At 47.6% G+C, this 215174-nt stretch overlaps 6 protein-coding genes and 4 long non-coding RNA genes across 40 annotated transcripts; 5 read left to right on the top strand and 5 right to left on the bottom strand.

Moving 5' to 3' along the window:
- The first annotated feature begins 3346 nt into the window (after positions 1 to 3346).
- SNPH (syntaphilin) lies at positions 3347 to 40450 on the top strand. Of its 9 annotated transcripts, none has more exons than XM_077872518.1 (7): positions 3347 to 3506; positions 3765 to 3870; positions 26995 to 27022; positions 27759 to 28411; positions 29107 to 29214; positions 32663 to 32812; positions 36074 to 40450. In XM_077872518.1, the coding sequence occupies exons 4-7, from the start codon at positions 28230 to 28232 to the stop codon at positions 37248 to 37250; spliced, it is 1617 nt and encodes a 538-aa protein (XP_077728644.1). In that variant the 5' UTR covers positions 3347 to 3506; positions 3765 to 3870; positions 26995 to 27022; positions 27759 to 28229; the 3' UTR covers positions 37251 to 40450. The 9 variants fall into 9 exon arrangements, with proteins under 9 accessions (XP_077728644.1, XP_077728640.1, XP_077728645.1 ...); XM_077872514.1 differs by having other exon boundaries at positions 29008 to 29214; XM_077872519.1 differs by lacking the exon at positions 26995 to 27022 and adding an exon at positions 24350 to 24405 and having other exon boundaries at positions 28315 to 28411.
- On the bottom strand, positions 39284 to 56115 carry SDCBP2 (syndecan binding protein 2). Of its 2 annotated transcripts, XM_077872526.1 has the most exons (9): positions 54963 to 56115; positions 50112 to 50184; positions 49406 to 49460; positions 48586 to 48686; positions 45002 to 45160; positions 44262 to 44437; positions 44013 to 44184; positions 41826 to 41917; positions 39284 to 41577 (listed from the first exon to the last, which is right to left on the bottom strand). In XM_077872526.1, exons 2-9 carry the CDS (start codon positions 50163 to 50165, stop codon positions 41523 to 41525), a joined length of 864 nt encoding a protein of 287 aa, XP_077728652.1. In that variant the 5' UTR covers positions 50166 to 50184; positions 54963 to 56115; the 3' UTR covers positions 39284 to 41522. The 2 variants fall into 2 exon arrangements, with proteins under 2 accessions (XP_077728652.1, XP_077728653.1); XM_077872527.1 differs by lacking the exons at positions 50112 to 50184; positions 54963 to 56115 and having other exon boundaries at positions 48582 to 48686; positions 49406 to 49423.
- LOC144298097 (uncharacterized) lies at positions 54171 to 59323 on the top strand. The gene is made up of 3 exons (XR_013365083.1): positions 54171 to 54467; positions 58710 to 58815; positions 59038 to 59323. It is a non-coding gene; the product is annotated as an uncharacterized LOC144298097 (long non-coding RNA).
- Positions 59324 to 59748: 425 nt separating this feature from the next.
- Positions 59749 to 118253, bottom strand: FKBP1A (FKBP prolyl isomerase 1A). 6 transcript variants are annotated; one of them, XR_013365082.1, is made up of 5 exons: positions 117661 to 117844; positions 98997 to 99109; positions 95954 to 96118; positions 86587 to 86673; positions 59749 to 59932 (listed from the first exon to the last, which is right to left on the bottom strand). XR_013365082.1 is itself a non-coding variant. In XM_077872533.1 (5 exons), the coding sequence occupies exons 1-4, from the start codon at positions 118158 to 118160 to the stop codon at positions 95990 to 95992; spliced, it is 327 nt and encodes a 108-aa protein (XP_077728659.1). In that variant the 5' UTR covers positions 118161 to 118249; the 3' UTR covers positions 92932 to 94054; positions 95954 to 95989. The 6 variants fall into 6 exon arrangements, 5 of the variants coding, with proteins under 5 accessions (XP_077728655.1, XP_077728659.1, XP_077728657.1 ...); XM_077872533.1 differs by lacking the exons at positions 59749 to 59932; positions 86587 to 86673; positions 117661 to 117844 and adding exons at positions 92932 to 94054; positions 117966 to 118013; positions 118124 to 118249; XM_077872529.1 differs by lacking the exon at positions 59749 to 59932 and having other exon boundaries at positions 86454 to 86673.
- On the top strand, positions 66377 to 116464 carry LOC144298099 (uncharacterized). 6 transcript variants are annotated; one of them, XR_013365090.1, is made up of 8 exons: positions 66377 to 66899; positions 73002 to 73149; positions 81038 to 81189; positions 85128 to 85296; positions 102948 to 108125; positions 108294 to 108430; positions 109580 to 109672; positions 110351 to 116464. It is a non-coding gene; the product is annotated as an uncharacterized LOC144298099 (long non-coding RNA). The 6 variants fall into 6 exon arrangements; XR_013365089.1 differs by having other exon boundaries at positions 109580 to 116464; XR_013365086.1 differs by lacking the exons at positions 109580 to 109672; positions 110351 to 116464 and having other exon boundaries at positions 108294 to 109175.
- Positions 118254 to 118487: 234 nt separating the features above from the next.
- LOC144298098 (uncharacterized) lies at positions 118488 to 134410 on the top strand. The gene is made up of 2 exons (XR_013365084.1): positions 118488 to 118738; positions 134075 to 134410. It is a non-coding gene; the product is annotated as an uncharacterized LOC144298098 (long non-coding RNA).
- A 3056-nt stretch (positions 134411 to 137466) lies between these two features.
- Positions 137467 to 160964, bottom strand: NSFL1C (NSFL1 cofactor). 2 transcript variants are annotated; one of them, XM_077872524.1, is made up of 9 exons: positions 160803 to 160964; positions 158209 to 158306; positions 152284 to 152358; positions 149617 to 149782; positions 148912 to 149004; positions 147767 to 147876; positions 146830 to 146967; positions 140244 to 140408; positions 137467 to 139173 (listed from the first exon to the last, which is right to left on the bottom strand). In XM_077872524.1, exons 1-9 carry the CDS (start codon positions 160905 to 160907, stop codon positions 139011 to 139013), a joined length of 1113 nt encoding a protein of 370 aa, XP_077728650.1. In that variant the 5' UTR covers positions 160908 to 160964; the 3' UTR covers positions 137467 to 139010. The 2 variants fall into 2 exon arrangements, with proteins under 2 accessions (XP_077728650.1, XP_077728651.1); XM_077872525.1 differs by lacking the exon at positions 160803 to 160964 and adding an exon at positions 160089 to 160206.
- A 4487-nt stretch (positions 160965 to 165451) lies between these two features.
- SIRPB2 (signal regulatory protein beta 2) lies at positions 165452 to 179818 on the bottom strand. Of its 3 annotated transcripts, none has more exons than XM_077872513.1 (5): positions 179599 to 179818; positions 170821 to 171186; positions 169378 to 169719; positions 168762 to 168827; positions 165452 to 167410 (listed from the first exon to the last, which is right to left on the bottom strand). In XM_077872513.1, the coding sequence occupies exons 1-5, from the start codon at positions 179696 to 179698 to the stop codon at positions 167328 to 167330; spliced, it is 957 nt and encodes a 318-aa protein (XP_077728639.1). In that variant the 5' UTR covers positions 179699 to 179818; the 3' UTR covers positions 165452 to 167327. The 3 variants fall into 3 exon arrangements, with proteins under 3 accessions (XP_077728639.1, XP_077728638.1, XP_077728636.1); XM_077872512.1 differs by having other exon boundaries at positions 165452 to 167699; positions 169378 to 169716; XM_077872510.1 differs by having other exon boundaries at positions 165452 to 167699; positions 179599 to 179817.
- LOC144298092 (uncharacterized) lies at positions 168290 to 206361 on the top strand. 2 transcript variants are annotated; one of them, XR_013365081.1, is made up of 3 exons: positions 168290 to 168793; positions 171073 to 171243; positions 204974 to 206361. It is a non-coding gene; the product is annotated as an uncharacterized LOC144298092 (long non-coding RNA). The 2 variants fall into 2 exon arrangements; XR_013365080.1 differs by lacking the exon at positions 204974 to 206361 and adding an exon at positions 171473 to 172998.
- Positions 180446 to 212229, bottom strand: LOC144298090 (signal-regulatory protein beta-1-like). 8 transcript variants are annotated; one of them, XM_077872505.1, is made up of 6 exons: positions 212069 to 212229; positions 209955 to 210308; positions 199140 to 199454; positions 194198 to 194491; positions 193325 to 193436; positions 180463 to 180818 (listed from the first exon to the last, which is right to left on the bottom strand). In XM_077872505.1, the coding sequence occupies exons 1-6, from the start codon at positions 212139 to 212141 to the stop codon at positions 180806 to 180808; spliced, it is 1161 nt and encodes a 386-aa protein (XP_077728631.1). In that variant the 5' UTR covers positions 212142 to 212229; the 3' UTR covers positions 180463 to 180805. The 8 variants fall into 8 exon arrangements, with proteins under 8 accessions (XP_077728635.1, XP_077728631.1, XP_077728628.1 ...); XM_077872502.1 differs by lacking the exon at positions 180463 to 180818 and adding an exon at positions 192431 to 192930; XM_077872503.1 differs by lacking the exon at positions 180463 to 180818 and adding an exon at positions 192431 to 192930 and having other exon boundaries at positions 194198 to 194467.
- Positions 212230 to 215174: the final 2945 nt, after the last annotated feature.

Raw genomic sequence — 215174 nt, 5'->3', positions numbered from 1 at the left:
GCAATTGTCTTACCTACATATATTGAAACCCCACCAGACTGTGTTAGGATTTCTGCTTTCAACTGTCAAACTTATTGAAACTTCTTCAAAGAATTCAAGAGGAGAAAAATAGTCTATAAAATTTACCCAGATATTTACCATTTTTATTGTTCTTTTCTTCCTTATATTCCACATTTCCTTCTAATATCATTTCCCTTCTATCTGAAGAATTTTCTTCAGCAGTTCCTTCAGAGCAGGTCTGCTGACAATGAATTCTTTTAGTTTTCTTAGTCTGAAAGTGTCTTTATATCACCTTTATTCCTGAAGGATAATTTTGCTGGATATGGTTGACTGATCTTTTCTTTCAGCAATTTAAAAATTTTGTTCCATTTTTTTCTTGCCATCTGTGGTTTTGTTTATTCATGAGAGACAGAGAGAGAGAGAGAGAGAGAGAGAGAGGCAGAGACATAGGCAGAGGAAGAAGCAGGCTCCCTGTGGGGGACTCGATCCCAGATCCTGGGATCATGACCTGGGCCAAAGGCAGATGCCCTGCCATCTGTAGTTTTGGTTGAGGAATCCAGTTATTCAAATCATTCTTCCTGTATAATTAATATATCATTTTTCTCTGATTCCTTTCAGGATTTTTTTCCTTATGTTTTTAAAAGTAACTGAAAATATATGATGATGATGATGATGATGATGTTTCTCCTCTTTGGGACTCACCAGGAAGCTGGAGTGTGGAGTTTTATTTACTCTTCTGTTTTGTTAGCTTCTTCCCACAATTGCACCTGCATCTGGAGCCAAATGGTGGGAGGACAGAAGGAGACAAAAAACATTAGAGGTTCACCCTCTCTCAGAACCACAGTTACTTTGATTGGAGAAGTCTTTCCTCCCTCAGTTTGAGACACATGAGTCCCTGTTGTCCTAGCCGCCACTGCAGTATTGCCTGAGGGCTGGGTTGTGAGACAATGGAGAAAAGATTAAAAAAGAAAAGAAAAATTATTTTCCCCCCACTCACACTGAGCATAAAGGGTCTCCTTTCCTGACCCTCAGGTCAGAACTAGAGAGTTGCTTTGAGAGCTCTCTGTGTTGATCCCCCGATTCCAGATTTGGGCTGCCTTGAGACTAGGCCAGGGGATACCAGAGGAAATAAAAATCGTATATTTGCTAGTTTACTAGGCCAGAAAATTCTGGTCTTCTTCCCTAGTTTGCCTGTTAGTATTTTCTCTTCAGACTCCTCACGTAGCCGCTACTTGTTCAGATTTTCTTGCTGCATTCAGTGGGAGGAGTGTTTACCCAGAATTGGAACCAAAATTATCTTTGAAACTAAGCAAATTTAAGTATCTCCCAATTAGTACAAAACAAAACTACTGATTTCTTTAGAATAATCTGATTTATGCTTAAAATCCTCGTTTGTTGTAATTTACATCATAACTAAATACTGGCTCTCTTCATCATATGCTTTATGATGCTGAAGAGAGAATTCTTTCCACTAACACCATCCCAGATGGAAGTACTGTGGGTGGAGGTGCTCTCTCTTGATTGGGAGAAGTTCCTTGTTGGGATTTCTGGGAAATGTAGTCTTCTGAGTATCAAGCCAAAAAAAAAAAAAAACCCAGCACAACAACAAAACCAAAACTATGGTACAGACAAAAATTTTTTTAAAATTTTAAATGAGGATCTTAGAAATTACCTCCTGATAAGAAAACTAATTGCATGGCTTCCTTTGGTTTTGCTTCAAATGCAAAGAAATCACTTATAATTTAAGTGGGCCTTAGGGCAGATAGAGCATCTTATCGATTAACTTGCTAATACAGCATTAATTTTTTTAGACAGCAGACCTTATTTCACATGGCTTTTTCAACTACAATTTCCTATTCCTGCTACAGTTGTCCTGCCACGTTTTTCCACAAAGCATAATGTAATGATGGCTATCTGACTAAAAAAATTCAATTTAATAGAATCGTGGAGAAAACAACCAACACTAAAAATATTTATAGGCATAAGTTTCAAATTATAGGCATTGTTACAGAGTGGTAGATTTACCACAAATTCCAGCCACAGGAAAAGATTTAACTTTGAAAAGGAACAGTAAATATAAAGTGTTTTTTTTTTCCCCCTGTACAAGTACTATTTCTCACTAGGCTAGTACTGCAGAGTCATGATATAAACTTGGTAAAATCACTTTACAAATTCTTCTCCCTCAGTTTAGGTGGAGGATATAAGGTACCAGGTTCAGTCTCTCCAAAAGTAGACAGAGACTTAAGGATGTAAGAGCTTTGATGACCAGGATGGCATCTGGCCTTGTGTTCTTATGGAAGACTAGCACAATGTATGCTTGCTCTCTCATTCACTTAGTCAGTAGTTACTGAGCACCTGATATGTGTCAGGCACTACTCTAGGTACTGGAAATATAGCAGGGGAAGTACAAAGTTCCTGCCCTCATAGAGTACATTCTAGTAGGGATGACAATGACAGACAAACAAGTAGTATATATACAATATGTCAACTAGAAATACAGCAAAACTAGGTTAAAGGAAGTAGGGGAAGAGGAAATTACTGTGTTATGTAGGGTGGTCAAGGAAGGCCTCCCTGAGACAGTGACATTTGAGCAGAGATCTGAAAAAGTGAGAGATGGTTTTGAGGCAAAGGAATAACTAACCAGAAGGGCTGCTGCAAAAAGAGGGAGCCCCCTCTGTTGGACCCCGCTTCTCACATATGGAGCAGATAAGAAACAGGTCCAGAGAGCTAGTTAACTTACCTAAAGCTACATGGCTAGAAGTGGAAGGGATAGGCAGAGAAGCCACTTTTCTGGACTCTTTGTTCTTGTTTCCCCTGCATTAGCAGATGGAAAACAGAGGGAACAGGTGTATAAAGAACATTTAATTTAGGTTGTGATTATCTCTCCGTGTTTTCAAAGATTCACCATCTTAATACTTCAAAGACAAACATTTTCGTTTTCAGTTATTTCAGATTCTTGCCATCATTTTTCTTCGTAATGCAGATGCTATTCACATTAAATAAGTAACCCTGGTACTCAGAAGTGAAAAATGTTCCTAATGGAATTCAGATGATGTTAGTATTTAACAAAAGCCGGCAGTGTGCCAGGAAGTGAGATTGGTATCATCAACCCATGTTACAGATGAGAAAGCTGAGGCCCAGGGAGGTCAAAGGACTTGCTCAGGATCCCACAGTCTGTCAGTGGACAATGCGCTTTCCTCCATCAGCTGCTGCCCAGCTCTAAGCACAGGCGGGCATGTAGGTGCGAGAGGACCCCACCCCGTGCTTGCTCGGCTCCCGCGCCCTCTGGAGCAAGATGCCAACTATCTCTTTAAGAAGGAAAGTGAAGACGGGCCGCTTACGCAGCTGCCAGCGAGCCGCCCACTGGCTGGTCCCTTCCATCCACCTCATCCTCCCGTCCCCTCCCTCCCGGCAGCCCCAGCCCCGGCGAGCCGCCTCCAGCAGGGGCTCCGGAGAGCAGGTCGGCGGCCTGGGCAGGGCAGCCGAAGCCATGGAAGCCTCCGCAGGTGATGACGGGGACCCCCGGGGACCTCCGGACCCGCCACCCAGCTGCACCCACCGCAGTCGCGAGAGCCGGGTGCGGGTGGGGGGAGGGGAGGCGCGGGCCGCGCCGGGGAGCTGACCGGACCCAGCGCCCAGCAGGCAGCCTGCCCCCCGGGCTTTCTGGCTGCGGCGCCCCAGCTGTCAGCTGCCGGGGGCTCGGCCGCCCGGCGTCCCCGCCCGCGGTCACCAGCCCCTGTCTGTGTGTTCCCCCACCGCCGCAGGTTGCTGATCCGGGCCAGACAGCTGCAGCCGCGACTGCAGAGGCGCTGCGCCAAGCGGGGCCGGAGCGGTGCGAGCCGGCAGGCTGCGGAGCGCCGGTGGACACAGGTGAGGAGGCCGCGGCCGAGCCCGCAGGGGGCCCCGCGCTGCACCGGCCGGCGGACGGGCTGGCGGGCGGGGGGCGCTGGCGACCGCCCGCTGCGGTGGAATCCCCGCGAGGGCACCGGCCGAGGAGGGGTTAACTGTGACTCATTCTCACCCTCCCTTCATTTCCCCCCCACCCCGCCCCCAAACCGTGAAAATCACTAATTACAGGATGCTGATTGCAGCAGGGAAGATGCTCAAGGTGGGCGATTAGGAGAGGTTTAGGGACCACCCCGTTCCTAAATGCCTTCTTCTTCCCGCATTTGGCAAATATTGGAGCCTCTTTCGTTTTCTGAGGAGGAGTAAGGGTACCTAGGGGTGGGAGAGGGGTGGAACCCCACACCCAACCCAAGGTCAAATGCCAGTGACTGCTTCTTTACCACATTTCCCCCTGAGAAGCATCAGGGCCCTACAGTAGATCGGGAAAATATGCCACGACCCCTGCAGTGGAAGACCTGAGCCTCCATCCCTTGGACCTTCCATGGGATAACATGCTTCCTCCCTCGGCTCCCCAGCAGAGCACCTACTAGCCCCGGGAGCCCCATATTCCCTTCCTCCACCCTGCAGGCTGAGGGGAGGCCTGGCTGCACAGCTGCCCATTTCCTCTGCCCTCCCTGCCCATCTGGTGGTGTGGGGTGGGCTGGAGGAGCTTATCAGGGAAGGGTGATCTCTGCAGGCAGAGTGGTGTATGCAAAGTGCCAGGGATGGGGGTTCTAGTCTCTTAGCTTGCTAGTAGGCCACCAGTAGCCATCTTAAAATCCTTTAGGCGTGGGTGTCTATCTGTTCATCCGTTAAATGCAGGAGTTGGATTCGGTGGTCTGTAGAGTTGTGATATGCCACTCACGCAGCACTTTACATGTCAGGGAGACCCCTCTACTAAAGCAACCCAGAATTTAAACTTGGGTTTATGAAATACTTGGGGTTTCCTCAGTTGGTCTCTTTCAACTCTGGACTCCTCTAGTGAAACATGACCTTGTGAGTCTCATGGAACAGGAGGCATCAGACAGTCCTGTAGTGACATCCTTACGCCGTCACTGGGGTGACCTTCGTGGGGTTGCTTCCCATCCCCAAGCTTCAATTTCCTCATCAGTAAATCTGGGAAGAGGCAGGCATGCCTCAGGGGATTGAGTGATGATTAAATGAGATCTATAGGGAAGCACCTTAAAACAGTGCCTGTGCCCAACACATGGTAGGTGTTCAGGGACGCAGGACTTGAGAGAGAGACTGGGGGAAGAGAGGAAGAGTGGCTGCTTTTAGCCTCTTCTCCCCCCACCCCCACCTCACCAATCTCTTCCATGTCCCTGCGGATGGCATCCCTGCCAGGGGATAATGAATGCTGGAGTGTGTTGGGCTGAGGGCCTAGGAAGCAACCAGGAGGTACAAACGTTTCCACTGCTAGGGGTGTGACATCATTCTAGCGAATGATGGTCCCAAGGAGGCATGTGTAGCCCAGCACTGGGTTTGGAAAATCTTGGCATCTGAAGGCAAAATCCCTAAGGGAAGAGAAGCGTCGAAATCTTGTGTACTTGCAGGGATCAGGGGCCAAGGCCTCCTGATCCTGTATGGGACCTCCTGCTGCTCCCCTGCCCTCCCTGGAATCTCCCACTAGAATCTCCCTGAGACAGGGAATCAAGTGTTTTGATGTCTGTATCTTCTATTCTTCATCTTCCCCCTGCTGTTCTTTCAGCCTAGCACTCACTGTTTCTTCCTCCAATGTATTCCACAGATACACTCTGTCTCCTGACAGCATGATAAAGAAGGCTCCCAATAGGCTTGGGCAGGGCATTTTGCTGCTGAATCATTTGGGCCAAATGGAGTTATGTCCCCACCTCCCCTAAATCTCCATTAGATTCTGAGCAACTCCTTGTGGAGACCTGGTCTTTTTCCTCTGTCTCCAACCCCTAGCCTTTGGCTAGGCACAAAGTAGGTGTTCAGTAAGTGTTGAATACGTTTGAAGAAATTATGCCCCTAAGCTAACTAGGTTAGGGTGAAACTTCAGGAATGTGTTGACAGTTGTAGGAAAAGCACTGTTGAGCACAGGGCACTATACAGGTTTGCTGGTTGCCATTAATCACTATTACTAAAAGTGTTATTAGTGCTGTTGCCAGTAGCCAGCAGTTGGTTTACCTTCTTTGCAAGACAGGCTGGAAGGGGCTCAGTGTCCCTGGGAGAAGGCTGACATTGACAAACAGATGGTGCTGACTGGTTTAAGATGAACGTGAAGGGAAAAGGATTGGGAAGAACATAATTCCAGCCCCTTGCCGTTCTTGGGAGTGTTCAGGTGGGGGAGGGAGGATGAGGAGAATCAAGTGGGCCAAAGTGAACAGGCAGCAGAAAATCTGGAGACCCAGGCCCCAGGTCTCACTCTACCCCCACCCCATTGTGTGACCTTGGGCCAGTCATGACCTCTGGGTCCCCACCCATAAGGTAACAGGACTGGACTACTTGATCCCTAAGGCCCCCTTCTGGTTCTGACATTTTGTCAAATAAAAATGGGACAGGTATTATTACTCTTAGTATCATCTGTGGAATACCAGGCCATTACCTACCTCAGGTGATCCTCATAACAAATTATACCTATTTGAAAGATGAGGAGTGCAATGCTGAGAGAGATTGACTTGCCTGCAGTTGCACAGCAAGGAAGGGCAGCATGTTATCTGATAGCAAGTCTGTCTGACCCAGAACAGCATGCTCTTCCAAAGGTTTCACTCCCCCTCACCCCAACATACCTCGCTGTCATCACTGTGAATTGTGTGTACTCTTCTGCACACGCTTCGGGGTTAGAAGAAGGGAAAGCAGTGAAGGGTTCATGACCAGAGATCAGGCATTTCCCCAAAGTGATGACTGCAGGGGACTTGCTGGGTTGAAGAGCATGTAAGTCAGGGCTGTGAAGGGTTCCTTTCACTGTGAGCCCTGCTTTGCCGATGGGTGGTGGGGGCCCTTTCACTACTGACCCTGAACGACAGTCATGACAGACACGCATTTTATGTGCTCTCTATTTGCTGGGCTCTGTTTTATTTATTCCTGAGATAATCATGTTATGACTTTTACCCATTTCACAAGAGAGAAAGCCAGGGCAGAGAGTTACACAGCTAATGTGTTACAAGCTGAGAAGATTTAGCTGGAAGCCCGCTGTGCTGGGAGTCAACAGGGTTACTTCTAGCCTGGGCTGTCTTGTTAACTGAGTAACTTTAGGTAAGCCAGTTTCCCTCTGAAAGTTGGCATTTCCATCCTGCAGATAAACTGGGTGCATCTACTGGCGTTAAGAGACCTAGTGCCACTTTATACCAGAATAGGGGGAAGGAATCCCTTGTCTAGCTAAATGTTGATTAGCATTTGTTTATTATTTCTCAGTCAGGCCCTGGGTTAAGAGCATGGGGATACAGGAAAGAGTAAGAGGTGATCCCTAGTTTTAAGAAACTAATGTCTAAGCAGGAGACAAACATCTAAACATGTAGGTATGACAAACCATCCAGGAGCTGTGATGCATACTGATGACAGTGTGTAATGGCAGGTCAGAGAGGAGAGATGATCTTTCCTACTCAGTGGGCCAGGAAGGCTTTAGAGAGATGACGCCATTGTCATGTCCTTGTTTTCTGAATTGAGTTTATGAATCACCGTCATCATCATCATCCACCCAGCTTAGGACACTTCCAAACTGTTCTAAAGATTTGTTGGCTTTCAACCCCAGCAACACAAAAAGTAGCCACAGAGTCTGAGGGACCATTCAAGCTCACTCTGGCACAGCTCTAATGGAATAATCCATTTGTCCCAGGCGGATGAGAACCTTTCCTGTCTTTAGAGGCTTCTAGAGGCAAGACTCTGAAATTCCTCTTGGAAAGCCTATCTAATGCCAGATAACCAAGCCAACAGGCTTGGGGAATTCTTCATCTCTATTCTCAGCATCCCACCTGTCTGGAGCACCTGATATCTGGAGAGGTGAAAGCATTTACCCAAGATTACTCGGCAAGGCTGAGATCATAACTCTGGCCTAACTGGAATTGTATTCCTGAGACCTATGGGGTCTTTCTGCATCCAGGTCACCAGAGGCTGGAGGGCCATTTCTTCACTTGATGGGCAGTTCACACTGAGTGAAGGTTTGATGCAGGTAATATGCAGCCAGAGCAGAGGGCCCATAGAGAAGAGGAGGCCTGTGTTCTCCAGGCTGCTCTGCCCCTCCTAATGGACAGACATTCATGCAGCATTTGTCAAGTGCTCAGCACTGTCCTCTAAATCAAGGTACTGAGCCAACCAGAAAGGAGAGTCTGGGAAGCAGCCTGGCAAAGTGGAAAAGGCCAGCACCCAGGCATCAGGAGACTTGGGTCCTCATCTCAGCTCTGGTCTGCCCTCAACTCCCTATGTGGCCTGAGGCTATGCCACAAACAAACTGACAGGCAGAGACAGGGGTCTCTAAGGGCCCTTCAAGTGCTGACTGGCCGACTCTTTCTTCTGTTCTATGAGCTCTCTGGGGGCTGTGCAAGTGTGTAGGATACACATAACTGTAACTTGAGGAGGAATGAGAGAAATATGACAAGAGGGAACAAATGCTCTGTGGGTTTGCTGGAGGGTGGGGGCTTGGGGAACACTCAGTTCAAAAGCCACCTCTTCAAAGGTAAGATGAGGTGCAGACAGAAGTGGTTTAGGACTTTATTTTGTTTTGTTTTTTGAACCAGGAGAAATAGCAAAAGCATACTGTTATTCTGGGGCTGAGAGGCTACATATCAGAGCAGTGGTTCTCGGACTTAGATTTCAAAGATCGGTACATTTAGGAATCTATCCTAGGTTTGCCAACTTTTTATTTTGACAGATAAGGACATTCAAATGACACTTAATCAGACTTTTGTTTACTATCACTGACATACAGTGAGAGAAAGAGCATTTTAGCACCTATATCCCCAAAGCAAGAATATCAGAAAAAAGGTACTTTTTCAAATTAAATGCATTTTGCTTTATTAAAAGCCCTACTGTCCATGTTTTGCTCTCTTTGTCACAGACCAGTGTTCTTGCATTTGGCTCTGGAGTCACATTGCTCTGTCTCCTATTCTGTAAAATGGGGACATGATGCTATCTACCTCATAAAGTCATTGGAAGTCTATATGTCAGAATAAAACATGTAAAGCAAGGGACCTCAAACTCAGTTGTCTACAGTGGCAAAACAGGTCAGGTGGCTGTTTAAGGAATGTAACACACTTGAAGGTGCTCACTGGAAAGAGGCACGCTGCCATGCAAGAGTGCAGGTCAGTGTGTTTGCAGATCTTCTGATTTATAAGACAGAAATGGGATGTTTGTGACATCTCTTGTTTCCAAAATGTGGCCAACTAGGCAACTTTTTTAAGTACACATATTAAAATGCATCTGTGGCAGGCCATCCGTCTGTGTCCTCTCATGTACAGTTCTAGATGCCAGGCACGTGGTGCTTAGTAGTTGCCGGGTAAGAACGTTGGCAGAGAAGGGCAACAAGGCTGGAATGGCAGGCCTGGGCTGGGGCATCTGTTGTCTGTAAGGCCATGTTACTTTGGCACTTTGTGATCCCTGTTTCAGGGCCCACGGTTCCAAAGGTCCACCCTGTGCCCCTTTCAGCAGCACCAACAGGATCAGATCTCCGGGGACTGAGCCTCCAGACCCCTCACTGTCCCCTTGAAGCTGGTGCTGGCCGGGCCTCCCCACCACGGGGGCTCTGGAAGCTGGGTTCAGCAGCCTCAGAAGCGGGGACTTGGCTGACGCCTGTAAGGCCTGGCACAGAAGCTACCCTCAGGAGATGGGCGTGAGGAGAGGCTTCTGGCAGCGTCTCAGTGCAGGGGGGATGTGGGGGCAGGTCCCGTTCTCTGGAGGTCATGCTGGCTCTGCATCTGAGGTCTGCTGCTCTCTGCTGAGCTTGTGCTGAGGCCCAGACTGGGAGTGTGCTCTCCACATACAGATCTGCCACACGGCCACTGCAGAGGGAAAGGTGGCATCTGCATGGGGAGGGAGCCTTGAGAAGAGAAGGACCTCAGAGAAGGTGTGAAGGGAACCTGGCTGGGGTGTTGGAGACCTGTGGCTCGTGTTCAGGCTGAATTCTAAGGCAGCTGCATCACTGCTGACAGAATGGACTTCCTAGGGCTGGCACTCTATGTGGTTCATCTCCAAAGCCCTGGGGCCCAGCTCAAGCCACACATGCAGGGAGGACTCTGGAAAAGTAATGAGCAGATGACAGGTAGCTTGGTGTCCCTTTTAGATGGAATCCTGGATTGAGAGACTCTTAGAGGCCAGGTGACAGTTTCATACTCTACCTACGTGTGTGCGTCCGTTGTGTGTGCCTGGCTTCCTGAGGAAGACTCCTGCTTGCTGGGGTTGCTTCTCCTCTTCTCCCCGCTTCTTCTCCTCTTTTTCCTTCTTCCAGTTTTATTGAATTATAGCAAATAGGCAACAAGCTGCACATATTTACAGTGTACAATTTGGCATGTTTTGACTGTGTAATCATCACCACAATTAAGAAATGAACAAATCCATCATCCCCCAAAATTTCCTCTTGCCCCTTTGTAATTCCTCCCTCTGGCACCCGCCCCCATCCCCAGGCACCCACTGATGTGCTTTATATCGGTATCGATGACTTCGCATTTTCTAGAATTTTATATAAATAGAATCATACAGTGTGTGCTTTTCTTCGTTCTTTTTTGGGGTGTCTGGCTTCTTTCAGCATAATTATTTTGGGATTCATATTGTCCCATATTTCAATATCTTCCTTTTTATTGCTGAGTAGTATTCCATTGTATGGATAAAGAAAAGATGTGGTTAGTTTATCCCTTCATCTGCTGATGGACAATTGGGTTTTATCCAGTTTTTTGCAATTACAAAGCTGCTGTAAATATATGGGTATAAATCTTTGTTTGGATAATACTTCCCTATGCTGTTGAGTGAATACCCAGGAGTGAAGTAGAAAGGCTGGATCACTTGGCAAATATGTATTTAAATATTGAAGAAACTTCCCAAGTGCCTCCAGAGTGGTTGAACCATTTTACAATCCCATCATCAGTATATGAAAGTTCTATTCATTCCACATCCTCACCAGCACTTGGTATGGTCAGTCTTCTAAACTCTAACCATTCTAATCCATGTGCAGTGGTATCTCCTTAGGGCTTTAACTTGCATTTTCCTAATGACACATTATGTTGAACAACTCTTTGTTTGCTTATTTGCCATCCATATATCTTCTTTGGTGAAGTTTCTGTTTAAACGTTTAGCCCACTTTTAATATTTAATCATTTGGTTCCCAGTCTTCTTCTTATGGAGTCATAAGAGTTCTTCATACATTCTGTATGCAAGTTTTTTGTCAAATATGTATTTTGCAAGTATTTTCTTCTAACCTGGATCTTGCCCTAGAGGGCCCAGTGAGAGTTACAGACTCAGTGTATGCATGCACATGTGGGAATGAGAGGGGTGGGGAGGGAGAGAGAGAGAAAGAGAAAATGGAGAGGGAGAGAGAGGGAGAGGGAGACAGGGAGGGAGACAGGAAGAGGGTGAGAGAGAGGGAGAGAGATAAAGATAGGCTTCGAGGGAGACTGGCTTCCTGAGGGACCCCTGCTTCTGAATTCATGCCTTCTCTGCCACATGCAGAATACAGAAGGACAGATCCTAGAGGTTCTTAAAGGCCACACATCTCAACAGCTTCTCAGTCCTGAGATCCCGTGGGGTGTGGTGTCAGAGTCCACACAGACCTCTGATCTGGAGGGGAAGAGGGCCCATGGTGGGATACCTTGATGCCTTTTGTTCCTTGACCCTAGGCGAGTCAGGTGAGCTTTCTGAGCCACCTCACCTGGTCTGTAAGATGGGCACAGTCAGTAGTGAGAGGCCAGTAGAGCTCTCCAGCTGGCTGTCCCAACTCCAAGGATGTGGAGTAGATGTTGGCACTCTCTATTGCCATCAAAAGGCCTTTGGGAGGCAGAGGAAAAGTAGCCGTATGTTCATTGAGTTTTGTTGGGCTCCACGCTGGGCCACTGTGGGGATGTGTAGACTAGAGCAGTGCTGGGTGATCTTTTCTGCTTTTCTCTGGACTGGGTGGTGCCTGCTTGAAGACAACATCACCTCTTCTGCCAAAGCCCTCTGACCACTTGCTGGCAGCCCACATTCTGCTTATGCCGGCTCCTCTGTGTGTATGTGTGTGTGGGTGGGTGTGTAGACTTAGAAACCCTCAAAAGATGGAAGATTGTGGTCCACAGGTGAGCGTGTGTGCAAACAGCCTGTGTCTCATTGGTGTAAGAGGTATTCTGAAGGGAGTATGTGCAAGAGGCCTCCCAAGAGGGAGTATGAACTCCATCTCCTATGAAGCTACACATCCGTACTCAAACTGAGCTTGGAAGACGAGGAGGAGGAGAGCTTGGAAGGGCTTTCTGGGCAGAGGGTATCACATCAGCAAAAAGTATGAATCCACAGGGTAAGCTCAGTGGAGATGGTTGGGAAGACGATATGATGGGAAACAGGCTGCAAGGAAGAAAGCAGGGTTAGCACAACCACTCCATCAAGCGGGGGGTGTTATCTCCATTTTACAGATGGAGAGACTGAGGTACCAAGAGGTCAAAGGAGCTGTGCCCTGAGGCTCATGAGTCAGTGGCAGAGCTGAGTGTCCCGGCTCTTGACATTGTGCCAGGCTGTGTCCCAGGAGAGGTGGATGGTGGGGCCCTCTCAGGGCTGCTTTCCCAGTATCTGAATTGAGCTTGTGAGGTTCCCAGGGCTTCCAGATCATTCTGTTTGGCTGCCTGACTTCTGTCAGCAGGTGTCTGCTAGGCCTTGATTTGGAATCCACTGTGTCCCCAGCCCCTATGGAGACCTGAGCCGCTGCAGGCATGATGCCCACTCCTCTTTGGTCCCTTGCAGGGTGCTGTTGCTCCCAGCACGAGGCCAGCACTGCTGAGGCCCCTCTGCAAGCTTGTGTGGATCATGGTTGGGGATACACCACCCCTGCCCCACACTAGGCTTCTGTGACTAAGGGGGAGGCTGAACACTGGGCGGGCAGTGAGTAGCATCCACCACCCCTAACCTACCCAGATGCCTGGGCACTGCCGCAAATCTCCCTGTGCCCTCGTTCCCTACTGCCCCTCTCTTCTGGGCTCTGAGGAGCCTCCGTCCTCAGTTTCTCTGGAAGCCATCTTTGCTTCTCTCACTCCCTCTCCTCTGCTCCTCTAGGGTCTCCTGGTACCCCCACTCATCTCTTTCCACCCATCCCCAGCACAGCTGGTAGAGCACTAGATAAACCTGACCTTGTCATTCCCCTGCTCAAAACTCGTAGGCGCAAAAGGCCCTCCCCACCCCATGCGTAGCTTCCCTCTCTACTCTCCTGTGCCCCTACCCCTGGAGCTCTCCTTCTCCACCGCCATAATGCTGGCCCTGACCCTACATTTGGAATGCTCCTCCATGGGCAGCTCTGCACTCATCTTTCAGAGCCCTGCTCATGGATACCTCCTCCTGAGCTCTGTAGAGAGACTCACTCCTTCCTCTATTAGGGAGGACCCAGCACCCAGTAGAGGCTTAGTGAATATTGACTGAAGCAGCCCTGCCAGAGCTGCCACACAGGTAAGAAGTGCTGTCATTAGGAGAGAGGAGAGGCTCTAGGCCATTCTAGAGCTAAATATCTCCAGGAGATCCCCCCTCCTTGCCACGTGGAGGTGAAGATACTTGTCCCAAAGCTGAAGACACTCGGAAAGATCATCCCCGATAATTCCTGTGTTTGAGCTTGAACTTTTTGCCTTTTAGGAGGCAGAGCTAAGTGCCAGTAGTTTTGTCAAATGGGAAACACAGCTCATGTGCATATGTTATGGGTGAGAGAATCATCTGGTAACTCAACCCTTTAGGAAAACAGTTTGGCAGCATCTTTGTTGACGCTATAAACCCACCACTGGGGATCTATCCTGAGGCAGTAGTTCTCAGTACAGAAAAATAATTATGCACAAAGGTCTGTATCATAGCTTTCTTTTTTGATAGTCAGGAAGTCTGAATATTCAAAAAGGGAGGAAGTTACCTTAACCATGGTGGATCCATGAAATGGAAAATTATGCAGCCCACAAAATACTTTATAGGGGTGCCTGGCTGGCTCAGTCAGTGGAGTGTGCAACTCTTCATTTTAGGATTATAAGTTTGAACCCCACATTGGGTGTAGAGATTACTTTAAAAAATAAAATCTCGGGGCGCCTGGGTGGCTCAGTCAGTTAAGCATCTGTCTTCGGCTCAGGTCATGATCCCAGGGTCCTGGGATCCAGCCCCACTTCATGTTGGGCTCTCTGCTCAGTAGGGAATCTGCCTCTCCCTCTCCCTCTGCCTGTCGCTCCCCCTGCTTGTGCTCTCTCTCTTTCTGTGTCAAAATCTTAAAAAAAAAAAAAAAAAAAGAAAAAGAAAAAGAAAAAAGAAAAGAAAAACAAAAACAAAAAACCTTAGAAAAAAATTTTTATAAAGAAAATGCCATGGCACAGACAATTCTTAAGCTATATTAAATTTTTAAAAGCTATAAAGGTGCATATATACCATGGTTATAACTATGTAAAAAATTTTTTCTGTGCTTAGAAAAAGACTGGAGGAAGTATCAATGAAATTGGTGGTTTATCTTTAAGTAGCAAAACTGGAGGGTTTTTTTTTTAAGTGTGCTACTTTTATAACTATAATAAATACCTTCACAAATATAACTATATTTAATCTTTTAAAACTATCTAGTGGGAGCTAAGGCAGTCCCTTTGAATTCCTTGAACTTCTTGGAATGAACCATTCACTTGTCTCTAGGCTCTTGGTTTATAAAATAAGGGAAAGAAAGTAGTGTTCACTGGGCAGTGTGTGCCAGGCTCTTCACACACATTATCTTACTAAATCTTCCCATCTGATACCCCATTTTGCAGGTGAGGAAGCTAATGCTCATAGTGGATCTTCTGCTAAGAACTAGGTTTTACCCCAGGATAAAGCAATCCAGGGGCCCCTTATGATTATGAAGATCTTCGCCTTCAAGGCAGGGGTGGGGGACGTAGAAGGGTGGGACGGGACAGGTGAGAGGGACACCCGAGAGCACTGTGTCAACAGAGCCTGTGCAAGAGCTTATCTTACGGGGTGGGGAAGTTCAGCTCGCCAGCAGGTGGGGAGAGGAGCATGTTCTGCTGACTACCGCCAGAGCAGGTGTTCTCTGCTTTAGCTCTTGGGTCCCAGCAGCTTTTTGCTCAATATATCCATTCTGCGTCCCCAGCCTCCTTGTGCATCTGAGTGCCCCAGATTCAGAGCTGCAAGTCTAGGGTTCGAGTCGGGGCTCCACCACTGATTTACCTGGGGCTTCAAGCAAGTACCACCCACCCCCAACTTACTTGTAAGTAAGATTGGACTAGATTATAGGTTCCAAACTCCAGTGTTAGGCAGCTAACAAGCAAAAACAGCCCAGGTATAAGAGCAAGAGTGCTGATAAGAACATTAGCAAAAAGGAGCTGCCTCCCAGCCTCGGCTGGTCAGTGCCATGCAGGAATGCAGATGCAGAGAGGCAAGATCTTTCAGGTTGTTTAAGACAAGCCAGAAATCTGGATTTTTAAAATAAAAAATTTCTCAATTTATTAATGTTGACTTAGATTAACATACATATGTATGCAGGCCAAGGGAAAGTGGTCGACAGGCATAATGATATGGCCTATGGGCTGCCCATCTGGGACCTCTGGAGTCACCTGTCTCTAGCACCTCTGGCTTTGACTGTCTGGTTCCTGGACTCCTCGTCTAAATGCTCCTGGAGATAATGCTGGGCAGAATGAGGCCCAGGCCTGTCAGAGGAGGAAGGCCAGTTCGCTAAGGAGGAGGGAGCCCTAAGTGGGTCTCCTGGGCCCCCTCCATGCCCTGGGCAAATACAGGGGTTTTAAAAGGCTCTGCCCAGCTGCTGTCCCAGCTGTGGCTTGTGTGCTGGGCACTGTGCTTGGCAGTTGTCCTGCACAACCTTGTTTTATCATCATGACAATGATTAACCTCACACATCCACAAGGAAGTTGGCCCTGAGTGTGACCAGCCTGAAGGCACACAACTCCCAGCTGTGCTGGGATTTGAATCCAGGAGCGTCTGACTCTATCCCCCTGAGCTCCTGCATGTGGTCATTATGTCCCCTCGGAGGAGACCTGGTGGTGCTGGTGCTAACGGCAGTGTTCAGTGCCTGGGGCTGAGCACAGAGTGGGATTATGTGTACACACATGCTGTGCATAAACACAACTGGACCCATGTTGTGCAGATCTGTGTACTAGAGAGCTGGGTTGGTATAGTCAGTTCTTGTTCTTTGCACTAGTATGTTCTGTGAAGCCACTACAAACCTGGAATTAGTGAATACAGAACCATTGCTCCTGAGGGAGAACACAGGGGGCTGGATTCCTATGGACCTCAGGTCACACCGTTTTCATCAACAGATCAATATGTAATCTTGTTTTATGCGTGTTTCTGTCTAAAGACACCTTCTTTAATATAAGTTGTTGATTTCATTCACATTGAACTCATGCGGACAGCACTGTAATTCATACCAAAGTTCACCTGACACAGATTTTCTCCAGAAGGCACATCACAGCCTTCTTGTGCATGGGAAGGCTAGCCAGTGCCTCAGTGCTACAGTGCAGGTCATTGTAAATGGCAAAGTCAACAAAAAGCACAAAAATGCTTAAAATGTGGTACTAAATAGGCTGCAAAAAGACATGTTTGCAGTAAAAGAAGTGAAACAAGGTCTGGATGCCTTCCACTCCAGCTGTGAACCTGTATATCAGGGAACTCACGTTTTCCACCCTAATGTACATGACCATGAAAGAATCACGGGTATTGATTTGGGGTTTACAAATAATTTTTAGCAACTGGGTGAATTAAAAAATACAGAATCCGCAGATAATGAGGATCCACTATAATTGTGTTTCCATCTTTGTCTAGGAGTTACTATCGGGATTCAAAATAGTTGGCATAACTAATTGGACCTTCTGGTGTGGAGATGTAATTTGGGGGGCAGCTGCCACCAGTCCAGGCCCCCCCACCCCAGCACTGCTACCTGCTTGCCCTGCATCCTCAGACATGTCACTTGGCCCCCAAGAGCCTGAGCTTCCCTCATGGTAAAATGGAAAGAATATTCCCTAACCTGTGGGGGGTCCTGAGTGTGAATTGAGAGCATAAATGAGGGAGTCCCCCCAGGACTCCTGGGGGCCTGGCAAGGTGCTAAGTGACAGCTTTTCCCCCCAGGTGTGGTTTTTAAGGGTTTTGCCCCCCAGTCCTTGCTACATCCTGATGATTCAGATTACTCCCTCCCTATTCATGATCCAGTAGGAGAGACAAGCCGCCAGATAAGACACCATGTGTACAAAGGATGATAATATAATCCAAGTGCCATAGAGTTGTTGTTGTTTTCCCCTATTTTGATTTGCTAAGAAACCTGCACTTACTTGGGTGCTGACATCAATCCATGTGCACACACACCGACTTATTCAGCAAATATTCACTGAGGACCAATGATGTACCAGGCACTGGTCTAGGTGCTGAGAATTAGATAAAGATCAAAATGTGCAGACACCCTTACCTTCCTGGAGCTTATATTCTAAAAATAAAGTAAATGCAGAAGTATCTGTTGCTGAGGACTGTGGAGAAAAATGCATGCGCAGAAAGGAGGAGTGCTGGGGAGGGAGGGAGAGTTGTATTTTAAATAAAGTGGTCAAGGCAGGTTTATCAAGAAAGGAGCCTTGGAGTAAAGACCTGCAGGGAGAGAGAGACCTGAGAGAACGTTCCAGGCAGAGGGAACAGCCTGTGGGAGTGTGGCTAGAGCAGGGTGCATGAGGGGAGCAGGAGGTGAAGTCAGAGGAGAAGGGGGGGGGGGAGTATGGGATGCAAGACTCAACATCAACCAGGGTAAGGACCTTGGCTTCCATTCCAACATGGGACCATTGAGAAAGGTTTTGAGCAGAGGAGTGACATGACCAAATTCACACTCTAAGAGGATCCCTCTGGCTACGGAGCTTATAGGGCTGAGACTGTTGCATCACCTGGAGGGAGCTGGTGGTTTGGGCCAAAGAGGGAGCAAGGAAGCATCACATCCAGAGCAGGAGTTTGTATTTTGGATATGTTCATCTTTAAGACTTTCTGTTAGAGACGCCTGGGTAACTCAGTTAAGCATCTGCCTTCAGCTCAGGTCATGATCCCAGGGTCCTGGGATCAAGCCCTGTATCTAGCTCTCTGCTCAGCGGGGAGCCTGCTTCTCCCTCCCCTTCTGCTGCTCCCCCTCTTGCCCTTTCTCTGTCAAATAAATAAAAATCTTTAAAAAAAAAAAAAACAGAAATTAAAAAAAAGACCTTCTATTAGATGAAAGTGCAATGTCTTAAAATTCTGCCATTTGGTGGGCAATGATTGATTTGTGACTCTTCCTTTCCCTCCCTCCCTCTTTTTTCTTTCTTTCTTTCTTTCTTTCTTTCTTTCTTTCTTTCTTTCTTTCTTTCTTTCTTTTTCTTTCTTTCTTTCTTTCTTCCTTTCTTTCTTCCTCTCCTCCTCTCCTCCTCTCCTCCTCCTCTCCCCTCCTCCTCCTCTCCCCTCCCCTCTTCTCTTCTTTTCTTTCTTGGCCAGGGGACCTAAGTATATACAAATGATTCTGTAGTCAGGGACCTCTGAGACACTAGCTATTATAATGTTTTAGATTAGATTCTGGAGTGGGATAAAGATGTAAAATATGTGAATAACATTAAAAGTAAGAATAGATTTAGGTTAATAAATAATTACTACTGTTTGTGGAGGGCTCTCTGTACACTGAGTCCTTGCTGGGCATTTAGCGGACCTTATAGCTAATCATGACCACATTCAAATGCAACAACTGTATGTAGCCCCATTTTGCAGACTAAGGTGCAGAGAAATCAAGTCCTACTGTCATAGAGGTGGTGAGTGGTGGAGTTTAGAATTCAAATCCAGCTATAATTGAGCCCAAAGCCTTGGTTCCTTTCTTTTAGATTAAGCCTCTTAACCTCATTCAAAGGACTTTCAAAATAGAACATAGATGTTTGCAGAATCTCCCTTTTAAGCATTTTTAAATGCTCATTTTCAGTAAATGAAGGGGTGGGGCAGCTCCTCCAGAGAGAGAACACTTCTTAAGACAAGGGTTTATGATCACCCACCCTCCTACAGCAAGTGTGAGCCATATATGGGACCCCACTGAAGGTCGCCTTAGTGAAGGTTGAAAGAATGGGGCCTGACACGGGGAAATGCCCGCTGGAAGGCAGCCAGACAGGGATCAGCTGCTGAGGATGGCAAGGAAGCTGGCAGCTAGGAAGGAAGGGGGCCCTGGGAGGAGGGACGAGGCCTGCTGCGTGGGCAGGGGCATGGCTCCTGGGCTCAAACAGGACCGACTGGGCAAGTGGGACAAGTATCCCCCTCAGGGCCCCCAGGAGCTTCAGGGAGGTGGATGAGACTTGGCTCCCAGAAGGTGTGGCATGCCCAGAATGGTTGGTGCGATGGGAATCAGCTGGCCCACCTTCAGTCTTGTGTCCCCGCTCCTGCAGCTCATACTGTGGCCTTTGGCAAGTCTGTGGTTTTCTGCTTTGGGAAAATATGGCAGTCGGACTGGATTGTCAAGCAATGCCAGGAGAGAGAGGGAGGACCAGCAGGCGGGCAGGCCAGAGGCGGTGGGAGTTGGTGTGGTTCCCGGGACCATGGAAGCCCTGTGATCTCAAGTCCAGAGGGAGCTGTCCCCATGGAAAGGGGCTGTGGTCCCAGGCAGAGGGGATGACAGGTCCACAGCCTGTTAGCCCTTTGGTCCTTGTGTCCCACGTGTCCCACATGTCCTGCAGTCTCCAAGCAGCAGAGCAGGGCACACACAGAGTGTCCCAGGGAGGCCCTGAGGCCACTGGCTTTCCTTGACCTTGCAGGTTCCCACAGGGCAGTCCTCCTTCCCCACAGCAAACCCCATGCAACAGTTTCTCTCGTATTCACTTCAAGATCCTTACATCTCCTGAAGAACTGGTCTGCTTCTTGCTCTCCTATCACCAAGAGAATGAGAAGACTGGGCATAATTTCTTGTTTTGCCTCGGTGGCCAGGAAGCCCAGAGCAGAGTCTGAACCCTGTTATTGCTGCCGAGGCCGCAGTGCACCCTCAGGCTGAGGCCTCGATTCCCATGTGTTTTACTACCTGCCACTCATGAGCTGCCCTAAAGCAGATGGGACGTTTTCTGTCTTACCTCTAGGCTTCCCTTCCATGACTTATTTATCCAAAAAGCTACCCTTTGTTCTTATCTTAATAGAACTTCTGCCCAGATTCAAATAAGGGTGAGGGATGGGGGCTGTGCTGCAGGAACCTCGTCACTGGTGTCACTGGTGTCAGGAATGGGGCTCCCGGCCGGGCACTGGGCAAACCGCAGACAGATCACAGGCTCTCTGGGTTTTATTTTCTTGCTGTGGGATGATAGGTCGTGACCAAGTCTACCCACCATCCCTTCCATCCTGGACTCCCGAGAGCGTGATAACCGTGTTGATGCTTGGGGGTAAATGTGAGAGTAGGAGAGGGGGCCAGGTAGAGACCTGGACAAAAGGGAGGCCTGGCCATCATCCCCTTCCTGGGATGCTTTAGAGCTGGAAGTTCAGGAGGAGGAGGTAGGGAGGGGAGCCAGGCTCAGGCTTGACAGCTCTATCAGCATATGCTGTATCCAAGGTTGCTGAGGGCCTCCATCTGCCAGAACCACTTGCCAGGTGGCCACCAAGCTGGGGCCGACACCAGAGCCCCTCAGTTCACCTACCTCCTCTTGGGCATCTGCAGACAGGCAGCCCTGGAGCAGCTGGGAGTGGTGGGGGGATGGAAACCAGTGTTCCCCTGCTGCCCCCTCCCCACATGGGAGGCTACCCCAGGGCTGCTGGGTGCCAGGAATTCCAGAGTCACTCCTGGACCTGCTCTGACGCGCCCAAGGTGGTGGTAAAACAAAGACTATCTCTGAAAAAGGGAAAAGAGAGATCCCCTTGGGGAGGCCGTGGTAGGAATAGCTGGAAACACGCCTGCCTCTGATAGCCAGAGGACTTCTCCAGCCCTCCATCTGTTCCCTGGACTGGTTCCTGAAGAGATGGGTGGGGTCAGAAGGGTGACTCCCACCAAATGCATAGTAGCTGAGACCCAAGGTCACCGAGAGGCACCAGGCAAGGTAGCCCGGAGGAGCCGCCAAGGGTCCCTCAGTGGAGGGCTCGCTCAGAATCTGTGCTGAGGGACAGGAAGCCACTGCTGCTGGAGAGGTGAGAACGGTGGTCTTCATGGTGAGGGCTTCTCCTTTGTGGGTTCTGGGGGGTGCAGGGAGAGATGCTGGTTAGGTAGCGAGGCACATGAGAAATTTCTGGTCTTTGCTCTGCTTGCCTCCTGTCTTGTTGGTGTCCTACCTTGTAGATGCACGAGAAGCCAGGACATAGGGGACATAACCCCGGCTCTTCCACCATGATCTTAGAGTCTTATGGGAAAGCACTTTTCTTCTCTTAGGCAGCATAATAATATATGTCCCAGTTCCCTTGTTATCATGACACCTTCTGATGCAGTAGGTATGCGGGCTCCTACGACATGGAAGTCCAAGGTGTGACCTTGGCGGTCTTGCAGCTTCGGATTTCCATGTGTCAGACATAACAGTCTCCACCTGGCCTCCCTGCACAGGGGACAGGCAAGGATCAGATGAGCTGGTGGATAGGCCAAACTTCAGAAGGGGCAGCCTCTGTCTCCTGTCTCCTCTGGGCTGACCCAGAATCAGGAGCACCAGGGAAGTGCCCTGGTCAGTGCTTGAAGTCAGGCAGAAGGCGGAGGGGCTGCTTCTGGTTTTCACCATGTGGCAGCTGGGCTGAGCCAGCCTAAGTGATTCCCTCCCTCTTTTTGGACTATGCCTGTCCTTTTAGAACTGCTCATATTTGTATTCACAAAACATATATTATGTAGGTTTTAAAAAATCTGTTTTCTATTGTGATAAAAATTCATACACCGTAAAATGCACCCTTTTAGGGGCACCTGAGTGGCTCAGTGGTCAATGTCTACCTTTGGCTCAGGTCATGATCATGGGGTCCTGGAATCGAGTCCCACATCGGGCTCCCCCCAGGAAGCCTGCTTCTCCCTCTACCTGTGTCTCTGCCTCTGTCTGTGTCTCTCATGAATAAATAAATATTTTTATATCCACCCTTTAAAACTTATCCACTTAAGACAATTGAATATTACTCAGCCATCAAAAAAATGAAATCTCACCATTTTGCAATGATGTGGGTTGAACTAGAGGGGATTATACTAAGTGAAATAAGTCAGTAAGAGACAATTATCATATGATTTCATTCATGGAATTTAAGAAACAGAGGATCATAGGGGAAGGGAAGGAAAAATAAAATAAGATGAAATCAGAGAGGGAGACAAACCATGAAAGGCTCTTAATCATAGGAAACAAACAAGGTTGCTGGAGGAGACATGGATGGGGGGGCTGAGGAACTGGGTGATGGGCATTAAGGAGGGCACCTGATGTAATGAGCACTGGGTGTTGTGTGCAACTGATCAATCACTGGCATCTACCTCTGAAACTCATAATATACTATATGTTAATTGATTAAATTTACATGTTAAAAAAGGGACCCCCCCCCTAAAATGTAGAATTCTGGGAGGGTGGTTTAGAATATTCACAGAGTTGTGATCCATCACCACTGTCCAATTCCAGAACATTTTCATGTTTCCCCAAAGAGCCTTCCATCAGCAGCCATTCCCTCTTCTTCTCCCAGCCCTTGGCTACCACCCATTTGCTTTGGGTCTCCACTGATTTTTCTGTTATAGACGTTTAATATAAATGGAATCAGACAATGTGTGGCCTTTTGTGTCTGGCTTCTTTCACTCACTGTACTGCACCACTCACCCATGTTGTGGCAAGTGTCTGCCCTTTGTGCCTTCTTGGGACTGATGGTGTTCCGTTAGCCATACAAACCACGTTCAGTCTAGCCAGTCGCTGGATGCTGGTGGCCTCCTGGCTGGGATTCCTCTTTTCGGCCACTGTGCCTAATGCTGTTCTTCCTGAACAGGTCTTTGTGCAAGCTCCTGTCTTCTGTTCTTCGGGGCATCCGCCTACCAGGGAATGCGAGGTTGCATGGCAACTCTATGGTTAACTTTTTGGGGAAGTGCCACACTGTTTTCCATGGTGGTAGCAGTGGTGGTGGCGGCGGCAGTGGCATCACCAGCATTCCCACCAGCCGTGCACCAGAGCTCCGGCTTCTCCGCTCCCTCACCCATGCTTGTTATTGTCTGTCTGTTTGATTACAGCCATCCTTCTAGATGTGAAGTAGCTCATTGTGGAAAGCACACAGTGCGTAGAGTTTAAACCGCAAACCCTTTTTAGCTAGAGCAGCAGTCTGACTGCAGACCTTGCATGCATGGAACAGATACCAGAGGAGCCCCTGTGGGTGAAGAGGGAAGGGGGCCTGAGCACTAGGGGCAAATTCTCGGGTGGTTTGCAGACCATGGGGGCTCGATGCTCGCCAAGGTCTGGAATCCGAGTCTAATCACTGCAGGATGCCTGTGGAGTGGCCTGCTGGCCTCGGGCAGCCCCCAGGGCATCTGACCAAGTGGTGGGTCTGTCTGTCCTGCCACCTTGTTGGGGTGGCCTTGGTGAGAAGAAGGAGCCCCGTGCCTCCCATCTCTGGTTCCTGCACTGAGACCGGCTTTGCAGGACACAGACAGCCAGCGGGGGAAATGCCACCAGTGCCCCCTTCCTAAATTCAAGAAGAAATGTCCTCAGTTTCTCTGAGGGTGTGGACAGTGTGGGGGCCGGTGAGGTCATGAAACAAGTGGCAGGTTTACTGAGCTTCTAGTAGGACTGATCCTCGGAGATGTGGAGGACGGCTGCTGGCACAGCCCCGGGCCAGGCTTCCATCTCCTGCCTCTCTCTCGGCTTTGGCATTCGAGGAGCACCAGGCGCTCTGCTGTTGCACGGGAGGAATGTTCTGCATTCTCATGTTGCCTTGGCACAGCGAGGACCCCTCCCAAGTTCTGTTCTGTTGATCGCAATGCTTGGCTTTCCACAGCTGTCAGAGGCTCGAGTCATGAGACACAGATTGTTCTGTTCTCTTGGATTTTAGGGTAGCTTTCTTCTTTTATTGATGGCTGAGTCTTTGCAAAAAAAAAAAAATCATTTATTGTACATACGGGGACTTCCACTTAGCTAGAATTAATGCAAGTGCCTGGTTTCTCCCCCATGACATGCTGATTGAGTAAAAATGCCACAGTGTTTTTTGAAAAATGCAGCTTTCTCATGTTACAGGGGTGGGAGCTGAAACCCAGGAGCCCTAATAATGGAAGGAGAAGAAAGCATTAATTGGAAGTCCATCATTTCATGAACAGCGCAGAATCAGAGAATGTCGGATTCAGAGGTGTCCTAGAGACCATCTAATCCAACTCCTGGCCTACCAGATGTGCCCACTTAACCCATTGTGTTACTAACAGTTGTGTGTTGATTGTGTTTATTTTTATGAACTCCCCCAGAGGGTGGTGGTCCCTGAGTTTCGACCCAAGGCATGGCATGCTAAGTGGTCACCACAGTAAGTGATGGGAGAAGTCCAGGGGAAAAGACCTGCAGGGCAGAGCCTTGCAGATGTATGCATGAGGGCACGGTGGGGAACGGCTGCAGGCTAGACCAACAGCTGAGCAAGCTGTCACAGTGACTGCTGGGGCTTCCCCTGGGGGTCTGCAGGCCGCTGAGAGCACGTGGGCAAGGGTATAGATGAGCCGGCCTTGAACGCCAGAATCAAGTGTTATGCCCTATTTTTATGTATCGGGGGGCCTCTGATGTATCTTGAGGTTCCATGGCCTCTTCTCTGTTGCTTCTGCTGCTGCCCTGACCCAAGTTCTTCTCATTTCTCACCTGGGAGGTCTTGATAACCTAGCTCATCTCCCTGCCAGTATTCTTGTCCGTGCCCAGCCACATTCCACAAAGGCCCCCTACCTACCAGGGGCTTTCTAAACTGCAAGTCTGATCATGTCCCTCCCCCTTCAAAGGCCCTTCCTTGGCTTCTGTTGCCCAGAGGACAAGATCCTGGCTTAGGTGTTCTGTGTGGCCAGCACTGCCTTGTCCTACAGCCTCACCCCCATTGTGCCTCTGACCTCACCAGACCCCCTGGTTTCCCCAGCCACCATGCCATGGAACTATTCACTGCCTTTGCCCAGCCTTTTCCTTCCTTCCCACTTGCTTTCTCTGACTGACAAACTCCTATTCATCCTTTGAAACCCAGTGTAAATTTCACTTTGGAGAAGCTTTTGCTGACCCTCATGAGACCACATGATGTCTTGAATCTGTTTCTGTTTTGAAGCTCACGTTGTGTTGCAATGATCTACTTCCAAGATACTGGCGATTCCCACTTTTGAGTGTGTGTTATGTGATGCGTGCTAGGCTGAGCCCTGGGCATGCATTAACCTGCCACAGTAGCCACACGAGGTGCATTCTGTTACAGCCCCACTCATAGATGAGGAAGCTGAGACGCAGAGAAGGGGAGTGACATGCCCAGGGCATGCACTGGGAGGGCGACAGGCTGAGATCTGAGCCCAGACCTGTTTGACTCTATTCTTGCATCCTTTTGCATCCTGTTGCCTGGATCCTGCTGTGTCCCCTGGACCCTATTGCAGGCCTTGTGGGGACTGATCAAAGGGAGCGTGCAGCGGAGCTGTCCTGGTGTGGGCAGGATGGGGAAGTGGAGGGACACTGGAGTGCGGGGCTGGCTTTCCTCTGGTGTTGAGGTGACAGGAGACTCTCAGCCCAGCTCCCCATGGTGAAGGGTTTCCTTCCACCTTCCATTCTGGCTGCCTGGGCAAAGGGCTGTGGGACTCCAGGGGAGAAGGCAGGTGGCATAGTGACATAGACTATGGCAACCTGTCTCCTCTCTGGGGCCCGGAGAGGGAGGGAGGACTTGAGAGGGCACACCCAGGCTTCTGAGTAGGATCCTGGAGAGGTGGCTCCCTTTGAGCCTGGGTGGCTTCTGTCCTCCCCTTAGGGACCCCCACCTGCAAGGTCCTGTCCCAGTAGGGGAATGCCACTTCCGCCTCTGTCCTGGATGAATGGCTGGCTCTGGCCTCCCAGGAGACCATTGGGTCCATCCAGGTACAAATGCTGTCCCCTTCTCAGCCCCTGGGCCAGAGAGGAAGGAAGAGGGAGTGCAAGAGGAGTGAGGTGTGGGGTTGCCAAGCGAGGTAGGAGCAGGGACAGCTGAGACAAAGCCCTCATTGTACTGAGGCCACACTCAGCTCCAAGGCAAACCAGGCATCTTGCCTGCCTCCCCGGACACAGTCCCAGGACTCCACCTGAACTTCCTAGCTCCTTAACAACCCTTATCCGAGCTGGCTTGGAAGAGTGAGGCCTGTCCTCGGACCTGAGCCCTCCTGCCTCTGCTGGAAAGTCCTCCTGAAGGCACCACCTCCTCAGTGCATCCTCCCAAAAGCAAGAAGGGAAGGGGTGAGGCTGCCAGGGAAGTCAGGCCGCCTGGGACTAGAAGCCAGGGTCTGTCTGGCCCTGCAGCTCTGCCACCTTAGGCCCAAGTGTGATAACAGATCGCCCTTCTGTACCCCCTGGGCTGTGCGCAGGAAGAATGGAGCCCTTGGCAACCTCCCTGACAAGTGTGGGGAGCACTCTTGTCCCACGGTGCCTCCTCCTGAGGCCAACCCCACAGTGCCAGGAGGCCTTGCCTAGACGATGGGGGCACGATGTGGGGGGGGGGGGGACACATCCCTGAGCTGAGGCGAGCAGCTCAGGTGACAGGCACAGTGTCGGCAGCTCCTGCGCCCGGCATCCGACACCTCCGGGCAGACAATGCTGGCTGTGTCTGGGCCCGCCAGAGGAACAGGCTACACTCTGTGTCACAGCCAGGAAACAGGCCACCTGAGCAGCGCCTTTGTCCCCTCAGGAGGCAGCCCCACTGCCGGGCAGGATGAGCCGACTCCCCCGAGGCCCTAACACGAGAAGGGGTGGTGCCCAGCCGGGGGACCCCAAAGTTTGAGATCCAGCCCCTGGGCTTCTGGTGTTGGCCTGGTTCTCCTGTTGGCCCTGCCACACCCTGGGGGTGTGACGGGGGTGAGTCCCTCCCTCTGGGAGGCTCAGATCCCTTGTCTGTAAGGGCACTAATCACAGCACTTCCTCATAGGGTTTTTGGGAGGAGTCAATGGCACACTGTACGTAGTAATGTGCTTGGCCTGGGGCGTGCGCACAGTGGGGCGTGGTGAACGCTTCTCTCCAGCATGGGAGAGGTCAGGGCACGGTATCCCTGGCCAGGTCTCCAGTAACCCAGGCTGCTATCCTCAGCCCCTGCCGTGAGCATGGAAGGAGGGAACAGGGGTCTCTGGAGCTGGCACACAACTAGTGGCTGCAAAGAGCCCGGGCCCCCCGTCTCAGACTCCAGGCGCTCTGGGACAGTGCCCGGTGCGGGACTCCTTCCTACAACAGCTGACACCCAGCCCACCATGGGGCTTCTCCCCTCCTTTAACCCCTGTAGGGCTGCCTGTGGAGCCTAAGCCTCTACCCGCCTGTCAAGAGTGCCAAGGATGGGTGTCTGTAGGCCTGGTCACTTCCTACTAGTTCCAGCCCACCAAGAGTCCCCAGACAGAGGAGGGCTTCTGTACCCATTACCCCTTTCCTCATCTGCTTTGAGCCCATGCTCTGAGGTCCTACTGCACGCCCCAATCAGCATGCATGTTTGCATGGGTGGGTGCAGGCATGGCTGTGTGCAGCATGCATGCGGGAGGGCCTGGCTGCATGTCCTGCATCATGGGAAGGCCCCGAGCATGTTCATGGAGATGTGTGTGGCATGTCTTGGAATGGCAGAGACATAGTACCTTTTCACATTCATGTGTATCCATATGTCTTTCTACACGTGTGCTGGTATGTCAGTCTGTCTTGTCTCCACTATAGACAGGAAGCCCCCAAGCCACACGCCAACGGGCGCTCTGGGAAGGTGACGTCGAGACTAGCCCAGCCTCACTTGGGGTTCCTGGTCCTGCTCCAGGAGTCCTCCAACCAGCAGCCCCCGCCAAGGAGGGAGGACTGTCCAGCGCAGGGTGGGGTCCGAGTAAGGGATCGGAGGGCCTGGCCTGTAGCATAGAGGACTCAGTGCTGCACTGGGGGTCAGGAGGCCCTGCCTCGATGCCCATGTGACCTTGGGTGAGGCCCTTGAGCTCTTGCTCCACATTCAATCATCTGGAGAACACGGGGTCGGATCTATGATTTCTGGCTGCCCCTGAGGCTCTGACGATCGATCAAGGTCTTAAGTCAGGTGGCAAGAGTGTGCTAACTTCGTTGGTGGAGGCAGCTGCAGCTAGCGCCTGGCCTACCAGGCCCTTGCTCAGTCCTGGGGTGTCCTGCCAGAGGGTGAGAGGAGGAGCCATGCCAGGCAGCGGCCCCAACGAGAGGATGACGTGGCCTGGTCCGGCCCTCCCCGCGGCACCCCCAACGCGCCCTCTCTCCTCAGCCCCGGGGACACCACCCATCCCGCCCCTCACCCGGACCCGCAGCCTCATGGCCATGTCCCTGCCGGGCAGTAGACGGGCCTCTGCTGGATCCCGCAGGTGAGTGCCCCCCTTGGCCTCGGAGGGCGGGAAGGGGGAGGGCCTCCGTTCCCCCCTCTGCCACCAACCTGCAGTGTAGCCTTGAGCAAGTCATTTCCCAGTTTTCCCAGCTCTAGAACAGGCTTGCTAACACTCACCTCCTGCTGAGGCTCAAATGACACAGTGGATAGAAAGGTTCTCTGAAGCATTAAAGCCCTGGGGGTCCCACCATCCTCAGTATTGCTGCTGAGCTTCACGGTGACTAGAAGGACTCATGCTATCATCCACTCTGGCTCACTTGGCCCCCCTGACTCCGACCTGTGTGTGCCCCCCTCCTGTCCCCACCCCTGCCTGCCCCCTCTGCCCCAGCTGTGTCAGCCCTTGCAGGGCCCTCCTCTGGGCTCAGGGGGACCCTGGAACCCTGGAAGCTGAGGAACCCTGGCTAGGGCAGATGGGACCCTACCCTTAGCCCTGCCCAGCCTCCATGCCCGTCCTGGGGAGCCAGGAGGACCAGCCTCCTCCTGGTTTTCCATCTTGATTTGCGCTGTCTGTTTTGTCACCCCTGTGTGTACGTCCCCTCTCTCCTCTGCTTCTCTCCCCCGGCCGTGACCCCGCAGCGGGGGCCCTTTGGGCCGCAGCGGCCTGGCAGTGTTCGCCCAGTGCCCGCAGCTGCCCGCCAGCCAGAACGAGCACCTGCCTCTTCTTCCTGCCTCCAGGCGCACCTCTCCGCCCGTGAGCGTGCGGGACGCCTACGGCACCTCCTCTCTCAGCAGTAGCAGCAACTCCGGCTCCTGCAAGGGCAGCGACAGCAGCCCCACGCCCAGGTAACCCCCCTGTGCACCTGCACACCGCACCCCCATGGGTGGGGACCGGGACTCCTGCGCTCCTGACTGCACGGGCTCCAGCTGGTCCTTCAGAGCCTCAGGTCCTGTGTGAAGGGGAGGGTAGCGCCCCATTGCCCGTGACCAAGGCAGGGGCTTAGACAAGCAAGGGGATGCTTTCAGAACTAGGCCCAGCGGCAAGCAGCTCCCTGAAGTGTTGGGGACCCCAGCCCATCTTCCTGCTCCACCATCCTTAGGGCACAGCTTTTGTCCTCACCCTTATAAGAGGCTCTGATACCTCCAGGCGTCAGGTCAGCATCGGGGCAGGGAAGGAGGAAGGTAGAAAGGCCACCCCTCCGCTACTACAAGAGACTCCTGTTTTCCTTTTTTTTTTTTTTTTTTTTTAAGATTTTATTTATTTATGCATGAGAGACAGAGCAAGGCAGAGACCCAGGCAGAGGGAGAAGCAGCTCCGTGCAGGGAGCCCCATGCGGGACTTGATCCCAGGACCCTGGGATCACAACCTGAGCTGAAAGCAGACGCTCAACTGCTGAGCCACCCAGGCGTCCTGAGGCTCCTGTTTTCTGGGAAGGGTCACCTTCCCCAGGAATTCTATCTACACGCTGCCAGCTGGCACTGGGTGATGTGATTGGCTGTGGCTGTGGGGCTGGTGGCACAAGGAGCACCACATTGTCCCTGGTATGGTACCAGCTCTCACAGAATTGGAGTTTTCTTGGGGAAGGAGCAAGGATGGATATATGGGCAGGCCACTCGGCATCTGTGGCCCTGCTTTCCTCAGGCACCACCTGGACAGTGACAGAGGTGCAGCTGGTTTGGAAAGCGGAGTGCATTACAATGTGGCACGTGCTATGTTGTGGGGCTCAGGGAAGGAGGAACGGAAAAGCAGGATCTGCTGGGGAGGCAGGTGAAGGGAAGCTGAGCATTCTCTAAAACCAGGAGGTGACAGCTCCAGCGGCCCATCCTGATTCCCCAGTGGAGCCAGGGAGCGAAGGCTGGGCAGCCAACTTCCCGTCCCTTGAATCTCCCTTCCCGTTGGGTGCCCAACGTCCCTCCAGCTTCAACGAATCGATGTCTGCAGGTGGCCTGTAACTGGTAGCTGCCATCATGAGGCCTTTGGTCCCATGTGAGAGTCCTGGGCCACCACAGCTGACTTGCAGCTCCTGCAGCCAGAGAACCTCATGGGAAGGCTGGTCCTGCTCTTCCAGCAGAGATGGTGTCATGGGTGTGAAGTGACGTTCAGATCACGCTGAGGTGGCACTTCTCAGAGTTTCCCACCGTGACACATGTGATGGGTGACACATGTGTGCAGGACCCATGGCCCAGCCTCCTGGCCGTCACTCCACCCTGAGCGCAGGGGGCGAGAGTGGTACTACAGTGCTCAAATTTTGAAAAGTATACAATTGGCAACTTTAACACTTTTTCATTAGTAGCAGATTTTTGCCGTGCTTGTCATAACTGCAGCTCACTGGGACGGTCCCAGCCCTGAGGCTGAGAACTGGCAGCATGGGAGGATCTTCTGGCCACATCAATAGTGGCTGCCCTGGGCTGTGGCTTCAGTGCAAACTGGCATTCTGAGACGGGAATAGCAGAGAGCCATGGATTATAGAATATTCTTCTTTTCCACTATATATACATATATACATATAAAATGGATAACAGAATATATATATAGGGTTTTATATATATATATATATATATTCTGTGATATGAGTGATATTCATGAGTGATATATATACATATATATCAGTCATGAAAGCAAGTTGGAAGAGTGAGAACAGCTTTGTCTCTAATTCTCAACTGCACTAGTTTAATAGTTTAACCAGGGCCTGTGGGGGAGATCCACTCACTGCAGATCCGTGCCCCTCAAGCCCGAGTCCTGGCACGGCGGCCACCAGGATGGCTGCTCTTTTGGGAGGAGATTCTTAGAGCCCACTGAGGGGGCGTCCCCAGCTCCCGACCCACGCCACCCCTCTGCCCCCGTCACCAGGAAAACAGGCCGGCGTGTGGTATGGCTTGAGTTTAACCTAGGGACCACGAGGTGAGTAAGCAGAAGAGAATCGTGTCCCTTTCTCTCTTCTATCCACACACATTCTCTTCAGTGGCTGACAGTTTACAAATTCTTTATCCTCAGCAAACATTAGACGGCCCCCATGGAACCTTTCAAACTGCCTCCCTCGTGGCTGCTTCAGCAAACCAGGGCCTGTCTATTCAGACCTGTTGATGTCCTTGGCCCCGTCCCCTAGGGGAGCAGGGCTGGCTGGCCACGAGGCCTCTGCCAGGCTGCATGAGAACAAGCCCAGGCTTTGAGGCCAAGCTCTGAGGAGGCTTCCCAGAATGACCAGCAGGCAGGACACTGTGGCCCGGCCACAGCATATCAGAGTTGGGTGCGAGGCCAGGCCCTCCCTCCTTCCCTCCCGCCTTCCCTCCCTCCTCCTGCACTGGGTGGCAATTCCTCCTCTTGGCAGTGCTGAGCCTGGGTATGACACACACACACACACACACACACACACACACACGCCTGTGCCACCTCAGGCTGGGCAGCATGTGGCATCTGGCTTGCTGCCACCTCAGGGTTTAGCTATTGAGGACTAGATGCCCAGAGCCAGTGGGTGTTCACACGTGTGTTTGGATGTGACCTCAGAGAATGTGTGTGTGTGTGTGTGTGTGTGGAAAGTGTGTGCATTTGTGTGAACCCATGCATGGGCTGGTGTCCCAGGCCTTGCAAGTGTTCCCGAGGATGGCTGCAGGATGGTGGGGCCATGTGCCCTTGGGTGTGTGCACGCAGAGGTGGACACGCAGGCGCAAGTGGGCCAGGGTAACTACTCAGATGTACGCGCTCCAAGGAAACGTGTGTACATGATTGTGCAGGCCTGCGTGTACATGAAGACGGCAAGGAGGGCACCGGAGTGTGTTGGAGAGAGCTATGCCTGCACTCCCGGCCCCCCGCCCCCGCCCCGGACTCCTGCAGGCCCGGCAGTGAAGGCTCTCAGCCTGGGGGGTGCGTTCTCCTACCTGGGGTGAGCCCTTACCCCCACGCCAGCCCCGGAGAATTACACAGGGAAGTGCACCTGCCCCCAGGCTCTAGTGCCCAACTCATTCTCTGGGTTAGGAGACCGGACACCTGAGTTCTGGGACCACCGCAGGAGTCATATGACTGATGACATCAGTAGAGTGCCCCACACAGCCGGGTGCCAGGCTGTGGGTCCTGTGGTGCCCTGTGTCTGCACCCCTAACTAGAGGAGCCCTGAGCTTCCCACTGTGGTCTTCCCTTACAAGAGCTTTGATAAAACCTACCTGCCAAAAGGTCTGGGCGTTCTCATGCCCACACAGGCCCCAGGGGGAGTCCTAGCCTGGAGGCACCTGCTGGCTGTGGGACCAGGACGATGAGCCACCTCTTCCTCCCTTCCCACTGACACATGTTTCCTTGCAGACGCTCCATGAAGTACACACTTTGCAGCGACAACCATGGCGTCAAGCCCCCCACCCCGGAGCAGTACCTGACCCCCCTGCAGCAGAAGGAGGTGTGCATCCGGCACCTGAAGGCCCGGCTGAAGGACACACAGGACCGGCTCCAGGACCGGTGAGCCGCTGGCCCAGGGCAGCCCTGGAGAGATGCTCTCCACACTCAGAGGAGCACTTCTGGGAGGAAGGAGTGGCTGAGGGCTTCCTGACACCCACCTGCCCTTTCCTTTCCAGCAAAGCCCTGTAGGAGCCCCTTTCTAGAGCCCTCAGCCATCCCCATTGTCCCCTCAGCTGCTCTTCTGGACTGCCACAGGGGCTGCTTGGGCTCAGGCAGGGAGCAGCTTCCCCTGATGGCCTGCTGGTCCTCTCCCAGTCTGGGCCTGGTGGTCCCTTTTGGCTGCTTCTTGCCCTCTGGCTCCTTTTCACCTGAGGATCAGGAGCCCAGGGCATTCTTCCTGGCTTACCTTCCCTGTGAGTCCCCCTTTGCTTCCTCCCAGGGAGTCACCAGGGTGCTCTTGGCCCACTGGTTCAGGCCCCAGAGGCCTCTCTGCTCATCTACTTGCATATGATGTGTGTGAGCATGAAAAACCTTTCTCGAGCTCCTACCCAGCCCGGGGGTCCCTCAGGAGTCCCTACAGTCCCCTCTGAGCACATTCTCCAGACCTGGGGGCCAATCCTGACCCTCTCAGCTGCTAACTTTCTGGGCTTCCGGCTTCATTCTTACGATCAAAGCTTCAGGTCTGCCCTCTGACTCTGTCATCTTCTCCCTCTCCTCCAGACTGTGTCAGTTCAAACACGCAGCCGACTCTGAGCCACACCAGGCACTATGCCAGGCACCAGAGGTCAGGGCAGGTTCCCACGACTATGGCTTCTTTCCTCTTTTTTTAAAACTCTGCAGCTTTATTTGGCATGTAATTCACATCCCGTACAGTTCACCTCTCTGAAGCACACCCTTCGGCGATTTTTGGGATAGGCACAGAATCATGCAACCATCCCCAGTATCTAGTTCCAGAACATTTTCATCACCCCAGAAGGAAACACCGTTCCCAGTGGCAGTCATGGCCCAGGCCCCTGGTAACCACTGATCTTTCCATCTTTATGGATGTGTCTATTCTGGACATGGCATATAAATGGAAGCATACAATATGCATGAGCACGTCTTCCGTGACCAGAGCACTGCCAAGTAGCCAATCCGGTATGGATCTGTTGTGGTTTTGAACTACGGGAAGTTACAGGTGGCATTCCGTGGGCCTCCTTCATAGTTGGGATTTCTGTTTTTAGAAAATAGTCCTGGGTCTGCCTGGCCATTTGCGCTCACGTCCTCAGGAAGCAGACAGCCCGTCTCCCCGCCTCCTGTCTGGGGCTGGCCTAGCGGCTCAAGCAGACCATCTGCCCCGTGCGGTTTGGGCACAGTGCCCTGGCATGGACGTGCCTACACTTCAAATCCCTGGCCACTCTCTGCCTGTTACTCTTGCGGGAACCTGTGGCAGCTCTTTGCTTGCTCTGTTGCTGTACCACACACGCTCCACATGTTCACTTTGATACTTGCCTCCTGCAGTAACCTCCCTGCTCCTTAAAGAAGCTTCTACACTCCATGCTTTTGTTTGCTGTGTCCCTACTTCCTGAGATGGCCTTGCCCCCATTCTGCTTTGCTGGCAAACTCATCCTTCAGGGCTCAGTTCCAGTGTGATGTCCTAGACGGGGTGGGAAAGGCATGGCTTCCTGGCCTGGGGGTCCCGCTGGCTCCAAGGAGAGAGGGGCGGGGCCCAGCCACACTGAGCAGCCCAGTCCCTTCCTCCAAACTCGTTCTCCCTCCCAGGGCTTGGTATCCACGGGGAAGGTTTCTCTAGAGTGAACCCCAGTAAGGGTCTCATGCGTGGGGGTCCATCTGCCGTTGCCACTCTGAGTCACTCCAGTCCCTGCTGCCATCACAAGGTTGTGTCCTGGGGGGCAGTCCAGTCCACCCCTTTCCAGATAATGCCCTGGCTGACCTTCCTGGCCACTGCAGCCCCTCAGCCCAGACCCTTCGACATTGCAGAGCACACTTCAGCCTCATTTCCTGCACTGGCCATCTCATCTGGCTCTGAAAAGAGCCCAGTGCTTGATCTGGGATGGTCCCTCTGCTGGGCTCATCACCCTCACAGTGATGGTCAAGCCCTGCGTGGATTGCATTTCCTTGAATGTGGGGCACGTGGGCCATCTGGCTGGGGGTAGGTAGTGGTGTTGGGGTGGATGGCCCCCGCCCCCTGCACCACCCTGCAGGACGTGCTGGCTCAGGAGTGGCTTTCCTCCACCCTCACTGCCCTCACAATAGCCTGCCCTGTCTCCTGCTGCCTTCTCCGCCAGACTTGATAGAATGTTCTTTTAATGCACCTCCTTCCCCCACACCCCGATTTGTCTGTGACTCGGGGTGCCTGTGTCTGGTTTGCCTGGCACTGGCCTTTTCTCTCAGAAGTAGCTTGGGCCTTCTTGTCCAACTTTTTGGCCCATCGTCTTCACAGTAGATACAAAGCAAGGATGATCAGTGTAGATAAAAAAGAGCCACCTGTTTTCACCACTTTCTTTTTTTTTTTTTTTAATTTATTTATGATAGTCACACAGAGAGAGAGAGAGGCAGAGACATAGGCAGAGGGAGAGGGAGAAGCAGGTTCCATGCACAGGGAGCCCGACGTGGGATTTGATCCTGGGTCTCCAGGATCGTGCCCTGGGCCAAAGGCAGGCGCTAAACTGCTGCGCCACCCAGGGATCCCTCACCACTTTCTTGTATCACACCCACCACCTTTCATCCCTACACTGAGGGGACATGTGAAGCCCACAGCTCCCCCCACATGACAGCAATAAGTTCCTCAGCAAAGTGCGGCAGCCCACCGCCTCTATCCCCAGGGGCTCTGGCCAGGGACCCCCGGGGACAGTATTCACCTACAGGAAGGAGGCCATGTCCCTCCCCACAGAACAGAAATTTTAGCTTTAGTTCTTATTATCTTATATTAAAATTTTAAAACAGATGTGTTTGGGTTTTACAGTGCTAGGCATTGATTGATACACTAAGTATCTTTCATATCTAATCTCTCCTGTAGATATCGGATTTAAGTGGGAACGGTCGGTCGTCTAGGTTTCAGCCTCCAGGGCTGGGGAGGCAGAGGCAGGGCTAGACGTTTCTTTTCCCCACTGCCCTCGGTGGGGAGGAGGCCCCTTGGCCACCCCTCTGGTCCCCTCTGGAGCGAGAAGGAGCCAATGAATCAGGCCTTTTGCATTTAGCTCTGGGCCGGGAGGTATTGGCCGCCCCCCTCCCCCAATCCTTGGCAACAGCCCTTCCTTGCTTGTCCTCCATGGTGGTGGCAGGCCAGTCAGTGAGCATGTGTGTCTCGTCCACTCACAGAGACACTGAGATCGACGACCTCAAGATGCAGCTGTCTCGCATGCAGGAGGACTGGATTGAGGAGGAGTGCCACCGCGTGGAGGCCCAGCTGGCCCTGAAGGAGGCTCGCAAGGAGATCAAGCAGCTCAAGCAGGTCATTGACACGGTCAAGAACAACCTGATCGATAAGGACAAAGGGCTGCAGAAGTACTTCGTGGACATCAACATCCAGAACAAGAAGCTGGAGACACTGCTGCACAGTATGGAAGTGGCCCAGAATGGCGCCACCAAGGAGGATGGTGCCGGGGAGTCGGCTGGCGGGTCCCCCGCCCGCTCCCTCACCCGCAGCTCCACCTACACCAAGCTGAGCGACCCGGCTGTCTGCGGTGACCGCCCCCCCGGTGACCACCCTGGGGCCTCTGCCGAGGATGGGGTCGACAGTGGCTTCGCCGTGACCGACGACACCCTGAGCCGGACGGACATGCTGGAGGCCAGCAGCCTGCTGTCATCAGGGGTGGACTGCGGCCCCGAGGAGGGCTCGCTGCACAGCAGCCTCAGCCTGGGTCCCCGCTTCCCTGCCAGCAACACCTATGAGAAGCTGCTGTGTGGCCTGGAGGCCGGCGTGCAGGCCAGCTGCATGCAGGAGCAAGCCATCCAGACAGACTTCGTGCAGTACCAGCCGGACATGGACACCATCCTGGAGAAAGTGACCAAGGCCCAGGCCTGCGGGGCAATCCCTGATGCCGGGGACGGGTGCCCGGAGCTGGAGCCCCGCCCCCCGGGGCCCAAAGACCCTGACTCGGCGGTGGTGGTGACGGTGGGTGACGAGCTTGAGGCCCCGGAGCCTGTCACCCGAGGGCCGAGCCCACACCGGCCCAGTGCCAACCCCAGCCCCAGCCTGTCGGTGAGTGTGGCATGCCCCGTGGAAGAGGAGGAGGAGGCGGCCGCGGCTGAGAAGGAGCCCAAGAGCTACTGGAGCCGCCACTACATCGTGGATCTGCTGGCTGTGGTGGTACCAGCTGTGCCCACGGTGGCCTGGCTCTGCCGCTCACAGCGGCGCCAGGGTCAGCCCATCTACAACATCAGCTCCCTGCTGCGGGGCTGCTGCACGGTGGCCTTGCACTCCATCCGCAGGATCAGCTGCCGCTCGCTGAGCCAGCAGGGCCCGGGCCAGGCGGGCGGCGGCTCCCAGCTGTGAGCAGTGCGCCACCTTCCCTCCCGCCCTCCTGGCCCCGGCCTGGCTCCGGCGGCCTGACCACTGATTGTAGGGGTGCCGCTCTCCCTCCCACTCCTTCCCCGGGGCCTCCTCTTATTTATTTAGTTTTGGGTTTGGAAGTGGCTTTTTCAGGAATTGAACAGTGTTGGGGGGCCGGGAGTCAGAGTTGGGGGAAGACACCCCAAAACTGTGACAGGAGAAAAGGGAAGAGAGACCAAAGGTGGGGAGGCACACAGGTGGGACACGCTGCAGAGAGAGGAGGTGGGGAGGCCCCCCCAACCTGGCCCTGTCTGTCTGGACCTTCACTGCCCCTGCCCTGGAAAGTCTCTGGTGTGTTGGTCTGGGGAGGCTGGCCTGAGGCGCCCGTGGGAGCCTCCCCGCCCCTGCCCCGTCCCGTCCCCGTCCGGTCACCTGCCCACCCACGCCTTCTCTCAAGCCACCCCTTGCCCTCAGTCCTGCCTTCCGGGCCAGTATTATCTCCTCACGGGGAGGCAGCTGCCGCCCAGAGCACAGGCAACCGGCCCAGGACTCTGAGCAGGGTCGGCAACCCTGGGCCTGGGCTGCAGTTCCAGCACCTTCGGGCTGCTCCCTGCCTCGGGATTCAGAACCGTGGTCAGGCCACAGGCGTGGGCCGGAGCAAAGGTGGTGACGGGCAAGAGGTAGCAGAGCACAGCGTGGGTTCTGTGTCTGTTTGTGCTAGACCTTCCCTGGGATCCATTCCCTTCTCGGCACTTCCAGCTGCGTCAGATCACTGTTCCCGTGAGAGCTGGGGGAGGGGCTGGGGCTGGGGCTGGGGCTGGGGCTGGAACACCTGCCTGAGCCCCGGCTCTGTCTGCAGCCTCTGCCGCCTGCCTGCCCGCCCGCCCGCCCGAGAGGAGGAGGCCGGGCTGGCTGCGCAGCAGGGCCCCTCTGCCTCCTGGGACAGGTCCTGCGGGCTGGGAGGCAGGGCCGGACTCGGTTTGAGAAGCCAGAGGCCATGACTGCCCCCGGAGCTCACCCCAAGGTTCCATGGGGGCCTCGGGCCCAGCTTCTGCTTTGCACTATGTTCACTTTGGGGCTTGGCCCTCACGCACCCCAGCATCTCCACTGAGGGCTGCTCGCATTCTAGGGTGAAGGCTCCTAAACTCAGACCTGTCTGCCTCTGGAAGGAATTCCAGCAGGATGAGCGGCAAGATGGGATACTGAAGCCATGATGCTCATCCAGGCCAAAGCAGGGTGCCCCGGGTCGTCTCCCAGGCAGGGACAGGGCAGGGCAGGGGAGCCTGCAGACTCTCTGCTCACAGCCTGAGGCCAGTTGGCCTGGGAGCCTCACTGTCCCCCTTCCGTCCCTGGGACCACATCTGGTCCCCCAGCAATGCTGCTGATTTTACCACCACTATTATTTTACAGAGTAAACCCACTCCTGCTCCATAGTGGGACTTACACCCATCTGGGCACCCCCCGCACTCTTCAGAGGTTAGGCCCCACACCTGGGGGGGTTTGTGGGACCCTGAGTCTTACTCGTCCCTCTGGCCCCGGGCCACTCTGATTCTCTGCCAAGGTTGCTTGCCCACCCCCACTGCTCCGACAGCTGCCGCCTGACTTAGGGGCTCCCAGCCCTCCTCCCTGCACCCCCCGCTCCAGGTGGGGCACCTGCATGCACTGGGCAGGGGCAGCCAGTCCAGCCATGGGGGCAACAGCCCCCTCTGCCACAACGCTTTGTGCCTCCAAAGCTCCCCCCACCAGTTGGGGCTTCAGATCAGCCATCCTTTGTGGAGCACCCCCACCCCAGCCGAAGCACACCTGAACTGGGGCCTGGCTGGGGCTGCCCCACAGATGCTGGGGTCGTGACATGGAGGGGCAGTGGACAAACCCAATCCAAAGCCAAGCCGGGACTGGCCGTGGCCCCAGCCTCCTGTGCCGTGTACTCACGAAGCTGCGTAGTGTCTCCTTAGAAATAGTCCAAGCTTTGCCGAGAAAATAAATGTATGACTATATTTGACAACACGAAATCTATATATTTTTCACCACTGGAATTCTGTGAGCTGCGTAGCCCCTCCGCTTCTGTCTGTGTCTTGCTCTCTGTGGCCTTCCTATTGTGTCTTGTGTTTTGGTGGACGTGGTCAGGGCTGAGGCCGGAGCCCACTGTGTCCCTCTGGAGAAGGCCCTCGAGATGGGCCACTGCTCTGGGTTGTAGGGCCCTCTCCCACAGCATGGAGGGTCTTCTCTTTTGGGGCCTTCAACGGGTTTTTCTTCCCGTGTCAGTGGAGGCAGTGGCTCAGCGCCCAGCCCTGGGACGGACCTGAGAGCACGCTGCCGTGGCCCTGGCCTGGCCCTTCGTGTGCGCGTGTGTGTGCTCAGTGTCCGCATCTATGCAAAAGGGGCAGCACGACATGTGCAGCTCCGAGCAGTGGAGGCACAGCGGCCTGCTGGCTCGGGTTCCCGGCCCTGGTCATGCAGGGCACAGAGCACGGGGCAGGAGGGCAAGGCCAGGGGCAGGGGCTGCTTGCCCGGGGCTCCTCCTCCAAAGATACCCTTTTTCTTCTTGCTTAATACCTCGTCCTGCTGGGCTATGGCCTTTCCCTCCTGCTCTCAGCTTTCGGAGCAGAAATTGTCGGGGCCTCCCCTCCTGCCAGCCTCCAGCTGGAGCTGATTAGATCCTAAGGGACATTTCCCCAGGAACCACCTACTGAACTGCTGGTTCCTTGGAGCTCAGTGGCCAGAAGTGGCTTCTGCTTAGATGGAGGGCCTGGGTCTGGGCCTCCCTGCTGCTCCTCTGGTCCAGCCTCAGGCAGGAATCAGAGCCAGGGCTGGGACTCTGCACAGAGAGCTGGCCTCCGGCGGAGTTTATTCCGAGCATCTCCCAAGGGGATAACTTAGCCTTTCACTGAACAGCCTTCCCAGGCACCGCTAGCACCGGGGTATCTGACAGTGCCTGGGGAGGGGCGGGCATCGGCAGAGTTCCAGGGCAAGAGCCTACCGAGGGCCTGAGCCCGGGGAACTCGTGACACCCTCTCTGACCTATGGGGACAATGCAAACAAATCACAGTGTACTCTCCCACTCGGCCATCCCCTCGATGGAGAATTCAGGGGATACAGGAAGGGGGGAGGTGGGGAGGGTCTTCATTTTGTCTCCTTTGTCCTTCTGTTCAGATAGAGTTGTACCTGCAGCAGACAGCTCTGAATTAAAGCATGAAACCACAGCAAGACCCTCGGCCTGATTTCTTTATATCGTGGTGGGTTTTTTTCGTTTTTGTTTTTGTTTTCTGAGAGGGATGCAGGAGGCTCAAACCATCCCTGCCAATCTAGGATACACGGCGTACACACAGGGAAGGACTGGCAGAAAGAGGGCCTTTCTGAGGTTGGAACCAGACAGCCTCGTGCTGGCTCAGCGCTGTCATGTACCTGTTGCGGCAGCTGAAGTTTCACTCCCCTCCTGGGTCACACAGATGATCTCGGACCTAGAAGAGCCTCTCCCAGCCCCCTGAGGGTCAGCCCTGCTGGCGCCTGTCAGTGCCCCGCATCCACTCTGGTATCCCTGAAGTGGATCTCCTGTGCTCTCTGCAGATGCAGAAGCAGGCTGAGCAGGGCTGCTCTGAAGCCAGAGTCCCTCCTCCAGAGTCCCACACTGCTCCTCCACTCCAGCACCTCTGTCCCCGACTGGCAGGCAGCACGTGATGGCGGCAGGGCCAAAGCGCTGCTCTTAGGCACTGTGTGTAGAAAAGACCACGGTCTCAACGCTGCTTAGAAGAAAACCAGGCCTGGCGTGTCATGGGACCAAGGATTCTGGAATTCTCAATCACTTTTGAAGAAAGGCTTTTATTTAAAATCAAGTATTTATTCAAAAGAAGGATTATAACTATGTAGTTTGTGACAGACGGGAAGGGAAGGAGAAAGAAAACATTCTCACAAAGGATGTAGTTGTGTTCTCTCAAAACGTGAAGCTGTTTTTCTGGTAGGCGCAGCAAAAGTCTTGTGAGGGGCCCAACTGCAACTTTAAGAAGTGTTTGGCCGGACTGCCTCCGTGCTAAGCATTTAAATAGGCACAGAGAATCACTGCTGGGGGCCTGCGTGCAGTTCCCGGTCAGAGGTTCCAGGGAGGCCCCGTGTGTCTCGGTGGCTTCCCACCGGGAACCCCACCTGCCCCACTTGGAACATGTGCCCTCAGCGCAGCCCTGGCCTGGGCACAGCCCCCCACACATGTCCTAGGAGGACTCTGAGCCCTTTCCTGCAGGGGTGGAGAGTATGGGACGGCTGAGCAGTGCTCCCCTGGCTTCAGACATCTGGGATCGAGTGGTCCATGGCGTGGTGGAGCAGGGTCGGGGACAACCTAGATACAGCAACGAGGAGTCACCCAAACTGGCAGCACCTGCTTCTCCTCCCTCCCGGCCTGTGCATCCCCCAGGGGGACCTTCATTTCCATTCCTAAGACTTTCAAGTCCCTTGCAATCACCAGCCACCTGGAAGGGAATGAAGGGGGGCAGGCTGGTGTGTGCCCTGCGTGAGGCTTGAGGAGGCTGGCTTGGCTAGGAGGTGGGGAGGTGGGGGTAGGGGCTTGGCTAGGAGGGGGAGCCTTACTTTTTGACCATGTGCTCATAGATCACGGTAGGGATGATGGTCAAGGTGACAACGTTCCCGGCCATGGCCAGAATCTCTGTGACCGCTTTGTCCTGGAGAGGAAGTGAGGGGGCAGTCACCCTGGGGCCAGGGGCACCTCTGCAGAGGAGGGGTCAGCACCCCACCCCCAAGACCCTGCTGCCATTAGGGGAGAGTTCCAGGTAAGCAGCCAGGTGAGGCCTCGCTTGAGCAAGACCGTGAGCCCCCGACCTGAGGATCTCTGTGGTAAAAATGAGCAGGCCTCTCCTCACTCTCCCCTTGAAGGCAAGTCCTGTGGGCCTGACACAGAATAGGCCTCACAAACTCTCCTTGCGTCCCCTTCCACCGGAGCGCTCCAACGCCTCACTCACCACGCCCACATTGTCTATGCCATCTCCCTGACTCAGTCACACTCAAGTTCTGGAAAATTACCATGCAGTGGAGGCCATCGGGTGCATCCATCCACCCGCTGGGCTCCTGTTGGCCAGCCAGACGAGCCGAGCCCTCCAGGGCTCTTTTCCGCTTACACTTTGTTGACCGGTAAAGAGAGAAAGGTCTGCAGACGCCGTTCAGACCATGAGGAGAACAGGAAAGGACAAGCCCCTATGCCACGTGGGCCAAACAGACTGAACTCTAAAGCACGGCCACAGCAGAGCTTCCGGCCCTTTCACAGAGACTAGTGACCATCCACGCACTTCTAACTTGGTTATGTGCTCAGTTGGTGAGGTGCGAGATGTGCGAGATGGGACCAGTGACAGCCACACGGTGGAAACAGATCAGCTTTCAGAAGACAAATATCTCAAAATGCGTAACTACACAGGGCCGTTCAGGAAACGGAGAAACCCAGTGAGAGCCTCCGAGCACCACGGTTTGCCAGGGTAACTGGCAAGTTCATCATGATGCCCTGAGCCTTCGGGGAGGAAGAGAGAATCCTTGGCACATTTTAGCATGACTGGTCTCCAGAGGAGTTAAGATCAAAGAACTGGAATGCTTTGAAAGGAGGGCGTTTGCAGGTACCCGAGAGGGAAGCACTCAGAATCGGTGTTGGCCTCGTCAACTTCTCAGGCATAAACGGTTCCCTTTGGATTGTCAAGCCTGATCCCCGAGGGGGAGATATGCAGTAGGAGGGATCACAGACTCACATCAGGAAGAACTTCCTGATCACAATGCTCATGAGCCTCCAGAGCCAGCCTCCAAGGGAGGTGGGGAGACAGTCCAGCATGGGAAGCAGATCTGGGACAGGAATGGCGGGGTGATGGCCCTGCGGAGGGGTGGAGAACTGGCTTAGAAGGCCGTGCCAGCTGCGGAGTGAGATGCCACTGCCCAGGCCACTTCTGCTGGGGGGAGCCCTGGAGCCCTGGCTGCAGGAGGGGATAGGACTCTCCCTCCAAATCACAACCTCGAAGAAGAACCGCTCTCTGTCCAGGCGGCAGCGAGTCAGGATCAAACCACTTTCACTTGTTCAGGGACCAAACGCCACACGACTCATCATCCTCTGAGGTCCGGTGCCTGAAGTCGCCCACTGCTCAGTCCACATCCGCTAGACCCTGGACCCCTTGCTCCTTCTGGCTTTTTAAGGATAAAACACACACACCCTCCAAAGATGAACAGAGGTCAGAAGTGTGTTTCTGGGGGATCCCTGGGTGGCTCCGTGGTTTAGCGCCTACTTCAGCCCAGGGCATGATCCTGGAGACCCGGTCCCACGTCAGGCTCCCTGCATGGAGCCTACTTCTCCCTCTGCCTGTGTCTCTGCCTCTCTCTCTCTCTCGTGAATAAATAAATGAAATCTTTTTTAAAAATCTAAAAAAAAAAAAAAAGAAGAAGTGTGTCTCTGAACAGCAATTTTCCAAGATGTTCCTATTATGGAATGTGAGCCAGTTATGCAAACAGAAGTGCCGTGGAGGGGGCAGGTATCCATGCAAGCAGCAGCCCCCTCCCGGGCACCCTGTCCTGACGCACCCCCTGCCTGGACGCACCGCCTGCCCCGCTCTCCTCGGCCTCCTGCTCCCTGAGCACTGCCCCGTGCTCGGGTGCTCGGCGCTGAGCTCAGAGCTCCACCTCCCTCGGCTTAGCCCACAGCAACCAGAGCGCGGGGATCCGAGCCTCAGGGGCACGGCGGCCTGCCCGCCTCTCAGCGCCTGAGCTCCGCGGCCGGCCGAGCGCACCTACCTTCAGCCCGACCACATTCTGTCCGTTCACCTCGCACACGGACTGCTTGGTGAGGAGCCCGTTGCGGGCCGCGGAACTCCCTCTGACCACAGAGACCACCGCGCCTTTCTTGATGACAAAGCCGACGTGGCCCGTGCTGTCCTTGTGCATGGTGACAGTGCGCTGGAACGGCCTGGCGGGAGAGACCGTGAGCCGGGCCTAGACGTGCCTGGGGCCAGACAGGGAGGCACCGGGGGCCTGGCCACTCACCTGTCCCGAACGACCATGGCGATCTTCTCTGCCGATGCCCTCTTCAGCACCCGGTGCGCTCGGTCCGTGCTCCACCCGGCACAGTCTCGGCCGTCAATCTGCAGGATCTGATCCCCAAAGCGCAGCCCCACAAGAGACGCGGGGCTGTTGGCCTTCACCAGCTGCACAAAGAGCCCCTGGAGGAGGCAGGGCCCTGTGGTCAGCTCCCCATCACATCACTCGGAGCCCAGGTCCCTCCGGCTGCTGTTTGCCTCCTGATCATCTAGGAGCTGGCAGGACAGCGGTCACTCTATTTTCCTGGGGACAAAATACTCCAGGCCACATAGCCAGGGAGCAGCTGGGTAAGATCTCAACCCTGGCTGGAGGCTGCAGCCCCAGCCCCTGGACTGCATGGCTTCTTACGACGGCACTGGTCCCGCCGGCTTCCACCTTCTGCAGACAGCTGAGCTGCCTGGAAGCCAGATCCCTCTGATGGAGGGGAGGGAGGAAGAGAGACCCCGAGTGGTAGGAGCCCAGGAGGCACAAGTGGAAGGTCCATTCTAGAACCCAGCACTGACCCTGGGGCCTTAGGGGAGGGAGGTTGAGAAGAAGAGCCTCCGCTTGAGGCTGGGTAAGCCTTGGCTCCCCTGCTTGCTCCGCACCTTCCTTACTGTGGACAGGGCCCGCAGCCCCCCTCCCAGGCTGGTGGGCAATACGTGTGGGAGATGCCCCCTCCTCTCCTGCCCAGTCCTCAGCCCTACCTGGTCAATGGCCCTCAGCCGTAGCCCCGTCTTGCCATGCTCATCTTTGCACAGGTAGATCTCGCGCACCCCAGGCTTGATCTCTGCTCGCCGTGTGCCAAGGCTGTTTCCAGACAGCGGTGCCACCAGCTGGCCCGGTGACAGGCCAGAGCCCACCATCTGCAGACACCAGGGGTCTCATAAGGATGGGGAAAGAAGGATGCAGTGGTCCCTGGGCCCTCTCCCATCCCCAGATCACACTCCTCTCTCAGGGCCTGTTAGGGTGCATGGCTCCGTGAAGCCACTAGGAGGCATCAAAGCCTATACCCCCTGAAAAACAGCCAGGAAAATGAGGAGAAAGAGAATGGGTATACAGAAAAGAAACCCTCATTTTGGTGTCAGGAGAAGACCCCTTCGAAATCCAATTAAAAATAAAATTTCACAGCAAATAGCAAGCAATTAGGGGGAAAAAGGACTTGATTTGTTTTGTCTTGAAAAAAAATGTAAGCAAAAAGTATAAAAACGAGTGCTTTCCCCGTAAAGCCCAGAACAAGTCAGGATGTCACTCTCACCACTACTCTTAAATGTGGTACTGGAATAACTACCCAGAGCAATAAAGTAAGAAAAGGAAATAAAAGGCATACAGACTGTAAAAGAAATAAAATGGTCCCTATTTGCAGATGATAGGATGATTTACTAGGATATTCCCAGGAATCTACAAATAAACTCTTAAAACTAAGTGACTTCAGCAAGGTCACAGGATACAAGATCAACACACAAAAATCAACTGTACTTTTTATACACTAACAGCATACACATGGAAACTGAAATTAAAAGTACACTACCAACTATAATTACTCAAAAATAAAACATAGGAGTAGGTGTACAAAACATATGTAGGACTTGCATACTGAAAACAAAAACAAAAAAGTGGCTGATAAAAGATATCAAAAAATATTTAAATAAATGGAAAGGAATTTTCTATTCATGAATTAGAAGAACATAATAAAGCCATCAATTGCCCCAAATTGACATAAAGATTCAATGCCATTTCTATCCAAATCTTTACAAGATGTCTTGTAGATGTAGGCAAGGTTAATCTAAACTTTATATGAAAAGACAAAGGAGGGACACCTGGGTGGCTCAGTGGTTGAGCGTCTGCTTTGGGTCAGGGCGTGATCCCAGGGTCCTGGTATCAAGTCCCACATCAGGCTCCCTGCTCCCTCTGCCTGTGTCTGTGTCTCTCATGAATAAATAAATAAAATATTTTTTAAAAAGAAAGAAAAGAAAAACAAACTATCCATTGAGAAAATGAACAAAACATACGAAGAGCATTTTACTGAAAAAAATCATAGCTGGTAAACAGCACATGGAAGGACATTGAACATCACTAGCCGTGAGGGAAATGCAAATTAAGACCCTGATGAGACATCATGACACACCTATCATAACAGCAAACGTTAGTGAGAAGCTGGCAAAGATGGGAAGAAACTGGAAGAGTGTCGCTGGCAAGAAAATAAAGCAGCAGAGCCACTCTTAAAATAGTTTGGCAGTTTCTTTTCAAGATTCAAACATGCATTTATCATACAACCTAGCAACTGTACTCTTGGACATTTATCCCAGAGAAATGAAAACTTATGTCTGTACAAAAGAACTATACAAAAATATCCATAGTAACTTACTTTGTAACAGCCCCAAACTGGAAAAAACTAAAATGACTCTCAATGGATTAAAAAGTCTTTGGGGGGGATCCCTGGGTGGCGCAGCGGTTTGACGCCTGCCTCTGGCCCAGGGCGCGATCCTGGAGACCCGGGATCGAATCCCACATCGGGCTCCCGGTGCATGGAGCCTGCTTCTCCCTCTGCCTATGTCTCTGCCTCTCTCTCTCTCTCTCTCTCCTCTATGTGACTATCATAAAAAAAAAAAAAAAAAAATTAAAAAAAAAAAAAAAAGTCTTTGGGATGTCCATACCATGGACTGCTACTTAGCAATGCAAGGGGATGAACTAAGGGAGCGGGGGGTGGGGGGGGGCATTGATGGGGATTAAGGATGCAGGTGATGTATGGAATTGTTAAATCACTGTATTATACACCTAAAACTAATATAACACTGAAAGTTAACTATACTGGAATTAAAATAAAATGAAATAAAAACAAACAAATAAGCAAATAAAATGAGATGAGCTATTAATACAGTGAATAACCTGGAAAGGTTTCAAGGGCATTATGCTGAGTGGAAAAAGCCAATCTGAAAAGGCTACACGCAGTAGGATTCCATTTATATAACATTCTGAAACAAAATCATGGAGGCAGAGAACAGACTAGTGGTGGCCAGGGGGTTAGGGATGGTCAGGGGGAGAGAGTGGGCATGACCACGAAGGGCCGGCCTGGGGGAGACCTTTGTGGGGACGAAACAGTTCGTGCCTTGGTTGCACTGGTACTTACATGAGTCTATCTATACAGGTGACAAAGTGACACAGGACTACAGACGCTCACTGTACCAACGTAAAATGCCCGTTTTCCTTATCCTGTAGTTCTGCAGCCACTTCCTGCATAACCATTAGGAACAGTCGCTGGAGGGTACAGCTTTCTGTGCCCTTCTCTATACTGTCTCTGTGGCTTCCCAGGAGTTCATGATTATTGAAAAATAAAAAGTTAAAAATAAAACTTTTAGCTATAAAAATGAATCCACCTGTCATATTTGTATCAACATTTCAGTGAAATGCACTCACGTCCTCATTATTGGAACGAAGAGAAATTCAGTCAAAGGCTGACAAGGGAAGTATACACCATGGGACTTTCTTTGCTTCGAAGTTTGTATTTCACAGCATGACTATGGGGGGTTATTGTGGGGAAACACCCCAGGCCCCACGTGTCCCCTTCCTGGTGGCCTTTCTCCTGTCAGACCCTCATCTGCCAGTGGCTGTGTGTGTGTGTGTGTGTGTGTGTGTGTGGCTGTGGCAGTTTTCATCCTCACTCCCTTCACTTCACGAAACCCTTCAGCCTCAACAGGACTTGGGGTTGTGCTCTGCCACCAATTTTCAGCAGCCTGGGGACAGGACAGCAGACAAGCACGCTGACCAACGGCCCGTGGGGATGCTGGAGCCCACTGGGAGGGGGTCTGGGTGGGCACTGGGTCTCTGAATGAGCGTATTTTCAGGAGGGAATATTTCAGTGTCATGATGTCTCTTGCTCCCCAAAACCATGGAGAGCAGGAATCAAGCAAGCATTGTGGTTTAATTTGGGGACCAGAGCTGGGTGACAAGCTGCTCCCCCTCTCGGCTCTGCCATCCAGGCAACAGCTCTCAAGGCACAGGCGCTCCTACATTAGATGCCTCCAGGCTCAGGCTGGGTTTAACGCCTCCCTTCTCATCCAGCAGCCCGAAGCCAGAGGTCAAGGGGCAGGCAGTGGTCCTCCAGCTCTGCCCAAGACTGCAGGAAACCCCACAGCACTTTTAATGACGGGTCAAAATGAGAAGTGCCATCAAGAAACAGAGCCGCAGGCACGCCAGGGAGCAGGAGCTTCCAGTCTGTGCAAACGGCGAAACCAAGGAGGGCAAGTTGGAACATTTCTGTGCCCACATCAGGCAAGAGAAGAATACCTACACCAGCACCTTCTGGAAGCTGAAGCAGGTTCTGCTGGACTTCTTGGCTGGAGAGGGAAAGACCCATATAATTTTCCAAGTCCGCCAGGCTCGGGTACAAAACTGATGGGAAGGGAAGGGAAGGAAGAGGAGAGGTGTTACTCAGGGGTGCGTGCTTGGCCACGCCTGCCTGGCTCCCCCGTGTCACTCAGCTGTATTAATAAACAGGGCCCAGGGACACTGTTTACTCCTGAGAGGGCAAGGGAACACTCGCTGGTGATGTGGGTTCTCCCCTCAGGAGGGCTGAGGGGCAGTGATCTCGCCAGGAGCAGCCTGGGACACAGAATCCCTCATGTACGAACCACTTGGCTGTTCAACGCAACAGACTTTATTTGGCACCAGCCAGACATGCGACACCAAGCACAGGGCTGGTGCTGGGGACGTGAGGCCCCGGCTCCTAGGAAATCCACGGGATGGGGAGAGGCGGGCTGTGGGAGGCAGGCATCTGACCCCAGGGCAGCTCCCAGGAAAATGCACAGTGAGGAGGGAAAGAGTGGGCCTGTGGTCAAGGTAGCTGCCACAGGACCTGAATCAGGACTGCCATCATCTCTGGGGGCCACCACAAACATCCCGGTCTCCTCACTTGGCCATAGAAGTTAGTCCCACATCAGAGGATTTGGTCTTCTCACTAAGCCACAGAATTCTCAGGGTCCCCTCAGAGGGTTCTGGCGGGGGTAAAATGTGCAGGAAGCCCACAGCAGGGCGGCAGGCAAGAGGCAGTGCTTGGAAGTGGCCACAAGAGGTCACTGTCAGTCAGGAGCACCCCACCCCGGCTCGCTCACCTGAAGGTTGGGAGACTGGCAGGGCGGGCATCCTGGCTGCAGCTCTGGCCTGGGCCTGGGGAGAGGTGAGGTGCACTGATCAGCTGTGGCCAGGACCCGCAGACCTTGGAGCTTGGGGCTCCCTGGGGCTGAGGGTCAGGGCCTTAATTATGCTGGCAGGCCTAGGGTAGGGTGGCGCATCCAACGGAACTCGGAGATGTGTAAATGTGGTCTCTGCAGATGTCCATGTTTCTGGGGAAGTTTCTCCCTGTAGCGCCCAACCCACCAAATGTCATGAGCCGCTTGCTACGTGAGGCAGCCAGAACATCAAGACCCACCTCCCAACGAAATTCTCAGTCGACAAGTCCCAAATTCTCAAAACCCACTGGAACTGCAGGTGGATGGAAGGTGGATGGAAGGAAGAAGCTTCTGGGGATGAGCAGGCCACATGCCATGCCCAAGGGGTCTACTCTGGAAGCCTGTCTACAGTGTGGCGTCTACCTGGACGGGGATGGAGGAAGTGCTGGGACGCACAGGCCTATCTGCAGCTGCTTGGCCTTCTCCACTCCTGCTGTAACTCCACTGCCTTAGCCTCCTGTCCACCAGCAGGCCCTGCAGTGGTGACCTGCAACACCCAGCACCTTTCAAGACAAGCCTCCCTTACTCACCCTGGGACAATCACAAAGGGCCCACGAGGGCCTAGACTAACACATGCCCAGTGGCTTACCTGAATGGCTTGGTCCATCTTCAGGTCCTCCAGAGACGGGTACAGGGTAGACATGGCTGTTCCTCAGAACACCCTTCAGGGCACAGAGAGTGAGGAGGGGTGAGGGGTGAGAGGAAGCATGGATGTCTGCCTCGTGCCCATGGGTGCCACTCAGGACTCTCAGGACAAGAGAGAGATCAGGAAGGTATCATGCCCATTTTGGAGATGGGGGAGCTGAGTCTGAACCCAAATCTGTTTTGTTCCCAAGCCCATATCTCCACCCTTGCAAAATTCCATCCCACCTGTTCAACTGACTCTGGGCTTCAGACCCCAGACCCAGGGGACCACCCAGGACATGCTGGCCAGGAAGAGCAGGAGTTTCAAAGGTCAGGTGGGCTGAGGGGGTCTGGTCACTCAAGACCCAAATTCATTCCAGCAAGTTCATAGTGAGCATCTGCTGCGTATAGCATCATCCCACAACTGCACAGAATTCCAGGGGTCTTAATTACAATAGAAAGGCAGCAGGGCATTTTGAATCCCTCCCTCACAGCCACATCCCTGTTCCCCTCTGAGTATTTGAGCACCTACTGTATACCACCCATTTCCAGCCTTGATCTTAGCCTAGGCTTCCACTTCTCTCCTTGTAAAGCTCCAAGCTTCTTAAAGGCAGTGTCTTGAGTTTTGCATTTAGACAACTAATTTGAATGTATGAAGTACTCTGCAAGGTCAAATAAAATCTGTTTGCATATGGCCTGTGAGCCACCAGTTCCAATCTCTGGAGGAAACAGAAGTCTGTGGGGACCACTTTAGAGAATATGGGCTAGATACTGAGAGTAGTGGTGAGCCACCAAGGGGGCTTTAAGCAGGGCTAAGACATCCCAGGCTCATGCAGAAGGGCCTATTGACTTCCACCTGGAGAACAACAAGAGAGGAGGTAAGACCCATTGGAGGATGTTGGAGGGCCTGGGGAGGGGCAGGAAGATGATGGAGGTCTGCACACAACATGGGGGTTAGGGGTGGGATGTGAGAGAGGAGAGATTTGATGGCAAGTTAGAAGTAATGATATGCCGGGGGAGGAAGGGTTGTCAAAGCAGCAGGTACAGAGGAAGAAGAAGGAACAGTGATGGATGAGGATGACCTTGGCCCCTGTGGGTCCCTCAGGGGAGATGCCCAGAGCATCCGGACCTGGCAGGGCTGGAGTCCCTTCACCCCTGGCACAGCCCACTCAGTTCCCTGTGACCACCCAGGCACTCCTTTTTTGTGTTCACCTGCTCTGATGTCCTAAGGGTACCCACCTTCCTAGGATGGAAATGAGGACCAGAGGTCCCAAATGTATTTCATTCACCTCTCAGTCTTGTTTTTTATTTTTTTCAAATTTGAATTAGTGCAAATATTTTAAAGTCTGGGAATAAAATAGTCTTCGCTTCTAATTTGTATTGAAAAAAAGTCAAAACATTTGGCAACGCAAGAGCAAGAATCATGCACAGCAACACCCAGTCCAGGCTGAGTTGCGGCCAGCCTCTTAGATGGTGCTGCCTATGCTCTCCCAGTTCCCAAAGTAGCCAAGCCAGCTGTGTAGTTCCCATAACTACCCAAGCCAGTTATGTCACGTGCTTGGCTCTTTGAAGCAGGCGGCACCGGATCCTTGGCCTAGTCTGATCTTTGTGGCAGAAATGATCACCTCAGGAGGAAAGAGACTGTCCCGGGGGAAAGGGGGACTGGCTCTGACCTCCTTTAGACCATCTGGGGCAAAGAGACCCTTTTGCCTGTGGCCTTCCCCACTGTGCACATACTCTGGGAGATTTTTATCTTGGGGCAGTCCTCAGCAGGTGACGTCTGCCAAAACACGCCCTGTTACCAGGATCATGCATGAAGAGCATATGTGAAAATGAGAGGCCAACCCTGCCCGGCTTTTTCTAACACTGAAGCAGCACAGCAGTTATTAGATTTTTTATTATTTTTTATTTATTTATTCATGATAGACATAGAGAGAGGCAGAGACACAGGAGGAGGGAGAAGCAGGCTCCATGCAGGAAGCCCGACGCGGGACTTGATCCTGGGTCTCCAGGATCGCGCCCCGGGCCAAAGGCAGGCGCTAAACCGTTGAGCCCCCCAGGGATCCCCCAGCACAGCAGTTACATTTTCAGTGGCTGCCCTCTGGGACAGCAGAATCAGAGCTCCACTTCCTGGAAACCACTCCCAGGCCAGAACCACACAGCACTTTCTCTGCATCTGGGACCTTTACCACCTCCACCTCTGAGGCCCCGCTCAGTTTTACTGAGCTCTGGGCAGAATTGGGAGGCAGGTATTCCCCTACCTTTTAACAGTGTATGATCTAGTGGGGAATGGCTCCCAGCCAGCAAATATGCTGTGCCTCATCCAATCATCGGTCTACCCACTCGTAGCATTTGAGTATCTACCGTGCGCCAGGGGCCCTGGACCTGTTTCAGCCATCCCGGGCCCTCTGCTTGGCTCACCGCCCTCCCCTGGGTGGTGCTCTTTGAGGTTTAGTTCAAATGCTGTTTCTTGGGTTGCCTTTTTCAGGCCATTGGACCCTCCCCCGCTAGTTGGTTGGATCTTCTTGTGCTCCATCCCTGACTTGTGCTGCCTCTGCTGTCAAGCTATTTACCATATTACACGATCAACATACTGGACCCCGCCTCACAAAGACAGGGAGGGGCCGTGTCCCCTTCACCACACACTAGGCCTCCCCACCACAATAACGGCAAATATGCATGGTGATAAAAATGGTTAAATCTGAATAAATCAGTGGTTTTCCGAGAACAGATTGGAAATTCTGTAGGCATTTTTGGGTGTCAGAAGACTGTGGGGGACATCACGAACACAGAGATCTGGGCCTCTTGTAATGGACCCGCAGACCATTCGCAACAAACCGTCCTCTGTCCTGTGCAACTTTCCAGCGTCCTCCCAAACCTTCATGTGGGCATCGAGCCTGCTTATAACCTGTGTTGTGGGTTTTTTTTTTTTTTTTAATAACCTGTTTTATATACAGACACAGCGTTTCCTGGTTTTGATACGCAAGAAATGCATCTACCAGGTCAGTCAAGGGAGGCTGCAGCGCCACGCCCCCCTCGGCCGCTGAGACCCCGGGACGCGGCCCTGTGCGCCCGCACGTGGCTGTCACACTCACTCCACACCCGTTTACAAATACTTGGCCTTTGACGTCGAACCGAAACAGGCGGAAACTTCTCCGTCGAATACGGTCTCAACCCCAGACGCACGCGTTCTGGCGTCATCCAGCTCCAGCTCTGGCAAACCGAAGGGCCCAAGCTTCCGCTATAAACTACTTTCCTCGCCCGTGTTTCGCCGCCGTTATGATAAAGTCGGAGCATCCTGCTGGCTGGCCCGCGGGGAACCGCCGGTTCCGGACGAACCCGCCTCCTCCCTCGGCCTCAACTTCCCCGCTTTGCGCAGCCAAGCACCAAGTCCACGCACCGGGGGCCGGGGCACGGCCCTGCTCTTCACCCCAGGCCCGTTCCCCAGCCCGCCGGACGGCGCAAAGACCCGCAATCCCGCTCTGAGATCCCCTCAGATCCCCTCAGATCCCGCCCTGGGGCCCCTTCGCCGCGACCCCCGCCGGGACCACCGCCTCCCAGCGGCTCGGGGCTACGGCGCCTGCGCAGAGCCCGCCGGGTCGCTGGGGCGCGCTGCGGCGTCGAGGACGCATGCGTCCCACACCCGGGCCTGCGCGCCGCGAAGGGGGGCTCCCAGGCTGCCCCGCGGTAGCGGGGTCGAGAATGGCGGCTCCCGGGCCGCTCGGGCTGTCGGCCGGCTGGGCTGTTAGAATTCAGCCTGCCTCTCGCTTTCTCCAGGTGCCCATGCCGGTGCCGGCACCCACAAAAAGAAATCAGGTAAAGCTGCAGAGTAAGGGATGGAAAAGCTCGGTCGGACCCCTTGCCCCCTCTTTACGGGACTGGAGGCCTCGCAGAGCCGATCGAGCTTTAAAGGGACGAGTGTGTCCCCCCCCCCCCCCCCCCCGCGCCAAGCTCTTGACCCCATTTACGGGCCATTTACGGCCTGCGGAGGAGGGAGAGTGCGGGCGACCCTGAGAAAGGCAGCAGTGGGAGGGAGGAGGGTGTAGGGACGCCTGCGCTCCCCGTTGCCTGCTGCTGGAATGGAGTCCCGCCGTCGCTCAGGCTTCCGAAGCGCTTTCCGTTCCCGAGTGTTCCCTACCCACTGTGACGTCACTGGGCGTCCCTCCAGGTCGTTTTTTGCCGGGCTGACTTCTGACCAGGTGCCCCCGCTCCACCAAGATCCCGCGGGGGTCCCACCGGCGAGTAGCTGAGTGATCGCACCCCGCTGCGGAGGGTGGGGGCCTCGTGGTCGGCCGGGCAGATCGTCCCACGGCAGAATCGGGTGTGCTGCTCCCTAAGGGGTTCAGGCAGGCTGGCTTTCGGGGTGCAGGATAAAAGACCAGGGTGACCAAGGAAAGCCTCTTGGAGGAAGGAAGTGGGTGAGCCGTGTGCTACTCCAGGGGGAGAGAGGCCCAGACCCAAGAGACCAGCTGCCTTCCAGAGCTTTACTACCTCCTGCAGGTTACGCAGGTTCTCCAAACAACATTTTTCCCCCTAGCATTGCTTCCCCTCTGCAGCTGCCCCACCAAGTCCACCCCCTGGTCTGAGCCAGAAATCTGGAAGTTAACGTTAACTCCTGCTCTTGAAGCCATACCCAGCTCTCGCCCTCAGCATAAATCTCCAAACTTCAACTTGGCATTCAAATCTTCATGACCTAACTCCTGAGGGCACCATCTACAGTCACACTTCCTCACGTTTCCACACTCACCCTGCATTTCATTCATTCCAGACTGCCTGCTGACACTAGAACTCACCCTCCTGGTTCATGCCTCCCTACCTTTTCAGGTACCTGTCCCTCTGTCTTGGATGCCATTCATGCCTTCTCTCTCCCTCTTGTTCATCTGGTGAACTGTCCCCTTGAGTTCTAAGCTTTTCCCCAAATCCCCCCCACACACAGAATTAGGCAAACCTCCCTTCTCTAGACCCCAGAACCTCATATTCACCTATTCACCATTCATTCCACTAATGTTTATTAAGTACCTCTTGTGAGCAAGGTCTTCTACATTCCCTAGGATTGGATTTCCTCTGTGCTGTGTTTGTTTGCCTGTCTCCCCACTGCTGAGCCCAGTGTTTGGCACATGGCAGGCGTCCCAAGTTACTGTTTCTTAAAGGACTGGGAAAGCAAGACACGGAAGGGAAAGCCCCAAAAAAGTCCTTTGAAGAGAAGCTCTGGACCTAGAAAGGGAGGAAAAAACCCGCTGCCCTAATGAGGTAGACTACAAGGCTGGCTCCTCCAGTCTGACAATGGAAGAGTTCGCTTAGCTGAGTGCTGGCTTCCTGCAATTAATTGGCTCCCTTGAAAGGAAAATAACCCATCTCTCAAAGGAATATTCCTTTACGTTGCACTTTACAGAATTTCCATCCCTGAGCTTCTGTACTTTTTGATACAAGCAAGAACACCACCCACTGCAATCCAGCAGTCATGTCCTGGGAGATCAGCAGGGCTGAAAGGGGTCGTCAGTTCTCATCTTTGGATTTTGGAACACCTTGTTCCAAAGAGAGCTGAAACTATGGGACTCCTACTTGTTCCTGTGGACAACTCATCCATCCTTCAGAAGACAGTGTGTGCGGGAGGGAAGCGTGGGTTAGAGTGTCAGAGGAATAGCTCCTGGAAGGCCAGATTAGCCCAGTTTGTGGTGGGTTAGAAAGAAGAGGCTGTTGCTAGGCCACCAGTATGTACCCCCCACCCTCCTCCTCAGGGCTGTGCTGCCTGCTGGAGGAAGGCTGTGAACGTCATTAGGGAATGCAGATGCTCTTGAATGCAGGCCCCCGGGAGGCAGGCAGGACTGGGTTTAGACTGCTGCCTCTAATTTGTGAAAGCAAACATGGACAAGTCCCCTTTGACTGTCATTTCTTCCTTTGTGATACGGGTAACAGTACTTGTATCACAGAGTTATTGTGGAGATTTAAAGATCCTTAAGAACTAAGATATGTGTGAAGCACACTTAGCACTGTACCTAGCACATAAGACATGCAATCATCGTTAGCTATTCATTCAGGACATTTACTGAGTGCCTAAGTCCCTGTGCTGTTCTAGGTACTGAGGCAGTGAGCAAAAGGAAAATCTGTCCTTGAGTGTTTCTAGCTGGATAAGTGTGTTTGCTGTGTTAGGTGGTAGGGAATAATGAGGAGAAAAATAAAGCAGGATGGAGGGTAGAGTGTTGAGAGATCCAGAAGGGTTTCACTGTGGAGTGGGAGTGATGAGTGACTTTTATAAAAGCCTAAAGGGGTAGGGAAGAGCATCAAGGCTGAGGGCATGAGGTCGGGGTGCCTCTTGTTCAGAGAGCATCTGGCCGGTGAGACTGGAGTCTCATTCAGATGGAGAGCCAGTGGTGAGGAGGTTGGAGAGGGTGTGGTCAGGTTCCCAGGGGGCCATGGCCAGGATTTGGCATTTACTCTGCTGAGATGGGAGCCACTGGAGAATGTTGAGCAGCCGAGTGACATGGTCCAACCTAACATTTTGACAGTCCCCTTTGGCTAACATTTGGAGAACTGACCAGAGGGACAACGGTGGACACAGGGAACCCCAGTGAGCAGTGATAGTGGTGTTAAAATTGTTATTAGTTTGGAAATCGAAAATGTAAAACAAAAACTATTTAAAAACAAAAACAATTCTTTGGTTAGTTTGGGCTGCCATATGTAACGAGCCAGTGCAGTGTCTTCCTAGCACACAGCAGCCTTGTCTGAAGCTCCATTTTCTGAGGCTCTGCTGTGTGGAGGGCACAGGCTGTCCCCCTTGGTTCCATTCATTAGCTCACTCAGTTCTCCCGACTGTGGGGATGTTCCCAGTGTCCACATGAGGAAACCAGTTCTGAGGGAGGTCAAACCACTGGCCAGTTCCTCAGCAGGTTCTTCCTGCTGTGATAGGGTAGCTGGTAGAAAGAGCTTCAGGCAGAAAAATAAGCAGAAACTGAGGCATAGACTCCAGGTTCCCTGTGGAAATCCACTCCTTGCCTGGCCCTCCAAAGGGCCCCTTCAGGGAGCAGGGTGTGGGCCGTGTCTCCTGAGCACTGTCCTGGAGCTCGGAGGGAGCCTGCAGCCTTCATGGTGTCCGGCTGCAGCTCACTCAACACTCAAACCTGACCCATGGCTGGGGTCAGAGAAGGAGACCCCAGTTCACACCAGAGGGAGGGGAGCCACCTTGAAAGAAAACCACCTGGGAGGTCCCAGAAGGGTCGGGACAGGACACACCATACAAGAGCCAGCCTCACTGGCTCCAGTCCCGGTCAGTAGGCCCCAGCTCTTACCTGCTGGCCAGGTGCTGCTGAGCGTCCTTTTCCAGCCACTGCTGAGAGAGTCTGTTCACCTCCCAGAAGGTGGTGGCCCTTGACCCAGTCAGGTGCCGGCTTTGGGAAGGGTGGTGCCCGCCCCCCCAGTCAGCTGATGCACCCGGATGGACCTAGGTAAAATCCCTGTGAGTGTATAAACAAAGCAAGTCACTAGGCCCAGAGGAGGGCTTTGGCCTTAGTCAAGACGTGGAGGTGAGGCCACGGGTTAGGGACACACAGCTGCTGTAAGGAGGGATAGTAACTGAGACTTCTTGACCTTGAGGAAATCAGATTTGGTTTGGACATCCAGTCCTGTGGAACTTGAGGACAGTTTGATGGACATCCAAGGTCTTACAAAATGGCCATAACGTGTGACCCATCATTGCCCTTCTAGGAATGCATCCCAGTGAACAAGAAGGCATTGAGATCCCAGAGCCCAGGAAGAATAGATTGGTTGTCTCCAGGAAGAGGAACTAAGGGGCTGTGTACTAGGTGGAGTGGGGGAGGGGTTATGGTACACTTTTGGTACCTCTTAAATTTTGAAGAATTTGAATGTATTACCTATCCCCCCCCCCCAATAATCAAAGAAAATTAAACAGAAAAGGAGGAGGAATTGAATTTAGGTCCTGGTGGGTTTGGTTGAACATAAGTGCCTGTCACACTTGGGGCCTCGGGAGGGACTGGGGACCTGTGTTGGGGTAGTCCCATGAGGAGTGACGCAGGGCACCCGCCCAGGGTGGGGTGAGTATCGAGACTGTTCACCTGGCCGGGCAGGTCCACGTCATAGTCCCCATGACGAGCCTGGGCAGAGTTGCACTAGCCTTGGGCATCACGTCCTGACTGGGGGCCCAGCTGGCGTTCAGCCCCAGGGAGGAGACACCGCCAGCCTCCACGGAGCTTCCAGCCAAGAGTCCTACCCAGGAAACCTGACAGGAACAATAGTGAGAAAGGCAGTTGCCACTAATTGAGCACTCACTGCCCTGTGTGCTGTGAAGGTCTCTCAATGGCCATATCCTCCCTGCTAAGTAGGTGGGAGAAGCAAAGTTCCTCTCAAGTTACACAGCTGGAAGGTGGCTCCAAGGTCATGTTTTCTCTTCAGTGAGGCTAATGCACTGGAGGTTGAGCCATATGGGCCTGAAGCAGGGAGTAAACCATGGGTGATGGACCCATCTTAGGCCAGGTCTCTGAGGCCAAAGAAAAGTAGAAAATAGTGATGCTAATGGAATCACGTGACTCCCTCTCCCCACACACCTTAGTTCACTCAGTCATGGTCTGAAAGGGCCTTTGGGAGAAGACGGAGAAGGAAACCAGCCCAGAAGAGTAAGAGACCTGCCGGTGGTCTCACGACATGTCACCACAGAGGTGGGACTCCTACTCCCCAAACCACCCCCGCATTCCACGATGTCCTAGCACCTCCCCTCTCTCACTCTCCCCCCCCCCCCCAGCATCCTGGCCACCCAGGAGGATCTTTCATGGACATGCCCCTCCTCAAAGTCTCCAGTTGCTCCCTACCCAAGGGTCAGGACTAAACTCCCAGGCTTGACATAGGGCCTCTGCGGCCTGTCCCCATTACTGTCTTTTCAGGTGGAGTCTACCCCCACCTCACACCCACCTCACACTTCCATCCCCTTGCCTGCCTGCTACTTCTGGAATGCCTCCCCTGCCCCCCACCAGATCTCTGAGCTCCTCTTCCAGGAAGGCACCTGGTCATCCCCATCTGTCTGGCCTCCCCAGCCTCTGACCTCTGGATCCAACTATCGTCTTCTGTGTACATCAGTCTGCCAGTTAGACCCGAAGTTGCACTGGCAAGGCTTAGTTATTAGATGGGCAGTGGCCATTTTCAAAATAAAAATTGGAACTTGTGCTCCAACCAGGATCTATTTCTGCTGCGTTCCACATTTGTCAGAAGTCTAAGACATGGGTATCCACTAGGCAGTTTACACTCAGAAACTCCCTAGGATTGCCCCGGGGGACCTGAGTAATCAATCAGCCACTACCTCACTCCCCTTCCCACTGAGCCCAGAGATGGCTCAGGATCCTCTCCCAATAATGTTGCAGACAGCTACTGCCACTTGGATTTGGCCTGTGGAAGGACACCTGTACCATCTGGGATGGGCACTCCCTGAGAGCAGGGGCTCGGCTGCATGGTCCTTGTCCCTAAGGCCTGGCACGGAGGCCTGGCCCATAGTGGGATCTCGTGTTTGCTGAATGAACAAATGCCCCTCCTGGTAAACACAGTGGCTCAGTTTTATTTAGAAAATGGTCCGTTCTGGGGCATTAGATCCAAAGCCGGGGCCTGTGACGTAGCACATTTCGTACACCTCTCTGAGCTTCCATTTCCACACCTACAGATGGGAGTACTGGTGGCTGCTTTCTGGGCTCATCCTGAGGGTGAGATGAAGGAAGCCTGGGCAGAGCCTAGGACGCAGCTCACATGCAGCAAATGCCAGTTTCTGACTTCCTCATGGAGTCGGTGTGGCTGCAAGTTAGAGAAACACAAGTGCTCTTTCTGGAAGAAGGGGGAATGGTTGCCAGGCAGAGAGAAGCACCAGCTGGGTGCTCCTACTCTCAGCGTGGACTCTGGGTGGTGTGGCACGAGCCTGCTTAGGTGGCATGAGCCCAGTTAGGTGGCCGCGCCTGTGCCCATACCACAGTATGAGGACTGCAGGGGCTGTTCACAGCTCCTTCTGCATGCTGGGTGTGGGGCATAACCCGATCTCATATTCTTCCCAGCAGCCCCCAGATTTAGAGAGTGGACCAGGCCACACAGCCTGCGTGGTAAGGCCAGACCTTGGTGGTGAACCCAACAGAGCTGCCTGGCCTCAGAGTCTTTCCCATCCCCGAACAGCTGAGTCAGATATACCACACGGTAGCCAGTGGCCCTAGTGAGTCAGAGGTTTGGGGGCTGACGGCCCACACTCCCTCATACTTGTACCCCAGTTGGTCCCATCTAACACTTCAGCCCCATTCCTGGAAACAGCACCTGTCTGAGACCCCAAGCTCTAACTCCCACACGATCCCCCAAAGTGTTATCTTGAAGGGGCACAGCTTATTGTATGGGCTGTGGAATCCCAGCCTGCCTGGACTCAAATCCCTACTTGGGCTGTGTGGCCTCATGCAAGTGACTTCACCTCTCTGAGTCTCAGTGTCCCACGTGAGAGATGAGAATAATTTCACTTTGTATTTATCCACACAGATGAAAGTACCTGCCTGGTCCTTGGGAGGCGCTAACTAAATTTGGACTTAGGATATCCACGTTATTGAATTACTCCTTTATCCAAGTGAGAAAAAAATGTGTCCATTACAGTTGTAAATGTGATCAAAGATCAAACATACAGAAATTAGCTGCATTCTGGAACATAAATCCAGGTTGGACTGTCCCTGATATGGCTACTATAGAAGTTTCTAGTAAGAATGAAGCTAATGTCAGGGACCCTACACCCCACTACTCTGTTGGCCCAGCCATCTGGACCCTCACCACTTCCATTCTGCTTCCCACTGGGTCCTATATTATTATTCCAAAAGCAGTGGCCTCAGCCATCCACAGCACAGACCTCTAGGGGGATGTGTGTTAAAAATACCGATTATAGGGCCACCTGGCTGGCTCAGTCAGTAAGAGTGGGCAACTCTTAATCTTGAGGATCATGAGTTTGAACCCCACGCTGGGTATAAAGATTACTTAATTTTTTTTTTCAAATACCAAAAAATACAGATCCCAGGGGCACCTCGAGTTGGTACATCCAACTCTGGGAGTGGGGCCCAGGGATCTGCATTTGACTTCTGTCTCAGGTGATTCTGATGTAACTACATGAGCACTGGTGCTTTGTTCCTTCTTCCTGACGCAGTTTCCCTTCAATCCCATGCCAACAACGTGCTGGGTATGGGGCATGTAGCGTGGGGTTTCCCATCCCTGACCTCCTTTAAACTCCAAAACATATCAAAAAGCAACTGCTGGAGTGTTGTAATAGAAAAGGAAATTGAGGTCCAGAGGTACGCTCTGGGCCCAAGGACCCACATGTGGTAAGTCACAGAATAGGGTACTGACCTGAGTGCTTTCCCCTTGCAAATGTGAACTCCCATAGATATGCCAGCCTGGATCCAGGCCTGGGTCCAATTTTGTAATTTCCAGGCAAACGCTGGTCACTCCAGCTAAGCTTCTTGGCCAAAGGCACAGAAAAAAGCAACTAAACACATAAGCAGTTTGTGTGGGGTGGGGGAGGGCCAGCAGTTCAGGGAACAGCCTCGGGGAGGGTCGGCGTTCGGGCCTTGGGGAGGGGTCCGCGGGGGTTTGTGGTTGCCCCCAACACAGACCGGCTGTGGGTCACGTCAGCAGGACAGAAACTCACTGAACACCACTGCGGAGGCTGCGGGCTCATAGGGTCAGACAACCCAGCCGGGAGCTCTCATGGCCTCAGCCCCCTGCGCGGGACACCCACTGGGCAGCCTGTCCTGCTGACGCCCAGACTCGCTCAGTCCCTGCAGGCCTCCGTCCCTGTCCCCGAGGACTCCAGAAACTGGATGTGGGCACCAGCAGAATGGGTCTGGGTGCCCCGGCCTCCCTGGGTCATGGATTCCTGCAAAGGTCTGTGCAGGGGGCGGGTGTGACTGGTAGGTAGAGCGTCACAGCAAAGCAAGCGTGACACACTGGGGCTCCTCTACTGGAAGCATCACCAGGTGGGGGGCGCACCTGACATGGGAAACCGGCTTTAAACAGGGCAGCCAAGGAAAATGGGAGAGGTCCGAGAAGAGCAGGGCAGGGAAGAGGCAGCGTTGTTGCGCGCTGTCACGGGCCGGGCAGAGCATTAAGTGGTTTGCACCCTCCAGCCTCTATCCCTCCCTACAGGAATCATGCCCGCTCTACCAAATGAGACAGCTCGGGTTCCTGTGGGTGGTGGGCTGCGCTGGTGAGCCCAAGTCCATCAGACTCTGGGGCTCTGACCTCCGGCCCCCAGGTCATCACTCTGTGCGTCCTGTGGCTGAGAGTAGGCCACCAAACCAGGCTGCAAGCTCACCTGTCCCCCGCCTCCTGCAGGCCTCCTGGCTCAGGGGAGGATAATCCCTGGGCCCTGTGAGAGGGGAGCCGGGCCCGTCTTATTGCCCCATTTTATAGATGACAGACCTGAGTACGGTTGGGTGCCTGTCTGGCGCGCACAGTGCAGTCGCGTCCCCTGCCACTGGACTTCTCCCATCTGCCCCACATCCTGGCGGCCCTAAAGACTGCAAGGAGAGCTAGCTGGGAAAACCTTTCCCTCTGATTACATTTGCCCGGCAGAGAGTAGCCCTGGGGAAGGCTGTGGAGATGGGGTATGGGGGTTCCAGTGGGCCTGGGGGAGAACGAAGGTGAAGAAATCTCTAGAATGTATGGTCAGAGCCCTGTTTTCCCACTTGCCTGGAAAAGATGTCCCCAGTTCCCTCAACCTACCCAGAAATGCCCTCTTTCAAGGCCCTCCTGTGACTTACCTGATATTGCAGGGCTTCTCTGGCTGGGCACAAAGCCACAAAGAACACACAGAACATCCCCTCGAAGAGTCCATTTATTATAGGATATTTTATGAGGCATTCATTATATGCTACATCTTCCCACTCTTCACAATCTTTGCACTCACAAGGTACTCCCTACACCACCCAAGGTGGCTGTCCGTGCTGCAGACATGACAGCTACATTCCAGGCAGCGGGAAGGTGGGAGCAGAACAAAAACAATACCTCCCACTGAGTCAGCCTCCTCCAGGAAGCCTGCCTATTTAGTCAGGTGGCAAGGATTTAGTTGCATAGCCACACAGCTACATGGGGATCTAGGAATTGCAGTCTGTGGGCTGGGCACTCTGCCAGGTAATATTGGGGTTCTGTTAGGAGGGAACAAGGGGAATGTGGATATTGGGTGGGCAATAAGCAGTCTCGGCCCATCATGTCAAACGTGCTAAGATCCAACAAAGGGCCAGCCCAGCATCACCTGGGCCTCTGCTGGTCCTAAGGCAGGCACCACATATAGTTGGTTTGGACATTTGGATGTTTGGACATCTAGATCTGGGGCCCCAGGAAGCAATATTCTTCTCCTTAATCATCCCAGGGCCAGCTATCCGGCAACCAGAGACCACCTGTATAGCCCAGAGCCCGCTACAATTACTCAAACTAACCAACCCTAAACTGTTCGCCTTGCCCTGTCTTGCCTTTCCCAAGGAAACCCCAATAAAGGTCATGGCCCAAGCACCCTCTCTCCATCTTCTGCCTCCAACCTATCCCAGTGTTCTTCCATGAGGTCCTGAACATCCTTCAAACCTCCTATCTCTAGGACCTGTGAGCATAAGAAACTCTCCTCTGGGCGACTGGCTGGCTCAATCAGTAGACCATGTGACTCTTGATCTCGGGGTGATGACTTTAAGCCCCACACTGGGTGTAGAGATTACTTAAACCAACTCTCCTGGGGCATCTGGGTGGCTCAGTGGTTGAGTGTCGGCGTTTGGCTCAGGTTGTGATCCCGGGGTCCTGGGATCGAGTCCCGCATCAGGCTCCCCACGTGGAGTGTGCTTCTCCCTCTGCCTATGTCTCTGCCTCTCTCTCTCTCTGTCTCTCATGAATAAATAAATAAATCTTAAAAAAATAAATAATAGAAAATAAATAAACCACCTCTCCTCTGTGGCCGCACCATCTCATGAAAGAACACGAAGCAGGACTTCAGAGACAGAGCGTCCTCCACGCCGTGTCTCACTTCCATCTTGGTTTTGCTGGGTCACGCTGCGATAACAACCCCAAATCCCGGTGGCTCCTAACACTAAGCTATTTCTCATGCACATAGTATGTCCTTGTAGGTCTGGAGGGCTCTCCGCTGCTTCTCACTCCAGGGCCCAGGGCGATGGGGCAGCCACCATCTCAAAAGTTGTCAGTAGCCACGCAGAGGGAGAGGGTCTCCACCTGGTAACAGTGCTCTGGCCTAAGGTGACAGATGTCACTTCTCACACTTCCTTAGCCAAGGCTGGTCACATGACCCTACCCAATTTCAAAAGGATGGAGAAGTGTCATCCTGCCACATGGCTGGAGGGCAGAGTGTGGGAAAAAATAAGGAGGAGGATATTACAAAGGACCCCAGGCGTGTGCCGGGCAACTGTGATCACCTGAGCACAGGCGGGGTGAGCAGCTGTGCCCTGGGGTGCTGCACTCAGCCCAGCGGGACCTACCTGGGGAGAGAGGGGCTGGAGAGAAGGAAAGAAGGGATGTCCCAGAGCCAGGGGCTGTGATGCCAGACAGTCCTATGTTCCAATCCCAGCAGGGAGGCTCAGATCCCACTGCTGTGAAATCGGAAGAGCATTTCCCAGTAGGCAGAATTTTAGTGAAGATTATGGGGGCGAACATGCCTTTATACTCCTGACAGCCTTTCCCTGGAAGGCAATACTCTTTGGTGGAAGACCCTTTGCCCTCCTAAGCCCTTTGATGAATTTAAGTGGGCAAATCTGAGCACAGGAGCTTGCCTGAGAGAAGCCTGGGGGAGGCAGCTGAGTGTGTGTGTGTGTGTGTGCGGGGGGGGGGGGTGCTTACAAAAGCACAATATATTCCTAAGATTTCTTTGGGAGTGACTTTCTTTGAGATGGCTTTGAAGCAGTTGATGGCGATCATGGGGGTACCCAAGCCCCCACCCCCATCGAAACTCCTAACAGATCAATTGTTCTGTGTAACAGAAAGCTGGGGGTTCCGGTGGCAGGCCACAAGACCGGAGAAAACAGAGAGGGGCTCAGGGGAAGGAAGGCAGCGTGAGGGACAGAGGTTGCCAGGTGGAATAAACACCAGAGGACGCCCTGGGAACAGGAAGGCAGCAGGAAGGTACTCTAAGAATAGGCTAAATTTTGTAAGCCCCAATTCCTTTTTACTCCTTAAATCTTGAGTCAACTCTCTCTGTTGACAGGAGGCTCACTCCTGCACCATGGGCACTCAAAGCCAACCTATGGCCACAGAGGCCTCCCTCTTCCCAGGGCAGGGTGGGGAGAACCCATATCAGAAGCTGGTCCTGGTCCTGCCCGGTGCAGAGGGACAATGTCGAGGCTCCATCTCCTCCTCGGATGACTCAAATAGCCAGTCCCAGTGGCATACTCCCCCCTCGGAGCCGAGAAACGGGGCAGAGGGTGGCAGAAAGACAAGAAAGATGTATCCGAAGACCCGGTGTTGTCTGCTGAATCTACGTGGGCATAACAATTTTGCAGATAAGATAACTGAGCCCGGGGGATCAAACAACTTCCCAGGGTAGCCCAGCCAGGCAGCCGGGCCGCGGGGATGAGAGGCTACACCTGCCTTCTCTGCCCCTAGGGGAGGGAGGCTGGGACTCAGAGGGGGAAGGCCTTGCTCAAGGTCACACAGCAATTCAGCCAGCCGCAGAGCCAGGATGCAAGGACTCTAGATCCTGGCTGGGGAGGCTGCCAGCCTGGGAAAGCTGCCCAGCCCTTTCACCCAGTTTTTTGCCTGGTGCTGGGGAAAGGTTGAGGCGGGCAGCAGAGGCGGCCTGATCTGAGGAATCCACCCAGGCCCAGACAGCAGGGCTGCATCCGTCCCGCTGGCTCCCGGTGGCGCGGCCAGCAGCGCTGAGAGCTCACCGGGGAAGACCGAGGACAGTCGTGCAGAAGGCCGGGAGCTCGGCCCGGTGCGAGCGCGATCTCACTAACCCGCCCGCGGCCCTAGTGGGGGGCTTCTCCGCCGGCTTCCGTGTTGCCAGAGACGGCACTGGGCCGAGTGGGACCGAGGCCCCAGGACTCGCAGTCCAGTGCTCGCGTCCCGGGGCGGCCGCTCGCGGCGGGAGGGGCCTGGCTGGCGGGGAGCCAAGGCGCGGGGGAGGGCGGCCGCGGCCCGGATGCCCTCCCCGCGGGGGCCGAGCTGCTGCGGCGGATCCCCCGGCCCGCCAGGCCCGGAAGGCGCAACAATGGGCAGCCGGGAGCCGGGTTCCGGAGGCAGGGCGCGGCCGGGCGCCACCCTCACCGGGAGGACCAGGCCCCTGCGCCGGGACCCACGAGATTGCCGCCGGCCGCCCCTGGGACCTTACTGTCTGCCGGCATCTGCCTCGCCCCTGCCGTGGCTTCTCCCCTGGGATCCTCACCTTATCCTAGTATTTAGCCCTATTTCACAGATGAAGCAGTGGAGGCACAGAGTTTAAGTAGAATGCCCAAGGTAAAGACGACGTGACGGTGAGGTCTGATCCTGGGCGGTCTGGCTCCAGGCCCTAAGCTCTTAACCACTGTTACTAGACACACACACACACACACTCATGCCCTATATAGTTTCTCATCTTTTTCCTTTTCACTTACGTCACTGACCGCTTTCCACGTCATAAATACAGCCCTCGGTTATTCCTGTTTCAGGTCCCGACGCGCTGGGAAGATTCTATCCATGCGCCCCGCCCCCCATCCCTTTTTCCCCAGCAGCTAAGGGACCTGGGTCCGGACCCCCGGCGCCCTGTCATTGAGTTAAGGTAGGCTTCCTCTAATTTAAATTGGTGATGACAGGATCCCTGGGTGGCGCAGCGGTTTGGCGCCTGCCTTTGGCCCAGGGCGCGATCCTGGAGACCCGGGATCGAATCCCACGTCGGGCTCCCGGTACATGGAGCCTGCCTCTCCTTCTGCCTATGTCTCTGCCTCTCTCTCTCTCTCTCTCTCTCTCTCTCTCTCTCTCTCTCTATCACAAATAAATTTAGAAAAAATTAAAAAAATAAATTGATGATGACAAAGGGGTGGACGGATGAACCCCCTCCTAATCTCCATCAGAACCCCTCCTCCCAACCCAATAGGCACACCTTCTAGATAAAATGTGATTATGCAAACGAAGCTTAGAGACAGGCTCCCTCCTGTATCCAATCAGATTGCGGCACCCAAGCCCCTCCCAGAGAAGAGCCCAGCCAGCCTGGCGGGTAGGTTCAAGACCACGGGTTTCCTGCTTTAAACACCAGATATGGAGAACCTGCAGCTTTCTTAGACTCGGATCCAGTGAAGATTTGGAGCATGGGAAACCCGGCAAGGCCCCGCCTGGCTGGACGCCGCGAGCTCCAGACAGGAGGGGGCAGCTGGAGCTGGTACAGGGACCAACCTGGGGCTGCGCTTCCTGCCTTAGACGACTGGGAAAGGCACTTCTCACCCGTCTCCCATGCATCTGAGACAGACGGGGGGACCCCAGTGCAGAGTGGGACGAGGGAGCAGGTGTCGGGAGACATGTCAAACACACTCCATTATGGCTGCTGGAGGAAAGTCTCCGGGGAAGTGGAGGGGCTTCTCATCCAAGATTAAGGAACCAGCCGAGGCCCCCTTCCAGAGCCTGCTTTGGCCCTCACAGGCCAGCTGGGAGCACTGGATGGAGAGCCAAGATACGGAAGATTTGTGTTCTGGTTTCATTCCCACCTGTGGGCTGTTTTATAGCCTTGAACCAGTCATTCCCCCTCTCTGGGTCTCTAGCTTCCTGTTCCTACCACACCAGGGACCTCCAAGGGTTCTTCTCGCTCTGACAGGTGGTCCGGCAGTGGTGCTTTTTCTTTCTGGGATCCCCTGAGCTGTCAGGTGGACGATCTGGTAGGAATCACCTTTCTGAACGTTTCTATCACCATCAATTAGTCTTTCAAGTATGGCTACTACTTGGGGGTCACCCAGCATCCACTTCTCCTTAGTAGCCGTGGGGGAAGCCTCCTCCCTCCACCTCAGCCAGGTGCAGTGAGTGGAGCTGACTCCATCCCTGACTCCATGGGGAGGAAGGTAACCAGACAGGGAAATGCCTGCATTCCATTTCCTGAGCTGTCCAGGGTAGCCACGTGACCCAATCCCAGCCAATGGCAGTCAGGTTCAGGACTTAGCCCAAATGCTGAGAAGTCTGGACGCATAAAACCTGGGAGGGCTGGCGGCTGGAGTTGCTGGCAGCCCTCCTGCCTCCCTTGGGAACGGGGCCGAGGCAGAGAAGGCAGAGCTTGGAGGTGGAGAGATCCAACTGCTGATGTAGCTCAGTACCTCCAGTCCAACTGCGCCTGAAGCCAACTGCCCGAGGCTTTTCAGGCCCAGGAGCCTATACATACCTTTATCACTTACAGTCAGTTTCAAGTGGATTTTCTGTTGCTTACAATCGGAAGAATAGTGACTGTTTAGTTGGAGTTACTTGATTCTATTTTACCATCAATAGTAAGATAATTTTTTAAAGGAAAATATTATATCCATTTATTTAAATAACAGCTTTTTGATGAAAAAAGCATATCAGGTATGCCCTTAAAAGACTGACAGTATGGCAGCCCAGGTGGCTTAGCGGTTTAGCCCCGCCTTCAGCCCAGGGCATGATCCTGGAGACCCAGGATGGAGTTCTTGCATGGAGCCTACTCCTCCCTCTACTTGTGTCTCTGCCTCTCTCTCTCTCTCTCTCTCTGTGTGTCTCTCATGAATGAATAAATAAATAAAATCTTAAGAAAAGAAAAGACTGACAATAGTATGCTTTTGTTAATAAAATTGTCTCTTTTAGCGATTTGATCAAAGTTCTTCATATTTAGAGTCTAAACTTTCTTTGGAAGAATCTGGCAATTTTTACTTCTAATTGCATCACCTGGCTGGCGATAGACTGTAAACTTAACCTTATGTTTTCATGTGGCGTCATTTTAGAAGTCTTGTTAAGTGATAATTAGGGATCCAAGCTGGTAAAATTCCATCGGGCTTGACTGCAACCACCGGAACCACTGGATAGCCCACAGTGAAGACACTTAATCACCCTCCGCCCACTGATTGGCATGTTTCTTAGACATCGGTTGTGGAGCATATCCTCATCCCAAAAAACGTTAAGATGCCAGTGTGGGGCTGGTCTGTCAGAACTAGTTCTGATGGAGTTATCATTTCCTGCAGGACAGGCACCAAGCTAAGCAGAACAGAGTTATGACCTTGGGCAAGTAACATCACCAGGCTATTTCTGTGTTGCCTTGTCTGTAGATGAAAATAATAGCTTCACGAGGTGTTGGGAAGATTTAATGAAAAAATCTGTGTAACACTCTTAGAACAGTGTTGGCATATAAGGACTGCCCAATACTTATCAGTTATTGTTGTTTTAATTCTCACACCTACCCTTTGAGGTCAAGAGGATGATCCTACTCTGTGGTTTAGAAACTGAGATCAAAGACATGGAGGGACATGTCCCAGGTCACTCATCTGGGAAGGAGATGTTGGATCTGGGACTCAAAGTCACCCTGCCCAGTACCCAGGCTTATGTTTTTGACCATAATGCCACATGGACCTCCAAGGGTACAGGCTGGGGCAGACCAGGAGAACTTGAGGTCTAGTTCTTAGACATGGAGCAAGGAAAAGTCAGACTTACTCACCAGCCAAGCTCACTGTCCAGACCACTGTCTTAGTCTGATTGTGGAATCGTGGACCTTTGAGAACTCCAGAGAGAGAAAACATCATGGCCTTTGAAGAGATGGGACTTGTCCAAGGCCATGCAGCTAGAGAGTGATAGAGCTCTGGCTGGAACTCCCCATTCCCTGACTCCTCACATATCCTCATGCTTCATAGCCCACCCCTTCCCCCCAGCCCACGTCCCCCTGCCTTGCTCCTTTCAGGGTCTCAACATTCACTGGCATTTCAAATATGTACTTTGGAATCAGGCCATCCTTGGATTTGAATCCTCCTTCTGCCACTTATTAACTACATAATCCTGAGCCTTACAGTCCTCACCTGTTCAATGGGCTACCAAAGCCCATCTCATGGAGTTAGCACAAAGTTTTGGGGGACATCAGGGCTGAGTACAACCTGGCACAGAATTTGCATGCAGCAGCCATTTCCCCCCTCACCTCCTATGCAACATAACTACTAATATTAATAATCTGAAATAAAATGAATAATAAGGATAATGGGCAGAAAAGAAAAGCAGATACTGAAAGTTTCTTATTGAACATATATATATATATAATTGTGGCCGTGAAAAGTAACAAACTGAACACATACAAAATTATAGTTTTGTAAATAAGAAGAGAAAATTGTAATGAATTAATATTTTTAAGTCACTTTTTTTTTTTTTTTTTTTTGTAAAAAGGAAAAAGAGCAGATTAAGAAACACTTGCAAAAGAGTGAACCCATGGTGGTCAGAGTGTGTGATGTGCACAGGCCAGTGTGAGGCTCCTGGAGCTCGGCTTTGGCCTCTCGCAGTCACAGAGTTGGCGCTGCCTGTCCTCCATCTGCTGTTTAAATGCAAGGGTCTGGGGAGCACTGCATGGAGCACCAGCGGCTGAAGTTGAGTTGAACCATTCCCAGCTGTTACTAAACTTGAAGCCAATGTCTGTGGTTGATTCTGGGTATGTTGGGAGCCAAGTGTACAATGGGGTTTTCTGGACTACCTTCCGTGTCGAACCCAGTGTTTATCATAGTTCATGTTGTCTTCTAATGTGCTAATCTCATATTCAACCTTACAGTAACAGCAGTGATTGTTTAGAACGTAGACTAACAAAATATTTTGACTGGGAGGAGAAATTTCATCACCAGCTTCAGTGAGAGCTGCCAGTGCAGAGTGATAATAAAAAGCAGACTCACTTTTAGAGGTTTCATTAGTGTTTTTCAACTTTGTGCAGATGACGCTCCTTCGTTGCCTGCACTGGGCAGATCTACCTCTGCCCCCCCCCCCCCATTCCCCCCATGCCAGTACTCCACTGTGCTCATCTCATGTGTTGTTTTGATGATCAGAACATGATTTGACCACTGGGCATCCCCAGGAAGGGGTGAATGAGGAAGGGAGGCAGGCAGCTGGGAACAGGGAGCCATGGCTTCTGAGTCCTAGGCCTAACTCAATTTATAACATGCTGTGTGTCTTAGGGAAGTCACACCCTCTCTTAGGCCGTGAATGCTCTGTAGCGGCCCCTCATGTGAAGGGAGCTGAATGCCTGTGCTCTGGCAGCCCCTAACTCCCAACGACCCCTGCCATTGGAGCTACATTGTGGTTGCCCTGTGGCCACCCCGTTTCCAGCCTGTAAGAAATGCCTTCCTAGCGTCCCGCTGTTGCAGAGGCCCCACAGCTCCAGGCTGGGGCCCCAAATGACATCTCTTCATCCTGTCAGTCAGCCGTCTTCTTTCTGGTGGGCTATGCTACAGCAGAGCTTGGTTAGAAAACAGCCTCATTTCCTGCCTGGAACCTCTGCTCCCCTCCCACTTTTCATCTGATGGCTCTCTGACCAGCTGTGGAACACCAGACTGCCTGGAAGAGAACACACACTCAGGCGTACACCCTAACTTCACACTGATCTAGCCAAGGGTAGATCTCGTGGAAGCAAGGAGGTCACAGGGCAAGAGCAGATGCAGTTGAGGGTGGCCCAGCTTCTTCCTGTCCTTAGGGTTCTCTGTGGGGCCTCAGTTGCTATTTCTAGGTAGCTCCTTCCAGAGCAGAGAAAAAGGCTGAGTTCTTGCTATGCCACAAAGTCTTTTATACTTGGGTTTCATCAAAGTCCAAGAGAACATACATAACAATGGAGGCAGGTTCTCAAAAGGAATGTTTACCAAGGTCGAATTCTCTGGTTTCTGAGGCTTTATTTAGTACCTCCATTTCCAGCCCTCTAGTGACCTAAGTTGTCTTCCCAAGCTCACCTGGCGTTGAAGGACCCTCCATGTCTTTTTGTGGCTTGATAGTTCATTTCTTTTTATGGCTGAATAATACTCCATTGTCTGGGTACAATAGTTTGCTTACCCACTCACCAATGAAGAACATTTTGGTTGTTTCCGGTTCTTAGATATTATGAATAAAGCTGCTATAAACATTCACACGTTTTTCATGTAGATGTAACTTTTCTTAAGATTTATTTATTATTTGAGAGAAAGTGCATGTGCATGTGCACGCACACACGTGGAGGGAGGGGCAGAAGGAGAGGAAGAGAGGAAATCCCAAGGAGACTCTGCACTGAGGGCAGAGCCTGACATGGGGCTTGATCTCACCACCCTGAGATCATGCCCCGAGCCAAAATCAAAAGTTGGACACTTAACCACCCAAGCCACCCAGGTGCCCCTACACACAACTTTTCAATGCAATTGGGTATGTTGGAGCACAACTGCTGGATTGCATAGTAAGAATATATTTACTTTTGTAAGAACTACCAAATTGTCTTCCAAGGTGACTGTACCATTTTGCATCCCTGTCAGCAATGAATGAGAATTTCTATCACTTTTTATCTTTGCCAGTTTTTGGTATTATCAGTTTCGTGGATATTAGCCATTGTAAAGGTATGAAGTGATATCTCATTTTAATTCACAATCCCCTAATGGCATGGTATTGAGCATCTTTGATATACGTATTTGCAATCTGTATATTTTCCTTGGTGATGTGTCTGTTCAGATCTTTTGCCCATTTTTGAATTAGGTTTTTTTTCTTATTATTGAGTTTTAAATACTCTTTGCATATTTTGGGTACCAGTCCTTTATCAAATATGTTTTGCAAATATCTTCAGTCTGGAGAAGTGGCTTATCTTTCCAATCTCCTAACATTTTTCCACAAAGCTGAAGTTTTAACTTTTAACAAAGTCCAATGGAATCATTTTTTTCTCCTATGGATTTTTTTTTAAAGATTTTATTTACTTATTTGACAGAGTGTGCATAAGCAAGGGGAGTGGCAGGCAGAAGGAAAGGAAGAAGCAGGCTCCCTGCTGAGCAGAAGCCCAATGTGGGGCTCGATTCCAGGACCCTAGAATCATGACCTGAGCTGAAGGCAGGCGGTCAACCAACTGAACCACCCAGGTGCCTCATATGGATTGTGCTTTTAGTGTTGAATTTAAAAATTAACTGACAAACCCAAGGTCACTCAGATTTGCTCTTATGTTAGATTCTATAGTTTTGTACTTTATACTCTAAGATACATTTTGAGTTAGTTTTGTAACAAGCATAAGGGCTGAATCTAGCTTCACTTTTTTTGTATATGGATGCCCAATTGTTCTAGCACCATTTGTTGAAAAGATTATCCTTTCACCATTGAATTGCCTTTACTCTTTTGTCAAAGATCAGTTGACTACATTTGTGTGGGTCTATTTCTGAGCTTTGTTCTGTTTCACTGATCGATCTGTGTATTTTTTCACCAATGTGACACTGTCTTGATTACTGTAGATCTATATGGTAGGCCTTAAAGTCGGGTAGTGTGAATCCTCTGAATTCACAGAGTCTGAATTCACAGAATGAAGACTTCATTCTTCTTCAGTACTGTGTTGGCCATTCTGGGCCCTTTGCCTTTTCATATATTAAGTTAGGTCGTCAATATGAAAAAAAAAAGCTTACTGGGTTTTCATTGGGATTATGTTGAATTTATAGATGGAATTAGGGAGAACTGACATTTTAAAAATATTTAGTCTGTCTATCCATGCACACGAACTCTCTTCTACATTTATTTATATCTTTGATCCCTTTCATTGGAGTTTTATAATCTTCTTTATATAAAGCTTATACCTATTTTGTTGGACAGATGCCTCCACATTTCATTATTTTTGCTGCTAATGTAAATGGTATTGTGTTTCCAACTACTCATTGCTGGCAATGGAAAGCAACTGACCTTTACATACTAACTTTATATCCTGTGACCTTCTTATAATCACTTAATATTTCCAGATTTTTTTGGTCAAATTTCTGGGATTTTATACATAGACAGCCATGTCCACCATGCACAAAGACAGTTTTATTTATGCCCTCCCCCTGCATATATATATACTTTTCTTTTCTTACTGAATTAACTAGAACTTCAGTCCAACGTTGAATAGGAGTGGTGAGAGGGGACAACTTCACATATTCTTAACTTAAGGGGGAAAGTATCCAGTGTCTCTCCAATAAATATGATGCTAACCATAGGATTATGGTAAACATTCTCTATCAATGTTTGAGAATGTTCCCTATTAACCATAAGTTGAAAGTTTTTATAATGAACGGGTGTTGGATTTTGTCAAACGCTTTTTCTGCATCTACTGATAGATCATGATTTTTCTCCTTCAGCCTGTTAATGTGATCATGTTGAATGACCGAATCAGATTTCCATACCTAGAATAAGTCTTATTTGGTCAGGTTGTGTAAGTCTTTTTTATATATTGCTAGATTTGATTTGCTAATATTTTTTGAGTATTTTTGCATCTACATTCATGAAAGATATTGGTCTGTAATATTCCTTCCTTATAAATGTCTTAATATGGTTTTTGTCTATTTCTTTAGTAAATATTGGCCTATTCAAATTATTTCTCCTTTTATGAGTTTAGGTGGTTTGTGTCTTTCAAGGAATTGGCCCACTTCATCTACGTTAACAAATTTATGGGCATAAAGCTCTTCATAATATTCCTTTATTATCCTTTCAACGACCCCTCCTTCATGTCTGATATTTGTAATTTGTTCTTTCTTTTTTCTTGGTTAGCCTGGGAGGCTTATGAATTTTAATTATTTTTTTCCCCAAAGAACCAGTTTCAGTTTTGATCTCTACTGATCTCCTATTTTCAATTTCATTGATTTCTATTTTTTTAAAGATTTATTTGAGATGGACGCATATCTGGAAAACCAAAAACTACCAAAACTGGAACAGGAAGAAATAGAAAACCTGAACAGGCCAATAATCAGGAGGAAATTGAAGCAGTCATCAAAAACCTCCCAAGACACAAAAGTCCAGGGCCAGATGGCTTTCCAGGGGAATTCTATCAAACGTTTAAAGAAGAAATAATACCTATTCTCCTAAAGCTGTTCCGAAAGGTAGAAAGGGATGGAATACTTCCAAATTCATTTTATGAGGCCAGCATCACCTTAATTCCCAAGACCCCACCAAAAGGAGAATTACAGACCAATATCCCTGACGAACACAGATGCAAAAAGTCTCAACAAGATACTAGCCAGCAGGATCCAACAATACATCAAGAAAATGATTCACCATGACCAAGTGGGATTTATCCCCGGGATGCAAGGCTGGTTCAACACTCATAAAACAATCAACATGATAGATCATATCAACAAGAAAAAAAACAAGAACCATATGATCCTCTCAATAGATGCAGAGAAAGCAGTTGACAAAAGAGCATCCATTCCTGATCAAAACTCTTCAGAGTGTAGGGATAGAGGGAACATTCCTCAGCATCTTAAAAGCCATCTACGAAAAGCCCACAGCAAATATCATTCTCAATGGGGAAGCACTGGGAGCCTTTCCCCTAAGATCAGGAACAAGACAGGGATGTCCACTCTCACCACTGCTATTCAACATAGTACTAGAAGTTCTAGCCTCAGCAATAAGACAACAAAAAGAAATAAAAGGCATTCAAATTGGCAAAGAGGAAGTCAAACTCTTCCTCTTTGCAGATGACATGATACTGTACATAGAAAACCCAAAAGACTCCTCCCCAAGGTTGCTGGAACTCATACAGCAATTTGGGAGTGTGGCAGGATACAAAATCAATGCCCAGAAATCAATGGCATTTCTATACACTAACCATGAAACTGAAGAAAGAGAAAAGGAGTCAATCCCATTTACAATTGCACCAAAAGCATAAGATACCTAGGAATAAACCTAACCAAAGAGGTAAAGGATCTATACCCTAAAAACTACAGAACTCTTCTGAAAGAAACTGAGGAAGACACAAAGAGATGGAAAAATATTCCATGCTCATGGATTGGAAGAATTAATACTGTGAAAATATCAATGCTACCCAGGGCAATTTACACATATAATGCAATCCCTATCAAAATACCATGGACTTTCTTCAGAGAGTTGGAACAAATAATCTTAAGATTTGTATGGAATCAGAAAAGACCCCGAATAGCCAGGGATGTACTGAAAAAGAAAACCAGAGCTGGGGGCATCACAATGCCGGATTTCAGGTTGTACTACAAAGCTGTGATCATCAGGACAGTGTGGTACTGGCACAAAAACAGACACATAGATCAATGGAATAGAATAGAGAACCCAGAAGAGGGCCCTCAACTCTATGGGCAACTAATATTTGACAAAGCAGGAAAGACTATCCACTGGAAAAAGGACAGTCTCTTCAATAAATGGTGCTGGGAAAATTGGACAGCCACGTGCGGAAGAATGAAAGTAGACCATTCTCTTACACCAAACACAAAGATAAACTCAAAATGGTTGAAAGATCTAAATATGAGACAAGAATCCATCAAAATCCTGGAGGAGAACACAGGCAACACCCTTTTTGAACTTGGCCACAGCAACTTCTTTCAAGATACATTCATGAAGGCCAGGGAAACAAAAGCAAAATGAATTATTGGGACTTCATCAAGATAAAAAGCTTCTGCACAGCAAAGGATACAGTCAACAAAACTAAAAGACAACCTACAGAATGGGAGAAGATATTTGCAAATGACCTATCAGATAAAGGGCTAGTATCCAAGATCTATAAAGAACTTAATAAACTCAACAGCAAAGAAACAAACAATCCAATCATGAAATGGGCAAAAGACATGAAGAGAAATCTCACAGAGGAAGACATAGACATGGCCAACAAGCACATGAGAAAATCTCCGCATCACCTGCCATCAGGGAAATACAAATCAAAACCACAATGAGATACCACCTCACACCAGTGAGAATGGGGAAAATTAACAAGACGGGAAACAACAAATGTTGGAGAGGATGTGGAGAAAGGGGGACCCTCTTGCACTGTTGGTGGGAATGTGAACTGGTACAGCCACTCTGGAAAACTGTGTGGAGGTTCCTCAAAGAATAGAACTGCCCTACGACCCAGCAATTGCACTGCTGGGGATTTACCCCAAAGATACAGATGCATAAAACGCCGGGATACCAGCACCCCAATGTTTATAGCAGTAATATCCACAGTAGCCAAACTGTGGAAGGAGCCTCAGTGTCCATCGAGAGATGAAAGGATAAAGAAGCTGTGGTCTATGTATCCAATGGAATATTCCTCAGCCATTAGAAACTACGAATACCCACCATTTGCTTCGACGTGGATGGAACTGGAGGGTATTATGCTGAGTGAAGTAGGTCAATCGGAGAAGGACAAACATTATATGGTCTCATTCATTTGGGGAATATAAAAAATAGTGAAAGGGAATAAAGGCGAAAGGAGAGAAAATGAGTGGGAAATATCAGTGAGGGAGACAGAACATGAGAGGCTCCTAACTCTGGGAAACAATTAAGGGGTGGTGGAAAGGGAGGTGGGTGGGGGGATGGGGCGCCTGGGTGACAGGCACTGAGGGGGGCACTTAACAGGATGAGCACTGGGTGTTATGCTATATGTTGGCAAATCGAAATCCAATAAAAAAATGTACAAAAAAAAGAAAGATTTGAGAGAGAGAGAAAACACTTGAGAGAGTGCATGAATGGGGATTGGGGAGCAGAGGGAGAAGAGGTTCCCAGCAGAGCAGGAAACTACACAGGGCTCCAACCCAGGACATAGGATCATGACCTGAGCCAGAGGCAGACAGTTAACTGACTGAACTACCCGCCACCCCAATTTCCTTGATTTCTGATTTAATTTTTTATTATTTCTTTTCTTCTGCTTATATAGCTCTTCCTTCTCTATTTTATTTTTTATTTAAATTCAAGTTAGTTAACAAATAGTGTAGTATTGTTTTCAACTCAGGAGTAGAATTTAGTGATTCATCACTTACATATAATACCCAGTGCTCATCACAAGTGTCCTCCTTAATATCCATCACCTATTTAGCCCACCCCCGCCCACCTCCAATCTAGCAACCCTCAGTTTGTTCTCTATAGTTGAGTCTCTTACAGTTTGCCTCCCACTCTGTTTTTATCCTATTTTATTTTTACTTCTCTTCCCTATGTTCATGTTTTGTTTTTTAAATTCCACATGAGTGAAATCATATCTTTCTCTGACTTATTCTTATTTCTTATTCTTATCTTAGCATAATGCCCTCTGGTTTCATCCATGTTGTTGCAAATGGCAAGATTTCATTCTTTCTGATCATATCTCTTTTAGTCATTCATCAGTCGACGGACACCTTCTCTAGTTTATTAAGGTGGAAGCTTAGATTGTTGATTTCAGATCTTTTCTGATATACATATTTAATGCAATAAATTTCCCTCTAAGCATGGCTTTTCATACATTTTGTTGTGTTTTCATTTAACTCAAAATATTTATATATTTCTTGAGACTTCTTTGATCCATGCATTATTTAGAAGTATGTTGCTTAATCTCCAAATATGTTAGATTTTCCAGCTATCTCTCTGTTATACATTTCCAATTTAATTCCATTGTGGTCTAAGAGCAAACTTCATATGATTTCTATTCTTTCAAAACTTTTCAGGTGTGTTTTATGGCCCAGAATGTGGTCTTCTTCTTTTTTTTTTTTTTTTTTTTAAGATTTTGTTTATGAGAGAGAGAGAGAGAGAGAGAGGCAGAGACACAGGCAGAGGGAGAAGCAGGCTCCATGCAGGGAGCCTGACGTGGGACTCCATCCTGGGTCTCCAGGATCAGGCCCTGAGCTGAAGGCGGCGCTAAACCACTGAGCCACCCAGGCTGCCCTGTATGTTTTTTTAATTAGGCTCCATGCCCAACATGAGGCTTAAAACTCAGGACCCTGAGGTCAAGAGCGGCATGCTCTATCAAATGATCCAGGCAGGTGCCCCAAACACAAAGACTTTATCTTTCATTTGTATAGACCTGAGTTTCTAACCTATAATCATTTTACTTCTCCCTGAAGAACTTTTAATATTTTTTGGAAGGCAGGTCTACTGGCCACAACTTCCTTTGGTTTTTGTCTAAGACTATTTCTCCTACACTTTTGAATGATAATTTTGCTGATTACAGAATTGTAGGCTGGTTTCTTTCAACACTTTAAATATTTCACTCCACTCTTCTTGCTTGCATGGTTTCTAATTGCGAAATCTAATGTAATGCTCATCCTTGTTCCTTGATAGGTAAGGTACATTTTGTTCCACTTTGGCTTCTTTCAAACATTTTTTCTTTGTCTTTGTTTTCCTGCAATTTGACTTTTTTAAGTTTACTTTTTTTTTTTTTTTTTTTAGTAATCTCTACATACAACATGGAGCCCAAGGATCAATAGTTGCATGCTCTTCTGAGTCAGCCAGGCACCCCTATTTTCCTGCAATTTGAATAGGATACACTTAGGTGTAGATTTTTGGTGTTTCTTCTGCTTGGTATTTTCTGAGCTTCCTGGATTTGTGGTCTGGTGTCTATCATTAATTCTGGAAAACTCTAAGCCATTACCACTACTTCTTTCTCTCTCTTCTCCTTCTAGTTTTCCTGCTTTATGTATGCACTTTTTTTTTTACTGTATAATTATTTTTAATGTCCAGTGTTTATAACATGAGGGCCAGAGCTTTCTCCTCAACTCAAGTTTATAAATATTTGATTGGCTTATGAGGCCAATAGGGATATTTCTTGTCTAATTTGGTTTCTGGGAAGACTTCATTAGTTCCTCAGTGTTCATCTGATCAAATGGAATTATGTTCATCTTCTCTAGCTCTTTTTCATATTCCTCTATCCTGGTCTAGAGAGAGACAAAAACTCAGCACAACTTTTCGCATCTTCTTTTTCTTCAGTATCCACCTGAACAGTTTATTTATCCTCTGGCAAAGGAAGCTTCTTCTCAAAGTCATCTACCAAGCCAGGCTTTATCACACTGGCCTTGTAGTTAGCCCAGTTGATAGCAGGTGGTTTCTCAGGGAGCATAGCCAATCTGGAGGTAAGAGGCTCATTCTACAATTTCAGGAGTTAGCAATGGCCTTCTGGTTTGGGGGTATGATTTTCCCCCAAGCTACCTAATCGATGGCTTTTAGAGCAAGTTTTCACCCAGCCATCTTGAGATCCTTCACCAACCCTGGCAGCCCACAGTCCACCTATGCTACACCTTTTGTAAATGTCCCACAGTTCCTAGATATTTTTCATTTTTTTCATTATTTTTTCCAGCTTTATTGAGATATAGCATATAACATTGTGTAATGTTAGGTGTACAGCATGATGATTTGACATATATTGCAAAGTATGGCCACAATAGGGTTAGTTAACACCTCCATCATTTTGCATGATTACTACTTCTCTTTTTTTCTGGTGAGAACATTATAGATCTACTTTCCTAGCAACTTCCAAGTACATAATACAGTATTGTTAGCTATAGTCACCCTTGCTATATGTTAGATCCTCAAAACATATTTATCTTCTAAAAGTTTGTAACATTTAACCAAATATCTCCAGTTTCCTTCATCCCTCACCCTTAGAAACCACCATTCTACTCTCTGTGTCTGTGAATTTGGCTGTTAGGTGCACACTATTTTAGGATTTTTATGAGTTCTTGGTTTGGGGTTCATGCAGCCTCTTTAATCTGTAGGTTTATGTCTTTTGCCAAATTTGGGAAGCTTTCTGCTATTATTTAAGTATATTTTCTGCACTCCTTCTCTTCTTAAGGGATTCCAGTGACAGACATATATTTTGGTATTTTCCCACAGACCCCTAAAGTTCTGTTCATTTGTTGTTTTTTTGTTCAGATTGTAGGATTTTTAGTGGTCTGTCTCCAAGGTCCTGCTTTCCTTTGTCTCTGTCATCTCTAATGGGTCTCTAATAAATAAAATCTTTTAAAAATAAATAATAAAATCCTTGTTAGATAATCCCAACATCTATGTCATCTTGATGTTAACATTTGTTTGTTTTTTGTTTTTTAGAATTAAGGTAAGCTCTGCCCAACATGGAGCTCAAATTCACGGCCCAGAGATCAAGAGTCACTCACTATACTGACTGAGCCAGCCAGGCACCATATGTTAGCCATCTGTTGATTGCCCTTTCTCATTCCAGTTCAGCCTTCTTCTGGCTTTTGGTATGATGCATATTTTATTTTATCCTGGACTTTTTGGGTATTATATTACGAGTTAGTGGTTCCTTTTAAAAACTATTTTAGTATGTATTTGACTTGTTCAAGTTCAAAATGAAAACCATGGCTCACTTTTGTGGCCTGTGTTTGAATGTCAGTTTAGTTTTAAATAAGTCCTATTTTTTAAAAAGATTTTATTATTTATTCATGAGAGATACAGAGAGAGGGGTAGAGACACAGGCAGAGGAAGAAGCAGGGTCCCTGTGGGGAGCCCGATGGGGTACCCAATCCCAGGACCCGGGATCACGACCTGAGCCAAAGACAGACGCTCAACCCCTGAACCACCCAGGAGTCCCCAAATCAGTCCTATTTTAGTCTGCCCTATGGTGTGCTACCCAGAGGCCAATCTGAAACAGTACAGTCTTCTACATCATAGTTCAATTCTCAAAGCTTTCTATGTTAATTCTGGTGGGTTTCACACATAGGTCACTTGTAGGTGTGCCCTGGACTTCATACACAAATTCAAACAATCTCTTTCTGCAGCTCCCTCTTCTTTGTTACCCTCCCCCCACACCCTAGCTGTGACGGGGTGGGTGCTGCCTCTGTTACCTTTGCTTAGTGCAAGGATAGCAACAGAGCTCTACCCTGCTGTTACAACACTCCATGGGGATGGGAGAGAGGGATTCACGCTGATTGCATTTGTGCAGAATGGGGCTGGCTGACAAGAGCTCCACATCAGTCCTCACTAGTAAGGGGAGAGGACTACTCACATAGTAGTACATAGGAGGGATGGTGGACAGGCTCCACGCCACAGCCTCCCCAAAGCCAGCTGAAAAGGGAGGGCTGTGGCTTATTTTATGGTGTTTGCCCAAGAAAGAGCAAGTATTGTCAAAAGGTCTTTCAGGGCACCTGGGTGGCTCAAGTGGTTGAGTGTCTGCCTTTGGCTCAGGACGTGATCCAGGGATCTTGGGATCTAGTCCCATAATGGTCTCCCTGCAGGAAGCCTGCCTCTCCCCCTGCCTATATCTTTGCCTCTCTCTTTGGGTCTCTCATGAATAAATATATTTAAAAAAAAAAGTCTTTCATTGCTGTCCTTCCCAGCCTTTGACTCCAGAAGGGTGGGCTTTTGTTGGGACTTTGTGCTTTGGTGATGGTTTTGGGTTTGACCTTCTCTGGTGTCCAGGATAGGATCTAGTAAGTAGTAAAGCTTGTGAGGTCTCCCAACTAGGTTATCACTTGAGACCTAAGTTGTCTAGCCAGTTTTATCTTTTTTCCACCATCAGAACAGTCTGATAGTTGCTTTACATATTTTGTCAAGTTTTTGGTTGTAGTAAGTAGAAGGAATAGGGTAGAATCCACTTACTCATCTTGTTTGGAAACGGAAGCCCCATATATTTTTTCAAAATCAACTTTTTGAGGTATAATTTACATGCACTAAAACGTATCCATTTATAATACACATTTCCATGAGTTTCAACAAAGGTATATATATACCCATGCAACCACAATCAAAATAGAGAACATTCTCATCTCCCCAAAAGTTTCCTTTGTGCCTTTTCCCAAGCAATTCCCCTCCTCCCAGGCCTGACAAGCACTGATCTATGTGACGATGGATTAGATTTGTCTTTTCCAGAGTTTCAGATAAAATCAAACAGAATGTATTCTTTGATAAAAGTCTACCTTTTTTTCGTTCAGTGTATCTGAGATTCATATGTACCACTAGGTGTATCAGCAGTTCATTCCTTTTCATTTCTTAGTAGGATTCCATTATTTTTTTGTCTGTGCTTTCGTCTGGGTTGTTGCCATCCTCTGCTCTTACCTGGCAAACTTCAAAAGCCAATGACCCCCCAGTAGCTCCCCCAGCCACCGCTGCTGCGTTTCTGCTCTCAGAGCTCCTTCTGTGATTCAAGGGAGAAAAAGCTTGCTACATCATTTAATGTTAGTACTTCCTTCAAGGCAGGGGTAGGATACAATTTCAGAATAAAAAGGATGGTTTCTTCTGGATTTCTTCTCTATCCTGGTCTAGAGAGAGACAAAAACTCAGCACAACTTTTCGCATCTTCTTTTTCTTCAGTAAAGAAAGAGCAGAGCACTGATCTGCTCTGTCATATGCTTACTAATCATGGGCTCAGACCAAAGTATATGAAAACAATCACTCTCTTGGCAGGGAATTTTAGGGGTTTATAACTTTGGTCTTATAGTGTTGTGTCCTCTGAATTAGTAATAAGAGTATGGATATGCTCTTCATTTTATGCAAAAATAACTACCAGATCACAGTGATGCATAACTAACACCATCCCTCCATGTTGAATTCCCAGTGGCTTGTGATGAACTGGGTACCTCGCCAAACACACTTATCCACATTGTCAGGTTCTCTGTCTTCTGTCTAACCCATGCCCTCATATCCCTAGCAGAAGAAATTCGGTATTCCATGCATCTGATTCCTTTGTTGTTGTTGTTGTTGTTGTTTCCCATCTGATTCCATTGTGATGGCAAGTGACACACTAGCCAGGGGATGATCTGACCTTGTATTCTCTCCTGGCTAGTTACATTTACAAAGTGGATTCATGATTTCTCTGACTGCTGTCTTCACCAAATTCTGCATTCAGACTCACAAATGAAGTGCTAAGTGGTTTTTATATAGGAAAACAAAGCAAGTTTTGTTTTCTACCAGTGCAAAGTTGGGTATACTCTTTTTAAAAATAATATTTCCCATTTAGCAAAGTCCTAAGGTAAATAGATGGTTGCCAGGTTTCTAGTTATACTGGTTTCTGTACTATCTATCTGTTCAGACACAAGCTCCTTTTAAAATGTGCCTAGTCAGAATTTCTTCATATACTGCAACCAAAACAACATATTGCAACAGATGGAATACAGAAGTAGATGTGAGAATTCAGCTGTCTTCTATTAAGCCAGGCATTAAAGAGATTGGCAAAAAAAAAAAAAATAAAATAAAATAATGACATTCTTTTGTTATTTTATTTTTAATTTTTTTAGAGAGAGAGAGCATGTGAGCACAGGGCAGGGGTGGGCAGAGAGGGAGAATCTTTTTTTAATTAAAAAATATTTTTTTGCATATTTTTTATTGGAGTTCAATTTGCCAACCTATAGCATAACACCCAGTGCTCATCCCATCAAGTGCCCCCTTCAGTGCCCATCACCCAGTGCCCCCAAGCCCCTGCCCACCTCCCCTTCCATTACCCCTTGTTCGTTTCCCAGAGTTAGAGGAGTTGCAGAGGGAGAATCTTAAGCAGGCTCAAAGCTCTGCACTGGGCTCACCAGAGCTCATTCTCACAACCCTGGAATCATGACCTGAGCCAAAATCAAGATTTGGACACTTAACTGACTGAGCCACCCAGGCACCCCAATGCCACTCTCTTGTTTCATGAGAAAATGTATTTGTGGAAAATTTAGCTATCAAATAATACGAGAGAAACTTTCAAACTAAAGAACACGTTTCCACATGAAAGTTCAGCACAGTAAATGCAAAACAGGAGGAGATAAAGACAAAAAAAAAAAAAAAAAAAGAAGACCCACATTAGGCCTATTATGAAACTTTATCATACCACAGATAAGCAAAAGACCCTAGAAGATTTCAGAAGGATAAAAGCAATCACATATAAAGAAACAAATCAAAATGGTATCACCCTTCTCAACAACACTGGAAACTAGAAGACAATGCAGCAATACCTTCATTCTTAGGGAAAATAATTAGCAATCTACAATAATATTCTCAACTAAACTATTACTTGGTCGTGAGGGTAGAAGAAAGACATTTTTGGACATCATGTGGTAGAGTATTATAGTAATAGTCCCCAACGAATTACAACTCCCTTTTCCCCTATCCTTTTGTGATGTTACTTTGCTGATTCTCCCAGTGAGAGGAGTCTATTTCTTCATCCGCTTGAGTCTGAGCTGGCCATGTGACTTTTTTTAACCAACAGAACATGGCAGAAGGGATACTGTGTAAGTTCCACAGCCAAGGTTTTAAAGAAGCCTTGAACTATCTCATCTTCTGGATCAGAGACCATTATGGAACTGGGACCACCATATTGTGAAGGTGGGACACATCTATCTACTGGAAGATGAGACCACAAGAGAAGACATCTAAAAGTGAGGCATCAACACAAAGCAATATAATGTGAAATTCTTAGTTTAATGGTGTCTATTAGATTCATTTTCTTTCAAATTGTTTATGTATTACCTATATTATATATTTATTTTATATTTTTATTATATTTATATATTATTTAAGATAGGAAGTTTTTATATTTTGCAAATATTTTCTCTTCATTATAGCTTGTCTTTTGTTCATGGTATCTTTCAAGATATAGTTTTGCTTTTTTAGGGTCACATCTATTAATCATTTCCTTTGTCTTTATGTTGTTGAGATTTTTTAAAAGATTTATTGGAGGGGGGAGGCACAATGGAAAAGGGAGAGAATCCTCAAGCAGACTCCCCTCTGAGGGTGGACCTTGACACAGGGCTTGATCCCAGGACCCTGAGGTCAAACCTAAGCTGAAATCAAAAGTCCAATGTTCAACTGACTGAGCAGCAGAGGTGGGAAGGGGCTGAGGGAGAGGCAGAGAATCTCCATAGACTCCTTGCTGAGCTCGGAGCCTGATGCAGGACTTGATCTCACAACCCTGAGATCATGACTTGAGCTGAAATCAAGAGTTTGATACTTAACTAGTCAGTTAAGCCATCCAAGTGCCCCTCCCCCCTTTAAAAATATTATTTTTTTGAGAGAGAGAAACAGAGCATGAGCCATGGGTGTGGCAGAGGGAGAGAGAGAAGCAGGTTCTCCACTGAGCAGGGAGCCCAATGTGGGGCTGGATCCCAGAACCCTGAGATCACGACCTGAACCAAAGGCAGACGCTTAACCAAGCTACCCAGGAGCCCCTATCAAGGGGCCCCTTATTTTCTTTCTTAATCCTCACCACTACCACTACCACCAAACCAGAATGAACAACTGGTGCGAGAGAGCAATCATTGTCAAAGTGAGAACTTAGTTTTAATAGTTGTTTCTAGGGAGTGGTCTGGAGTTCGGAGAGCCAGGCAAGGAGCTGCTGCTTTTCTATTGACTTTTTCCCTCACAGTCCAGCCTAAAGATTACATCGATAAAGTGTACCCTGAATCTACTTACTCTCCTCACTTCTACCAGTCTGGTCAAGGCTTCTATCACCTCTGGCCTAAATGACCCCAGCACCTGGCTCGTTGGTGTCCTGCTTCCACCCTTGCCCTTGTTTCAGCTATCCATTGCTAGGAAATAAATTACTTCAAGACCAATTTATTAAATCTCACAATTCTTTGGTTTTCTTGAGCTGAGGGAGGTGGTTCCTCTATTCATGTGATGTTGCTGGGCCTGTGGGCATTTGTGGGCAGAATATCCAAGGGACTCACCAAACTTGGCTGGCAGTTGGTACTGGCAGTTGGCTGGGTCTTCAGCCAGGATTCTGGGCTGTGGGTCTCAATTCTCCTCTGTGTGGCCTGTAACGTGGACCCAAGAGCTAGTGTTCTAAGAAGAAGGGAGTCTCTTAAAGCCTAAGCTTGGAAGTCCCAGAATATCCCTTCTGCTGTCTTCTACAGGTCAAAGCAGCCACAAGACCAGCCCAGACTCAAGGGGAGTGGAGGAATCAGAGGGGGCCATCTTTGGAGACTAGTTACCAAGATCTCCTTCAGTCTATTTTCCATTTTCCAGACTTTTTTTTTTTTTTTTTAAAGATTTATTTGAGAGAGGGACTCCTGGGTGGCTCAGGGGTTGAGCAGCTTAGGGCATGATCCCAGGCCAGGGATTGAGTCTCACATCAGGCTCCTTGGGAGGAGCCTGCTTCTCCCTCTGCCTGTGTCTCTGCCTTTCTCTCTGTGTTTTTCATGAATAAATAAAATCTTTACAAAAAAAAAAAAAAAAAGAGATTTGAGAGAGAGAGAGCACACCCGTGTAAGAGATTGTGTGAACAAGGGGAGGGCCAGAGAGAGAGAGAGAATCCAAATAGACTCCCCTCTGAGCGTGGAGCCTGACACATCTCAATCCCAGGACCCATGAGATCATGACCTGAGCCACAAAGGGGTCAGACACCCAACCGACTGGGCCCACCCTGGAGACACCCTCCAGAGACATCTGTTAAAAACAAATAGACATCACTCCCCTGCTAATCCACCAATGATATCATCATACTCACAATACCTGCCATTTAATGCCCTGCCTTACCTGGCTCCTGCTCAATCCTGTCCTTCATACTTCTGTTCTCCTCACATTGGTCCTTACTGTCTTCCCCAGCACCCCTAACTCACCACCCTAAACTTTTGTATTTACTGTTCCACCCACCTGGAATGGTTTTCCTCCAAGCCTCACTTGGATACTTGACATTATTTATTCATTCACGTTTTGGGTCTCCACTAGAATTTAAGGTCCTTGCCAGCAGTGCCTTTCTTGGTTCTGACACCTAGAAAAGCATTCATCACAGGCTGGCATACCATAAATATACTCTATGGTTAACTGAAATTGATTTCCCTAAATCTTTGGCACATACTGCCATCGGAAATGTATGAATTAATTTTAAAACATGCGAACTACAGTGGTAATTAGCATACAGATCCAACAGTGTACTAGTTCTACATACCCACTGGCTAATATTTCTACCTTCCTAATAAAGCTGACAGCTGCTTTCCTGTGTGTCCTGTGGGGCAGCTGCTGCAAGCTCAGCCTCTGACGGGTCCGTCATCAATCTGGCCTATGCATGCATGGAACTCAGGGAACTCAGAGGAACTTATCAGACACACTCTGGGTAGAAGCCAGGGGAGTGCTGCTCTTGGCATTTTTACTTTAATCCATTTTGGTGTCAGCTGTCCCTCATTAATTCACTGAATTTAATTAGAGGGCTGAATGAGAATCCCTAAACTATGGCACCTAAGAAACTACTGTAGTCCAACACTGTCAATCAAAATGAACCCACATATCCGGGAAGCAGGCACACATTAAGAGTATTATCATTACAGAGACACATCCCATGTATCAAAGATAAAGCTAGGTCCAACACAATATTAACAAACCTTGCTTATTCATAAACTTGCAGCAGGAGAATCCTTCTGCCATCACCCTTGTTTCAGCAGGGATTCAAAGGTGTCGGGGAGTACATTTTATTGAGTAAAAAGGAAATGCTGTCTTACTGAAAACTGTTTTACAAGGGTAGGATCAGTGGAGTGAGGGAGATTCACTGGTCTTCCAATACATTTGGCCATCATCCTCAGTCAGCTGCAAGGGGGCAAGTGAGCAGTTTGGGGATGTTTCAAAAGAGGAAAGGGTGGAGGGTTTTCTGTGGTCAGCCATTTCCTGAAAGAAGTGGGGGTCGACAGGATGCTTATTTATAGTCAAACTGTCATCATGGTTATTGGGGGTGGGGGGTGGCTGCTTTTCTGCAGAAAGTCTCTCACATGATTATCAAATTTAAAATAATTGCAATTTTAGAGCTGAAAGTCATCCTAAAATTCATGGGCTCACTTTGACCCATGGTCCCCACCCTAAGTCCATTCAATGAGTGGGAAACCTCAGAAACAGCGTAATTGGGTGTTTAAGGCTTAGCGATGGTCAGAAGCAGAATCAGTTTTCCTGGATCCTAGGGCTGTGAATATAACCACCATGCTTCTCAGATATCAACGAAGGAAAACAATGAAAATACAGTCAGTAGCAACATCAACCAGTTCTAGCTGGGCCCAGGAATACCCCTGGCTCCTTTATTAACAGAATCCTGAACCAGTCTGTTGCAGGGCTCAGGGACTCTGGGCTTCAGGGGAATTTAAGCCCCTCCTCAGTACTGGAAGGAGAGTCCTCAATTGGCTCAAACCAATGAATGCTCCACAGATCTCATTCTTGTCAGTGAACATTAGGGAAAAGTGGATGGGGTGGTGGGGTGGTAAGGGGGCATCTGGAAAAGAAAGATAGAGGGTTTTTTTTTTTTTAAAGATTTTATTTATTCACGAGAGACACAGAGAGAAAGGCAGAGACACAGGGAGAGAGAGGAGAAGCAGGCTCTCCTGCTTCTCCTCTTCTTCTCCCCTGCAGGGAGCCCATTGTGGGACTCGATCCCAGGTCTCCAGGATCACACCCTGAGCCAAAGGCAGATGCTCAACCACTGAGCCACCCAGGAGTCCCAGATTAAGGGCTTTTTAAGAGCCCGTGGAGGTAATACTTTCTGCCATGGGGTTTGTTTTCTGTGTATGGGAAATAGGTTCATACAATTTGGCAAGGTGAATTGGAACTCAAAATCTTTTGACCCTACAATCCCCCTTCTAGTATGCTATCCTACAGAATCAACCTACTTAGGAAAGAAAAAAAAACCCAACACATTCTAAGATGTATCGGCTTTTTGTTTTAGTAAAAGCAAAGAATTGGAAATACCCGAAGTATCCAACAACAGGGCATAGGAAACACCGTGAAAGACTTTGAAACAAGTCCCCCTACACATACACCGCTCCATCCGCAGCTAATGGGGTCTTCTACCTAGGCACAAACTCTTCAGGTTACCTTATCATGAGGTAAACTGAGGGAAACAGATAATGCAGGTGCTTTTTGTCCATATACATGCAAAATGTACCTTATAAAGTCCTAAATGTAAAAGATTATTACTCTGTAGCTCTTGGCCAATTTTGCCAGTTGTGTATCTATGAAGCAAGTACATTTCAGCATTCCTACTAAGCTAATTATATTTTATTCTTTGGAGTCTCCTTTGAACCAATTAAGACATCTTACTGGGGATCCTTGGGTGGCTCAGCGGTTTGGCACCTATATCTTCAGCCCAGGGCCTGATCCTGGAGTCCCGGGATGGAGTCCCACTTCGGGCTCCCTGCATGCAGCCTGCTTCTCCCCCTATCTGTGTCTCTGCCTCTCTCTCTGTGTCTCTCATGAATAAATAAAATCTTAAAAAAAAAAAAAAGACATCTTACTAGTTCTCTCATTAACCAAGCTAAATAAAATCTTTAACATGTTTATTTTGTATTTGAGTCCTGATTTTACTTTCTAAAAAAAAAATTATCTTTTAGCAAGGTGGTTAAATAAATTTGGTACTTTGATCTTACATCCCTCTTCAAAATAGATACAAAGACCATACAGTGGGGCGCCTGGGTAATGCAGTTGGTTAAGCATAGGGACTCTTCATTTTGGCTCAGGTCATGATCTCAGGGTGTGGGATCGAGCCCCATGTCAGGCTCTGTGCTCAGTGAGGAGTCCGCTGGAGATTTTCTCTCCCTCTCCACCTCCCACTCATGTTCTAAAACAAATAAATCTTTTTAAAAAATCATATAGCAACATGGATAAATCCTCTTAATAAAACATTAGGTGGGGAAAAAAAGCAGAATGCAAAATTTGTATGAGACTGTGATTAGAACTAAAAATTTTAAGTACCTAAGGCAAGAATTAAAAGAGAAGGAGAAAAAAGTTAAAGCCTGATTTTTTTTAGGGTGGTAGTATCCTAGAGATTTTTTTAATCCTTACTTTATTTTCTGTTCCATTACATATTAAAACTAAAGGCACCTGGCTGGCTCAGTAGGTAGAGCAGGTGACTCTTGATCTCATGTTCTGAGTTTGATCCCTATGATGGGGGTAGAGATTACTTAAATTTTTTTTTTTAAAGACACAGGCAGAGGGAGAAGCAGGCTCCACGCAGGGAGCCCGATGTGGCACTTGATCCCGGGTCTCCAGGATCACGACCCCAGCCAAAGGCAGACATTCAACTGCTGAGCCACTCAGGCATCCCAAAAATCTTTTTTTAAAGAGAGTTATTTGAGTGTACAGAGAGAGAGAACAAGCCGGAGAAGGAGCAGGGGGAAAAGGAGAGGGAGAATCTTAAGCAGGCTCCATGGTGAGCACAGAGCCCAATGTAGGGCTTGATCTCAGGACGCTGAGATCATGACCTAGCTGAAATCAAGAGTCAGACGCTTAGCCATCTGAGCCACCCAGATGCCTCTCAAAAAAACCTTTTTTAAAAAAAAAAAATTAAACTAAGAGAAACAAAGTCTCCGTATTATTTTCCTCTTGTTATTGTAACAAACTACCACAACATACACACATTTATCATCTTAGTTCTGGAGGTCAGAAGTCCAAAGTGAAGTCTCATCAGACTAAAACCAAAGTGTTAGCTAAGCTGGTTCCCTTCTAGAGACCCCAGGGAAGATAGGATACCTTGTGTTTTCCAGCTTCTAAAGGCCACCACAGTTCTTGGCTTCTAGTCCCTTCTTCTGATCTCAAAGCCAGCAGGCAAGGCATCTTCAGATGTCTTTTCTCTGATTCCTGAGGACTCTCGTCATTATACTGGACCCACCCACATAATCCATGATAATTTCTCCACCTCAGGATCCGTAACATCATCACATCTGCAAAGTCTCTTTCACCTTGTAACACAGTCACAGGTCCTGCCTAACTTTAAGTTCCATGAGAACTAACAGCATCCTTGTGTTTCTGAGTGAAGGTACCACACTGAGTGCTGAATCTCATTTAAATTTAATTCAGAAGTAATAGGCAATACTATAGTAGGAAAATAACTGTTGCCTCTGGGGGTAAAGTGAGGACTGAGAAAGGGCATAAATGTATTTTCTGAGATGGTAGCCATAGTCTATATTTGACAGTGCTGTAGGGCACAAAAGTATAAACAAATACTAAATTCTAATATGTATTTAGGGGGAACTGTACTGATGTCTGACATTTATTCTGAAATATAATATAAAAGGATGGATACATAGAGGAATGGATAAATATGTGATAAATGGTGTTCATTATAAAATCTTTTGACAATTTTTATTTTTTAAATTAATTTATTTTGTTTAAGATTTTATTTATTCATGAGAGACACAGAGAGAGAGAGGTAGAGACACAGGCAGAGGGAGAAGCAGGCTCCACGCAGGGAGCCCGATGTGGCACTTGATCCCGGGACTCCAGGATCACACCCTGGGCCGAAGGTGGCGCCAAACCTCTGAGCCACCAGGGCTGCCCTATTTGACAATTTTTAAAGGGAATTTTGGAAAAAACAAGCTATGACCCTCAAATACTGCTCCAGTGACTTAAATTAATAAAGGCATGGATTTGGAAAACCATCAGGCAACTTCTTAAACAAGCTCTCTACTTAAAATTGAAGGCCCTCGACCAGGGCAATTTGGGGAGGTGTTTCAAAAGGCGTGGGAGTATTACTGATGGTCTCCATCACAAGGAAGATGGGGAGTGTTACCAGCACACTCAGGGGTGGGGCCAGAGAAGCTACTGTAACCAACTAGTCTGTACACATGACAAATAATTTCTACACCAATGTCACTGAGGAACACTGATTTAAAACCCCAATCTTCCCTTCATAACCCTCCATCAATTTGCTGTAGCACATCTCCAACAGGGTGGAGGCTCATTTCTTGAGGGCTGGTTGCATCTCCCACTTCTTGGTAACTACGGAGAACCCAGCAGAGCGCTATACCCAGAACTCGTATTGAAAAAAAACATTTGATGATGGGCGGCAGGTGTGTGTATTTGTGTGTGTATGTGTGTGCACTTCCTGATAGTTCCTCCCCCAGTGAAGATGTAAACCTACCACCTCCGCCTCCACCCCCCCAGGGGGGCCAACAGGGAAGGATGTTCCTACTCCAGTTCTTTTGCTAAGACACAATCTCCTACAGGACGTCCCCACTGGCACAGACCTACTCCACCCCCCTCCACCAAATGGCCCGGGGAAGCATCTGAATGTAATCAAAGTCACCACCATCACACGGAGCTGAGAAAAGCCAGCATAAAGCACTTTTATTGCAATAATAAAACTTGAAACTCATACGTAGTGCGGGCAGGTGGGGGTGGGGGGGTAGGCAGCAATAATTTCTCTCACCAAATCACTACACAGGACAGCAAAGGGGTGAGAGGGGGAGGAGGAAAAGCCAGGAAACTCTGAGATCAGCCGGGGGAGCCGAACATCAAAAACCAGGAGATGCTGAAGCTGTGATGACCAGCATCATTTTCTCAAGACAACACTCAAGGGTTTGTCATGATGGCTGGGCTTTCATTGGGTGTTATGTGTCTACAAACAGCACCTTCAATTTAAACTTTCAATTAAAGTTCTTAAAATTTGGAAAGTGGAGCTCAAATAGCTATGAGATTACAAAAGTCCTGAATATCCATTAGAAAAACCACAGGATGGAAAAAAAACAAAACAAAACAAAGAGCCAGGCCATGAAGAAGGCTTCAGAGGTCCCTGCTGGCCTGGGGACAGATACCTGTAGTGTCCAATATCGCAGTGAGAACAATCTGCTTCCAAAAGGCAGAGGGTTTATTATTGGGGGGGGGGGGGAGAGCAGGGGAGGGGTAGTGGAGGCAGAGGCTCTCCCCCTCCCCACTTCAGTTTCAGGTAGGGCTTTAATTCAACCCAAGGACATCTCTCAACTGGGAGAGTTACTTCGGCCCTCAACAGTGCCTCAAATCTGCTATGGCTTTGCAGCGCAGCAGCAAGAATGTTTAATATATAATAGATAAAAATTTCATCCAAAAAAAATAAGATAAAATAAAGATTCTTGTAATCCCCCCCAAACATCAATTCCTATTCTAAAGTTAACCCATGACTTGTGCTGTTAATACTTGACTAATACTTAAGTGGAAACCTAGATCCAAAAGACTGAAACTGAACCTTCACCCCAAAATGAAAACGAAATCAAATGAGTAACTTGAGGTTTATGGCATATAGTTTAGGTCAACACACACACGAGGAGAAAGGGAAAGAGCAAAGCTGGGTGACAGAACACATTCAGTCGGGGTCGATGTTTATACAAAGAGTGTAGTGGAACATCAGGAAAAGCTCCATACGGACTCGCGTGTGCGCATCTGGAGGCGCCACATCCCTCCATGGCACATCTGTGGGGGACAGAAAATCTGTCAGTTCCAGCAACACAGGGCTCCATCTGCGCGGCGGAGACAGACATGGGGCTGCCTGCCACACTTAGTCCCTTCCTCAAGAGCTGCAAGGTCTCACCTAGAGCAAGCCGCTTCTGCTCCAGCTGGGGAGAGACCACTGAGCCCGGGCTGGATTCCCGGGTGAGCAGTCTTCTTCCTGCCTAAACTGGTAGTGTTTTCTTTAACCTAAGGTTCCGTCTACCTTACTGAGGAGAGCAGTGATGGTACAGTTCCTCATTATCACAGGGTCTCCCAGCTTGGCTGCATATAGGAATCACCTGGGGGCTTTAAAAAACTGTCATGCTTGGCTCCCACTCCCAGTAATTGTGGTTAATCGTCTGAGGTGTGCCCTAGCCATCAGGAGAATCTTAGGATAGACTTCCTAGTGACTTCCATGTGTGCAGCCCTAAACTGGTATGCCCCTCATGTTGAAGAAATTTAGAAAGCGTCTGTGGTCTTTTATTCACTTACTCAAATCTATAACTTTCTAGGTCTGCCCTTAGGCTTTCCTTCAAGACCTATGCAAACTCTGCGATGTTCTTTGGCAGTGAGGGGGAAGCTTAGGCCAGGGTGACTGGTAGCCCTCTCTCCCATCCTCCCCCTCCCTTCAGCCTACCAGGTTTACAGGATGCCTGTACCCATGTCAGGCTAATTCTAAGACTCCCTTCAAGTACTTTTATGTCCAAAGAGTTCAGCTCTCAAAGGACAGTAAAGAGGTAGTGAAGTGTAGACCTTTGGGCAGACAGAGGCTTTGTAAAATGTCAGGAGTTCCCTCCTGGTAAGAATGATAAGTAGAGAAGCCAGGATCATCAAACCTGCTCAAGCCTGTATGAACCAGGTACATAGGGCTCAAACCACAGAGAGAAAATAGCTAAGAATTTGAAAAGACCCTGTATTTTTAAAAAGCCCACAGCAGGTCAGGGTTAGACCACTGGCAGCCACTTGTGACAGCTTTTGAACAGAAGCTTTCTCACCCAGCCCCTGGCTGTGGTCCCCTGGTTCCAGGGCCAGGATGGGGAAAGCTGAGAGGTCTGGGACCGAGTAGAGAGAAGGTGGCAGCATTCATGTGTTTTATGAGTCTGATACCCACATGCAAAGTTGTGAGCCCTTAGGACACAGAGTGTCACTTCCTAGAGATGACAGTAAAAGGAAGGAAAAGCAAGTCCAGGAAGGGGAAGCAAGAGAGGTTTCAGTCCTACTTTGTCATTGCCTGGAAGTGACCCTCAGTAAGGTCTTTCTCTCTAGACCTCATTTCTCTCACATGGTCCATGGGAAAGCGGATCAGTCCCTCAGATCTGAGGACTGAGAGCACCTTTATGCTTCACGAGGACACCCTGGCCTCACCTTTCCACCCATGAGAAGGAGGCAGGCCTGTGAGCTCTAGTGTTCTGGGCTTGCCCCCAAGGCAGCTGGCCCAGGTGACAGTGTCCCTCTCACAATCCCTGATAGGCAGTGGTCACACCGTATATGGCGAGGGGGCTGCATGCACTAGGATAGGGTAAGCAGTCCTCAACAGTCTTCCTTTTCTAAAGAACTAAAATTTTGGCATTATAAATTTGGCCACATATCCACTTCCCAATTCAGTTTTAGTTTTTAAGTTAGATATAAAAACATCCTTCGTTTAAACAGCTACTATCAGCTGCCCCAAACCAATGAGTTTGTTTGAAAGCATATATCATCCCTTTCCACAGGGTGACCAGCTTCAAGGTGTACACTAATAACTTAGTAACTGAAACCGAAATGCTTCCCAACAGAGCAAGAATGTAGGGGGGAAGAACCCATGGCATTTTTGGTTCTGCTGTCCACCAAACACTGGGAGGTACACAGGCAGGAAAAGGCCTTTGGCATTCAGTTCCTTACCCAAGAATGGGGAGCTCAGGGAGGAAGCCATTCCTGTCATTCCAGTTTCAGAAGCTCCACGTCAAAGACGAGAGTGGCATTTGGTGGGATGATGCCTGGGTGCCCAGTAGCACCATAGGCGTAGTCTGGGGAGATAGTCAGTTTGGCTCTCTGACCCACACTCATCTGTGAAAAGAACAAAAAAGAAAGACTCAACCAGACGCACTCCCCAGTTGTTTCTATAAGAAGCAGGGCTGTTACTGGGGTGTCCCTGAGACAGCATAATGTGACTAGGACATGCCAGTGACTGTGTGGCTGCCTGGGTGCCAGGCACCTTCCAGCGCAGAACACAGAAGTTGGCAGTCAGGCTGCACAATCCCTGCATCTGGCTCTAAGGGGCTCAATGGCAGATAAAAACAACCTTTCTGCCCAGCTCTTATGTACCTAACTCTGGGCAGCCAGTACCATGTCAGTATAACCACTTTGTCCTTCAGGGGTCTGTCACTCAAAGGACACGTTAAGTGGAATCTACACTCTTAAGAAAGGAGGACTTTGACCAAAACTTTGCTTTAAAAGAAAACACATATACAGAAAGTAATATTTGGGGTAGTCTACTTTTCTATACCTTCTATATTTTATACTTACACTCATATAGAAAAACTTTCAAAAGGACAACATGATTTTACAAAGTAGCATGTATAGTAGGCTACTATTTGTGTGAAAAAGAGGGAAATACTTACATACCTTCACCTTGCCTATATAAACAGAAAATACCTCTGGAAGGCCACAAATAATACCAGCATTTTTCCATGGGGAGAAGAGAGTACAGAGGCCAGGGTGGAGGGAAAATTTTCACTTTTTAAGATACGTTTGTACTTTTTCATTTCTCAGTCAAATACATAAATAACTTTCAATATATATTTTCTGAACAGTGAGCAGACTCTCTGCTGCATGTCCATCCTCCCAGCGCACTCTGCTCAGCTTCCCGGTGTACGCTCCTGACTCTCTGACCCAGCCTAAGAGACAGCAACTGAGATGGGGCTGAAGGCTGCGCTCAGACTCTAATGTGACTCAGAAACTGTGCTCCTCACATCTCCTTTAGGAAACCGGGACATGCTGGGCCAGGGTGGTAAGGGCAGTTAAAATTAAAAGCATATGGTTTAATCTAATGAAATTCAAAAGAGTCATGTCCTTTTCCCCAGCAATTCCACTTCCAGCATCTTCTGCTAACAACCCAAATGCCCATTATGAGGAGAGAGGTTTCACAGGCACATCTGCACCATGGTCAGCCACTAGAAAGAATACAGTGGCTAACATGGAAATGTACTAACGCAGAAAGATGGCCGAGACACGGTGAGAAGGGGAAAACGCAGGCTGCAAACAGTCCTGTGGCAGGACCGCATACTTGTACACGTAAGAGCCAAACAACAACAATATCAAAAGAAAGGGAAAAGGGCACAACCCCCCCTTCTTCCTGTGCTTTTAACTCACTCAAAGATATCCTGTGGAATTTCAAAGATGCTCTGTGCAGGTCCCAGACCACCCAGACTTCTCACAAGTGACAGGCCTGTGATTGACCCCCATGTGCCCTGGGTCCTTGGGGAGACTGAGAATCTCCCCAATACTCGGTCAGGCCTCGCCAAGCCTAGGATGTACAATAGGCTGATAACACTATCTTGGTGGCAGCTATGGCTCTTGGAACACAACACAGTTATTGTTCTGGTGCCGGAACGGCCACAGAAGATGGCTGCGGTGTGGACAATGGTTGGCATGGTCGTTGGGGGATGGGCTACAGACCAAGAGCCAGCCAGACGCAGGCAGTGTGGACAGAGGTTTCCAAAGGGAAGTGAACCACAAAGATCCTCTCATTCTTGCACTATCAACCCTCTACCCTGCAGGAACAGAAATCTAAACACTTGGGAGTGGGATGACTTAAAAGTTTCTGCAAGTTAAGCAGTTCACTTGGAAATAAATTGGTGAGTTTATAGAGGAAGTAGAACAATGTGTATTCTGGAAAAAGAGAAAGACAGACATCTTTCCACTTTGGTTACATCTCAATTCTCTTCGGTGAGAGGGAAACAGACTGCTTAATTACCCACCACACAGGGCTGATTATAAAGCCCCTTGAGTCTCAGGATGCTGGAACCCAGTTAATGCTGAGAAAAAACCTGCTGGGCTTGATGGAAGGCTAGAACCCAACTGAAATTTGGCACCGTGGATCCTGTTGTCCATTGGGAATTGTGTCGGCAGAACAAAAGCCGTTTACACAAATGGGGAGGGAGTGCTGAGGAAACAGACTCAAGACAAACAAAATGACTCTCTCCATGAGTATGACCTCTCAGAAGGGGTCTGACACAACACGGCCAATAATAAGACAAACGCAAATTAAAACCACACCAAGGTAACTTTTTTCACTCATTGTATTGTCCTGAATCCAAAAGTTTAACAACACACTGCTGGTGGGACTGGGAGGAGACAGACATCCTCACAGCCCGCTGGTGGCAGCTCAGTGTAATCCCTACGGATGGCAACTTGGCAGTATATCAACATACTGTGCACACAGCCCGTGAACCACTCACCCCTGCTTCTCAGAATCTGCCTGTGGCAACACTTGCACAAATGTAAAATTAAGTCCACACGAGATTCATCACTGCAGCATTGTTTATGACAGCCACAATACTGGAAATGACCATCAATAGGTCATTGTACTGATAAAATACACCCACCTAAGGGAATGTGGGAAGAGAGAGTTTCCTCCTCTTTTATTTCTGGATATATAAAGTGTGAAAAAGTAAATGAAAAGGCAAAGTACAGAACACTGTGTGTGTCTACAGCAAAAAAAAAAAAAAAAAAAGCGTATTTTTATAAATGCTTAAGGAAACTCTATAAAAAACATTAATACCATGAGTTGCTGGGGGTGAGGGGACTGGCAAGATGGGGTGGGATGCAAGTAAAATTTTCTACTCACATCTTTTTTGATTTTGGAATCATATGAATGTCCTACCCATAAGCATCATTTCAAAGGCAGACACCAGGAAACAAAACAAAACAAACAAGAGCATACCTGGGCAACCCCTTCTTCCCAGCCTCGGATCACCTCCTGCTTGCCTAGCATAAACTTAAAGGGCTTGTTTCTGTCCCGGGAGGAATCAAATTTCTTTCCATCTTCAAGCATCCCTGTGAAAAAGGGCAGTTGTAACATGAGCAACAAGGAGTGATGACATGAGGCGTGTAAGAAGCCAGCCGAGGAGTGCCCGTCCCGGATGCCGGGCATCAGGCCTGGCAGGGCTGCCCGAGGCCTGAGGAGGAGTGTGGTGTCCCGGGAGGATTTCCTGGGTCTTCAGCGGGCCTCTAGAGTTGGGACAGTCCGTCTACCCCAGGGCTATGTGTGTTCTTCCCAACTCCAAGCAGTGAGCTGACCACCAGAGGCAGGCAGCTGTCTACCTTGGGCTGAGAATGGGTAAGTGTCCATGCTCTAGACATGAACTGTCAGCACACTCTGAGATGAAGAATAATCATGGGCCTGTTAAGGCACATGTAATGGCTGGCAGTCACATATGGTTCAGAAGCAACTGGCCTTCCTCAGTTCACCCATCCCCTTTTATAGAAATGCAGGTAGTATCAGAACTAAACTGAACTGCAGGACGCCAGCTGGTGTCAGGGAGTCGGAGAAATGGCAACAGAAAAGACACTGCAAACCTCTCCCTGGTGGCCTCTGGACAACTCCAGCTGAACTGAGAGCAGTGCGTCCAGTTGGGAGTCAGGGACTTTCCACACATGAATTCACTCAATCCTCCCCCAGCACTGTCCCCATTTCACAGAGGAAGGAAGTGAGAGAAGCAGAAGGAAGTGAAGCAACCTGCCAAAGTAGTCAGCTAGACTATAAATCCAAAAACCATGTTCATTCAACTACTCCAGTGCCCCAGGAGCCAGACAAACCACACTGGCAGCCTCTACCAAAAGGGGGACTTCTAGACATGGAGATGCCAGAGGGTGAGTGCACAAGACAGACACCTACCACTCCTCGTTCAAACAGGATCATCTGCAGTGGTTTCTCTGAAAGTCAGAGACAGCCATCACTGAGGTCCTGAACTTTCAAAGCACCATCCCAGACTGGAAGAGGTATGCCAGTTGTTGACATACAACTCATACAAAGCAGTTTTCATTGGAGGCTAAGGGTGGGTGCCCACGATGGTTCTAAAGTATCACTCAGAAGACCCAGTAAAACAGAATTCTGTTGTGTTCGGATGTTTTTAGGGGAGGAGGGAAATCCTAACATAAACCCAGCTTAAAAAACAATGTCAACACTTACAAGTGGGATAGGGAAGCAGAGATCAATTGAGAGCTTTATCAAAGCCACCGGACTAGCTCAACTTTGACAAAATAGGAAATGGGCAGTGGTGGGGACGGGAACTGCTGTCCTAACAGAACAGGAAGGCAGACAGATGTCCTGAGCAGTGTGGGTGCTGACAGTGCCTGAAGTCTGGAGCTGGGGGCTGAGGACTCAGAGGGAGACAGGAGGGTGAGGATCTACCCCTGCCAAGTCAATAGAGAGCCAGGAACTGGTACCCCAGAACTAGCAAGGTGGGGTGTACACGGCACTCATCTCTTCACCAGAACACATTCATGGCCTGATAAAAGAAATGACAAATGGCAGGACTTGAGTAGTTTCCTATAAATGAACACCTAGGAGAAAAACAGGTGTCCACCCTCCACAACTCTCACTTTAGTCTGTCCCCTACAAGCTCTATTGCATACACTGAACCTGACCAACCTAAACCCTGCATTAAGGGTAAGAGCAGGCAATGAGCAGTCTGGATTCTCAGAACCCTTTCTTTGACCGGGCAGAGAGCCTTTCTATCACCCATTGGAGCCTGCTTATGGCGAAAATAAGGAAACCAACTCCAAGGTTTAGTTAACCCACCCAAGGTCGGAGCCAGTGGGTAGTGGGGCCTGGCTCTATCAAAAGGCTGTATTTGGCCCAATGGAGAATGTGAGCTATGAAGGAGACCAAAGACCAGAAACAGCCTCTTTCTGGTCTGTGCTCATCTGGGGAGATGATGAATAGAGCCCCAGGGCTCCCTTAGCAGATTTGGTAGAAAAGTCACTAGGTAAGGAAACCCCTGGGAAACAGCTAAAAATGGCAGGGTGGTCCCTGCCCTCTCAGCCCTGCCTGCAAAGGGTGGCTGGACAAAACGGAGACAAAAACCTGCCTCAAGGGCCATCTGGAATCCAGGCCATGGCACATTCCAGACCCTTAGAAAATCCAGACCAAATATTCCCACTCCTCTCTCCAACTGAGCAACTTTCCAGGAGCAGCTACAGCATGGCCCAGGAGATGAAATGGAACCAATCTAGGCCTTTCTCCTATACCAGCGTCAGTGTGGGGTAGGCACATGGGCCAGTCTGGGCACTCAGATCAAATGTGGAGTCTACTGAAACCCTGCAGGAAAGACTTGCCTCACTGGTCAAAAAGACACTCAGGAAGAAAGCTCCTGCCCTCCCTTTCTGTTGAATGCTGTTCTGTGAGGATGTGATATCTGTACCCTGGCAGCCACCTTGTAACCATGAGAAGGTCAAGAGTACCAGAGAGTAGTTGTCCTATTGCTCTGAACCAGCCCCAAACTGCCTCCCTGAAGCTTTATGTTCTGAGGTGATTAAGTCTGCTCTGCCTTAAGTCAGGTTTTCAATCACTTGCAGTTGAAAATAACCTAAATAGGTATGAAGCGACTCTTTAATGGATCTTTACTTAATAGCCCCCCACCCCACCCCGTAGTACTGCCATGAGAGGGTAATAAAGAACTGGAGTTCAACAACTCACATGACAAAGGCTGTCATCGACTCTGACAGCAGACCAGCATGATCTATCAGGACCCAGGACATACACACACATGTATCAGTGAAATAAGATTTACATGTAAGAGTTACTGCATGTGATATACTTTCCATTTCTCAAAAGAATGCTGACTGTGACCTCCTAAATTTATTTTGTGATACACTACGGGTTGAAGCTCACCGTTTAAAATATAAATATACCTACAAAAGAATTATTCTTTCAGCCAAATCTGAACATGCCTCAACCCGAGCAAGATTGTATTCTGACTGCAATGAAAGACCAAAGGGTCCTGAGGCAGACTCCCTACACTTCCCTCTTATACCTGATCAAATGTGTTGCCAAGCTACCTCCAGATGCTACACACACCCATCCTACTTTGCCTGAAGGTGAGATGCCTACTGTTCCAGGCCAGGAGCATCAGGTGCTACCTGCTGCTAAGCTAACCTGGAGAAGTGGATGCTCTTCAGTGCAGACTGTGGGTCTGGGAGCATGTCTTTCTAGCCCCAACTCTCAGTTTTTCTAAGACACTGAGGGGCAAAGCCTTTCCCTATTATTCCAAAAAACCATAGAAGCAGGATTTCTAAGTAAAGGGACTTTAAACAGGAGCCTTGCTGATAATCCTTAAAAAAAATATTTTTTCAGGATCCCTGGGTGGCGCAGCGGTTTAGCGCCTGCCTTTGGCCCAGGGCGCGATCCTGGAGACCCGGGATCGAATCCTACATCGGGCTCCCGGTGCATGGAGCCTGCTTCTCCCTCTGCCTATGTCTCTGCCTCTCTCTCTCTCTGTGTGACTACCATAAATAAATAAAAATTTAAAAAATATATTTTTTCACTTGGCCAACATATAATACAAACTTAGTTTCAGATGTAGTATGCAAGAATTCATCAGTTGCAAATAACACCCAGTGCTCATCGCATCACGTGCCCTCCTTAATGCCCATCACACAGTTATCCCTACCCCCCCATCCACCTCTCCTCCAGCAACCCTGTTTCCTGTAGTTAAGAATCTCTCATGGTTTATCTCCCTCTTTGATGACTTCTCATTCAGTTTTTCCTCCCTTACCCTATGATCCTCTGCCCTGTTTCTTATGTTTCACATATGAATGAAGCCATATAAGTGTCTTCCTCTGACTTATTTCGCTCCTTGCTGAGGATCCTTATTCTCTTCCCCTATTTCAGATGAGCTGTTTCCCCTGAGAAGAAGACATGAGCCTTGCTCCAGAACTTCAGACCATTGTCACCAACTGTCCATCTCACTTCCTTGCAGGAGAAAATCTTAGGGAAGGATGGGTGGTGGTGTTGCTAGTGGTGGGGTTCCTTAGGCCTGAGGAGGAGTTGTCTTATAATCTAAGCTGGAAAAGTAAACAACATCCCCAGAGCTGAGCAAAATCTCACACAACTGGCACGGGCTATAGGAGTAAGAATGGGCTAGAAGGAGGGCTTCCCCAGTGGTGAGGAAAAGACCACTTATATATGGCTATAAGTTGCAGGCCAGGGAAACAGGTGACACAGGGGAGGATGCAGTGTTCATTAAGAAGCAGAACTTAACATGTGTATGGTGTTTTCTGGAGTGGGAATCGGGCTGGTCAGTGCTGAATGCAGAACACGACAGAAGCTGTGACATCAAAATAGCTTTAGCCAACATGGAGGAATAGGGATCAGATTTACTCTGTGTGACCAAATACAAAACAAAACAACAATAAAGAAACCACAAAAACACAAAACAAAAACCTCCACCATAAAAAGAGAGCGAGAGAGAAACAACCCTGACAATAGCTAAAACGTTTTTAAGACACTGGACACAGCAATGAAGGAGAGTGATCCCTGAGGGGAAACTAAAATGGCAAGCTCTATGTCTGCCCAGCTTACACCCTTGGGCGTTTCCAGGGAGAGGGACCTGGATGGAGCTCAAGGCAGCTCAGAGTCCAAAGGACACAAACCAGGAAGGAGAGAAGTATAGAGTGAAAAAATCCTCAGAGATTTGCAGAGGGTCCCTCTTGAGTATTCAGCAGAACACTGATCAGCACGAGTTTGAGGAAACTACTTAAGGCCAGGAAAAGAACCATCCAAAAGGTTTAGAAGGAATAGTGCCCAGTGCTTACACAGAGTTTGGAATAGTGACTGTCCCACTAGCCAGACTGGAGAAAATCCTGGTTTATGAGGCACTGAGTAGGACACCTCAAAGATCTCATCTCAGTAGCTGGGAATCATCAGCTCCAAACTGAGCACTGCTCCGGACCTACCTGACAAATCATAAAAGAGATACCTAAAAGGACAAAATGGTTTCCAAGTAACTTAAGTGCTTCCCAGTACAAAGCCCAAGAAGATTTACAGGAATAAAAATATCTAGCACCCCAAAAAGTAAAATTCATAATGTCCAGCACCCAAAATTACCAAGCATGCAAACAAGAGGGAAAACACGACCCGCCATGAGAAGACTAATCAATCAATTGAAACCACTCCAAAACTGACAGAGATGTTAGAATTAGTAGAGGACAGAAAGAGTCAAACCAAATTTCTAGATATGAAAACTATATTGGGCTGGAACAACTGGATGCCCACAGGTAAAAAGTAAAACCTTGAACCTATACTTCACATCATGATCAAACATCAACCCAAAATGGGTAATTGACCTAAATGTAAACATAAACCCATAAAACTTCTAGAAGACAACATAGGGAAATAATCTTTATGACTGTGAGACAAAGATTTCTTAGATAGGAGGCCAAAAAAGCACAAAAGAATAAACTGAACTTCATCAAAACTAAAAATTTCTGCACTCTGAAAGGCACTTTTAAGTGAATGAAAACTCAAGGCAGATTAGGAGAAAAATCTTCACAAATCATAGATCCAATAAAGAACTTGTGTCCAGAATATATAAAGAACTCTTAAAATTCAGCGGTAAGAAAACAAACAGCTCAATTTAAAAAGGGCAAAGATTTGAATTGATACTTTACTGAAAAAAATATACAGGTGGCAAGTAGGCACATGAAAAGATGCTCAATATGATTAGTCACCATAAAAATGCAAATTAAAACGGCTGGGAGATAGGACTACTACTGATTAGAATGAGTACAATTAAAAAGACTGATCATATGCAGTGGTAAGGATGTGGAGGAACTGGAATTCTTACACACTGCACATGGGAATATGAAATGAAACGACCACTTTGGAAAACAGGTTGGCCATCTAAGTTAAACATACACCTCCCATATGACGGGGCCATTCCATTTATCCTGGATAAATGACAGCCATACAAAAAGACTTATATACAAATGTCCATAGCAAACTCACTTGGAATAGCCAAAAACTGGAACAATCCAAACCTCTGCCAACTGGTGAGTGGATAAACAAGCACATCCATATAAAAGGAAACTATTCAGCAATAAAAAAGAATGAACTATCGATAACACGGAACAAAAAAAATCTCAAAATAATTATGCTGAAGCAAACGAAGCCAGACATGGGTCTATACACTGTACAATTCCATGTATATTAAATTTTAGAAAATACAAATTCTGATAGAAAAGCATGCCACAGATTGCTAGGGATGGAAAGAGGAGGTTTTGAAGAATAACAAAGAGACATATCAAAACTTATGAAATCATACACATTAAACACGAGCACATACACATTAAACACGAGCAGTCTACTGGATGTCAATTATACCTCCACAAAACTTTTTTTTTTTTTTTTTTTAAGTGAAAAAATTAAGATTCACTAAAATCCTACACATGTTTACCTCCTATATCCAACCTGGCAGTGAGTAGCGAGGTACTTCCTCTGTAAAGGGAGGGAGCAAGTAAAGCAGGTGGCTGGTAAAGTCTCAGCCACTGCTCCCATTTTTACTCTGGATATCTGTGTGCCAGGATCTGGAGCCCTTGACCAATGAAAGCACCTGCCAAGCTAGTGCCATAATTTCCTAGAGAAAGCATGCTCTGATGAGAGAAGGCAACTGAGGTTACAGTCAGATATGACAGCTGACACTCTAAGCTCCAGAGGCCACTATTAGCAAAACCCATCACCAGCATGGGCCTCTCTTTGCATTTCTGACTACATACAAACCTATGCCTCATGACCCACAGGCTGCCCAGGACAGCTCTGCATTCTCCATTTCAAGAATTATTGTCTCTCCTGATTGAAGGCAGCTTGAGGTCACAAACCTGGCCTTCAGTCCTACGTCTCTGCTGCAGTAGGCTCAACCCCTGGTACCCTCCAGACCAGCAGCACCTTTAAGAGTGGTTTCGCCTGCACAATCTTTAAGAACCAGCAGGACAAGCATAAGGAATCTTATTTAGAATCTCTTTCCTGTATGGGAGGAAGACTCTGAGGGGTAATCCCAGAATGACAGCTTTTACTTTCAGCACCTTTAAATTACTAATCAGGGAGGGAAAAAAATGCAAAAATTTGAGAGTCTCTGGTTAAAAGCACAAAGACCATGAAAAGAGCAAACGCTATGGTTGCATGAGAGACCAGTAAAGCAGCCTTTGGCTGTTGAAAGCGTTGATGTCACCTTCATCTGAGTTTCCTCCCAAACAATTCAGCTGTTCTTGGGGGGAAGAACCAGACTCAAATCCTTAGAGAAGGAGCAGGAGAGCTTAAAAAAAAAAAAAAAAAAAAGGATGTGGAGAACAATCTCAAGTTCACCTCCCCCACAGCTGCTCTTTCCTGGAGCTCGCCTGTTTCAGGGTGTGCTCGCTCAGGAGGAACCAGGAAAGGCAGACGTGGCCAGTGGCTGCTGAGCAAATGCCCTTGCACCGTGCTCCTGGTACTCAGTGCAAGTCATGGAAGCAGTGGTGAAGACCCAAGGCCAGGGTCTGGAGATTCAAGGGGACCACAGGGTAATTATTTCACTAATAACGCAAGAATGCATCACGGAAGGCAGAGCCCCTGTACCCTCTCCAGGGTGGGGAGGAGGACTGCAGAAGGATCTGTAGTGAGGGCTACACACCTGTGGCACTTAAAGCTCATGACTCACAATGTGGTTTTCAGTTGCTGATGGTATCTTTGCAGGTGGTTTTCAAAGGCAGGATTTTACAGGGTCCAAACTACAGAGAATCTTAAAATTAAAGACAAAAAACCCAAAACTAAGTCCAACAACAATAACAATAAAACAGAATATCCCACACTCCAAACTTGCCAAACAAAATAAAGCTCTTGCCATTTACAGATGGGAGAGGGAGAATGGACTTTGGCTTTCGACTCAACAGGTATTTTCTCAAGTATAAAAGAACAATGGTTGAATGGAGGAGGGGGAACCAAACTGAAAATTACTAATTTTTCTGTAGATTTGCATTTGAAGCCACCATTCCCAAATGGATGTACTGACCTAGGTGCAAATGGGCATACTGACTCAGGCATGGCTCTTTCCCTTCCTCTATCTTCTTATCTACAGAAGCTCCCTCAACCGCCTTTTACTTAACTGCCTTGCCAAAGACTCCTACACACCACAGCCTGCACAGCTCCAGCACAGCAAAGGAGCCTTCAGCCCCGTCTCTAATCACCTCCAATTCTTCTTCCCCACGTGCACTTTATGCTTAGGAAGGGCCGGTCAGCTATGTTACCCGCAAACTCATTTATGTCAGTTACACTTATTGAGGACAGGAAACATAAACAGTATGCAAAGAAATGAACTGAGTGTGAACAGAAAAAGAGTGGTCAGCTGACTGGAAAGACTCAACAAAGGCAAGTCACAAAAAATACTCCTAGTGAATATGTGTGTGTGTGAATAAGACTAATGTATGTTTGAAGAAAGAAATCTTAAAACTCTAGAAAGGTTTGGGGCACCTGGGTGGCTAAGTCAGTTGAGTGTTTGACTAGATTTCAGCTCAAGTTATGATATTAGGGCCTGGGGAATCCAGCCCATGTCAGGCTCCCAGCTCAAAAGGGAGTCCACTTGAGGATTTTCTCTGTGTCCCTCCTCTCCTGCATGTACGCATGTTCTCTCTCTCTCAAATAAATAAACCTTTACTCTTCTTAAATATTTCATTTATTTATTTGAGAGACAGAGAGAGAGAGAGAGAGAGAGAGAGAGAGAGAGCATTAACAGGGGGAGGGGCAGAGGGAGAAGCAGGCTCCGCACTGAGCAGGGAACTTGATGCAGGGCCGGATCTGGAGATTCCAGGACCACGACCTAAGCCGAAGGCAGATGCTTAACCAACTAAGCCACCCAGGCACCCTTCTAACAAATAAATAAATCTTAAAAAAAAAAAAAAAAAAATCTAGAAGGGTGTGGCACTGATATGACCTCACAATAGTCCTTACTGTTTTGACTTTAGAAGAATCCAAAACTAGATTTTCGCAAGAACCTTGATGGGAAACTACTCGAAGAGCCACCCTAAAAGACATGGGCCTTTAGTAAATGATTTATGCTTGGATTTGAAATAAAATGTTTAGAGAAGTCATGCCACTTTTATAGTCAACTATCCACTTGCCCCATCATAATGAGTGAAAAGAGATTCTCCACCCGGCAGTAGCTAGCTAAGAGTTATGAATTCAAAGCCTATGTCTTTGCTCCATTTCCAGGCCTCTGTGGTTGCATTCCCTGGGCAACCTTCCTGAATTGGGAGTTCTGAGAAGCCCATGCACGTGGTATGATCAAACGTCAAGTGCCTACCCAAAGAGGGAGCCAGCTTCTTCTTCCCCCATCACAGAAAACAAGTGTAAGGACATACCCCATCTCTTATCTGGAAATACTCCTAACCTTTTGCTAAATCTCTTTCAATTCTATGACCAAAAGTATATTTTCAAGAAGGCCCCATGATGGGAAGAAAGCACAGGATCCCAGAACATGAACTACAATTCATGTCCTTGTGGGCATGCCTTTCATTTCCCAATTTATCACAATACGAATAAAAGGACTGCCACATTATATGTCATGGGGCTGGGGTGGAGCAGGTGGAGATGCATAGAAGGAAAACAATACTTAACAGTGGCTATTTGGTAATGGTAGAAATATGCATGATCTTTAGCTTTTCTTTTTTTCTGTTTTCCAGAAAACACAGAGGCGGGAATCTGTAGGGTATATGGGATTAAAGGCATGAGTTCTGGGGCTTGGCTCCAGATGATCACAGCATTCCTCCCCCAACCCCCAACCCCATATCCCTGCTTCTGCCCTCTTTCTCCTACAGTTTAAACTTGACACGGCAGCTAGAAGGACATTCTCCTAAAATACATGTCAGACCCTACTACTCCTCTGCTCAAGGCCCTCCCTTAGCTCCCCATCTTACTTAGAATAGAATCCAAGTCCTAAAAATGGTCTACAAAGCCCTGGAAGAGCTGCCACCCCACATGGCATCCCACTGACTTCATCTCTGATTACTCTCACACACTTCTCCACTCCAAGAACACGGTTTCCTTCTGTTCTCTATAGACACCAGGGATACTATCACCCTGGGTCCTTTATCCCTGCTGTTCTCTCTCTCTTTTTTTTTTTTTTAAAGATTTTTATTTATTTATTCATGAGAGACGGGGGGGGGGGGGCAGAGACAGAAGCTCCATGCAGGGAGCCTGATGTGGGACCCGATCCGGGGGCCCCCAGGACCACACCCTGGGCTGAAGGCGGCGCTAAACCGCTGAGCCACCTGTGCTGCCCCATCCCTGCTGTTCTCTAAGATGCTCTTACTGCATAGTCACATGGACCACTCCCTAACCTTCTTCAGGTCTTGTCTCAAATGTTACTTTCTCACTGAAGTCTTCCTGGGTCTATCTAAAATCTCAACCTTCTCCTGTCCCCTCCTCTGCACTGACTAGCTAATGTACAATATATTTTTGCTAATCAGTCATATCTGTTATTTTCTTTCCTACTACAGTGTAAGATCTATGAGGACAGGCACCATGATGTGTCTTTTTCATTCCTATACTATTGGTGCTTAGAATAGTGCCTTGCACAAAAGAGATGGTGGGTAAGGACTTGCAGAAAAACCAAAGGCTCCCTTTCCCCCTCCACACACTTGGCAAGCTCTCCCCTCCTGCCAGCCAAAGCCATACACATCTAAGACCACATGGCACTTCCACCCAGGTATGGGCGGCTCAGGGCACTTCTCCTGTAAAAGTAGGCACAGGGGGGATCCCTGGGTGGCGCAGCGGTTTGGCGCCTGCCTTTGGCCCAGGGCGCGATCCTGGAGACCCGGGATCGAATCCCACGTCAGGCTTCCGGTGCATGGAGCCTGCTTCTCCCTCTGCTTATGTCTCTGCCTCTCTCTCTCTCTCTATGTGACTATCATAAATAAATAAAAATTAAAAAAAAAAAAAAAAAGTAGGCACAGGGGAAGGCACTCCCTCAAGGTAAGCATCTCAAGGGCAGAGCCGAGGCTTTTCCTAGCTCCTAACACGTTTGTTGAATGACTGAGGGAAGGGCTTGGCGTGCTGCTTTGTATGTAGCAGGTGTGAGAGGAAGTAGTCACAATTTTATTAATCCACAGGGATGGGGCAAAGTCCAAAACCTAAGTATTTTCCTTCTTATTCTAACTTAAGGGAAACAGACATACTATGCCAAACCTAACAAGAATATGGGCTTTCCCCATTCCAGCTAGATCCTAAATGACCACTATTCCAACAGTCCCTGTGTGACTCCATGCCAGGTGCTGATGGGGAGAGACCCTGGAGAACACCACCAGTGTGGGTCTATTCTCTTAAGGCCTGCAGTCTGCTGGGGAAAGAGTGGAGGCCACTGTACTCAGACTGCCTATGAGGAAGACCAAGAAGGAAATAGATGGGTGCCACTGCTGGACAATCAGGCACATGTGGTGTGCTTGTGTGAAAAACCATTCAGCCAAGGGTCAGTCAGGAGAGACTCACTGACGGCTGCCATGGAAGCTGTGCTTGATAAGAGCCTGCCTGTGGTGGGGAGCAGCAGCAGGGTGGTGGCACAGAAACACAGAGCCAGAGAGCTCCCTGGGTGGGATGGGCTCAGTGTGTCAGAGGAATTGAAGGTAGGCCAGGGAGGTCTGAGCTCCTGGAAGGGGACGAGTAAAGGCAGCAAGAGCAGAGACAGCAGTCCCAGCAGTGGACTATTTCTCCTCCTCTCTCCTTTCTCCCCCTCCCCCTCCACTGCTAGAATGTATCCTACCGAAGTTAAAGGGAGCTGGGGGAAGGAATATGAGGACTCAGCTGAGTTCTTCAGTAGGTAAAAGAACAGAGGAGGAAAAAGAGAAATAAAAATAAACAAACATCACCATGAACACCAAAGGGAGAACTGGATAATAAGTTATCCAAAACACCCTTGGCCTTTTCCATGAGAAATAGCAGGTAACAATACTCTTTTTAGAGAGGAAAGCAATTCCTAGCTTACAGATAACAATTAACCCAGCTTACAGATAACAACCCATGAGCACTTCATAAAATCAGTTTAACACGACTCCACACCTAACATGGGGCTTAAAACACCACCTCGAGATGAAGAGCTGCATGCTCTACTGCCAGGCACTCCACAAAATCAGTTTTTAACCACCAAAAATGTTCAAGTTCAAAAGCCTATGGATGAATGGGTAAATCTTATGGTACATAAATTATATCCAATAAAGCTATTAATGGGGAAAAAAAAAATCAATGAGACCCACTGAAAGGATACAGAGCTCTTAGGAGAGATGACTGATGCCAGGACCAGAGGAGGGGAACTAAGGAGGTGATTAAGAAACAAGGGGAACGTATCAAAAAGGTATCAGAGGCAGCCCAAAGGGGCTCCTAATAGCCAAATCTGGGATAATGTAAATATCAAAAAGAATAATGATTATCAATGATTCTAAGCTCTGAGGAAATTTATGATTCCACAGTATATTAACAACAACAAAAAACCCATAAATAAGTAGATGGGGGAGGGGCAGTCATTTGCCACCACCAGAGATGACAAAACAAGTTCTTCACTTTAAAATTTGACAATTAAAGGAAAAGAATTAAGCTTTACCCTATTTTATAGAATAGCAGCTGATAAATGTAGGAAGTATAAAGGAATTTTAAAACTGCCACTTTGTAAATGCCAATGAAATGGTATCTTCCAGCAAGAATTATCAATGGTGTCAATGCCAGAGGTGAAAGGTGGATGAGGATTAGACAGAGGCATGATGCCCAAGAACCCCACATATTGTCTGCTTACTGCAAAGGGGAAAGTGTACCTTTACAGAAAAGATGAAATTCAGCATCACAAAAAGGGATGTTCCCCCATGGTGTGCTGGGTATGAAGCATATAGCACCCCATATGAAGTGACGGAAGACAGCACCAGGCCGGTGTCGGAGAAGTCCAACAACACCAGGAGACAATAAGGGACAGACGTAGGGCATTCAGTAAGGGAACAAGCCTGCTCTCTGAAAAATTAGGGTCATTACGAAAAAAACCTGAGTAAGGATTCTTCTAGGTTGATACTAGAAACAATATCCAACTACAATGAATAAACCTTAAAAGAATGCTGGCTATTAAAAAAAAAATAAACGCTTTAATTACAACTGGGGTGGTTTCAATATGAATTTGGCTTTAGGTACTATCAAATCATTTTAAATCTTCTTAAGTGTGACCAGTAGGAGGATAAGGAGAATATTCTCATTTTTATAGCACACTCGAGTATTTATTTTTTTTTTAAGATTTTATTTATTCATGAGACAGAGAGAGAGAGAGAGAGAGGCAGGCAGAGACAGGTAGAGGGAGAAGCAGGCTCCATGCAGGGATCCTGACATGGGACTCGATCCCGGTCTCCAGGATCCTGCCCTGGGCTGAAGGCAGCGCTAAACCACTGAGCCACCCGGGCTGCCCAGATGCTCGAGTATTTAAAGGTGAAGTGTCATGATGTCTGCAGCTGAAGTGACTCGGTGAACAACCCATAGATTATACACACACACACACACACACGCGCGCGCGCGCGTTTTCTCTAAGAAGACAGAAACGGCAAACGTGACAAGATGTTAACCATCACAGAATCTAGGTCATGGGCACAGGGGTATTTATTTGGATGTTTCTCTATGTCTGAAAACTTCACAAGTCAGTTACACATACAAGCATGCTATGTTCATTGTTCGGTTCATTTAAGACACATGAGCCTTCTGCTCTTATCCATGAAAAGATCATGGGACACTGGCCTGACTGTGTATGCTGGTAATCACAATTCCAGAGAAAAGAAAATAAGGCTTCCACAGCAAGGTCTATTTCCAAAATGTTAAAATTGCATTATGTTAAGGAAACGAAGACACCCTGGGATGGCAGCTGGGGACGGGGGATGGGGGGGGCAATACAACAATACAGCGGGATGCAGACTTGTTTAAGAGCTGTGTTGCACACCTGAAACCAGTGAAACAGTATAGGTCAGCTATACTTCAGTTTAAAAAAAGAAAAGGACTGGCACTTTGACTTGCACAGCCAGACTGGTATAGCCCAACCCTGCCCCTCTCATGCCCACCAGGAAACAAGGAAAGGGAAACAAATGCTAACAGCCTCCCTGAGTACACCCATTTAGATCAGCTGCAACTTTCTTAGCCAATATGTTCTATTCTGCAGGCAAGGTGTAGGCCTGTTTGAACATGAATACTCACTCAGATCTATCTTATCAGTGCCTACTTCCCTATGTGTAAGGAACAGAGGATGAGGTCTCAGCTCCAACCCTGTCCTGTGAGTGAATATGGGCCACTCTAGGGGCTGAGTGTTACCACTGGGACTCTACCTTTCTCCCACTCTAGGCATCCTAGGTGGTGCTGACTGGCCGAAGGACCGATAGGGATACATCATCACTCAGTGCCTGGACACTGGCAGCCTTAACGACCTTATGTGCACTAAGACGTGGCTGTCACTGCTTCCCGCCCCAAGGAACGCACTTGCCCCCAGCAGGTGTTGTTACTCCCATTTTACAGATGGCACACAGAAGCTGAGACAAGTGGGACAATTTGTCCAAGCTCTCATAAGTTACAGGGCAGAGGCAAGATGTGAAATCCACTCAAGGATGCTACACCCCTCTTGGTGGGGCTCACTGTCCACCTGGCACCACCTCTTCCCTCCTGGCCAGGCCAGCACACTACATACCCAAGATACAACCAGAGCCCTGTTTCTGTCCCTGCCCATAGAAGGTCAGTAGCCCAAAGGAAGTGGGCCCATTAAAACCCAAGTCAGGGGCACCTGGGGGGTGCTCAGTCAGTTAGGTGTCAGCCACCTTTGGCTTGAGTCATAATCCGAGTGTCCTGGGATCGAGCCCTGCATTGGACTCCTTGCTTAGCCGGGAGCGTGCTTCTCCCTCTCCCTGCTGCTCCCCCTGCTTGTGCACTCTCTGTCAAATAAAAATTTTAAAATAAACGCATAAATAAATAAATAAATCCAAGTCAGCTCCTGACCTTCTAATGGCTGCCACCTCACTGAGGATTCAGAATGCCAGTGCTCTTAAACCAACCTACAAGGCCCCACCATCACCTCCTTCTCCCACAGCTTTCCCCTCACACCATCCAGTCCAGCCACACTGGTCTCCTTGCTATTCCCCAAACACACCAAGCATGCCCCAGCTTCAGGCCCTCTGCCTGAGACTCTTCCACAATGCTCACTCCCAACCTCCTCTGGGTCAATATTAAAATGGTCATTTTGTCAGAGACCTTTGCCAACCACCCTCACCAAAAGCAGTAACCCCTCCCCATGCCTGCACTCTGCTTCCATCTCTCCACAGCGCTTCTTGCCACCTGACATTCACACCTGCAAGCTACTGGCCACATCACCCCAGGGAAGCCCCAGCAGATTAAGTCTTTGCCTATGCTGTTCACTAGTCATGCCCCTAGAGCCTGGCTTGCTGCTGATGCTGCTTCATAAACACCTGCTGTAGGAAGTAAAAGGGTCCTGTTGCAGCCCTGGCCGAACAGTGCCAGCCTGTCTGACCGAAGACGCCATGGGGTGGAGGCAAGGGGAAGGACCAGTCTGTGGAGACTCTACTGGGGGTAAGCCTTCCTCCGAACACCAGAAACAGCAGGGAGGGTGGATGGAATAAAGCTGAGAAGAGAGGGGAGATAGGGGTTAAAGAAAAACAAGGGGTTGGAGACAGGGGCTGCAGGAGAGTGGCCACCTCAGATGCCCGCTAAGTGGACCTGCTGACAAGATAGGGCTGAGGGACCTCTGGTTTTTCTCATATAGAAGCCAGGCTACTGACAACTTAAACCCAATCCCAAGGATGAAATGTTAACTACTTTTTAAGAGGATAAAAAAAGAATTCCTTCAATCCACTTGAGGTTGCTCTGACAATGGCAGGCATGTGGCCTGCTGATATGAGTAAAAGCGACATAAGCCTAGCTGTGTGTCAGGACAAGTTCAACAATAAAGATGACGAAGCTACCGAAGGCAAGGAAGGAGCTGTGAGAATCCACTTGATCCTCAAGGCACATACTTGGCAGGTTATCCTGCCACCTCCTTCCTCCCACCTCGATGCCTGTCATGCTACTAGGAGGTGCTTGGCTGGTGACAGCAAAGTTTTCATTTTCCCTTCTGGCACCACAGAGAGGTGACACAGGCCTTTCTTTGAAGCCATGCGCATGCTGTGCTCCGCTAGAGGCCACAGAAGGCACCAGAGTGAGCCTTGAGAGTGGCCTCGAGGCTGTAACTGGCAACCACCAGCAGCACTTGAAATGTCCATGTGGTCAAAGTCAGTCTGTGCTATGCAGATCTCTCTGGCGGCTGCGAGGGGATTTTGGCTATCTTACTTCCACGGCTATTTCTTTGGACCGGCTCCGAATCAGCAGCGGTGGATACCAGGCCACAGCAGGCTGGATCAAGAGTGTTTGCCTGACCCGAACCTGGGTCAATCAGATTCTTCCTCCCAGGAATTGTAATCACTGGAGTCACACAGCCAAGCAATGTGAGGAACTGGGCCCAGGGGTGGAAGGGCACGCAGGGGACTTCCAACAGTCACCACTTGGGAGAAGCAGAGAAAAAGAAATCTGACAAGGGAATGTTGAGGCAGCCAAGCAGAGAATAACAGGGATGAAAACCAGGGGTATTAGGAGCATTTCTTCTTCCTTCTTGAGGCCCAGGGGGGCTTCATGCCTGTGAAGACCCTTAAGTCCTGAGGGTGCTCCCCCACCCCCATCATGTTCCTTCCAGATGAAGTCTGTTCCCACAGGCTTGAAAGCTTTCACTGCTATAGATGAAATCTCAAAGCGCCTACCCATTCCTCTCACGCCCCCACAGGTCTCAAACAGGTTCTTCCTGGGAGGCTGGTGGCAAAGACCCGCAGGAACAAAGCCGCCTGCCCAAGAACAGCCTATTCTGTGAGCAAGAGGCAGAGCTGGCTTCTCACTAAGGCGTCTTTGTAGAGCTTATCAAAAATGAAATAAAAAAGAAAGCTCTTGTCCTAGTGCACGCCAGGGTCCTGCTGCTGTTCTGGGAACGTGTGGGTGGGTGCCACCCTCAAGGAAAACACAGACTGGGAGAAGAGGCACTGGGAGCCCTGATGGTGTTCTGGGTCCCACGACCATCTGTTCTCTTAGGAAAGGCTCCAGACATGCTGTGTGGGGACGTTTCACCAAAAGGCACAGTGAAACGTGGCTCTGCCTACATGCCGTGGATCCAATCCTGCTATCAGCACCAGAAGATGGGTAAACCAAGGATGAGGGGCACAGACTTGGGAGTGAGACAGATACAGCCAATCATCCTAACATGGCTACTTATAATATGGGGGGTGGGAGAAGTCACCTCATCACCTGAGTGCCAGCATCTGCCCTAGCTGGCTGTGGGAACTGAATAAACTGCCTACTCACCCTAGCACTGTGAAAGGCAAGGCTTACTCTTTTCATCACACTGATCAAAAGCGACCCAACAGACAAGCTTTCCTCCATTAGAGCGCCTAGGCTCAGGTGCTGACCGCAGCCTACAAAGACAGCCGTTTAAAATGTCAAAAGCACCTTCCAGTTTCATTTTATAGGCACGAGAGAGAGTTCCCTACTCTTGAAGATGGGTTTTAATACTTCCTCCTTGGGTAGCCCTTAAAAGGTTCTAGTTCTTAACTCCCTCCACCCCCTGCCCCCATTTCTGCCCCTGGAGAAAGGCCAGAGAGACAAAACAGCCAAATAAGTGAGAGAGCATGGGAAGGGAGATGTGAAGTGCCTTTCTCTTCCTTCCCTATGAAAGTTACCGCCCTTCACAGAGGGCCGCCCCCATAATCTGGGAGAGAATAGAGCTTATCCCTGAGCAGCATGGACCTAACTGCCTACAGCCTACTACTCAGGAGGAGGAGGAGAAAGAGGAAAAGAGAGGGAAGGAGAAGAAACAGAGGAAGGGAGAGGAGGAACAGAGGGAAGGGTGGGAAGGGGGAGAAAGGGGAAGGGGGAGAGGGAGGGAAGGTTATTCATATCAACTGTGGCTACACCAATCACCGCCCCCCACTCCAGCCCAGAGCCACGGAGAGTCTCCGCCTGCTCAGCCTCCACCCCCCTCCCCAATACAACCCAGGAGGACCTTGTAAGGGCATGGAGTAAAAGATGGTCTCAAGGCATCCACTCTGAAGTCTGAGTTATGGCAGACTGATTCTGGCTGAAGGTCCACAATCGTGTAACTCTAACTGGGCCTCAGTTTCCTTATCTTTAAAATGGGGAGGAGAAAGTCTGTACTCCTAGGAGGACTGGAGGTGGGAGGTGGGAGGTGGGGGCTAAATTACATGTTCCATCAGCCTGGGCCGTACGTGCTACTGAGGCTTGGATTTGCAGGTGGCTCAAAAGTAAGAAGAGGAAAAAAGACCGTGCAGATGTAGCTCCTCCAAGGCCAGGCTGAGCCCAAACAGTGCTTAGGAACCAGGACGTTTTCTCCAACCGCGGCGGAGGGACGAATCCCGACTTCAGGCAGAGGCAGCTCGGCAGACTGGAAATTACCTCGCCCTTCTTATCTCCATCCCAGGGAGGGCCGGAAGGGGAGGCAGGATGTCACCCGGGACACAGAAACGGTACAAACCCCTTTCTGACGGTCCCCGGCCGGCCGGGGCGCTGCCGGTTCCGAGCATGTGACCTTGCGCCAGCGACTTCGCCCCCCACCCCAGCCTCAGTTTCCCCATCCGCGCAGTGGGCACAGGACTGCTGTGGAAGCGCGAAAGAGCCGGGTCAGACCGTCCCGGGTCCGGCATGCCCGAGGTCACCGCCCAGGCCTCCGCCTCGGGCCACGCGGGCCCCGCGGGCCCCGCCGCCGCCACGCCCCGGGCCTTTGCCCCCAGGCCGCCGCGGCCGCCCGCCCCGCCGCCCCCCGCGAGCCCGCCGACTCACCCGTGTAGTGCACCACGCAGGTCTGACCGCGCTTCGGGAAGGTGCGTCCTGAGGAGACAGACAGACAGACAGACAGACGGACGGAGGGAGGGAGGGAGCGGTGAGCGGATGCGCGCGGCGGCGGGGGCACTCCGGGCCCGCCGAGCGCGCCTACTCACCGTCTCCGGGGGAGATGGTCTCCACCTGCACTCCCATGGCGGCGGCGGCGGCGGCGGCGGGGGGGGGGAGGCGCTGGGCGGGCGGCGGGCGGCGGGCGGCGGGCGGCGTGGACCGACGGCGGACCTGGCGGCGCGGCCCCGGCTCTGCTTCGGCCCTCGGCGCCTCGCCTCGCCTGCGCACGCGCGCGCCCCCGCACGCCCCGCCCTGCGCGCGCGCCCCCGCACGCCCCGCCCTGCGCGCGCGCTCCACACGGCGCGCACGTCCCCGCAGCCCGGCGGCGGGCCGGGGACCGGAAGTCGGGCGGCCCCGAGGCCTCCGGAGGCCGTGGTCGGGGCGCCGTCCCGCCGTCCCGCCGTCCCGCCGCCCCCGCCGCCCCCGCCGCCCCCGCCGCGGGCTCCCGGCCGGCCCGGCGCCTCTTTCCCCGTGTTTCTGCACCTGGGAAGTGGGAGCCGTTCGTTCCCGGCTGGGTGACCTTCAGCAGGTTCACACGTGGAAGGACACGCGCGTCCCCCAGGGTGGTGGGCGGAGGTCGGCGCATTGGTCGGAACCTTCACTTAGCGGTCAAGAATGGTTCACGATCCTGAGCTCCGCATTTTTCCCTGGAAGAGGAGTCGGTATTTATTTACACTGCCCTGCATGGAGCCTGTCCGGTCATGTCTGGTTTTCTTTCATTCATTCATTCATTCACTCACTCATTCATTCATTCCACACTTAGGTTCTTCTTGAGCGCCTACCATATGCCATGCCCTGTCCTAGGTGCTGGGGATACAACAGGGAAGGAGACAGATTCATCCCCGACCTCGCAGAACTTAGTCTATTAAATTACCGCGGAGATAAATGTGAACTTTCAAATTTGTGAGTACTGTGCATAATACGTGACGCCATGCTCTGAGGTGCATACAACAGAGATGCCTTGGCCTGGGGTGTGCGGAGTGCTTCCCTGAGGTAGCTAGGTTTAGCCAAGGTCCTAGGAGTTGGCCCACTGCGTGGACGCGGATGCCGGTGTAGAAAGAACTCACAGAAATACTCTGGCCCCAGGGAAACATTGTGACACAGCGGAGCAGGACAGGTGGGAGGCAGGTATGGATAATCCTTCTCTGGGTCTTCCTGCATGTGCTCCTGAGATATTTTAACATGACCTTAAAGTTCTTTGACACGCTTCCCATCATTCATGTCCCCTTCCCTAGAATCTCAGCTTGTGACTGCTTTGGGAATTTTGCATTATTTCGGATACGGGCTGTAACAGAAACCAAATTAACAGTGGCTGAAATGAGTCTGACGTTGTTGTCTCTCTCTTATAACAGTCCAGAGGCAGATAGGGCACCTCAGTTTCACAGGCGGATCCTTCTACTTGTACCTCTCCATCCCTAGAATCCTACTCTCTCCTGTGAATGACCCAAGCTGGCTCTCCAGAATGTTTGCATCCCAACCAGTGGAAAGAGGGAAAAGGGGAATGTGAGGATATATCCCCTTCCCTGCAAGTGCATGACCTAGAAGTTGCATGCATCTCTTCCCGGCATACCTCACTGGCTACTACCTAGTCGTGTAGCTAAATTGAGCTGCTCAGGAAGCTGGGAAATATAGCATTCATTCTGGGTGCCCCATGCCCAACTAAAAATAGGGGTTCTGTGCCTATAGAAGAAAGGAAGAATAGATATTAAGAGACAAAATTAGGGGTGCCTGGGTGGCTTATTTGGTTAAGTGTCTAGACTCTAGATCTCAGCCCTGGTCTTGATCTCAGGATGTGCATTCAACCCCAGTGCTGGGCTCCAATGCTGGGTGTGGAGCCTACTTTTAAAAGAGACATAGAGAGAGAGGGAGGGAGGGAGACAATTAAAAGGAGGAGCTCCTTTCCAACCTGGCTTTTTTTCTTTTCTATTGAATTATAGTTGACACACAATGTTACATGAGTTTCAGATGTGCAACATAGTAATTGGACAAGTCTATACATTATGCTGTCCGCTCACCGCCAGGGTAGCTACCACCTGTCCTATACAATGCTATTACAGTACATACTCTCTATGCTGTACCTTTTATTCCTGGGAACTATTCATTCCGTAACTGAAAGCCTGAATCTCCCACTCCCCTTCACCCATTTTGCCTCTCCTCCTGCCCCCCTCCCCTCTGGTAACAATCTTATGTTCTCTGTATGGGACTGTTTCTGCATTTAAAAAAAAAATTCATTGTTTTGTAGATTCCACCTGTAAGTAAATTTATATGGTATTTGTCTTTCTCAGTCTGACTTACTTCACTCAGCATAATACCCTGTAGGTCAGTCCATGCTGTCGCAAATGGCAAGATATGATATCCTTTTAATGGCCAAGTAATATTCCACTGTATATGTATATTGCATCTTCTTTATCCATTCATCTACTGATAGACACTTACATCCCTATTTGACTACTGCAAATAATGCTGCAATAAACATAAGGACGCATATATATTTTCAAATTAAGTGGGGGTGTTTTTTGTTTGTTTTATTTGGGTAAAAGATACCCAGTAGTGGAATTACTGGATGGCATGGCATTTCTAATTTTTTGAGGAACCTCCACACTGTTTTCCACAATGGCTGCACCAATTTACATTCCCACCAACAGTGCAAAGAGTTCCTTTTCCTCCATATTTTGGTCAATATTTGTTATTTCTTATCTTTTTTATTCTAATCATTCTGACAGGTGTAAGATAGCTCATTCTGGTTTTGATTTACATTTCCCTGATGATTACTGATGTTGAGCAAATTTTCACGTTCGTTGGCCATCTGGATGTCTTTTTTGGAAAAATGTCTATTCATGTCCTCTGCCTATTTTTAATTGGATTTCTTTTTTTTGGTGTTGCATTTCAAAGTAATTTTGGTTCTTTTTTTTAAAGATTATTTATTTATTTATTCATAGAGACACAGACACAGGACAGGTGTCTGTGAGAGAGGCAGAGACACAGGCAGAGGGAGAAGCAGGCACCATGCAGAGAGCCCGACGTGGGACTCAATCCAGGGTCTCCGGGATCACGCCCTAGGCTGCAGGCGGCGCTAAACCGCTGCGCCACCGGGACTGCCCAGTGATTTTGGTTCTATGTTCATTTTTCTTTTTTACAGAATTATGATTTATTTTCTTATAAGACTTAACTGGTTAGCTTAAGTCTAGTTATTCATTAATAAAGATGTTAAGTGTTCAAATCTTTTATTTTTTAATTTTTAAAAAAGATTTATTTATTTATTTATTTATTTATTTATTTATTTGAGAGGGAGAGAGAGGAAGAGGAGGGGCAGAAGAAGAGAGAGAATCTCAAGTAGACTCCCTGCTGAGCACTGAGCCCAAAGTAGGGCTCCATCCCATGATCCTGACATCATGACTTAAGCCAAAATCAAGAGTCCAACGCTTGACCAACTGACCCACCCAGGCACCCCAGTGTTCAAATCTTTTAAAGTCCAACTTTAGCAACCGGAAGAACTTAAAATGGAAATAATGAGTGACTCTAAGAGGTGGGACTAGGAGATTAGACTTTCCATTTAATATCATTCTGAACTGATTGAGTTTATTTTTAATCTTTGTGTGTATTATTTTCATGGTTTATAAAGGACACAGGATGTCATTTTAGTCTCAAGTTATAAGTATCTCAGATGACAGGGGAAGTGGTTCCTTCCTTGTGACTCCAAGGTCTGAAAAATGGGGCTTAGATCCCTTTGGGTTTATCCTGTTTGTGTTTCATTCATGGAAATTTTCAGCCATTTTTTTCAAATATTTTTTCTGCACCATATTTATCCTGTTCTTCCTAGATTCTGATTACACAAACATTTGCTCTTTTGGAATAGTCTCACCCATTCCTGAGGTTCCTCACAATCTTTCTCTCTGTTGTTCAGATTGGATAATTTTTTTCTTTTGAGAGAAAGAGAGAGCACGCAGGTGCATGGATGTGCATACACACACAAGTGGGGGGTGGGGTGGGCAGAGGGAAAAAATAATCTTTTTTTAAATTTATTTATTCATGAGAGACACACAGAGAAAGGCAGAGACATAGAGGAACAAGTGGGCTCCTCGCAGGGACTTCAACTCGGGACTCAATCCCTGGACCCAGGATCACACCTTGAGCTGAAAGTGGATGCTCAACCCCTGAGCCACTGGCGTCCCAGAGAGAAAGAATTTTAAGCAGGCTCCACACCCAGCATGGAGCCCAATGCAAGATTCGATCTCATAACCCTGAGATCATGACTTGAACTGAAATCAAGAAAGCTTAACCGACTAAGCCACCCAGGCACCCTCAGATTGGATAATTTCTATTTTTCTATCTTTGAGATCAATGACTTGTTTCTCTACCATCTCTATTCTGCTAGCCACCCATTCCAAAGAGTTTTTAAGTTTTTATTTATGTTTTTTTTCAATTCTAAGATTTTCAATTCTAAGAATTCTCATTTTGTTCTTCTCACGTTATTTGCTTAAAATTTCTATCTACCCATTCCTTTTGAGACGGTTTGCCCCTATTCGCTGAAGCATTTTTATATTAGCTGCTTTAAAGACTGTCAGATAATTCCAACATCTATATCACCTCAGCATTGGCATTTGTTGATTGTCTTCTCCCATGTGAGTTGAGATTTTCATGTTTCTTCATATGTAAAGTCATTTTGGCATATATTTGGATATTCTGAATATCATGCTATAATACTCAGAGTCCTTTAAAAATCCTATCGAGGGCAGCCCCAGTGGCGCAGCGGTTTGGCGCCGCCTGCAGCCTGGGGTGTGATCCTGGAGACCCGGGATGGAGTCCCGTGTCGGGCTCCCTGCATGGAGCCTGCTTCTCCCTCTGCCTGTGTCTCTGCCTCTCAGTCTCTCTCTGTCTCTCTGTCTCTCTCTCTCTCTCTCTCTCTCTCTGAATAAAATAAATAAATCTTAAAAAAAAAATCCTATGGAGAGGGGCACCTCGGTGGCTCAGTGGTTGAGTGACTGCCTTCAGTTCAGGGCATGATCCTGGGGTCTTGGGATCGAGTCCCACATCAGGCTCCCTGTGGGGAGCCTGCTTCTCCCTCTGCCTATGTCTCTGCCTCTCTCTGTGTGTCTCTCATGAATAAATCAACAAAATCTTAAAAAAAAATCCTATGGAGAATGTTGATATTTTGTTCTAGCAGGCAGGCAATTGATCAGATTGGCTCAGGCTGTGGGTTAGGACTTCCAGGTCCTTTCTATTTTCAAAGCCTCTCCCCTGCCATTTGAATCTGTTCCATGTGTGCATCACTCAGTGGTCTGTCTAGAACCTGGGCAGTAGTTAATCCTATAGTAAATTCTCAAAGTCTAGGTGAACCTTTTTGTGTTTAATTCACATATACAAAACAGGGGATGGGCCCAGGAGTTTATAAACAACTTAGGTTGCTCTTCTGAGCTCTTGTGATTGCCTCTGTAAATTTTTGGTTTGCTGGGGCTCTCTTTTTGGTCCTCCAATCAGAAATCTGGAAACTTATTTGTTCTAGTATGTCCATCACCTTCCATGACTGCACCCGTGTTAGGAACCAAGCAGTGAGCGAACAGAAGATAAGGAAAGGCAACAGGAGTATGCTCTCCTCTCTCAGCCCCTGTGAATGGAGAGGAATGTCCCCATCTCTCAATGTTTTCGGCTCCTGCGGGTGTGGAGCATCACTGCTGTTGCTACTACCCTCCCCATGGGATTTCTTGGGGGCCAATGTGCAAGTGAATGGAATGAAGAAACAAATCTGGGAGATTTCCCCAACTCTAAGCATTAGGAGAACTTTTCTGAACTTAATCAGAATTAGTGGGACTCTAGAGCTTTCTTTGTCTACCCTGATGTGCAGCATTTCCACGTTGTAAGCTGCATTGGGTCCAGGCTGGGAAATACTGTGGTGAAAATGGTAAACTTGGGATGCCTGGGTGGCTCAGCGGTTAAGTGTCTGCCTTCAGCCCAGGGTGTGACCCTGGGGTCCTGGGATCGGGTCCCACATCGGGCTCCCTGCATGGAGCCTGCTTCTCCCTCTGCCTGTGTCTCTGCCTCTCTCTGTGTCTCTCATGGATAAACAAAATCTTAAAAAAAAAAAAAAAGGTAAGCTCATTGCTAGCGTGGTGGTACTTCAAATTCTGGTCTTGTCCCTCCATCGTTCTGCTACTGCTTATTCTTCAGAGTTCTTAAATAGCTACTCCATGTACTCTGTCCAGGTTTTATGACTGCATCCATTGGGAGAAATAAGGGCCATCTTACCTGAGCCAGACCCAGTCCCTTTGGCTTTTAAAAAGATCTCATTACAGAGACAAAGAGGGAGAAGGATAAAGCAAGTATAAAATGTTAACAGTCGGGGAATCTGAGTGAAGGTAGTAATGGGAAGTCTTCATACAATTTTTGCTTGTTTCTTATAAGCTTGAAATTACTTTCAAAAAAATATTTTAGCTCGGGTGAGGACAAATGTGCCTGGTACAGAAAGCCCTCATAAAAAGCAGTAGTAAAAACAAACAACAACAACAACAACAAATTTTCTTTTCACTTAAAACAATCTCTGTGGGGATAAATCTTGAGCCAACACCTCAAAGCTATTGCTTACCTCCGTCCCCCATCCCAAGATAGCATATGAGAAGGTAAAGCCTGAAGCTCCTCTCAGAATTGGGAGCACGTTGAATGAAGGTAAGGACTTCAACATATGAATTAGGATGTGTGTATGAGGGGGACACAAACATTTAGTTCATACCTAAATGTGACCTCTCTGAAGGCTGTTTGGCTTCCTTATAGCAGGATGCCTGGATTCCAATAGTGTCCCAAGAGAACCAGGTGGAAGCTCTATCACATTTTGGGACCTAAACTTGGAAGTCACGTCACGTTACTTATTCCATAGTTAGCCCCACCCCCACCCTAGATTAACGGGAAGGAAACTTAGACCTTCTCTCTTGGTGGGAGGAGGGTAAAAGTCACATCATTAAGTAGACCAGGTGGGATGGGAGATTTTGTTATAGCCATTTCTGGGACATGCAATCTGCCACAAAGATCTCAATGATTATTAAAATACTAAAATACAAAAAAAACAAAAAAACAAAAAAACAAAAAAAAAAACCCAAACTAAAATACCTCCAGAACGGTTATTGGGTAGCAGGGTAGCAGTGCCCCCTGGCCCCTACTGCTCTTCTCCCTTCTCTTCCCCCAGGCACTGCCTTCTCAGACCTCTCTGTGATCTAGCAATTAAAGAGTGGATAACAGGGCACAGCAGGGACCCCCAGGAACCTGTTCCAACCTAGGGCCAGTCTTGTGATTGGCACTGTCCTGCCAGTTGTTAACTCTTTTGAGTGTCACCTCTGGCACAGAGGTGCTCCACTCTGGCAGCTTTCCCAGCCTGATCTGGAAGTATGGGGAACTTCAGGGAACTCTGTAAGCCTTACCTGAGATGTGAGGCTTTACCTTCAGGTGCAACCTCTCCAGTGCTTTTGACTTTCCCTTTACCCTAGCTAACTGTCTTTTGCAGGATTTGTGCCCTCAGTGAGAAGTGAGGACACATAGATTTCTACTGACCTGCCTCCTACCCTTTGTGATCCCATCCTTCTCCCATGGTGGAATCTTTTTTTCCCATCTAGCAAGGCAACAGGTGGCTGACCCAAGAATGCGAAATGCAGTGATAGGTGTTTTGTATGCAGTGGCTTATATAATCCTCATCCCAATATCACTGTTATTAACCCCCTTTTATAGAAGAGAAAGCTGAGAAAACCCCCTTTTATATAGTGACATGGGGGTAAGTTGTCTATGGCTACATGTGGCAGCCTGAAAAATAATCTCCCAAAGAAGTCAGGTCCTAATCTCTGGGACCTATAAATGTTACTTTACATGGATATAAGACCTTTACAGATAGGATTAAGTTAAGGATCTTGAGGTGGGGAGATTATCCCAGTCTATCAGGGTGGCCCAAAATGCAATTGCATGTATATAGGAGGAAAGCAGATTTCTCTCTCTCCTCCTACCTCTCCCCTGTCCTCCCTCCCCCTGCCCCTCCCCAAAGAAAGTCATGTGACCACAGAGCTGAGAAATTTGAAGGTGCTGGCATTAAAGACCAGATTGATGTAGCCACAAACCAAGGAAAAATAGCTGACACCAGAAGCTGGAAGAGGCAGGGAATAGTTTCCTCCTTAGAGCCCCCAGAAGGAGTTGTGGTCCTGTCAACACCTTGGTTTGCCCAAGTGATACTGCTTTTGGACTTCTGACCCCCAGAAGTAAGAGAATAGATTCTGTTGTTTTAAGCCATCAAGACTGCGGTAATTTGCCACAAAGAGCTTTAGACTACCAGTACCACATCAAACCAGAAATGTGGGGCACCTGGATGGCTCAGTGGTTGAGTGTCTACCTTCGGCTCAGGTGATCCCAGGGTGCGAGGATTGAGTCCCGCATCAGGCCCCTGGCAGGGAGCCTGCTTCTCCCTTTGCCTATGTCTCTGCCCCCCACCCCCCGTCTCTCATGAATAAATAAATAAAATCTTTAACAACAACAACAAAAACAACACAGAAATGTGCCTAAGTCTATCTGGCTCAGGTAGGCAGCCCTGGATTGAAGGGAGCCTCCCTGCCAATATCAGATGAGTCCAATACCGCTAACAGTAAGCACGCAGGAGGAGCACTCACATTCCCCTCAGGGAGACACAGGGGCGGGGGTGTGTGTGCTGTGAACAGGTGGAAAGGCAGGATAGACCCTGCCAGAACAAGCAATCCCAGTAGGTCTGACACTTCCCTCCCTACCAAGGGACACAGAGCAGCCAGGCCTGGGGCAATCACTTCTACCCTCCTGGTAGCATGAGTGGAAGCCAGTACAAGATCCAATGATACCAGATAAACCAAAGTGACCAAAATAATATAGCAAAGGCTCTAAAAACTAAACTTTCATTGGAACCACAGCCCACAAAAATGGTCTGGGACCTGCATTAAACCTAAACACCATGTTTGCCTGCTAAAATAAGGGGCTTAAGTAGGACCTGGAGTTTCTAAAGATCACAGACAAAAATGACCAAGATACAACTGAAAATCACCCATCCAAATAAGAATCAAGAAAATCAGGGGATCCCTGGGTGGCTCAGCAGTTTAGCACCTGCCTTCGGCCCAGGGCGTGGTCCTGGAGTCCCAGGATCGAGTCCCAGGATCGAGTCCCACGTCGGGCTCCCTGCATGGAGCCTGCTTCTCCCTCTGCCTGTGTCTCTCTCTCTCTCTGTGTCTCTCATGAATAAATAAATAAAATCTTAAAAAAAAAAAAAAGAAAACCACAACTTGAATGAGAAAAACAATCAACAGACTCTGACACTGAGCTGAATCTGATGTTAGAATTGTCTGAGAAGATCTGAAAGCAGCCATCATAAAAATGCTTTGACAATCAATTACAAATTCCCTTGAAATGAAGGAAAAAATAATCTCAGCAACAAAATAGATATTATAAAAAAGTTGTAAAAAGAACTGTTAGTGAGAACTATGTTAAATTTAATATAGATACAGATGGTTACATACAGAAATATTTATGGGTATGTGTATATTACAGATTAGTATACACACATATATTTCTTTGCTCTGTTGGCTGTCAGGGCCTAAAAGAAAGACATTCAAAGAGCAAGAAGCACATTTAGCACCTAGATCTTAGTTTCTTTTTTTTTTTTTAAGATTTTATTTATTACTTAAGATTTTATTTATTTATTCATGAGAGAGAGAGGCAGAAACACAGGCAGAGGGAGAAGCAGGCTCTATGCAGGGAGCCTGATGTGGGACTTGATCCCGGGACTCCAGGATCACATCCTGGCCCGAAGGCAGGCACTCAACCACTGAGCTACCCAGGCATCCCAGATCTTGGTTTCTAATACCATTCTCCAATAAAAGGAACCAGGGCTCTTTGAAGAAATACCCAATCTAGGATCTGGCAGGATAGGCTGGAGCATCTTGTAGTGTTAGGAAGCAAGAAAGTGCTCAAAACCAGGCAAGCAAGCAAGCAACTGACTGACCAAGGATCCTGCCAAGGAGGCTGGGAGGGGCAGCTGGGTCAGAGCGGGGTCTCTGGAAGCCCTAACGGGCCGGTTGCTATATGGAGGTTGCTGGGAGGACAAGGCGCCACAGCAGCGGCCATTGGACTTGGCGATATGGGGATGTTGGTGATCTGGGTGATCTTGACAGAGCAAAAAGGCAAATTAAAAACAACTGTCACACCTGGGCTGCTCCATCCACACCAGGGCCTGCCTGGTCTCCACTCTGTCACCCTTCTGGGGTTTGGCCAAGTTCAAGGTAGAATTGAGCCTCACAAAAGTGTTCTGGTGACATTTCTTGTCTGGATGTCCTCACAGTCTCATGCTTACAGTCTCTGGGGCATGAGACCACTGCTGCCCTCTTAAACCCATTGGCTGCCTTACCCACCTCCTGCTTCCTTACCGGGCTGTTCCTTTACCTCCAGAACTTGCACCAGACAGGAGGGGCAGCAGAGGGTGCCCAGCCACCATATGTGCTCTCCGAGGGGGACAAAAGAAGAGAAGCACACTTAGGCCTGGGCACTCAGCTCCACCTGCTTCCCTCTGGTCAGGGAGTCCTGCCTGGTGAGCCTTCTCTCCCCAACTCCCACCTCTCCAAATCCCATCCCCTCTTTGAGTCCTGGTTCAAGGCCTGCTTCCTCTCTCATGCCTTCTCTGCCCCCCATTGATCTCTCTGGCTGCTCTGAGAAACTTTGGGGCCATGGGGTCCTGGGCGGAAAGACTGACCACCTCTGCCTCCCTATGGAGCCTAATGATGATAATCACAACCATAATAATAAGTGCCAATAAGTACTGAACAGTTGTTACTATATTAGCTCATTTCATTTTAAAAAATTTAATCTCTACCCCTAACATGGGGCTCAAACTCAACCCTGAGATCAAGAGTCGGATGCTCTACCAACTGAGCCAGCCAGGCACCCCTAGTTTGTTTCATTTTTGCAACAGCCCTCATGGTGGGCTTTATGATTAGCCCAGTTTTGCAGATGAGGGGACCGAGGCTCAGAAAGGTTAAGCATTGAGCCACATGGCTCATAAATGGAGCCAGGATATAGGCCAGCTGTTATGAGCCAGTGGAATAATGTCTGCTTCCCTGAGGGTGTAAGTTCCATCAGGGTGGAGCTTGCATCTATCTTTTCCTTGTTGCAGCCCCAGTACTCAGAACGGTATGTGGCACACTTGAGGGCCTTGCTAGATATGTGCTGAATGGATGAATGAATATGGCTGGTGGTAAAAATTGTTATGAAGCAAAAGAAAGCTAGTAGAAGGGGTGGAGGGTCAGGGGAAAGCCTTCCAGGAAGTGGCATTTGATCAGAGACCTGCATATAGTGTGTGTGTGTGTGTGTGTGTGTGTGTGTGTGTGTGTATGTGTGTGTATGTGTGTGTGGCCGGAGGGTGGTAGGAGGAGTGAGGTGTGTGTGTGGCTGGGCCATGTAAAGATCTGGAAATGTTCCAGGCAGATGGAAAAGCACATGCAAAGACCAGGAGGTGGGGCACACCAGGCTGGTCTGAGGAACAGCAGGGAGCCCCGTGTAGGGAGAAGTGGGAGATGAGGGAACAGATGACTCATCTTACTCTCTGTGCCTCCGTTTCTTCACCTGTAAAATGGAGAAAACAATGGTATACATTCGATAAGGGTTTTTTTTTTTTAAATTTTTTTTTTTTTTTTTTTTATTCATGATAGTTACAGAGAGAGAGAGAGGCAGAGACACAGGCAGAGGGAGAAGCAGGCTCCATGCACCGGGAGCCCGATGTGGGATTCGATCCCGGGGTCTCCAGGATCGCGCCCTGGGCCAAAGGCAGGCGCCAAACCGCTGCGCCACCCAGGGATCCCAGGGTTTTTTTTTTTAATTAAGATTTTTTTCTTTATTTTTTTGACAGAGAGAACACAAGTGGTGGTGGAGGTGGGAGGAACGGCATGCAGAGGGAGGAGAAGCAGGCTCCCTGCTGAGCAAGCCTCATATGAGGCTTGATCCCAGGATCCTGGAATTGTGACCTGAGCCCAAGGGAGCAGGTTAACTGACTATGCCACCCAGGTGCCCCATTAGGTTGTTTTGAGAATTACATTTATAATTCTGTTTTCATTTGAAGTGCTCAGAATTGTGTTTGGCAAGAAGTAAGCACTCAATGATTAACTGTCATTATGGAAGAGAAGTCAGGAAGAATCAGCATGAAACAATATTATCTTGGGTGGTGATGGTAAATCATGGAGGATAGTAACTTTTGTTGTTTTAGATGTTTCGAATGGTCAGGTATAATAAAAAAAAAAGCTGTTAATATATTCCCCCCCCCCCCCCCCCCCCCCGCGCGGTGTGGGCATTTTCAGACAGCTTGAGTTTGGAAGAAACAGAGGTGAAGGGCCTGGAGATGGAGAGAAGAGGGGGCGGGGGAGGGGAGAGGCGAAGAAGCGATGCTTTTGGAGTTGGTCGTGGAGACTGCAGTGGTGGGTGTGGAGGGGCAGGAGGTGGAGGGGGCTGGACGCTAGGGGAGCAGGTGGTCGAACACCGAGGAGAAGGTGGAGGAGAAGGTGCGTGGGCAGTCTGACGTGTGGGCAGGTACATTCCATCTCTTGCCCCTGGGAAACAGACACCTTGCTCCGGGATCCTCCGACTCTCTCTCAAAGGGGGCATATTTGAGGCTCTATAGGTAAGACTACATTAAACTTCTTTGTGAAACTTTAGTTTCCTCGTGTCTGCCACCTTGAGTGTGGCACAGACCAGTCCCAGGGACCTTCACTGGGACCACCTGGCTGTGACTAATGGAGTTACTGTTAACTCAGCCCTTGACCTAGCTCCCCCTCAGGCTCAGGCCTTGGGGAACATCTGCTCCACCCTTTCCCTTTCACTGAGCTTCCTGAGCACCTGGCCCCAGAGCCCTGGCCACTGGGAATGGCAGGAATGGTCTACCTTGGGACCAACCAGCTAGACCTGCCAGGTTCCATCAAGCCCAAAGGGCTCCAGGGATAAAGCTCAGAGGGGACAAGGCTGTTTTTCTTTTTTTGTTTTTTAAATTTTTATTTTTATTTATGATAGTCACAGAGAGAGAGAGAGAGAGAGAGAGAGAGAGAGGCAGAGACATAGGCAGAGGGAGAAGCAGGCTCCATGCACCGGGAGCCCGACGTGGGATTCGATCCCGGGTCTCCAGGATCGCGCCCTGGGCCAAAGGCAGGCACCAAACCGCTGCACCACCCAGGGATCCCAAGGCTGTTTTTCCTAACCAGATAGGTTCCCAGTGAGTAGGATTCACCCTGGAAGGGGCTCCAAGTTGGACTTTGTAAAATCAAAGATTCTAGATCTTTCTTCTGAACCCAGACACAGCCAACCATTTCTTGGAATGACATCCATCCTGCACATCCCCTGGGCACCACAAAAACCAAGCTCTTCATACTCCTGCATGCCCGTGTCTGCTACCAGCATCTCTCTGGCTGCACCATAGCAGCCGGCCAGAAGTTGGGCACCCTCCTGGCTTCTCAAGCTCCCTCACTACCCCTCTCCCTAGCCCTCTCTCCACCCCACCATCAGCACTCCAGGCCAGCCCCAGCTCTCTTATCTCTCACCTTGACAGTTGCAAATGCCCCCCAGCTGCTTTTTCCTTTTTTCTTTTTAAGATTTTATTTATTCATTCATGAAAGACAGAGGGAGGCAGAGACATAGGAAGAGGGAGAAGCAGGCTCCATGCAGGGAGCCCAACATGGGACTCGATCCCCAGTCTCCAGGATCACACCCTGGGCTGACGGCGGCCCTAAACCGCCGAGCCACCCAGGCCGCCCTGCTTTTTCATTCTTGAAGCTGTTTATTCACGAGTGACATACATACATATAATTCATAGTCAAAAGTGTGATCTCAATGAATTCTCACGGACTGAACACGCTTGAGAAACCATCACCCAATTCAAGGAACAGCACATGACCAGCCCCCAAGAAGTCCCACTGAGCCCTTCCATTTGCTCCTTTACCCTCTCCCGAGGGTACCCTTGATCCTGATTTCTGACACCACAGATTCATTTCGTATCAATGGAACCATGTGGTATGTGCTCTTTTGCGTCTGGTTTATTTGGATGAACGTCATATCCTCGAAATTCATCAGCACATTTGTGCATTTGTCACATGTTCATTTGCCTTGCAGTGTGCTAGTCCCTTGTAGAACTAGACACATGGATTTTTATATCCTACCATCCATAGGAACTTCGTTTTTTTTTTTTTTTTTTTTTCCAGTATGAGACTATTGAAATGCCTTTTTTGGACATACGCACTCATTTCTCTTGGGTTTACATCTAGGAAAATTCATTTTCCAAGGTGGTCCTAGCAAGTTGCACTCCCATACAGAGCATTTGAGTCCATCCTCTTCCCCCAGCCAGCAGGATCTTTAATACGCATTAAAAGTGCATGGTACAGGGTACCTGGGTGGCTCAGTCAGTCAAGGGTCTGCATTTTGCTAGGTCATGATCTCAGGGACCTTGCACTGGCCTCCCTGCTCAGCGGGGAGACTGCTTCTCCCTCTCCCTCTGTGCTCTCTTTCAAATAAATAAACTCTTAAACAGAAAGTGCATGGTACAAAATTCTAAAGCAAAAACCAAAAAAAAAGAAAAAAAAAAAAAAAAAAGAAAAAGAAAAAGAAAAAGGAAAAGAAAAAGAAAAAGGCAGTGTAAAATACGTCCCCCTCCCACACCATCCCTTAGCTACCCAGGTGTCCCATCTCCCTTCACCCACTATTACTGTTTGGTGTGTCTTTCCAGGGTGGAGGGTCTCTATAGAGATAATCAAATGAGTACTTATAACCATTTTATTTTATAAGGATGGAAGTGAAAGAAACCAGAATATGTCATCCCAAAATATGCCTCTTTGACATAAAAATTATTTTGAGCTGAAAGCAATTAAGAAGCAGCAAGCCCAGAAAAGGCTCCCTCTTTGCCTAAAGGCAGGATATTAATTCTTTTATTGGAGACAGATATAAATCTAGAGGATGACACCACGGGAATTTGCAAACAAACCTTCCTCCATTTGTTCCCTCCTGTATATTTACCTTTCCACAGTCTGCTGCCCTCATAAGCCTTAAGTCATTTCCTTTTGTTCAGTTATTTCTCTGCAAATTTATCATTTTTTTTTTTTGTTGAAGATGCTATCTAGGCTGAATTCTAAGCTGCCATTTTGAGTTACTTTTCATTAGGTTTCTCTGAGTAATGTGTGCTACATGAATTAATGCAAATTTTTTCTTTTTAATCTAATTTTTGTTAGAGTCCCAGCTGAAAGCCTAAGATTAGTGGTAAAGTTTGGCCTCCCCTACAGAAGCAAACTACACATTCTTTTTAAAATTGTATGTATGTATGTATTTATGTATGTATGTATTCATTCATTCATTCATGAGAGACAGAGAGGCAGAGACATAGGCAGAAGCAGGCTCCATGCAGGATCCATCCCAGGTCCCCAGCATCACGCCCTGGGCCGAAGGCAGGCACCAAACCGCTGAGCCACACAGGCATCCCCAAACTACACATTCTGAAGGGGCAGGGTGTGTGTGTGTGGGGAATGGTCCAGCACAGATGCTAGTTCCAGGTCCCAAGTTCAAATCCTGCCTCCTCCACCTACTGGCTGAGTGACTTGGAGCAAGTAACCTACGTTCCATGTTTTTCTTTTCTTTCTCCCGAATGGGGCTGGTGTGAGGATCATGAGTTACTATTTGCCAAGTGCTCAGAACAGTGTCTGGCACATGGTGAGCCCTATTCCTGGAAATGACTTAAAAGGTATCTTGGAGAACATCCATTTTCATGCATGGAGAACTCATTCTTTACAAATGGCTGCATTGTATCCACTATGTGAATGTATCCAGAATTGACTTAACCATCTGGGTGGATGGACATTTAAATTCATTTGGAAACATCTTATATTACAAAGACTGATCCAAAGCTATTTATTCATTCATATGTGTGTCTCACTCCTAGAATGCATCACATTCTCTTGAGCTAACTGGCCTGGTGTGCATTCTGTCTCTCCTCCCAGAACATTCTCCACCTACTCTCTGACCACCTGGTTGATACAAGACTCCTTGGCCCCCTGACAGGCCACATCCACCTGTGAGAAGTTTCCAGGGCCCGTCTCTTCCCCCACCATCCTCGCTTTCCTCTAGTTACCACGCTTCTCAGCAGACTGTACGCGGGGTGGGACCCTGGAAGAAGTTGGTGGCTCACCATGAACCCTGGGGCCTGGCACCAAGCAGGTGCTCACCAACCCCTGCTGGCTGATGGATACCATGGACTGCATTTCTCTCATTTGTTTTAATAATATTCTAAATCTTCGAGAGACCTGGATTTCAGAAATATATTTTCTTGTGCTCAAGATCTCTGCTGTCTCTGGTGAAAACAGAGGGCTGTTAGCAAGCTCACTGGTCTACCTCTTGCCCTGACCAAGTAACACTGGAAGCTCATGTGAGCCTCACTTAATTCTCACAGTAACCACCTGAGGAAGTTATCATCGGTCTTCCCTTAGACATGAGGGTATTAAGGTTCAGAGAGGGAGGAGCTGGTCCAAGGACACACATCCAGTAAGAGGTGGGGTAAGATTAAAATCTAGGTCCAGCGCAGGGCCCTGAGAATATTGTCTCTTGGTTACTTCTCCCTGAGTCCTTGGGGCTTCAAGGACTTGGTTTAGATAACTGTATGGCCTTCGTGACAACTCTTGTTCCAGGGGCTCCCCCACGCCTCCACTATAGATCATCTGGCTGGAAAGCTGTGAGTGTTCAGTCTCTCTCAAATTCTGGCCACCACTGGGGACTTTGGGACCGGTCTGGTCTGTCTGGATGGGAGTTGTCTCATCTTCTTGGGATGGAGGATCTATAAGCCACCTGGTCAGAGCTGTCTGGGTCTCATCTGATCGGGACCTTGACTTTCAGGCTCTTGGCTGAAAATCAAGCAGGAAAGGACAGACTCTGGGCCCAGGGAGAGAGGGTACAAGGATCACTCAAGCTAACCCGCCACCTTATCAGTCTGAAATCTTCTGATAAACTCTATCACCTGTGTGTGTGGGGGTGAGTTGTTCCAAGTCTGCCCTAGGCTGAAATGTGGTTGTCAAAACCAACAGTACTGGCTGATTTGGGGACACAGGAACTCTGAGCTTTGGGAAACAGTATTACTGACAATTCAGGTCATTGGGCTAAGAGCATTACGTGTGTTGATTACTTTCATTCTGTGGAGAGACCACTTTACAAATGAGAAAACTGCAGCACAGAGAGAGGGGAGTTGAGGAGGAAGGGCTTGAGTGTGGCCTCTGGGTCTATTCTTAGTTTCATCAGTTTGCTCCCCTCTCCAACAAGTCTGATGGGAGACTTACTTCTGTCCCTCAGTAGGGGACGAGATGCTGTCCCTGGCATTGGCTCCCTCTCAGAGCCCAGAGGTCAGCCAGATCGGCCTGCCCCATACCTCCACACATCCTTTCGGTTAGTCTCTTAAGGAAGGGAAATCTTGACACTCTGTCAAAGAACCAACCTTGATCATCTTTCATATTCAGCTTAAGTGTGCCCTCTTCTGAGCTCTCCCTGATTTCCCCTGGCCCCAGTCATCCATCCCTCTGTCCTTGGACCTACCCTTTTCACAGCAATGGTTTGGTGGTCAAAGGCTGTGGCGTTGGTCAGGCACGTGGCATTTAAATCTTGCTTCTGCCTTTTTCTCAGTGTGGGACTTCAGGTTAGTCCCTTTACCATGCAAAGACTCAGTGTCTTTCTCCACAAAATGAGCTAACCATAGTACCTTTGGGTTGCTGTCAGATTACAAGAGGTAAGGTACATACAGGGCCTGGCACACAGTGCTCAAATGATGGATGCTGCCATTATTATCAGTCATAGCTAAAGACCTGGTTTGGACATTGAAGGCCTCAGGTGCTCAACAGAGGGTAATCGGCCCATCATAAACTTCTGAGTTCAGCTCAGGCTGGGCAGGGAAAGTGTTAGGGGGCGTTCCCTTCACACCCTGCTCCCCCTCCCTAATACACAAGTTTCTAGCTTCACCTTCTCAATGCCTTTGCTGGAAGCAACAGGTGCCCTTTGGGACAGCGATGCCCTCCTGTGGCTGAAGGAGAATCTGCTTGGGGAGAAGGGAGGGACTGTAGGTCCCTAAGTACCAACCACATGGGGCATGCTGGGCAGTACAGTGGTCACTCTTTAGCTTAGATTAGGGAGGTCTTATCTCTTGTTTTCAGGTTCATCCAACCAGTTATTTTTTGAGGATCTGCTATGAGTCAGGCACTGTGCTGGGTGCTCAGGGTACAAGAGTGAAGAACACAAAACCCCTGCCTTCATCGAGTTCATAATCTAGTGGAGGGATGAAGGAAGATAGAATAGATAATAATGCACCAGATGGAGGTCAGATGAGAAAAATAAAGCAGGACAAAGGGATATCAAGTGACGGGCAGAGTCAGCCCTGTGGTGCTCTTCAGGCCTCAGTGAGAGGTTTCCAGGGGCAAGGAGGGTGGGGATGAGCCTGAGAGCTTTAAAGGGAGTGATGGGTGTGGTGCCTGTTTGTGAACAGATTTTTGGGGCCAGGGACCAGATGTATCGTATAGTTTATAAGACCAAACAAAAATACACATGCTACACAATGAACAGTTTAAACTGAACCTGGTGAGGTATCATCATTACAGTTAACTTGTGGTTTTTACTGTGATGAATTTTAAATATTGTTCCATCAGGACAAGTCCTATGCTTTGCAATATATCTTTGGCCCATACAATGCCAGGAGATTCCCCTATCAACCAATCAAATTTGGGGATGATTCAAAATGTTCCCCTAACACGAATGGAATTGTGTGAACAACTGCCCTGAATTCGGAAGCCCCAGAAACAGTGGTTTTAATGTTTTTTTTTTTTTTTTTTTCTAAATGTCTGTGATGGACTTTTCCACCTGAGCCACCCAGAACAGAAAGGGCTAAAAACATCGTTGCCTGGCCTGGATCCAGACCAGTGTGATCTCTGGCTTGGTGGCTGGCAATCCTTCTGACCTTGGGCTGGCTAGACACCCAGCCTGTCTGAACTGTGGTGGCTGTAACAGTTAGATCAGCTGCCCCACCCACTTTCCAGGTTAGGTGGGAATTCAAAGAACCCTCTGCAAACTCTTCTAGATGCAGGTTCTAAGTGGTGTTTTTACGATCTCTTAGGGGATGTACTAATTAATGTAAGCAGAAATAACATAAGCAGAGTGTAGGCATACAAGGCTGGGGGCTGGGGTCTGGGCTGGAGTATATACAGATACAGGGCATGGCAGTTAAGAATACGAGCTTTGGAAGCTGACCGACACCACCTTGCCACTTTACCAGCTGTGACCTGGGCTTTAGATTTTGCACTGTAGTAGCTACTGTTATCACACTCCTTTAGAACAATCCATTAGAAAGTACAAAACTCTGTCGTCCTCATTCTGGTTTTTAATAGTCAAGGTGACAACAATTCACAAAATTTTTGCAGACCCATTTCTAGTTTCCAGTCACCTCTGCCTGCCAGACATGCCATGGATCCTGCTGCCCCTGGCAGGCCCCCACCAGTTTGTGATCACAAACACCAAGTCACATCCCTTACTCGGGATGGGTACTGGGTGAAACCCCAAGCCCTTCCCTAGCTCTGGGTAGAAGTAGTATTCTTGTCTCGCCGTAGGGGTGAAGCAGGAAAGAGAAAGTGTGTGGCAAGGAGTGCCTGAGAAGAGGGGTGAGGCATATTATGATGATTCAAAACCAGGAGACTCTGAGTCAGTGGTGATTCAGTGTTGGGCTCAGTGGATAGGGTAGTGGAAAGACTTTCATCCAAGACCCCTGTAATTCTCCTGTGCTGAACTTACACAGGAAGTACACTTCTGGGGGGAGCTCTTTCTCAGGGGGAAAGACTACCTGAGTTGCTGCCAGTGGGAAGGCAGCAGAGCAGAGTACTGGGAACAAGACTTGCACAGAGTCATGGATGCTACTCACCTTCAAAATGGACTCAGGAGTCTCTGGCAAACACTAACAGAAGGGGCTGGTAAAACGGGAACCCATCCCTTCTCTCCCATGTGGTTTGCCCTGCATCATCAGTGGATAGCTCAGTGACATTCTGGTTCTGTTTTTCCAGGCCAAGATGCTTATTCTGCACTCATTTGGGTTGGCAGGAGCAGCTTCCCAATGAGAAGACACCCTATCTCCCAGGTATAGATCTCTCCATGTAGAGTAAGACAAGGGCAGACAAGGGCAGAACAGCTGAGATCCAGGGCGCAAGTAGCCCAGATGAGGGAGGAAAGGGCTTGGGCAGGTGGCATAGTTAGAATCCCAGTTGGTCAAGGCCCAGGGAGCTTGAATTTCCCAGGGTTTGAGTGAAAGGAGCACAGGGAAGTATTTATTTTCACCTAAAGGGCTCGTGTGCATCTAGATCTGACCTCACACTTTAGGCATGCCTACTGTTGCCCAGTTTTATCTAAGCAAGAGATTTGTTCTTGTGGGAGCAAGTGGCTACAGAGCCTCTTTCTTCAAGTGCCCAACTCCCTTCCCAACAAAGCAGGAAACCCTCTACTAGTCATCTCAGGGATGGCAGGTGGACACTAGTGGATGGGAGCTGTGTGTCACAGCAATTTCTAAGCAGAGATGATGGAAGGCAGGCTCCTCCCCACGTACCCTGGAAATTAATGTGATCTTCCAGCAATCAAAGCTGCCTTCAGTGGGAGAGGTTCTGTACAACATGCTGGTGATATTCCTTCAATTTTTTTGGTTATTTTTATTTTTTTTCTTTAAAGTCCATTGATCGTCACAAAAACCCAGGAAATGCAACTAAGGAGAAAACCAATGTCCAACCGAGATCTAAGAACCCAGAGCTACGGAGGAGACGTGGCACTGGACTGCTGGGTGTGCGGGAAGGGGCGGGAGAGGCGGTCCCCGCGGGGCAGCTGGCCGTGGGAGACGCAGGAGGGAGATGAGGCTGCCGGCCAGGCGGGCGGTTATGTTAACCGCTGTACGATGACGGCGTTGAGCAGGTTGGCTTCCTTCAGGGTCTGGCTCTCGTCAGCCAGTTCTTTGTTCGGGAAGGTAGTCATGAGGACAAAGCTGGTAGCAGCCATGGCCGGCCGGGCATCCACGATGAAGAGTCGGATATCGCTGATCCTGGTGGAGCGAGGGTGAGTGGGGAGGTGGGTGAGCAGGACCCTTCTTTGCTGTCCACAACCCCGGGCATCCTTCTCCACAAGGCAGTCAAAACACTCATTTGGAACCACATCAGATCATGTCACTCCCTTGCCTAAAAACCTTCACAGCTGCTCCCTGTTTCCTTGGGATAAACACCAACTCTACTACCTTACTGTGATCCCAAGTCCTAATTTAACACCACCCCCCTTCCCCTTGTTCTGTCTTCCTCCTCCTAAGTTCTCATGCCGTGTGCTTCCTGCCCACATTGGGGTCCTAAAGGCTCCTCTGCCGATCCTTCTCCTGTAATCCTACTCACACACGTTTCAGTTTAGCCCACATGCAAACTCTGTCAGCACTCAAGGACTGTCAAGCCATTCCCTGGGTCCCATATGGACTTCTGGTTTAGTTGGCCTATGACTGATGAAATTTAGATACTGTTATTCTAGAAAAAAGCACTGCCAAATACCTATAAAACCAAGTAACACTCTTCCCCTGTTAATCTCTTCAATCTCTGTGCCTCAATTTCCCTATCTTTAAAATGAGGTTGGCATAGTTTGCTTTGATCTAGCCCAGATGATCTGAAACAGTAGAGCAGGTATTCTAGAATTCTCAAGGGGCAGATCTAGAAGGCACTTTCATAGCCCAGTGGTTTTTAGAGATCCCCGGGGCAAAGGGAGGAGGCGGATAGAGGAAGCCAGTTGGAGGGGATGTTGGCATTATGTCCCCTCCTCCCCTCCATCAACCACAGTAGTTCAGAATTTATTTTTCTACACCTGGGCTTTACCATGAAATTTTCTGTAAATAAATATTGTGGGGGTGAAAAAAGATACTAATAATTCTAAGCCCCTAATTTTACATGTGAGGAATAAGACCCACGGAAGGGAAGTGAACAGTCACTGGCCACAAGCTTAATGCAAGAGCCGGGACTAGAAACAAAGGCTTCAGACTTGTAGACCTTCCCCTCCCACTGCCTCCTTTGGGGCCAGCACACAGTGCCTGCTGTTTAGGGGGCCCTCCCAGAATAAGTGGGGCCAGACGGCGCAAGGCACCTGTGGCTGTGGTTAAACTTCTGCACCAGCCTCCCGCCGTCGGCAAGCCGTATTTGGATGTTTGTAGTGGGCTGTGACTCGTCGATTGAGACAGAAGAGCTGGCTTTGGCTTCGTTTTCTGCCTGTTGGGCTGGAGAGCTGGTATTCAACACCTGGGGGGCCGTGCTGAGGAGAGAGGAGCATATCAAGCTGCACACAGAAACAAGGCCCTGCAGGAGGGCAATCCCGCCTCGAAGCCAGCCTGAGCCCTGGCTGTGCCCGGCACTAGGCTTGCTGCTGCCGCTACAGAGTGACAGAGACAAGTCCTGCCCTTGTGGAATCTAGGGGCCCAGCAGACTGTACTCAGGCCCCGAGCTGCTGCTAGCCTCCTCACTCCTGAGTAATCTGGGCAGGTGACTCAGCCCCTTCCCTGCTGTCCTCACCTCAACAAAGGCTTAAAGGGAGGAAAGCAGGATGCATGGCAGCCTACCGCCAGACCAGACCAGGATGAGTTTTAACCTCAGAGAAGGGCAGTCCAACTCTGCAGCAGAGGAGGCCTGACACAGCCAGGCAGGTGGCTGCTGGAACGCAGGGACCAGTTCAGACTCCTTCCCTGTCATGGAATTTTCAGGCCTGCATTCCCTAGTGCAACCTCAGGAGTGTGCACATTTATTCTCCTGTGTCAACTATCAGAAGGAGGCAGAGACTTCCCACAGGCCAACCAAGTACCCTGCACCACAGGGAATATTTACATAGTATGAGCAGAACATGGTCTGTTGCAGTGTTTAGAGCTCAGATCTTAGATCAGATGGACCGGGGTCTAAATTCACACACTAGCTCTGTAGTGCAGGGCAAGTTACTCAACTCACTTAGTTTCAAGAAGGGTAGTAATGAGGATCTTGAACAAGGGTGAAGGCTATGTGCCTTCCTCAGTTTTTGTGAGGGAGAAAAAGGAGAATTACATACGATACTGACATATACAAAATGTACACAGAACTATCAATTCTCAGGACATGTGGGTGGCTCAGTCAGTTGAATGTCTGACTCTTGATTTCTGCTCTGGTCACGATCTCAGGGTTGTGGGACTGAGTCCCACGTCCAGCTCCATGTTCATTGTGGAGTCTGCTGTTCTTCCTCCCGCTGTGTACATGCTCCCCCTCAAATAAGTAAAATCTTAACCCCCCCCCCCCCCAAAAAAAAACCTACCTCCCAATTCTCGACAACTGTTGGGAGGTTTTGTTCCTCTCCTGTAAACACCCATGCATCTCACTTTCCACATTTCTCTTAGCAGATACCCTAGCCCAGACCCATGCAGAGAGAAGGCCATGATATGCCAGCTTGCTTGCTTCCCCCAAGCTTCTAATTTTATCAGTTCCTACACTTCTCCCATCTTTACAAGCTAAAAATGGTAATCATAGCAAATCCAACAGAAAGTGCTTTCCCAAGTGTGTTTCTGGGACCCTAGTCCCCCCACAACCCAGGGAAGTTGTGGAAATGTCTCCTAACAAACTGGCAGCACCAGAAGCCACTTGCATATTAAATATCTTGAGAGACTGTACAGTTAAGGCAAACTTATTTGACCACATCCTTTTTTCAGGTGACACTTGTATATACTGTATCATGTCAAACACTGCCCCAGAACACATAGCTAGCAAAGGACTGAACAGTGAACTTATTCTGTTCTGTGAATGTGAGAGCGTGGGCTCAGAGAGCCACCAAGTAGAGTTCAGGAGACAACTCTGGCCACTGTTACCAGCTACGAGAGGAACTGCTTCTATAATATCAGCCTCCCAGCACATGGGACTCAAATGCGGGCCAGGGCACACAGAGAAATCACAACACCACAGACTTCAAGAGATGCTCACAGTGGAAAGTTCAACATTACACCTGTAAATGCCTAAGACCAACTGTTTTATTCAGTAGTTTTATGGGTGTTAGGTCAACTGTCTAATTAGACTGTAGGTGGACTGTCCCTCAACTGTTTATATAACACTTCCAAGGATAAAGAAGCACTCAGTGAAGCTATTGCCTGCCAGAAAGGGAACTCTTACATTTTCAGTCAGGCCTACAATGAGAGAGAAGCTATTTCAAGAGGGCCCAGGGTACCTGTTTGGGCAACGGTGGAGGAGGCAGGGAAACAGAATAGAAACACCCATAAACATGGGTGTTTGTGCATGCACTGTCTTGGGGGTTTTGATAGCCTCAGCCTCATGACTCACCACAACTGTCCTTGTGGGTACAGTTCTCCATTTTATGGATGGGAAAACAGAAGTGTATGTCGTAGAGCAGTTTTTCAATTTTTAAAAACTTACATAACAAGCTTTCTCCCTGTATGTTCTGTGTTCCTACCAGTCAAGCCTCACATTCCGTGGTTTACTTTACAGCAAAAATGCTTTCTCAGACTTCTCCCCTGCTCCCAGAGAATCTGAAACATCCCTCCCTTATGAGCTGGGTGACCCTCAGCAAGTTAGTGAACATCCAGGCTTCTCCATTTCCTTTTCTGTAAAAAGAACCATAGAACCATACCTTTCAGGGCAGGGAGTCCACACATAGCAGCCATTACAGAGTTAAGTGTGATGCTGGAAAAACAGCAGAGGACCAGCCACCCAATCTCAGTTCTACTATGGAATTATACAAGAGATGTGGCCTTGTGCAAGTTACTCAACCTGCTGGGCTCCAGTATCTGCATGGGGAACAAGGAACTGTTCTGCCATGAGGATTAGCTGAGATAACGTGTGCAGAAGGCCTGACATAAACCAGACAATTAAGAAGTCCTCCATATACGGAGGCAACTGATTTTTTTTGCCTTCTTCCCAGCACAACTTCTTGCATGGAGTTGGTGCTCATCATATGAAGACCGGGAAAGCCTGATGCACAGACTTGGCTGTGTTGCTTCTGTTTCTCTTGCACATCCCACGATTAAGGTGAGTTAGGGAGGCAGGACAGACAACACTATATGTCTACGATACACTAATCACCCAGCTGGGCCTTCAGCTGAGTATTTCACACAAAGTAGTTCATTTAATCCTCAATGGCGTGTGAGGTAGAGATTCATTATTTCTAATGTATAGATGAGGAAACAGGCACAATGGCATTAGGTAACATACTGAAGATCCCAGTGTTGGTTTGATGTGAAACCAGTACACAATCCAAGCTGCCTGGCTCTTGTCCTGTGCTCTTAACATCTGCCACACTTTCCTGCCAGGCCTTGGGATCAAGCAGACCTAGACCTGGACTTACAGAACACTGTTCCAACACACAGTTTGCTCACTGATAATTAAATGGGAATTAAATGAAATTTCTGGTTGAGATAATAGTTAAAAATAATCCACCACATCCAGCATATACTAGAAACACAAACAAATGCTTATGTGGCTATGTAATAACAATCCCAGATGCAATGCAGCATGACAGGTAAGAACAGAGACTGGAAGGAACCCATCTCTGAACTGACCAGGCGTGTGACCCTGGGTGTGATCTGACCTCTTCAAGGCTCAAAGTCTTTATTTGTAGACTGGAGACTGAAACAGGATTAAAGATAGTAACACATATGAAATGCTTACTACACTGCTTAGCTAATAACAGAAAAACACTCTAAAAGCTGATTCTATCATTTCTTAAGGTCCTGTCCCACTTATATTTGTCTGTATTTTGGACCCAAATCAGCTGGAGATGCTACTGCCTAGCCATGGGCTATAACTGGAAGGTCACCTAAGGGGCACGCCCAACCTACATTGCCCTCAAGGAGGGTGAGGATTAAGGAGGAGGAAACTCTATACCAGATCTTATGGTTCTTATTTGTAGCAGAACACTCAAAGTGTATTAGGTCCAAATTGCTCTAATTGTGTATGAGAACCACATGCATTTGTAATAGAACTCAGCTTTGGGTTTGGTGTTTCCTAAGAACTCCTAACACTTGTGCCATTCCTCTCAGCGGCTGGGCACCTGAGGCAGTGAAGGCACTTCATTTAGGGATGGGAACGGTCAGATCAGACATCCAGAAGTTTCTTTACTATCTCCCTGTAAATACCATACGACTCACAGAGCAATAGAGCCTCACCCAGACCGAGAGCCTGAATTACTCAATTGTTCATTTCCTTTGTAGTCAGGAATTAATGGGCACTGAGGTGCTTTGTTGTCACAATTATAAGTGCTGACACTTTGCCATCTCTTTACAAATATGACCACTGCAGAAAGCATGGTGAGCAGCTGAAATTCAATCTGGGTAGCAGCAACCCTATACCCTCCTCAGAGCACTCTTGGCATTTGTTACTCATAATTAAATAAATGCAGTCTTTCCTGGACCTTCAGAGTAGTTCCTGTCCAAACAAATGTAAAACCTAAAACAAGTTTAAGAATCTTCTCAAATTTTTGAACTGAGAACCATTTATTCATTCAGATCATTAGAGAAAAAACCCAGAGCTGACTGATTTTTGAGGCAAACTTGAGAACATTTTCTTAAACCTTTGGCTCTTGATCATTTTAATTGACAAGACAATGGAAAATGTTGCAAAATTTATGGAAAAACTAAAAAAGTTGTCCATCTGTTTAAGACTGAAAAGCTAAAACCTCACTTAGAAAGCCAAACTGAAATAAAATGAAAGTGGCACTGGCAAAGAATATTTATTTACCTGACAACATCAAGGTCTGCCAAACACCTGATTATAAAGATATGTCTCAACTTGTTGGATTCATCCTCCACATAATAAATTATTTATTCCCATTTTGTTAAAACAGACTTCCTTAAAAACATTTTAATTTTTTGAGATGTGGAGTCTTGCACAAATAATAACAGAGACTTTCCATTAAGTATCTTGAAACCAAACAAGCCCAACTGTACAGTGTTTTGAGTTCTGAGCCCTTCCTTATAATTGCTGGTAGGTAAAAATAGATACATCCTTTTTGGAGGACAATATGACATCATCTTAAAAAAATGAAAGCCCTTTTGAGCCAGCAATTTTACTTTTGGCCCAAGAATAGTGGGTATATAAGAATTTAATTAGAGATATTCATTGCAGTGTTGTTCTTAATACTGGCAACTGCCTAAATGGTTCACAGCATGGACTGGTTAAACTATAGCACGTACACAAGATCAAAAGTTATGTATTAGAACTAAAATAGTAGAAATGCATTTTATTGGTATTGAATGACAGCCATACCAGTATCTTTCATTAGGCAAAATAGCAAGTAATAAAACAACATTGTTTACACAAACGTATAGGACTAGAAAAATACTAACTGGATATATCTGGGTGTTAGGTTTAGTTTTTATTCTTGATCTGTATTTTCTAAAAGATAATATGTGTTATTTTAATAATTAAAAAAATTACCTAGTGCTCTACAAGTTTACCATAGCTGGCAGGGAAGCCACAGACAGGACCACTCTGAGGACAACTGTCTGTCTTGGACTATCCCATAGGCCCAACAGGGTGGACAAAGTGAAAGCATGGTAGACTTAATATTTCAGTCCTGGGAAATCATCTATTGGTATCTAATGTTCTGAGTTATTACCTTTGCTTCTAATAAAGCATGAATGGCCAATAGGGAGGTAGGGGATTCTAGGAGAAGGCCCGCTCAAAGCTCAAAAACTGCCAGAAATAGGTCAGAGAGGATGCTTGCTGGGCAGGTGTGGGAAGCAATGCCAGTTAGAAGGCCTGGGTTCCAATCTTGGTTTCACCACATACCAGTCATGCACCCAAGGGTAACTCTTAGAACCCAAGAATCTCAGCTTTCCTTCAGTAAAATAATGATTGTACTAGCAGGGAGGGTCATTATTTCCTGAATGCCTCTTTTAAGCACAGTTCTCTCTGAAGAATACTGACCAAGTGACCCACTGACAGAGCTCTGAGAGAAGGCAGCCTGTGTATGTATGGGTTCTCTGGTGGGAGAACTCTGCCTATCAAAGGCAACAGTGACTTTACCAATCAGATCCTATCAGGGGTTTGAATGCAAGATGGAGGCAGTGGCAAAGGACATAAGGCAGAAAAAGTCACAGAAAGTGACAGTGTCAGGCAGGGTCAAAGGAGAGATAAGAGCCTTTATGATGGTGGAGCAGCAGCCTGCACATGGCAACAATGTTCCTAACCTTCCTTGGATCCTGAACAATGCTGCTCTAAGGCTGGCTGGGTGGGCCAGTCTAGAATTATTCATCCCTGCAAAACCTCATTCCAGGTGACCTGAGAAAACGCATGTCTATTTCAGCCATAAGCCATGAAGGAGGTTACTAGCATGCCATGAACATGCTATATTACTGAATCAAAGCAACAACATATTACCCTTACTGCTTACACTGACTGCTCACTGTGGGGCAGTGCTCTGTGCTCCTCACAATAACTGGGGAGGTAAGGACTCTCATTAGTCCTATTTTGTATTTGAGCAAACTGAGGCTATAAAGTCTGAGGTCATACAGCTAGAATGTGAAGAAGAGATTTCAAGCTCAGTTCTTTTAACACCAAGGTCTACGTTCTCCACTCTCTTCCTCCCATAAAAATGAACCATGCAGTACCCTGTAATGGTGAAGAGCTGGATGTAAAGTGAGTGAGTTATAGGGTCTGCAGGGTGTGGTAGAGTAACCAGCATGTTCCGCTTCCGCCTGTGCTATTCTTACCTGCCCAATTTCTGACCCTCGCCAGTGAAGGCTTTGAAGGCTCCCTTGGGCTTCACAAAATCCTCATCCCGATGGTCTTCCATGTCCAAATTCACCTGCCCGCCGTGAGCTAACCTCCGCAGCTCCGCTGGCACCTCCCTGCAGGAGAAAAGGCAATACTGGGGTCCACACGAGCAGCACAGGAACCGGCAACAAAGGGTGTAAAGGGAGGAGAAATATCTCAGTTCCAAATGTGAAAATCGCTGGGCCTCCACAGGGAGCAGCTACTTTAGTGGCTACTGTCTGCCTCCCACTTGTTTCTCACTTGCTCAAAGTCCCAGTTGAGACCTCTATCTTATTTGGTAACTTGGTTCTGTCCCAGGCCCAGAAGGGAAAAACAGACACACACGGTTTTAGATCTGTGAATCTGTATTCCAATTGTGTTAAAACTGCTTAAAACTTTTTACTTCTTTGCCTGCCTGGGTGTCTGTCAGTTAAGTGTCTAATTCTTAGTTTCGACTCAGGTCACGATCTTAGGGTCCTGAGACTGAGCCCCAGGTCGGGATCTGTGCGGAGCATGGAAATTGCTTGAGATTCTTTCTCCCCCCACCCCCTTCCCATGTTCACATGTACACACTCGTGCATACTCTCTCAAAAAAAGTTAAAAAAAAATTTAAAAATGGGAAGGGGGGGCACCTGGGTGGCATAGTCAGTTAAGCATCTTGGTTTTGGTTTGGGCTATGATCTAAGAGCCATAGGCTCGAGCCCCACATTAGGCTCCACACTCAGTGTAGAATCTGCTTGAGAGTCCTTCTGCCCCCCCACCCCGCACTCTCCTGCTCTAAAATAATCTTTTTTTTTTTTTTCACTTCTTAAATAATAAAAATCTGATCAGCTTCTTTTCCATCTGCCATTCCACTCACGGACATGGAACCCAGAGGAGGGCTTCTCTGCTCACCCTCTGCGGATAGACTCCAGAAACTGGGCATTGGATGGGTCTTGGTAGCTTCTGAGTTCACCATTGTCCAGGCTGAACCCACTCTTCCAGAGCTTTAACACTACATGAACCTGTGACAATAGGAGGTAAGCAGTCCATACATTGTCAGGAAACTGGCAAGCACTCCAACGCGAACCTGCAAATTAGCAAGTTCTTACTATTTTACTGTATCATTATCAAAATGATACACACCACACACACGCATGCACAAAGAAATCAATCACCAAATATTAACCTAAAATAAGGTGATATGGCAACAGGTTAAGAGCATGGACTTTTGATTTAAGCCGACCTGGGTCTACATTTTGATTTTGCACTCACTAGCTAAGTGGCTCTGAGCAAGTGACTAAGTCAAAGCTGTGGCTTATCTGAAGGGTTTCCAGTGTGCTTGGCATGTAGCTTATGCTCAACTAAACGGCCATGGCAAAATTACTCATGGGACTATTTTGCAGTCATTACAAATGCTATCTACAATCCCTGTTAACTCTCCATACATATTCACAGAAAAGGGTCTAGGCTACAAACCAACATATTAGTAGCTACTGCCTCAGATGGGTACAGTTTTTATTTTCTTCTTGGTCGACTATATTTTGGAATAAAACCTCAAATGATTAAAAATAAACACATTATAGAAACTAATGGTCACAAGACAAGACATTTGTTTATGGCATAATACTACGTTCACAAACTTCACAATTATCGATATAGTCTGAGACACTTAGGGTAGAGGACCCTATGCACAGAAAAAAAAGGAGTGGGCAGTAGTAGTAAGGAAAATTTTTTCAAAGTTGTGTTTTAGGCCTCTTGGGTAGACTGCAGGCCAAGTTCTTTAGCCATGTCCACACTGCCAGAAAACCCCAGAATCATGATCCCTCTGCCCAAAATTTGTGGAATGCTCAGAAAACTCCTTCATTTGTCCATCCCTTCTGCTCACCCCTTCTCACAAGTGCCCCTGCCCAGTCATGTAATCCTCTCCACTCCCAGACCACAGTAAGGGCACTGCCTCTTCCCTTTGAGGATCTGCTGGTGCACACTAACATGTGACCAATCTCTTCTGAAAAATGGCAGAACAGTCTATTTCCCAAGGAACGTAGATGCACACTCACATCTTGGCCGGAATGCCGCCTCCTTTCTCCTGCCACATAGGCAGACTCTTCCTCTGGTGCTGCCCCAAGGCGATAGCCACCCCCTGCAAATGGCTATAAAACACAAGGTCATAAAACACTTGAGACGGTCAATGGTGGTGAGTTACTCAGATACAGTAACATACCTCAAGCTTGTTACCTACTAGGTGCACTTTCTCTGGTACTGAACTCCAAGCCATTGGGCCAGGTAGTATGGCAGATGAATTAAGTGGCCAGGATTGGTGAAAAGTGGAATGAGGGAGGAGGTGCTGCTTGGCTAAAGGGAAAAGCTGCTACTAAACTCTAGCTAATAATGGTCATGCAGAAATCTGGGTGCAAGACACAGACTTTCTGACTTTCCCAAAGACAACAGAAATCTAGAATTTCTGTAACACAGGTGGCTACTAATTAAAACAAAATACTGAGTAAATCAAGTTGGTTTAGGCCAAATAAAAACGTGTGTATAGGATCTGTTCCAGCCCACAGGCTACAGGTTTGAAAATTGCCTCAAATCTTTATTTCATGCTAAAAAGTGAGAGAATCTACATTATTCTGCCATAGGTAAGAGTAACTAAGCAATAAAAGACAAAACGAAACAAACTCTGTCAGTACTGGGGTGAGAAAGGGCTCCCACTTGCCCTCAGAACCAGAGTCCTGTGGGCATAGACAATAACTGCCCATGCTCACTCTGGGTTTACTGGTTTCTCCAGGGCTCTTGGTCACTCGCTCCACAGCTACAGCTCCATGTTCCTTGGCACCTTTAAAGAGATCATCCACCAGCTCGTTGGGACTTTTCTTCCTGGGAGGGCCAACAATCTGCTGTCCACTTCTCTCTGAGCCCCCGGCATAAAACCTGTGCAGAAAATACATGTCTACCACTAAACGCACTTGGAAAACATGAATAGAACATGTGCCAGGCTCTGGGCTAGGGCTAGGCACACAGAGATAAAGGGTGCAATGCCCATCTGTAAGGAATTTATTGTCTAGCTGGGGAAATAGTAAGTAGGCAGGCAGGCATAATGCAGTATGAACAGCAATGGAGGTAAGGGGTGCTCTGGAGCATTGGGCTGTGGGAAGATAATCAAGGCTTCCTAGAATATCTTCTGGGTTGAGTCTTGAGGATGAGGATATGTTTATCAGGTGAAGAAACCAGGGAAGGGCATTCCAGGCATGCATGACAACATGCCAGCTCCAGAAAGAGTCCCAACTGGGAATTAACCATCCGGTGGCCAGCACCTTTCTAGGAGATAGCAACTATGGTCACAGTCAGAAGCAGCTATCACTAGCAGCTCTGGGTTAACAACGGCAGTGGTATGGTTAGTACAAGCAGCTAGGCTCTGGTGCTGGCTCTGACACTGAGTGACCCTGGAAAAACCAGTACATTGCCCTGAATCTCATTTTCCTTATCTGTGAAATGGGAAGGAAGGACCACATGCCCTACCTACCTGCTCCTTAAGTCAGGGCCATGAGGTTCAAATCAGCGGATGTATGCAAAAGAACAAGCACAGAGTAATGCACACATGTAACGTGGTGTGATAACAGCACCGAGAGCTCACCCAAGCTTCACCTCACCTTGCTATTCTTGTGGTATCCACTGGGGGCAATGAAAAGAAGGTACTGAAGGAGGTTGGGAAAGACAAATCCAAGCCCCAAGATACCTACACGAGGCTCTGCAATGGACCAACCGTGGCTTGAGATTAAGTTAGCAGTTTTTAATTTGGTTCTGAAAACCAGTACGTGTGTAGCCTGGCTAGCCACTTGTTTGTCACTCCTATTCACTGCCAGGTCAACAACATGTCTCCGAGTGGAGAAGAGTTGAGAACCTATAAAATTAGTCTCAGCCTTCTACTTCCTGACATTTCCCACTGACTGCAAGGCAAGCCACAGGCCTTGACAAGGACGACAGCACCAATGTCATCACGTCTGAAATGCTGAGGGGGCAAGGATGTAATCAGGATGTGAAATAAAGGAAGGTCATCACCTGGAGTATGTGACAGGACAGGAAAAGGAGGCAGCGGCCATTTAGGAGTTGGGCATTCACATACTTGATGGCATTGCCTTTCACTCAAGGAGTGTAAAACTCTGAACCTTGAATGTATCTAAAAAGAAGGCTGTGAGGCAGTGTAAAGGTCACTATATGGATGAAAACAGAGAATAGAACACATGTAATTTCTCAGCCCGCTTCCCAAAGAGTGACCATGAGATAAGTATATTTCCATAAGGCCTACTATGATGATCCTCAGGAACATCTGACCGACCCAGGCAGGGCCCATGAGGAACTAAAACCTGTGAAATGAGGCTGCAGATGAGGTTCTGTTCAGTGGACTGAAAGGTCTTTATTATGGAATCTCAAAGCCTTGCCTATGATTAAGTGCTTAAAAATGTTCATTCCCCTAACCCACACTTTGATTTCTAGAAACTTCCCTAGGAAAATAATCTGAAATGTAGCCAAAGATTAATATACAGAGATGTTCATAGCACTGATATTTACAGTGTAAAAAACCATCAAAAACCTAAGTGTTGGACAACCCACATGATAAATTATTATTATAATTACTGAAAACACTAATGAAGAATCTTAATGGCATAGAGAAGTACTGAAAAAATAGCATTACTCCAAGAAAAACAAAAAACAAAATGATCTGACCATCACCATGTAAAATATAATACCAAAGTACATTTTTATACAGAGCAAAGACTGAATAGAAATACGCCAAAACTTTAACTCTAGTTACCAAAAGGTTCAGGAGTGTTGTATTTTTTCAGTACATATTCTGTATTTTCCACAATGGACACTATTTTTATTACAGCATTCTCTAACAGTTAAAAACAAACAGTACATGTATGTATGTATGCACGTACGTATGTGGGGGAATACACACTGATATCCCTTTTACTCTGCTTATTATGTGATACACTGCTTTTTTAATTAAAAAGAAAAACTGGAAAGCTATACACCCAAAATACTGACACCTGGTGACCACTGGGTTGCGGTATTATGAATAACGTTTTCTCCTTCTTTTCAATTTGTTTCCCTTCCCCTAATACTCCTCAACAAATACGTATTATTTTATTAATTAAAAAAAGAAAAACCCAGAATACCACAAAAGAAAAAAAAAAGTAATAGGGGAAAGGAAGCCACCCAGGCACCCCCAGTTCTTATTCTTCAGTTGCTCTCAGTTCTCCGTTCCCTCTAAGCTACAGGGAATAGAAGACTGTTTCTAGGATATAAACCACCCAGACTAGCCCATGGTAGTAATGGCAAATGATAACTGGCAAATTATTTTTCTAGATGATTTATATACATTATCATGAACTTTCCTGTGGATTGTGCACTCCTCAACAAAGACTCACCTCTGGCCCTCTTCCTCCTCCTCCTCTTCGTCTTGGTCATGAATGAGGTCTCTGAAGGATGTCACCCTATTATCACTGGAGACACAGAAAGGAGCAAAATGATCTCAGGGAGAGTTAAACAAAATTAATCCCCATTAACAGTTGCTAAGGAGTTGAGGACGCAGGGGTTAGATTTTTTTGGTGGAGTAGAAGAGCAACTATGTGAAAGAAAGCTAGCCTTTTTAAAAATTTATCAAAATAATGTGGCATTTTTCTTTGAGGTCACTCAGGACTGCAAGTAAATTAGAAAGGGCTACCGTGAAATAAGATGGAGTCCAATTTAAGCTCCTTTAGAGGGAGGAAAGGGGAATGGTATGGGGTACGTACTACTTTAAAAACTTAAAACTGGATAGCTCTTTCCATTTAATTTTTATTAATTTTTAACAGATTTTTATTATTTTTAAATAATCTTCACATCCAACGTGGGGCTCAAACCCACAACCCTGAGATCAAGAGTCCCAGGCTCCACCCACTGAGCCAGCCAGGCAACCTTCATCATTTAATTTTTAAATACCAAGGGACGCTTGTGTGTTAGGCACTGAACTGGATACTAGGTCTATAATCAAACATTGTTCTTCTTTTTTTTTTTTTTTTTAAGAGTTTACTTATTTATTTGAGAGAGAGTGAGCAAATGAGCAAGCCATGAGCACGGTGAAGGGCAGAGGAGAAGCAGACTCCCTACTGAGCAGGGATCCTGATGTGGGCTCGATCCCAGGACTCTAGGATCAAGACCTGAGCCAGGGCAGTCCTGGTGGGCAGTGGTTTAGTGCTGCCTGCAGCCTGGGGTGTGATCCTGGAGACCTGGGATTGAGTCCCACATCGGGCTCCCTGCATGGAGCCTGCTTCTCCCTCTGCCTGTATCTGCCTATCTCTCTGTGTGTCTCTCATGAATAAATAAATAGTCTTAAAAAAAAAAAAAATGAAATCCTAATTTCCTATCATAAAAAGTATACTAAATGAACTAAAGATTAAAAAAAAAAAAAAAAAAAAAGACCTGAGCCAAAGGCAGATGCTTAACCGACTGAGCCACCCAGGCACCCCCAGTTCTTATTCTTCAGTTGCTTATAGGCTTGTGACCCCTGGGCCAGGAAATCATCTGTTAAATACTATTGGTAGGGGCTGTGGCAGAGGAAAGTACATGGGACGTGTGGGTACAGAATGTCTTTCCCTCATGGGGTGGGGATGGGGGAACATCAAGAAAGGTTTTCCAGGAAAATGCAACATTGGACTGTGTGCCAAAGAACAAGTGGACCATCAGTCAGGTGGATAAAAGGTGGGAGGGGGGTAAGGGAGCACAGGGCACTGCAGAAAGTGCTATACATACATACAGAGTAACACATTCCAGGAAGGACAAGTTATCCAGAAGTAAAAAGGAAATGAACACATGACTAGTACACCTCTGTTTCTGCTGCAGGCTAGTCAAGAGAAAGTTTTTATTGATGTTCAGGAAAAAAGCAGAACTGTGGGGGGGGGCCGGACAGAGCACACTAAAAATGTGTGAGAAGGGTCACCTTCTTCCTCTGACACTTTTACACTGTCATTTTTTTTGTTTAGACTGTCCTCAAGGAACATAGGAATCATGGGACACATTATATAAAAACATTTTCTGTATTTCTTAGGGGGAAAAAAGTAGGTTGTCTATAATATGTGCAATACAAGTTTGGTGAGGATAGACCAAGAAACTTCAAGGAACTATTTTCTAGGGAGAGAGACCTCAGTTCAATGCTGAAGATCTGTATCAAGGAGACAATCACAGGACAGAACAAGCTTTGAAGTGCCACAGACTAGAAAAGAGAGAACAAAGACCAATTAATGTAGCAAATGCATTCTTTGCTTGAGTTAGCTGATAGCAACCTCCTGGGCATTCCTGGATGCTCTATATGACATGGTTCAAAAGGATCCAAGTGATAGATGTGCACTACTGCCCTGAAAGGCTAATTCCACTCATTAATCTTCCCAAAAGGAGTTTTCTACAGATACTCCAGCCTAGCATCCATGGGGGAAAAAAACCCTCTCTCTGTTGTTAAATACCTTCAAATACCATGTGTACACGTGCTGGAGCATACTACTTGCTCTGGCTACAGGTTTAATTCTTTCTCCAAAAGTTCTCACATCCAGACTCTGGACTCTGACGTCCATATACCTGGTTCTAATCCCAAATGAGCCACACGGGGATCTAGGGCATGTTAATAAAGTTCTCAGAGTCTGCATATTCTCGTGTGCCAATGGGGTCAATCACAGCACCAAACTCCCAGGCTTTCTGTGAGCTGTCAGGGCACTGATGCATGGTGCCAGCACGTTTCAAGTGCTAGTCTCAAGAAGTGGTTCTCAAAATGCTGGTCCTTAGACTGAAAACATCAGCACTATCTGTGAGACTGTGAGAAATGCCAGTCCCCAGGCCTGCCTTAGAGCTCCTGGGTCAGAAACTCTGAGAGGAGTGCCCAGCACCCTGCATTTGAGGAGCTAAGTAATTCTGATGTATGCTTAGAGCTGCACTAGAGTAGCACTCAGAGTTACCTTATGGCATGGATGTCCAGGGGATACCACTGATTTTAGAACACTCTGTCCTCCACAAAGTGGTAAAATGTCTCAGAAATTCCATTTTTCAGCATCAAAAACTCTATCTCCCAGGTACCCTGGCATCCTGAAGTGCAATAAGGTACTTTGTCAGATTCATGTTTCATAAGTGATAGAAACATTATACCTGTGCTGTCCGGTATGGAAGTCATAGTCACATGTGACTACTGAGCATTTGAAATGTGTTTTGTATAAATAACTGAATGTTTGTTTTAATTTCAACTAAACACCCATATTAAACTATTGGCTCCTACACTGGATAGTACAGTTTTAGAGAATCAGAAAATGGCAGTCCCTGACACTCTTAGGAAAGAAGAGTTTAGCTGGATGAAGAAACAAAAACAGGAAGACATTCACCACTACCTCTTGCTCTGCCCTGTGCTAGGTAGAGGGGTCAGAGGTGCTGGACAGGGAGGCCATATGTGGCAGAAGCAGCTCTGAATATACACAGACTTGGGCTTGAATCTGCCCTAAAAGCAGCTATCAGTTACTCAATCTAACACCCAGCACCCTACCGACTTCCAAAGTTGCTGAGGCATAACAACATAGGTAAGAAGAGACAGATGGTGGGTGCTCCTGAAATCCCAGCCCTCCAACTTCCAGGAACTTACAATCTACTGAGGGAGAAAAAATGAAGTTAAATATCAGAAGAGTTCAAGACAACCCAGGAGAGGTCACCAAGCAGTACGTGGATATGGGTCAAGCAGTGAATGAATGAACTACAGATGACTAGATTTCTGAGTAACAATACCATTGCATGCTGCCTATGGGTTGGGGATGATGCACTCAACAGAGAAGGTAGGGAGTAGCTAAACCTGGAAGGACACGTGGGATGTAGACAGGCAAGAGTGCAAGCGTGTCCAGTTAGGTGAGAGGCTCAAACAAAAGCAGGAGAACCAAATATGAGGCAAAACTGAGATACCAATGAAATCAGTTTGGTTGGAATAAAGATTCAAGAAACAAGGAAGAAGGGGTAAGATTAGGATGGGCTGGTTCAGGGCCAGCTCTGGAGGACCCTGAATGTCCACAAAGGGAGCAGTACATCATTATGGCTGAGAGCTGAACGATAGAAGCAGAAACAAATCTGCATTTTAAATCCCTGTTTTATTAGCTATGCATCTTGTGAAGATGCCCAGCTTCAGTATCTTCATCTGTAAAATGGGTACTATACACATACATAGGGTTGTAGTGAGGACTAAAGAGATATACATGTCAAGGCTTAACCAGGGCCTGGCACCTGGCAAGTGCTCAATAAATGACAACTGTTATTACTGAGGAGTTTAGACTATCTTATAGCAATAGTTAACCTTTTTATGTCTCACAGACCTTAGAAGATCTGATAAAAGCTGTGGATTTTCTCACCAGAAAAGATACAACACACATACAAAATTCTGCCTGCAATTTCAGGGCATTTATAAGCCTTCTCACATCCATTCCAGATTCCTCCTGGGGGTTCAGGGCCTCCACATTAAGAACTGCCATTCTAGAATCAAGAGACGACCTCACTAATGGAGTTCTGCTCCAGAGCAACAGTCGAGAGCAGCAGGACAGGGTGAGCTGGAAGCAGGCTAAGTGTCCTACAACACTCAGGTCCCTCAGGGTGAGGGCAGAGGCAGGTCACACACACACAACTCTTCTGAGGTGCTGGTACAAATGTGGCTTGTCCTGAGAAGGCACTCTGGGTTTTCCTTCTGGACCAGGACAACGATGTTACAGACTGTGTCTTCCCTTCCGGACAAGGACAATGACGTTACAGACCGTGTATTCCCTCGCTCCTTTTTTTGGCTTCACCCAAGCTGAGTACTATGTCTGAGGCCTAACCAAAGCAACAAAGCAAGGCCTTTAGCCTGCACATGTGTTCAGTCTTTCTCTCTCCTTGGTCTTAATATTAAACTCTATTTCCTTGATTCTTTTACTTGTATGTCTACTTTTTAGTTTATGTATTTGTTGTGGAAAGAGACAGGGGACACACAGGAAAAGAACAGAGATCATGAAAACTGATACTGACAATAATAATAATAAAAGGACAATGGCTAACATGTGCTATGTTCAACGTGCTTTGTAAATTACAAACTCATTTAATCTCCCATACAGTAGGCACTGCTATCATGCCCATGTGAGAAGCGAGGAAAACCAAGGGACTGAGACATTCAGTAAAACGTCCAAGGTCACAAAGCTCCCAAGTAGCAGATCTGGGATTTGAATGCAAGCAGTCTGGTCGATAGGCCTATGCTCCAATAAATCATTGCCTTGATAAGACTTTGAAGCTACAGAGGAGAGAGGCACCCAGGAAATCAGCCATCTCTTTAGTGGCTATGTTCCAGGTAGTAACATCCAGGTGAGCCATCACCCACACCTCGTAGGTCAGTCCCTGTGAATAATTAAAAGATCATCTGCCTACTACTTTTTTTCTGGACATGGTAGATAGGGAAAGAAGCTAAGGAGGAACAAAATCTGGGGTTAGAGTTCCTTGTTTTTAGAGGGAGGAAATGTAATTTAAAGCTTGGATGCCCTTAGAGAAAAACACAATTTACCACCCCACTGGCAAAGAAACACTCTATCTGTATTTTGGGGTTGATTTAAAAACCAAACAAATTTTTATGGCAAAAACATATACCACAGAGTAGAAACAAATCAGGCTAGAGCAGAGAGGAGAGTTGTGGTTCAGATACCTTTGTAGGAAGACGCCCTGCCTGTCTCCTAAAAGACCAGAACTGTCTCACTCAGCAGATCCTAGCACTGATCCATCATGGGAACCTAGGAGTTAGAGGCTGGGACAGGCAATAGAAATGGGATTATAAAGGGTAACTCTTTTTCACTTAATCAACCTGGGAAAGAGTGGGTTACACAGGTTTATTTTTCTCTAAGACTTGATAGGGTAATGGGCATCCTAAAATATCAAAAGAGCCTTTCTAAAGTCATATAGTCTAATCTTTTACATCTACAGCATCCCAGAAAGGAAGTTCTTTGGTTTCTACTTAAAAACTTCCAGAGATAGGGAGAATACTCCTCACATTCATAAATAAAAGACTCCCAAATATCTTAAAAGTAGGTTCTGTGGTTCTTTCTCCCCAGGACTGGACCATAAACCACACTCAGGTAAAAGTCTCCACCTGAGGGTGTCGTGCATCTCCTCTACAGGAAAGGAGCAAGGCATGTAAGGAACTAGTATCCATCAGTTAATCTAACTTTCTCAGTCCAACCCACTGGTCCGTATCCCCAGGCCTGAACCCTCCTTCAAGTCAGGAAATTGCTCCTCATCACTGTTGGAAGCACACCCATGTAGCAATAATAGAAGTTGGCCCTTACCTGGGGGCTGTGCCTCTGGACACTGAACTGGGGGTTGCCTGCGAAATGGTCACAATGTCTTCATCCCCTCCATCCTCATAAAAGCTCGCTAGGGCGATCTGAAACAGAGAGGTAGTAACTTGGGATTCTTAAGCCTTCATCTAACACATGATCCCTTTGAGTGCAAAAAAAAAAGCAAAGTCACCAAGATATGGCCCATGTTTTACAATGTGGCCTGTATCTGGGGACCAGAGAAAGTAAGATCAAAAGATAGCAGCCCAACTATTTCACTTCATAATCATCTGAAACAAATTTCACCTACTAAGGGGAATAGAAGGCAAAAAGGAAGGCTGGGATAGAGACACTCCTCACTCTCATTTTATCAGGAAATGTGATCCAGGAAAAGCAGTGTACATTTATTGAGCATTTATTTATGTGCCATGTTGTTTTGAGGATAACTCTACATATGTTAACTCATTTAATCCTCAAAGAACCCTATGTGATTAGTGTTATTATTGTCTCATTTTATAAGTGACACAGAAACACTGAGAAGTTAAGAAAATTGCCCAAAGTTAAGCAGTTGATAAGGAGTAGAGCCAGGTTCCATCCCAGGCAGTCTGCTCAGGCCCTTACTCAGCTTTTATGGGATAGACAGGAGCCAGGAACAGGGAGACTGGTCTAGGTTGCTATTTTTACTTTCTCACTGAGGCCCAGTTTCCTCATCTATGCAATGGAGACACCTGTCCCACCAACCCTGCACGATGCACAAGAGGACGTATTAATATTCCTGCACAGTCATGCCTTAGCTCTCTACGCACACAAGGTATATGGGATTCTTTTGACCCTTTGTGTTTGGTCGTTTCTTTCAGACTCAATGGTTAGGTATTTCCTAATCCCTTACTTTAAACAGAGAAACAAAGAGCACTGAGGTCTACGGAAATGAGAAAGATATGGATCCTGGTCTCAAGATCAGCAGCCTTACAGGCTCGAAGTGAGCCCTTGTGGGATGTCGTCAGCCCATGAGGAGTGTGCCCCTGTGGGATAGAATCAGTTGGCTGGAGGCAGCGTGCTGTCATAGAACATGCACTGAACTGGGATTGAGGGCGGGCCTACATTCAATTCCTGGCCCTGCCAGGCAAGTCTTCACATGTATGGGCCTCAGTTGCCCTACCTGTTGTGTCAGGAGACTAGGACTGATGACCTGGTGACTGTAACATTGTGAGCTTCTAGGTTTCCCAGGCAGCAGCTGTATTTTGTATTTCTGCCCCACACGGGGGCTTTACACTGTGCGTGTGTACAAAGCGTGATGCTACACCTGACTCTTTTGCTCCGGGGAAGCAATTTAAATGGTGGAGTTTGCAGATCCAGTGCAAATCTCAACCTCACTGCTTACTGGCTGTAGGATCTTGGGGGCACACTACTTGCCCTCTAGGCTTCCAACTCCTCACCTATACGAAGGACCTAGTCCTCTTTACCTCAGCGTTGCTGGGATTAAATAAATCGTCACCTGTAGAGTGCCTGGCACTTGGTGGTTTAGAGCTTGGGCTCTGGAATCAGAACTGAGTTCTGTCTTCTCCGCTTCCAAAGTGTAACTAGTGACGTCTTGAGCAAATCACTTAACCTCCCTAAGCCTCAGCTGCCAAACGCAAAGATTAAATAGTTTAAGACACGTCTTTGCTTTTTTCCTAGAAGTCGCTGAAATGCTTTAGGACATTATGGGGTGGTGGAAGGGGAGGTGGGCGGGGGATGGGGGCACTGGGTGACGGGCACTGAGGGGGGCCCTTGACGGGATGAGCACTGGGTGTTACTCTGAACGTTGGCAAATTGAACTCCAATTAAAAAAAAAAAAAAAAAAGACACGTAAAGCAGTCGGAAGGGCACCTGGCTCAAGAAATACTAACCACCGTCATCTACCTCGGACGGAGGGCGGGCCGAGACCCCTGACGCAGTTCTTTTTTTCTACGATTAGTTACCGAGCGCCCGCCCGCTCTGAGCCAGGCACGCGGGGAGTCAGACCTGACAAACGCCCTCCCTCGTGGGGTCGCCTCAACGTCCTCACTAACTAGTACGTGACGACCATAACCCCCACGCGTCTCCCCTCAAGGAGCACCTAACTCGGAGAGGCGAACGCGCGCCCCCGCCCTCGGGGGAGCGGCTCCCGGCAGCCAGGCCGGAGGGGGCGTGGGCCGACTCGCCGGCCGGGTCCCGCCTCCCCCTGCGGCCCGAGCGGCGCAGACGGGACCGACGACCCCCGCGGCCGGCGCGGCGCCACCCGGGCCGTCGCTCCCGCCCGCCCGCCCGGCCCCTCGGCGCGGCCGCCACGCCCCCAGGCTCCCCCTCCACGCGGCTCGCCGCGGTGCCCGAGCCCCGCCGACCTCGCGGGCGGGCCGGGCGGAGGGGAGCGCGACGCTGGGCAGAGCGGGGCCCGGCCGGGGCCGGCCCGCGTTTCCCCACGCCCGGCCGAGCTGGCGACGCGCGGCCTGCCACCTCGGGACCCTGAGGCCTGGGGCGGGCCGCGGCCGCGGGATGACTGTGCGCTTCGGCCGCCGCGGGCTGGAGGCGCCAGACGCCCGCCCCCCAGCCCCGGCCCGACGCGGCCGGCCCCGCGCCGCTACCTGCAGGTCCCAGCCGGCCGACTCCAGGAAGAAGCGGGCCCGGTCCTCGTCGGCCCCAGTCACCGCCACGAACTCCCTCAGCGCGTCCTGCCGCTCCGCCGCCATCTTCGCCCTGTGCGCCGCCCCAACCGCTCCGGCCGCCGCCGCACAGCCTCAGCCCCGCAGCCGCGTTCCGCCCGCGGGTCGACCCGGCCCAGCCGAGCGGCGCCAGCCCGCAGGCCCCGCCCCATGCGGTGCCTCACGCAAAGCCCTCCGTGCGGAACCGCCGCCCCCCCCCCCCCAGCTCCGCGCCCCCTGGCGGCCGCGACGCGGACAGGCAGCCCAAGGGCGGCGGTGGAAGCCGCGCGGAGGAGGAGGGGCGCGGCGGCGCTTGCCCGCACCTGTGGGACGGAGGCTCTCGGGGCGAGCCGGATTCGCAGTTATGCGTGGACTCATTCCTTCATCTCATTCATTTATTTATTCGTTCGTTCATGCCCTTGTTCACATATTTACTGAAGGCGGTCAAAGGGCCTGGTGCTCTTCCAGGCGAGGAGCAACGCAAAGTTCCTGCGCCCTTGCTCACATTCTAGGGGAAAAAACAGGCCTGGAGCCACAGGTTCCCTCCTCTGCTCGCAGGGGGCTCCCCGCGCCTTCCTCCGCTCTCACACCGCGCAGCAGACGGAATCTCAGGGCCCGCAGGACCCGTGCGAGACCTGCCAGCTCCTCCATCTCATGTCCTAGGCACCCCGCGAAATCCCTCTGCTCCAGCTCCAGGCTCGCTGTCTTGCAGGCGTGCATCCGCCTCAGAGCCCTGCCAGAAGGGGAGGCTCCTTTTTCCTTGGTGGCGAGGTGTTCCCCCACTTTCCTCAGGCTTCTGCTCTAAGGGCACGCCCCCTCCCCCCAGTGTAGGTATTCCCTCCTCAAGGAGCCCTTTCCACGTCCCTGGGCTCCATCAGGCATCCTTGTGCAGGCCCTGTGGGGCCACATGAAGTGTCAGGCTTCCCCGGGGGCCACAACGTGGCTTATCAGCACTCGCTCTGGACTCAGCCTGGGGTTGAAGCCCAGGTAGTACTGCTTGTATGGTCTTTCCAATCCGCAGTGTCCTGATGGGTACACGGAGCTCCTTACAGTACTGCAGGGGGCGGGTGTGTGTGTGTGTGTGTGTGTGTGTGTGTGTGAGGATCCACTGCTCAGGGTAATGCTTGACACTCGCCAAGCCCTCTACAAATGTTAGCTGTCATTTTCCCTCCTGGGACCTGCAGTCACTGGTATTAAACAGCCACTTACTGATCCTTTGCTGAATCAATGGAGTATCTGAGCATCCAGATGAGAAGTTCAAGGTCAGAATCTGAGGAGGACAAGGATGCAGGGCGGGTACCTGGACCCCTGGAGAGTGTTGAGCTGACTGTGGGCTATGATCCAATTTCAAGAAAAAGAACTATTCCTTTTCCGTAAAACAGATGCCTTTATAATGGGGAGAAATGGCCTGAGACCTCAGACCCATAAATGTTCCTTCCCCAAGTGAGGTGGCTGCAAAAACATTGCCCTCAGTATCCATCATGGTTGTGGGCTGGGCTCTCCCAGACAAGCTGGGTGACAAGTGCAGGTCTCTACCCTCTCTGGGCTTGAGGGCCTGCTTTTAATTAAACAAGGTGGGAAGGGAGTCAGGCCAGTCCAGTGTTCACAGCCTTCGCAGACCCACAACCCCTTTTTCATAAAAAACCATTTTCTATCACTCCTTTACTACCTTACATGGAATTCAGAGATGATAAAATTGACCTACACACATTGAAAAAAATCAACATCATGCCCTAACTGGAGAAATAAAGAAATAATTAGGAATAAGATGATCTGTATTTCAATTCTCAGGGATAAATATAATACAAGACAAAATGAGCCAGTTAGGGGCTCACCTCTGTGTACAGGGATGCTTTTTTGTTCGTTTTTGTTTTTGTTGTTGTTGTTGTTGTTGTTGTTTTTTTTTTTTTTAAAGTAGGCTCCAAGCCCAGCATGGAGCCCAACATGGGACTTGAACTCACAAACCCTGAGATCAAGATCTGAGCCACTCAAGCAACCCCATACAGGGTTGTGCTATGCATGATTGAAATATTATAAATGTGTTGCTGTGGGTGACATAATTTTTCAAAATTATAAGAAATTTATTGATAAAGTTGCAAACAACACAAAGTTCAGTCTTTCCTCGGATGACATAGTAGTTACACTCCTGGGAAATTTGGTGTATATTTAAAGCTGTACAAAAAAAATACTCTATATGTCAAATGAGGTAGGGTCTAAGTTCAGGTAGGATCTAAGTTTTTTTAAAATAAAAAACAGGTTTTCAGCTGTGTGAAGTCCTGGGAGGACATGGAGGTGGAGGGACCTTCCTTTGTGGTGTTCAAAGACGGAACACAACTTGGCAAACCTAGTGGTGATGAAGAGTCATGAAACCTAGATCCCCTGCCAACTCTACTTGTGGATGTTCACAAGTCAATGCTGGCGTGCACACATCAGGAGACACAATGGCATTGTTTCCGTGTGCGATAATGACAGAACAGAACAACTCAGGTCTCCATCAACAGAATCACAAATGTGATGTATTGACACAATGGAGTATCACACAGCTGTGAAGATGCATGAATCAGAGCTCCAGGTAGCCAACCTGGATCAATCTTGAATGTTGAGCCAAAAAAGCAAGGTTGGGAATGACGTGTGGAATAACATGCCAAGGCATGGCACCCCTCTCACCCTGCTCCAGGGAACAGTGCTCAAGGCTGCCATCCTCAGGGTGGCAGGATGCGGGAAGCTCCTGCCTATCCCTCCTCGTCCTTGGGCTCTCCGCCTTCTCTGCAGGAGCAAGTGCGGGGGCTCTGGAGGCCCGAGGAGAGCAATGGGGAACAGGCCCATCTCTCATTAGGAGCTGCCATGGAGGCCAGGCCTGGGCAAGCTTGATAGGAGTTTTCTCAGGAAGATGGAGGAGACGGCAAGAACCATGGGTGGGGATGGAAAGAGAGAAAGAAAAGGAGCAGGAAAGAAGAAAACAGAAGAGGAGGGAAGAAACAGATGCTCTGATTCAGGGAGGCCTGGACTACAGCCACTGACCTCCCAAGGTCTGGATTCCGAGGCCCAAGCAGGATGAAACTGTAGTAGGATCTGTGGCCTGGGGCCCACACCCTCTTCTGTGTTTCGTAGGTCATCTTACAGGTATAGGGCTCCACACCCCAAGGCAAGGGAGGGGCTGGACTGGGCAGCTCTGACACCAGTTCCTTCCCCACTCTTTCAGGCTGTCAAGAGCAGGTTTCCCTACTGTGCCCACCAAGGGCCCTGAGTTACCCATGGTTTGTTTTATTTGCCAGGACTGCTCCTGCTTGCACACCCACTGGGCTTGGCACAGTTAATGCCTTACATGCACCAATGCATTTCAGCCTCAAAACTACCTAAGAATGGAGGGATGCTTGGGTGGCTCAGTGGTTGGGCATCTGCCTTCAGCTCAGGGTGTGATCCTGGAGATCCGGGATCGAGTCCCACATCAGGATCCCTGCATGGAGCCTGATTCTCCCTCTCTCTGTGTCTCTTATGAATAAATAAATACAATCTTTAGAAAAAAAATACCTAAGAAGGGAGATGCTAATGTTGTTACCAGTTTATGGAAACCAAGGAAACCAACACACTGTGAGAGGAACAAACTCACCCAAGAGATGATTAGGAGAACTGGAATTTGAATCTGAGTAGATTCCCAAGACTGTGGACTTTACTTCTACCCTCTACACCCCCTCAGATGTTACAGGGGTCTAACATGTGCCAAGCATCTGCTTGGTGCTTACGCTTCCTGTGTCGTGTCAAGCACACTCCTGCTTCAGAGTCTTTGCCCTTGCTGTTCCTTGCGCCTATTACATTCTCCCCTCCAGTTATCGGCAACTCTCTACTCACTCCCTTCAAGTCTCTGCTCACTTTACCTGTGGGGACCCTTCTGACCACCTTAAATAAAATGTATCTCCTCTACCTTGTTCTGGCATGCCCCCCCCCACCGCCAGACTCCTCCTTCAGCCCTATTATTCCTTTAGCATTCACCATCATGTGACATGTTACTTATCTACATTTACTTGCTTGTTGTCTGTCTTCCCCCAGTCGTAGGTATGTTTTGAAAGAGCAGATTTTTCTCTTTATTTCTCAGTACACTAATTAGTGCCTGGCTCCCTGTCACCTTCAGCCACTTTTATGAATGAATGGCAGGGCTACAAGAAGTTAGGCTCCTGCCCTCAGTAAGTTCAAGTTCTAGTGGAGACAATTGGCAATCATGAAGGAAATACACACCCCTTTGTTTCAGGCAGTCATGAGTGCGGTGAAGAACATGTGAGCTGCATGAGGCATGAGAAGGATGGAGATGTCATGGTGGACGGAGCAGCCTGGGCGCCCTCGTGGAGGAGAGAGACTTGGATGAGTTAGAGAATGTGGCATGGCCGAGGCCAAGATGGGTATCAGGTTGGTGTCAGGTGGGCGGGTGGTAGTGGGAGAAGTTATTGGAGAGGGGGCTGGTTTGCAGGGACTACATCAAGCAGGGCCCTGCAAGTCCAGGAGGTTTTGGGGGCAGAGCAGTTTTTCCAGTGGCTCAGTTCCACACTTCCCTGCTGTTAATCTCCCATGGCTACTGTGACAAATGACCACAAACCTGGTGCTTTAGAACAACAGAAATTTATGGTCTCATCGTTCTGAGGCCAGGAGTCTGAAATCCGTATCACTGGGCAGAGTCAAGGTGTCAGTGGGCCTCTGCTCCCTCTGGAGGCTCTGGGGAGAGCTGTCCTGGCTTCTTCCAGCTCCTGGGTGCTCCTGGCATTCTTTAACTTATGGCCACATCACTTCCATCTTTGCCTCTGTGGTCACATTGCTGTCTCCTCCTCAGTGTTCAAACTCCCTCTGTCTCTCCCTCATCAGGATGCTCTCAATTGCATTTAGGGCTCACCCAGATAATCGAGGATAAACTCCCCATCTCAAGATCCTTAATTCCAGCTGCAAAGTCCTTTTCTTTGCCATGTGAGGTCATAGTCACAGGTTCCAGAGATTAGGACGTGGATATCTTCTGGCAGGGGGCCATTATTCTGATGTCTGGTAATTCAACGATTTATGCGACTCTCAGAGTAAACTAACGGCCCCTTTGGCTTATATTTTGCAAGCTGTTTTTCTGTTGTTATAATGAAAACCAGCCAGACCAATGCACTTCCCCCCAGAGTAGGTGCTAGTAAATGTTCACGTGGAAAGCAAAAAGGGAGTTCATAGGTATCGAGGGTACTTGGTGCACACAGCACATATTAAGCCCTGAGTATATGAATTGAATCAGTTTTTATACGATGCAGAAAAGTCCACATTATGATCGTTGTCCACATTATTATCCATGAGAGTCCAAGAGGTGGAGTGACTGATGAGGCAGGAAGGGCACACTGAGAGGGAGTGGATGGAGGCTTCGGAATTGCAGACTAGGTGTGTCACACTTTCCCCTACATTGGGCTGCTCAGCCCCAGCACTATGATGCTTTGGACCAGACAACTCTTTGTTGTGGGGGCTGCCCTGTGTATTACAGGGTGTTTAGCAGCATCCCTGATCCCAACTCACTAGATGGTGATAGCCAGTTAGGACAACCCCCAAGTTGTGACAACTGAAAGTATCTCTAGACATTGCAAAATGTATGCAGGGGGAGAAGCCTCCTCTTCTTCAGAACTACTGCTCTCTATTATACTGCCCTAGTGGAGGTGGTGGTACAAAGAGGTGCTGTTTCAGCTGGGAATTGAACTCAACTGTCAGACAGAGCAAGGAGGCAGCTGCCTCTATGCCACTGAAGTAGACACTGCTGGTTATCTACTGATGTTTGCCCTCTGGTTCTTTTAGTGAAAAATGACAGCTGGCCACACTGCTGCCAGAATAAAGACTACATTTCCCAGTCTTCCTTGCAACTAGGTGTGACTATGCGACCAGATTCCAGCCAATCAGAGGTGATGTGGGCAAATTCTCAGCGATGCTCTTGAAGGAGAGGGTCCTACTTCTCTTCACTGCCTTCTTCCCTAGTCTTGCTGCCTGGCATGACTTGGTAGCAAGATCCAGGAATCTCAGGTCTCAGTATCAAGGAGTCCTCTATTGCCTGGCCTGCTTATGCTTGGTTATCACAAGATAAATTAGTTTTCTTCTGGGTTAAGCCACTGTTATTTAAGAGTTTTGTTAAAGTTGCCCAGCCTGAATTTAACTATTACAGCTACCCAAGCCACCCATAGTAGGGAAGGAAAGAAGGCAGGAAATGGGGAGAGGAGGATGTAAATGGGGGGGCCTGGCCAGTCTGGCTCTGCAAGCTCAGAGATGCGTAGGAAAACCTTCTGGAAAGGACTCTGAGTTGAATCTTGAAGGATGAGAAAATGTGGAGAGGGGCAGAAGGGGGCAGACACTCCAGAAGGGGCTGTGGCAGGAACAAGGATCCTGAGAAGAGGGCTGGGCAAAGCCTTGGAGGAGGAGGAGGGCTTACAGGGGCTGTGAAGGGAGAGCACGGCACATCAGAAGGGAGTTCAGTCAGTGCCCAGTGGGGGACTTCACCAGGTGAGTGGAAACCAGGTATGTGGATCCCGGAGTTTGGCATGAGTCCTGGGGAGCCTCTGGAGGTTGAGATCAGAGGCAGAGAAATGGTTGGGGAGCCTTGGCCTCCCTCTGATTCAGAGGACCCACTCTGGGGCCGACCCCTCACCCACGCCCCATGCCCCATGCCCCATTCCCCATGCTCCATGCCCCATGCCCCAAGCTAATGTGGGCCCAGTTTTGCTGGGCCTGGAGTCTTGACGTCTTCTTGCCATGGTCTCCTCTGGCAGGCAACCAGGACCAGCAGGAGTGCAGCCAGGGTTGTTGCCTTCAGCCCCAGGACCAGAGATGTGAACACAGACAGGAGGTCTGGAGGACGCAGGGGAGAACTCAGGAAGGACCCTGGGTGATTCCCCAATAGTCCAGACCTCAGTGTCCCCACAGGGAAGTCTGGCCCCAGCTGCCGGGCCACATTCTTTGTACACTGAGAGAGGAGACCAAAGACCCCTCCCTCTATCCTGGGCCTAAAGAGGCTTTGCCCAATATCCTACCCATAAGTTTAGTCATCTTGGCAGCATTCTTGACCTCTGATAGTAATAAAAAACTGTGTTCATTTATTGGCTGTTCAGCATCTCTGCCCCAGACCTTGAGCTAAGCACTTCCTAATTGCCTAACATAACCCTTAAACTTATCTTGCAAGGTAGGATAATAATGCAATTGGTACAGATGAGGAGGCAGACTCAGAGTGGGAAAATGATTTTCTCAGGGACATATATGTTAGAGAAGTGATGGGACCAGGTGTTACAGCTCCCAAGAATGGCAGGAACAGGGCTGAGCCACAGGGAGCATCTGAGGTCGCTACCCTAAGTCTCACCCCCAGCCCCGCCTCAGTCACAAGGGGCCCTTGTGATGTGATGTGATGTGATATGCACAGTTCTGGGCATTTGGCACATGTGATCTCATTAGATCTACATGCCACCTTGAGTGGTAGGCTCTCTGATTCTTATTGCTTCTCCCCACTAGTTTCGCAGAGTAGGACTATAAAAATTCAAGGAGCGAGGCAAATTGCCACAATCACACAGCTAGAAAGGGGCTCAATACAGGATGCCTGGCTACAAAGCCATGTTCTCCAGTACCGTGATGTACAGTTTCACGGTGTATCCTTGCACTGGACTTCAGGGAGCTCACTACTTCTCAGGCAAGACTGCCTACTGAATAGTTAGCACTGGCTGTTAGAGAGTCCCTTCTTTAAATGAGCTTCAACATGGTTCTCTGGATTCCTGGTTCTGCAGTCAAGATGAAGTCTTGGGGACTTTCTTGGTGACAGGTGGCCTTTGGAGTCAGGGACTGCTCCCTTCCCATGGCCCACGTCATGTTTGGCCACCCTTGCCTTGGGGACTGGTTACCTTCCCAGGACGTAGGTACACTCACCTGATGGAAATATCCCGGCGACATGTTCATTGGTGAGTTCTGTCTCTTGGGGAGAAGGGGGCTTTGCTGCAAGGAAGAGAGATAGTCACACATTTCCCTTTTCTTTCTGTCCTGCCATCTCCTGAGCCCCTGCGCTAGGACCAGGAGTCATCAAGATGAGTCTATCTGGGATGGGGGCTAGAAGTCAAACCCTGCTACTGTGAGGGACTAGTTAGACGTGTGGGAGCATCTCTGGTGTAGAGACAATGTCTGGTTCATTGCAGTATCTACACACCTAATACAGTGCAGGACAATAAACAGGCACTTAACAGATGTTGTTAAATCATTAATGGTCTATACAAAGTTTTGTGGAGCCCAGAATGGGGAGAAATTAATTCTGCCTGGGAGAAACAAAAGGTTTCACAGAGGAGGGGCTATTTGTGGTAGGCCTTGAATGATGAGTAGGAGTTCTTCAGAGAGAAGAAGAAAGAATTCCAGACAGCGGAACAACTTTTGTAAAGGTTGGAGGCTGAGAACAGCTGGCTTATTTGGGACATGATGGAAAGTTCGTTGTAGGCCACGTTCCTCTTACCCCCAATGCCTCCCCCTTCCCTCATCCCCTCACCACCTGTCTCACCTTTTACTCTCAGTCTGGTGCCCATTCCAGACAGGTATTGTCTGTTGAATTTCCTATGAAACTTGACACAGTAGTAGGTGCCCTCATGTTCAGTGGAGACGCCTTGCAGCAGAATGCTAAAATCCCTCCTGGAGGCCTGGACTGCTGTCACATTAGGATGGGAGATGCCTTCAAAGTTGTAAATGGCCTCCCGGCTCAGACCAGTTCCCCGAAACCACCTGATGGCACCTGGGGGACCATCTCCAAGCACTGTGCAGTTCAGGAATACATTGTCTCCGATGGTTGCCAATACCAATTCCTGGGGCTGAATGATCCAGAGGTCTGGCTCTGGGTCCCCGGCTTCTGAAGTCAAAGAGAGGGGCCTTGTGGTATTCTGTTTCCTCCTCCACTGTCTGCTCATTACCTCCCTCATATCTTCCCTCCCTCCCCTTTCCCTGATTTCTCTACTCAGTAACTCCCTCTGCATCCCCCCATTACTCTCAGGTTGATTCATTCAGTAAAGAAATTTCTAGTACCTACTATGTGCTGATGTTTAAGATTGAGAAAAATGAAGCTTAGCAAGACATACAGATGTCCTGCTAGGAAAGTTCTCAGTCTGGTGGTAGATAGAGATGGCCCAGAAAATCCTCCTGAGCTTGAAAACCCAGAGGACTGTAGGACCAAGAGAAGGTACCTGTCACAGCTTGGAAGGAGTCTGAGAAACCTTTATGACATGCTTGCATCAAGTTAAAAATTAACCCTTCCCTCTGCCCCCAGCCACCTTACACAGACATTCTGTCAACAGTCTACATGGTGTTCTGTAGACTGTTCTTCTATTTCATCACCCGAATGACCCTCCAAGTAGGAATTATGTCACCTATCCTACAAGTTAAGCACTTGAACTGTGTAGAGCTGAAGTGATCAATTTAACACACTCTTCTCGAATGGCAGGATCAGGATTTGAGTGCCCAGGTCACCGCTGCCGGGCTTACAGATAGCATGACTTATTATATGGGGAGTGAGGTCGATGAAAGGATCAGCCCTAGCTCTTGAGTCCTCTGGTAGTATGGTACATCCCTGCTCCTGCCGTGGCCTCACTGTGGCAAGGCACACATCACGGTCTCTCCCTTTGAGCTTAGCCAAGTGACTTGCTTTAGCCAATGGGCTGTTAGTAGACATTACGTGGTTAGAAGCTAGAAATGTGCCTGAGGCTTTGGGACTTGTTCTCTTTGCTCCTGCCATCTCCACGACACAGATGTACCCTAGGTAGCTGCAATGAGACGTGGCCCTGGAACAAGGCATGTGGAGCAGAACCACTCCAGCTGTCTGTACATGTGTGATGGGACACACTTATTTTGTGTGCCACTGGGATTTGTGTGTACGGCATGGTTGTGGTTAAAGGCGGCTGATGCAGGGACACAGATCAGAGCCAGGTGCTAAGACCCGCAGAGCCCTGATACTCACCCTTCACAAACACTGAGGTGCCCTCCTGCAGTGTCTTTTCTGAGTTCTCATTCTTGTTACCAAACCACACACAGTGGTAGGTTCCAGCATGCCTGCTGGTGACATTGTAGATATAGATGGAATAGTCACAATTAAGTGGCTCCAATGTCCTTTGGATCAATGGCATGACTCCAGGAAAGAAGCCGTGTTTGAAGTTATAAATCTCCTCCTTGTCCTGATGGCTCACCTTGACCCATTTAATCGTGTCATCAGTGCAGGAGCCATCCACTGTACACCGAAGTAGGAGTGTGTTACCTTCTGCCACCAGCATACGACCCTCAGGCTGTAGCACCTGCCATTTACTCCCATAGCTCGGCTCAGAGGCTCCTACAACAGAGGAAGAAAGGATTTGTGCTTAGCAGGAAGGAACTGGAGCCTTAAGAGGTGAGCTTAACCCAACCTAGTCATTGGCTGGCCAAGAACAATTACAACACTGGAGGGATGTTGCTGGGAGAGGGAAGTGCAAAAGATGGGGAGGTTGGCTGAAGAGGCAGGACAGAACTATTGAATGGAGAACTTACAAATAATAAGTGGCACTTAAGTGCTCACCATGTCCCAAGCCCTGTGTGGCTTACCACATCTATTCTTGCCAACACTCCTGTGACGTGGGCAGCATTATTCCTATCTTCACAGAAGACCCTGACAGCCCAGATGATTAGGTAAGTTTCCCAGGATCACTATTTATGGGCTGAATTGTGTCTCCCTGGCCAAATTCATATGTTGGGGTCCTAACCCCCAGTACCTCTGAATGTGGCTTCATTTGGAGATAGGGTTGTTAAAGAGGAAATTAAGTTAAAATTAGAGGATGAGGGTGGACCCTAATCCAATATGACTGGTGTCCTTAGAAGAAGAGTAGATTAGGACACAGATACACAAAGAGGGAGGCCCACATGGAGGTATAGGGAGAGGATGGTCATCTGTAAGCTAAGAAGAGAAGCCTCAGAAGAAACCAACCCTGCTGATACCTAGACTTCCAGTCTCCAGAAGTATGAGAAAATACATTTAAACCACCAGTCTGTTATGGCCACCCAAACTAATACCTCATCCAATAAGAATGTGACAGTCTGTTTCTGGAGCCCCTGCTCTCAGCTCTCAGCTCACAAATGTATCACACAAAGTGTGTGCACGGTGGTGTTTAGTGTAAACATCCTCCTTGTTTCCTGTGGATTCTTTTTAAAATTAATGAATTTTTAAAAATTTTAAAGTAATTTCTGTGCCTAACATGGGACTTGAACTCACAACATTGAGAACAAGAGTCATATGCTCTACCAACTGAGTCGGCCAGATGCCCCTTGCCCCACCCCCGTGAATTCTTTTCTTAAAAAAAACTACTTTATTGAGGTATTATTTACATACAGTAAATACCAGAAATTTTATGTCCTGTATGCAGTTCTATAACTTTAAAAATTTTTTAAAAAATATTTATCTATTTGAGAGAGAGACACAGAATTACTCATGAGAGAGACCATGTGCAGAGAGGAAAGGGATAAATAGACTCCCTGTGGAACAGGGAGCCAGACATGGGGCTCGATCCCAGGACTCTGGGATCATGACCTGAGCTGAAGGCAGACGCTTAACTGACTGAGCCACCCAGGCACCTCAAAACATTTTTTAATTTGAAGTAGAGTTGAATATAACATTATATTATTTTCAGGTGTCTTGTGTGAATTCTTTGCCAAACTGCAATGCTTGGGGGATCCCTGGGTGGCTCAGTGGTTTAGCGCCTGCCTTAGGCACAGGACGTGATCCTGGAGTCCCGGGGTCGAGTCCCACATCAGGATCCCTGCATGGAGCCTGCTTCTCTCTCTGCCTCTCTCTTTCTCTGTGTCTCTCATGAATAAATAAATAAAATCTTTAAAAAAAAAACTGCAATGCTTGTTGGTGTGTAGGGAAGTGGGTCTATTTTGGTTGTTGAACTGCTGAGTTGGGCCTTAAAACAGGCACAGAGAAAGAGGACCAAGGCCTCTCATGCAAGTTCTTTCATACCTGGGTAATAAACATCATCTCAGGTGTTCCCCTCAAGAACTCCCTGAGGCATGAGTTATTACCTCCATTTTTGAGATGAGGAAACCTAATGGGGAAGAAACATGAGGGGACCAAGGCATTCCATTAGCAGTATGACTGAGGATCTGGACTCAGATCAGGTGACTTAAGTTTCTTTTTCTTTTCTTTTCTTTTTTTTTTTTTAAGATTTAAAAAATGTATTTATGAGAGAGAGAGTCAGAGACACAGGCAGAGGGAGAAGCAGGCTCCATGCAGGGAGCCCGACATGGGACTCCATCCCAGGTCTCCAGGAACATGCCCTGGGCTGAAGGCAGCACTAAACCGCTAAGCCACCCAGGCTGCCTATGACTTAAGGTTCTAATCAATACAGGTCATCAGCTTTGTGTCCCGACTGTCCCCTGGTGTATGTGACCATCAGGCCTGGTGAATGACTTGGTCTCACTCCAAGATATAGGTTTGCAGGAAATCATGATGTTTCTCAGTTGAAAGTGAGGTAGGGGAGTAGGGATGTGAGGCAGACATTTCCTGGGGTGGGGGTGGGGGAATGTGGAATTCTAAATTCCTCTTCTGCCTGCTAGGCTTGTGCTGCTAGCCTCTACAAGAACTGTCTCACAGTTGTGATTAAGTGATACCTCATGCTCAGTCCTAGGGATTGCTTTTGTCCTTGGTGTCTTAAGTTCTGAGCAGTTTGGCAGCATCCACCCTCAAATACCATAATGTGAGCAAGTCAGATCTAGATCTATTCTCTCTAATCCTTTATGGCGGTCTGTTCCCTGGTCTCAGTAGTTTCCTTGCACCTTGTGCACGTGCACTGAGTGGTGCCCTCCACTCAGCACAGGGCTGAGAATAGTGCCTGTCCTCACCAGCCAAACTGGAAAACCTCATGATTGATTGACAGAGCAATGGGTAGAAAGGACAGAAGAGATTACTCAGAAAGAAGTGCTCTGGTCTCATCTAGCAAATCTGAAAAGCAAGGTCCTGAAATGATAAAAACAAACAATATTCCATTGTGAGGCTTTAAGAACATGTTTAAGTGAAGCTCTGACAGCAACCAAAGACTGGAAGGGGGAAACACTAGGATACTTTCAAAAGTTTCCTATACTGTATGCTGAATGGTATGCTGTTACTTAAAGGTAGATGGCAATCAATTACAGATGTATACTATAAACTTTATACCACTAAATGACAAAATAGTTACAGCTAATAAGCCAATGAAAGAGATGAAATAGCATTATAAAAATATTCAACAATCAAAAGAAGACAGAAAAAGAGTAAAAAGGGAACAAAGAACAAATTGGACAAATAGGAAGGTAGTAATATCTAAATCTGATCCTATAAAAAGTCACTTTGAATGTAAATGTTCTAAATACATATGTAAAAGTTAGAGATTGTTGGATTGGATAAAAAAGTAAGACCTAACTATCTGTTGCCTATAAAAATGCATTTTAAATATTAAAGGTGCACATATGTTAAAAGGAAAATGATGGAAAAAGCTATAGCATATGGACACTAATCAAAGGAAAGCTGGAGTGGCTATATTAGTATCAGGTAAAGTAGATTTTAGAGCAAAGAATATCTCTAGGAGTAAAGAATGTTGCTTCATAATGATAAAGGAGCAAATTAATCAAGAAGATACACAAATCCCAAACATTTGTGCAACAGATAATAGGACTTCAAAGTATATGAAGCAAACTCCAGTAAAATGTTAGGGGGAACCAGACAAATACACAGCTATGCTCTGAGATTTCAATATCCTTCTTTTCATAGTTGATAGAACATGTAGGCAGAAAGTCAGAAAGAATACAGAAGACTTGAAAAGCACTATCAACTAACTTAGCCTAATTGATATTTATAGAACACTATGCCCCCAAATAGCAGGATATACAGTTCTTTTCAAATGCACAAAGAACATTTGCAAAGATAGAGCATATTCTGAGTCATAAAAATAGTCTCAACAAGTTTAAAATAATTCAAGCATAATCTTTGACCACAGTGGAATTAAATTAGAATCAATAGCAGACAGATGCCCAGGAAACCCTGAGATAATTCACAAGCTAAATAACACACTTTCCAATAACACATGAGTTAAAGACAAAATAAAAGGGAAATTAGAAAGTATTTTGATCCGGGGATCCCTGGGTGGCTTAGCAGTTTGGCGCCTGCCTTCAGCCTGAGGCATGATCCTGGAGTCCTGGGATTGAGTCCCGGGATCAAGTCCCGCATTGGGCTCTCTGCATAGAGCCTGCTTCTCCCTCTGCCTGTGTCTCTGCCTCTCTTTCTCTCTGTGTCTCTCATGAATAAATAAATAAAATCTTAAAAAAAGTATTTTGATCCAAATGAAAATGAAAACAATAATAAAATTTGTGGAATGTATAGGGAAATTTATAGCATTATATGACTATATTAGGAAAGAAGAAAGGACTTAAATGAATGGCCTTAGTCACTACTTTAAGAAACAAGGAGGGGCTCCTAGTTGGTTCAGTTGGTTGGGCATCCATCCTCCATCCAGCTCTCAATTTGGGCTTGGGTTGTGATCTCAAGGTTCTGGGGATGAACTCTGTGTTGGTCTCTGTGCTCAGTGTGGAGCCTGCTTGGGATTCTTTCTGTTCCTTTCCCTCTGCTCCTCCCTCACTGCTCCTGCTCTTTGTTTCTAAAAAAAAAAATAATAAAAAAGAAGAAATAAGGAAAAAAGAGGAAATTAAACCCAAAGTAAGAAGAAGAAAGGAAACCACAAATATCTGAGTGAAAAGCAACAAAGTAAAAAAATGGAAAACAACAGAGAAAAATCAGTAAGAATGAAATCTTTGAGAAGATCATTATAATTGATAAATCTATAGCTATAGTGAAAGAGAGAGGGTGAAAGAGAGAGAGAGAGAGAGAGAGAGAGAGAGATATGGCCAGTCAGGAATGAGAGAGGTGGCAGCAGTACAGACTTTACAGATATTAAAGAACTATGGGAATAAGGGAATACTATGAAAAGTTCATGGCTATATATACTGACAAAGGGACAAATTCCTTGAAAAACACAAATGGTTACCAAAGCTCCGTCAAGAAAAAATAGATAACCTAAGTAGCCCTATTATCTAATTAAAACATTTAACCTGTATTAAAAACTTTCCCACAAAGAAAACTGCAAGCCCAGAGGGCCTCACTAGTGAATTCTGCCATACATTTAGATACAACAACAAAATCACAATCCATAAAAGAACAAATTAATAAATTGGATTTTATGAAAACTAAGCATTTTTGCTGTTCAAAAGACATTTGTAAGAGAATAAAAAAGACAACCTACAGAGTTGGAGAAAATCTTTGCAAAAGATAAAAGATTTGTAACCAGAATATATTAAAAACTCTCAAAACTCAATAATAAGAAAAACAGTTTAAAAATGGGAGTCGAAAAATAAATGGGAGTCGAGGGGCACCCAGGTGACTCAGTTGGTTGGGTGTCTGACTCCTGATTTTGGCTTGGGTCATGATCTTGGGATCTTGGGATGGGGCCAAACAGAGGCTCTGTACTAGGTGTGGAGCCTGCTTGGGGTTCTCTTGCCCTCCCTCTCTTTCTGCCCACCCTCCACCTTCATGTGCCCACGTGTGTGCACACTCTCTCTCTTTCTAAAATAAATAAATAAATCTTTAAAAAAAATGAGAGTTGAAGAGACACTTGACCAAAAAGGATGCACATGAAAGAAGTCCAGCAACATTACACATTAGGCAAGTGAAATTAAAACCACAATGAGCTATTACTACACACCTGTGGGAATGACTAAAATTAAAAAGATTGACCATACCAGGTGTTGGCGAACATATAGAAGAAATATCTTCATACGTTGCTGATGAGAATGCAAAATGGTACAACCTTGGAAAACAGTTTGGAAGTGTCTTTTTTTAATAAATTTATTTTTTATTGGTGTTCAATTTGCCAACATATAGAATAACACCCAGTGCTCATCCTGTCAAGTATCCACCTCAGTGCCTGTCACCCAGTCACCCCCACCCCCCACCCACCTCCCCTTCTACCACCCCTAGTTCGTTTCCCAGAGTTAGGAGTCTCTCATGTTCTGTCTCCCTCTCTGATATTTCCCACTCATTTTTTTCTCCTTTCCCCTTTATTCCCTTTCACTATTTTTTATATTCCCCAAATGAATGAGACCATATAATGTTTGTCCTTCTCCAATTGACTTATTTCACTCAGCATAATACCCTCCAGTTCCATCCACGTCGAAGCAAATGGTGACTATTTGTCATTTCTAATGGCTCAGTAATATTCCATTGTATACATAGACCACAGCTTCTTTATCCATTCATCTCTCGATGGACACCGAGGCTCCTTCCACAGTTTGGCTATTGTGGACATTGCTGCTATAAACATCAGGGTGCAGGTGTCCCGGCGTTTCACTGCATCTGTATTTTTGGGGTAAATCCCCAGCAGTGCAATTGCTGGGTCGTAGGGCAGGTCTATTTTTAACTCTTTGAGGAACCTCCACACAGTTTTCCAGAGTAGCTGCACCAGCTCACATTCCCACCAACAGTGCAAGAAGTTCCCCTTTCAGTTTGGAGGTGTCTTAAAAGTTCAACACATAGGTATCATATGATCCAGTCATGTTGTTAAGCATTTTCCCAAGAGAAATGAAAGCATAAGTCCATATAAAGACTTGTATGTGAGCATCTATAAATGCTTTATTTGTGACAGTCCCAAATTGCAAGCCTGCCAAATGTCTGGTTTGAATGGAAAAACAAGCTGTGGCTTATCCATACAGAGGGTAGAAATGAAAAGACATGCATGAACTATTAATATGTGCAACAACATGAATTAAGGTCAAAATAGTTATGCCGAGGAAAAGAAATCTGACAAAAAGGAGTACATACTGCATGATCTTGTATCAAGTTTTAGAAAATGCAAACTAGTCTATAATGACAGAAAGCAGATAAGTGGTTGCCTGGAGAGGAGGAGAAGTGGAAAGGATGAATCACAAGGAAAGTTTTGTGGGTCTTGGGTATATTCATTATACTGATTTTGGTGATGAGTACACAGGAGTGAAAGTATATCTAAAACCCAACAAAATTTACGAAAGTGTACATGTTAAATATGTGTCATTTGTTGTATGTCAATTGTACCCCAATGAAAGGAAGCCCTGTTCCACTCACCTCTTCCTGCTGTCCCCTTCTTGGTTCTCCCTCTGTGTCATCCCATGGACTTTGGGAAATGTCCTGGGTACCTTGTCTTCAGGGCTGGAGAAGCCCCTTGCCCACAGCCCTGGGGTTCCTTCCCACCTATTTTCTGCCCTGCCTTACTTGGTCTGTGATGAGGGGTTCCATTTTGGAAGCCTGGTATAAAACCCATATTTTTCAAAAATATTTGATCCTGGGTAGTTTATGCATGTGACTTTCTAGCCTAAAATGCAGTGGATACTCAAGAGTATTTGTGGAATAAGCAATAGGAATTACAATTCACATTTTCCAATCAGGGAAACCAGTTCAGAGAAGCGAAGCGGTGCCCCAAATCACAGCCGGGGAATGAAGGAGTAGCCAGGTCTGGCCCCAGATCTGAGCCCACCAGGGCCCCTCTGGGAGGTGACCATTCTGGAGGACCCAAGGTGAGATGAGCAGGATCTGGGTCTCAACAGGAGCTGGGACAGTGGCCCAGATAGACGGGAGATGGAATGAGCCTGCTAAAAGCCCAGCATCCTGCCTGCTGGATCAGAGGTACTTGGGTTCAGAGGTTGAGCTGAACCCAGGTGCCCCAGGACTCAGGAGCTAAATCAGCCTGATCCTGACTTAGAGAAGACACAGGTAGGATAATAACAGCCAACAGTTACTAAATCTGTATATGTGCCAGGTGCTTAGAGGTATGATCTCATTGGATCCTCCAAATAAAGTCACGAAGTAGGTCCCATGATTAACCCCATTTTACAGACAGGGAAACTGAGGCTCAGAGAGAAGTTTCTTGAAGCAATCCGTGGTGAGGTTGAGCCCAAATTTCTCAGGCTGAGCCCATGCTGGTTTATGGATGTTCAGTTTGTGTGGCCACACAGGGCCTCATGCTTGTGTTAATGCTCAGCTGTTGCTGTCTTAAAGTTCTCAATACTTTTTGAACCTGTGTTTATATTTTGCACTGGGCCCAGCAAATTATGTCACTGATCCTGGGCTGAGCATCACCATTCTTATTTATATTTATTTAGTTAATAAGTGTTTTTTTAAAACAGATTTTATCTATTGAGAAAGAGCAGGAGAGATCGAGAGAGCACGAGCTTGAGGAGAGGGGCAGAGGGAGAGGGAGAAGTAGACTCCCTGCTGAGCAGGGTGCCCGATTTGAGGTTCCATCCTAGGACCTTAAGATCATGATCTGAGCCAAAGGCAGACGCTTAACTGACTGAGCCACCCAGGTGCCCTGAGCCTCCCCATTTTTACACTTAATATTCACAGCACCTCATTAGCAGCCCTCTTTGTGGAAGAGGACAGTGATGTGGCATGTGACATGGGCACATGGGATTTGGAGCCAGAGCCCATTCAGTGAGAGCCCAGAGCCTGGGAACTTAACTTCACTGTGCTGCCTCCCAAGAAGTCCTCCTTTTTTGGACACTGGATCTGCACTCTGCTGGGATCAGGAGATCTCTCAGCTCCCCATTCCCATTCCCTCTTGGTGGGGTCGAGCCCCTCTAGGCATGCCAGAGACCCTGGTGGCCCTCTCTGGGACAAGCCAGGGCAGGGTCCTGTTCTGTCCCAGATCCCACTCACCAAAGAAGACCAGGAGCAGCATCAGCAGCCAGGAGCAGGGAAGACAGTGGGCCAGATGCGTAGGGGTGGTCATGGCAAGGGGCACAAGTTTCTCCTGCATTCCCAAAGTTGGCCACCGTTCTTCGATTTGGTGGGTGTTAGAGCCTGAAATGGGACCCGTGGGCAAGGTTGTTTCTGCTTCTTGTGGCCAAGGCTGCTTGGGGAAGTGTTTTTACTACACTAAGACAGGGCTGCTGGTGCAAGAGGAAGGAGAAGTTTAGAGGGTTTCCGGGTTCTTTTTTTTTTAATGATTTATTTTTTAAAAGATTTTATTTATTTATACATGACAGACACACAGAGAGAGGCAGAGACACAGGCAGAGGAAGAAGCAGGCTCCACGCAGGGACCCCGACATGGGACTTGATCCAGGGTCTCCAGGATCACACCCCAGGGCTAAAGGCGGCACTAAACTGCTGGGCCACCAGGGCTGCCCAGGGTTTCCGGGTTCTGTGTTTGGGCAGTGAGTGGTTCCTGTAATCACTCTGTCCAAACCTCAATGACCCCTTGCCATAGGCCCTGGCATCTGGACGGAAGATGAACGTGCCTGTCCTGAATCCAAGTCAGCTAGACTTGGGATCAAGTATTGGCGTCTGCCTCTCCCTGGCTGTGTGACCTTTCAAACTCACTTCCCACCTCTGAATCTTTGTTTCTTCATCTGCAAAATGGGGACAGTAGTAATCCCCTCCTCAGAAAGGTGTTGTGGGAATTATAAGATATGTGTGTGGGTGAGGGCCCACACATGTACAGCACAATGAAAATGCTGAACATCCCAGCCATTGTTATTCATGATATGCAGGAAGGAGGAGAGGTGGCATTTGCGTAAGAAGAAGGATTTATTATTATAAAGCAAGTGTCCTTTCGACAGTGTGGGGAAGGCACAACCCCATTCCTAAATGTTTAATAGTAGGAAACTCTTGAAACCTTCATTTCCTGGGGTCCAAATGTAACACACCCAGATCATATAAAAAATTGTGTTCGTGGCATTTTAACTTTCTGTAACTTCCTCGGGACCCCCTATCATCCTGGTTGTCAGGAAGGAAAGCTTATTTATATTTGCCAATTAAAGCAATCCCAGGATCTTCAGAGTTCTGTTAGTCTCTTCAGCAGCAGTGTCTGGGCTCAAATTGTGGCTTTATCCATCATGACTATCATTTGAGCACTTTGTGCCTCAGTTTCCTGATCTGTAAGACAGGAATAAAAATATGGTTGCACGTATGAGGTGGAGTGAGCATTGTATATGCTACCATCATTCTCTGAGTTAGTTTAACTCTGTTATTTTTTTTTCTGAAAAAAAAAAGAAAAGAAAAAACCCCTCAAGCTTCCAATGCTTCCCTTCCTCCTTCTTACTTCAGGTGGTCTTGGGTGTAGAAAAGGCTAAAGTTTCTTTCCGGGCAGAGTGGTGGGCCTTGGGTCTGAGTTCTGTCTCAGGGCCTGGTGTCTGCTATGGGGAGGTCAGTTTGGCCTGGCCCCTGAGCACTTTGTACAGGGTCTCCTGAGGTGTGGCTGGTCCTGTCTTCTAAATCCCATTGCTCTTTCTGCTTGTTCTGCTTTTTAGGAGACCTAGATATTGGAGCCTCTTTGAACTAACCATAGCCCTAGAAGATTCCATCAGCCCCTTAGCCCCTCCGTGTCATTCTCCCAGGGGAGCTTTTAAATCGCCTGCACATCTGCCTGGTTTCCTTTTCCACTATTTCTTTTCTTCTCGAGAGTTACTTAAAATTAATTTTATTTATTTTAATAGGTAAAGTAGTGTATTGGTTAGCTATCGCTGTGTAACAGACCACCCCCAAAATGCAATGGTCTAAAACAATAACCATTTATTTAACTGGTGACTCTATGAGTTGACAATTTTGCCTGGGCTCAGCTCCAAGGTTCTCATTGCAGCTGGTTTTGGCTAGGATCGCTGCTGCATTTGAAATTAGCAGCAGGCTGGCGAGGTGACTGCTGCTGCGGTTGGCTGACTATCGCCTGGACCCCCTCAGCTCTCTTCCACGTGGTCTCTCATTCTCCAGGAGGCTAGTCTGGCTTGTTCACATGAGAGGGGCAGTGTATGGAGAGAGCAGAAGTTGCAAGATCACAGAAGTGTCACTCCTGCCACATTCTTTTGGCTGAAGCAAATCACAGACCAGATCAGATAGAAGGGATGGAAGGCAGATCGCACCTCTTGATAGAAGGAGCTGCAAAATCATATTGCCAAGGGTGTGGATGTAGGGAAGGGGTAGAGAATTGTGGACAGGGCACCAGGGTTGCTCAGTGGTTGAGTGCCTTTGGCTCAGAGTGTGATCCCGGGGTCCTGGGATCGAGTCCTTCATTGGGCTCCCCGCAGGGAGCCTGCTTTACCCTCTGCCTATGTCTCTGCCTCTCTCTCTCTGTGTCTCTCATGAATAAATGAATAAAAATCTTAAAAAAAAAAGAATGGTGAACATTCTGGTAATTTACCTACCACGGGCATCTACAGGGTGGAGAATTCACAGGATTCAAAATCTCCTTTATAGGGCTCCCAGATATCACCTTCCTTGGGGTTCGGCTATGGTTACCACTTTTGGAACTTTCAAGTCCTGCACTCTTTTTGATCTATTTCTCAGAAGCCAGGTTGGACATGGCCCCTGTGGCCCCCTGGATACCCTAGAAAGCCAGGCCATGGTCCTTTCTGCTCTAGGAATCTCTAAACATAGCTGGGGTTTCTATTACTCCATCCCCTGCCCTGAGTTCTGACCCCAGGGCATGGGGGTGCCGGGGCCCCTGGTGTCTCAACGCCTGTTCTTCTCCCTCTTTTTCTCACCACCCTTCACTAAAGTCCTAAGGGGGGCATTCCCCTTCTTTTCCTCTGCAGGGACTTTCCTAACCTCAGCCCTCTCCTGAACACATGATCTTTGTTCTAGCTAGTTGCCTTCCTGGCCCCCTTCCCCAGGCAACAAATCTCAGGCTCTAGCTTTGGTAAGGGACAGAGCTACGCAGCAAGGAACCTGACTCCTGGGAGAGGGAGAAATGCACAAGAAAGTGCTTCAAAAATATTAGTCCTGGGGGATCCCTGGGTGGCTCAGCGGTTTAGCGCCTGCCTTTCGCCCAGGGTGCGATCCTGGAGTCCCAGGATCAAATCCCGCATCGGGCTCCGGGCATGGAGCCTGCTTCTCCCTCTGCCTGTGTCTCTGACTCTCTCTCTATGTCTATAATAAATAAATAAATAAATCTTAAAAAAAATTAGTCCTGTCCCCACTTATCTGTAACATGGACCCACACACAGCAGGGGGAGGGGCAATGGCTCCCCATAAGGGTTCAGCAAGGGTCAGGGTGCTGGGCAGTCACAGGCAGTGATTGTAACTAGCTGGAGGAGTTAGCCCAATGTATTTTCAACAGGTGCTTGAATGAAACACATCTATACTTTTTTAAAAAAAGGTTTTATTTATTCATGAGAGACACAGAGAGAGAGCATGAGGCAGAGATATAGGCAGAGGAAGAAGCAGGCTCTATGCAGGGAGCCCAGTGTGGGACTTGATCCCGGGACTCCAGGATCAGGCCCTGAGCCAAAGGCAGATGCTTAACTACTGAACCACCCAGGCGTCCCAAAATACATCTATACTTATCCTGGCTTTTGTTTTTCTCCCCACCCACCAAAGAAAAATGAAACTTTGTTAAAACTACAGCTTCTTCAATGTTTACTGCAAAACGAAAAATGTAGTAAGCAAGTCTAGGGAAAACATTCAATCTCCTAGGCAATCGAAGAAATGCCAGTTTAAAAACAAACACCAATTTAAAAAGCAGCAATATTGGTGTTCTTGTGATCAGGTTTTATCTCCATTCCTTTCTCTGTTCTCCTCTTTCTCAGAATCCCATTTTTCCAGAGCTCTTTGCCAGCATTGCTCTGGATTAGGTTCTGCCCAGGGGAGGTGTTTGCATTAGATTTAGAAACTGAGTGAGGAGAGGCATGGTTTCCCCTCTAGAAATGGAGAGAGGCAGATGCGGAGCATCAGCAGATGGTGAACATGAAGGTTGCAGGGGTCCCCAGGCTCCCCTCCGTAAACCACCTGTAAACCACAGGCAGCTGTCATCACTGGTGGCGCTTCCCGGGCATCTTGCAGATTCCTGATTCTCCAGGTGCTAGCAGTGAGCTTGGGAGCTAAGGCAGTGAGGATTTCCAATGGTCTGTAAGCGCCAAATCCCACATTTCTCCAGGAAACAAACAAGGATGCATGTTTTTTTATGGCCTAACCTTGAAAGTCAACCAGTATGATTTTTGCCATTCTCATCATTTGGGATTATTTGATATCTCATTAATACTGAAGCCTCTGAGGTCCTTGAATCTGACTTTCTACTATTTGCAACTTGTCCTGTCCTTGGCTTGGTTTGCCTTTCTTGTTCCTTGTCCTATTTTATGTCAAATCCCATGACATGCTCATTGGTGTTGTTTGAAGGTTTATGAGGTATCACACACATAGTACTATATGCATGTGCACAAGTATTGTGCACGGCTCACTGAATTTTTAGACTTTATATATCTGGATACACCTGTGTAATCACCACCATGAGACATAGAAGGATCTTTCTTGTTCCTTCCCATTCAATCTCTGTGTAAAAGCCCTGACAGTTGTGTGAGAGCAGCAAACTGTGACCTGCCTCTTCTTACAAGGGCACAGATCCCTTTCCTGAGGACTACACCCTCATGACCTAGTTACCTCTCAAAGGCTCCACCTCCTAACACCATCACACTGGGAGTTAGACTTCAACTTAAGAATTTGAGGAGGACACAAATATTCTGTCCATGGCAAATGGCAGTTCAATGGGAGTGTGAGCTACCCAAGCAGACAGCAGGTGCGTGTTTCCAGGATGTTGGGGAAGATCATTGGACAGATGTGGCCATCCATTGACCTGTGAGCTGGACCTGGGCACTGGGAAGCTCCATACCTCCCCCTGTCCTTGGAATATGGGCTCCACTTGCCTTTCCTGCTTCCAGAAGCTGCTCCAAGGACATAGCCTTGAGATAGTAATGCCATGGTAACATTTGTAAGGCATATGTGACTGAACCAGTTAAAGCCACTATAGAAACTTTGAAGATTGGACAGTGGGATGCGGGGATCCATTCATCTCGCTGCCACCCGAGACAAGTCTTGTATGTAATTTCCTTTTGCTTAGCTCTGGGCATGAAGCCTGCTTAAGATTTTCTCTCTCTCTCCCTCTGCGCCACACCCCCTTTTGTGCTCCAAACAAACAAACAAACAAACAAACCTGCTGTCTACCAGTCTGGAGTGGCCTCCCTGTTTCTTTGGTCTTTCCCTGCCCTCTGTGCTTTTGGAGGCCAGTTTCAGATTACCCTGGGGAAGTTCCCCGAAAGGGTTGTGAACAGTTGCTGCTTTTTTTTTTCTTTTTTGTAACGCAACTGCCTGACTGGTTTTCCATTTTTCATTCTCACCCATGGTGTACAGGGTTCCAATTTCTTCACATCCTCACCTGCACTTCTGTCCCTTTAAATAGTGGCCATCCTCATAGATGGGAGAGGGTAGCTAGCTCATGGCGGTTTTGATTCACATTTCTGCTTGGAGATGTTGACCATCTGTTTTCATATGCTTGTTGGCTATTTGTATGTCTTCTTCAGAGAAATGTTTTTTCAAATCCTTATCCTTGCCCATTTTTGATCAGGTTATTCTTGTTGATTTGTGTAAGTTTTTTTTTTTTTAAGATTTTATTTATTTATTTATTTATTTATTTATTTATTTATTTATTTATTTATGAGAGAGAGAGAGAGAGAGGGAGAGAGAGAGAGGCAGAGACGCAGGCAGAGGGAGAAGCAGGCTCCATGCAGGAAGCCTGACATGGGACTCGATCCAGGTCTCCAGGATCACACCCTGGACTGAAGGTGATACTAAACTGCTGAGCCACCCGGGCTGCCCTGATTTGTGTAAGCTTCTTATGTGTTCTAGATATTAACCCCTTATAGATACATGATTTGCAAATTTTTTCTTCCATTCCGCAGGCTCTTTTTTCTCTTTTTTTTTATAAGATTTTTATTTATTCATGACACACACACACACACACACACACACAGGCAGAGACACAGGCAGAGGGAGAAGCAGGCTCCATGCAGGGAGCCCAACATGGGACTCCATCCCGGGTCTCCAGGATCAGGCCCTGGGCTAAAGGTGGCGCTAAACTGCTGAGCCACCTGGGCTGCCCCTCCAACTGTTTTTCATGGAACACATTATTTTCTCTCTTCCCACATTTTAATAATGGAAGAGTGTTGGAAATTTGTAGGAACAAGGCACATAGAGATTTGGTGTTTTGTGTGGTTGAGAAAATTGATGTTTTATGTGTTTGGATGCATTAGATATTTTCCCGTAAAGTCAAATTGATGTTTATTTAAAAAAAAGAAAAGAAACTAAATAACTTTATACAATATCCCCACATTGTTGTAGCCTTTTCATCTTTTTATATACATATTGAGCTATAACTGACCCAGCATAAAGTTCACCTGTTTAGAGTGCACAGTTCAATGGTATATATTCAGAGTTGAGATGCATTGGACTTTATTTTATTTTGTGATTTTTAAAATAAATTTATTTTTTATTGGTGTTCAACTTGCCAACATATAGAATAACACCCAGTGCTCATCCTGTCAATTGCCCACCTCAGTGCCCGTCACTCAGTCACCCCCACCCCCTGCCCACCTCCCCTTCCACCACCCCTAGTTCGTTTCCCAGAGTTAGGAGTCTTTCATGTTCTGTATGTATAAACTTCTGACAATGTAGTCATAAAATGTGCCTGTTGGTGTCACTGCAGAGCTCTGCAGCCCAGTTCTTTTTTTTTTTATTTTTTTATTTTTTATTGGTGTTCAATTTACTAACATACAGAATAACCCCCAGTGCCCGTCACCCATTCACTCCCACCCCCCGCCCTCCTCCCCTTCCACCACCCCTAGTTCGTTTCCCAGAGTTAGCAGTCTTTACGTTCTGTCTCCCTTTCTGATATTTCCCACACATTTCTTCCCGCTTCCCTTATATTCCCTTTCACTATTATTTATATTCCCCAACTGAATGAGAACATATAATGTTTGTCCTTCTCCGACTGGCTTACTTCACTCAGCATGATACCCTCCAGTTCCATCCACGTTGAAGCAAATGGTGGGTATTTGTCCCAGTTCTTTACTGATGCCTTTCTCTCAATGTTCTGTACTTTATCGTGGCCAAGTTGGGCACAGGTAAATGTAATGCATCTGTCTCAAGGGAGATTGTCATTGCAGAAATAGAGCATAAATTCATCTTTGAGTTTCCAAAGCTGAGCTCCAGATGAAAGATGTGAAAGTTTGGTAAAACACAGTCTCCTGTAGAGGCAGTCTGTCCCTATTTCCTCCCATCCCCTTATACACATTTCTGAGACTTTGCAACATTGCCCCATCTGTCGGGGAGAGGATGGGAGATGGAGGTAACAAACACTGGTGGGGTTCTGGGAAGGGTCCTGTGACCTGCTCCTCCTGAAAACCACAGCTCCAATTTGGATGGATTGGAGAGTCAGGACTCAGGCCTTCCTTCTTGGTGACATGGCTTGTGGAGTTCCTGCCCCGGTCTGGCCCGGCAGTGGAAGAACAGATCTGGATATGTGCTTTGCCTGAGTGGAGAGGACTTGAAACCACCCTGCAGAGTTTCCTGGGGTCCCAGAGTAGCCAGATTTTCTAATGTGCTGAGGAGGATTGTGGGCAAAGCTGAAAGCCAGCAGATGTAGGGAAGCCCTGAGATCAGGAAAAAGTTAATTCTAGGGTCCCTTGTATGTCTGTAGTTAAAGTTAGCACAGGGTGATGGACGTGCTAGCACATGCTGGCATAGACTGAAGTCACAGAGGCAACTTAGATACTACTGGGGATGGAGAGATTGAGGGAAGCCTGATTTGATGGAGGATAACCTGAATATCAAGATTAAGTCCCTGGAAAGGGTGCTTAAAATAAATATTATGTTAAATCATGGAAAAGTTAAAAAATGTAATACTTTAATAAAAAAGATTTTATTTATTTATTTGAGAGAGAGAGAGATAGAACATGAGTGAGAGAGGGACAAGCAGATTCCTTGCTGAATGTGGAGCCTGATGCGGGGCTCAGTACCGGAACCCTGAGATCATGACCTGTGCCAAAGTCAGATGGTTAACCGACTGAGCCACCCAGGTGCACCCCCCCAATGTAATACTTTTTGCACACTTGGAATGGTGGCTTGAGAGTTGCATCAAAATTTAGTTGCATTAGGTTAATCATGTTACCTAATTTCTCCAAGACACACACAACTTCCCTGTTTGTCAGCAGGGGGTTGGGAGGAAAGGTTGGACTAGGTGTATCAGGAGCTTTTCCAGCTCAGCTTGATCAGGATGTGTGTCAGCATCTCTCAGCTGTTTCACTGCCCACTTGTGAATATTTTTCTTATATGTTATTTCTTAGCGTTCCTCTCCCCAGTGTCCAGTGAGATTATCGAGAGTCACCAGGCTAGCCCAGGGTGATAAGAGAAGGGGGACATTCTCAGCCCCAGCAGAGATCATATGAAAATGCAAAAGAAAAAATATATACAATCCTGCCATCATGATAGATGAAATATTTTGTCCTTCTGCTCCCCTTTCCAAGTCATGCCTATGGGTACTCCTTTTGTACCAGAGCCTAGAGTCTATGTTGTGTCCAAGGACTTTTAGGAGGCAAGAAGGATGGAGAAGAAAAAGCTGCCCTAGCAACCAGCTTTACAGACCCCATGACTCTAAAAATATCTCTCCAGCTCTGACCCTTCTCTTGAACCTAAGACCTATATGTTCATCTGCCTACTCAACATTGGCACTTGGATGATGAACAAACATTGTATTTAACATGTTCATTTAAGATGTTCAAAACTTGCTTTCCTAGGAGTCATAGTGATTTCTAAAAATGTATATCTGATCTTATAATTTATTCTGTGGATTAAAACTCTCTAATGTCTTTCTTTTTTGAGTGAAATTCAAACCCCCATCATGGCCAACAGCCCTGTGTGATTGTCTCCTGCCCATCTCCTCAGCATTGCTCCATGTCCCACTACTCTCCAATGCCAGCCCCACTGGCCTGCTCCCCCTTCAGGGGAGGTTCCAAATTCCTTCATAGCTTAGGTCTTGGTGCAATGGGTTCTGATAACAGGAGTTTATTTCCCCAGGCTCTGGCAACTTTCAGATAGCAGCTCAAATATTCCCTTTTCAGAAAGGCTTTCAATACTGTTCTTTCTGTCTTTCTTTTAAGATTTTACCTATTTATTTGCGAGAGAGAGAGAGCAAGTAAGAGAAAAGCATGAGTGGGATAAGGGGCAGAGGGAGAAGCAGACTCCCCACTGAGCAGGGAGCCCAATCCCAGGGGCTCAATCCCAGGACCCCCAGGATCATGACCTGAGCTGAGGGCAGAAGCTTAACTGACTGAACCACCCAGGCGCACCTCTACTATTCTTTCTAGATAGCTACCACTTAATTCCTGATTCCGTGGAGCTGTCATTGCAATCTGCAGTATTTGTGCACCCCTTTATTTTCTTCAGGACACATATCACATTCTTCTTCCTTCCTTACTAACTTCTCCCTTCCTCCCTTCCTCCCTGACATCTTCCCCCCATTGTCCTTCCCTCTTTTCCTTCTTTGTAACTGTCCTCATTTGACTGTAAACTCCACAAAGGTAGGGACCATCCCTACCAGTGTTCACCAGTGTTTCCTCTGTGTTGAAACAGTGCCTGCTACAGAGTATAAACTTAGTAATGTTTGTGAGATAAGTGAAGGCATTATCTTCTTTGCAATGAGGCATTATTTGTGTGGAAGCTCTGGCTTGCTCAGGACATGAGCTTTCTCTGAAAGGAAGAGGCATCTTTATTTATGTTCAAGCTGGGACTCTTCTGACAGCTTCCTTTTCCCTCTAGTGTCAAGGTATGAGACACTGGGATAGTCACTGTCACCTTCTCGAGGTAGGACTTGGATTGAGGAACTATCTGAAATTGTTTTTTTTAATGTATTTTTAAAATTGAACTATAATGGATACCTGAAATTTTCTTTTCTTTTTTTTTTTTAAGATTTTATTTATTTATTCATGAGAGAGAGAGAGAGACAGAGACACAGGCAGAAGAAGCAGGCTCCATGCAGGGAACCCGACTTGGGCCTGGATCCCGGGTCTCCAGGATCACACCCCGGGCCGAAGGCGGAGCTAAACCATTGAGCCACCAGGGCTGCCCGGATATCCGAAATTTTTGAGCAAATGTTTGGCAAAGACCATTCTGAGGTCTGTGTAGTATATGGATTGGAGACTCTAGAGTGAGAATCTTGAGGAGGCTATTTGTGTGACCTAGGTACATGCTGATTGGGGTCTGAGCAATGTGAAGATGGACAGGACGGAGAAGTCATGGGACTTGGTACCCAGGGTGTCTAGGACACAAAATATGACGTGGCAAGTCTTTGCTGTCCTTGATGAACCCAGAGAGTGTCTCTAAATTTTGCTTGCTCCCTAGGCACTTTACTGTTTCATCCTTCTCCTGGCCCTGCTTCTGGGGGTGGGGGTGGGGGGCGGGGAGCTATGGGGCAAGGAGGCCAGGGCAACCCAGAGCTCCCAGCATGAGAGGCTGGGGATGGGGATATTGAAGTGGAAGCTGCTCTACTGTGAGTAGAAATTGTTGAAGAGGAGATTCATGTCTGAGGGGTAATGTAGTTTGGGGTTCAGCCCCTCCAACTCTGTGACTACAAAGATTCAAGGCCACAGTGAAACAAACGCAGTAGGATGCCTATTTCCCCTAGGTATATTGATCTTTCTATAGAGAGCCTTTTTCCAGAAGTTGGCCTACACTTCCTCCCCCAGATCTTTACCAGGGCCATTTTTTTTTCTTTTTTTTTTTTTTTAAATTGGAGTTCAATTTGCCAACATATAGCATAACACCCAGTGCTCATCCCGCCAAGTGCCCCCCTCAGTGCCCATCACCCAGTCACCCCAACCCCCCTTCCACTACTCCTTGTTCATTTCCCAGAGGTAGGTGTCTCTCATGTTTTGTCACCTTCACTGATATTTTCACTCATTTTCTCTCCTTTCCCTTTATTCCCTTTCACTAATTTTTATATTCTCCAAATGAATGAGACCATATAATGTTTGTCCTTTTCCGATTGACTTATTTCACTCAGCATAATACCCTCCAGGTCCCTCCATGTCGAAGCAAATAGTGGGTATTTGTCGTTTCTAATGGCTGAGTAATATTCCATTGTATACATAGACCACATCTTTATCCATTCATCTTTTGATGGACACCGAGGCTCCCAGGGCTGTTTTGGGACTAAGGACTAACCCTAGATCCACTCCACGACTGGAAAAGTGCAGGTGTCCTTCCTTTCTGTTCCCTATAGAGGTACAGAGTGGGATTTAGTGTAGAACACAGGACTGAAAGATTGGGAAGCAGTAGAATGATGATGAGTTAAAGTCTCCCCATCTGCCCATAGACAGTAGGCAGTATAGCTCCCTGGAAACCACCGAGTAAAGCTGGGTTTGAGTCTGAATTTTTTTGGTTCCATAATGTGTTATCTGAGTCATACTGAGTAGGTTTCTTCAGATCCCTCACCTGCAAATTGGGGAATGGTGCACATCTTGTGGGACTAGTATAAATAGGACTGTATGTGAAGTGCTGGACCTGGGGTGACTATGCTCTCCTCCTAATGTGGATTCATAAATGTCATAATAGGAAGGGAACTTGGGGGCTCTTTAGGTATTGTCTTTCCATTTATTTTTCCTTTGGATCTTAAGTACATAGAATTATACCTATCATAATTCTAGCTTCATGACACACTCATCATTGATCCATGCAGGACCCTCTTTTATTAATCTACTTACCCATCTATCCATCCATATACTCTCTCCCTCCATCCCTTCCTTCCAATAATCAGTCCATCTACCTATCTACTGACATATCTATTTATCAACTTACACTGTTATTCTATTTTTAAATTTATAATGATATACACATTCATGAAGCTACCACTCAGAATGGAAGCTAGAATCCTGATATTAACTTCCAACTACCTATACATAACCACCCTTTTCATCCTTTTCCCTTCCCCTACCTCAGGCTACCATTTAAAATCTTGAGTTCAGGGATGCCTGGGTGGGTCAGTGGTTTAGTGTCTGCCTTCGGCCCAGGGCGTGATCCTGGAGTCCTGGGATCGAGTCCCACATTGGGTTCCCTGCATGGAGCCTGCTTCTCCCTCTGCCAGTGTCTCTACCATTCTCTCCCTCTCTCTCTATCTCTTTCTCTGTCTTTCATGAGTAAATAAATAAAATATTTAAAAAATCTTGAGTTCATCTATTTTGAAAAAATATGGGTTTATAATATTTATATGTATCCCTAAAAACCATTTGTTAGCTGTTTTTAGCTTTAGAAACATAATATCATGCTGTATGAAATCTTTTAGGTCTTATTCACTCCTAGTATTGTTTTTGCTAAGATTTATCCACATTACTGTATGCAGCTATAGTTCATCCACTTTTATTGCTCTATAACATTCCGTTCTGTGATTATACTAAATTATTTGCCCATCATCCTGTGGCTGTACATTTGGATTGTTTTGTCAGGTTTTTCTAATTTGAAACCATGCTAACACACACACACACACACACACACACACACACACACACATACTTGAATATACCTCCTGGAGCACATGTGAAAGAGTTTCTTTGGGATATATATAACTCAAAGGCAGAAATAGCAGGTTATGGAGTATGTGAATGTTCAAGTTCAAATTTTCCAAGCTGTTTTCCAAAAGCAGCTGTGCCACTTGACATACCCATCAGCAACATGAGAAAGAGTCAATGGCTTCTTTATTTTTTCTATGTAGGGAGCAAGTGGTGTCTCAGGGTGGTTTTGCTTTGGTTTTTCCCGATTACTAATGAGATTGGACATCTCTTTATATGTTTATTGGCCATAGATGTTTCTTATAACATTTTAATGATGGAGCTGTAAAAGTCTCATGCACAACAGGCTTTCCTTGAGGAGTCTGGGAGGGGCCTTCAGAATTGCAGGTTTGTGTGCCTCCCTGGGTAGGAGCTTAATTTGCCTCTTCTGGATTTCTTGCTCAGGGTAATGGACTTCATGCCCAGAATCCCCAGAGAAACTGCTGTCCATAGGATGTGAAAGGCTACCTCTCAGCCTTTCCCAGTCCAGGCTCTCATCCTTTCTGTGGGCTGCAAGAGACAGGGAGGGACAGCCAGAGCTAGACAGGTCTCAGGAGGCTGGTGGGACAGGAGAAGCTTTGGTAGTGGCTGCAGGCTTCATGGCAAGTGCTGTTCCTGGATCAGTTCTCCTAAATAAAACAGGAGGGACTGAGGCTCCTGTGTCACTGTGGAGGGCCTTGTGGTACCTGTGACCTGTAGGGGAAGCAGGGAGCTGGGGCAAAGCCCTTGTTCTCAGGCTTCTCTTCATAGATCACCCCAAGAGTGTAGTTTCCATATTAAGTATCCTTCCTGGGGTGCTACCCCTGCCCAGAACAGGGAAGCCTGCATCTTTGTGCATCTTCAGCCTGGAACTGTGAGGGGCAGAGGGGAAGATTGAAAGGATTGGGGCACAGTTCTTAGAGACACTCTGGATTCCACATACCTTCAAGGTCGGTATGAAATGGCTTCTTCTCACAGTGCCCCCTGTTGGCCTGGAGTATCCCTGCCCCTGGAAACCCAACCTCTCTCTGAGGTCCCCCTTACCTGGAAGGGAATCTCCTCTTGAGGACACAGATGGTGCAAAGTGCAGTGAGGGAAAACAACTTCCAGCCAAGCAGGATGAGGGTCCCAGAGGGGGCGCTGAATGCTCTGGCTTCTGGAAAGATATGGGGACGAACTTGGCTTCCGGCTCTCACCTCTCAACCCTTAGGCAGGCCTAGCCTCACCTAAGACTCCGGTCTCAAGACTCAGCCGGAGAAGGAATCCCCTCACCTCTCTAAGCCTCATTTCATAATCTTTAAAATGGGGATGATAAAACGTACCTCAGGATGTCTCGGTATCAAATGAGAGCACCCTAATAGGTGCTCGGTAATTGTTGAATCCCAATGGCTTTGGACAGGGTGGGTGAAAATGGGGGAAGATAGTTCAGATGAATTTAGCTATTCACTGGAAGAGCTGGTGCCAGAAGTGTGCAGTCAGGATCCAGCTGGGTGATGAAAGCAGGCAGCAGCCTCTGGGACCAAACAGCACCCTCAGCAGAGGTTGCTCTAATTGCTGTCCCATTTATTAAAGAATATTGTTATTTATTTATTCATGAGAGACATACAAAGAGAGTCAGAGACACAGGTAGAGGGAGAAGCAGGCTCCATGCAGGAAGCCTGACATGGGACTTGATCCTGGGTCTCCAGGATCACACCCTGGGCTGGAGGCAGCGCTAAACCACTGAGCCACCCGGGCTGCCCTGTCCCATTTTATAGATGAAGGAACTGAGTTACAGGAAGGTGAAGTGACTTCCTTAAAGTCACGCATGACAGACATGGCAGAGCCATCATATGAACCTGGCCTGTTGGTGTCCAGGTCTGGAACTTTCACTGCTTGGTTATTCCCCCCCCTACTCACCCCAACATGCTGGCTCACCTCTGAACTCACTCAGTTGCATGCTGGCCTGGACTGGTGGCTGGGCCTCTTGCCACACTTGGCAGGTGAACTGTGCTTTGTCCTCAGAGGTGTAGACCAGGATATGACTGTCTTGGTTGAATGTGCCATCTGGGTTCTTGGTGAGCACGGAAGCCTCACAGGCCTTAAGGCCTTTGTTCATCTCTGGCCAGGTGCTTTGTATGACTTCAGGGTAGAACCTTTGGATGTGGCAAGTGAGTATGGCCAGCTGAAGGCTTGGAACCTGGTGTGCTGATATAGTCACTGTGGGTATAACTGAAACAACAGCCCTTCCTTTGTTCCTTCCTTCCCTCAAGCAAAAGATGTTCAAGGAGCATCCTTAGCTTTCCAACCCTGGTTCTTGGGATAGAGCAGCGAGCAAGACTATCCCTGCCTCACAGAGCTCCTGCTCTTCTATGAAGGACATAGAAGGAGAAAAGCAGGGACATGATCCTCATACGGGTTCTGAGAACCTACACAGGATCAATTGACCTGGTCTGGAGATGGGGCATATTAGGGAAGAGTTTCTGAAAGAAGTGACCTTTCAGCAGAAATAAGAGAGATGAATAGGAGTTAACTGCATGTGGCAGATTGTGTTTTCCAAAAATGGCCACAGCAAGTCCCCACATGTCTTCCAGAACCTTGCCATTCCCCATTGGAAAGGGAGTCTACTTCTGCCCTGGAATCTGGGTGGGACTTTGTGACTGCCTGACGAAGAGTATAGCAGAGCTGACACTGTAATTTCCAAAGGTCGGTTATCAAAGTTGGTGTGACTTCCACTTTGGACTCTTGGGACATTCACTTTTGGAGCTACAAGGATGCTCAAACTAACCCACATGGAAAGATGATCAGGAGAGGCCAATGTCAAAAAGAACAGAAGCCCCAAGCCAATAGCCAGCACCAATGGCCAGGCATGTTAGTGAAGCAGTTTTGAGATGATCTCAGCCCTGGAAACATTGAGGTGAGGTCCCAGACATCATGAAGCAGAGATAAGCCATCTCTGCCAGGCCCTCTCCAAATTCTTGCCCTACAGAATATGTGAGCATAATAATTTGGAGATTTGGAGTAAGTTTAGAAAAATTGGAATATGTTTGGGAATAATTTGCTATGCAGTCCTGCTAACTGGAATATTAGGCGAAGGGACTGGTGGAGGGCCAGAGGAAGGAAGGCTCTGGGAGAGGCCACATGTAGGGAAGTGCCTCTCAGGTAGAGGGAAGGGCATGGGCAGAGGTCCTGAGGTGAAGCCTAGCGTGTCCAAGGGCAGAAAGATGATCAGAATGAGTGAGGGTGAGCATGAGTGAGATGAAGCCAAATTCATAGCCACTGGCCATGAAGACTATCTGCACTTACTGGTCCTACACACTTGCTCCTGGGGGCACATAACAACATCCTAAGGAGCCCATACATTGGTAGTTTAAGACAATTAATTTCCAGCTCCTGAGCCCTCACATGACTCTTTCCTGAAATTGATCTGCCTGAGACTGCCTACTCCTGCCTCTTGCTCCTGCTCCTCAGTCCTTCTCCCAATTTTGCAGAGGGAAGACCTTCCTGCCACACATCCCAAATCTACCTCTGGTGCAGTGACCTTGGGTGACACTCTGGGACACAAAATAAAAGGACAGTTCAAAATCTTGCTGGCTAGAATGCCTACTTTAATCAAAGCATCATAACCTCCCCCATCTTGCTCACTGAGCTGCATCTCCGATAACATTTTAGTGGTTATTTTGATGACTGTTTGTCAAAATTTGTCAGATACTTAGATTGTTTTGATCGATTGTGCAATTCAATCCAAAAGAATTTTTTTTAACACTTAGAGCCTATGGTCATAAGAAACAATTTTAAAAATTCAATTTATATATATATTGAATTTTCTATATAACAAGTTATATATACAATTTATTATATACAATATTCAATACATATATATTTGTGGTAGTTCTATTTTTTCTCATAGTTCTCTATGATATGTATGATGATGTGGTCAATAAGGACTTTCAAATATAGAATATATTTACAGTAGGATAAAGTTCTCCCCAGGAATTAGAATGGAAATACAAATTTAGGAAGTAAAAAGAAAATTATAAAATTTCTGATTATTCAAGAAGAGCTTGTTTATGTCTATTGTAATGGATGATGGTGGAAATCAAAGCAATATGACTTTACTTTTCCATTGAACATTTCAGAGAGATGTAACATTTGAAATATCCCAGGGGAGGGGGATCCCTGGGTGGTTCAGTGGTTTAGCGCCTGCCTTCAGCCCAGGGCGTGATCCTGGAGTCCTGGGATCAAGTCCCACATCGGGCTCCCAGTATGGAGCCTGCTTCTCCCTTTGCCTGTGTCTCTGCCTCTCTCTCTCTCTCTCTCTCTCTCTCTCTCTCTCTCCCTCTCTCTCATGAATAAATAAAATCTTTTTTTTTTTTTAAAGAAATATCCCAGGGGTTCTGGCCCTTGCAACTATTTAAGTCTGTGATGAACAATTTTATTTTATTTTATTTTCTAAGATTTTATTCATTTAAGAGAGAGAGAGAGAGGGAAAGAGAGAGAGAGAGAAAGAGAAAACAGGAGCAGGGGGAGGGGCAGAGGGGGAGGGAGAAGCAGGCTCCCCACTGAGCAGGGAACCAATGTGGGACTCCATCCCAGGACCCTGGGATTATAACTTGAGCCAAAGGCAGATGCTTAACTGAGTGAGCCACCCAGGCATCTCGTGATGAACTATTTTAGATGTTACCTTAAAATACATAAGGAACTACATAGTTCTTCACAATTATCTCGGAGTATATGAAAAAAATGTTTAAAGATTTTTGTTGAACATGCTGATAAGGATTTTATTTTGTTTTATTTTTGTAAGAGCAGTGGTGAGCCAGCAAAGGGTTTTAAGCAAAGAAGGGACAAGATCTGCCTCCTTTATAAAATGCGTTTGACTGCTGGGAACTCGGGGGCTGCACTGTCAAGGGTAATGGTAGATATGAGAGAAGGGGCTATGGTGACCAGGTAAGGGATGATGTTGACTTGAACTTGGGGATGAATCTGGGCAGTGGCAGTAAAATGGATGAGGTCAGAGAGACGTGAGAAGTCTATTTGGTTGAACTTGTGATAGATTTGGTAAAATAGGTCTCTGGCTTAGATGGTTGGGTTGATGGTGTGTCTCTTCATTGATATAGGGAAGGACGGGGAACCAGGGGTTTGGAGAGAGTGCAGAAAGCAGCACAATGCCCATCTTGTACTGACCATGATGAAAGCACCTTTCTTGGGGAAGGGGGACCCTGCCTTGCTCTGGTATCTGTGTTGTGTGGGAGGTCTGACATGGTCATCCAAGAGGCGTATTACTGAGTTCAAATTCCATCTCATGAACTTAAAAGCCACGTGACCTTGGACAAGTCATTTTACTTCCCTGCAACTTGATTTCATCATCTGCGTGAAGCAGGGACCCCTAGCTTCTTTGGGATGCTCTAGGTGGAGGCTAGAATTCCATTTCCAGGCTGGAACTCTCTGGTATCCTTATTTATTTATTTATTTATTTATTTATTTATTTATTTATTTATTCTCTGGTATCTTTTGGCTATGTAAGGGCAAACTACTACTTAGGGAGGGAGGCATTTCCAAAATGAGGAGCTAAACTCTTTACCTTGGTACTAAACATGGTCTCCAGTGAGGAGGAGGGTTGCTGTGGAGACCGTGATGCTGTTAATGGGTTTTCTCTTTGCTTTGCTCTGGCTGGCATAGACAGAGAAGGAGCACTGGGGCTCCAGAGCCCTGAAAGGGATGTGCCCATCTACAGGAGGTGAGTGGGGTCTCCGCACTCTGAGGTTGCTGTGGGGTGGTGACTGAGGAGAGCGCAGATCCCTTGCAGACACCCTTGTGAAGACCAGTGAGGGTGATTTCCTTCCTGCGTTGTCCTCTCCCCTGATGTCAGGGTGGGTTTCAAATCCAACGACTGGCAGCAAAGCGATGGTGGTGTGGTGGTTTACACCATAGTGTTAGGAATTTGCAGGGACAATGCAATAGGGGGAAACTTCCTTGCTGTGGCTTGAAGCGCTGTGTGGTCTTGTCCCTGCTTCTCTCTCCAGCCTCTTCCTTCTCCACACACCCTGCTTCCCTGAGCTCTGATCACATGGATCTCTTCCTCCACTCTGCTCTGGCATGTCTCGCTTCCAGTCCCCATTACAAGGCCTTTACACACCCTGTTTTCTCTGCCTGGAACATTCCATCTTTTCCTTGGAGGACCCCCTTTCATCTTTTTGCCGTGGCTCCCCCAAAAAGGCATTTCCTTAGTAAACTACATTTCTCCTGCTTTCATTTATCTTAATACTCAGTTCTTTTCTCTCATAGCACATATTATAAGTTAGAACTATATGGGGCACCTGGGTGGTTCAGTTGGTTAAGCATCCAACTCTTGATTTTGGCTCAGGTCATGATCTCAGGGTCGTGAGATCGAGCCCCTCATCAGACTCTGGGCTTGGCAGAGAGTCTGCTTGGTATTTTCTCTCTCCTACTCCCTCTGCTTCTCCTCTCTCTAATAAGTAAATCTTAGAAAAAAGTTAGAACTGTACAGTTTTTGCATCTTGTTGATGGGGCTTATGTGACTGTGAACTTGGTAGAGCAGAATTAGGTCTGTTCTGTTTACCATGGAATCCTCAGCACCTAGAATAATGTTGCCACATAGCAGATGCTCAGTAAACACTTGTTGAATGAATGAATGAATTTCCACCTCCCAAATATAAGAGAGCAAAGGGGGCTCTGAAAGAGAAGTACCTAACCATGGCATCTTGTAAGAAGAGGATGGTCCTATAAGATAGGGAACCTCATACCTATCTTACAAGAGGTTTGATGAAGAATAAATGGGAGGAGGCAGGTGAAGTGCTCCAAACGGAACCTGTAGTGGTCAGCAAGGGTTGGCCATTTGGGTGGGTGGGGGGATCCTTACCTTGGAGGAATTTGGAGATGTTCACGTGCCTACTGAGGGGGCTCTGCAATGTACTGTGAGCCACTTGGCAGGTGAGCTGGGAGTGGAGTGAGGATAAGTCAAGGGTCACCATGGCTATGCTGATGATAGTGTAGGATGCAGCATCTCCAAGCAGGAAGACCAAGGTCTGAAAGGCGGGAAGCTCCATGCCATTTTCAAACCATTTCAGGTGTATGTTTTTGGGAAAGAAGCCAGTTGACGTGCAGGTGAAATTCACTATCTGGCCTGTGCTGGTCCTGTTGGAGGGGCCAGAAACCTCTGGAAAAGAGGGCTTAGCTTTGATTGAGGCAAAGTTGAGAGAGAAGAGAGAGAAATAAAGATGGCAGGTTACTCTTTAGTTCGATACCCGCCCTTAGGGTTCACCCAGCTCCACTCACCCCAAACTCTCACCTCCAGTCTTCTCCTCTGCGTAATTTTTATTATGACACTTCTTACCATTAACAGTTTGCCAACTGGCCTCACTGACTGCTTCTCAACCCTGCTGTCTGCACTCAACATCAGACCATGGCAATAGTGTTAAAATGCAAATCAGAAATTGTCATTCCCCAACCTCCTTCCCTCCCCCCCTTCCTAAAGTACATTGTTTAAAAAGTCATATAAGGTATAGAATTAAAAACATCAGATCCCTTGCCTCCTCTCCTAGGAAAAAAATGTACAGACCAACCACTTTTAAGTATTTTAGCTGATTCTTTGGATTCTTTCTTTCTTTCTTTCTTTCTTTCTTTCTTTCTTTCTTTCTTTTTTTCATTCTTTTTTCTTTCTTTCTTTCTTTCTTTCTTTCTTTCTTTCTTTCTTTCTTTCTTTCTTTCTTCTTCCTTTTTCTTTCTTTTTTTCCCCTTTTATTGAGAAAGAGAGAGAGAGAGAGAATATGAGTGTGAGCAGGGAGGGGCAAGAGGGAGAAGGAGAGAGAGAATCTCAAGCAGGCTCCACACTTACCATGGAGCCTGACACAGGGTTCAGTCCCATGAACCTGAGATCATGACCCAAGCTGGAATGAAGAGTCAGATGCTTAACCAACTAAGCCATCCAGGTGCCCCCTCTCTGTGTTTCTAAATAAGATGCTTATACCATTATTTGTCTTTTTTTTCAGTTTCATATATTATGAATAGACCTACTACTATGGAAGATGACGGTTTAACTCTCATATATCTCCCTCCACCAAACAGTCACACTTCCTTCCCTTACATCTTCCTATAATAGACACATCAAAATCTTTTATCTTATCAGTATTCAGCATTTATATTTTATGACCAAAGAAGTATTGTTCACAACTGGGCCATGTAATATATCATTATTACATTTCCTTTCTTGCACAACTTCCCCCCCAACCCAGTTTTTATATCTTTCTTTTTTTTTAATAGTTTTTATTTATTGAAGTCATCTCTACATCCAATGTGGGGCTTGAACTCATGACCCTGAGATCAAGAGTCGCATGCTCTTCTGACTGAGCCATCCAGGTGCCCCTAATTGTCCTATACTTTTTATTTGCTTAGTTTTAATGAATCTATGACAAATTCATCCCTAAACTTTCTGCCAGATAAGTATAAGTCCTCCCAGTATGTTTGATATTGCTAAGTAGTGTAGTGAACTTCCGTTTAGGGTACATGAATACCTGAGAGTGTACAAGGACTTTTCAGAGATTATACAGGCTTGGGTTTTAAAAAACCCTTTATTAAAACACAAAGTATAAGGGCTGACTGAGTGGCTCAGTTGGGTAAGCCTCTGATCCTTGATTTTGGCCCAGGTCACGATCTCAGGGTCATGAGATGAGTCAGGCTCCATGCTGGGCATAGAGCCATCTTAAGATCTTTAGATTCTCTCTCTCCCTCTGCCCCTTCTGCTTGCCACTCATGCTCTCTCTCTCTCTAAAAAAAAAAAAGAGTTATTTTTTAAACATAATCAAAATCCATTATCATACTTAAAATTTTATAGTAATTCTCTTATTATTATCTAATACTTTCCAGCATTCAAATTTTCCTGCTTTTATCACAAATATCATTTTATAATTGATTTGTTTGAATCAGGATGTAAACAAGGTCACATGTTACATTTTGTTGCTATGTCTTTTTTTTTTTTTTTTTTTTTTTAAGTAGGCTCCATGTCCAATGTGGGGCTTAACTCAGGACCCTGAGATCAAGAGTTGCATGCTCTACTGACTGAGCCAGCCAGGAGCCCCTCCTCTTATTTTTCTTAATATTTATTTATTGAAAAACCCAAGCCTGCAGGAAAAACCTGCAGAATTTTCCACATTCTGGCATATATTTCTGTGGTATCATATTTTTTAAAAAAGATTTTATTTATTTGACAGAGAGACAGTGTGAGAGAGCACAAGCAGGGGGAGTGGCAGACGCAGAGGGAGAAGCAAACTCTCAGTTGAGCAGGGAGCCTGATGTAGGTAGGGCTCAATCCCAGGACCCTGGGACCATGACCTGAGCCAAAGGCAGATGCTTAACTGACTGAGCCACCCAGGAGCCCCTTCTGTTGTATCATTTCAAACAATCCTCTCTCTCCCATATTTTGCCTGCAGTTGGATCTAAAGGGTCTAGTTGGTTAGATCCCGGTTCACAATTTTGGCAAGAACACCTTGTAGGTGGTTAATTAAGAGGTATGTAGTATCTGGCTGTACTGTCTTTTTATTTTTATTTTATTTTTTAAAAGATTTTATTCATTTATTCATGAGAAACACAGAGAGAGGCAGAGACATAGGCAGAGGGAGAAGCAGGCTCCCCACGAGAAGCCCAATGTGGGACTCGATCCCAGGACCCAGGGATCATGACCTGAGCCAAAGGCAGACACTCAGCCACTGAGCCACCCAGGGGCCCCGCTGCCTCTTTTTATAGTGTGCAGATTGATTAGTGGCTTTGGGTGTTGTCAGATTGATCTGTCTGTGATGAAATTCTCTACTAGCCTTCAGCCTAATGTCTTTAACAAATGTAGGTAATTATTGTCTTGATCCATCATTCCACCAGGAGTTACGCACTGGTGGCTGACTATTGCTACCATTCCTTCTGTTGGTATCAGTTGAAATTATTTTTTTCATTCAACTATTTTTGGTTATTCTGACATATAGTCCATATAGGAAAGGCAGGGAAAATGCCTTTGCTTACTGTCTTTTGGATTTTGGAAAAATGAGTTGGTGCCTTAGTAACCCCCAAAGGTGAGTAATGAAGTTTCTTTTATTTTTGTATCATTATAAAATCATAATTTTTAAACATTTTTGATGGATGTCAATCTACTGTGATTTTTATTCTTTTTAATGCTCAAATCATCTCATCTTTGGCCAATGGGAGCTTCCTTTAAGTTAGTTCCTGAGTCTTTTTAAATAATTTCAGTAGACATTGATAGTTTACTTGCTTTTCACACAACAAAATACTCCATGCTCATTTTGCACATTTTCTGTCCAAGATCTGGAATCGGTCATTGCCCTATATAGCCCTGGGTGTTTTTTGTGAAAGTGCTAGAGACCATAATCTATGTAGTAGTGATGCTCATTAGTACTAGGTTGTCACTGCTTCCAGGTCCTTTTGGAGGACAGCACTATGAAGTAAGTATTTTTTAAGGAGGGAAACAATTAAACAGGTTAATACTGATAGTTATAATCCCATTTTAAGAATACAATTTTTAAACCTAACTTCTCTATTTCTGCCTGGTATCTGTCTCTATCCTGAAAATTCCAGTTCCTAAGGACTTCAACACAGTTATTTATTTGCTTTATCCTTCAACACATATATAATACTTATAAATACCAACATCAGATATTATTACCAAATTATTGAATAGAGTTTTGGATTTCCTCTTGGTTCCCTTTGTTCTTAGGATATGTTTCATTGGAGATATAGATACATATTGTATGTAATATACACTCTCCAAGGTATGCCCCAATTCCTGGAGCTTGACCACCTCAGTGCATTCAAGACTACTTCCACAAGCCTGTCTATGCATGTTTCCTCCTGAAAACTTTTTCAGAAGATTGATTATATGGAAGGTTGTCCGTGCATATGAAGCATGGGGCATCTAACATCCTCTGAGAACAGCTCTCAATCAATGCCTGAGAGGGAATTGGTATATAATCAGCCCAAACACCTTTCCTTGCAAGAGGGATACATCTGAGACATGTTCTGTATCATTTCCCATAGTTTTTATCTGATTAAGCTTCATTTACCCACAGTAGTGGTGAGCTTGATGACACAGCCTTCACTAACTGATTTTACCACTCCCTTACTGGGGTTCTTTGCACTCATATATTTGTCTAAGGATCTGCTTGGTGAGTCCAAGCTAAAACCCTATCTTTTTTTTATTTTTTTATTTTTTTTAAATGTTTATTTATTTATGATAGTCACAGAGAGAGAAAGAGACAGAGGCAGAGACACAGGCAGAGGGAGAAGCAGGCTCCATGCACCGGAAGCCCGATGTGGGATTCGATCCCGGGTCTCCAGGATCGCGCCCTGGGCCAAAGGCAGGCGCCAAACCGCTGCACCACCCAGGGATCCCTCTATCTTTTTTTAAAAAAGACTTTATTTATTAATAAGAGACACATACAGAGAGGCAGAGACATAGGCAGAGGGAGACATAGGCATAGGAGAGGGGAGCCCAATGTGGGACTCAATCCCAGGACCTGGGGATCACAACCTGAGCCAAAGGCAGACACTCAACCACTGAGCCACCTAGATGCCCCTAAAGCCCTATGTTTTAAAGTCTCTTGAAATAACTTCTCTTTATCTGGTTAAGCCATCAATATATAGTTAGATTAATTAGTTAAATTTTAGATTTAGTAATCTAGATATTCAGAAATTTTAAAATTTTGTTTATTAATTATTTAAAATGTGCAATGTTTATAAAATCAAAACCTCAGTCAAAGTACAGTCAGAGAAGTCTAACTTTCATCCCTGTCCCTTCTACCCTACTGCCTTCCTCCCCTATAGGTAAATGTTTAAAAGTACATTTTGATTTTTCCTCTTTTAAAAGAATACGATCAAATATGGATATGCTTGTATTTCCCACTCTTCTTAACATAAAAGATAGTGTGCTCCACACACTATTCTTCACATTACTTTTCCTGTTTAATGATATCCTGTGGGTCATGCTGAAGCAAAGTGCTGACTTCTTCTCAGGGCTTTTTAAAGTTGTAGTACTGCATTGTGTGACTCTACCATAATTTATTTAGCAGGTTGTCTTTTATTCTTATACATAGTGTTGTAACCAAGAGCCTAACCATAAAACATTATACTTATGTTAGTATATTTTTGGGATACATTTCTAGAAGTGGGATGGTTAGGTCACAGGGTAATGTATAAGCATGTAATAAGTATATCTAATATGTAATTTTGCTAAATATTGCCAAATCCACCTCCTTATGACTTACATAATTTTGAATTTCTACCTACAATATATGGAAGTATCAGTTTCCCCACAGCTCCTCCAACAGAGTGTATTGTCACAATTTTGAATTTTGGGCCAACCAGATAGGTGAAAAGTTGTGTCCCAATGTAGTTTTAAATAGTATATCCTTTCATATGAGGGTGATTAAACATACTCATATATTTAGGAGATGTTTCTATTTCACTTTCTATAAATTGTCTTCTCATATGTATTGCCCATAATTCTATAAAGTTGCTTGTTGTAAAATTTTAGAAGCTCTTTATATACATTAGGGGTGATTCTATGTCTGTTATAAGTTGCAAAATAGTATATGCACACACCCCCACTCCATAAACAAGTTTCTTTTTGTACAATATGATCAAATTGTCATTTTTTCCTCTTTTTGTCTCTGCATTTTTTTTTTTTATTTGTGATAGTCACAGAGAGAGAGAGAATGAGGCAGAGGGAGAAGCAGGCTCCATGCACCGGGAGCCCGACGTGGGATTCGATCCCGGGTCTCCAGGATCGCGCCCTGGGCCAAAGGCAGGCGCCAAACCGCTGCGCCACCCAGGGATCCCTTTGTCTCTGCATTTTGAATTACAGTTGGGAAGGTTTTCCTCACTTCCAGATTACAAAAGAATCCAGACATGATTCTCATACTTGCACAGTTTCATTATTTAAATATCTGACCCATGTGGAATTAATTTTGGTATGTGGTAGGAGGAACTGTTCTGGATTTTGTAATTCTGTTCCATTGGTTTGCTTACTAATGGTCCAATGGAATCACCACTATTGTTGAGGACTTCTTTCCTCATGAAGTTGCCTTTACTTTTTTTTTTAAAGAAATCAATTGACTATATATTATTATATGAATCTGTTCTTTTTCATTGATCTATTTGTCTATCTTTTTTTAAAAGTTTATTTTTAGTAATCTTTACACCCAATGTGGGGCTCAAACTCACGACCCTAAGATCAAGAGTTGCATGCTCTTCTGATTGAACCAGCCAGGCACCCCTATCTACTTGTCTACCTTGATGCCAATACTACACTGTATGATTTTTGTAGCTTTATAATAATTATACATTCATGAGATACATTGATCTCAAGTTTTCTTTATCTGGTTTTAGTATCACAGTAATGTTGGTTTTAAAGATTGGGAAGCATCATTCTCTTTCCAATTTTCTGGAATAATTTGTGTAGAATTGTTCGTATTTCTTTCTTAAATGTTTGATCGAGTTCCTCGGTGAAGTCATCTGAGCCTGGACTGTTGTTGTGAGAAGGTTTTTAAATCACAAATTCAAAAATCAGGCTACTGACTTCTTGAGTGACCTCTGGTAGTCTGTGTCTTCCAAAGAATTTGTCCATTTCATCTAAGTTGTTGAGTTTATAGGTATAAAATTTTCCATAAAGTTTCCTTATAATATTTTTAATATCTGTGGAGTCTGTAGGGACGTTAACTCTCTCATTCTCTTTTTTTTTAAGTTTGTTTGTTCATTTATTTATTTATAGTAATTTCTACACCCAAGGTGAGGCTCAAACTCATGACCCTGAGATCAACAGTTACTCTTCTGACTAAGCCAGCCTAGCATCCCATCTCTCAGTCTTGATATTGGTAATTTGCGTCCTCTCTCTTTTTTCTTGGCTGACTGTGTGGCTAGGAGTTTATAAATTTTACTGATTTTCTTCAAGAACCAGCTTTTGGTTTTATTAATTTTTCTCCTAGTTTTCCATTTTCTACTTCTGATTTATGCTCTGTTCTTTATTTTTTTTCTTAAAGATTTTATTTATTTATTCATGATAGTCACAGAGAGAGAGAGAGAGAGGCAGAGACACAGGCAGAGGGAGAAGCAGGCTCCATGCAGGGAGCCCGACGTGGGATTCGATCCCGAGTCTCCAGGATCGCGCCCTGGGCCAAAGGCAGGCGCCAAACCGCTGCGCCACCCAGGGATCCCTATGCTCTGTTCTTTATTATTGCCTTTATTCTGGTTACTTTGGGTTTCATTCATTCTTCTTGTTCTAATTTCTAAGGTCACTGAGTTGAAACTATTCTTCTGTCCATTTAGTGCTATAAATTTCCCCCTAAACACTGTTTTGGCTGCATCCACAAATTTGGTATGTTGTACTTTTATGTTCATTCAGTTTAGAATGCTCTCATTTTCCTTTTATTTTTTTCTTTCATAACATGTTATTCAGAAGTGTATCACTTTGTTTCCAAATGTCTGGGGATTTTCCAGAGATTATCTTGTTATTATCAATATAATCTCAGTGAGAAAACATTTTGTATGACTTGACTCATTTTAAACTTACTAAGACAATTTATGGACCAGGATATGGTGCATCTTGGTAAATGTTACCTTTGCAGTCAAAAAGAATGTGTATTCTGCTGTTTGGGGCTCAGGTGTTCTATAAACGTCAGTTGGCTTAAGTTGTTTTATAATGCTGTTCAAAGCTTCTACATATTTAGTGATTTTTCTGCCTTCTTGTTTTGCCAGTTATTGAAAGAGGAGTGTTGAAATCTGAGATTATAGCTGTTTTCTCTTGCATACTGTGCCAGATGCCCCCCATAAATTATGAAGTTTATCACTCAGGTTGGTGGGAATAGGTACAAGGAATAGCCTTGTGTGAGCTCCAGGGATATTTTCCCTTGAGGCTATGTACATATACTCATGAACATGTATGTCCTCATGGACATACTCTTTTGTCAAATACTCAAGATCTTTGGGATTCTCTCTCTGTGTATCTTTCTCATCTTCAGTGCTCTCCTATGAAAACTCCAGCCACTTTGCCCTCTTTGGACTTCTAGCTCTCTCTGTCAACTCGAAGAGACCTCCGTGCTCCATTTGAGTTTTCTTTTACTGCATGATAGCATGGAAGCTTTCTCAGAGAGTAAGCTGGAGGGCAAACTTGGGTTCCACATCATTTGTCTCTCATCTCTCATGGATCACTGTCCTTTGTTGCCTGTTGTCCAATATCCTGTCAACCATTATTTCATATAATTTGCCCAGAGTTTTTTGTGGGCAAGTAAATCACTGTTTTGGTAGAAGGTGCCCAAAGTATTAAATTTGATATTGTATATGTGATCATCTGTTTTATTATATCTTCTAACTGGTTTTTTGTTTGCTTATATGAAGTCTATTTATTGATTTTATAACTTGCCACACTACTAAAGTATCTTATACTTTGTAATAGCTTAATGTTGAGTCCACTAAATTTTCCAGAATCCATATCATCTACAAAGAGAGATAGTTTTTCCACTTCCTTTATAATTTGTATGCTTTCTACTGTTTTCTTCTTTCTGAAAGCATTGGCTAATACTTTAATCTTAAATGATATTAGAAGTGCTGCACCCCTATGTTTATAGCAGCAATGTCCACAATAGCCAAACTGTGGAAGGAGCCTCGGTGTCCATCGAAAGATGAATGGATAAAGAAGCTGTGGTCTATGTATACAATGGAATATTCCTCAGCCATTAGAAACGACAAATACCCACCATTTGCTTCAACGTGGATGGAACTGGAGGGTATTATGCTGAGTGAAATAAGTCAATCGAAGAAGGACAAACATTATATGGTCTCATTCATTTGGGGAATATAAAAGGGAAAAAAGGCGAAAGGAGAAAAAATGAGTGGGAGATATCAGAAAGGGAGACAGAACATGAAAGACTCCTAACTCTGGGAAACGAACTAGGGATGGTGGAAGGGGAGCGGGGCGGGGGTTGGGGGTGACTGGGTGACAGGCACTGAGGGGGGCACTTGACGGGATGAGCACTGGGTGTTATTCTGTATGTTGGCAAATTGAACACCAATAAAAAATAAATTTATAAAAAAAAAGTGGTGGGCATGAGTTTGAAGACTAATGTTCTAGCAATTCAGTCTTTTTGAGATGTCCCTCTAAAGCCCTCAGTCCTCCTGTTCTACAATGGCCTACTGGCTATTCCTATGCCTCTTTTCACATCTCTTATCTTGGAGTCTCCAGTCCTCTATTTCTGGTTCCCATTCTTACTTTTCTTTGTTTACCTTTTATTTTGGTAAAACAGAAAGGATACATTGAAAGGTAGCTCTTGGTGATGTCACAAATTCAACAGATTGGCTGGCTCTAGAATTTTAAGTTGGACATCATTTTCCTTAAGTATTTTGAAGGCACCACTCTTCGTCTTCTAGCATGTATGTTCCCTATATACATCTCATGCTGATCTCATTCAAATGGTTTGCATACAAGTTGCTTTTTATTTTCAATTCTTAAAGATCATATGACCTTCTTTTTGTCTCAAAAGACTGCCTACTAATTCCCTTTGCTTCTCCATGGCCCTGAGATGCTAAAGTTGTAATTAAAAAATTCTGTTGATGAAAAAAAATTCTGTTGATGTATGTTTCTATTCTGTTTTGTTAGAGTAAGTTATCACACTAATTTTTAACAGAGAAAACAACACAATCATCAAGTCATTAGTAAAACAGGCTTAAACTAACTGCTCTGCTTCCCAGGCTTCCCTGTATGGATGCTGCTTAGAGTCTTGTGAACTTTGTCTTGAGCCACCATTCTATCCGCCTGGACCAAATCCAAAAATATACAGGTCTTCAAAAAACAAGAGCAAAAGTTAAAAAGTATAAGGATTACATAGTCCATATCCCCAAATACTATTTTTATGATTTTCTGCTTCAATAATTCTTTCATTCTTTGTTTCTGTGAATCCATGTTTCCATGCCTTTAAGATTATGCTTTTAAGTGGTTTTAATATCCCAAATAATGATGATATACACTAACGCAATACTTATGTTACAGGTGCTTTTCTAAGTGTTCTACATTTATAAACTCATTTATGTTTGTACTATTCATAACATATCTATGAGGTGCTATTATTATCCCTATCATACAGATGAGGAAATGGAGGCACAGAGAATTTAAGAAAGTCAATAAAGTCACACAGCTTGAAAATGGCAGTTAAAAGTTGAATCCAGACCATTTGGCCCTGGTGCCTATAATTTTACTCACTCTGCTTTCCACTCTAATTTGTGGCTTTTGAAAATGTAAGATTTTATTTATGATAGTCACAGAGAGAGAGAGAGAGAGAGAGAGAGAGAGAGAGGCAGAGACACAGGCAGAAGCAGGCTCCATGCACCAGGAGCCCAACGTGGGACTTGATCCCAGGTCTCCAGGTAGCGCCCTGGGCCAAAGGCAGGCGCCAAACCGCTGCGCCACCCAGGGATCCTGAAAATGTAAGATTTTAAAGGATAGGATTCTACTGCTAGGAGCCCTGGGTTTATGTTTCACTCTGCTCTTGTGCTGTGATTTCTTACTATCCCCATCTTCTGTCCTCAACTTTGACACAAGGGTTAACAAAGGGAGAGCCTTGGGCTGAGAGCCTGGAGTTTGTGATTTGTCTTAGAACAAGGGTCTGGGTTCTCAGGAATCTGGACTTACCATGTACAAACACCCTGGTGCCTGGTCCAGACTTCAACTCCACATCGGGGTTTCCTTTCTGGAACTTCACACAGTAGTAGGTACCGGAATCTGCTGGGGTGATATTACTGATGCGGATGGAAAAGTCCACGTTGTTTCTCTTTGTGGTATCTGTAATATTTGTTACTCGGGGGAAATGGCCTCCTCTGAAGCTGAAGATTAACTCTCGGCCTGACTCTGTCCCCCTGAACCACCTAACCATCCCAATGGGGATCAGGGAAGTCAGGGTGCAGCGTAGAGTGAGGGCCTCTCCAGGTGGGAGTGACACTGACTTCTCAGGCTGGATCACCTGCAGCTCCACCTCACCTGCCACTCCTGGAGGGAAAAAGAATTTAGCTCCACTGTCCCCAGCCTGGCCCAGGGGACTTCTCTTACAACTTTGTTGTAAGACTGAAATTAGGAACTTTTGAAAAACACTCAGGACTGTGCCTTAGGGCCTGGAGACTGTGGACCTGTAGTCAGGCTGATGTGGGCTTAAGGCCAGATCCCAGGACGCACAAACCTGCTGCTGTTTGGGGGAAGCCCCTCCCTCCTTCCCCTCCATCCTTGGGCTTCGGTAGTGTCCTCGGTCAAGCAGGATGGGTCAAGCCTTTCCCCATTAGTGCTGTGAATTTTAAATGAAGACATGGGTTGTCAAGGACACGGAGTGAGTGCTATAATGGCCAGAATCAGCAGGACTGTCATTTTATGTGTTCATATTTGCCTTCATTAAACCCTAGAAGGATTTGACAGCGAGTTTCCACAGACCCTTCTGTGTACCAGACATCACTCTAAGCACTCACATACAGAACTGACTCCTTCAGCTCCCGCCACTACTCTGTGAGAAAGGCATTAGTATTTATCCCTGTTTCCACACAAGAAAATGGACGCACAGAGAAGTTTGTAACTTGTCCGAAGTCCGGGTATAAGTGGTGAACTTGGATTTGAACTCTGACTGATAATGTTTCAAAAAGTATCTGTGCTTTTAACCACTTTCCTGGACAGCTTTTCCACTGAGGTGTCAACCTGCTGTGGAGGAGAAGGGGCACTTCACCTGTCTGCAGGCTCCTGGGATTAGGTCTGGCAAGAAGGGGGGAACCAAAAGGCATGATTAATTCCCATATTAAGAATATAATTTTAGGATGTTGAGATTTGGGGGATACTTAATGTCTACAAAGTACCACTTCTCAGTTTTCTTTTCTTTTCTTTTTTTTTAAGATTTTATTTATTTATTCATGAGAGACACAGAGAGAGGCAGAGACACAGGCAGAGGGAGAAGCAGGCTCCCCACAGGGAGCCGATGAGAGACTTGATCCCAGGATCCCAGGATCCCAGGATCATGACCTGAGCTGAACTCAACCACTGAGCCATCCAGGTGCTCCCCACTTCCCAATTTCCTAATCCCTCTGCATGGCATGTGGAGTAATTGTGATCTGTTGATCTACCTATCTATGATCCTCTCTATCTTAAATGAGGGTGGCTCTGACTCCCAGGTTCTAGGGTTTTCAGCAGGAGTCAGATGCTGCACCTCTGCCTCCTCTCTCAGGATGGCACCAGGTCCTGCAGATCAAGCCACAGGGGGTCATGGAGCCTTCACAGGGTGATAGGAGTTTTAGAAGTGAAGCAGGGCTGGGAAACCTCGTCACCGAGAAATGCCTGGTGGGGTAAATGCTGTCTGGATCTGACTGGGAAAGGAAATGACACTTCCAAGTAATAAGCCTTCTGGGGGGATTTGTTTGGGAGGTCCTTGTTGTAAAAGAAAACATTCAGAGAAATGTCTTCAAGAGGAAGTGGCAGGGGCGCCTGGGGGGCTCAGTCAGTTAAGCGTCTGCCTTCAGCTCAGGTCATGATCTCAGGGTTTTGGGATCAAGCCCCACATCAGGCTCCCTATTCAGTGGGGAGCCTGCTTCTCCCTCTTCCTCTGCTGCTCCCCAGCTTGTGCTCCCTCAATCTGTCAAATAAATATAAAATGTTAAAAAAAAAAAAAGCAAAAAAGGAAGCGGCAGTGTCCTCCCCATTGCCAATGGGAAACCGGTACCACTGCGGCTGCACTCAGGTGAGCACCCTGCCCAGTGGTCCCTAAGGGTGGCACTCACCTGTGAGGCCCAGCAGCAGGGGCAGCAGCAGGGGTGGCAGAGGCAGGCGGGGTGGGGAGGCAGGTGCAGGCATCGTGGTGGCAGGGAGCCTACTCTGTGTGAATGTTGTGCTGGAGAGGCCTGGGACTTCGCTCTGCGATGAGAGGGGAAGTCTTGTCTCACTCACGAAAGAGGAAGTGACTGTGATTGGAAGAATGTGCTGTGGGATTTTGACAATTTCTGCTTCTAGACTGTGAAAGAGGAAGCAGGCTAGGCTATGAAATTATAGATAGAAGGCTCCCAAGATGCTTGGAGAAGTTGTGGCAGACCCTGTTAGTGTCAGGGCTGTGTCCCTTTGCCCCCTCACTCCATGTCAGAGGCCCTGCTGGCTTTTTCTTGTCCAGGAGCATGAAGGTACATGGTCTGCCAGAGTAGAGGGTGTGTTGAGTCTTCGAGAACGGTGCAGATGAACTGCCCAGCTGTCCAGGAGGAAGGCTCTGGGGAATAGGGCTTCCAGGGAGTGGGGCCCTCTTTCCCTGCTCCAGAGAGGTCAGTGGTAAAAATGAGCCATGTCTGATGGGCTTTGAGAGTACACCTACAGGGGAAAGACCTTCGGGTGAACAAAGAATTAGGTCTTTGGAGGGGGAGGATGGCTTCTGTTTTAGAGGGTGGAGGAGGCCTGTGTGGTGAAGGGACTTTAGCATGTCCATTCTGAAGGACAGCAACACACCCCATGCCCAGGAGGAGAAGGGGTGCCTCTTCTGTTTGTCCAGCTCTGGGGCATGAAGAGGAGAAACCCCACATCAAAAATGCACTTGACGGGATGAGCACTGGGCGTTATTCTGTATGTTGGCAAATTGAACACCAATAAAAAATAAAGTTATTATTAAAAAAATGCACCCCCTCTTTTCTTTTGAACAGCAACAGCCAGCACACAAGATTGTGTCCAGAGCCTTCTATGGGGCCCACATTAGATACTGCCTTCTGTGACTTAGTTTCCCCACTATTCTTGACCCTTGCTTCCATCCCAGCAGCTGACTATATGTTGGCAGAACCAAAGAGGAAGTCAGAGATGGTATTAGATTGTTTTGTCACAGGACAAGCTTCTTCTTCCCTTGAGATGCTATTGCTTATTCTAGCTATTTTTTTTTTCCTTCCTGAGAGAGGTTGACTGGGGGATCCTTGACTAGGCCCTGGCCAGAGTGTTCCTTTTAGCTCCATTCTTCCAACCCACTTCCTCTTTTCAGTGGTGACAGATTGTATTTTCCAGAGATGACTGCAGCAATATCCCCTTCATCATGCTCTTTGACACACCTCCCATTGAGAAGTGGGTAAATATTTCTTCCCCCTGAATCTGGGCAGGCTTGTGATGACAACACAGGTGATGTGAGGTGACTTCCAAGACCAGACCATAAAACTTCCCTGGACTTCTCCTCTGCTCTCTTGGGATGCTTCTTTTTGGAATCTTGTCACCAGGTTAGGAGGAAGCCCACACTAGCACGCATACAAAGACCATGCTGCAAGGATGGAGGTAGGAGTTCTAGCTGAAAGCCCAGCTAGGGTCCAGCTAGTAGCCAGAGTCAATCATTAGACATGTAAATGAAGAAGCTTCTGGATGATTCCAGACCCTAGAAGTTGTCACTCCTAGCTGAGTGTTCCTGGCTAAGGCCCCAGACATATACAGAGGAGACAAGCGATTCTTGTGTCCTGTCTGATATTCTGACCCACAGTACCACTGATCATAATAAAATTATTGTTTACTACCCCTATGTTTTGAGATGTTTTGTTACACAGCAATAGTGACTCCAATGCTACCCTTGGCAACCTTGTTCCCCATCCGCACTCATTAGTGTCTACCTCCTTTACTGGGCTTGGTGCTCCTTGCTGGCAGTGACCATTGAACGTGACTTTAGGAGACAAGTTGAGGGGCTTTGGTTAGAATCCTGGGCCCATATGGTCCCTGCATGACTGTGACCAAGTCATGTACATGCCTGTGTCATACTGTCTGCTTAGCACCTGCAAACCATTTTCATCACTCACTTCCCCATCAGGCTCTCTGTCTGTGTCCCCTTTTCAGTGTCTGACACCTCCAGTGAGCCAGTTAGTTCAGCCAGAGATGCTGGTGTCATTTTTTGATGACACCTTTCACTGTCCCCACATCCTTTCATCTAAATACATCTTAAATCCTTCTGTGACTATCTCCCTGCTGTCACATCTGCTTAGCTAGCCGGTCAGTTCACCTCCCTCTTTGTTCTCCTGTCTGTCGCATGCGGTCTTCTCATCACACTGGAACCAGAGGGCTACTTTTTTTTTATTTTTTATTTAAAGGATTTCATTTATTTATTCATGAGAGACAGAGAGAGAGGCAGAGACACAGGCCGAGGGAGATGCAGGCTTCCTGCAGGGAGCCCGATGCTGGACTCAATCCCAGGACCCTGGGATCATGACCTGAGCTCAACCACTGAGCCACCCAGGTGCCCCCACAGTGCTACTTTAAAATGATACATCTGATCTTGTCACTCTCTTTAAGTGGCTTTTTAGGGTGCTTATGGCCACATGGGATTCTCCTCATGTGCTTGACTGCTCTAATTGCTCTGTCAGCCTCACCTAGCTCTTCCCCCATGTTTGGGCTCACCTTTCACAGTGACTCAGGCACCATACTCCTCTCTTTCTTCCATGTACTGAGGATGTCCACCCACTTCTCCTCTTCATTATAAATAAGCCCAGAGCACTCTTAATTACCTATCAGAATTTGTAATCATGTACTCATTTTCACTGTTTGCCTTGCCCACTAGAGCATATGCCTCAAAGAGAGCAGGGGGTGGGTCTGCTCCACCTCTCACTGAGAATGCTCAACAGGTGTTTTTAAATGCCAGAGGGAATGGTGGACTCATGGTAAGTGTGTGTGTGTGGTAACCCCAGGTGTTGGTCTCTGGTCTGGTTCTTCCTGGAAGCAGTAGAGCCACAGGATCTGGACCCTCTCTGGCATCTTAGAGCTTCTTTCTCCTCCCCTTGTTCCTTTTTTGGCTCCTCTATCCCTGGAAACCCTTGGAGCCTGAAACTCACTAAGTAAACCATAGTGGTGGCTTCACAGCTACTTCATTCTTGATCCCACTTGGTGAGGGCT

This window comes from Canis aureus, chromosome 26, assembly GCF_053574225.1.
Source record: "Canis aureus isolate CA01 chromosome 26, VMU_Caureus_v.1.0, whole genome shotgun sequence".
NCBI classification, from domain to species: domain Eukaryota; kingdom Metazoa; phylum Chordata; class Mammalia; order Carnivora; family Canidae; genus Canis; species Canis aureus.
This window is presented reverse-complemented; position numbering and strand designations above follow the sequence as displayed.

Coding starts and splice junctions, on each gene's coding strand:
- FKBP1A (XM_077872529.1), bottom strand. CDS start 117,829: ATGCCGGACCCGGGACGGTCTGACCCGGCTCTTTCGCGCTTCCACAGC. Junction 99,110..117,660: donor CCGGGGACCGTCAGAAAGGG/GTTTGTACCGTT, acceptor CCTTTTTCACAG/GGATGCTTGAAGATGGAAAG. Junction 96,119..98,996: donor GGGAAGAAGGGGTTGCCCAG/GTATGCTCTTGT, acceptor TTCTTTTCACAG/ATGAGTGTGGGTCAGAGAGC.
- NSFL1C (XM_077872524.1), bottom strand. CDS start 160,907: ATGGCGGCGGAGCGGCAGGACGCGCTGAGGGAGTTCGTGGCGGTGACT. Junction 158,307..160,802: donor CGGCCGGCTGGGACCTGCAG/GTAGCGGCGCGG, acceptor TCTCTGTTTCAG/ATCGCCCTAGCGAGCTTTTA. Junction 140,409..146,829: donor GAGGGTCAGAAATTGGGCAG/GTAAGAATAGCA, acceptor CTCTCTCCTCAG/CACGGCCCCCCAGGTGTTGA.
- SIRPB2 (XM_077872510.1), bottom strand. CDS start 179,698: ATGCAGGAGAAACTTGTGCCCCTTGCCATGACCACCCCTACGCATCTG. Junction 168,828..169,377: donor CACCAGACTGAGAGTAAAAG/GTGAGACAGGTG, acceptor TCTTCCTTGCAG/CAAAGCCCCCTTCTCCCCAA. Junction 167,700..168,761: donor CGCCGGGATATTTCCATCAG/GTGAGTGTACCT, acceptor TGCGTCCTCCAG/ACCTCCTGTCTGTGTTCACA.
- SDCBP2 (XM_077872526.1), bottom strand. CDS start 50,165: ATGTCTACCCTGTACCCGTCTCTGGAGGACCTGAAGATGGACCAAGCC. Junction 49,461..50,111: donor AGATGGACCAAGCCATTCAG/GTAAGCCACTGG, acceptor ACCTCTCCCCAG/GCCCAGGCCAGAGCTGCAGC. Junction 41,578..41,825: donor TATGAGCACATGGTCAAAAA/GTAAGGCTCCCC, acceptor TGCTGTATCTAG/GTTGTCCCCGACCCTGCTCC.
- SNPH (XM_077872516.1), top strand. CDS start 28,230: ATGCCAGGCAGCGGCCCCAACGAGAGGATGACGTGGCCTGGTCCGGCC. Junction 28,412..29,007: donor GCCTCTGCTGGATCCCGCAG/GTGAGTGCCCCC, acceptor GTGACCCCGCAG/CGGGGGCCCTTTGGGCCGCA. Junction 29,215..32,662: donor GACAGCAGCCCCACGCCCAG/GTAACCCCCCTG, acceptor GTTTCCTTGCAG/ACGCTCCATGAAGTACACAC.
- LOC144298090 (XM_077872502.1), bottom strand. CDS start 212,141: ATGCCTGCACCTGCCTCCCCACCCCGCCTGCCTCTGCCACCCCTGCTG. Junction 194,492..199,139: donor CATCTCCAAATTCCTCCAAG/GTAAGGATCCCC, acceptor CTGTTGTTTCAG/TTATACCCACAGTGACTATA. Junction 193,437..194,197: donor GCAACTGAGTGAGTTCAGAG/GTGAGCCAGCAT, acceptor ATATCTTTCCAG/AAGCCAGAGCATTCAGCGCC.